Below are 288358 nucleotides of genomic sequence, written 5' to 3' on the forward strand. Positions count from 1 at the left end.
CTCTGTTACTTTTTTATGCAGATCTCTTGCCTCTTTCTGTACCCCTATTTTCTCTTTCTGTACCTCTCTTCCTTCTTTCTGCACCCCTCATCCTTCCTTCTGCACCTGTTACTTCTTTCTGTACTTCTCTTGGTTCTTTCTGCACTGCTCTTGCCTCTTTCTGCATCCCTCTTTGAGCACCTCTTTTGCTTCTTCCTGCACTTCTCTCTCCTCTTTCTGCATCCCTCCTGCCTCTGTCTGCACCTCTGTCACTTCTTTCTGCACTTCTATTGCCTCTTTCTGCACCTCTCTTGCTTGTTTCTGCAGCTGATTTGCCTCTTTCAGCACCTCTCTTGCTTTTGTCTGCAGATCGCTTGCCTCTCTCTGCACCTCACTTGCCTGTTTTAGTACCTCAGTTGCTTTTTTCTGCAGAACTATTGTCTCTTTCTGTACCCCTTGTCCCTTTCCTACCCGGTTCTGCACCTCTGTTGCCTCTTTCTGTGCATCTGTTGCCACTTTCTGTATTTCTCTTTCTCTTTCTGCAGCATTTGCACCTCTTTCAGCACCTCTGTTACTTCTTTCTGCACCTCCCTTCCCTCTTTCTGCACCCCTTGTCCCTTTCCTACCTGTTTCTGCCATCTGTTGCCTCTTTCTGTGCCTCTGTTGCCACTTTCTGTATTTCTCTTGCTCTTTCTGCAGCATTTGCACCTCTTTCAGCACCTCAGTTACTTCTTTCTGCACCTCTCTTCCTTCATTCTGCACCTCACTTGCCTCTTCCAGCACCTCTGTTGCTTTTTTGTGAAGATCTTTTGCCTCTTTCTGTACCCTCTTTACTCTTTCTTCACCTCTCTTGCCTCTTTCTGCGCCCCTGTTGCCTCTTTCTGTACCTTTCCTACCTGTTTTTGTACCTCTCTTTCCTCTTTCTGTACCTCTGTTGCCTCTGTCTACACTTTTCTTGCCTCTTTCTGCGCCCCCTTGCCTCTTTCTCCACCTTTGTTGCTTCTTTCTGCACTTCTATTGCATCTTTCTGCACCTATCCATCCTGCTTCTTTCTGCACCTCACTTGCCTCTTTCAGCACCTCTGTTGCTTTTTTCTGCAGATATCTTGGCTCTCTCTGTACTCCTATTTTTTCTTTCTGTACCTCTCTTGCCTCTTTCTGCATCCCTGTTCCATCTTTCAGCGCCTTTTCTGCCTGTTTCTGTACCTCTCTTGCCTCTTGCTATAAATCTGTTGTCTCTTTTAGCACTTCTCCTGCTCTTTCTCCACCCTTCACACCTCTTTCAACACCCTTGTTACTTCATTCTGCACTTTTCTTCCTTCCTTCTGCACCCATCCTGCCTCTTTATGTACCTCCCTTGCCTCTTTGTGCAGCCCTCCTTCCCTTTTCTACACCTCTCTTGCCTCTTTTTGCAACTCTGTTGGTTATTTCTGCATTTCTCTTGCTTCTTTCTGCACCTTACTTGCCTCTTTCTGTACTTCTCTTGCTTAATTGTTACACCTCTGTTGCTTCTTTCAACCATTATTTTGCCTCTTTCTGCAGTTCATTTCCTTCTTTCTGCACCCCTCCTGCCTCTTTTTGTATCTCTCTTTCCTCTTTGTGTATCTCTCTTACCCCAATTGCCTCTTTTTGCACCTCTGTTGGTTCTTTCTGCACAGCTTTTGCTTCTTTCTGTACCCCAATTGCCTCTTTCTGCACTTCTCTTGCTTCTTTCTAAACCTCTGTTGCTTCTTTCAGCAATTCTCTTGCCTCTTTTGGCACCACTGTTCGATTCCTCTGTATCCCTCCTGCCTCTTTCTGCACCCCTCTTCCGTCTTTGTGCAACTCTCTTGCCTCTTTCGATACCTCTCTTTCCTCTTTCTGTACAACTCTTGCCACTTTCTGTACCTCTGTTGCTTCTTTCTGTACTTCTCTTACCTCTTTCTGCATCCTTCGTGCCTCTTTCAGCACCTCTGTTGCTTCTTTCTGCACCCTTCATGCCTCTTTCTGTAACTCTCTTGCCTCTGTGGGCACCCCCACAGCCTCTTTCTACACACACAGGGCTACTTTTAAACTGACCTCGGACTCAGCAGTATACGTATGCAAGTGCATAAAAGTGCTGCTGGCCTCTAAATTGCCATGCCCTGTTATATGCAAGGGACTTAGAGGTAGTTTTAATCCCCCTGCCCTATTATGTACTAGGGCCTGTATTCTAAGTGGCTTTCAGCATAGCACTGGCTCTGGGCCTGGTTAGTCAGAGTCTGTTACCACCAGTACCAGTCAGCAAAAAGTTGGAGGCATAGGATGACTTGGCAACAAGGCCTCTTTCTGCACCTCTGTTTGTTCTTTCTGCATATCTCCTGCTTCTTTCTGCACATTTCTTCATCTTTCTTGACTTCTGTTGCCTCTTTCTGCATTCCTCTTGCTTCATTCTGCACCTTTTTCCTCTTTCTGCACATGTCTTGCCTCTGTAGGCATAGTTAGAAATTAGCATCAAAGAAACCTTTAAAATTCACTGAAAAAACATATGTTTAAGGGGTGTTATGGTTGGGAATTAGCATTTAAAGAACCTTAGAAATTCACTGAAAAAGCCATAGGTATCAGGGACCTTATAGGTAGAAATTCTCATTTAAAAAAGCTTTGAATTCTCTGAACAAACTATAGGTTTCAAGGACAGTATGAGGTTACGTAGTTTTTGACTCCGCTTCGTATCTAGCCACCATTTTGTGTTCAGCCGCCATTTTGTGTTGCCTCACTCAGGCAGCACGGCGGACACTGTGTTTTTGTATTTTCATCTGTCTATGTGTTCTTCGTGTCAAGTAAACCCTCTGCCCTTGTTTACGAAACTGATGTCAGGGTCTGGCCGAGTCCACTAATCCATGTCTAGGCTGATTGATACCTGTCTCGACTGACTGTTTGGCTCCCACCATTCTTCTTGACTTCATTCTATTTGACTGACCTTCGCTATTCTCTTCGTGTATTCTCTTGTTACATAAACTATCCTTTGAAGCATTCAAACATGTTCTACCACCTGCAAATTGAATTACGGGCACTAGTGTTGAACTTGAGGGGAGGAGAGCACACGGGGTCTGAAAGGAGGGTGTGTTTTGACATTCAATAGCCTGTTTTCGAACTATTCCTTTTCGTCAATTTTGTATGTTTTGGGAGTGGGCATTGTAAACATGTGTACTATAATAAATTGTGAGCCACAGAGTTAAGTGGCAGTCTCCTAAGAATCTATCTCCTGTAACTTCTTGGACAACTGTGCTTGGCTGCAGCTAAGAAATGTGCTTTTCTATGCCTAACAGAGTGTCTCGTGTCTCTGTCTGACAAGGCAGGTGAACCCGGAGATTTTAGGCGTGCCCTGCGCCGCTGGGTCCATAAGGCCCAGTTCTCAAATTGGCGGCCCAACGTGTGGGCGACTTCAGTGGTAGTGGTTCAGCCCGAGGGTCGTGAGGAGCTTCGCAAGAAAATTCTGGAGAACCACGTGAGCGACCCCTGTATGTCGAAGTGGACCGAAGGTCTTTTACAGCACGGCTACTCCTTTCCGACGGCTGCTGACGACTGCTGCCCTGACTGTCGCCCTGCCTCGGCCCTTTGGTGATGATTGGTATCGCGAGACGTTAGACGGACATCTGTTGGCGTACGAAAACATTTAGTTAAGTATTCGTGGGTAGCGCCCACTCTTTGTTTGGTTTTGGGTTTTTTTGTTATTCGATCAGTGCACTTATCGAAGCCGAGGGGTAAGTATGTTTGTGCTGTGACTATATTGTCTTAAACCTCTCGACATTTGTAGAAAGTCCAGTTCGTTACAAAATGCCTGGATTTAGTAAGTTTAGGAAATGTTGTTGCTTTGGTTGTACTAGGGATTCCCGGCTAGAGGATTCTTGTCCGATTCCTTCGGTTGGAACTCCCACTTATGAGCTCTATTCGAAACATGGTCTTGGCCCTATCGTTTTTAATGAAACATGGATCCGATACACAAGGAAAGATGGTGTCTTACAGTAGCCACAAAATAGTAGCTTTGAGCCTGATATATTAAATAATTTGGAAGCGATTTTGTTTAAGAGAAAAGCCCGGCTGGCAATGTTTGACTCTTTCCGCCTCTGGCATAAGGAAGCCAAACAGAAAGAAATTAAACAAATGAAGAAAGATAAGAAGGAGCAAAATATGACAATTTTACAGGCTGCCCAACAGTTTAAAGATGATGAGACTGATCAGATGATTGAAGTTTCAGAAAGACAGCATCGTATGGCAATCGATAGATGTTATCCCGTGTTGCCTACTTCCTCAAAGAGTAAGGGTCCTGACGAAGATCCTTTCATGTCCCATCTATTGACACTACCTCCACCTTATGTATTAGGTGCTAATGCACCCCCATTACAACCTGCTGCTAATCCAGTGATTCCGATTCCTGCACCTTTGCCTCTTCCAGTAATTCCACCTTCGCCTCCTTTGCCACCGACTTCTGTACCTCAATCTTCTGCACTTAAGTCTCCTTCATCTTCAGTTTCCTTTGCTACTAGTTCCTCTCCTGTTTTACAGAATACGTTGTCTCCTGTTCTGGTGTCGGATTCCCCTACAGCCCGACAACGATTAGTTAATACTGTTTCTGGTCTCTTGTCACCTTTTCTTGGGCCTCTTTCTTTTTCTCCTGCTTCATCTCGAAGGCAATCTCGTAGTCAGATTCCAGGTTCGGAAGAGCGGATTACGTTAGATTCTCTCGCTCGTAATTGGATCATGAGTGATCTACAGTATAGTGTGCGTGATATTTTAGACACTTTTCTACAATGGAATGCGCCTACGCAGAGGTATGTCTTTAATGTTATGTGTAACACACTTATCAAGAGTGGGGAGATACGGATCTAGACTTACCTCCTCAGGGTTTGTTCATGATACAGGATCAATTTGATAAGGGACTTATTGTGGGTCCTGATGTAGAGCATGCTGTTCAAAAGCTTGTTACTTTCAGGTCTTCATTTTTCTCTCAAGCTCCTCTTGAACCTGATCCTGCGGTTCGGCGTAAAATGAAACAATATCCTATGCGAGAAGTTCCTCCAATATGGAGGGATGAGGTTCCTCAGGCAGGTGCTAATCCAGCCATTCCAGCTCATTTTCAGCATATATGGGTACATGATCATTGGAAAAGATCGGATGTCTTGGCGCTTAAACAGTCTTTACCGGACCCTCGTAAGAATCCTGCTGGGTATTATAAAGAGTTGTCCCAGACTGTCGATGCGTGTATCATGAATTTGGCAGATATTGATTTATTGATGGGAAATGTAGTCCCACAAGCTCTATGGGCTAAAATTCGTAGGGAAGATCATGCCCAAGCTTTAGGTGGAGATTGGGCTGCTATAGCGGCCGCAGATGAAGGACAGATAGGTGGTGCTAAACCTGATGATCTGATTACGGAATTACCTGGTAGAATAATAGCTCTTATGAAGACGATGATGACTGCTGTACGCGTTAACTGGGATAAGTTGGCAGCGTGCAAACAAAAGACGGATGAAAGTGTCTCCGATTTCTTTACCCGTTTCGAAGAAACTTTCATCGACCATAGTGGTCAAGATATGAGTACTGAAGGAGGACAACGGTTATTCATAGATAAATTTGTCTTTAATCTACTTCCGGAATTATCTCATAAACTAAAACAATCAGAGAGTTCGTGGGCCATTTCATCAACTGCCCAGATATTAGCTACTGCTCAGTATTATGAGAATAGGGATAAGGAAGAAAAGGAAAAAGTGGAGAAAAAGACTAAAGAATTGAAAATGAAGATTCTTTTGCAACAGGCTTATCCCCCTCGTTCTGGTCAGTCCGAATCGCAGCAGCCTCCACAGTTTCAGAGATTGTTGCAGAAACCTACACCTTTTGTTCCGCGACCTCCGTTGGGTCCTAATCAATGCGCCTACTGTAAGGAGGAAGGTCATTTTAAGATTAATTGTTTGGTTTTACTACAACGTGCTGGTGGACAATTTGTGCCACGAGGTCGTGGTGGTTTTTAGTCAGCACCTAAGGGTAGAGGGGGAGGTGTGTTGCCTCAAGGACAGCGTTCCTTACCCCTGCAAAGCACTATGAATTATTTTGATCAACAGAATTCTCAGTCTGCGCAATAATATAATGACGATTATTGTGCAGAAGATGAAAGTCCCGATTTTCATACTAGCTAGGACAGCCATAGATGAAGTAATGGAGTCGTATCAGTTCCAGTGGATCAGAATGGACCTTATGTTGATGTTGTAGCATTAGGTGTTACAGAACCGTTTCTTTTGGATACTGGTGCAATGAGAAGTTCTATCATTCATTCCAAACTCCCTGGGGCACCTTTGTCTGGCTTAACAAATGTTTCCGTAGGATTCTCTGGCGCCCCGGTTAGTAACCCTGTTTCTTGTCCTTTGCCTATTTCTATTGGTCCGTATGATTTGGAAGCTCCGCTTCTTTTGACGACCGGTTGCGGGAAAAACTTGTTGGGTTTGGACTTATTGAAACATTTGCATGCCACGTTGTATTGTTCCGCCTCTGGTGTACATCTTACCTTGGGTGATAAACTGACTTCTCCAATGTATGTATCTAACGACCAACTGCCACTCGAATTGCGTTCACTTCCCGCTACACTTTGGGCTACGCGTCCAAATGATGTTGGTTTGCCTCAAATTCCGCCTTATGTGATTACTGTTAAGCCTGATGTTAAATTGCCACGCATTCCTCAATATAAGATCTCTAATGATGGTGAGAGAGCTTTGCTAGCTATTGTGTATGACTTGGTTCAGAAGGGTGTGGTCGAAGAGACCAAGGAAATGTTTGCAATAGTCCTGTTCTGCCTGTTCTTAAACGTACTGATCCTTCTCAGCCACCTGTGTATCATTTTGTAATTGATCTCCGAGAGGTCAACAAAATTGTTGTCCCTCAGTTTCCTGTTGTTCCGGACATTACTGCTCTGCTCACTATGATTCCTGCTTTAGCGGCCTTGTTTTCAGTTATTGATCTCAAAAATGCTTTCCTTAGCATTCCTATTGCTGAGGAAAGTAGGGATCTTTTTGGCTTCTCTCTCAGAGGCTGAAGCTTCAGATTTAAACGTGCACCTCAAGGCTATTGTGAGAGTCCCCCCATTTACAGTCAGGCTTTGAAATCCCAGCTTGACACTTTTTCTTTGCCTCCAGGTGCTACTCTTATCCAATATGTGGATGATTTGTTAGTGGCTGCTGATTCAGAAGATGTTTGTAAAAATGCAACTGTGTTACTTCTGCAACATTTGTCTGACTAACATCATAAGGTGTCACCTTCCAAGTTACAATATTGTTGCCAAGAGGTTACCTATTTAGGTCATCTCTTGTCAAACGAGGGAAGGCGATTGACCCCAGAACGTATCCATGCAATTGCACGAATGTCTGTGCCATCCACACAAAGAGAGGTGCATGCTTTCTTAGGCATTACCTCTTATTGTAGACAATGGATCCCGAATTTTTCCTTGCTGGCCAAACCTTTGTTGGCACTTACTCTGAAAGATACACCCCAACCTCTTCCTTGGACTGATGAATGTCAGAAGAGTTTTTCTGATGTACGTACTGCTTTGTGTTCTGCTCCTGTGCTGGGTACTCCAGATTATAGTAAGCCTTTCACACTCTATGTTCATGAGAGAGAAGGTTGTGCATTGTCAGTCTTGACACAACAATTTGGAGACAAACAAAGGCCATGTGCCTATTTTTCGGCTACATTGGATCCAGTAGCCAAGGCATTACCTATTTGTCTCAGAGCAACAGCAGCAGCGGCGATCTCCATTCATCAATCTGCTGGACTGGTATTAGATCATACTCTTAATGTTATGGTGCCACATGCAGTAGATACTCTTTTGAATAGGACAAAGACACAACACTTAACGAGTTCCCGTTTGTCAGGATATGAGTTGACGCTTTATAGCTAGTCACATACCTATCAAGAGATGTAATGTCCTGAATCCAGCAACATTGTTACCTGTTCTAGACGAGAAAAATGTACAAGACCAGCATGATTGTTTTCTTCGTGCAGAAGAAGAAACTAAAGGCCAAATTGAGTTAAAAGATACACCACTTGTGAATCCGGAGGGAATTTTGTGGGTAGATGGGTCTTGTTTTAAGCTTCCTAATGGCGAGACGACAGCAGCTTATGCTGTTACAACTTTGCATACAGTAGTAGAAACTGCACGCATTTCACAGAATTCAGCGCAAGCTGCAGAATTAATAGCATTGACGAGAGCATGTGTGTTGGCAAAAGGAAAGAGAGTGACCGTTTACACGGATAGCCAATATGCCTTTGGCGTTGCTCATAGTTTTGGCCGTTTGTGGAAGGAAAGAGGATTCTTTACCTCCCACGGCACTAAAATACAGCATGGTCAGTTGGTAACTGACCTTCTTGAATCACATGCTTTGCCTGCTCAAGTAGCGATTGTGAAGTGCAGTGCGCATAAAAGGATTACTGATGATGTGGGTCGAGGAAATGCATTTGCGGATGAAGTAGCGAGGGAAACAGTAAAAGATATTGAGAGTCACATGTACGTTGCAGGCCCTGCAAGTTGGGTCGCAGAAGGAGGAATGTGTGAAGACACAGTAGAACGTGTGAAAATGATTCAGAAGGAAGCAACGGAGAAAGAATTGAGTAAGTGGAGAGAGAGTACGGGAATGTTGGACACGATGGGATGTTGGACGGAATTGTCAGAGCATCAGCGATGGTTGTTACCAGATGCGTATGTACTACCTGTAGTCACTATGGCACATGGACCAGCCCATATCAACGCAAGGGGTATATGTAAACTTCTGGCTCCAGTATGGCAGAATAAAGGTATTCCCAAAGGTGCAGAGAATGTGGTGAAGCATTGTATTGTCTGTTTGATGCACAATCCAGGAAAGGTAATCCCAACTCCGGCAGGTCATTTTGCTCCCCCTACGTATCCTTTTGAGGTACTGCAAATTGATTTCATTCACATGGAACATTTCAACAACCTAAGTATGTCCTGGTGGTGGTTTGCGCCTTTTCCAGATGGATAGAGGCTTTCCCCCTAAAGGACAATACTGCCTTGTCCACTGCCAAAATCCTTTTGAAGGAGTTTTTCCTGAGGTTTGGTTTGCCGGTCTGGAGTGACAATGGGAGTGAATTTGTAGGCCAAATTATGCAGAAGGTGTGTGTGGGTCTTGGTATTAGGCAGAAATTCCATGCAGCAAACCATCCTCAGTCAGCGGGTTTGGTAGAGTGTTACAATGGCACTCTCAAGCTTAAATTGGCAAAGATACAGGCTAGCACAGGCCTTTCCTGGCCTGACGCCTTGCCTTTGGCACTTCTCTCAACAAGAACGACAGTTCATTCTCGGTTAGGGCTTAGCCCATATGAGATTGTTTTTGTATGCCCAGCTAATGTTTGGGGAGTCCCTCGACCCAAGAAATACTCAGACATTCCGTATCCATTGTTGGTCGATTATCTGCACGACCTCACCACTAAATTATGTGTTATTCGTCAACAGGTCCAAAACGCCTTGCCGGAGGCCTCCTCAGATCTAGGACACTCCATCTAACCTGGGGATTGGGAGTGTCTGAAGAACTTCCAGAGGAAAAAGAACCTGGAACCTCGTTGGGGGCCGCCGAGACAAGTTCTATTGAACACCCGTACAGCAGTGAAAGTCGTTGGGAAGAAAAATTGGATCCACGGCGTGCACTGTAAAAGGGTACCATTACCTTTACCTTATGACCAGTGGGTCCGAGAAGGTGTTGGTGATAGCGAGTGTGAACAAGTACCCAGATTTGTACCATTCAGTAGTGCACGGCTGGATTGGACAAGTTGTGAAAAAGAGGACGACGACGTTTTACAGGAAGCTGTACCATCTCACTTGCGATTGAATTCATCAGATTCAGAAAAACTGTTCCATGACCAAACGATACCTGGCAAAACACGGTACAACCTGAGATCAAGGTTGACCAAGGACAATTACATTTTGAGTTTTGTGATTTTGCTTTTTTTATATATAAAAGACATTCCTTTTCCATTATCCATCAAGTTGCAGGGTCAGGGTAGGAGTCTTAGGCTGTGGCCTGAATAGTGACTAGGTCAACAGGACTTGCAGTGTCATAGGACGGCTAACAATCACAGCCAAGTGATTAAGGAAGTTTATCGTGAGCAACACCTTAAAATGATGAAAAGAAACCATTATAAAAAATTACTGTTTAGTCGTTGTGGCGTAGCACTATGTATTCTGGTATGTGTATGTAGTTTATTAGCATGTGTAGGATGGATTATACACATTATGCAGCCAGCAACTGCTCCTACTTCTGTCTCTTTGATTTCCTCTACTACTATTTCTCCGCACAAATGTTATGCACTCCCAGATCATGAACAAATGAGGAGAACGGAATACCTTAACAATTCATTTATTCAATTGTTACATCAACACCAATTGGTAGTCAATACTACTGACTGTTGAGTCTGTGGACTCATGCCCCATAATACAGAGAGAGGGATGCCGTATTTAGTTCTCCCATTTTCGTATGAAGGTTCTGCTTGGGCTTATCTGGCTATGTTTTCTAATGCATACCAGAATCAACTCCGATATCCTCCTGGTGGGTCCTTTAATGGTGGAGTAGATTTTAGTCACAGCCCTTTGATAAAGGGAATAGTTACTATGGCAAAAATTGCCGACATTAGTAAGATTCCCATGGATGAGAAATGAGCATATGATGGTTGGAATGTGACTCGTTATATCACTAGCCTCACTGATAAGTTTAAACAGAAGAGATCTTCACCGATTTGGACTATACCTCATAAAGGTAATTTGTGTTTACAAATAAATGGCCAGAACACTAAGATTAAACAGGAAAAGAGTAATTGTTCCCATACATACGTTTATACACCCTTGGTTTCCTCACCGTTAGCACCATCTCAAGGTACATATTTTATCTGCCACGATAGAGCCTATACATGGCTTCCCACCTATTTCTCGGGAACATGTTATATAGCTTCCCTTCTTCCTCCGACATATACTGCTCCTGCAGATCATCACAGAAAGACATATGATAGAGGGGTTATTGATTCTGAAGACACAGTTGGACAAGAGGGAGGAGATTTTCTGAAAGGGCTTCTTCCCTTTTGGGGTCCAATAGTTAATAGCAAGAACATCAGACGTCTAGTCCGTGTGGTCGATGCTACTATAAACGTGACTTCTGGAGCATTGAATAATTTGACAGCTGAGCTTCAGGCGGATCGACTTATGACTTTACAAACCCGAATGGTTTTAGATATTGTTCTTGCAGATAGAGGAGGAGTCTGTAAATTAATTGGGTCTAGTTGTTGCGTTTACGTTCCCGATATTGCCCCTACAGTATACCAAGCCATTTCTAAACTACATGTCATTTCCGAGTCCATTCATCAGGATACTGGAGATTGGTCTGTAATGGGATGGTTTTGGGGACTACTGTCCACATGGGGATGGAAAGTATTAACTTTCCTTGGAGCGGTTTTAGCGATCATCTTTTCTTTTTGCCTCTGTTTACAGTGTGGCCCAGCCATCTGTGGACTTTGTGCCACTGTATGCGTTCCAAAACCAGTGTCACAGAAAACAGAGAATATTAGAATGATGTTACAGCAACAACTCAATGACCTCATGTCCATTGACATCGACTCAGACTAGCATGAGTCTTTTTGTACCTTGCCTGAGTATGGCAAAAGGAGGGTCTGAGGTTATGTAGTTTTTGACTCCGCTTCATATCTAGCTGCCATTTTGTGTTCAGCCGCCATTTTGTGTTGCTTCACTCAGGCAGCACGGTGGAAACGTTTTTTTTGTATTTTCAGCTGTCTACGTGTTCTTCGTGTCAAGTAAACCCTCTGCCCTTGTTTACGAAACTGATGTCAGAGTCTGGCCGAGTCCACTAATCCATGTCTAGGCTGATTGATCCCTGTCTCGACTGACTGTTTGGCTCCCACCATTCTTCTTGACTTCATTCTATTTGACTGACCTTCGCTATTCTCTTCGTGTATTCTCTTGTTACATAAACTATCCTTTGAATCATTCAAACATGTTCTACCACCTGCAAATTGAATTACGGGCAATAGTGTTGATTAACTTGAGGGGAGGAGAGCACAAGGGGTCTGAAAGGAGGGTGTGTTTTGACATTCAATAGCCTGTTTTCGAACTATTCCTATTCGTCAATTTTGTATGTTTTGGGAGTGGGCATTGTAAACATGTGTACTATAATAGATTGTGAGCCACAGAGTTAAGTGGCAGTATCCTAAGAATCTACCTCCTGTAACTTCTTGGACAACTGTGCTTGGGTGCAGCTAATAAATGTGCTTTTCTACGCCTAACAGAGTGTCTCGTGTCTCTGTCAGACAAGGCAGGTGAACCCGGAGATTTTAGGCGTGCCCTGCGCCGCTGGGTCCATAAGGCCCGGTTCTCCAAGTATAGTAAGAAATTAGCATTTAAAAAACCTTAGAAATTCACTGAAAAAAACATAGGTTTCAGGGAAGTTATAGTTAGGAATTAGCATTTAAAAATCCTTAGAAATCACAGGTTTCCGAACCGTTATAGTTAGGTGGACATTTCACTCGTACATAACCAGAGAAATGCGGACGTTATAGTTAGTTGAACTAACTATTAATCGTTCCCCCGCAAAGCACTGCTGCTGATGTTACATATTACATCATTCATGACATGGTCAGTGACATCACTGATGACATCACTGATGACATTTTCCAGGTGATAATCTGATGCACCTCTTCATACTCTAATATAACTTTTGATAGACCCACTCTTAAATACAGACTACCATTTTCAAAACCATACACACTCACTGACTGAGTCCCTGATTCCTAATTCTACACACACACATCCACTCATTCACCCATACAGTCACTCATACATGCATTCACTCATCAATACAAAAGACACACAATTGATGGACGGAATGCAGAACAAATCAAAACATTCACCTCAGTGAAGAGATCTGGGTTAAAACCATAATTCTTTTGCTCACCATGCCATCCCAGTTTAGACCTGCACAAACGCAAATCAGTCTTGACCCTGTGCCTCATGGGAACAGTCAAGCCCGAACTGCAAAGCCAGGTCCTCCCTGGACCGGAAACAAGCATCCTAAGCCTGGTTTTGGGGTTTCACCCCTCATCAGCCAGAATATCTTGAGTCTAATGGAACAGTGAGCCCAGGACCCACGTCTGGGCATACCTGGCACACTTAGGGCTTGAAAGCAAAAGACACACAATTGATGGACGGAATGCTGAACAAATCAAAACATTCTCCCCCAGTCAAAAGATCTGGGTTAAATCCATCATTCTTTTGCTCACCATGCTACCACAGTTTAGACCTGGCCATATGCAAATCAGTCTTGACCCTGTTCCTCATAGGAACAGTCCAGCCCGAACTGCCAAGCCAGGTCCTCCCTGGTCCGGAAATAAGCCTCCTGGGGCTGGTTTCAGGATTTTACCCCTCATCAGCCAGAATAGCTTGATTCCAGTGGCACAGTGAGCCCAGGGTCCAGGTGAGGGAATACCTGACGCACTTAGGGCGAGAAAGCAAAAGACAGACAATTGATGGATGGAATACTGAGCAAATCGAAACATTTGCCCCCAGTCAAGAGATCTGGGTTAAATCCATCATTCTTTTGCTCACCATGTCACCACCCCAGCTTAGACTTGGCCATATGCAAATCAGTCTTGACCCTGTGGCTCATAGGAACAGTCCAGCCCGAACTACCAAGCCAGGTCCTCCCTGGACCGGAAACGAATATCCTAGGACCGGTTTCGTTGTTTCACCCCTCATCAGCCAGAATAGCTTGATTCCAGTGGCACAGTGAGCCCAGGACCCACATCTGGGTATACCTTCCCATTGGGTGCAGGTTCAAGAATTATTTGCAAATATCTGCGTCCAAACTGGAATGGCATGGTGAGCAAAACATTGATGGATTTAGGGCCATATCTCTGTACTGGGGTGAATGTATTACATTGTTCTGCATTCTGTCCATCAAAATAAATTTGCATTTGTCACCCTGAGTGGGACGGGTATGCCTAGACATGGACCCCATTATTTCCATGCCACTGGAGTCAAGCTATCCTGGATGATGAGGTCTGAAAGCCTGAAACCAGTCCTAGGATGCTTGTTTCTTGTTCAGGGAGGACCTGGCCTGGCAGTTCGGGCTGGACTGTTCCCATTGGGCGCAGGAGAGCAGAGTATGAACTTAATCAAAATGAAGATTAGGCAGCACCAATGCTCCCGTAGATAACATTTTTTTGTTTGTTCCGGTTGAGCAGTTTTTCGTTTCCTGTTTATTTTTTTCTTACCAAAAATACAAAAAAAATATAAAACTGTTCAAAAAATAAAATACATTTAAAACAAAAAGACAAAAAAACAGTCCTTTTCAGAACTAACTTCACTTCTCCAAGAAGAGCTGTATTTCTTATATACTGTGTCATACTTTTTTGAATGAATTTATAGTGTATAAATGAATGACTGAAATGACTGAGTGAAGGGGAGGAAGGGACTGAGAGAATGAGTGAGGGAAGGGGAGTATGATGAGTGAGGAAAGGAGAGTCAAAGAGTAACTGAAACAAGAGGACTAAGGGTAGGGGGTACAGGTAAGGGGAGTAAAAGAGTAAGGGAATGGCAGTAAGGAAAGGAGAGTGAGGGAGGGGTAGTGAGAAAAGGGGAGCAGGGCACGGAGACAGAAAAGAGGAGTAAGAGACGGAGAGGGAGAAGTAGAGCAGGGTAAAGGGAGTGAAAGGAACAGAACTGGAGTGATGATGAGAGAAGGGGTATAAGGATGGGAAAAGGGGGGTAAGGGAAAGTGAGAGATGGGGAGTCAGGGAGAGAGGAGTGGAGTGAGGGGATGGAGGCAGTTAGGAAAGCGGAGTCAGGATTTCAATCAGGGAAGGAGAGTGAGGGAAAGAGACCGGAAAAGAGAAGGGGTGTGAGATACAGACAGGAGGAGGTGTAGTGGGGTAAGGGGAGTGACTATTTGGGAATTCAGAGGCCTGACACACATGCTGCTTTCAACTTTATAGCACTAACTGTCCTAAGGAATGACTTACTCCATGACTACATCTTTTGCCATATTTTAAAACACATTAACAAAGCAAATTATTCAGCCACATGTTTCTGAAATAAAGTCTGACTCACACTGTGATCTTAGACACATGACAGTATGCCTTGCAATTCAGCAAAATGATTACTACCGTGAAAAAAAGTCTAGCTAGGAGTGCTGTTTCACATTGTTGGACAGTGCAGTGGTGTACAGGCAATGCAAGGTCTCAAGGTGGGACTAAGAATGTAGAAATGAGAATTCACTGAAAAAATTTCTACATGCTACTGAAAAAGTTGGTATGCAATTTCTACAGCACACCCAGGATCTTTATTCCAGAGCATGGAGACTATTTCAGTATTCAGAGGCCTGGCACATATGCTGCTTTGGACTTTGTAGCAGTAATTGTCCTAAGGCCTGACTCATTCCATTACTACATGTATTGCCGTAATTTACAAATGCATCAACTAAGCAAATTATTCTGCCACATGTTTCTGAAATAAAGTCTGACTCTTACTGTGATCTTAGACACAAGACAGTATGCCTTGCAATTCAGCAAAATGATTACTACAGTGAAAAAAGTCTAACTAGGAGTGCTGATTCACATTTCTGATAGTGCAGTGGTGTACAGGTAATGCAAGGGCTCAAGGTGGGACTTAGAATGTACAAATGAGAATTCACTGAAATCATTTCTATATGCTACTGAAAAAGTTGGTATGCAATTTCTACAGCACACCCAGGATCTTTATTACACAACATAGAGACTATTTGGGAATTCAGAGGCCATACAGACATGCTGCTTTGGACTTTATAGCACTAACTGTCCTAAGGAATGACTCACTCCATGACTACATCTTTGGCCATATTTTTAAACACATTAACAAAGCAAACTATTCTGCCACATGTTTCTGAAATGAAGACTGACTCACACTGTGATCTTAGACAAATGACAGCATGCCTTGCAATTCAGCAAAATGATTACTAGAGTGAAAAAAAGTCTAGCTAGGAGTGCTGTTTCACATCTTTTGACAGTGCAGTGGTGTACAGGGAATGCAAGGGCTCAAGGTGGGACTAAGAATGTAGAAATGAGAATTCACTGAAATAATTTCTACATGCTACTGAAAAAGTTGGTATGCAATTTCTACAGCACACCCAGGATATTTATTACACAGCATGGAGACTATTTTGGAATTCAGAGGCCTGACACACATGCTGCTTTTAACTTTATAGCACTAACTGTCCTAAGGAATGACTTACTCCATGACTACATATTTTGCCATAGTTTAAAACACATTAACAATGCAAATTATTCTGCCACATGTTTCTGAAATAAAGTCTGACTCACACTGTGATCTTAGACACATGACAGTATGCCTTGCAATTCAGCAAAATGATTACTACAGTGAAAAAAAGTCTAGCTAGGAGTGCTGTTTCACATTTTTAGACAGTGCAGTGGTGTACAGGCAATGCAAGGGCTCAAGGTGGGACTAAGAATGTAGAAATGAGAATTCACTGAAATAATTTCTACATGCTACTGAAAAAGTTGGTATGCAATTTCTACAGCACACCCAGGATCTTTATTACACAGCATGGAGACTATTTGGGAATTCAGAGGCCTGACACACATGCTGCTTTCCACTTTATAGCACTAACTGTCATAAGAAATGACTTACTCCATGACTACATCTTTTGCCATATTTTAAAACACTTTAACAAAGCAAATTATTCTGCCACATTTTTTCTGAAATTAATTCTCACTCACTGTGATCTTAGACACATGACAGTACGCCTTGCAATTCAGCAAAATGATTACTACAGTGAAAAAAAGTCTAGCTAGGAGTGCTGTTTCACATTTCCGGTACAGTGCAGTGGTGTACAGGCAATGCAAGGGCTCAAGGTTGGTCTAAGTTGGTATGCAATTTCTACAGCACACCCTGAATCTATATTACACAGCATGGAGACTATTTGGAAATTTAGAGACCTGACACACATGCTGCTTTCAACTTCATAGCACTAACTGTCATAAGGAATGACTCACACCAAAACTACATATGTTGTCATATTTTAAAACACATCAACTAAGCTAATTATTACATCATTGTTAACAACAGCACTGTACTGCAAAAAAAATATCTCCTCAAACACATCAACATACCAAATACTTCTTTCACAATATTTTTCCCAAAGCAGACAAATTCAAAATTCGACTCTGTTCAAATAAACTCCTGCTTCCACATTAGAATACATTTTTCAATTTAACTTACACTGCACACCATAGATCCCCTTACAAATTAACAACTCACCTTTAAAAATGCTTTTATAGTTTTAGAACAGTGTCAATCACACAGCAGATTTTCTTAAGCAGAATCTCTTAATAGTGCACCACTCAGAGCAAGCACAAAATGGCATAGCTTCCCTCTCATTTTACACTCTAATCTTGAAGATAACCAATCCTTTCATCAGCAAACTGGCAGAGAAACACGTTAACACCATCCTCTCCAGCTTCATCGAGGCGACAGGGGGCCTGGACCAATCTCAATCTGGGTTCAGGCCCAACCACAGCACTGAATCAGCCCTTCTTTCTGTGACAGACCAGATCAAAATGTCACAGGATAGAGGTGGCTCAATGATTCTAGTGCTGTTGGACCTGTCTGCAGCCTTTGATACCGTGTCACATAACATCCTTCTCAGCTGTTTGCAGGGAGTAGGAATCGGAGGCTTAGTTCTATCATGGTTGGAGAGTTTCCTCTCCGGGAGATCGCAATCTGTCAGCCTGGGCCCCTTTCGCTCCATCTCAAGGGTGCTCACGAAGGGGGTGCCACAGGGCTCGTGCCTTAGCCCTACATTGTTCAATGTATATGTGGCCTCCCTTGCTGAGATTGTGCGGAAATATGGGTTCATACCAGTTTCCTACGCTGATGACACCCAGCTCCTCTACCCCTTCAGCTCCCTTGGCCCTAAAGTCAAGGAGAATTTTGCTCAGGGTATGAGGGCGGTGTCACATTGGATGGCAGTGAACTGCCTCCAATGTAATGTGACAAAAACAGAGGTCATGCTCTTTGGCAAAGCAAACATCCTTTGGTCCCCTGACTGGTGGCCAATAGATCTCGGCCCAGTACCCACATCCAAACCTCATGTAAAGAACCTTGGGGTGAAGATGGACCAAAAGCTGACCCTGAAAGAACACACCAATTACATCGCAGGGTTGTGTTTCCACACCATCGGCCTACTTAGACGTGTCTTCCCTTATCTCCCTGCCACCTATAGAAAGACACTTGTACAGGCCTTGGTGACCAGTCGCCTGGACTACTGCAACGGCCTGCTGACATTAGCAAACGCTGATGCAATAGGCCGTCTGCAGGTAGTCCAGAATACGGCAGCAAGACTGGTCATGGGTGCACCAGCCAGGACTCCCTCCAAGCCCTTGCTGAAAGAACTGCATTGGCTTCCTATACGGCAGCGCATCAATTTCAAAATATGCTGCACGGTTCACAAATGCCTTTATGGAGCAAGTCCTAAATATCTATCGCAATCCCTGGAGCTGTACCAGCCCAGTAGGTCTCTCCGTTCAAGCAACCAAGCCCTTTTAAAACCCCCTATCACAAAGAAATCTATACAAGGAGATCGAGCTTTCTCCTCAGTTGGTCCTGCCTTGTGGAACAAACTTCCCATCGATTTAAGAATGACCACTAACCTCCTGTCCTTCAGAAAGACATTAAAAACCCTTCTCTATCAAGAAGCATTTCTGTCCACCTAACCTCCTAGGATGTACTATCTGATAACTCTATACTCTATAGCTGGCAAAGCGCGGAGATACCCATACGGGATTGATTCCTGCGCTATAGAAGAAATTAAAATAAATCAAATATCTTCCCACACAAATTCAAAACAAAAATAACATTTAAATGGTTCTACTTTGAGACACTTTCAATCTCACATAAAATTCAACCTTCCCCCACTGCTCTCTCTGCCTGTTACCATGGTAACACTCCATAGACACCTAACTGAACACAAAGGGGGAAAAGTTCATCTGCAAAACTAACCAGCAAGGGTGTTTGACTTTTGAAAACAGCAGGCAATCCTGTGCAATTTTCCTTTCAATCACTTTTCTCAACCATTAGCATTTCTCCTTAAAAAAAACAGTAGCATGCACCCTAGTTTTCAATGTTGAATTTACAGAAACCACCAATCATTTATTCTTTTTCAAGTGCACTGAATCTCATCCACCTTTTTTTCTAAACTCCTACTTTTCAAACAGCCATTTCATTTCCAGAGCCCATCTGATCTCCCTTCAAGATGCTTAGAGTGTGGATTGTAGGACACAGCTATATATTCTGGAGTGAATGGTATGCAGCAAATAGATGCTTTCTCAACCTTGACTTACCAAATGTGGATATTATGTGGATTGGCCAAAGAGGATTGAGATGTCACCAATTGATGCCATTGGTAAAATCCTCTTTGCATCTCCCACACCCTGACCTCATAATTGTGCACTGTGGTGGCAATGACCTAGGCACTTTGACTGGGGTAGGTCTGGAAATGCTTTTAAAGGACACCTTTGGGCAACTGATGTCACTTTTTCCACAAACTGCCTTTGTATATTCTAATATATGCCAAAGGCAAAAATGGAACTGGTCCAACCAACATTGTCCACAGATTGAGAAAGCAAGGAAACATGTGAATAAGTCTGTTTCTGCTTTCGTCGGAGACTATGGTATGGGTTCTATATACCACAACAACTTGCGTTACAACATGCAAGGCATTTATAGAGGAGACGGTGTACATTTCACAGATGAGGGAAACAGAGTCTTCCTTTTGAATTTTAGACTCTGCATCGGTACTTACTTGTAGGTACAAAAACACTCAATAAACACAACGGCTCTTTTTAGAGCCAACCAACATCTAAACACTCAAACTTGTTATTTAACTGTATTTTTTTGGTTTTTTTTGCCTCGAGGATGCGTGCAACGTGCGCGCACCTTGCGATTTGTTTTCCCAAAAAAAAAGGATTTTTTGACCTTCGGGGTCCTTCAGGGACCCCCTGAGAAGGCCTAGGGGGTCAGGGAGTCTCTACCCTGCCCCCTTTTCACGTTCTTCACTTTTATTTTTCACTCACTTTTGCCTCGGGGTGCGTGCAATGTGCGGGCACACCATGATTTTTCCCCCCCAAAAAAATTGGGGGGAGCCTTCGTGGTCCTTTAGGGACCCCCTGAGAAGACCTAGTGGGTCAGGGAATCTCTACCCTTCCCCCTTTTCACGGTCTCCACTTGTGTTTTTCACTCATTTTTGTCTCGGACACAAAATGGCGGCCAACACTTCCTGATTTCGACCGATTGGAATGTTGACAGACATCTAACAGCAAATCAGAATTCCGCTCGCGCACACCCGATACGTGCACCGTGCGCGTACGGGTGTGCGCACCGTGCGCGCTTATAGATATATATATTTTTTTCTTATGATTTTCTCAGGAACTACTGGAGGGATTTACACCATTTGTGCAAAAGCGTGATCTGCGAATCAGACTTTCTTGTAATTCCGTTCAGCCGTTCGGGCTGTAGCCGTGTCTAAACGTCCTATGGAAAATAACATGGGGAAAACACCTTTTGGGACCCCCCTTTTTTCTCAGCCCCCACTTGATGAATCCCCCCAAAACTTTCAGGGAAGGAGCAGGCCATCTTCTCTGAGAAATTTGCGAAGATTCATAAACCGGCGCCAAAGTTATTCCCAATAGAATTTTGTGGATTTCCTATGGAAACTAGGTCCTAACTATAACTACCTACTGGCGACCGGGAGAACCATCAACAAACTAAAAATGCGGATCCTCCAACATCTGTGTGCGATAAAGAACAACGATTGGAATTTCCCCATGGCAAAACATTTCAACAAACAACATAAAGGAGATTGCACCAAATTAACATACTCGGGGTTGAAACTCGCCAAAACATCTGAAAGAGGAGGAGATCGCAATTTGAAATTAAGAAAGATGGAAAGCAGAATGATTCTCGGGATGGGAACATTATTATTGCATAGTAATGACGAAATAGATTCCAGTTGCCTTATACCAGGTTATTGGATGAATTAATTACATCTAATTCTCATTGTTTATCTGTAATTCATGTAGATATAAAAATTATGTACTTCATATGAATTTGAAAGTAAGGAGGTTGCAACATATGTATGAATTCTGATAATAAGCACTGTGCAGTGTAATGTGATTAATTGCAAATGAATGAATGTCTTCTTTGATATTTTTGCACTTTGCACTTCTTTTCAAACACATCACATAATAGTACTTTACTAGATAACAACGATGATGGAATTGAAAATCAAGTGCAAAATGGCGACCATAATGTGCCTTGTAAATATGCTCAGGATTGGTAGTCTAGTTGTTTTTAAATGGTATGGAAACTGACGAGGGTACTAACACAGAGCACAGTATAAATTGTCTAGACACTTAGGACTATATGGTCCAGTTGAAGACTAAGTATAGTCGAAACGCGTAGGCCGTCTAGTTGTTTTTAAATGGTATGGAAACTGACGAGGGTACTAACACAGAGCACAGTATAAATTGTCTAGACATTTAGGTCCAGTTGAAGACTAAGTATAGTCGAAACGCGTAGGCCATCCTGTTGATATTGCACATGGTGTTTTGAAGAATAAATAATTTAAACTTACTGCTGCTGTGGTGCAGTGACTTCTGAGAATAGAATTGGAAACCAGAAGATTCGAAGCAATATATATATATATATATATATATATATATATATATATTCACTGAAAAAACCATAGGTTAGAGACCATATATAGTTAGCTGGACATTTTATTGACATAAAACCAATGAAATTCCATATATAGTTAGTTGCACTAACTATATATCGCGCACCCGCAATCCACTGCTGATGATGTCACATATTACATCATTCATGACATGGTCAGTGACATCACTGATGACATCTCAAATGACATCACTGATGACATCTCAAATGACATCACTGATGACATCATCTAGTGTCTGTGTGTTTTTGTAAAGTTTAAATATGTTTTACATATTGAAGAATGAGTGGATGTATGGAAGACTGAGTGTGTGTGTGGCTGGCTGGGAGGTGTGTGACTCTGTGCATATCAATGTGTACTTGTATCAGTGATTGTATAAGAGAGTAAGTATGTGTTAGTATATGTGTGAAAAGTATGGTGTTCTGTGTTTAACTGTATAGATGAGGAAATCGAAGTGTGATTGATTCTTCACAGGACTGACTAGGTGTATGAGTGCATATGATAGTGTTGTAATAATGAGTGACTGTATGTATGAGTGATTGTATGGGTGAATGAGTGAATGTGTGTGTAGACGTAGGAATCAGTGTGTGCGTATGTAGTAACTGGTATTGGTGTGTCATGATGTCATCAGTGATGTCATTTGAGATGTCATCAGTGATGTCATTTGAGATGTCATCAGTGATGTCATTTGAGATGTCATCAGTGATGTCATCAGTGATGTCACTGTAGTATGGTGTCCTGTGTTTAACTGTATAGATGAGGAAATGGAAGTGTGATTGATTCTTTATAGGACTGACTAGGTGTGTGAGTAACTCCATGGATGAGTGGCAGTGTGTGAGTGTCTGCATAGGTGTATGAGTGCATATGATAGTGTTGTAATAATGAGTGACTGTATGTATGAGTGATTGTATGGGTGAATGAGTGAATGTGTGTGTAGACGTAGGAATCAGTGAGTGCGTATGTAGTAACTGGGATTGGTGTGTCATGATGTCATCATTGATGTCATTTGAGATGTCATTTGAGATGTCATCAGTGATGTCATCAGTGATGTCACTGACCATGTCATGAATGATGTAATATGTGACATCATCAGCAGTGGATTGCGGGTGCGCGATATATAGTTAGTGCAACTAACTATATATGGAATTTCATTGGTTTTATGTCAATAAAATGTCCAGCTAACTATATATGGTCTCTAACCTATGTTTTTTTCAGTGAATTTTCAAGGTTTTGTAAATGCAAATTCCTAACTATATATGGTCTATAACCTATGGTTTTTTCAGTGAATTTCATTGGTTTTTTAAAAGCTAATATCTATAGCTGTAAAATATATTCTTTATTACGTGACGTATCACGTAGCCACGTGAGACTCCTCATGACGCGTCGCATAACCGTGACGTATCGGCTCTGCAGCGCAAACAAAACCCGTAACGTAAGCGTGCCGGAGCACGCTTACAGATATATATATTTTTTTTAACCTTAATTAGACAAAATCCACACGTGCACATATCTTGAGGCCTTGCAAAGGCACATCAAACAAACAGTCCCTACAATTTTGCCAAGTTTGCTGGAAATCTATTCCCTTAATTTTTTTTTCACTGTTTCTCTTGGTTTTCTCCTTGTTACGCTTACCGGGACGCTACCCGGTACGCGAACCGGACGCTCCAAAAACACAAGATGGCGGACTCCCACTACGCTGCCGGTTAGCTGCCCGGATCGCGTACCGGGAAGCGCCTCTACCGCGAAAAATTGCGGGGGACTTTAATATCCCCCTCATCAATCCTAGGGGGTCAGGAGGGGTTTACCTTGTCCCCTTTCCTTCATTTCCCCCTTCTTTTTTCACCACATCTTGTCTCAGGAACCTACCGAGAGACAAGATGGCGGCCGCATCGGACTGTTTACAATGTTGACAGCTACGCTGCCGGTTAGCTGCCCGGTTAGCTGCCCGGTGAGCTGCCCGGTGAGCTGCCCGGTTCGCGTACCGGGACGCGCCTCTACGGCGTAAAATCACAAAAAAAATGTTATTATTATTTTTTGCCCCGCGGGGCACTTTAATATCCCCCTCATCAATCCTAGGGGGTCAGGAGTGGTCTACCTTGTCCCCTTTCCTTCATTTCCCCCTTCGTTTTTCACCACATCTTGTCTCTCGATCGTACCGAGAGACAAGATGGCGGCCGCTATGGACTGTTTAGAATGTTGACAGACACTGGAGAGCCAATCAGCTTCGCTTCGCGAAGTTCCGTTACGCGTCAGGTACGCGAACCGGGGCGCTAACCGGAGCGCTGTCACCGATATATATATTTTTTTAAACGTTAATTTCTCAAAATCCACTGGAGCACATATATTGAGACATAGCAAAGGCACGTCGGGCAAACCAAATCTACAATTTTGCCAAGTTTCATGTAAATCTATTCAGCCGTTCGAGCTAAAAGTGAGTCCAACAGCCCTATGGAAAAATGAATGGGAAAAACGCGTTTTGGGACCCCCCTTTTTTCTCGGCCCCCCCTTGACGAAACCCCCCCAAATTTTCAGGGGCTGCTCAGAAACAAAATGTGCCATTTTCCTGAAAATTTCAGCCAATTCCGTCCACAAACGCCAAAGGTATTAGACATAGAATTTTCAGAAATCCCATAGAGAAAAAATCCTAACTATATATACCCACTGGCTATCGCCAGTAGGTAATATACATATATAAACATATATAATCTGCATATCTATATAAATATAAATGCATGCATACATATACATATATGCATACATATGCATGTTATTTACATGAAAGTTTTAAAAACACTAATAAAAGCAAAGCTAAAAAGCCACCTCATTACAAACAGAATGGCTTTAACTTAAACGAGGGCGAGATCTATTGCATTTTCAATGCTTGTTTACTTTGGTTCTATCAAGAAGGCATTCAGATGTGTCACACATTTGCCATAAATTCTAAATGTTAGCACTCTAGTTTCTCATTAGATCACTGTAGTAAAGCTAGTGCTCACCAGGGAAGTCTGCTGCTAATCATGGTTTGCAGCCATTTTCCCGCATTTTTTATCCCGCAGACTTTCAGTCCGCATACCATTATCCCGCAAGGTCATTGACCTCGCTTACCATTATCCCGCATTTTTTCAAAACGCATGTGCATTTATCGCGCATGCCTTTACAAAGAATTACGTTTTAAAGGCATGTATGGTAAATGCATTTGCGTTGTGAAAACCACGATGACGAGAGAGGTAAGTGGGTTTGTGTTAATTTTTTCGTGGGTTAGTGATTGTGTAGTGTAGTGTAGTGTTGTGTAGTGTAGTGTTGTGTTAGTGTAGTGTAGAGTTGTGGTGGTTGTTTAGTGTAGGGTCATGCTGGGGGTAGTGTTTTAGGGTTTATGGTTGTGTTGTAGTGTTTGCGTAGTGTAGGGTCATGCTGGGGGTAGTGTTTTAGGGTTTAGGGTAGTGTTGTAGTGTTTGCGTAGTGTAGGGTCATGCTGGGGGTAGTGTTTTAGGGTTTAGGGTTGTGTTGTAGTGTTTGCGTAGTGTAGGGTCATGCTGGGGCTAGTGTTTTAGGGTTTAGGGTAGTGTCGTAGTGTTTGCGTAGTGTAGGGTCATGCTGGGCGTAGTGTTTTAGGGTTTAGGATAGTGTCGTAGTGTTTGCGTAGTGTAGGGTCATGCTGGGGGTAGTGTTTTAGGGTTTTGGGTAGTGTTGTAGTGTTTGCGTAGTGTAGGGTCATGCTGGGGTGTAGTATTTTAGGGTTTAGGGTAGTGTTGTAGTGTTTGCGTAGTGTAGGGTCATGCTGGGGGTAGTGTTTTAGGGTTTTGGGTAGTGTTGTAGTGTTTGCGTAGTGTAGGGTCATGCTGGGGTGTAGTGTTTTAGGGTTTTGGGTAGTGTTGTAGTGTTTGCGTAGTGTAGGGTCATGCTGGGGTGTAGTGTTTTAGGGTTTTGGGTAGTGTTGTAGTGTTTGCGTAGTGTAGGGTCATGCTGGGGGTAGTGTTTTAGGGTTCTGGGTAGTGTTGTAGTGTTTGCGTAGTGTAGGGTCATGCTGGGGGTAGTGTTTTAGGGTTTTGGGTAGTGTTGTAGTGTTTGCGTAGTGTAGGGTCATGCTGGGGGGTAGTGTTTTAGGGTTTTGGGTAGTGTTGAAGTGTTTGCGTAGTGTAGGGTCATGCTGGGGGTAGTGTTTTAGGGTTTTGGGTAGTGTTGTAGTGTTTGCGTAGTGTAGGGTCATGCTGGGGGTAGTGTTTTAGGGTTTAGGGTAGTGTTGTAGTGTTTGCGTAGTGTAGGGTCATGCTGGGGGTAGTGTTTTAGGGTTTAGGGTAGTGTTGTAGTGTTTGCGTAGTGTAGGGTCATGCTGGGGTAGTGTTTTAGGGTTTAGGGTAGTGTTGTAGTGTTTGCGTAGTGTAGGGTCATGCTGGGGTAGTGTTTTAGGGTTTAGGGTAGTGTTGTAGTGTTTGCGTAGTGTAGGGTCATGCTGGGGTGTAGTGTTTTAGGGTTTTGGGTAGTGTTGTAGTGTTTGCGTAGTGTAGGGTCATGCTGGGGGTAGTGTTTTAGGGTTTAGGGTAGTGTTGTAGTGTTTGCGTAGTGTAGGGTCATGCTGGGGTGTAGTGTTTTAGGGTTTTGGGTAGTGTTGTAGTGTTTGCGTAGTGTAGGGTCACTCTGGGGGTAGTGTTTTAGGGTTTAGGGTAGTGTTGTAGTGTTTGCGTAGTGTAGGGTCATGCTGGGGGTAGTGTTTTAGGGTTTAGGGTTGTGTTGTAGTGTTTGCGTAGTGTAGGGTCATGCTGGGGGTAGTGTTTTAGGGTTTAGGGTTGTGTTGTAGTGTTTGTGTAGTGTAGGGTCATGCTAGGGGTAGTGTTTTAGGGTTTAGGGTAGTGTTGTAGTGTTTGCGTAGTGTATGGTCATGCTGGGGTGTAGTGTTTTAGGGTTTTGGGTAGTGTTGTAGTGTTTGCGTAGTGTAGGGTCATGCTGGGGGTAGTGTTTTAGGGTTTAGGGTAGTGTTGTAGTGTTTGTGTAGTGTAGGGTCATGCTGGGGGTAGTGTTTTAGGGTTTAGGGTAGTGTTGTACTGTTTGTGTAGTGTAGGGTCATGCTGGGGGTAGTGTTTTAGGGTTTAGGGTAGTTTAGTTGTTTAGTGTATGCTAAAGGCATATTCGTTCTAAAAGTTTTCGTTATTTTAATTTGCGGCCTAATAGTACATGCAGGATTTTTTTTGCGGACTGATGGTATGCGGGATTTCGTCATATATTCGCTAATCATACTTTCTATGGCAAAATGAACCCCCTCATTTTGTTCCTTTTTAAATTAAATGTTTTAAGAGTTACCACTTTATTCCAATCAAGATGGCTTCAGGTGTGCCATACCTTTGTAATAAGTAGGACTGTTAGCACTCTAGTTGTTCTTTAGAACACTCTGGGACATTCTGTCATTGGGCTATAGTTGGGCTACATCTGGCTGATATTTGGGCTACATTTGTTTTTTTTGTCTCTGGTGGCCATCTTTGGGCTACATTGGGCTACATTGGGCTACATTGGGCTACATTTGGGCTCCAACATATATATAGCCCATTGTAGCCCAATATATATTTTTCAAAGTTAATTTTCGTAAAAACCACTGGAGCCTATATCTTGAGACATAGCAAAGGCACATCGGGCTACCAGTCCCTACAATTTTGCCAAGTTTGGTGTAAATCCATTCAGCCGTTCAGGCTAAAAGTGAGGCCAACCGCCCTATGGAAAATTGCATGGGAAAAACACGTTTTGGGACCCCCCTTTTTTCTCGCCCCCCCCTTGACGAAACCCCCCCAAATTTTCAGGGGCTGCTCAGAAACAAAATGTTCCATTTTCCTGAAAATGTCAGCCAATTCTGTCCTCAAACGCCAAAGTTATTCGACATTGAATTTTCAAAAATCCCATAGGAAAAAAATCCTAACTATATATACCTACTGGCTATCGCCAGTAGGTAATATATATATATATATATATATATATATATATATATATATATATATATATTACCTACTGGCGGTCGCCAGTAGGTAGTTATAGTTAGGACCTAGTTTCCATAGGAAATCCGCAACATTCTATTGAGAATAACTTTGGCGCCGGTGGACGAATCTTTGCGGATTTCTCAAAGAAGATGGCCTGCTCCACTCCGCTCCTTCCCTGAAAGTTTGGGGGGATTCGTCAAGTGGGGGCTGAGATAAAAGGGGGGTACCAAAACGTGTTTTCCCCATGTTATTTTCCATAGGACGTTTAGACACGGCTACAGCTCGTACGGCTGAATGGATTTATAAGAAATTTGGTAGAAAGGTAGAGTCCGGCTCGCAGATTACGCTTTTCTTTGAATGGTGTAAATCTGTTCAGTAGTTGGTGAGAAAATTAACTTTGAAAAAATATATATTGGGCTACATTGGGCTATATATATGTTAGAGCCCAAATGTAGCCCAATGTAGCCCAATGTAGCCCAAAGATGGCCACCAGAGACAAAAAAAAACAAATGTAGCCCAAATATCAGCCAGATGTAGCCCAACTATAGCCCAATGACAGAATGTCCCAGAGTGTTCTAAAGAACAACTAGAGCGCTAACAGTCTTACTTCTGACAAAAGTATGGCACACCTGAAGTCATCTTGATTGGAATAAAGTGTTAACACTTAAAACATTTAATTTGCAAAGGAACAAAATGAGGGCGTTCATTTTGCCATAGAAATTATGATTAGTGCTGAAGAAAGAAAAATTAGGGCACATCTTGAGTGACTTCTCAAATCTTCTTATATTTCATTAAAAAAATTCTGATATGCAGTCTCCCAAGATGGCCACCAGAGACAAAAGAGCCCAAATGTAGCCCAAATATCAGCCAGATGTAGCCCAACTATAGCCCAATGACAGAATGTCCCAGAGTGTTCTAAAGAACAACTAGAGCGCTAACAGTCTTACTTATGACAAAAGTATGGCACACCAGAAGCCATCTTGATTGGAATGAAGTGGTAAGTCTGAAAACATTTAATTTAAAAAGGAACAAAATGAGGGGGTTCATGTTGCCATAGAAAGTATGATTAGTGCTTCAGAAAGAAAAATTAGGGATCATTTTGAGTGTTCTCAAATCCTCTTCAATTTCATTAAAGAAATTCTGACATGCAGACTGAAACATGCACTTTGAATACCAGCAGCAGACTTCCCTGGTGAGCAGTAGCTTTACTACAGTGATCTAATGAGCAACTAGAGTGCTAACATTCAGAATGTATGGCAAATGTGTGACACATCTGAATGCCTTCTTGATGGAACCAAAGTAAACAAGCTTTGAAAATGCAATAGATCTCGCCCTCGTTTAAGTTAAAGCCATTCTGTTTGTAATGAGGTGGCTTTTTAGATTTGCTTTTATTAGTGTTTTTTAAACTTTCATGTAAATAACATGCATCCGTATGCATATATGTATATGTATGCATGCATTTATATTTGTATTTATATAGATATACAGATTATATATGTTTATCTATGTATGTATATATATATATACATACACATACATATATATAAATGCATATGCATATATATGCATAAATATATGTGTATATGTGTGTGTGTAGAGAGAGGTAGAGAGGTAGCGAGGTATAGGTGTAGAGGTAGAGAGGTAGAGGTAGAGAGGTAGCTGTAGAGAGGTAGAGACTAGTAGAGAGAGAAGTAGAGAGAGGTAGAGAGGTAGAGAGTAGAGAGTGAGTAATAGAGAGTAGAGAGTGAGTAGTAGAGAGTAGTAGAGAGCAGTAGAGAGAGTAGCAGAGAGGGAGTAGTAGAGAGTAGTAGAGTGAACAGTAGAGTGAGTAGTAGAGAGTAGTAGAGAGTGAGTAGTAGAGAGTAAGTAGTAGAGAGTAGTAGAGAGTAAGTAGTAGAGTGAGTAGTAGAGAGCAGTAGAGAGTGAGTAGTAGAGAGTGAGTAGTAGATAGTAGTAGAGAGTGAGAGAGAGAATAGTAGAGAGTAGTAGAGAGTAGTAGAGAGTGAGTAGTAGAGACTAGTAGAGAGAGAGGAGTAGTAGAGAGTGAGTAGTAGAGAGCAGTAGAGAGTGAGTAGTAGAGTGAGTAGTAGAGAGTGAGTAGTAGAGAGAGAGTAGTAGAGAGTGAGTAGTAGAGAGTAGTAGAGAGTGAGAAGTAGAGAGTGAGTAGTAGAGAGTAGTAGAGAGTGAGTAGTAAAGAGTGAGTAGTAGAGAGAGAGTAGTAGAGAGTGAGTAGTAGAGAGTAGTAGATAGTGAGTAGTAGGGAGTGAGTAGTAGAGAGGGAGTAGTAGAGAGTAGTAGAGTAGTAGAGAATGAGTAGTAGAGAGTGAGTATTTGAGAGTAGTGGAGTAGGAGAGAGTAAGTAGTAGAGAGTAGTGGAGAATATTCCAAAGTTTGGCACAGCACCACTTGCACAATAAGTCCAATCAAATCATATCACTTAGAGTCCTTATTGAACCGCTGAATCTTGGTGTATATTCAAATGCTTTTATTTTCCTTAAGTTTATGTACCACAGCCAGCCGAAACATTTCGTTCTGTACAACAGAACTTCTTCAGGGCGTTCTTATTTCCTTCAAGTTATGTCGGTATCCTGTTGTCATATAACTAGATATTTCTTCCAAATGTTAGACGAGACGTAAGTACATTCTTATTCAAAGTGACTAGGTATCAATTTTACCCACACAATTCGGGCAGACTTGAGTAATTTATAGCATCCTCAAAGTCAGTCTTTCAAAAATTCCAAAGTATAGGACATGATAATCCAAATCCAAATGTTTCTCAAGAAAAGTCATTTTCAATTGTTTGGAATATCGGTGTTTGGGCAGATATGACCCAGGGACCCCCAGTATGCAAGGGGAATTAGTCCCCCCTCTGCAAACGCGCCAGTGGCCTGCGTTGCAGAGAGGTGTAAAAAGGGGCATAGCCTCATTACACCTCTGTGCAATGCAGCCCCCAGGCGCATACTGGAGGTTCCAGGTGGGCTAGTTGGCCCCCAGGGACCCCTAGTATGCAAGGGGAATTAGTTCCCCCTCTTCAAACATGCACGGGGGCTGTGTTGCAGAGAGGTGTAAAAAAGGGTGTGGTCTCACTACACCTCTCTGCAATGCAGCCCCCTGGTGGGCTTTCAGGTCTTATATAGTTAGGAATTAGCATTAAAAAACCTTTGAAATTCACTGAAAAAAAATAGGTTTCAGGCCCTATATAGTTAGGAATTAGCATTTAAAAAACCTATGAAATTCACTGAAAAAACCATAGGTTTCACACCAGTTATAGTTAGGAATTAGCATTTAAAAAACCTATTAAATTCACGGAAAAAACCATAGGTTTCACACCAGTTATAGTTAGCTGGAAATTTTACTGACATAAAACCATTGAAATTCCCAAGTTATAGTTAGTTGGACTCACTATAACTTGCGCGCCTGCAATGCACTGCTGATGACGTCACATATTACATCACTCATGACATGGTCAGTAACATCACTCATGACATCACTGATGACACCATCCTTGTGACAGACCTCCATTCAGTGTAATGTAACCCTTGAAACACATATTCAAAAATAGAAACTAAAATTTTCAAAAAAATAGAGATACCCATACCAGTTACAACAACCAATTCAGTAATACCACCATCTATATACACATCCACTCATTCACCAACAGTTCTATATAGTCACTCATACATATATTCACTCATCATATGTAGTGAAACGCCTATACATCCTGTTACACACCGACAGTCATCCAAAAGTTACTCACACACATAATCACACATGCAAATAAACTATTGGACATCCATTTATTTGCATATACAGCTATACACACACTACCACCTTACTTCTAAGGAAACTTATACATACTTACTCTCTTAAACAATCACTTAGAGAAACCCATACTTATTTAAACAAGAACTCTTTCAATCTCTCACTCTCACATATACTCACTTATATACATCAATACTCACATATACTAGATTAAAACATATGTAGTTACTGATAAAGACACTAGTGAGACAGTCATTCACTCACTAACACACACATATACACACTCATCCACCCATACAGTCCTGCACATATGCTGTCTTCAAAACACATACAAACAGTCATTGATGCATCTATGTGCTAAGTAACACTCCCACCAAACCATACAGACACTCATACTGATACTAAAAAAACATCTAATAACCCATATACACACACATGTAGCTACTCACCAACCCATGCAGCCACTTATACACAAAGTGAAACACTGATACAAACATTTAAATATTTAAACAATACTCGCTAATATATGTATTCACTAAGATACACTTAATAAGCCAGTTAACCAATCAATTTTTTTTTAAAAAAACATCCATTAAGACACTTATTTAAACATTTATTCTTCCTTCGACCTTTACATATTCATATATAAAACATATTTATTTTTCAGAAAGACACACATTCACTGGATGGTGTCATCAGTGATGTCATGAGTGATGTCACTGACCATGCCATGAGTGATGTAATATGTGACGTCATCAGCAGTGCATTGCAGGCGCGCAAGTTATAGTGAGTCCAACTAACTATAACGTGGGAATTTCAATGGTTTTATGTCAGTAAAATTTCCAGCTAACTATAACTGGTGTCAAACCTATGGTTTTTTCATGTGATCAAGGCCCATGGGAAGGGCTGAAATGCGTCATGGCGACATCCTGCACTGAAATAAAATACCTCTGCACTTAATTTGTGGTCCGTATCCATTTTCTGGGAAAGAAACACAAGCAATAGAAGCGGAGTACCTTGAAAGAAAAAAATAAATACATATATATATATATATATATATATATATATTCACTGAAAAAACCATAGGTTTTACACCAGTTATAGTTAGCTGGAAATTTTACTCGCATAAAACCATTGAAATTCCCACGTTATAGTTAGTTGGACTCACTATAACTTGCGCGTGCAATGCACTGCTGATGATGTCAAATATTACATCACTCATGACATGGTCAGTGACATCACTCATGACATCACTGATGACATCTCAAATGACAGGCCTGCTTCAACTACGGTAATCAGGAGCGTCACCGCTAGTGGGCGAGGGTGCACTGAGCAGTGTTTCATTGCTCTGAGGTCTGGCGCACCCACAACCAGCTGACTCACCGGTGGTCAGACATCTTGGACTGGGAGCAGGTCCTGCTGGACCCGCTAGGTCTTGAGGTTGTGGGGTTTGGTGAGTAGCTAATTTATAGCCCTATTGTGTGTTCTCTTCTGTGTTATTGCAAATATTATTTTTTTCCCAAATAGCAAGAATGCTGTTGCTTACAATCAGGTAAGTTACATTTAAAAATCTTATATTATGTGATTGTTATTATTCTAGACACTAGACTGGTGCTCGGTGCTAGTAATCATACTTGTTTGCAACTTTGCGCTCGCTTGGGCAGATTATGTAAGAGAGTTTAGAGAAATTAAGTAAGTTAATGCTAGAGATGCTCCTTTCCTTTGTCCTATCGCTAAGATAGTGGTGGATTGGTAGGAAGTTTAGTTACTTAGTATTAGTTGGTAATTTTTTAGCGGTCAGCGTGATGCGTCCTCTGTCACATCACTTGCTGCTGACTCTAGTCCTCAGTAGATCCTTTTGTAGTTTGTTAGTGAGTGAGTAATATAGGAACTCATCAGCACATCATCAGCAATCAACCAACAATTTGGTGTATGCAATATGCATGAGTCCATCTATGCATTGCTGAGGACTAAAATAAATGGAATTGTAGACCGAGTAAACAATTGGCCAATCAAAAGGGGGTTGATTCATTGATGATTTCGAATGAGATTTAAACTTAGAAAAAGCAAATATATTTTTGGGAAATTCATTTATAATGTCTTTGGAATAGGCGGGCTAGGTTATACTTAGGTTTAGTATTCTGGTATTGGATTGGATCACTAGAATAATATATAATAACTAGACAGTCCGCAATACTACTTGTAATTCAGATTAGATAGGTCAATATTATTGCAATTGTTGTTTCCGATCCAAAAATGTTTTTAGAGCGTTTTTTAAAATATTTTACTTCTTTCACACCAATCAATTTTTGTCGCTTTATTATATCTTACATGATCAGCATCCAGAGGCAAGAAGATGACGGGGTCTGAGGCAGGAGCTAAAGACACCTTCTAGGGCCAGGACCGCTCCTCTACCGAGGACTTCGCTGCCGGCACCAGTAAGCCCTCCAGTTGTTAATATTAATAAATATATTTCCTTAACTTCTACTGCACCTTATTTTACCAAATCATCTTTAATCTATCTGTTTCTAAATTCTTGTTGTCTCTGACTCTAACTCTGTAATACTATTAGTTTGTCTATAGCTTGCCCAGTTGGCCACTCTTTATTTTTAAAAAGTTTTAAAACTCACATTCACAAATATCACTAGCGACTGAGTGCAGCCCTTTGGGTTATCCTCCTCTCAATCTTGAGAGGCTTTTTGACAATTGCCACCAACAAAAGGACCAACCAAATATTTTACTATTTTTGAGAGGACATACTATTGTCTACTCTACTCTAGTACCCGATTTGAACTAGTGATGTATGTGGTGAAAGTATGTATTGTATTACCTATTGTCAATCTTGCTAATGAAAAAGAATAAACAGAGGGAGGGGTATATGGCATCTAAAAAATGTGTAATGTTTTTTCTAAGCTTACCGACCACCAGTGCCAGGGCCAGCGGCGGGGAAGGCAACGCCAGCTAGGAGGGAGCAGCAGGTGCATCAGCTGTCGTAGGGGTGGGTGAGCAAGCAACAGTGGTGGGTGAAGGTAAGTTATAATTATATTCCTTACTTATTGACAATAGTTACACACTCGCTGCAAGGGTGTACACTCTACTGTTGAGAGAGACTAATTTGTTGTGAACACCCTTTATTTAGCATTAGTAATAGCATTAGCAGCATGAGTTGAGTAACTAATGGCCTCTGCTATCTGACTTCACCTCAACTGGGAAAGTTTTATGAAGAAGACTAAGAGTCAGACGACCTTGATGGATGGTTGAATGAAAAGGGAAGGAAGGATGGAAGGAGGAAGGACGGGTGACATGTAATATATAACTGGCAGAGAAGAATGCATGGGATGCATAGGTGGCTGATAGGAATCAGTTGCATGGGTGGTTGAAGGACAGGTGGAAGGTGAAAAAAGGATGACTGCCTGGGTGGGTGAAACTGTATGGGTGATAGGTAGAATCCTCTAAGTGGTTTTATGGGTAAAACTCAAAGGCAAGCAAGGAAGGATGCATGGGTGGTGGTTTAAAAAAATCCAAATATGTTGGTAAAACTAAGGTTTGTTGAGAGATTAAGAAGAATGATAGATATGTTTACTTTGAATGGATGGATGCCTGGATGGCATTCAATCATCACAGGATAGGTGAAGATTGTCACTGGATGAAGAGTCTTTGAAGACAATGTAATAGAAACATAACCTGTGCCAGATTTGCAAAGCCAAAGAGAATAGAATACGAGTAGAATTATAGAAAATATAATGATAGAAGAGCAATGCAATGATAAATGGAAAAATCGCTGGGAAGAGAAACAAGGGCTATTTTGTTTCAAGGTGTTTAATTCAAGGTTGTATTTGAAAATACTCCCTTGACTCACAGTAGTTTACAAGCACACCATATATATTGTGTATGTTAGTACCCATACCTACCCATTATCAAGCGCCTCCCTCCGACTCGGAGGCCCACTCCCTAGCTAAGTCATTTTCGGCTGTTTCAGGCTGCCATGGGTGGCCTATCGGCTGAATGGTTAGACAATCAATCAATAGTACCTCACATTGTCCCATACATAATCAATGATCATTTGGATCAGATATCATCTGCCTTGTTGTAGTAGTGAGGGTGAATGCAAAATTGAGCAGTTGCCACTGATGTAACAGAGTAAGGCCATAACAGAAAAATAAAATAATTGTGTAGTTGTAGACTACAGCTGCCCCACCTGCAGACTGTAGTGAATAAAAATAACGTGAGTCTGCGACACATGTATGTAGTCTGCAACTGGACTCGGAAGGGTGTGGGTCTGTGAATTAATGATTTATTTTCAATATCATTAATTATACCTCCCCAAAACGTCTTCTCTTACCTGTGATTGATATTTATTAAACAATTTTTAATTTTTTTGAAAAGTTTTATAAAGTGCGAACAAGACCCTTACGGGTATCAAAGCGATGTACAGATGTGGTAAAAGCACAAATAAAACCAAGCACAATGTTACAAATGTGTAGTTGAGTCCACACAAAGACCAGCAAAGGGGGAAACAATCAAGGTCAGGGGATGGAGAATTGACCCGCCCCGAACGTTATCAGAATTTCCATAGAGCAAGACAGCCATTTTACAGACAAGCATACAATAAATCAAAGCAATGGTGTAAAATAAGGGTCACATTTGTAGACAGCATTAGAACAAGTTGATGATGTGTTCACTCAAGTATAGCAGTTTCATCCATGAAGGATTTGATCTGATCTCAGGAGGTAGAGCTTTCCAAGTTCTTGGAGCAAGACCGGTGAAGGCCCGATTATAAGATATTTTCTGTTTGAATTTGGGAGGTGTCAAAAGTAGGGTGCATGTACTTCTTAAGATCTGACAAGAGCCCGATAGTTGAAGCTTATTTGCTAAGTATACCGGGGTGTTGTGATGTAATGCTTTATGCGTCAAGCAAGATATCTTGAAATGTATCCTGGCTTTGATAGATAGCCAATTTTGTTGTAAAAGGACGAGGTAGATGTGGTCATGTTTTCTAGAGCAGGCGATGACCCTGGCAGATGCGTTTACAGTAGATCTTAGCGGGGCACCCTAGTTTTGGGAAGTCCAGCAAGGGTCACCAAACCATATTCCAGATGAGAGATAACATGGGATTTTACAGCAGACCTGATGTCTTCGAGAGGCAGCAAAGGCTTTTCCTAAGGGTGTTGAGTTGGATGTTGGCTCCCCTGATAGTTGCACTGATGAGCACTTGCATATTTAGGTATTTTTCCAAGGTGATGCCTAACGATCGAGCAGAGTAAACCACATGAGGGAAGCCGTTAAGAGTAGTGAGTTAATTAAGCCAAACCAGGGTAGGTTCTGACTGGTTGGGTGGAGTAATCAGAAGGAATACAGTTTTGAGAGTATTTAACAGAAGTTGGTTCTGACCTAACCATTGTTGAGTTTGTGAGAGAGCATCATTTAGCGTGTTTATGTCTTCTTGAGAGGAGATATTCTAGTACAGTTGCGTGTCATCCGCATACATGCGGTACTGAATGTTAGAGTGGTTCAGAATGACAGTAAGTGGTTCCATAAAAAGGTTGAAAAGCATGGGTGAGAGTGCAAATTCTCACGGAACTCCAGTCATAACAGGGGTTCTGGTTGCAAGGGCATGTTTAACTTTGATCCTTTGTGAGTGGTTATGTAAGAAAGAGGCAAACCAATTTAGGACCAGGCCTGAGAGACCCATCCTATGTTGAAGAAGAGCAATCAAGTTTTCATGTTTGATGGTATTGAATGCTGAGGACAGGTCAACAAGAATCAGGAGACAAGGGACATTTTGATCAAGGTATCTTAAGGGGTCATCCACAATGTGCGTTAGTGCAGTTTCAGTACTGTGCCCTGCTCTTAAAGACTGGGCAACTGGTAGAGGTCAAGGACTTGACATTTCTCTATGTGGTTGCATAACTGTGAATGGGCACATTTCTCTAGCAATTTAAGTTGAAATTGAAGTTGAAGAAATGTATTGAGCGCACTAACACCTAGCGGTTTCTTGGCGCTGTGACTTGACAGAGGAGGAGGGAGGTGCCGGGAGATTATTGCAGAGGAAAAGCTAGGGAAAAGAGGTGAGTTTTTATGGCTTTACGGAAGTCCATGTAGACAGAGAGGGACCGGATGGTGAAAGGGAGGGCATTCCAGAAGCAGGGGGCCAGGATGGAGAAACGCAGGCCTCAGTGTTTTTTCCTCCTAAAGCGAGGTACCTCCAAATGGGCTTGGGTAGAAGAGCGAAGGCTTCTGTTGGGAAAATAGGCAAAAAATTTTGAGTTGACAAACCCTGGAGCAGTGCCGGCTAGAGCCATGAAGGTAAGGCAGCCGAACTTAAATAGGGAGCGTTGGGTAGCCAGTGGAGGGATTTGAGTAGAGGCGTTACGCGGTGGGACTTAGGGAGCCTGTAGATAAGGCGCGCAGCCTGATTTTGGATAAGTTGAAGGCGCCTGAGCTCGTACGCCAGAGTCCCTACGTAGAGGCTATTGCCATAATCCAGGTGGGAGACGATCATGGGCGATATGATGAGTTTAAGGGCCTCAATAGAAAAAAGCGAGAGATTTTGCGGATAATGCAGAGGGACAGGAAGCAGGACGAGACAACGGAGCTGATCTGGGGGCGCATGGTCAGATGTTGACTGATTTGGATACCCAGAGTTTTTGCTTTAGTGGAAGGTAGAGGGGGGACCAAGAGCGGGGGGCCAGAAAACAGGGGACCAAGGACTGGGATGGCCACCAGTAAGGATCAGTTCAGTTTTGTCCGGATTAAGTTTTAAATGATTGGAATTCATCCAGTCACAGATGAAGGTAAGTACAGTATGGAATTTGAGAATAGAGTCATGGGAGGAAGAAAGATCGAAGATGAGCTGGAGGTCGTCAGCATAATTGAATACTGACACCTCCATATTTTGTAAGGCAGCAATAAGAGGGTGAATGTAGAGATTAAATAGGAGAGAGGAAAGAGAGGAACCCTGTGGAACCCCACAAGTGATAGAACAGGAGGGGGCAGAGAAGCCATCCAGGTGAACGTCCTGTGTTCGATCTAGTAGGAAGGAAGTAAGCCAGGCCAAGGCAGTCCCCCGGATGCCGGCGCCCCCGACACGGTCGAGAAGGATGGAATGGTCGACCGTGTCGAAGGCGGCGGAAAAATCGAGGAGAACGAGTGCCTGGGGGGAGTTGATGTCCGCACTCTGCCTAAGCTCATCCAGGACAGAGAGGACCACGGATTCCGTCGAGTGGGCTGGACGGAAGCCGGCCTGATGGGAAGCCAAGAGGTGGTTCTCCTCCATGAAGGCCGAAAGGCAGGTGGTAATATGGCTCTTCAGAATTTTACCCAGGAACGGGAGCAAAGAAATAGGGCAGAAATTGGAGGGAGAGGAAGGATCAGCCCCAGGTTTTTTTAAGATAGGAATAACTGGCTGATTTAAAAGCAACTGGGACAGTTCCCTGAAGGATAGAGGTGTTAAGGAGGATAAGCGGGGATTCTGAGCAGTTGGAAAAGACCTCCTTCAATATGCGGGCAGGGCAGCAGTCGGAGGGGGACCCCGATTTGACTTTCTTCAACAAAGTAAGAAAGGTCTCTTTAGAGATAGCGGGGAACTGGTCAAGGAAAATAGATTGGGAAGGAAGTGAGGGGGGAGAAAAGGAGGAGGGAGGCAGGGGAATATTGTGTTTAATGGTGGCAATCTTCTCAATGAAGTAACCATTAAGGGAATTGCAGTGAGATTGAGAAGGGGCGGGTTTAGGAGAGACTCGATCGGCGGCTGCTAGGTTATGGACAATGGTGAAGATCTCCTTGGGTTTGTTAGCCGCAAGGAAGATCTTAGCGGAGAAGTGCTCTGTTTTAGCCAAAAGAATAGCTTTCTAGTAGTCACGGAGGAGGGCTGAGTATTGGGACTTAAGGATGGGACAGTACCCGCGCCTCCAGTGGCGTTCTGCTTGTCTAAGTGCAAGTTTGAGGGTTTTGAGGTCATCAGTGAACCATCTATTGGCCTCATGGGAGCGGCAAGTCCTGACTAGCTTGGGAGGGGCGGCTAGGTGGCAAGAGGCTGAGAGCCAGTTGTTAATGGCGACAACCTATAAGTCCGGGGAGGTATCATCCAGGTGAGGGAGTGAGGCCGCGAGAGAGGAGCACAAGGCGGGCATATCCACACGATTCCAGTTGCGAGCCCAGGTGTTTTTGGGGAGGGAAATCTTATTAGTAGCCCCAAGGTCGAGGGAGAAAGAGATTAGAGAGTGGTCAGACCAGATACAAGGGGAAATGGTAAGGGACGAGATAGGTAAGTTGGCTGACCAGATCTGGTCAAGAATATGACCACCTGTATGGTTGGGAAGGTGGATATGAGAAGTGAGATTTAGACAGCCAAGAGATTCGGTGAAGTCCTTGGAGGTGAGGTCTTCCCGGGGGTCAAGGGGCCAAAAATTAAAGTCGCCCAAGATCAGCACAGAGGAGTTGTTGACCACTAGGGTGGGCAGCAATTCCTGAACAGCTGAGATGAAATTGGGCATAGCCTGAGAGGGGCGATAGAATAGTGCGCAGGTGAGGGGGACTGCAAGATTGACTGAACGGACGACCAGAAAGTCGACAGATGCGATGGGGGATAGGGCAGGAGCTGAAACTGAAACTTGGAGGGGGCTATCATGGCCACTCCGCCACCTACTTTTCCGCCCGGGCGATCGGCACGAAGGGCATAGTAAGGGTCAGAAGGAGCCCCGAGACTCATTAGAAAACCAAGTTTCAGTAAGGAATAGGAATTCCGGTTTAGCGGAGTCCAAGAGGTTGAACAGTTCAAGTTGATGCTTAACCGCCGAGTGGGTGTTAAGAAGCAAGGCGGTAGCCAAGACAGGAGAAGCAGGTGAAGGGGGCTGCAGAGGAGGCTCTAAAAGTGCAGATAACTGCGCTGGCGTCAGGGCGGGTAATAAAATTCCAAGGTTCCCGATTCATGCCTGGGTGGAAGGACTGATAGACCAGTCGCCCTGGCAGGCACGGATTTGGGTTGGGGAATAGGATACATCTCGGGCAGAGTGGTAGGCCCCAGGTCCCGGGCGGTCGCAGTGGTCGCGGACGGGCGCAGACGGGCTTGCCTTTGGCACGCCGCCGGCGGGCTCGCTGCGCATGGCCGCTGTATACTGTAGGGAGGCGGGAGGGGTGAACAGCAGCACCGCCAACCCAGTACTCCCTCCAAGATGGCGTGTGTCCTCGCCGTTCCCGTTCCCCTGCTGCAGCGCCAAATCGGCTGTGCAGGGAAGCGGTGTGAGGTGAGGAGGGGGTAAAAAGAGGGTAAGTGCACCGGCGGCGATTAAAAGTTTCACACAGATTTAAAAACAAATGTACTCCCGGATTTCCGCCTCAGGAGTTGTAGCAGGCAAGTCTAATCTGCGCGTGGGATCCAGAGCGCGACTTATGAGCTGACGGGAGGCGGGAGGGGCGAACAGCTGCACTGCCAACCCAGTACTCCCTCCAAGATGGCGTGTGTCCTCGCCGTTCCCGTTCCCCTGCTGCATCTCCTAATCGGCTGTGCAGGGAAGCGGTGTGAGGTGAGGAGGGGGGAAAAAGAGGGTAAGTGCACCGGCGGCGATTAAAAGTTTCACACAAATGTACTCCCCCCTTTCCGCCTCAGGAGTTGTAGCAGGCAAATCTAATTTAGCTAGAGGCATGATACTGGTAATAGGTCAGAAGTAATTAGGATCAGATAAATCAGGTTTGGATTCTTAGGGATGAGACCAACTTGCCCCGACTTGAAGCAATTAGGGATCCTTCCCTGTAAGAGAGATTCATGAATGATCCGGGACCACAGCAGGAGAATGGCCAAATTGAGATCTTTAAAAAACTTAGCAGGCAGTGGATCACTGAAATGGTTGGAAGGTTTGAAGGACGCCATGTTGTGGAGCAGCTCCGTGACATCTGGAAGAACGAAGGAATTCCAGGAGAAGTTGTTTTCGAGAGAACAACCAATGGGCAAGGACACTGCCGAAGGTTCTGCCCACTCAGCTGATGATGCAGTCAGGTTTATAGGTCGCAAAATGGGAATGTCAGGAAGCAGCTCCAGTTTAATTTTCTTCGTTTTTTCAGCGAAGTGTACTGAGAAGTCCTCCACACTAGAAAGCAGGGAGAAGGGAGTCATGATTGAGTTGAAAGACTGGATAGCTTGTTGCTTAAAGAGCTTCTTGGGTCGATTCTTAGCACCATCCAGCTGAGCCCTGAGGTGGTCTGTTTTAACAACGCAGATGTGTTTCTTGTAAGTACTTGAGGAGGAGAGTGCATTTTTCCAACATCTCTCTGCGAGTCTAAGATTATGCCACTCACCATTTAGGGCATCACTAAACCAAAGTTTGGATTGTTTGACTGGAATCCTTTGCAGTTGCTTTGGTGCAATAGTATAAAAAATGTTAGCCATATTGTTAATGTAGTGATCAGGAAACTCATCAAGGTTGGTCGTGTTCAGAGGGGGCTGAAGCCTATGTTTGGTGATGGATTTTAGAGCATTGATGTTGATGTCTCTCAAATTGCGAGACAGTTGTTTTAATAGGTTGACCATGTGTGCACGATAACTTTTTCAATAAGTGGAAGGACATTTGATGATGATCTGACCAGTCACAAGGTAGGATGTCACCCAGTTGTATGCTATTGTCTTTACAGTGATAAAGTCGAGAGTGACGCCCTTGTTGTGGGTAGGTCCCTTACAGAGAAGTTGAGATCGGAGAGGAAAGCATTAAAGGCGCAGACTAAAGGATCATTTGTGTCATTCCAGTGGAGGGGTAAGTCTCCCAAGAAAATATGGCTGAGTTGGTCCAAACTTGAGCTAATAACATCTATGATTTGTTCTATGAAGATCAGATTATCACCAGGAGGATGGTAAATCGAGTGAAGCAACAGGCAATCTTGCCCTTATTCCAAATTTCAATGACTAGCTGCTCACAACAAGACATCAAAGCACTTTGTGATTGCTTAATAGTGAGGCTGGTGTGATAAATGCATCCAACGCCCCCTCGTTTTTGCAAGTCAATTGCGTCTGATAATGGCATAATCAGGAAGGATTAAGATGTTGAGGACAGGTGAGGAGGCATCATTGAACCAGGTTTCAGTGAGAACCAGAAGGTCCAAGTCTGATGAGCACCGAAAAATAGCTGCTGCATGTTTCACCGCCGATCTGCAGTTGAGTAACATCAATTTGATATGATGCTTGGTAGTGATCACTTCATGATAAGAGGTAGTTATTTGAAGTAGGTTTTCCTTGTTACCTGATGGTTGACATTAGGTTCCCTGTTAGGGTCCGAGGTAACAGTAGGGATGTTGATAATAGAGATAGAAGAGGAGAGAATCCCATATTCACTGTATGAGAATAAAAGAGCAAGAGTGCCCTACTCTGATAGCTGATACTGGAATCTATGGGGCCTTGAATGGTGGCTAGGTAGAGGCCTAGACCTCAGGCTAGAGCTAACAGGTGAGGGGACAGAGGATTTGGTCACCAGCATAGAACATTCCCTTTGGCTTGTGGTGCAATGCTTATCCTTCTTCATGGAGAACTGTAGAAGGGTCTGCATGATCTCTTTAACAGCAAGGAGATCCTGCTTGAGGTCAGCAATCTTCTCCTCAAGGCAAGGGTGGAAAGTGCACTCCTCTGCTGACCCTGAATGAGACAATGGATCGGACCCCACGGTGGGAGGGTTATTAGAGGGTAGATTATGTCCTGAACCATATTTACAGGGAAAGATAGAATCCCGCTCGCTAAAGATCTCTAGATCCCTCCAGGAGGTAGGATTAGCCTGGCAGGCCTTAAGATTAGGTGCACAGGGTAGCTGAACAGAATCTGGATTGGTAATTGGCAAGGTGGATTTAATAGAGGAGATAGGTGATGCCCAGTAGGAAGAGGATGGAGTGTGTGGGTTACGAGGTGACAGACTGGAGACAGAAACTAGGTCCTAGGCCCTCGAGTTGGTAACATCTGTTCCTAGGGGTAGAATAGCAGGGTTGTCTTGGATAATTGTGCTGGTGTAGTGCCCCAACCCACTGTTGTTGGAGATCACGGAGCGAACACTAGGAGACGAGGGTGACATGAGATTATGATTGTAGGAGTTGGAAAGGAGGAGATGTATTAGGGACAGCAACTTGGAGGTCGACACTCGAGTAGGATATATCAGAGTCCAGGTAAGGACTAACAAGGTTGTGCAGGATGGGGGTGTGGGTTGTAGACCAAGATAGGGACACAGAATTGGGTGAAGAAGAGGCACAAGGCACAGCGAGTGCAGATAATGTGGGTAGACAGCTAAGATGGAGAGTGGCCGGGTTGGGTTTATTAAGTGAGTTCTTAATCCTCAGAAAGATAGAGTCAAAGCACTTGAGGTTCAGGTCCTGTTATTAAATAGGGAAATTGTCAATTGAGCTTTAAGGGCAGGTGAAGGTAAATTGTATTTAAAGGTTTTTCTTGCATTCTTCGACAAGTTGGAGGGGTAGATAATTTCAAAAGAATTCAGACCTGCTTCTGAAAGGTGGTCAGAGGAGCAAGAGGTGTGTTTGGCCATGATGAGGATAGCGGACAGAGAGAGGAGGAGAAATAGGCCCGTTAGAGGAGAACACTTAGAGAATGAGGAGGTAAGGTAGACCAATTAGAGGGGGGCATTTAGAAATAGATGAGGAAGTCAAATTAAAGGAGAGTGTTTAAAAGTGAGCAGAGGGTTAGAATTAAAGAAGAGCACTTAAAAGTGAGCAGAGGGTTGGAATCAAGAAGACCAAACTAAAATAAAGGAGAAACCTAGATGCCTGAGGTAGCCTGAGTCTGAATATTATACATTATTTTCACTGGGATCCTAGAAAGCCAGAGGTAGACTTAGTCCTATTTATATTTCCATAGCAGATTTCACAAGTACCGAGTCCTATGTTCCTTTCGGCAGCCCCAGGAGGCCATCTTAATCAATGGTTGCATGGTGAGGATGGTTTGGTTACCCAAGATGCCATGGTGGTGGTGGTAGTCGTAGTAGACACTAACAGTAGCATTTGCAAAAAAAGAAGCAAATGATATAGTCAGTCGCCTGGGGGTGATTCAGGAACAAGTAGTAGAAGTAGAGTTCACAGGAAGACTGCCAAACAAGAAACCATGATGATGATAAGCAATGCCAAAGTAAAATTAAACATAATGGTGGCGGGGATAGCCTAGCACAAGTTACAAACTGAAGTTGACTATATCTATGAATTGGACACGGGCAACCTTTAGTGCTGGAAGGATGATGATGAATCGATTCTAGCAAGTAATTATGATTGATTATGTTCCTTTTTAAAGAAAATTGACTTGCGAATACTGAGCATGGGTGGGCAAGCAGAAAAAGATCCTCGCCTTGCCTTGAGTTAGTGTTGCTTTCACCACATCCCCCCAACAAGTGTGATCAATTATTGGTTTAAATTTAATTTAGACACACCTCAAAATAAATCACACAGCATGGGGGAAGAGGGTTAGGGTTTGAAGACTGGTTGGGAAGGGGTATTTGAGGGAAAGATTTGACAAAGACAAGCACTACACATGGACAACACACAATCTTGGCAGAGGACCATCATAAATCTGTTAAGGGAGAAAAAGGAAATGCATGCATGATGATGACTTGATGATGATGAGAAATACTAGACCAGTGTTACAGGGCAGCAGTGTTTTAATAATTATTATACAATTGCCTTGCCTGTCTCCCCCAGAGAGACCCAAGTTACATACATTTTATGTTCTGTTGTACCGGGCTTCCTTTTAAAGCTAGCTAAGAAAATTAAAACGTATCTGTAGGAGTCAAATATATAAGCAAACATAAGAAACAACAACACACACAGTCGTAATGATTGAAGAGAAAAAATTAATCAAATGAAAAGATTATACTTTAACTATGTTATGGTCAAATTGAGAGTTGCATCTCACATGCCTCTTGGTTCTTCCTTCCATGGACGCTCCGTCCGTCAATGTTGGGTGCCTGCCTGGTGAATGCAGATTGGTAAGGTAAGTGTGAGTTGTTTTTCCCAGTATAGCACAAGGTAAAGGCCGGCCTGTAAGTGTAAATGGAAAAATAAAAGGGAAATTGAAAAATCAAGGAGAAAAGTAAAGTTAAACTGCATAAATTAAGGAGGAGTGCTGCATGGCTAAATCATGTCTACTCTGTTGCCAGCATTACCCTACATTAACAACAACAGGACAGAAGACGCCCGCGGAGCCCACCCAACCTCCACTTAGCTTAGATTTTGAGCCAGACACCACTGAACACACATACACAGCAACATAGCACTTTCCAAATTAAGTAACTAAATAAGTGCACCACTGTCAGTCTTACCACTACTCTAGCCTCCACCACTGCACAGTCATGTAGGTCTGTTGTTGTTGACTTCTTTACCTTTTAGGCCACTTCAGGAAACTCCCCTAGTTAGTCCATCAATCATCTCTGATCCACCTCTGACTGTGAGTATGGTAGGGTCATCATGGTGTCCAACTCTGTAGTGTACCGAGTGAGTCCAGAATCTAAAATGCAATGGATCGCCCTGCAGTAGTACAATTTCGTTATTGAAGAACAAGAAGGGAAACATTGACTTGAGTCACTTTTTTGTGTGTAGCTTTAAAAGTACTAGTAGACACCATGCACAAATACCAATAACTCTGAGACAGCATCCAATGCATGTAGCCTTACAGCTAGAGCGGTCGACCTCAAACTTGGGCAACCGGGTTTGTATCTCGGCAATGACGCTCAACATCCTGTGATTCTGGGCAAATCACTTAATCTCCTCCTGCCTAACAAAAATGAATGTGTTTATTTGTAACAAAACTGGTGCTCATGTAAAGCGCTCTAATACCCAATGTCTCGGGTCTAGTTTGCGCTATATAAAATAAAATAAAAAAATGCATGCCATAATTTACCTGTTCTTACGGGGCAGTCTTTCTACACTTAGAAAGGACGATAGCTATAGTCAGGTTCGTAGGAGGGACTTGACGAGGCAGGCACACATTTCACATTTATTGTGCTATTCTCCATCCAATTTCTGCCTTGAGGAAAATGGATTTAGGGTGAGTCACGACTGGAGCAGTACTCATAGTACTGGACTTACTCCTTCACTGACTGCACACAGTTGCAAATCCAATCCGGCAATAAAAGAGTAAGACAGTGGTGATGGATTTGTTGTGATTGGAACCAGAAAGACAGAGACACACAAAAATTAAAAGAGTAAATAAGCAAGAAAGAAAGTAACAAGTCGAAAGCCTAGCTGTTGTCAGGGAAGTAGAGCTCATCTTCAGACGCTGGTGGTTCATCGAGAAGTAGGTCATCTAACACCCTACTTCCATAATTTAAGTCACCGTCATCATCTTCTTGCTGTGCTACTTCAGGTATGGTGTAACCCAGTGGTATAAAGTGCTAATTCATTTTGATCATGGTTAACCTCGCCACGCTTTGGGGCAATAGACTGGTCCTTCTCATTGTGTGTGGCACCAGCAGCACTGGAAACATGCTCAGAAGAGACACTTGCAACAGGGCAAGCCAGCCTGCTGAGCACTGCCCATTTGCACCTTTTCCCATACCAATACATCAATGGGTTTTGATCAATGTAGACCTCTGTTGGGTCATTTAGATTGGCCTGGATCACCTGCTCAATGCTCAGGGGTGCTCCAATTTGCTTGGTTTCATTTGTATTTGCCTCAGCACTGGACCTAACCAGACTTTGCTGTAGAAACTATTCCTGTGCCAATTTTGCTGGGGCTAATGCTCCTGTTCTTGTTGTTATTGATGTTGTACTTGGTGTTGTTAGTGCTTTTGGCTGCTGTGAGCCAACCGCACTGCCGTCAGGCTCCGAACTTGAACTTGATGCCGGCTGCCCTGCAGTACTTGTTGTGGCCTGGAGAAGAGAGCCTCTAAGTCCCAGCCATTCTTTTTCTAAACGACTGGTGTTCGTAGATATCCAAGTTTTGTAGTTGGCAACATCGCCTTCTGAAAAAGGAACTAATATGTTCAGTACTAGTTTGTACCGTGGTTCCAGAATTGTGGCACAAATGTAAGGGTTGGATCACACAATGCCTCTTTGCACTCTTGTATTTACAGATAAGCTCTCAACCAATTCATGTGCTTCTTTTTTCCTCCACACCTGTGTACATTGCAGACACTCACTTCGGCTGTTGATGTAGCATGTGCAACAATGGGATAGCTTGGCCCACAGTACAGTCCTCCTTGCTGAATTCATATGTGAAGAGCTCAAAAGGAAGTAGCATCTCAGTCTAACTAGGCCCCTGTTGTCCACCTCAATGATCATGCCTTTCACAGTAACATCCCCTCTTTGCATGACATATTTGTTGATTTGTCTGTACTGCTCAAACAGACGTTCAAGCATGTAATAGGTTGAGTCCCAATGTGTTGGCACCTCTTGGATGAGTGCTTTAACTGGCATTCTATCCTCACGTTGAATAATCGTCAGCTGCTTCGGGCTTTAAGAGAATGGCTGAAATGTGTGCAGATTCTTCTGCAGGTGGTCAGTAAGTTGCTGACTCTGTGTTCTTTTTTTAGAAAGTCTTGGTCAATGATGTTAATGCAGTGCATCAAACACAGGACCCTGAAAAAGCCACCATCGGACATGGCCTTAACTATATTACTGCCATTGTCCTTGGCAACAAAACCAATGTTAAGCCTTTGTTGGCGCAGTCATTCAAAGACCTTGCTGTCAAAGTCTTCCAAAATGTTTACAGCAGTATGAGATTTCTCCATGGCGAACATGGCTACAGTTTCACGTTTCCATGTGGCATTAAAAATCTCAGCAGTGTCAACACCTGCTGCAGATATCTTTTCTCTAACCCCCACAAATGAGATCCAGTGTGCAGTGAAGCACATGTAGTCAGTGGCTTCACAATTGGTCCACATGTCTACTGTCAGGTGGATATTGTGAAGAGCACTCTGCTGAAAAGCCTCTCCAAGGAACTCCAGCACATTGTGATGTTGTGCAGGAACAGTAACTCTGGTGAAATAAGACCAGCTGGGAACCTTCTATTTTGGGCAGATGGCTGTCACAAATTCAAGAAAACCCACCCCTTCCACAAAAAAAAGGGAGGAGGTCGAGGCTAACATTTTAGCTAGCTTTGCATTGCATAAACGTGCCATTGGGTCATTGTATTCATACTGCCCCTCTGACCAACACATGCTGAAAATGGAAGCCTGAATTTTTTTTCTTTTCTGGTGCCACTGATGCAGGTGACTTCTTGACGCCAGATGTTAATAGGCTCAACACATGTTTTTTCTTTGTGGTACACTCTTGCTTGAGGATCTTTGGTGTCTTAGCCTGACTCTTACTCTTTTGCCACTGTGATATTGCTGATGAGGATGTGGATGGTACCAGTGCATTGCTGGGGACAGGCTACTTTGAGTACCAGAGACATGTCTCCCTCCCGTTCACCTTCCACATCGATCGGATCTTCTACTTCTTCGTGCAGACCAACAGCAATGGTTGCAGCTTTTTGGCTCCTAAGGTGTGCCTCCCACTGGATCAAGTGGTGCTTTTTCAGATGGGTTGGTTAGCCTTTGGTACCATAGTTTATACTAAGCTTACCCCAACTAACACCTTGTCCACAAATGGAGCATATAGCAATGTTCACCTCCTTTATGCTAACCGAAAAGAATTCCCAAACTGAGAAGGTCAACTTTCTGGCACTGCTGGTGCCTCTTGCGACGAACTGGTAGGTGGGCGTGAAGTTTGACTCTCTGCAAAACCTACTTCTACTGAGGTGGTGGTGGTGTTGGATCTAGGTGTCTGCTGGAGGTTGTGTTGGTGGTGTGATCTGGATAGCAAAATCGTGCCACATCCCTCACAGCAATTTGGGATGGGATAGTGTCGGGTGGGACTATTGTCCATGATGACTGGCTCATCATCATCCTCCTCTTCTACATCTACCTCCTTAACTCTAAGGCTTTCTGGAACTTTCCTTTTCTCTAGCCTTGTCTCATGGGCGTGGCATGTCTCCAGCTCAGACAGAGGCAACATCTAAGTGATGTCTAGATCATCAGAGAGTGGGCTTGGAGAAGAAGTTGATGGACTAACCCTCCTTTCCCTTGCTGGGGATCTGGAAGACAATTGATTTTCTGAAAGAGTGACTTGCTCTTATTCTTCCTCTGCAGGAAACTCAATCTCCTGAACTGCCCCTACTTTGGGAGGAACAACTACTATTGGGGCCAATTGCGGCTATTGTTGCCCACTTATCTCAGTTCCCTGTATTGATTGCGTACTACTTTGAGATAACGATAAGTCAATTTCAACATCACGTTTCAGCATTGTCATGATTAGATTGGCTGCCTCTGTGACAGACATGGGCTTTGGCCTAGGTTGATGGGGTGGGTCAACTGATGCAAGGGTGCTGCTCCCAGCTTGCTCCCTGGACAATGCTGCAGCAGGCGCAATTTTTATTTTCCCAAAAAAGATCTTGAGTGACATACCAGTCTTGGTAAGTTGCAGTGCCTTCTTCTCACTGGCAACTTGTTGGTACTGGAGGACCAACTAAATTTCTTTGGGGCCATCTTGAGATGTCAGCAGCACACAGTGGCACAAGTTGAGGAGTTGTCTGTGGTCACACGTCACATGCCATCATGCGCAGCAGGACTTCTGTCTGGCCGTTCAATGGATGACGACGTCTCCTCCTCTTTTGTGCACCTAAAAGCAAAGAAGCAAGAAGAACATCAGTGAAATATGGTATCTATTGTTGTGGTTCAATTACTACTAGTTCAAGCAAATAAATATAATATATAACTTAGTGTATAGTCAAACTTGTTAGTGTTATTAATATTATTACACTTATTACCTCAGTTTATTAAAAAACATAACAATACAGTGTAGACATTTGATTTGTGAGACTTTGACAAAACAAGAGCTTTCATGGTGTACTACTAGTGTACATTACACTGAGAAAAGATAGGAAAGAAGAAGAATAACAACAAAAATACAAATGTAACGAACCCTCCTTGGCATTGTGCACCACATGGAATTCAGCATTCAGGGAGCTGCAGCTGACAATGGATAGAAGCAATAAGCCAAGAGGAGCAAAGGAAAGAGAAAGACATATTGGCCTAATGCAGAAGTACATTGGTTGCCTTCACATTATGTCTGCCCGCCATATAGCCAGGCCACAATAACAAGAAAGGGAAGACCAAAACAAGAAGCAATAAGCCAAGAAAAACAAAGGAAAGAAGACATGAAAGCACATGGCAAAAGCAAGCACACTAACAACCACCACCACCATAAAATGGTCACCAGCAACATGGTCACTCACAAGCAAAAACAACAAGCAGGAGGCCTGGAAAACAATGAACTGAAGCAGGCCTAAATGGACATTGACTTTATAAACTGCCCTCTGACCACACGTGGAGGCCCAGCCAAGGAAAATGCTGGCCCACTATTAAAAACATACTCAGACACTGGTCAGAAAAAGGAGGCATGCTAAACAACACAGCTTTAATACAACATTGCCAAAAGTGAAAATCCACAGGGCTAAAAAAGGTTTACAAGTTACACAACAACCACATGTGAAATTAGTGAAATACCAAAACAAAAACATTTTGAAATTCAAAATGTTGTTTCCTGTACCCATGAGTAGCTCTGGGCCTACTGACTGTGCAACATGTTTCCTTTATAAAAGAAGAGCAATTACCTACAAATAAACAACTAGGCCGCCTAGTGAAACTAAAGGCCACCCACCACAATAAATTAAAAAAACTTATGAAAACTAATAAAAATGTAGGTGCAGTGCCCCAATCAAACTAACATCACCAATTATCCAAATTACTTGTGAAATCTCAAATTCAAAAGTCCTCAAATCCAATGATATATGATGCAGCAGACACAAAGAGGGATCCTTCCAGCTCCAAAACTACATGAAATGTGAACAGGAGATGGACAAAGCACTGGGAGGAACCTGCTGGACAGGAACAGGAAGTTGGAGACACTGGGGCACTTCTTCCTCTTAAAAAAAGTTAAAAAGAGAAAAAGAACTCCTTGCACAAAAAGTACAGCCAATTGTCAATCAGAGGAGTTTTTTTTAAATTCAAATCATCATTTCAAGAAGGTTTTGACGCTGCTTAAGAAATATTCTTCTCCAGATTACAAATTCTGTGTATTCTGGATCCCGATCTTTACAAAACTTTGCGTGGAAGTCCGATGGTGCGCACGAATGACGTGTTTCTCGATCGCACACTCTCACTGGACCATGCGACCGGCTACCAATTTTTTGTGGTGCTCGCGAATGAATGGGAAATCTCATCAAGGATCTCAGGCATCCGGGTAAGTCACTCCCGTGCATGAGAAAACACATTTGGAACACACAAAATGAAAAAAAAGTGTGCTCCACTGCAGAGCACAGAGTTTTTGGTAACTTTGCCTTCTATGCGGAACGCGGAGTTGCAAAAAATCTGCAAACTTCATGAGCAGAATTTTACACCCAGGCTTAGTCTATATGTGAGAGTGAGTGATTGTGAGAGCATGAGTGTGTGCTTGTATCAGTAATTGTTTAAGGGAAAAAGTATGTGTTAGCATCTGTATGAATAAGCGAGGTGCTGTGTGTATTTCTGAATAGGTGTCTAAATGACAGTGTGATTGATTGTTTGGGTGACCGACTAGGTGTATGAGTATCTGTATGGGTGATTGGTGCTGATAGTGTGTTTGTGTGGGTGTATGAATGCATATAGTACTTGTTGTTTTGTTGAGTGACTGCGTCAATGAATTACTGTTTGGGTGAGTGAGTGGATGTGTGTAGGCCTAAAAATCAGGGACTGGGTATGTAGTAACTTTTATTGGTTTCTTTATCATTTCGAGAATGGTAGTGTGTATTTTACAGTGGATGTATTAAAGGTTATATTAACGTGTGATGAGGTGCATCAGATATTAAGTAGATGATGATATCAGTGATGTAATTTGAGATGTCATCAGTGATGTTTTCAGTGATGTCAATGACCACATCATAAATGATGTAATATGTGATATCATCAGCAGTGCATTGTGGGGGTATGAGTTATGGCTGAATTTTTCTGGTTTTGTACGAGTGAAATGTCAGCCTAACTAGAAAGTCCCTGAAACCTGTGGTTTTTACACTGAATTTGTAAGATTTTTTAAATGTTAATTCCTTACTATAACGTCCTGGAAACCTCTGCTTTTTTCAGTGAATTTCTAAGGTTTTTAATGATAATTCCTAACTCTAACATCCCTTAAACCTCTGTTTTTTTCCAGTGAATTTCTAAGGTTTTTAAATGCTAATTCCAAACTATAACGTCCCTTAAACCTATAGTTTTTTGTAGATCATTTCATTTATGAAAAGATGATAGTAACTATTTTTTTATTTTTTGTTAGTTTTTTTAGGTATGTTCATTATGTTTTAAAAAAATGACTCTAAAAAAATATAATATAGCTGATGAAACATTTATAGTGTTATCTATTTGAATTATTACTGTTTTATTGTTTGTAATTTTGTACAGTGTGATATTATATAATACAATTTTGAATTGAATATTTTTTCTTTTCAAATGTATAGCATATTTTTTTAAGTATTTTTGATAGTTTAAATTGTTTATGATTTCTTTTAATAGTATGAAAGTTGTTTTCTTATGAAAAGTATTTTTTAAAATATACATATATTTTCTTAATTTATTAAAAAGGGTGGCACACCATACTTGACCCTACTCAATCGGTGGGTATATCTGTTATATGAATATCACTCTAAAAACCACATTTAGAACGAATGAATATATGTTTTTGACGTAGAGGTTTAGTACATAAAAATAGCAATAAAGGTGTTTTAAATTTTGTTTTTAACAAATTTTCGCAGACACAATGGTAGCACGTACGGGATGCAGATCCATACATTGGGTGCATGAATCCGTTACACAAATATAACCCTAAAATACATACTTACACTCAAATAATATATTTTTCAAACACAGAGGTTTATTAATCAATGCTATAATATACTATTAGCATTCTTTTGCAATATTTTTAAGATGTTTAAAGCATGTTTGGTGTATGCTGTACTATCTCGCACAAGACGCGTACGGGTCATGAATCCTGCCGTCACATATTCCTTACTTAGCTTAGGGGATGCTACTCCGGTGTAATTTCAAAAGTATGAAATATGAATGTTGCTAATTTAAATATCTGTTTTGCAGAAAGAGTTTTCCTTGAAATTCTTTGAAACTCAATATCCTGATAGTAATTTACAGTTTTAGATGACATTAAGTATATTTCATGGGTGCAGGACAGGAACACGTAGGGTGCGCGATCCCTACGCGACATAATGTGACATAGAAAGAAAGATTGTCTTTGGTTGAACAGCTTTTCATCCTCTTGACAGGTGGAACCAAGACCTCTTACAGTTCTTTCTTTTTGGGCGTGTCTGTTGAACACTACCTTTTTTGTAGGCTCTGGGGATTTAGATTTTTGTTTGTTGTTTTTCTTTTTTGAAAATTGAAAATGGTATCAGCATTCCATGTGGACCATGAGGCGGAGATGGAGGAGGTGCAGGAGCCAGCAAGGAAAAGGGAAGAGAGTGCGGTATGGGCTTTCTTCACTGTGCCGGAAGGCAAGAAAAAAGTTAAAGCAAGAAAGGAGACATGCACTATCTGTCACAAAGTGCTGTCAAGAGGCTCAGAGAAGAAGTACTCTTGTAGTACTTCTTCTATGAAGAAACATCTAAAGACCATCTACCCTATTCACCTGGCACATGAGGTGGAGCATCGAAGACAGGGAGAAGCAGCCAACAATGGTGGACAACAACCATCAACATTTGCAGGGATTGTTTTGATCACTTCACAACCCCTGATAGTTCTGGAGCTGGCGGATGCTGCCATCCACTGCCACCACTGACTTACAACACTCAGTGTGGGAGAGCTATCTATTGATGCCATCAAGACACTCCTCAAAGGTCACAAATGTTGTTTTTTGTTTTTTTTGTTTTGTTGCTTATGTTTCTATGTTAAACAGAAACAGTACAGTTGGACTCTTATTTTTATTTTTTTGTTTAAAAAAATGAAAAACACAATAGAAAAAATGCAGTAAATACAAAAACATATAAAAGTGTTCTATAAAAAAGGTTTGAATGGAACCACGTAAACTGGTAAAAAATAGAAAAATTGAACGCAATGAAAGTGGTTGCTTGTATGAATGTGTGTGATTAATGTTAGAATTGTGTATAAGTAGTGTCTCAATGAGTGCATGAATGCATGCGTAGTTTTTGAGGCAATGGATGAGTTCAATAGTAGTGCCTGGGTGATAGCAAGAGTGCATCAATAGTGCTTGGGTGATTGCATGACTGCAGGGGCACTGTGTGGGTGATTGGAGGAGTGCATGGGTACTGCATTAGTCAAAGGATGACTGCAGGAGTAATGCCTGGGTCATTTGAACAGTGTATGAGTAGTACCTGAGTAAATGTTTGAGAGCAAGAGTAGTGACCGAGTAATTGCATAACTACATAGGTAGTGTGTGAGTGAATGAATGAGTGCATGGGTACTGCCTGAGTGAATGGTTGAATGCAAAAACCGTCCCTGGTTGATTGAATGACTCCATGTATAGTGCCTGAGTGATTGCATGAGTGCAGGGGTACTGCCTGGGTTATTGCATGAGTGCACAGGAAGCGCCTCAGTGAATGGATGAGTGCATAGTTAGTACCTAAGTCATTGGATGAGTGCATGCATAGTGTCTGAGAGAATGGATGAGTGCATGGGTTGTTCCTGAGTCAATGGTTGTATTATAAAATAGTGGTTGAGTGGTTGCATAAGTGCATGGGTAGTGCCTGAGTGATTGCATGACTGCAGGGGTACTGCCTGAGCGATTCGATCAGTGCAAGGGTAGTGCCTCAGTGAAAGGACGAGTGCATGGATAGTGTTTGAGTGAATGGTTGAGTGCAAGAATAGTGCCTTTACATGAGTGTATGGGTAATGATTTGGTGAATGGAGGGGTCCATGGGTAGTGTGTGAGTGAATGGATTAATGCGACTCTAATGTGTGGGTCATTGGATGAGAGAATGGATGAGTGCATGGGTAGTTTCTGAGTCAATGGTTGAATTCAAGAATAGTGCTAGAGTGATCCATAAGCGCATGTGCAGTGCCTTGGTGATTGGATGAGTATATGGGTACTGCCTGAGTGAAAGGATGGTTGCAGTGGTACTGCCTGGGTAATGGAATGAGTACATGAGTAGTGACTGGGGGATTGAGTGGGTCCAGGGATAGTGTTTGAGTAAATGCATGAGTACATGGGTACTGCCTGAGTGAATGATTGAATGCAAAAATAGTGCGAGTGGTTGTATCATTGCATGGGTAGTGCCTGAGTATTTGCATGAGTTCAGGGGTACTGCGTGGGTGATTGGATAACTTGATGGGTAGAGCCTGTGTGAAAGAAATAATGCAAGGGTAATCACTGTGTCTTCCTATTAGTGCAAGACTTGTGCTTCAGGATAAGAACATGGGTAGTGCCTGGGTGATTGCATAACTGAATAAGTAGTAATGATAATTTTCAAGTAGTCTTGGAGTAGTAGTTCAAGGATCAACATTATTTATATTAGAAAAAAATAACATAATTAAACGTTACAAATTATTTCATGTTATCATGTTATTATGGATTGTTACCTTTTAAATAATTTAGATAGCTTACTCAGTACAAGTATTTTAGAGTAGTATTGTCCTATATAGTGTTAAAACTCTTCTCAAACTTCAACAGTACCTACTATAAAGAAGAAGAAAAACTGTTATTTAATAATAATATATTACTGAAATTTTAGTATCATATTTTTAGCAACTCAACATAATTTCAGAATAACGTACCAGTTTCAGATTCCCTTTTTTGCTGTTCTCAGATTCCACTTAACTTCACTAGACACAGTGATTACTAATGTGGTATCATCATTGAAAAGCAGGGATAACAACAATCAAATTGATTGTAGAATAAAAAACAAATCAGCAAAAAGCATCATTTTCAATATGTTTATCTATTTGCATTTCTATCTCCCCTTTATTAATTACTTTCTTCATCTACGTAAACTCTATTATTTATCTCAAATACATTTGCCAAAATATCGACTCTCATTTACATCTGGTACAACATGGACAACAAATATATAAGCTATTTTCTTTTAACCCCTTCCATGCTGCCGTTGGCCATTGGCCGACGGCATCACTACCTCGCTGGTGCTGCCGTCGGCCAAAGGCCGACGCGACCGCGCCTGTTTTTTAAAACGGCCGCACTGCCGCGAAATCGCGGAAGCAGCCAACGGGTTAAACTGAATTTTCTGAATTTTCTGAATGCAATATCAATAGCCACAAATAATAATCCAAACACTAATTATGGATAATGATAGTTTGCATTCCCGTTTACTTTCTGTTCATATCTTCCCAATTGGCCGAATGATGTAGTCAAAACTTTGCCTTCAAAAATAACAAATATGAATTTGGTAATTCATAAGGCAATCTAGGTTTGAATTCCAAGTGGGCATAATTGCAATGTGTCTAGCCTTTATTACACTTTAAATATACAGTATAGTGTCCAGATGTGGTACTAGGTCCATCATAGAAAATAATAGCCACTGCTATAAAAGTTCTTCTTGAAAAAGATATTTGACTTGCAGTAAATAAAACATAATATTTTCTTTTCTAATTTTCTTCTATTTGCTCTATAACGTTGTAGAATTAAAATTAGCTATTTTCCAAATCTTTCTATAGGTAATGTAGACAACATCTCTGATCTACAATGCAAACATCCCATATCCTGATTGTCTGTTTTTATCAATTTGTTAAAATGTACTGATTTGCAGTCTGGTATTGTCAAGTATATGAATCGTTCTGTTTGTATTTCAGTGGTAGAAGTAGATGAACAGTCTTCACATTTATGATCCCATCTGTTTTCAATCTGTATTACATAATTTTCTAATACTCCAAGCATTAGCATTAGAACTTTCTGTGCATCTTGTTGAATATTGAAAGTAAATGTCAAAGAACCAGTACATATATATCCATAAAATATCAGACAACAGAAGCAGTATGCATTTTACTTCGATCAGTTACTAACTGTTCAAATGCATGTTGTAGTAAAGAACAGATGTTTTTTTTACATTTTCTCATGATATCATGATGAAGATCTTGCAGATAAAAGACAACTTTCAAAATCATATTAGCATAACAGTTAATACCTGAACTATTTTCCAACTGGTATCCTACAATCTCATCAACTGTTTCTATATTTTTTTCTTTACACCTTCAAATTTCTCCTCATTTGTTTACTTTTTTTGAGCCTCAAGTCCATCTTTGACATATTTCCATTTTGGAAACACTACATGTTTCTTATATATGTGATATTCACCTAAATCAGGAGCATTCTTAAACAATTATATTCTCTTACACAATTTGCATCAGCACTAACCTTTTTCTTATTGAAATCTATAAACTACAAACCAGACAATATTCTTACTCGAGACAATGCAATGTATGCCATTCCCTCTTTAAACACTGTACTTCCAATATATACAAAAGCATTGCTGCTACTTAAACCTTAAGATTTATGAGCAGTACTGCATATGCTAAAGCCAGAGGAAACTGTTTTCTCCGAACATTCAAATCTTTTACAAGCAAAAAATATACAAGACAACGCCCAATTTGTCATTTTATAATACAAAATTGTATTCTATCTCTGTTCTGAAATTTTACAAAATTAACAACTTTTCCTATTGCTCCATTTACTAAACATTCTTCTACATACAAATTAGGCCATCAAATGACCTGACAGTTTACACATACATGTAAAGTCTTTTCTAAAACTGCAGGTTTATATACAGACTTTTCCAAAGAATGCAATTTAGCCTGTAATTTCTCTGTAAGAAGAATAGTCACTCCTAAGTGTTCCATTTTATCAATAGCTTCAATTTCCATTATTTGCTGTTGTTCCCAAAAAGTTCTTGATTAAATGTAGAACAGTGTAGGCATTAGGCAAACTATAGCAAACTGTAGACTTCTTTTCTCCAAGCCTATTATACATTATTTCAGCCCCTGTGTTTCCAGTTGTAAACAAGTTCCCTAGTAGCTGACTTTCTAAAGTGTGTTTACCATGTTTCGCCAGCACACCAATTCCTATATCTTGAAGAATTTTTTCATAATCTTCATCACTTGCTTGTCACATATTCTTAATAAGTTCTTTATATTCAAAATGTAACCAAATGTTAAGATTTCCAATACTTCCCAGAGATTTCCTAGTGTCTTCATGGGGTGTTTTAAAAACAGGTTGTCCTTTTACAGGAGTAAGTTGTAGTAGATCTCCAAAAACAATTAAAATAAATGTTTTCCTCCAAACAGAACATCATAGTCTGTTTTTAAAATTGTTTGCATTGTTAAATGTACAAAGGCAAGTGTTAAGTTTGAGGCCATGCTCAACTCATCAATGATTAAAAGCTTTATTTTCTTCAGTACTCTTGAGACTTCATAACAAGCTTCTCCAGATAGCTTCTGATATTCCAATGGATTATCTTGTTCAGCACGTAGTGATAGTAATCAATGCAAAGTAGTGTTGTGTACTGCTAATCCAGTTGGCGATGTTACAACACAAGGTAAATATGATTCTGTAGTTGTGTGTAGATAACTGATAAAACATTAATTAAGAAACTTTTTCCTTTTCCAGCTTGACCACTGATGTACATTAGTACAGGTTTAAATGATGAACATTGGCATTCTTTTTTTATGTAGCAAATCATGTTATATATGTTCTTTCACTTGTAGATATATTAATTTTAATTCAATATTTAGTTGTTCTTCTAACTTTTCCTTTCGAATAATATCTTGCTGTGCTTGTTGCATTGCAGTTTCTACTTCATTCATGGCGATTGCTGCTTCATTTTCGATAAGTGGTTGTCCCAGTGGATCTTGAATTATTGAAGCAGAACTTTGACTGTCTTGTGAACTGTCTCTAGCTAATTCACCTGCAATAGTATTTTCTTGTTCAATCTCTTCATTTAACATTTGTAGATATGTAGGGAAAATTGTGCATTGAATGCTATCTTTACATGCATTAAAAGAATCTTTATAGTAGTCAAAATCTCCAATTAATTTCATTTCACTACCCCAAGGCTTAAACAGTTACAGAGGTGCTAAATAGAAAAAATCCCTGTTATCTGGATATTTGCAGCTAAGTTTTCTGTGGTTAATAAGATTTCCTTTGGCATGTTTTACCAAACATCCACCACATCCAATTACAGAATATTTTTATTCTTGTATATTTTCTGTAATGTTCTTTTAAAGCTGTAATGTTGAAGTATTTAATACAGACATAGGTTTTGCATAGTATGTATTCAACACATTAGCTTTAACAATGTTTGTATTTCCTGGTTCATTCAGTGCTAAGCATTTGATTTCTTCTAATGTTTTCAATACTCTATTTTGTGTGTAGGCAAGACCTAAACTTACCCAAAGGAATCCTCATTACTTTGAATATAAACCGGCAGAGTCAAGTGATCTGAATATTCATAGGATTCAATCCCTTCATGGGAAAGCATCTTCAAGCTAAAGCTGTGAAATTTTTGGCTAAGACTCTTTCTTTCTGAAATTTCTTCCCACATTTCATTCATCTCTGTCTTTTCAGATTTAGTTATATATGAAGTAACATAGTGAACAAGAGCAATTAAATTATCTGCAACATATTGAATATTCATGTTTGCATTCCACATTTTCAAAATCACTGGAGTGTAGTCAATAATATACTTTGAATCTTCGGTTCTTTTTAAGTTGTATGTATTCTTCAGAGATTTCTGAGTTATTGTATGCCTTACTGCTGACATAAAACTATTTACTAGGGGTGGGCGTAGTTCGCGAAGTAGCGCTACGCGTAGTTACGCAAAGTGCACTTCGCACTGTGCGAGCTACGGGTAGCACTATGCGAACTGGTGATTTTCCTCACTGTCTATACCAACAGTTTAAATATTTTTCTTGAAATCTAAAGGAAAGTACACAACTTTTCCTTTCAGACCTCTTTGTAAATCTGTTGGAGGTAGCTTACCTGTTTTAGCCTCCATACGAACTATAGCCTGAAATGGGTGCACAGATTGAATAAGAATGGACTCATATGCATTCAAATCTGCCAATTCTGGAGTTATTATGTATTGCTCTAGCTGGCATTTTGATTTTTCCTAGTTTGTTTTAACATTATTTACAAATATGTTGACAAGTGGCCAACTCAAACCAACCTTCTACCAACAAATAACCACCAAATTGCTGCCACTTAATATTGTTTTCCTTTTCACTTTTTAAATATAAATCAACATTCCTAGTTTGACTTCTATAATGACTACGTCGTCAAAAATACAAACATAAGGGCCGATTATGATGGCGGATTTCCCGCATCCACCGGGCCGGCGGAAGCCACCGCCGGCCCGGAGGATGCGGGAAATCCGCCGGGGAGACCTGCAAGACCCACCGCCATATTAGGATGGCTGGTGGGTCTTCCTATCTGTCCGCCGCCTTTCCGCCGCGGGCGGATTGCGCCCGCGGCGGAAAAGCATTAACATGGCTGGCGGTGTCTATCAGACACCGCCAGCCATATTAGGATGACAGCGGAAAGATGCCTTTACACGGCGGCATTTCCGCCGTGCAAAGGCATACGGATTTGTGTTTGGGGGCCCGTTGCGGGCCCCCAGGGGTGAAGGGGGGTGGGGGGTGCACATGGGGGGTACCTATGGTACCCCTCTGCATTTGCCTGCACAAAGCGGCAGGCACCGCGAGGTGCCTGCCGCTTTGTGCATGCAAATGCAGAACTTACTTTTTTAACATTGCGGCGGGTGCTGCTTCAAGCAGCACCCGTCGCAATGATAAAAATACAGGATGTGACCGCCAGGGTGGCGGTCACATCCTAATTAGCACGGAGGGACCGCCGCTGCCCCTGCGGACGGTCCCTCCTCCTCTAGGGTGGCGGACGGACGCAAGTCCGTCCGCCATCCTAATGAGCCCCATAGATTGGTTTTTCAGATGAAACTGTCTTGAACTTTGTAATTTCTCCTGCAAACTCGTCAATACTAATATCTTCAACCTTTTCTTCAACACCTACACTTATCAAGCGCTCACCTTCTTTACACTCCTCTTATGAACCAAAAAAACAAAACTGGATATCATCACAAACTTTTTACATCTGATACTGAACCGTGCAAAAGAGCTGTGTTCATTTCCCTTAAAAATAAAGCAGCACTTTTTTACATAGTAGAGTATCCTTACTAACTTCCGCATTTCTGAGTGGTGTACTGCTAACATTCTTAAATGATGGAAAGTACTTTAACACCCTTTTCTTGAAAGACAAGCCAGAGAATGACCGTGCAAGTTAGTATATTTTCTTACTTTACATGGACCTAGTCCTTGTAACATCTTAATCTTCTGTTAACGACTTTTTTGGCATATCCTCGTAAAAATATTTGTAATATGCCAATAGATTTCTGTCGAATCCCACTTATTTACCGGAGTTGTGTACGCCTCCCTTGAACTCCTTCAGCTATAACTTCTTCCACATTCCTAGGAACCATCTTTTCTTTTGGAATGGGACAAACATCTTTCATCTCATAGCATTGACCACTAGTATCAACTTCTTGAACTATTGTGTTCTGTTGAAAATAGCTTTCTTCATTAAAGAAAGGCTCAGTACCAGAAGTATGCTTCCATTCGCCAGTGAAAACTTTACAAAAGTTGCTTTTTTATACGGCCTATTTCAATTGTACCTTTCCACAGACTTATACAAAGTAACTATTCACCTATCCCGCTGCCAACATGTCTTAAACCTCAATTTTGTGCTTCAGCTTCACTATTCTGCAACTACTCAAGGTGTTGGGCCTACCCAAATATAAAGATGTCTGCATTCCGTCCATCAACTGTTTCTTTTGCATATGTTGCCCTAAGTGGGAAGGGTATGCCCAGATGTGGATCCTGTGCTCACTACACCACTGGATTCAAGCTAGCCTAACTGATGAAGGGTGATGCCCTGTAACCGGTCCCAGGATGCTTGTTTCCGGTCCAGGAAGAACCTGGCTTGGCAGTTCGGGCTGGACTGTTCCCACAAGGAACAGGGTCAAGACTGATTTGCATAGGACTGGGTCCAAACTGGGGCTGTATGGTGAGCAAAAGAATGATGGATTTAACCTATATCCTTGTGATTGGGGGTGAATGTTTGCATTGTCAGCATTCTGTCCATCAATTGTTTCTTTTGCATATGTCGCCTAAGTGGGAATCGTTTGCCCAGGCGTGGGCCCCGTGCTCACTTCACCACTAGATTCAACCTAGTCTGGCTGATGAAGGGTGCTGCCCTAAAACCGGTCCCAGGATGCTTGTTTCTAGTCCAGGGAGGACCTTGATTGGCAGTTCGGGCTGAACGGTTCCCACAAGGAACAGGGTCAAGACTGATTTGCATATGGCTGGGTCCTAACTGCGGTGGTGTGGTGAGCAAAATAATGATGGATTTAACCCAGATCCTTGTGATTGGGGGTGAATGTTTGCATTGTCAGCATTCCGTCCATCAATTGTTTCTATTACACCTAAAATTATGCGGCATATTTCAATTGTACTTTTCCACAGACTCATACAAAGTAACTTATCCCGCGGCCAACATGTCTTAAATCTCAATTTTGTTCTTCAAATTCACTATTCTGCAACTACTCAAGGTGTTGGGCCTAACCAAATATAAAACAGCAACCCTTTGCATGTTTCTGTTGTAAGGCACACCATATTCCTGAAAGCATGCATGCATGTGTCTGTACCATTTCCTAGTACTATCATACATAAAAGAAACATACAAATAGATGTATACCGGTGTTTTATATATCTAGCATCTTCAGATACAGAACACATAGGAGATTACATATTGAAGTACATACATACCTTAGTCACAAGACAATACAGACCTTAACACTTAACAGACTGCGCTACCCATTTCAAAGAAACACTTAATTTTATGTGGCGTACTTCAACTATACCTTTCAATAGACTCATACAAACTCCCCTATTCACTAATCCATCTACCAAAGAACACATATTAGTATGCACAAACTGTTTCAATTATCATTTCTCTACACTAAAACAAACTACAATACACATCTGAACATTTGATAACATATTTCAAATATCAGTTTTCAAATAATTTCAAAAGTTTGAAAATAAAGCTTTTCAAATCTAAACATATCACTACAAATAGTAAAACACTACTACATAATATATAACACACCTCACACATTGAAACTCCCCTTTCAAATAGTATTGCAGAGCATGCAATATCAGAAACTCATAAAAGATTTTCTTTTGCACACAATAAATCTAATGCACCTCTCTCAAGAATGTGAAACCAGTAATGGCAAACTTTCCCTCTCTTTCTGACACAAATAAGTGTAACTAACATATCAAATTGCTTTCTACATTCTTTCAAATTGTGAAACACACTTCTATTGGTTAGACGTATTAATCCTTTCTAACTGTCTTCTAAAAGTACCCAAACTAGTTCTGTAATTTTCTGGAGTCGCGACTGTACCTCAGTGCCACAGTAAAGCGTCGCAATGGAACCGCGAGCCCTTCCGGGAGTTCAAGAAACCATTTCCAATAATACTAGTATTATTCTTTAGCAAGGCACTACTTCTAAACATACTACTGTTTTGGGAAAACTCAATTTAGTGAACAATAGAAGCGCTGAAACTGTTTTTTTTGTTTTCACTGTTTAGCTGCACCTGCCTGGAAAATTTCACTGTGGGCATGTTCTAGCCCAGTTACCAAATGCACATAATGTATCTTTATGCTTGTCAATTTTATTCCCCTCTGCAGCACTCCTAGCCATTGGGCAGACCGGGCTCTGCTTTAAGTATATATTAATAAATAGTTATTGGTTTTTAGTCTCTACCGATCGACTCTTCATTTGGTATGGAAGGGCGAGAGGTGATCATTAGTGACCCGGGTGACCCTAATCGAGCCACTTCCTTCAGTTGGCACCCAAACAGGGACTCCTTTGGGTGATTGATCCATCCCCTTTCCGCAGACGGGGTGGAGGCTGAGGACATTGTTGGGTCGGACTGATGGCACAGCGATCCCAGCAAGAAGAGTTTTATTTGCTTGCAGCTGCCCCTTCTGTCCTGATGGATGGTGCCTCGTCCAGTGGTCATCCTGACTGAAGTCCTGAATGGTGAAGCCCTTGGATCTGACCGTTTGGACGGCTGTGGGGAACTGGTTCATTTGTACTGCTGATATCAGGTGAGTTTTTTTGGTTCTTTGTGGATATGGTACCATGGTGGTTTGAGTTTGGTACGGTCTGAGGACTGCTTTGATAAAAAGAACTTGCAAATACTTTGCCAGGTAGAAAAAAAAAGAACAAACTTGTTTTCCTTTTAAAAATGCCTGGCTTCAGTAGAATTGGGAATTTGTGTTGTTGTTTTTGTTGTGCAGATGCTCGATTGGAAGAAGCTCAGCCGGCGCCTTCTGAAGCACTAATTTTGATATGTATGTGAAACAAGGCTTTGGCCCTATTATGTTTAGTACATTATGGTACAAATATACGAGGGACAATGCTGAGTTGCTGTGGCCGTTGACGGGAACTTTTGATGAACAAAAGATCGGGTTTTTCCAGAAACAGTTGTTTAAGAGATGAAGTAGACAGTCGATGTTTGATTCTCATTGACCTTGGCAGAAGGAGGGTAGATAGAGACAGTTAAAGATGGAAAGAGATGCACCGAAGGGAAAAATGGTAACCTTAATGCAAAAAGCTGTAGCATATGAAAGAAAAAAACAGGAGGCAGGAGATGAATGTGAAGATAGGAGATTTTGGCTACACATTGATAAATCTTATTTGGCCAAAGAGGAAAATTATACTTTTGTGGAGGAGCTGTTAGACACTTGGCCTCCACCTCCCAATGCCCGGCAGAGGATATATCCCACTGTTTCCTTACAATCACAGCAGCCTGTTAAGTCTGCTTCGGCTGTTCCCGTATCTACGGCTGTTGTTTCAAAGGCTTTGGCAACAGCACCTCCTGCCCCTTCTTTGGCTTCACCATCTTTGACCACTGTGACCCCTAGTACATCTACCGTTTTGACTCCTGTATCTTCTGTTCTTTCTCCTCCGGTGCAAGCGTTAACAACGATTGTGCCTGTTATCTCTGTTGCTTCTCCGTCTATGGTTTTTCATCCTCCGACACTCTTAACTGCTGAGAAGTCAGTATGTGGGTTTCAAGATAGAGATTGGATGAAATTCAGGCAACAGATAGGAACTTTTGTGCACTCTGAAGTACGGGAAGATGAGAAGAAGGTGCTGCCCAGGAAGGCTATGAAGTGGGCTAGTAATCCGGTTTATGGCGCTGAAGATGTTTGGCAGGCTGTGTGTGAGCTTAAGTCTTTTCTACAGCAACATGTTATCCAGCATATGTCTGCTACATTGATCAATCTCTGGCACACACATATTAAAATTGAGGCCCCACAAGTGTTATTTGATATTAAAGATAGTATTTATATTGCTGATTTAGCCCCAGGTAAGGTGCTTGCAAATATTGATACTATAGATTCCTATAGAGTTTGGTTGTTTGAAAAGAGTCCCACTAAAATCACTCAATTGCCAATATATCATCCAGAAATTCCAGAGTCAACGGATCAGTGTGGTAATATCAATAGAGCAGCTGTAGCCACATGTTTTCAGGAACAATGGGTCTATACTAGGGGTGTGGGGAATTTGAGTAATCGCGTTACGCAAACCTCCGCGAAACGGTAAAAAATCTCTGCAAAAAAGCAGAAATTCCGAGAACACGCGGAATTGCTTGTTCACAATGCTTTTTTACTGTTCCCAATTGCTGTTTGCGTGCTCTGGGTGAATTTATATCGCGAACACGCAGTTGAGAACATGAACAAGCAAACAATTTTGCGAAGTCGCAGAACGCAGAATTTTGGGCAATTTTGCGTTCTCCACAAACACGAAATTACCTACAATCTGCAAATTCCACAAGCGGAACAAAATTTACCGCACATGCCTAGTCCATACTCCATGGAAAAAGAGCGAAGTTTTGGCAATTAAGGCTACCCTGCTTGACCCCGGTAAAAATCTCACAGCTTATTTTAAGTAATTAACAGAGGCTGCTTCTTCTACTGTAATGGCTCTTGCAGAAATGGAAATGTTTTTTGGCCTTCTTGTTCCAGTTGATATATGGCGGCAGGTGCCTGCTCAAGATCATGTTGCAGTACATGGGATGTGATTAAAGAATGGGACCAGGAGATAAGCCCTGTGCAGAGATACTTGCTTTGCCTCGTCATATTATTACTTACATGCGTACTCTTATTTCCCCCCAAGAAGGTAAGTTGCGATAGATTGACAGCTTGTTGACAGAAGAAGGATGAAAGTGTGTTGGACTTCTTTACTAGGTTTGAAGATACATTTTTGGATTATAGTGGCAGGAGATGTCCATTGAGGGGGAGACTGTTTGTTTGTCTGCAGGTTTTTTACTAATCATCTTCCTGAGATAATGACTCATTTGCAGGCGTCTGAAAGTACTTGGTCTACGTCTGCCCCCTCTATTTTCTTGAATATGGCCAATATTATGAACAACGCAATCAGGAGGAGAAAGATAAGACTGATAAAAAACATAAAGATCTCAAGATGAAGGTGTGCAAGCATTTTGGGGCAAAAATAGGGGATGAGGTGATCATTGCAGATAGCTCCCACGATCCAGCAGGCAGCATTCTACTACACCTTTAGGGTCAAATCAGTGTGCGTATTGTAATGAGGAAGGTAATTGGCGTAGTCAGTGTCCTATGCTTTTACAGAAAGTTGCGTATCCTAGAGGGTGAGGTTGTGGTGGGAGAGGTCATGGGACTGATAGAGCTCAGAATGCTGCAGTGTCACAGGGTCATTCTGATAATAATTACTTTGATAACCCTAGTGATAAACAGTATTTTCATGGTGATTATGATATGGATGAATTGACAGATTTGTCTTATAGCTAGGACAGCCAGGGACAGGGTAAGGGAGCAGATCAGATACCTATAGATCAGCATGGTCCTTATGTCACAGCAAATTTGCAAGTCTTGAATAAGGAATTGTTGGTGGACACAGGTGCAGCAATGAGTTCCGTTTCTCAAAATATGGTCCCTGGGGCGGCTCTGTCTGGCCACAATAATGTTTTGGTATGTGTTTCAGGTGTACCGGTTGTAAGCCCCATTTCTAGACCCTTTGCATTGACTGTTGGTCCTTCTACTGTGGAATCTTCGTTTTTCTTGACATCCAATTGTGGTGAAAACTTGAAGGGTTTGGATTTGTTGAAGAAGTTGCATGCTACTATCTATTTCTCTTCTACAGGTGTCTATATTACTATGGGTACGGATGTGAGTACTAAACAGTGTTTGTCTCAGGGTGCACCCCTCCCACCTGAAGTCACTGAAGTCACACCCACTCTCTGGGCATCAGGTGACAAGTATGTAGGGTTGTTGCATATACCACCAGTTTCTATACAGGTTAAGGATCATGCTATTTTGCCTTGCATTCCTCAGTATAAAATACTTCAGGCGGGAGAACGGGCTCTTCTTAAGATTATTCAGGATTTGATACAAAAGGGAGTAGTTGAAAAAAAGTCTCCCAATATTTGTAATAGTCCTATTCTTCTGATCCTTAATAGGACACTCTCAGGCTCCTCTGAAGACAATGATAATGTTTACCGTTTTGTGATTGATTTGCTCGAGGTTGATAAAATAGTAGTACTGTAGTTCCCTGTGGTTCCTGATATCACTACGCGTTTGATGATGATTCCTTCTACTGCTAAATTCTTTATTGTTATTAATTTTAAAAATGCTTTCTTTAGTATTCCTATCCATCCAGACAGTAGGAATTTGTTTGGGTTCACACCGGCTGGTATTAGTTTTAGATTCAGGGCTATACAGAGAGTCTTAGTATTTATAGTCAAGCCTTAAAGGTCAGTTGGATTCCTTATCGCTTCCCTCAGGTAATGTATTGGTGCAGTATGTGGATGATCTACTTATAGCTTTGGATACGGAACAAGGTTGCATAGATAGTACAGTCAAATTGTTGTTGCATTTAGCTCATCATGGACATAAGGTTTCTCTTTCTAAGTTTCAGTATTGTTGACAGGAGGTCACCTATTTAGGTCACCTACTGTAGAAGGAGGGTAGGAGGTTGACCCTAGAGTGCATTAGTACCAATATTAAAATGCCCATTCCACATACTCAAAAAGATGTGCGTGCTTTTATTGGTATCACTTCCTACTGTCACCTGTGGATACCTAATTATTCACTATTAATTAAACCTTTGCTTGCATGAACAACGAAAGCAGTGCATGAGCCTTTGCCTTGGATGCCCCAGTTGCCCGCAGTCTTTTGAGTAATTGGAAACCATGCTTTATTCGGCTCCAGTGCTTGGCACACCTAACTAAAATAAACCATTTGTGCTCTATGTCCACTAGATGGCTGATTGCACACTCCCTGTCCTAACACAAAAGTTTAGGGATAAGCAGAGGCTTTGAGCTTTTTTCTCTGTGGTGCTTGATCCTGATGCAAATGCACAGTAACAGTGAAAGCACTACAAGTGGACACCACACCAGTTTAAAAAAATACATTATTTTGATCTAAACCAAACAAGATCAAAACAACAAAAACCCTATGCACACAACTCAAAATATGACTTTAAAAAGATTTCATACAATTCTGTCCTTAGAAATCTTTGGATGTGTGATTTTAAATGACGTACCTATGGATGCATTTACAAAACTAAACAGCTGCAGAGAAGGGACGTGTGAAAAACACAGTGATGCATCAGTTCATGAGTCCTTAAGTAGGTGATACAATAGTTCTGCTGCATGCACAGGAAGTGGTGGATTTTTCAGCCGCCGGCAGGCAATAAGCCGCTTCTTTGACTGCACAACGCCGGTGCATGGAAATATTTTCCACTTGGGACTGTGGCATCGGAAAAAAAGGCACTGGGTGGGCAATGTGTTGAATTTCTTGGTTTTTTCAAGCTTTTTCAGCATCCTAGCACAGGATTTAGCTCTAGAGGCCCAGACCTGGAATAGGCACCTTGTGGCAGGTTAGAACTACCAGCACTGGCGTTTAAGGAAGCTGGTGGTGAAGTCTTTGCATCATTGAGACTTCAGAACAAGAGGTGAGCACACAAAAGCCCTTGGATGGAGATTCTTCATCTTTGTCCTCTCCTTGGCAGAAGCAGGAACTGTAGGCCAACCCAGCAAAGCAACACACAGCAAAGGGGCAGCCTCTTCTTCACAGCTCTTCAGATCTTCTACCTTGTCAGAGGTTCATCTTTATTCCAGAAGTAATCTAAAGTTCTGGGGTTGTAGGTCTAATATTTATACCCCATTTTCTCTCTTTGTAGTATTTTTTGCAAGAGTCTCAGAGCTCATTAAAAATCAGTCCTGTCCTCCTTGGTCCAGCTTTACTACCGGAGGTAGGGACAGCATTGTTCAGAGCAGACACAGCCTATTCAAGTTTTAGTGAAAACTCCTCCCACCACGCTAAATACATAAAGGTCTATGAGTCACCCAGGAAAGGCAGGACACACCTCAACCCCCTTGTGAATGTCTAGAATGGATGCACATCCCCAGCTCCAGTCACTCCAAGACCTGATGATGAATACACAAGCACGCAAAGCCACCTTCACTAAAAAGGTGTGTTATTTAATTCTGAATTCAGAGAGCCTAAACTCCAAACATCTATTTTCTCCCAATGGAAAGTTACACTTGTAAGATGTTACAAGGAAGCTCCAATATTAACCTATAGGACAGACAGGCTTTCAATAGAAAAAAATGAAATGCAAAGTACTTCACTATCAGGACATGTAAATACACCGGTACATAGCCGGCCTTTCAATTACACTGCACCTTGCCCATTGGGGGAACCTTGGCCGTTCCCGAGGGGTGCCTTATATGGAAGCAGAATGGAAGGTTAAAGCCTGGCAAGTAGGTGCATTTGCCAGCTCAACATGACAGTTAAAAACTGTGCATGCAGAAACTGCAGTAGCAGGTCTGAGATACATTTAAAGGGCTACTCAGGTGGGTGGCACAACCAGTGCTGCAGGCTGACAAGTAGCTTTTGATTTACAGGCCCTGGACATACACAGTGCACTTTACTATGGGCTTACAAGTAAATCGAATATGCCAATTATGGATAACCAATGAGAATCACAATTTACAGAGGGAGCACTTGTGCTGTGTTTGGAGTACCTAAACCAGCAAAACTAAATCTAGCACAAAGGCAAAAATACAGAAAATCGAGACAAACAGACAGGGGAAACCATGCCAAGGATGCCAGGTCTAACAAGAGCCACAAGGGTGTTGTTATGGGATGGTGGACCAGTATTGCCTTGTCATTTCTGACCCAATGCCTGATGGACAGAGGTATTGCTGTTCTGAAACTTTGAATGTACTACTGGGCTACACAGCTGCTGGTAGTAAATGACTAGGCCTTTTAGGCACAGCTGGAGATGTTCCTGAGGGCTGATCATGCCCCCCCCAGGAGGAACTAGAGGAGAAAACCCTGTTAGACTACAGAGTGCTGGTCACTCCTCTTATGAGTCATGCGGTGTACCAAATCTGTTCCATACTGCTGAATAATAGTCTTCTGTTGATGGATTTCCTCAGGGAGAAATGGGAAAGAGACCTGGGTATACTTGAAGAGGATGACTAGAGAAGGTGAGGTCGCAATCAGGGCAGGGTTCCGAACGATCCAGCTAAAACTGTTTTACAGGGTATAATATACACGAACCAGGTTATTCCAAATGGGAGGATGACCAACGATCATTGTCTGCGAGGATGCTTGATGAGGGGCACAATGATCCACACATTATGGGATTGTCTAGAGGTCGAGGTTTATTGGAAGCAGATAGTTAAGAGGTTGTCTGGGGATTTGTAATCAGGGGTGCAGTTTACACCCCAATTGATTTCTTTAGACATATGGGGGGAACTATCTCTGTATTAGTATTCCTTGCTTTTTGGCACTGTGGCCTTGATAGTGGCACGTAGGGATCTTCCCAAAGATTTGTGGACGAGGATGATACCATCCATGTGGTAGTGGGACAACGGCATGGACTGGTGTATGGGGGAAGACATTTTGATGTACCATGCAAGGGGATCCCCAAGTACATTTGAGAGGATTTGGGATTCATGGATGGAGGCGAAAGAGGAGACGAGGTAGAGTTCCAGAGGAGGAAAAAGACAAGGAAAAGGGGGACCGGATTGGCCCCTGGGTCGAGCCTGAGGGTCTATGGGGAGGTCAAAGGGGCTTCAAAATACTTTAGTGGAATGCGGTTCAGTTCAAGGATGATGGGTTGCATAGTAATTCGGTGGATGTATGCTTGTTCACATGCCTTCTACATTTAGAGGATTGATTTGCTGCCTGTATCTTTCAAAATACAATATAAAGATTTAAAAAACAAAAAAGACAGATGTTGACCACTTCACATTGCTCATCAGAGAAGTCTGTTGTCCCCTTAATTTTCATTTTGGGCAAACTTCAGTTAATATAGGAACTCCATCGGGAATACATTGAATAAGAGAAATGTCTCACAAAGTGCTCCTGTGAACAGAGGTTCAGCGGAATACGACGCCAAATCTAATAAGAATACTTCAAGTACTCCCAAAACAATGTTTCAAAAAATAAATATAAGTTGTGTTGATGCATCCCCTAGACTCTATATGTGAACATTTCTCACTCAGCTTCTGTTTATAAACCAAATGACCTTCTTTGCTTTACCGTGCTTTCAGTGTCCAAGTAGAAGAATCATCATTCGTTCCACGCAGAACACAGAATGTGCTTTACTTTTTGAAGGCATCCAGCTTGTACAGAATCCTGACACAAGTTAATCATCACAGATTTCTTTTAATCTTCACACACTTTGTAAACCAACACAGGAAGTAATACTAAAGGGCCAGTACATACGCAAAATTACCTCCCCCTCTTCTTGAAACTGCAAATGCTTTAAGAAGAAATAAGAGTTGGCATTAAAAGAGGCACTGTACAAATAAAGTAAACAGCTCAACAAGACTCAGAAGAAATGCATCGTCCCCATTTATAAATTCTTTACTAAAAATAAAAGCATGTATAATCCCCCAAGAGTGAATTTATACATAAAAGCCTGCCTACATAGCCTGGATTCTGACACCTCTGCAATCATAGGCAAGTATCAGAGGTTTGGTCTATGGTGGCATCACTATGCTTAGAATGAAGACAGGGAAGCAAGTGTCACTATTTATCATATGTTTATTGTGCATACTGATGACATGATAGCCTGCCTTGTTTAAATCCAGCGATATAACAACTGATTCTCATTTCTATCATGGAAAAGATAGACGCCATACTTGTTGTAGGGGCTACAGCAAATGTCAGGCAGGTTGTTCTAAATGTACCTTGAATCTCTGACTGATTCGAATTATCTTGGTACCACAAAATACAGCTCCCTGAAAAAATTACTAGAGCATTTGGAGTCGTAATTTGTGTGGCGAACTAGCCTTGCTTGGGAGCATGTCTTGTGAGATTGCTGGAGCCCAGAAACAAAAGGTTCTAGATTGGAAAATGTGCAGTTCACTGGTGTGTTAATGGGAGACCTTTGAAACCTGCTGTGCTGTCCTTGAGAGATCCTCACATCTGTTTTAGAGTAGAGTTAGTTCATTTCATAAAAAGTGTTTTGCCTTACTTGTTACCATTTGCAGAAAGCCTGAAAATACTGCTGCGGAATTTGCATTTATTTTTTATTCCATATGCAAAGGAAGCATAAAAGAAATATCTGCGACAGAAGCAGCCTCTTCACTAAGTATTTGAATCAATAGCATCTGACTTTGATACAGTCTGGTAGGATATAGCTTCCTTTTTTGGTAACCTGGACAACTTCGTCAAAAACATATTGGAAAGCTGAAACGTAAAATTCTTGGCTGGTCAAAGTCACAAATTTAGCCAACCATATTTTTCCCAGTGCTGGACCTAGCCCTCTTCACAGGGTCACCCTAGATTTGTGCCTTCCTTTGCTGAATCAGTTTTTGTTCGCTTTTAGGTTTCTGTGCACTTACGGCAAACTAGTAGTAAAGTGCTTCCTTCTTCAAACATGGTAAAATTGACCTGCATCTACTTGGCACATCTAATTTTCGTGTAAGACTCTAGTAAATGCTATTAGTGGGCAGCAGCATCAATTGTACCACCCACGAAAGAACACTGTAAACCATGCCTCATAACTGCAGTAAACAACCTTTACAACGCAACTTTTACATCGCAGAGCCTTTACAACGCAACCATTACAACGCAAACTATTACAACGCATTGCTCTGGGGGGCGCTCTAGGATAGGGAATAGACTAATTTACTATCCAATAACCTTCCCTAGTGTCCATGGGGACTGGAGTTGGAATAGTAAATTAAACTATTCACTATCCAGCACCCCAAAGCACTCTGCGTTGTAATGGACTGCGTTGTAATACTTGCGTTGTAAAGGCATGCGTTGTAAAAGCATGCGTTGTAATGTCATACATCCCATAACTGCCAATGCAGCCTAGGGTGCAGTTTTTTACTATCTTTTCGACCGGCCAAAATAAAGTTTTTGTCTGGCCTAAACCTTCCTCACAAGAATCGATCGCCCACGATGTCCGCCAAACGCAAAGATTCAGTGGCCCTGCTCTTCACGGTGACAGCAACCACCTACAATGAATGGCAAAATGAGACCTGCACTTCACAACAACCGACTGCGATGATCAACAAATTAAAAACTTCATTGGTGGTCTGCTCATTGCTCTGCTGTGATGACTGTCCGTTACTCTATACCTGCTCCTCTCACTTGCAGCCTCTTCCACTCAGCCCCCTCCAACACAAACAGAACTCGTCACACAGAAGGTAAGTCTTCAACAGGACTAATCTGTGTCCCATATCCGACCCACACTCCACCATGGATGGCCTGAACTTGTGACTGTGCTTCAATCTAGCACAACCACATAACCAAGAGTGGCACTTTATATTTCTTAAAGATTTTGTCGCTTGACATTTTAAAATGTGTATCTGCAAATATATTGAGTGAATTTTTGTTGAGATGGTATATTTTATTTATTGTAATGTTGTCTATTTTCTAAATTGGTTTGGGATTGTTCTCGTGTTGTCTTTTCACTTAATTACTATTTGTCTTCTAAATGAATACCTTACACATTGCCTCTGAATTAAGCCTGAATTTGTGTGTGCCAAGCTAACAGAGGGTTATGCACAGGTTAATTTAGTGACATTTGTGTTTCACCCTGGCAAGGATTGTGTTTATTATTTGAGTGGGATGTCCACCCTCTCAACCAATAACCCAATTTCTTGCACCTGGGTACTGCTATAAAATGCCCTATGAGAGGTTAAAACCAGTAACACTAAGAAGCATTTCTATGAGGAAGTGGTTTTATGAGGCATTAGCTGCAATGGTTTAAAGCCTCACTCCGCCACTTTGGAAACGCAAGGCTGTACCATATTTATAAGGCTATGGGTCAGCCTTGCATTTCCCCCTGCATTGGTGCTACACTTACCAGTGTAGCACTAATGCAGGCAACCCTGACCCATAGTGCAAGGGTGTCTAAATGCAGGGGAAGATTGTTCATGTGTATTAAGGTGTCCCTTCCTGCACATAAACAATCCTGAGATGCCATTTTGTCACTTCTGTGTGTGTTGCCTAATGCAGCACACATGAAAGTTAAGCATTTTTATTTTTTAAGGTTGCTGTATGTGCAGGATGGGTCACCTTCCTACACATATACAATCCAAGGCGTTTAGCTATCTCCATGTGTGCTGCCCAAGCCAGCACACATGGAATAAGCAAAAAACAGGAGCAATAAACAATTTCTCCTCACTTCGCCAAATTATGAGCAGGTTTTCACTGGGCTTAATTTTGGCGCTGCCTTCTTTTTACCCTGCCCTTGTAAATAGGGGTCAGCGTCAAAATCAATGACTGTGTGGGTGGAATGCCCACTGCCCAACCCTTTCACGCTAAGCATAGAGTGAAAGGGGGCATTATTTACAAGGCATCGTTAGGCCACGTTAAGTGGCTTAACACTGCCTTGTAAATAAGGCAAACCCACTATTGCCACAGGAACGTTGGAAAAAAGTGATGGTCCCATGGTGATAGGGGCTTGTACATATGCCTCAAAGTCTGAAAAAGAATCCAGCAAGATATCCGTGGCAGAACGGTGGCTCAGAGTGCACACTGTTCCTTTATACTGTTTCTACGCAGAGACTGTCTAGATCAGAGGAGAGAAGGCATTGTGTCTAAATCTTTCAGTGACAGCCACAGATGGCATCACTCTTTTAAATCATAGTTTTCCAACTTGAGGATGCAGTCAATACAATTACACTGGCACACAATCACACAACTCAGACACATGTTTTCAACATGAACGCCCTCTACACTAAATTCCCCCACAATGGATACAGTGCAGAAAATTCTGTTGATTACAGCTGCTTCATGAGAATGGCAAGATGGTGACTGACATTAGCTTGGATGTGCAAGCACCAGCTTACTGATGTCGCTGTTCTGCTTGGCGACGCTGCAGAGTCCCTTTTGGAACAAATTCGTTTCTTTCAGGGACTGTTAGGACCATGTGCTTGGCCTTTTGAGGAGAAATTCCTGGTTTCCACACGAACATGGGACAGCACAGCACCATTACCTCTTCCTCCCCATCGCTGTTCCTCTCATTACAATTCGTGCATCCACAGACACCCTTAAACAAGCTCTAACAAATGTAAAAACATCACACCAACACATGCTTCTCTTCTCTCCCCTGGGATATATGGGTTCAACTTCTACACAGCTTGCCCTTGTGCTGAGCAGGAAGTGCAGACGGTGTAACTACTGTGTTGCTGAGGGAGCTGCCTGCATACGACTTCATTTTGTCACGTGTTAAAATATCAGTATCTTCCTCACTACCTCATGTATTCATATAATCGAAGATTGTATTATTCTCCATGTGTTTAGTGTAGAAGAAGGCGTTCATGGTAAGGACTGTGGCTGTGTGGTTTTCTTTTGGGGTCGATCTGAATCGGGTGCCCATAACCCGGTGCCGAGACCTGGAACACCCTCCCCACAAAACTACGGCAGACCCAAGACCTAGTGGCCTTCAGAAGACTCCTCAAGACCTGGGTCTTCGATCAGTAGCTGCACCCCTTTCCCCCTCCCCCCCAGTGCCTTGAGACCCTAACTGGTATGTAATGCGCTTTATAAGTGTATTGATTGATTGATTGATTGGGCAATAAATATATAAGAGAAGAGGTCTGCCAAGCTTTGGAACACATTCGGGAAAACTTCTTCTGGAGGCAGCACAGTCTCAGGATAGTAACACATTATTTCCCCAGTGCTCAAGACTATCTAGGATGAGTATGCCATGCCATGCCATGGCAAAATTAAGGATCTTGAGCTTCATAAGTGAAAAGATCTGAAGCACATTAGTTTTCTGAGCTTTCTACAAAAAGATGTATGCTTAAAAAATGCTGAAGATGATATCCGTCATAATATAAAAATGTATTCTATGCTTGCCACATTAATAGGTCACACCTTTGTTAACCCTGAGGACTTCTTTCTAAAAAATAAGGTTGACAAGAGATTTGAAAATGCTTTAAAGACATCATATGAAGCCAATAATACATCTCTAAGATTCTGGACTTATTGATCTCTCGCCTGCCCGTAGAATTATAATACTTATATCTTGATGCAGCACAGAGAGGCAGCATGTAGGCAGTTTACTGACTCAGAGGCGCCTTAATAATCAGATACTGATCACAATGGTCACTGTTTAATTCTTATAAAAAGTGATTTTAACAATATTGTTGAGTATGGTGAACTAAGCACCTAGACACTTTGTTGATTCGAAACCAAAAAAGTGGAATAACGTAATGATGATACGTAAGCACAGAGAAATTTTATTGGACATCGAAATGCTGACAGAATCACTGGTGATTATTGACAACTGAAATGCTATTTTAAGAAGGTGTTAATGTTGTATCAATGTTTTAGTATGGAATGTTATCCCTAAATGATCTCAATAAAAGTAGCATGTGTGTTGAAATTGCTGAAATTATAGTGGGCCTCTTTATTTTATGTATTCATTTCTATATATTTTTCTCAAACTAATCTCATGAAAGACTGCGCATATGACTTTCCTGTATTAACAATTGTAATGATTTTTATTATTCATGGGGATAATGTATATTGTGAATCAAGCAGAGTCAGAGATTCTCAAAATACTTTAAAAAATTGGCAACAGCAATGCAGGAGGAAGAAGATTGTTAGGATCTATTGGAAAAAATGGAATGACAGGCAAGATTCCTCAGATATTTCGTGTGACGCTTTAAAAACAGCAGCAATGGCATTAGGAGTGTTGATCTGGGCTTGCAGACACATGTGGCTGAGGGATTGGAATGCAGATACTATTGAAAATTCCTTTTCATGAGAACATTTTTTGGGGAGATCAGCTTGAGGAGATGGTGACAAAGGCGTTCAAAGATAAGGCGAATGCCATGCCTTACAAATACCATCTGGGTATTCTAAATCCTATGAATTCAAGAAGAGAAAATGTGACTATAGTTCATACCGAAGAAGACGCTTTCAGCTGAAGAACAAGGACATAAAGGCAGAGTAGTCATCCTTTAAATAGGGACAGAAGCATCAAAAGTCCTGACTATCTCTGCAGGGAGATGCTTCCAGTATGAGGGCATCTTTGGTTTTTTTTTCAATTAAGAATGGAGATCGGACATATTTGATCAATGGGTACTGAATAGCATTCACAGAGGATATATAACAGCGTTTGTTTCCATGTATCCAGATACAGGAAACACCCCTTCTCCCTTTCCAAAGAAAAAGCAATAAGAAAAGGCATTATGGGACTGTATTCAACATTTTTTGCAGAAAGGTGCAGTAGTTCCCGTTTCGACATGAGAAGTTGGTAACAGTTTTTACTAATTTCTGTTCCTGGTCCAGAAAGCATCAGGAACTATCTGACCAGTTCCGGATTTGAAGTAAATCACCAAATGGATAAAAACTATCTATTTCAAGATAGACAGTCTACACATGATAATTTCAATGGTGCTACCAGGAGAATGCATGATCACCTGAGATCTGCACTATCGATCTGAACATCCCAATTTTCCATCGACATCAAGAGCATTTAAGATTCTCTGTTCAAGGTCACATTTCCAGTTTGCACTCCTTCCATTTGGCATCAAGTCTGTCCATAGAGTATTTACAATAGTTCTGCCCCCATTGCTTGCAGTTCTTTACAGGGAAGGAATTATTGTGCATCTATATTTAGACAATTGGCTGGTTCCTGCAAAATCACAGGAGCAGCTTATCAAAGAGAGAGAGAGAGTTTTAAAGGTTCTTCAGTCTCTCGATTTTTTAATAAATTGAGAAGAATCCCAATAAAATCCTTCCTTAGGGTTAGAATTAATCGGAGCAAGATTCCAGACAGACATTGCGTTAGTATGTTTTCCTCTCAGAAGAAAATAGAAAATGACAAGAAAACTGATGTGATCCACTTCATAAGTCAATGACACCCAATAGCCATTGAATTGCTGATTATCCATGGGATATGGTGGCCGCTTTCTTTTTGACCCCTTATGGAAAATTCACTTGAACTCTTTTATCAGTCAGTCCTGAAACTTTGGTGTTCAGCTGTAAATTAACAAAATGGGCATCATGGGAGGGGAAGAAATATTGAAGCTGGAGAGAGTGATGGAGTCAGCTCATCATGTCATTCTGCATTGTTCTCCATTAATACAGAACATTCTGATCAGGACAGAAAATATTTCCACAAGCTTTTCCCTGTACAGATAAGGAGGCACAAAAATCAAGAAATCAAGAACTCTGATTGATTGTGCAATTTGCATTTTTCAGTGGGTTGAGGCACATTTACAGAATCTCATATTCAGCGAATTCTCAATCAGAGAGTAAATCATCTAAGCAGAGATTTTCCTTCATCTCAAGATTATCAGTTAAATACCCTGGTATTTGCAGACCTTTGCTGGATTCCGGTGCTAGATCTCTTTGCCAGTCAGAAAAATTCATTCTTTCAGTGCTTTGTTCCAAAACCAGGGAGTGGGAGGCATGGAATATAGAAGCTCATTCCTACCCTTGGCCTTAGTGGATTTTGTATGCCTTTCCCCCATTCTCTGTGATATCCAATGTTTTGATCAGGGGGGAAGGGAGAGAATGAACCAGTAATTCTAATTGCTCCAGCCTGATGCTGCGAGTCTTAGTTATCTCTAATAGAGAAGATGAAAAAGGGTCGGAAATAGTCACAGCCTCTTTATCCTCCTCCCCCAATTTTACCACCTTTGTCACAGATGGCCTTTCAACATCCAGCTACCAGCCTGAACAGGTCTGAACAGGGAAGTCTGGACTCAAAATAATGGAATTACCTGTAAGTAACTTTAGCATTGTAATGATAGAGCGCGCAGGTCACCGACTATATTTTTATCAATTTTCACCTGGGCCCATAATTCAATTCACCATATTAACTCAATCGGTAACCTACACTTTACTACCAGTCTATTTAATACTACACGTGCCTATACCATTAACTTACCAATCCTTGTCACTGGTACCTATGACCACAATGGATCAGGGAGTTAGTTGTAAAGATAGGCAAACAGTCAAAAATACCATAACATTTGCACTCATTTATAATAACCACAGACTCAAGAAGTTTTGAAAACCTTTATCTAATCTTCATCGAAAGTCATAAGCCAAAGGTTTACAGCAAGCAAACTATCAATAACCAGAATCATGAAAAGTGGATAACTATGCTAAATATATATTATGCCAACCATTTAGAATTCTTCAGGGAAGGTAAGAACAGGGAACATACTGTAATGAACTCACAGAAATCATATTTGAAATGGTGTTTTCTAAAGGACGGGGTAAATAAGGGACATGCTAAAAGGCACAGTTTAATCGCTTTCAACGGGTGGGTAAGAAAAGGGACACAAATTGTAATGACGAAAATGAAGTAACCATGTAACTATAGGGAAGGTAAGAAAATGGAACACACTAATAATTCAGAATAACCACTTTTAGCTTTTCTAAGGGAGGGTAAAGAATAGGAACATTTATATTTTCATGAACAGTTCTTTATTTTGAATTCTAAAGGATAGGAGAAAAATGGGTCATGCTAAATTAACAAGAATCACAATTTATTAATATCTCAAAGGAGGGGGAGAGAAAAAGGAACATATGCAATTGTGACTTTAGCAAGATTCAGGGAGGGTAAGAAAGGGACGCAAATGTACTATTTGTTTCCCACACAGATTTATATTTACCTAGAATGGTGTGAAGACCAACCCTGGCCACGGGTCAGTTAAAAGGACAGAAGAAACCCCAAGGAATGCAGTTGCCAGTAGGCCAGCAGGTGCAGTATGGAAATCAGGACAGGGTAGACCAGATTTGGATCAGAACAGGACCACTGAAAGTTGAGACCAGCACCCGCAGTTCAGTTGCAACGCATGCGCTACTCCCTCTCTGCAGCTATCAGTCAGAACCCTGATTGGGTCAGCGAGTCTTCTGACAGAGTGCTCCACAGCACCTCTGTTCTCGATCTGCTATTGAGTGCGTTGAGTCAGTGACAGGTCAGCTATTCGGACAAGTCGGACAATTTCTCTAGCTAAACCTATGCTAGTTATACTATTTTCCAGGTCAGTGTACCATACCAACCCCCAAATGTTGCAAGTGTAAGAATCTCCAATTTCGATTGGACAAAGGAAGAGGACAGGTCATCACACAACCTAATATTTTAGAATTTCGCCGTCTGAAATCAGGTTCTCATGATGTCTTCACTTCATATAACAATGAACAGTCTATTGACAAATACATTGTATTTCTTTAGAGTTCATTAGGGCAGTTTCTCAGGAGCATCTTCTCAGTCAGTCAGCTCCTTGGCTGGATTTCAAAGATCACTGCTGTGGAGACTCGCGAATCTCGCGCAGACGAAGTTTCAAGCAAAATGGAGTGCAGCAGAGGATAATAGGCCAAGTTTCGTAATGTACCATGAAATGGAAAAGAAACAGTTTTAGAACACAGAATAAATAAATACACTGCATACCATGAATCTCTACTCTATACCCATTACTTTAATATAAACTATAGCATTAAGATTAAGCAGAACAAACAGCTTAGCAAAAGCAACAGTGCAAGCTTCTTGCATGTGAGAACACAAAGCAGCCATCTTAGCTTTAATGCGCAGATGCGAACAGCTTCCCTCCAAAGCTGCGAGTACGTCATGTCACATGGGTATGACCGAAGCATGCGCAGTAGAAATTCCCGCGTAGCAGCATCCATTTCATTTGCAAGCGTATTAGGATTAGAAAACACATAAACAAGCTTCACTCGGACACCCGATATCAATGTAACAGTGTAAAATTAATAAGTCAAACATGTTGGTAAATTCGTTAATGTTATTCGAGGTTCATGAATACAAGCAAGTCGCTTTTCATGCGAATCCTTGCTCCATCAGTAGTTCCCATACCTTTACTGGGCTGTTCAAGCACCTCTGAAAAAGGAGTGCAGGAGTGACACAAGGAATCACTCTTCTAACTGGTACTCAGCGAATCCACCTAGATGCCTCCAGCCTGGCACACGTGTGAGGCAAGCAGTGGGAAAATTCTCCCTGACCCAAAGGAAGAGGGAGGCAGGAGCTACTGCCTGCTTTCAGCTAACAGGCACATTAAAAACAAAACCACTGGCTTTTTACATGTAATTCGGACAAGGGAGGGGGATAGTAGACTGGGGGATAGTAGACTGCTTGTCTACTGGTGATATATTTGAATTCTGACATCTTACAATCTATTCAAAATGTGTATTTTGCTTTTAAAGTGTCCAGTATTAAAGTGATACACTTATACTCTGCTATTTTAGAGAACGTGGGACACGGAAAACATGGGATGCCATTGTTACCACATCTTCTGATATCAATTCAACCATTCTAAAATGTTTGACAAAGCATGACAAAACCAATGGTAAGGATGAAAATGTTAATGTATTCAGCAGTGCTATTTTGAAAGTGTTTGAATTCTGACATCTTACAATCTATTCAAAATGTGTATTTTGCTTTTAAAGTGTCCAGTATTAAAGTGATACACTTATACTCTGCTATTTTAGAGAACGTGGGACACGGAAAACATGGGATGCCATTGTTACCACATCTTCTGATATCAATTCAACCATTCTAAAATGTTTGACAAAGCGTTACAAAACCAATGGTAAGGATGAAAATGTTAATGTATTCAGCAGTGCTATTTTGAAAGTGTTTCTACATGAAACTACTATTGTATAGGAAGGTGTGCTTGTATATTTTTCAATGCCAGTTTAATTATGGTAGATAGTGAAAAATGACGCACAGTGGAAAGTAAGGGCAATTTAACCACAATGACACACTTGGCTTAGTTGATGACTTCTGGCAATGTTGCTAATGAGATGCCAAGCTGTGTCTTTCTGCTGTGCCTGATGAATAGCCTTATGATCTGCAACCTGACCTTTGGATCCTTCCCATAACATCTGATCACAAATGAAATGATTAGCTTTGGTGTCCACGGCATCGCACATGCGGGACAAATGCAGTCAGAATCTATTGCTTCTTTTGTCTGACATTGAGAATTGTTGTTTCTTGCAATCATTCTCTTTGTATGACAGAAAAAAAGGGGCAATGTTGTCTAAAGCAATTACTCTTCATGAAAGACTAGAATGAATTTCATATGAAGCTTCAGATTAAGATAATGTAATTTCACACTTTTACTTAAAAGCCCTCGGTTTGTGTAGATCTTTGGACATGTAATTGGCTCCCAGTGTATTTCCTACTGAAAATAATTACACTCTGAAGATTTCACATTTTAAAGTCTTAATGTTTCTATAAAAAAGTAGGTATTCTTTGAAAAAAATCTGTAATATTTATTTGTCACCTTTATCTTGACTGTGGGAGATTGTGGTAAACAGGGCTATGCACTATTTTAGACAATTGGACCGAAGGTCAGATAAACCAGCTAAGTTGATCTTGGTCAACGATATTATCTTAGGACTTCTTACCTAAAATGTAAGTCGAAATCCTTCAAAGGGGCAAGGTTGAAGGCTGTATCAGAGAAAGTCCATTTGAAGTCCAATAGCCATTGGACAAAGTCCTACAGAAGCCACTGGTTTTGATCGAAAAGTGTTCTGAAGTGGATGCCATCGGAGTGCCACAAATTTGGTTGGAACTAGCTAGTGGATAGAAGTGACCCCTGGCTCCCCCTAAACAATGTTGTAAGAGTTCACAGGGGTACCCGATCCGCTTTTACAGAAATTCATTTTTGTCGTATTGTAAACAATCCCATAGTGCACATTACAGCCAAAATCCAAAATGGAGGAACCCGTTGTCCCTTGTGCAGAGCCTATGCACCCACAGAGAGTTATGGCCAGGAATATAAGTGTCCCCCTGCTCTGAGATCCCTCAAAACCAGTTTTGAGGGTAGCTCCCATCCAACTATTGGGTTTGGTGCAAGTCTGGCTGTGGGAACAAAGAGTTGAATTCTCCAGGGCTCACATTACATATACTTGTGAAAGGGCAGGCTTCTGTGTAAGTTAATTAAGTTACCGGCTCCACCCTCACAGATCTTCCATTAAGGGGAAGAAAAAATCTTTCTTCCAGCTCTGGTAGAAGTGTTTACAGCACATTAAGGTCAAGCACTGGCTGGGCAGCTGGTTGAGAGCTAATGCAAATTAGCTTCAGAAAGGGAAAAGTTAACTTTCTAAAAGCGACTTTCATACTTTTTGCGGTAAAAATCCAACTTCACTATTAAATTGGGCTATTAATAAATATTAAAATAGTGGTTACAATATTTCCCAAGCTGGTCCCAGGTAGCAGAATTAATATTTTATTATGTACTTTACTTTTCCTTATAGGACAACCAGACCTTTTCTCAATGAAAATAGCATTTACAGCTGTGATACTGTCATGGCATGGTAACATTTAATTTCTACATGTCCCACTTTTAAATACCACACTCTGGTGGTTCAAATTATTCACATGGTCCAGCATTAAAAAGAAGTGCCTTAAAAGGTAATGGGTATACGATGTGAAAGTAGGCACATTTGTCTAAAATAGGGCCTAGGTCCCTGTTTGCCACAATCATAGACCGTGATTGGTGCTTAGTGTTTTATGCATCTAATTTTTCCACAAATCCTCTAAAATTCATATCTCCAGTTCCCCTTATTGATGTTTTCTGTTTTGGTGCCATTTTGTTTATTAACTTTTTCTCAATAGTTTCTAAATTGAAGTGGCATTTTTATCTTGTGCTTTTGACTCTTTATCTGTTTTGGTATTTCCAAATCATTAACTTGTTTTCTTCAACTTTTGTGTCTTAGCTAGCATGAGTTGAACTAAGTTTAAAATTACTGAAACCTTTCACTGGCCCTAACAATTTAGTGACCTACTCAGTAAGCATGCTTTTGTTTGGTTGGTGTATATTTGCTCTCTATTTTTTATGATATAAGCCTTTAAAATTTAGCAAAATGCTCTTTACAGGGTTTACACATTTGTATATATGTGCTGCTAAAAGTAGCAATTCACGATTTGTAACTCCTGTCATCAACATTATAATAATTTTGACTAATGTGATTGACTGGCCTTTGAATTTTCTTTTACTGCCAGCTTGAAAATAGCAAACTGATTCTGCTTTGTGTTTTTTTGGTTGTGGAAAAAAGTCACATCCAGGGGGAGACATCTTCAGAGGTGTCCAACTGCAGGGGAGTGCTGAGGGAGCACCCAAGCCCCACACCAAGAAAAATATAGCAACCTATGTGAAATTCACAAACCAAACATTTACCACGGTTCTGCAATCAGAAATTTTAGGTGCTAAATGTTACCACCAGATTGTGAATGATTCACAAATCCATTATGATTCTTGAGTTTGTGTGGTGGAAACAAAATGACATAGGGAAGGACAGACAATGCAATATGAGTGTCTAAATCCAGACTGCCGGTTGTAGGGACTTAGATGCGTGGAAAACACAGGTCTTCAAACAGCCAGGTGAAGTTGGATGACGACATGGGGTCAAAGGCCAGGCCCTGCACCCTATTCATGATGTCTTATAACTAAGGATGGAGGTTCCAAGGTCATGGAATTCCTCTGGTGCTGGCTCCTGATGTCATTACTACAAAAGTGAAATAAAAACAGGTTGATCAGCTGGTTTTGCATTCATTGCATCTGTTCTAAGTGGTACCTCACCTTTACAATAGTATCTCCCCCAAGTGTATCTCTGCTTAAGGGCGAGTATGCAAGGAACAGAAGAGGTGATTGGATTTTATTATAGTCCTCAGTTGAATGCTTAGGCTTAGTAAGTCTACATGGATTTCGAGACAGGATGGCATCCAAGCCTTGGCCTCTATTAAGATGGCTCTCAGTGAGCGGACTCTTGCATCACTAAATATGGCTGGCCCCCATTAATCCACTTCAGCCGCCTCGTGTCCCACCCTAAATATACCTATACTGGACCAGCAGATTCACCGAAAAATGGTGACATCAGAATGTGTGAGGTACCTATGCAGCCACAGTGAAGCTGTACAATCACCAGGGAGTCACAGATGGTGAGCCACTTATCCAGGTATAAACTGAGGAAGTGAACCCTCCTGATGGCTACAAACGCAGCAAGCACACAACATATAGAGGCCTGAGTGTTGTGCTGACCTCCTCTTTTTCCAGGCACAACAGCCCACTCACCAGACAGCCTCACGGCATCGCACTGGGGAGCACACTCACTCCTTTCCTCTTCCTGCAACTAAGGCCTGCCTAGGGCACAGAGGAAAAGGATGGGCAGAGTTGGCGGCATTACACTACATAGAATTCCATGGAGCTGCCTCAAAACACTGTCGAATTCCGCTCTGCTCTGCACTTCTGCTGCCACACGGAACTTACCTCTGCTCAGCTGGCGGTCCTTCAGAGCTCCGGGCTGCCTGCCTGCTTGGCACAGGAGGATTCTTCTTCTCCTCCTCCAGAGGGCTGTAGAATGGAAACCCATTCCTGCAGGACTCGAGAGGACTTCGCATTGCGAGTCCTGCAAATGTGCAGTCCTCACAAGTCATGCAGGAAGGCGCTTCCAATTTGCAGCCCACAGGAGGAGGAGAAGAAGAATCCTCCTGTGGGGCCGAGATCCAGGTAAGGGGAGGACTCATGACACTGATATGTGTCCTCTTAAATCCCCTACTACTGCAATTCCTGGCAGGCAGTAACCCCTGAGGGTAGCAGGGGAGCTGTAACTCCTACATCTGTCTGGGCACTAATGATGGCTCGTGAACCGCTCGTGCCTTCAGAAGCTCCCTAGGCTCGCTAAAGAAGTGCTACACCCCCAACCACTATGCCACACGGCCAATACACACCTCCAGTACCTCGGGAGATTTCAGCCCAGAATACTGGCAGGAACAGAGCAGGGGGCAGGGTAATGCCCACTAATTATGGAGTAATGGTGAACCCCACACCCTCACTTTAAACCTCTTGCAGAGACCGGGCATGTAGGACCCCCATCCTGGCTGAGAACAGCCCTCATCGCCCAGACTCACCAGCGCACAAGGGGGCCTTTTTGAGCCTACTGCCAGCACTTTGAAAACTTCCTTGCTCCACCGTGCCCAGGATCACACCTGCCCATTCCTTCTCCTCCCCTTACAGAGTATGGGGGTTCACAGGGTCACTCACATGCACATGTACCCCGACTCCTAGAGCCCAAGAACAGCTGAGATCTGATTGGCAGATGTGAGTGCCTGGGCCGCCTCCTGCTATGGTGTTGTCTCTGCAGATTCGTCTTTGCAGAGTCATCTCTTTCCTCCCTCGTTCTCTGTCTACTTCCCTCCATCTCACACCACACCTCGTGGCAGCTCTGGGGAGCACTGGGTTAACCCTTCCAAACCAGGAGGCTGCCAAACCCTCTCTAGGGGTGGGTGCAGGCGGTAAACTCTGCTACGTGACAGAGATTTTTTGGCAACTTCTCACTCCCAGCAGATAGCGGAGTTGACAAAACTCTGCAAACTCTGCTGCTCGAGGGGTGTTACCCTTTTGGAGTGAGGACAGAGAGGAGGAGACTGCTCCCCTTCACACTAAGGGAGGCTGACCAGAGTGTGTAAATGAATACTTTGTATCCTGCTGGATTACAGAACCGCACTGTCCCCAGTTCTGAGCATTGGCAACCCTTCATCCTCAGAGGCCATCTTCTATGATGACGCTAGCCTGTAGACTTTTATGAGGGGTCGAGAGACATGAGGCGGTACCTCTGGTGACTTCCTAAATAGGCTGGCCATGTTTCTGATACTCCTTGGCTTGCAGGTTCAAGTACTTATGTATGTTTGGAACCAAAACACACAAGCAATGTAGTGAGAAAGTAGTGTTTGTGTGCAAAACAACAACAGAACTGTTGAGGCAAACATTGTTGTTTGTGTTACATACCCTTAGCAATGTGCAGCCAAGCAGTGCTTTTGTGGGCTAACAATGCCAGCAATGTAAAATTGGAAAATGTACTATGTGACCATCCAAAATAAATAAACACAAATTTTTGTCAGTAGGCTCCAATGCACAGGCAAATGTGTAAGATAATATTCCTGCACTGTTGACAATGCCAGGGGCTGTGATGGTGGAGTTGGTGCCCTCAACTAAAGGAAAGCATTGTGACTATGATCACAGTGGGGGGAAGTCAGCCCTTGCTGATTGACTCGGACAGGGGATGGAGGTCAACACAATGCCAGCACCCTCATAATCCACCCCAGCCTTCCTGAAGAGAACCATGAATATCCGACTCTCTCTGAATATTCCTCAGGGTATCATGCTGCCTGGCCTCTAATAACGGATGGGAGGGAACCAAGATGGGGGACCACCCTGCACTACACTGCAGTGCACCTTGTGGGGCCTAGTGAATGCACCTATGGTGGTGTCCACCATTCTCTTCGGTAATCTCAGATGTCAAAAGGCAAGGGAATTCAGCAACTTTTCTTCACAGACATGGTGGCTGGTAATCTCAGTGGATCACTATGATCGACTACCACTGGAAACTTTATTGAATGAACCTGATTCAATAAAATCAAACATCACATCCATTACTGATGACACAAAATCTACCCCCAGCTACATCAAATCTCTAAAAACATACCTAAGTGCTTTGTAAGCATGTCTGGACCTCTTTGATTAGGAGATTGGTGTGCTAGAGGATAGCGTGGCAGTGTTTGTGGCCCAATCGAATGTGATTCAAGAACTGTGGACCCTAAAGAAGAAGGTGAAGGACATGGAAGACCAGAGTAGAAGGAACACAATTCTATTCATAGGTATATCCGAGGCACTGGAGTCTGATGGCATTGCTAATTTTCATACATCTTTTCTACAGGTGAATACTGGCCTTACATTTGACCCATCCTTGAAGTTCGACCGTGCCCATTGTCTTCGAATATGCAAAGAATTGGAACCAGCCGGCACCACATCCAATTATAGCTTGCCTTCTTCTCCACCAACAGGCCTGTGGTACTGAAAATTCTGAACACGTGTTATTAAAGTCGTCAAATCATGACGATTTTGGTAACATCAGACCGAAAATGACGAAAGCAAGGTGTGCATGTATTTTCGTCACGTTTGAGTGGCGAGATCACCATTAAATCAGGGATTCCGTCCTGAACCCTCGGGTTCCATTTTGTGCACAGCAGCCATTTTGTGGTTGCCCTCACATAGGCCGATGACTAAGGCCAAGCGAGTCTTAAGGACACGTACACCTTCAGCTGACGTGTGTGTGACCTGGGCAAGCTGACTCCACTGCCCGAAGCCAAACCTGTTCGACCAGTTCCTTTCCCAGTAGCTGATCAAGATTAAGCATCAAGGCACAGAAGATCATAAACCTTTATTGCACACAACTATGTCTTATCTTACTCACACCTGTCTCTGCTCCTTTCTTTATGGCCTGTTTACAATGGGGAGGTGCCCGTTTTTATTATGGGTTTGTGCAGCTTGTGTAAGAAGGAATGTTGGGTTTTGCATGCTTGCAAAACCTAGGACTGCCCCTTACTTTTGTACTGAGTCATGTAACGCTAAAAACATATAAAAGGCCTCTGTCCTCTGTATTTCTGAGACTATCTCATTCAGTTGCTACGGCTTCTGTGTGACATGGCCTCACTATGTTAAGTATAATAAAGATGTCTTTTTCATATTACAGCTTCTGTGCCAAGTTCTTTGTTATATTAGTAAGTATTCCCTGAGAACGAAAATCTCAGTACTTCAAATGGCGCAGCCAATGCGGGGCTCATCAGGAGAAGTGGCTTTCTGTGGGAGTGATCGTGTGAGGAGGACAGAACAGGATTCTACTAAGAAGGTACTCTGTGCACGGGGATTCTGGAGATTCTTTGATTCTGCAGCCCAGTATATTTCTGATCTTCCTGATTTTGATCCTCCACATGATGTCACTCCTGACTGAGAACCTTTTTGGCGTGAGTATTCTTAAAAAGACCATTAGGTCATGTAGAACTTGACAGTTAGAATTTGTATAACCTTTTGATTAGTAAGAGTAAGAGTTAAGTATAAGTGGGTCGCTCCCAGTCCTTTGTTCTTTGTTCTTTGGTTCCTTAGTTTGGTTCTTAGTTTGGTTTTGTCCTTAGTTTTATTTGAATATTGCAATTTTCAAAAACCGAGGGTCTTGTATATTTACGAGTGTATCGATAGAGATAGCCCCTTGAAGTTTGAAGCTAGATTAGTGAGCTATAAGATGCCTGATCTTAGCAGATTTGGAGCTTTGTATTGGCCAACTTTGTATACGTTTGGATTAGGCGGCTTCCCCTAAAGGGAATATCTAAATAGGTTTAGATTTAAAAACATATTTCTTCCTTGGTGATTTTGTATCCCCAGGGAATTAAAATATGACATAATACAAAACAAGGATCCTTTGTTCTGCGCAGTTTTATGAACAAAGGTATGCAGAACGATTTTTGGTGTTCTGCCAGTCAAAGCTAGCGAATTAAGTGTATTGTGGCTTCGTGCACATACAGCAGTTGTTGGGCTGTGTTTTTTGCAGTCTTTTGGAACCCTATTGAGACGTGTTTCTTGTAAATATGACTTACAGCTAAGTATTTACAAATGAGTTTGGTTTGGGTACAGTCTGTAGGCTGTCCTTTGTTTTCGTCCTGAGTGTTGATTTGTGGGTTCAATGTGTGTTTTAATGTCTATGTGGTTTTTCTCATTAGTGTAACTTCAGTATGTGGATTGCGATGGCAATTTATGAAACAATAGCTACAGCGCTGTATTGTGTGTCCTGAGTGTCTGAATACTTTCTCTGTATGTCTGCAATGAGCTCAATGTGTGTTTGTGGGTTTCTTGATGTTTTCAGTCTGTTAAGTAAAAATGTCAGATTAATTAATATGAAGAAGAAATAAAAAAGTACTCCAGCAATTTACTATGTCACATGCTAAAATGGCTATATGTTGCTATTCAATTTACAGACTAAGCAAAAACGCATATGTGCAAACTGCTAAATGCTTAAAATAGATAAAGTCAAAATCCACATTCACTAAGAATATGAAGGGCCTCAAAAATAATTGTGTGTTTTGTAGCAAAACGAATTTATAGCATTTTTTACTTACATGCATTGTAGTACATGTAAAAGGCAAGCACTTCAGCTAAAGTTAATTTTTGCTAGATTTAAATGCATCTTATTGCACGCGCATTTTTAAAACTTGAAATGTCTGTTTTCAGTAAGACTGAAAGCGTGCTCAGGTTCCAGCACTGTGCAGGGCCTTTCCTGCCGTTAAGGCAGCAGATGTTGTTTTTCGAAGGCCATGAATGGCATCGGAATGTTTATTTAGCACAGTTGGACTTTTTCATTTCAGAATAGTGTTTTAGAGGGTTACAAAGTATATTTCTGGTTCTGTTGCTAAATACTGATTGTCCTTTAAAAAAATGGCGCGAAAAATGTCATGTTTTAAGTTAGGCTTTTGTGCTTAGGGCGCCTAAATGAATGCATCTAAAATGATAGGCAAGGGATGCAGCTTACCTTTATATGTGGAATTATCATAAAAACAGATAATTGGTTTCATTGAACGAAAAATTATTAATTATGGAAAAATTATTTTGAAAAAAATAAGTGCTTTTTAAAATCGTTTTCTGATATTTATAAAGCTTAATACTCATACTATGACCTCCTAGTATTAAAATTTGATTTAAGTTATGTGTTACTGTATAATTAGGTAGTTTGCATGTTGGTTTTCACTTGGCGCAGGCGTAAAAACTCATTTTTTGAAGGAATTAGATGTGATATGCTTAATGTCCAATCCTTTGCCTCTTTCAACTCGACTGGCACTCAGGCAGGAACAATCATCAGCAAGGTATGTGTTCCTTTACCAGTCCCAGCCTGGCACAATCCTATTCATCCTTGCGCCTCTTTCACTGTCCGGACACTTACCCCTTCCTCCCCTCCTTTCCCTCCAGCATTCGCCTGCCTCACCCAGTGACCCGATCCCTCGATGGTCCCCTGGCTCATCTAGTCGAACCCCGGTTGGTTACAAGGACTCCAAATTGCATGGATTCCTCAAGGTAACCAATAGCCCGGACCAGTTGCTTTTCTTTTTCCCACTTCCACCTTCCCTTGATAAACAATCCCTCCCTCTCTTCACAGCACTATTCAAATCTGACAACCAGTCCTGATGATGATCCGAAATCGTCCGGATCGAAACGCCGTCGACCCAACAGCCTAATTAATAGGCGCACTACTTCTTAGTGGCTCCAAGTCTAATCAATCAACTGTGCTCCTTGTGATATCACTATGTCACACGTGCCGCCTTTAGCCACTCACTGTATATAACTTGCACCTTATCTACAGTGCGCCGACCACGCTGTTCTCTGTTCTCCTTCACTTGCGTCGCCACTTGCACTATTTATTCACGTTTGTTGCACCAAGTCTCATGTGGTTGTCCTTACATTCTATGCAGTGCTGTTCTTAACTGTATACTTCCAACCATGAAATGAATGTTATAACATAAAGATGAATAACTACTTTTCTATTCAAAAAATTGAGTAATCTCCTTCCTGTCCACCCAAGTAATGCTATGTGCATGCTATTTATAACTGCCTACTAACTTTTACCTTTCAGGACACTGTGTGATAATTGCATCTTAACTACCCAGTCCTGGCTTGGTCTATGGGTTATACTCCTGTCTTCTTTACATGATTATCACCCAAGCGCATCGTGCCTAGTCATTGGGGATTTTAACTGTGTCCTAGTCCCATTTCTCTTTTCCGTATTCCTTTCACCAGTCAGCTTTTATTATTATTAGTGTATTGTTCAGGTTCACACTTTCAGATTGCAGTAATGTACCATGGACCCCCATCTTATGTATAATTCCCTTTTGCATAACCAGACTGTTTTCCCCGATAATCTGCATTATGCGATTTTTCTTTTGAGATGTTCTAGATGAGTAATTTAGGAACACCTATATGTAATTATTGAGATAAAATGTGTTTGCTCCATTAGACGATGCCACTATGTGTGAGGACATCCATTCAGATAAAATTCCCATGTCACTATCTACCCTTAGATGATGGAGGATATGCTCTCACACGGAAACCCAATTGCAGAGCCTAGAGGCACTGTTTTGCCTAATGCCTTTGTTTTTGTATTGCCTTTGAGAATGACAGTATATTTCAACGCAGAATTGCCTCATGGCGTGTGGCCACTCCTTTGAAGATCGCCGGCCACCTGTTTGCAGTCCCCTTGTTATACAATGAACTGTTTACTTCATCGCACTTGCTTCATCAGAAGGCGTTCAACATCGGAAGGGAAGGAGGAGCTGGTTTTGCCACAGAACCAGAATTTCAGTGCAAAAGAGCGCCTGTCATGTGCTGGTTAACCTCTGACAGTGTGAAGTCCCTTGAGCCCTTGGCCTGAGTTTTGTCCACGCACCGAGCGCCTGTCATGTGCTGGTTAACCTCTGACAGTGTGCAGTCCCTTGAGCCCATTGGCCTGAGTTTTGGCCACGCACCCCTTTTTCCTTTGCTTCAACAGAAGTGCAGTGCACCGGAGGATCCAAGAAGTGGCAAAAGGCACTCCATTCTGGTGCCCATGAAAGAGCAGCCTGAGCGTCCTCTGACACTGAATGATGAGTGTTGGAGTCTGAGAATGGTCCCGGGTCTGCACGAGATGATTTGTGCCCATGACCAATGAAGAGCACAATATCTGTAGTGTCTGCCGCAGAGAAGAGATACTGGTGCATTGCATTGAGACATTGAGACTTTTTGAATGAGCTATGAGTGTGTGCCAGGAGGGCACTCCAACGGATCATGAAAGGCCTGGATGAAGAGGCCCATGCAACAACAAAAGAAGATTTGATGGACAATAGAAGCCTGCCAGAGAGGCTTTTTGAACGGACTCTGGGCATAGTTGGGTTCACAAGTGGTTTCCGTGCGATTGCATATAATAGGTGTTAGGAGACGAGCTTTTGATTGTTTTGCTGGCATTATTTTAAAGTAGTATTCTGTTTAGTAAAAGCAGAATAAAGTCCATTTTCTGTGGAAGAGTATCCCCTTTTCACCTCAGAGCATTAATGAGGGTCACCACTGTTTCACTTGAACATATAATAAATTACAGAAATGCATAGGAAGACCTAAAATGTTACTAGATAATTTTAGGATTTACTTTTTGCTTAGGGTTGTGAAAAATTATGATTTCATTTGTAATAGCGGTCACTACATTCTCCTGTTGTCTATATGTTCTTAACAACGTGTTTTCTAGTGTTTTTTAAACATGACATTGTCTTTTATGGGTGGGATTGTTTTTCTTTCTACTCAATTGACATCTGTACCCACCTCCCAACCTATTTCTCTTCAAACCCAACCTATGTCTCTTCATACTTCTACTTCTTTGCATTCTTTCCATATTTTACCTGAACATGGACTAGTTAGGAGGTCAGAGTTTACTGATAATTCCTTTTGTACAGTTTCTGCATCAACACCAGTTAGTAGTGAACATCACTAATTGTTGGGTGTGTGGTCTTATACCACATACTACAGATAGAGGTATTCCCTATTTGGTCCTGCCATACATAGTCTTTGTGCTACTACGTGTGTAAGGAGACCTGTCCCGAAGAGTTGCTTAGTAATAGGATTATGCTTCAGCAACATCTCGATGATTTGATGAATATAGACCTGGACTCACATTAGCGTAAGTGTAGGTTATTGCCTATGTAAGGGCAAAAGGAGGGTCTGTGGTACTGAAAATTCTGAACCCGTGTTATTAAAGTCGTCGAATCATGACGATTTTGGTAACATCAGACCGAAAATGACGAAGCAAGGTGTGCATGTATTTTCGTCACGTTTGAGTGGCGAGATCACCATTAAATCAGGGATTCCGTCCTGAACCCTCGGGTTCCATTTTGTGCACAGCAGCCATTTTGTGGTTGCCCTCACATAGGCCGATGACTAAGGCCAAGCGAGTCTTAAGGACACGTACACCTTCAGCTGACTTGTGTGTGACCTGGGCAAGCTGACTCCACTGCCCGAAGCCAAACCTGTTCGACCAGTTCCTTTCCCAGTAGCTGATCAAGATTAAGCATCAAGGCACAGAAGATCATAAACCTTTATTGCACACAACTATGTCTTATCTTACTCACACCTGTCTCTGCTCCTTTCTTTATGGCCTGTTTACGATGGGGAGGTGCCCGTTTTTATTATGGGTTTGTGCAGCTTGTGTAAGAAGGAATGTTGGGTTTTGCATGCTTGCAAAACCTAGGACTGCCCCTTACTTTTGTACTGAGTCATGTAACGCTAAAAACATATAAATGGCCTCTGTCCTCTGTATTCCTGAGACTACCTCATTCAGTTGCTACGGCTTCTGTGTGATGTGGCCTCACTATGTTTTTTTTTGTTTTTTGTTTTTTTTTGAGAACCTTTATTGTCACTTCAAGTAAATACAAGTATGGGCCTACAACCACCCCGGCCGGCCGCTAGTCAAGTCGTAAGCACAGAAAATCAATGTAGAAAAATACAGCAGCCCGAAAATCAGGGTCTAAGAAGTGCCCAGGACATAACTTGTAATCAAGCGTACTGTACGAGATTCAGGATTTGAGAAGGTTCATTTTACAATAAAGAAAAACTCAGAATCAATGCCATACGGTCATACATGGTCCTACAATAGCAAGCATGAAACAGGAAATCCGCAAATAGTGCAAATACGTTTGAAGTATTGGGGGTAAGGCACACGGATCAGGATAAATGTAAAAACAAACACGTTGCGTAGCAAAGCTGCACCCCACCCCTCAAGACGAAACATACTGTAGGAAACACGAAAAAACGACGACACCAAAAAGGAAGAAAGACAAAGGGCCATAGAAACAAAGAAAGGACAAATTAACAAACCCCATCCCCCTACTCCCCCCCCTGCACCCCTGCAGACGGCTACAGCCTATCCCCCCCCAGCAGCGTGCCTGTCGCCCTAAATAAGAGACCCGAAATATAGAAAAAGAGAAAAAGAAGAAAAAGAGGAAAAAAAGGAAAAATGTGGGAAAGGGCCATCGATCTGGACACCCGCCCCCCCCACCACCGCGCACAGTAAACATCCTAAAAGCAAGATCAGAATAGCCATGGCAAACATTAAGCATCGATAGCACATTCAATAGCATTCCCGCTGAGTGTCCCCCAAATTACAGTCAGCCAACAATAAGTTCCACCATGACCTAGACGGTCTCACCCCTGGCCTTTCCTATCAGTAGTACCAACATACGTCCACTTATCAATCGGCATACAGAGCAGCGTGGAGGGTCCAAGCGAGCCGGGCGGACCGGGCAGTGTTGTTATTCCATGGAACTTCAGCCACCAAAACCCAGCCGAGTATGTATGGCGGAAATCCGTCTGTGTCAGTATCGACCCCGAAAACATCCTCCAGTCCGGACACAGTCTCACCAGCCAGGGAAGGAGAGTCACACCATCCGGGAAGCGCTGAAACGCCGCCGGGGCAGCCCAAACCATAGATCGACGTTGTTTCCCCAGCCGCCGAATAGATAAGTGCCCCGACGAGTCACTCGCATGTACAACAGATCTGTCCAAAGCGATCTCATGAACCGGGTCTTCCAGCGTCTCCACGAACATAGGCGTAGCTGGAGCACTCATCACTGACGCAGAGGCGGGCACATCGGCGTATGCAGGGTTGTTAGCGCAGCCAGTATATCTCTGGACGTGGGCTCTGTCTTGTGTCGCCAGACCCCAGGACTCTCCCGCACAGCAGCTTCTCTGCCCGGATGTGGTCTGCGTAAGAGAGTGCCGTCCGCCATCTTAGCTGATCCGGCCTCGTCCTTCTCCAAATCACCTCGGAACCGGGCCCCACACCAGGGCGCAACAGGAGTCACCACGAGGACCCCGAAAGTCAAGGCAGGCTTCCTAGCGAAGAGTCACCAAAAGGCTAAACAAAATCTCCGCCGCTCCCTGGGAGCCGCCCGCCAACTCCGGGAGAAGTCATTAGTCATGCCCGGACACAACACTGGAAAGGGGGCCAAGTATCGTGCACTCCCCTCGACCCTGATTCACCGCACATCCCACAAGGCACTCCACTAGATGGACTGGGTCAGCACTGTCGCCATCGGCCCATCAGATCTCCGGTACCCTCCGGCCGACTCCTCACCCCCACCAGAGGCCGCTGTTGTCGCAGTCGCGGCCGGCCACTCTCCTCACTCGACACCCCGGTCCCAGCTCCGTGAAGGCCGCAAAACAGTCGGGGACATTTCCATGGGTCTGCCGCATGTAAAAGCCTCAGGAGCAAACGGTCAGTGAAAGTTGTCCTTCGCCTACTTAAATATGCCGTTATGGCTCAGGATAGTTACTAGGATGTACGCGCGGGGTGAGAAGGCTCACGGAGCCGAGCGTCTATGCAGCCATCTCGGTCGCCAGCTTGGCTCCTCCTCTGGCCTCACTATGTTAAGTATAATAAAGATGTCTTTTTCATATTACAGCTTCTGTGCCAAGTTCTTTGTTATATTAGTAAGTATTCCCTGAGAACGGAAATCTCAGTACTTCAGGCCGGACAACTGATGATGGTTGCTAAGCAATGCAGTGGGCCTTTTACTTATAAGAACAAGTTTGTCTATATTAGAGTTGACTTTTCTCATGAGACCATGGTTTGAAAGAAGCAATTCTTGCTGATATGAACCCCTACTTAGAAAATTGGGTATCAGATATTGGCTGCTGGAACTGTCCACAATGTTACTTACCATCAGCGGCACTCATGGGGAGTTTACGGACTCCGCAGGTCTTAAACTGTTTCTGGACTAGCTGGAAGCCCAAGACATGGATACTTTCCCTTCAAAGAGCACACCTGGCACTCCATGTCGGCCATTAACGACTGGCTGCCTGCTTACAGACAATCACACAGACTCACCTTCAGCATGTCAGAGACTGGAATATGTGCTGAAACACTGGGAAGATAAAGACTGAAAGGACCCCCCTATGAGGACTAGCAGAGGGCAGAGACAAGTCACGCTCTCCATTGAAACCTTGACACTAGTTCAGCAGACCCAGACAAATGAACAAGAGGAAGGATTAGTAGTGTGGCAATGCTGGGTAAAACCTGTCCAATTTTTTGTATTGAGCCTCAGGACAAGGGAACAGTGGGGTAGGGCTTCTCTTCGTAAGAGGATGGAGGGGGGAATCGCCGTCCTAATGTTTCCTCTTCCCCTCCTGACCACAGGGATCTGTGCTACTATTTGGGACTTAGTATTTTGTCAATGCCTTCCCCATCCCCTCATCTAATTCGTAAGTATTACCCTCCTTCTCCCATATGAATCCATCAAACCAAACAGACATGATTGTGGGGCACTGGGCAGTGGGATGAGGAGAAATACCTCACCTGCACAAAGAAGTTTGTTAATAGTTTGTTATTCACTTTTGTATTCTCTGGAAATGCACTACATGCTATATCGTCATGTTTTGTTCTATTTTCCCTTTTCTATTGTTAATATGAAGCAGTAGGATTCGTTTTTTCACAGTCACGAACCCATGCCATGTGAACACTACTTTACCCTGCTGTAAGAGAATGTCCTCAAACAGACTTATTGCTTTTTATCACTGTTCTCCACCGGCCCCTTTCTTCTGATCTGTATGCCACTGCTGCACCATTAGTGTCATGGTAGAGCAACCACGCTCCAAAAATCTTTGCATCCTCTCACTCAATATCAATTGCCTAACACAGATAGGACATACCACGCTCAGTTGGCCACAATGTACTGATATAAAATCAACATGATTGGTGAACAGTACAATGGTATTGAGTTCATGTCCTTTGAAACCATGTGGTGCAGAATTTACTTTGACGATGCAACATTAGGGGTGGGCAGAGTTTGCAGAGTCCTACTACGTGGAATTCCATGTAGTAAAAAAGAACTCTGATGCGGTACGTGGAATTCCGGTTGCAAGTGGAGTTTCCCGGCACGCCCATTTGTGTTGTTTTGGAATGAGGAGTGCATCCATGCACTCCAGAATAACGTGTGAATGACACTACACGTTTCTCAAGTGTGTTCTCACGTTCTCAATCATGCACGAACAGCACCACGTGGTCCACATGGGCACGGCCATCTTGTTTTTCTGCTCTCTGATATGGTGCTTGGCCTAAATTTTATCTGCCCTTAATCTTTGTAATCCTCTTCCTTTGTTAATTTTCTACACCTAATTTAAATTTTTTATAATAGTGTGTGTCTTTGTGTATTTAAAGTCTATTTTGATTTTTTTTCCTATTTTGTGACTTCTTGACTATTGTTCCCCTTCTTTCCTCATTACTTCTTCTTTACTTTCCCTTCTTTTTCCTTCTTATTATTTCCCTACCGAGCCCCATGGCAGAGGGGCGACTTCCTTGTAGGCAGCGCTACTGCCCAGGTGTGCAGCCTCGGGCAATATTTGGAGAGGAGGAGATGTCAGCACTAAATTTTTTGTCCAGTGCCACCTTCCCTCTATGCTGGCAGCAGGCGGCAGGCCCTGTAGCAGCTACCCCCTGTGGGAGCATTGGTGGTGCTGTGGCACACCAGCCAGGTTCTGTACACCACCCAGCAGCTGAAGTACCATTGTGCAAACATTCTGTACATGGAACAGGACATACTAAACCTCCTAGGAGTCGAGATTCCAGGACACAGAGTGTATTAATTATTTGTTGTGTTTGTTTTCTACAATGCTAACATTTGTTTTCCCAATAGCATGTTGCTAACACTAAGAGGTAAGTTATGTTTAGTATACGCTGGTATATTATTGTGTGATCCAGTTTCAAGTTTCTCTTAGGCAAGTGCTGGGCACTACCTAATCGCATTCATCAGGCCCTCACTTTGGCTGATTAATTAAGAATCCATAGCACACTGTTTTCCTGTCACTATAGTGAATCACTGAGTAGCACTTTCTGTTGGTGATTTTGTATATGTAGCTCATACAGTTTCAGGTTATTTAATTGAATTCACAGTAATGTGAAGAATGCATCTATGCATTGCAAAAAAAGGGAGACTGAGTTAGCTCGTCAAGGGGGTTGAAAAATGGGAATAGATAGAATCAAAGATCATTCACTGCAATACATTCATTCCAAATGAAGTTTTTGTTACGGAGATTTGGAATATGGATTTAACGACAGAGTTGAAACTACTAGTACTATAGGTGATCTGTTTTAGCGACTGCATTTGCTTTCCTAAAACATTTTGTGAAGATTATTAACAGACTCACTAATCTATTTTTCTTTTTCTTCGTGATTTCTTTCATCAGCTCCCAAGGGCAAGAAGAAGGACTTTTCTGAGGATCTGCGAGAAGCTGGTCAGCCACTGTCGATCACCAGCAACCCTTCCGAGGGCTCTGTTGATCCCTGTAAGTCCTTTGAGGATTGCTGTGGAATTCTTAGGGTAGAATCTCAGAGTATTGGAATGTTGATGATGTCTATCATGAAGATTCAGATAGCAGGCCCAAGTAAGCTAGTATTTTATATACAAATCACCAAGAATGTTTGTTGAGAAGGCTTTCCTCTTCTTGATTATGCCTAGCTATAACATAGTTCAGTTCACAAAACAGTGGCCATGGTCATCATGGGCCACCCCCCCCCCAAATGTAGTGTGTTGCAGACTCATTCATTTATAGTTACATTATATCAGCAGTTTCCCATGACAGTGCAGCTAGGCTGGAAAAAAAGAATGAGGTTTCAATCCCACTCCTATTTCAGGTGCCAACCAATGCTGTATGTCTTTAATTGGCCATTATTCCACTTCTGGCTTGTCTAACTTTGTGAACCAACCAATCAAAATCCCAGAGTGATATTTGGAAGAAACCGACGTGATAACTGAGCTGTAGTGCTGCATTGCAGTTGTATTTGGGGTTGCGTATGTGGGATCTAAATTCCGTGTAATGTTTTATTCTAGCCACACAGAATATTGGTGATGTTGGCTCCAGTGCCGCTGCAGAAGGAGATAGGTCCGTTGGAGGAGGAGAAGTGGCAGCAGGGATGAGCCATGGTAATTCACATTTCTTGCATTTACTATGCTCACTAGCTATTGCAAAGGTGCCACTCGTTGTCATAAAAAAATTACCATGGTGTGAACTCCCCAGCTTTACCAGCCACAGAAGTGGTTGAGTTATTATGAGCTCTTCAATCTGCAACACAGCAAAATCTCGCATAAGGAGCTTTTATGGCTCGAGGGAGACATGGAAGAATGGAAGGTAATTTAAAAGAAAGGAAATGGAATATGAGTGAAAGGGTGGGTGGATGAAAGAGTACACAGGTTGGTAAATGGATGGATGGGCAAAAGCATGGTTTGAAGAAAGAGTTGCTATTGAATGGATGGATAATGTCTTGGAAACCTTGGTGAAAGACTGGATGGGAGTAAGTAAACCTTAATCATGGTGGCTATGGTTGAATTAGAATGAAATAATGAATGAATATTTGGATTGTTTAGATGAATAAGCAAGGCAGCTCTTCTTTTCATGAGAAGCATGCTGCTGCTCACCTGCTCTGCTTACTGTGCTTATTTGGTTTAGGTAGGCGTATCAATATCATTCAAAAGTATGGTTCTAAGTGGGGGTTATTTATTTTTATTCTTTGTTCTACTCCCTTGGCTCACTGTATTTGTGAAGTGAGCCTGATATATGATACCTATCATTCATCATCCCCATCTCCAACCATGGCATTTTTGCCAACTATGACGAAGTGCAGTATGGGTCAATCAATTTGTGACTGCAGTGTTTGCTGTGTAATGTGTGTCTGCTTCAGTTATTGCGGCATTTCCAATGTTTTCAATGCATTGCAAACCAAATACACAAGGTGTGTTGTCCCTTTGCCCACTCAGTTACCTCTAGGTACTTCACTCCTTTATTGTTTCCTTTGTGTTTTCCTCCCAGCCTACCAAATTGGAAAATCCATTCTTAGCATATGCCACATTTAATGCGATACCCATGTGAAGTGATTTCAGAACATATTTTATGGTTTCCCATGCCAGATTTAATTAACCAATGTTCAGATGTGTCCCTTTAAATTGTACTATGATTGAATAAGCCAAAGATGATGAATCGTTCATCAATGCAGTGGCCCCTCTATAATAATAAAAACACTCTACACTACCTGTCTAATCCCTATACCCTACCCTTGCAATAGAGGACATCAATTTTCCTTTCCTTGGTTACTGCCCAGCAAATGAATTTGTTGGAAATATGCAGTGGTAGGAGAGGCCACAGAGTAAAGTAGTATTAAGTTCATGAGTTGATGTTAAGCTTGGCATATGGGATACACAGTGAAGAAAGTGGCAAATAAAATCTATATAGTCCATTCTTTTACCTTTAGTGCAGTACATTAGATTCATTTTCCTCAACGTCTACTTACGGCAGACAGGATAATATATAAAAAACCGCATTTCATACAACAGGTGTGTGACTGACATAATATCTTATTTATTATTCTCTGCATTTGGCGAAGAGCAGAACCATTGAATTAAAAATAGATAATTGTCAACTACAGACAGTAGCAAACTGGTAGAGGTGCTGGCTATTAATGATTATGGCTTCATTATTTTAGCACCACACATAACTTGTACTCCATATAGTGCATAATGCCATACTTATCAATAAGAAGTCATTTATTTTTCAACTCAAAGTGCCTGACTCTGTTTATCGTTACTTGAAATGACTTTAGAAGACAAAAAGCAATCAAGTCCTAGTTTTTTTAATCCTGTGATGTTATTCTGAGCCTGTAATTCTTTTATGCCACACAGTCAGTGCTTTTCTATATTTGGAAACATGAGTGAGTAAAGCATAAAATCGACCTCCTTATCATAATCACAGAATTAAATTTCAATGACCCTAGGGCATCATCAATGTACTGCTACTGTGCTACCCAGTAAAGCAATTGTTTTCACAGAGCAGTATTTCCAATTTGTCTTATTTGTTGTTCTCAATATAGCTGATCCCGCTGGTCCAGCCGGATCACCCAACAGGCAGGAGATAGTGGCCCATTTGCGGCGGCAGAGGCTGGAGCTTATCCAGCTGGAATACCAGAGGTTGGTGGTCCTAGAAGATGAGGAGAAGGAAATTCATGAAAAACATGCTGGCCTCAATGCAGCCAGTCGCCTCAGCCTCCTGCCCATCCCATCGCTGGCGCCACCACCAGCCCACTGCTGCCACCCCCCCCACACTGGCAACAGGCCATTGCTGTGCCAGACACCATAGAGAGCTGGCTCAGTATGCTGGAGCAGAGCCTGGACAAGCTCCGAATCAAAATCCATAATTTCCTCTTCCAGCCTTTTTTTTATTTATTTTATTTTATTTATTTATTTATTTAAACTTATAAGGCACACAGCTACCCGCAATAGGTTTCCAGGCGCCAAGGGACAGACTAAAGAAGAAAGACTGCCAAGCAAACTACTAATGAAGACTACTAAGGAAGACTGCTCTGATCACTGCTGAAAAAGCCAGGTGTTTAATCCCGTACGGAAGCGAAGAAGATCCGTCTCCAACTTCAGGGTCACGGGCAGGGCATTCCAAGACTTAGTGCCTAGATGAGAAAAAGAGCGGCCACCCATCTTCACCAACTTAAATCTAGGGATAGTGAAATCGCCTTTTCCCGAAGATCTCAAACAGCGGCTAGGTTTGTAAGCCTGAATGAGATCCTGTAAGTACCTCGAGGCTGAGCCCTGTTTTATCTTAAAAATGTGGCATAAGGCTTTGAATTTAATTCTACTCGTTATTCTCAGCCAATGCAGGTCGCGAAGGGCTTGAGAGGCAAATGTTCTCCGGGGAACATTACGTAGAAGCCGTGTGGCCGCGTTCTGGACGACCTGGAGTTTATTCACTGTTGTTGCATCAGCACCAAGATAGAGGACATTACCGTAGTCCAGGCGGGAGACTACCAATTGCTGGACCACGGTCCTCTGTGTGGAGGTGGGGAGCATCCACAGGATTTTTTGGAGCCATCTTAAAGTGGCAAAACAGATGGAGGCCACCCTAACAGCCTGTTGCCGCATCGTAAGCTTTTCATCAATGAGGAATCCGAGATTGCGAACCTGAGCAACGGGATGAGGGGTAGGACCCATACTCTCGGGCCAGTGTTGAGGCCCCATAGATCTTTACCCTTGCCCAGGATCACAACCTCGGTCTTATCCCCATTTAGCTTAAGGAAATTACTCTGCATCCATTCCGAAACTCGGGTCAAACCCTGCTTAAGAGCCGAGATGTTATTACCTTCCGTATTGGAGAGGGAGAAAATAATTTGCGTATCATCGGCGTACGAAAATAAAGTAAGACCGGCTTCCTCGACAATAGTGGCCAGGGGTCTAACATAGATGTTAAATAATAGTGGACTGAGGATAGACCCCTGGGGAACGCCGTACGCCGATGAACACATTTTAGAGGATGCTTTAGCTGAAAAAACTTGAAAAGTACGACCACTTAAAAAAGAGGCTATCCAAGCCAGAGCAGAGCTCTGGGAGTATTTGTTGTTTGTTGTGGCTGGGTGGAAAGGTAGGAAGAGAGTTGGGACTGGAAAGACTTTTTCTTGGACATTTTGAGTTTTTGGGCTTGGGTCACTTTTGTTTGGGAGAGGGGTGTGCATGTTGTTTAGGTGAAGATGGTGGGGTTCTTTGTAAATAAATAAAGAGGAAAGCTATTTTTTTAAATCTAAATTTATGCATGAAGAAGTTTCTTGTACTTTTACTTTGCACTGCTTCCTTCAAGTAGTTTTAATCAGCCTGTTCATGAGGTTGTAACTGAAGAGAGATTGGAGCACTCAGTTATAGGGTCTAGGCTTATACTTCTCAAACTATCTTGACCATTGTGGGGAATGCTGCCTTGATGACCTATTTGCGTACAACTATCTAGATAAAAAGTAGTAGCAGTTAATTGATTTCTTACTAAGTTAAAATACATCCATACTAGTTGTCTTACCTGAAGATACATGTAGCAAAACAGGGGAGGCATCACTACTTCACAAGCGAGGTCCCACTTCCATTTCCACCCAGGTGAGCTCCAACTGTATGATTGATCTGAATGATTGATTGATTATCCAACTAAATGGAAGTAGAAAGACTGAGAAAGTGGGTTATATATTTATCAAAGATTCGCAAAGAATTGACAGCACCTGAGTCTTACATTTTGGCACAATGACAATGCCTGGCAATACGAATGAAATTTGGCTAGTGTGTAGCTAGCAGTATTTGTTTGAAATCCTCAAGTTATAAAAGTCTGGAGTGAACAAGCTTATGTTAGACATTTACTGTTAGGCAACACAAGGCCCAAATGATGACTGATGTTCTTCATTCAATACCCCAAAAAAATGGATCATTTTTAATGTGTCATTTGATAATGGGCTGAAGTGGGCTACTGCTTAGAAGATTCTACAGTAAGTTGGTTGAGCTTTCACCACATCTGCCCCACCAAGTGTGTGATCCATTGATGGTGTCATTTTAAGCCACACCTCAATAAATTAAACAGCTCTGGGCAAGAGGTTTAGGGGTTTGATCAATGGATGTATAATGAGATTTGGGCAAAGACAAACACTACAGCACAAGGCCAACATTCATCTGGGCAATAAGCAGCAAAACATAATTTGCCATCAATCTATCGCTAGAAGGGATGAGTATGTCAGAGTACAGATAAATGTATAGCAAAGAATCATTCTGCCCCAAGACCTAATTTAACATATATCTCAATGTTCTGTCTTCTAGGTTGCACTTCTCTTAGTTGATATTATTTTTAAAAGAAAAATGATACTCTTTTGCTAAATTGAGTGGTGCATCAGCATTTGCCTCTGGAATGTCCAATCTTTGTGGCCTGTCTGAACTGGTCCTGTAGGTAAGCAGGCATGTAATGGATCTCAGCTAGCTTTCACCTTTCATTTGTGAAGGAGACTAAAAGAAGTCCTGCATATTGAAAAAGAGAAACTGTACTTTACAGTCAATGTGAAGGACAGAAGGAAGGTAAGCAACATGAGGAGTGCATCAAGAAGACTCAGAGGCAGAGCAAAAATAGGAAAAAGGGTACTCAGAGATTCTCTTTTGCTACAAGTCCAACAAACACATACAGTGCAGCATTTCAAAACTGCACCTCTCTCTATTCCACACAGCTGAGGACTAGGCCACAGACTCTTGGCTTACATTTGAACTGAAGTCAATACTCAATAACTTCTTGATTTTTAGTTGTTGATGAGGTAGACATGCAGCTCCCGCCCTGAGTTCTTCCATGATACTCATCCTGACTCCGAGAAACGCTGTCCCAGACAATTTGTCATCATCATGAATCATGATGACCCAAGCAAGATAGATATGGAGTGCACTGCTGCTGAAGAACAATTAGAGAACCAGAATTGTAGTTTTTTGCATAGGTTTTTATTTATTAACTAAAGAGACTGTTCTGGTCTCTGAAGAACCAGAAAAAAAAGAATACACTCTGCAATTAAATCTGGCTAAGAGTGCTAGGGCTGATCACCTACATAGGAAAAAAAGGAGCGCTCATCACTCACCCAATCAGTCACTCACTGTTGCAATATTTGATGTTACCTCATTCAATCCAAACACAGGTGGTTCAGCTGGGTATTCAACCATCTTTCATTCATGCAACACTTTGGAATTTGGTATTGGCAGGCAGTCTTGTACATAATAAATGATTTAGACAAAGAATGCTGCTGTGCAGTGCACCAATTTCAGTCATGAGGATGATGCCACATTTTAGGAAAATGGAGAAATATGTTTTAGATGATCAAAATAAAAATTCTGAATTAAAATACTTTATTATAAATTTTTGTAGAACAAAATGTAAAAAGATCAAAGATTGTTTTTTAATTACATAAAAAAATGTTTTTTTAAATCGGAGGTATTGTCACAATAAAGAAGACATGCATGTCTATGGCAGAAGCACACAGGTTGGCTACAAAAAATAGTGCAGGAGCTCGCTAGCAGTGTGAGAAGTCTCAAGTGAGCTCGCAAGCACCCCAAGAGTCTTGCCGCTCACGGTTTGAGAAACAAAAGTCCACTTCACACCCAGATGGCAGAATTTAGGAATTCCACATTCCTCCGCAGAGCGTGGCGTGTCCAAATTCCGCAAACTCAGTGAGCGGAGTGGAGTTTACTGCCCGGGCTTAATTATCAACAACTGAGACACTGTTGGGTGAACAAATTAGGTCCAGCCCCACCCTTCCTTTCTGAGTCACTCCTACACAAATACATACACTCATAACAGGCTTCTAGGGGCACAATCTCCAACTTTATCAGTTCCTCATTGATCTTCTATACAGAAACAACACTGGACACAAACTAGTACACACAGGATGGTAAGAGTGAACATGGATTATACAGATGAAGACAAGCAAACTTGCTTGACCACCAGGAGAGAACTTTAAGGGAGGTCCAGTTGAATACATTTTACTTTAAGGTGCTGCATAACTGGTATTAGACCCCATATAAACTGAGAAAGGCCTGTCTACTCTCACATGCCAACTGTTGGAGATTCGAGGAATGTGAATGTGACCTGCTATATATCCTATGCTCACGTTATGCTGGTGCCACTTAGATGCTGTATCCACGGCCAGCCAATACTCTCATTTCAGGGAGCTATCTGGACATGACCATTGTGACTGGCGTGCATTACCGCTACGGTGTGTGAGGACCATTGCTGCCTGCTACCCCATTCATTATTCAAATTAGAAGGGAATTTGCCCATACCAGACCTGAGGAATCTACACCTGTGTTCCTGGTGTGTGTATTGCGGGTGCTCACTCTGCTCAGTTCTTCCCTGCTTAATAAGAGTTCCTCTTGATCTTTGGGAGCCTGGCTCCCCTGCAGTTTGAGGTGCTCCTTCTTGTGTACTGGCCAGTCATCTGGACATGGGCCATTGTTCATGTGCCCTACATCGCCTGCTCATCTTCACCTCTTCGCCGTGAAGAAGGTATGACCCATCCCGGCTTGGTCACCAAAATGCGCATCGGCGCGGCTGTCCACTGACTTATACGTCTCCATCTCTACCACCTGATATATGCACACCCCCGTGGCTAACATGTTGCCTGTAGGGTGTTATTGACTATCCATTTTGTGACTGCAGCACATCGAGCAACTACTACAAAGCATTGCATACTGAGATGTACATTAAATACCATTCATTACCCTTCTAGGAGATTTGCTATGTAGCCAGTGGAAGGCCATTAAACACCTTGTGTAAATGGATAGCATGAATTTGTGGAATGTATAGTAGGATTTTGTGTGTTTCTGTTTAGCGCATGGGTACTGTGTTCACTTATAGCATCTCTTGATGCATAGGATGTGTTTTTTTATCGCAATATTTATTTCATGTTGTTCTAATTAAACTTTTTAAATTTTTGATATCTGAAAAGGTTGAATACATTTAATGCCATTGTCATATAATCCATGTCTTGTTCCTGTTATGTGTATTTAGATTGTTGGTCTCCACGTAGCTCCCTGGTTTGTTTGCTCTCAGGGGACTGGACTGACAGTTTCCCTTGTTTCTTTATCTCCGAAATAGAGCAGATTTACTAGATAATTCAGGCAGTGAGTTTCTATTTTTGTTTTGACCAACCCAAATTTGACTCAGTACTGGAGTGGCTGGATGGCACACACTACATAACACCAGCCTTTACTATTTTACAGAATCGCCCAAATTAGCCATTCTACATGACATTTCAGATGTAGATGACAATACCTCTCACTAGAGATGATGGATGTCAAAAGCACTAATGGTTGCAAAAATATTGAAACACTGGTAATTACTGAGTGTACCTGCACACTAATAACGGTAAATTCTTTTGATTTGTTACGTATGAGAGGAGATAAAGTTTCAGTTTGATGATCTGTGTATCCCATTTTTAAGATTGGAAGACTCCTGAAAACCTCCTAATTGGTATCACTAGACAGCTACATTATATGAAACAAGAAGAACAAATGTGGGATCACACTGCTTCACCTCCCAGAAGGATCGCCCCTAGGCATCATGGTCAATGCAGTTGGCCAAGTGTGTGTACTTGCAAAGTCTCTAGAGTGTTCCACCAGGTAGGTGCCGATTGGTGCTGGCCATCTCTAGACACGTGTTTCAGGATTTTTATCCGTCATCAGTAGAGATCAGGCAATACGAGTGTAAGGGGTTGCTGAGTATACTGCCAAAATATTCTCAGTTCTCGGTAACTCTCCAGGTGCGCAGGTGCTCTCCACGAGCTTGTCAGCTCAAATGGCTCAAGGGAGCCTTTTAAACAGGTAACAAATGTGGGATCACCCCTAGGCATCATGGTCAATGCAGTTCGCCAACAAAACAACGCTCCTATGTGTTATTGTCTTAATGTATTGCTTTTTTCTTTAACACTGAAAAAAGACATGCTTTATACTCTTGAACAAGCCTAATGTACACCTGGACTTATCAGACTGGACTGTTGAGTCTGTCCTTACTGAACAACTATGTAGAAAGATAAAAGAAGAAAAGAGATGGCCCCCAGTTTTGGCTGGCAAAAATAAGTGTTACAAGAATAGGAATCTAGCTCTACCTCACTCTAGACAAAAGTCAGGCCAACAATTAGAATGGTAAAGTCAAAGCAAACTTACCTCATACTTCTAGTAGCCACAGATTTCGGAGTGTGAATCAGAGATAGGACTTATTTTTTCAAGTACACTGAAAGCAATGAAGGACTTCAGGCTCTTCATCATGAAGGTACCTATTACCGATCCTTTTGGAGCAAACATACTTCAATGATATGGGCAATCTCCACATACTAATTATGAATATTCTTTCTGAATTGCTTGCTTCATTACTCTTTCCAATAGTTTTCTGATACTCATAGTTGGCGCAGTTTCATTGCATTGTCCACGCCTTTGTTGGTACTTGCCCCCTGTTTGCACCTTCTGGTCACACCTAAGGTCTCCTTCTGCTTCCTCTGACTGCCTAACTCCTTTTCTCAAAATAAGTTCTGTACCACATTGAAGGGTATATATTTTTATTTTGGACTGCATTCAAGAAAATCTTTCCAGTCATTTTGGATAAATATCTGGCTAATGTAATTTCCCTTTATGTTGCACTGTCATGGAAATGTATAGTAGAGGCAGCCGTTTCTAATGTCACTCACGATCTTGCTCGAACTAAGTGTTTCTCCCATGGCTAATCTTGTGCCCACATCTGTTGTTGAATTCATAATTCAAGCTCCATGATAAGATGTGAATATTCTATGAGCACTAGACTCTTGCTCTTATCCTGTCGCACTTCTCTATAGTTTATCTTCAGCCCTTCACTGATGTACCTGTCGCCACAATGGAGTTAAACATCTAAAGTCCTAGCTACAGCCTAATATCACATGAAGGATACAATGTTCTAAAGATTATATAACCCCATAACCTTTTAAAAACACAGCCAAATACTTCACACATAAAATACTTAAAAGAATCCCTTAAATGCTCATCTCTGATGTCTACTTTTGCTCTAATAAAAAGTCTGTGATTACGATGTAATTTTCTTCACCAGCGAAAGAGTGCAACGGAGCAGAGCATTTGCCTCAATGGGTGTCACAGTTCTTCATCGCCAAAGACACCATCTTTCTTTACAACAGTGAAAACATTCTCTTTCACTCATCAGAAGTGCCATAGCTAGCCCTTTTGCCGCTCATGGCAGTCACTGCATTTGCAGCCCATGGGCAGCCTCATCGAAGAGCGGGAGGTGCTGGCAAGATTCATCCAATTGCCGCCCCACAGGGAGTAGGGGAGGCCGCAGCCCCAACCCTCCTTTCCATGCCACTGTTCATCGGACTGTAATCTAGAGAGTTTTGATGAAAAAGTCATGAAGAGCAAAAAAAATGTTTTTTGGCGTGATCTCTCCATCTTATCCAAAAGTGTACATCTCCCCTCCTGTTCCTGAATGGATACACATATCACCTACATCTCCTCTGGATCATTCTCTCTATTCCGTCATTGAAACCAGCACCGTTGGCCCAGATCACCTATTTCAATGGACAACATCCATAGCATAGATGATCACACATACCCTTGTTCAATTGTACACCCTCTCCTTCCTCTACTGCTTCACAAGCGGCCACCCGTTCATTCTTACTGGTCTCCAACTTGGCTCTAGTTACCCCCCCGACACAATGTACTCCACGGTGATGGTGCTCTTTCAACTGCTCCTTCCATCACCACGCCGATTAACCCCCTCTTATCATTTATCCTCCAATAATTTACTCTATCACCCTCCTCACCTATGCCCCTGAGGGGATCACTCATCCTCTATACCCAGGCCACATGTCACTCCCATAGGCACTGACCACCCACTTCACTGGGGAACAAACTAACTGATATTAGCCAATACCTTCAGCTAATTAAAATCAATCTTCAGAATCTTATTCAATCCACGTCAAATCTTGTGAAGTTAATGACACTCAACTTGACCACTTGGGCTAACGGAACCCCACACACCAAAAATCTTAACTCTCCCCAACTCGGATGCTTGAACTTCTGTAAGCAAGGGAAAACATACTCTGGAAACTCTATGAACTTGAACTTGAGCACTCAACCCCATCTCAATTCCATCTCCACACCTCAGAGAGTACCTGAACACCTATCAGATGATGACATTATCTCTCTTTTGCTATCCTATACCTCCACTAAACTGTTATCTGGGCCAATCACTATCCAACCTATTACCCCCAACCCTCTTAGAGAACATAGGTGCAATTTCGGAACTTTGAACAAACACAACGTATTACTAGCCCCCATAACACATCTTGAAGTTTCAGAAACCAAACTCACATCAGATCCATGCTTCTCATTTGCAGATCGGCCTTAAAACATGCTAAAGATATTGCGGATCTCATGCTCACGCTCGACCTTGACCTCCAACCGTATCTTCCTCGGGGAATTTAACATACACTGGAATGATTCTAATGACCATTTAATGAACTCCTTCAAGGCCTTCTTCACAGACCTCACCCATACCCATTCTTAAAATGTCCTAACTCATGATAAAGGCTCCACCTTTGTCCTAATAATCTCGAAAGCCGATACCAAGAAACTTGAAACCATAACCCCATTTAACTGCTCAGATCACTACCTAATCTTGCTTATCCCTTATCCTCAACAACATCCTACAAGCTCCCACAAACATGACGAATGTGAACGATCTCACTGTTTATTGCACACAAGCCATGTCAAACATACTTGATACTTTTTCTCTGAAGCAGCTAAAAAGAACTCAGACCCTAGACTCCAAACCATGTTTCAAAGGTAGCCTCATTGAGGAAAGACGCAAATTAAGGCTTGCAGACAGATCTTGGAGAAGCTCTTACAACAAACTCATCCATAATTCCAAAGCAGAATATTTCAAGGAGCAATTAGATAATGCCAAAAATGTACCTAAAAAATTAATTAAAATCATCAAACTAAAAGTATCAAGTAACTCTTAACCAACACTCGGTGGACACCAGTCCCATGGGGCAAAGAGTTCTCCACCTATTTCAATGAAAAGGCAAAGTGGATTTAATCTGATTTGCACATCACAACATCTGTCTACTCAGGCCCAGCACAGCCTCCTACCTGTACAGCACCAGGCTAGAACCCCTCCTTCAGGTTATACAACTAAAAATTGTGCTATTTGGAGTGCCTTCAAAATCTCTGATAATGAAGCCGCTATATTAACTTTGTTAATAACAATTAAACCCTCCAAGCATTTTAAGGATCCCCTGCCTGCCAAGCTTACCAAACAGCTTAGCCCCGTCGAGCTCCCTCTTGGGTCCAAGATTTCTCTCAGGGCATGTTTCAGGTGACCCCTGAATATGGTTCAAGTCACTCCTATTCAAAAGATTTCAAATGTGGACTTGTTTGACCTTAACCACTACTGTCCTATAACCAGCGGCTTGACTCTCGCAAAGCTTTTAGAGAAATACGTACACCTGCAACTTTGCAACCACATTGATCAAATCTAACTCCATGATCGTCATCAATCAGGTTTAGAACAGGGCATAGCACTGAACCGGCCCCTACACACATTGTTGATGACGCACTGAGAATGCTAGATGAGAACACACACTGCCTGTTTGTACTTGATTTCTCCTCTGCTTTTTATATGGTCAAACATGATCATATGATTGAACTTCTCAAGAAGAGGATGGGGCTATCGGTTCCCACCTTAAAATGGTTTTCCCTCAGAATAGAACACAAAGAATTAAGGTCAATCAAACCCTATCTGACAGCACACCTGTCACGATCAGAGTTCCCGAAATAACTACGCTCTCTCTGAGTTTATTCAACTTGTTCATGGAATCTCTTACCGATCTTCTGAATCTCCTTAACATTTACTATCACTTGTACTCTGATGACACACAATTGTATTTGAAAATTTCCTCCCTCGACGATATCAAGCTGCTCAACTGCACTCTGCAGAAAACCCAACAATGGCTGACCTTCAATCACCTCATGCTTAACACCCTCAAAACTTAATTACTCCTAATCACTTATCACTAACACTCTGCCCCTATTGAAGAATGGCTCAAGCAACCCACTGCACTTAACTTCATTCCACACTTGATAGATTCCGATCGATCACTCTGTATAACATTGGACAAACACCTAATATGCAAGACCATATCCGTGCCATCACAAGGTGAACCAACTACCATCTAATCATAGTAAGGGAAATCAAACCTTTTTTCCGACACATACCTTTCTGTTAGCAGTCCATTCTTTGCTTATCTCTCATTTGGAGCACTCCCCTCGCAAGTTTACCCAAAGCAAAGCTAGCTCCTCTAAGAGCCACTCAGAACTCTTCTGCTAGACTCATCATAGGTTCCAGAGGTTTCAACCGTTTTGCACCCAACTTCATCCATCGAAAATGGCTGCTGTTTGAAGCCAGAATCCAGTTGAAGATAGATTGCATGACACACAAGGCCCTTCACCATAACACACCTGTGTACCTGGGATGTATGACGTTACAACGCACACTTTTACAACGCATACCTTTACAACGCATTTTTTACACCGCAACATCCATTACAATGCACACCATTACAACGAATTCTTTAAAAATACCTTTACAACGCATTCCATTACAACGCATACTACATTTACAACGCATACCATTACAACGCATTACATTACATTACATATAAGGTAAGTGTTGGATAGTGTAGGGGTTAAAATTACTATTCTAACTCCAGGGGGTGCAACAGTAGGGAAAGTTTTGGATAGTGTAGGTGTTAAAATTACTATTCTAACTCCAGGGGGTGCAACAGTAGGGTAAGTGTTGGATGGTAAGTTATGCGTTGTAATAGTATGCGTTGTAATGACTGCGTTGTAATGGTATGCGTTGTAGAGGTATGCGTTGTAGTGTCATGCGTTGTAATGACTGCGTTGTAAATGTATTCATTGTAATGGATGTTGCGTTGTAAAAGTTTCGTTGTAATGGTAGTGCGTTGTAAAAATTGTGTTGTAAACGTTGTATACCATGTACCTGGCCAACAAACTCAAACTATCTACTGGCTGCCACTCCTCAAGAAGCTCTAACTCCCTATTGCTTAAGTCACAGAACTTTAAACAAAAAAAAGACTTACAACCACTTCTTCTTGGGCTTAACCCTAGAATATGGGAAACATTTCTGGCAGAAACTAGGACAAACCCTTTCTCTACCTTCTTTAAAAAAGAAGTTAAAAAAAAATTCACTTGTTATCTTAGTCATTCGACCTGATCTTTGTATCAGTATTTTTGTCAGAATGTATATATAGTTTTGTCCTATGCAATGACATGACTGCAATTTGTATAGCACCCTGACACCCTGTAGGGTCATGTTCGTGCTATATAAAACTCTGCAAATAAATAAATAAAAATACATAAATAATTAAAATACGAAATTAAATTAAGTTAAAATGTGAGCCTGGCACCCTTCTGTTTTTATAAAAGGATGGAAAATTTGATTTGTAGATAAAAAAGCTATCATAATAAAGGGATCAAATGAGGTGCAGAACCCGTCAGGTCAGATGGCTATACAAAGAACAGAAAAGCTGCTCAGCAAGTCGACATAAGGACAGAGACTGGACAACAAAGTTAAATACTATAATAGCATATCACCCTGATTCCTGGTCCAGAGAGAAGCAGGATTATGTTGGGACACTATCACCCAGATTCCAGGTCCAGAGAGAAGCAGGATTACCTTGGGACAATTGAAAGGTAAGAACACATCAAGTTACTTCATTGTTACATGAAGCTGCATCAATTATTCAGGCACTCATGGTTTCTGATGTCATTTGTTAATTTTATTTACTTATTTCATATTTTATATTGTGCAGACTTAGCCAAAGGAGCACTTTACAGGTGACAAGCGACAGTCAGTAGTTACAGACAACAACAACGTATGGACAGATTCAAATTAATCAGAAGGAATTAAAAAGATGTGTTTTTAGGTTTTTCTTTAAAATAAGAAGGTTTGAATTCAGTCTTATATCGCCCAGGACAGAGTTCTGCTATCTGGGGCTAGGCATTAAATTGCTTCTTGAAGTTTTGCTTTTCCTAGTGGTAGGGATTTGTAAAACGGGATGATCTCTGTCCCTTTCTGCACATAAACAATCTATGTGTGCTGTATTGAGCAGTACACATAGAAGGGGCACCTTCCTGTACATAAACAATCTCCCCTGCACTATGGTGCAAGGGTGCCTGCGTTGGTGCTAGGCAGCTAAATTTAGCACCATCGCTGGGGAAACGCAGGGCTGCACCATATTTTTGTAAATATGGTGCACCCCTATGCTTCTAAAGTGATGGACGTTGGCATAGCGACAAAATCATTAAAAACAAAAGCATGAAATGTGCTTCTTTTTACAAACTCCTTAAAGTATTTCAGGAGTACTGAGAGTAAACTATGACCATTGTTCCTTTTCGAGAGTGGCTTCCATGAATACAAATTAGATGAGTGGAATTGATAACATGTAGAAAATTCCATGCAAGAAATGTGATGTAAATCTACATTAGCAAATGCATTTTCCCTGTCTTGTATTATTATTTTTTCCTACTCCTGTGAGGCCCAAAAGGTTTTGTGGGTGGTCTGATGGCATTATTTTGATACCACGTCATACTCCTGTTGAGGTTCAAAACTACTGTTATTTGCAATGCATCCATTGGCGTCAATTGGAATGCAAGGTTCACATGGTATCATGGTTTGGCATGCAGGTGACATTTTTGCATAGGGTTGTGAGCTTGACGACATGGTGGAAACACGGCATGTCAAATGAAGCAGCACATAAGAAGGGCATGTATAAGTGTGTGTGAAACTAGACACAGTGGAACGTGTTTTGTCATCCCTTCCTCAAAACCCTAACTACATACATGTTTCTTCCTTTCCCATTCCTAGCACGTGAATACACTTAACCTTGCTCTTGACAAGAGTAAACGCTTTTGTGTTGTTTATTCAGTGCTTAATTTGACCTGGTAGTCAGAGTCAGACCCATCCGCAGTCATCTTTGGGGGCCTACAGTAATTTGACTTTCACCCAGTGCAAGAGAATATTAAGAATTCAGGGAAAAGAAAGGCAAAACAAATGTGACAAAGATAGGAAACAGGAACTTGAAACAGAGATAGATAAAGGGGATGGAGTACCTAGTGGTGAATTAAAGAGGCTTGATGAGAATCAAGATTATAAAGCATAGGTATTTGGTATACTAACATTCAATAGCTCGGCCAAGGGCATCGGAACAAAACTTTGGGACTGGTCACTTAAGGGGCATATTTGTGAGAGGTTTGCATCATGCTTGCACCATGCAATGTGGTGCATACGTGACACAAACCTCCAAGTGAGATTTATGAAGCCACAAAAATGCAACATAGAACAAATTGCAGCGTTGCATTACTCTGCGTAAGGGAGGCGTTCCATGAGCATTGCGTGAGTGTTCCCACAACCCTGCATGTAGTGCAGGCACCTTTGTACCATGGTGCAAGGATGACTGCATTGTTACGAGGCTGCAAAAAGGGTGCCAGCGCTGGGGAAAGGACAGGAATGTGCCATATGGCCTTAATACGGCACATTCCTGCCCTTTCCCTGTGACTCAGGACAAAGCAGCAAGGTGTTGTGCTGTGCTGCCTTGCGCCACAATCTTCATAAATATTCCACTGTGTGTATTTGTGTATTCTCAATATGAAAAGATACATTCTTGTGGATGCTGGAATACCCCAAAATTTAAAAATGTGTGGGAGATTATCTAGTTTTGGAGGATCTCTCTATGGAATGTGCACACACCCACCGCTAAATTAGCGAACGTGGAACTTTCTCCATAATTACAGATTTTCCACACATGACAATGTGAGGTACACGGATGGCTTCCACCAAGTGTTGTTGGTGATTGTCTCAGCATATTTTTAGGATATTATGACAATTTATTGAGTTTTATATTCATCAAGAAAACTTCACTGAGATCGCAGGTTGTGTGAACTTGAGGAAGGTGTGAGGCAGAGGACATCTGAAATACAAGCTTCTAAAATCTAGGCAGATATAAAAATGCAATCTTTGCGCCTTCCGAATATCACTTTTCAATTCCGCATTTACTTCGATTGCATTCTAAGAATAAATTACTATAATTTTAAATCCTTTTCAGGATTACTCGAACTCCACAACAAAGAAATTGTGTGACTATAAATACTGGATTACTGTGCATAAGAGCATTAGAAAGGTCCCGGCCTGTGCCAAGCTGAGGAGGAGATTGAGCAAGTTCGTTTTGACACCTGATATGAGCCTAAGGCAAAGATTATCCACTGTGTGTTAAATGAAATGAAGACAAGTATAACTGCACAATTGTCGGACGTCTCTTTGTTTAGTTACACGCTAATGTTCAAGAAGGAACTACTCCGCCACTAAGGCACTAAGCACTTATGGGTTTGGCAATATGTCAAATGCTAATTTTCAATTAGTCAGCATACTAACAGAAATCTAATGGGCAGTCAGACCCTTGAACTGTTCATTTCCTTTAATTGCACCAATCAGCACACTGGAAGTCAGTTACAGATACATGCAATTAATGACAAGTATCTGGTCTGTGTGTTAAAATACCCTCCAACTCATGCTAAAATTCACACACTGAATGCTTCTCAATTGTATCATATATGCAGTGCACAAGGAAAGCATTCGGATTGCTTTATACGAATTTTCATTAGACAGTGAACTATTCCATTTGAACCAGTTCCGTTCTCGTATTTGACGTGGGGGTTAATCAAACGTTTTCTCCCAAAAATGGTGAATAAAAGCAGGGACCCAGAATTTCCAGGTCATTTTATGGACTTTTGTTCCCTCTCCAGGAAGAAACCTGCTAATATTTTCCACCTGTTCAGAGCAGGTCGAGAGTGTCAGCAGAGCAGCTGGTGGGTTGCGGGTGTGGGTAGCTTCAACCCTTCTGAGGGGAGCATTTGTCTGACCTCCTTAGCCCTGCAGCAGTCAGGCACAGCAAGGCCAGGCTGCTCGGCTGCCTCCAGACCCTGCAGCAGCGAAGTTCCTTCAGTTTTCTGGACCCGATAACTCAGGGCCCTTAGACACCTGCAATTGTGAGGTACTGTTCGTGGTGTAATTACACTACTGGTGATGAGAGCTTAAGCATGTAATAGACAAGAACAAACATAGTGTGAACAATTGAACCAAACATTGATCAACCAATGAGACCTTAACACTTTTTAGTACAAAGGCCAGGTTTAAGTTGTTGGGGCAGCGTTAGAGAAAGTGCCCCAGGGGTGCAAAGAGCATGTGCACCTGCTTTATGCGCCCCTGGTGCACTTTGGTATTACAGAAGAGGCCGTAGATCCTTGTGCGACCCCCTCTATAATACTGATAGCGTTGGTGCACATGTAGCACCGGCACTATCTCAAGAGGTCATTCCCTCATGTGCATGGGGGTGCCACCCCATGAAAATGAGAGAGCCAAAGAAGCTGTCAGGAGGCGCTCTGAATTTACGCCATAATAATAAGGCACACTGTCAGTGTGCCCCCTGATAGCAGTCCGCTGGATGGGAGAAAGTGGGTCCCATGGACCCTCGACATCCCCTTGCAGGCGGGTGCAGTCACTCACTATATCCGCCTGCAAAGGAATCTCGATTCGAACCTCAAAGTGCACCTGCCTGCACAGTGAAACACGGAGAGGCTGTGAAGCAGCTGCTCCATATGTCACTTGAATGAGCTTCCCTCAGGGCAGCACGAGTTTGCGACTTCCCTGAGGGCAGAGTATTATCTGTAACCGGGCCCACTTTGCCTGTTGCACATACTTCACCTATTTAAAGATGCAATTACGCAAACAGGAAAAGAGCACCCCATGTGTAATAAGGGCCCAGATCTTGGAGCCAATCCTTCAATCTGATTGTGCTTTCTGCAACAGTTATAGAGCATCCCGCATATCTCTACGTAGTAAAAACATATACATTGCCTACCTACTCCAAATAACTCGTCTTGATATAAAATAATGAAAAATAATATGTCATGTAAAAATATAAAAAAGCAATTTGTGTATTCTTCGAACCTCCCGTAAATCCCACGAGATTTATCGCAATTCAAATATTCATTTAATTACAGTGCAATGCTTGCAAATTCCATGATAAATACCTTTAATATACTGTACGAAATGCATTCCGCATTTCCCATAGCCATGTTAACACCTTGTAATATTTTGCGAAGCGAGAGGAACAAAGTCCAGTTTCACAATGATTTCGTTTTACTGTTACATCCCAAAAGTGGTTTGCCTTGAGGAGCTCCCATTCTCTTCTTATGTCCAGAGATTTTATTTTGTATTAATACGTTTATAAATGCTTACAGGTACGTTAATTATAACTATGTTGTTATTTGATAACGAGAAAAGTGATTAAGTAGTTCAAATAACTTACCACTTGCCAAATATTTAAGAAAAGAAAACAGACACTGTACACACTGAAGGCAATTGGACAGCAAAAGCGAAGATTAGGCCAAATGTATGCCTCGTTTATGTGAAGGAGCATTGACAAAGTAACTGGGTATACAAAGTTTATGCGCTTTTTTAGCATGATGAAAATGCCCTCTATTGGACCGATAGCCATGTATGAATAGGCACACAAGTAACCTATGTGCTCTTGCATATCTGGGAGTTGTTCCGTGTTATGTGTGAAGCCTTGAGTCAGTTCTATATAAACAGGAAACATGGGCAACTCATTAATCCAACAGGAGAATTAGAGCAGTATATCAGTATAATGGAGTAATGGTTAATTGTAAAAATAGTTACTATATTTTAAAACCATTCGTGCAATAATATGGAAGGGTACTTAATACTCAGAACAAGCTACCTGTGTGCAGTGGAACAAAAATAAATCCTAAAACTTTGATTCACCTAAAATATTGGTCAGTCAGTCTGTCAGTCAGTCAGGATTCTTTATTCGGTGATTAAAAATCACCATAAAAGTACAGACATACAATATACACTCATTTCATTAAAAAAAACAATTAAATTAACATGAATCCCGATATAGATACAGCTAAATCACAGTGTGTTAGGAAAAACATTATAAACCTTTAAAACCAGTCTCAGAAATCTCACAGTTCCCCCCCTCTAGTTGCCCTCAATCGAACAGCCACTTTAATAATAATACAGCACAGTGTAAGGGGAGCAGTCGCCTGTTGTAGGAAAATCAAAGCCTCTTGAGCACATTTTATGTTAGATTTTTTTAAGATGTCTACCAAAAATCTACGCCTAGGTTCAGAATAAAATGAACATAACAATACAAAATGAAGGGAATCCTGCGGAGACCTATTGTCGCAGCTGCAGGTTCCCTTCTGCTCAATTATGGGGGAATACCCTAATGGTGATCCCAATAAATGTGGTAAAAAATTGAGCCTAAAACGATTCATTAAAAAGCTATCCTGTGCATTGTGTATCAAATATAAATAAGGTTCCATTCCTTCTGTGGTCTTTACAAGGTTGTAGGCACACACCGTGTTTTTAGCCCTATCTAGCTCTATTCTTTGTGTGGCTGTGTGTGCCAAGAACGCTTTTTTAACAGTCATCTTATGGTGAGGGATAATTGCTGCCGGATCGGCAAAGAGATTCCCGAGACCCAGAGTGTCCAAAACGGACTTAACATAACTGAGCCACGGGATTCGCAACCATTTTTCTCTGCCCAAGCAGTCCTTCATTATTTTCCTACTTAAGGTCGCCTCGGGGTATATCCAGATTTTTAGCCACGCTAAGATTAGCCTAACTTTCACCAAGTCCTCGAGGTAGGGTATCCCTAACTCCCTGTGTGCAATGGCTGCAGCTAGACTGTGTGGGGCTTTCAGGATGGAGCGTAGGTATTTGTTCTCCTCCCGCTGAAGTTGTCAAGTATTCACAAAGCCCCACACCTCTGCCCCATAGGTGACTTTGGAGCAACACATGGAGTTATACAAATTCAACACCTGTTCAGGGCAACACCTCCCCAACCTCTGACCATAACCTGCAATAGCTCCATTGGTGACATTCATCTTGCGGCAACGTTCCTCCACCAGATAGTTAAATTTTAAAGACCCATCAAATAGTAAGCCCAGATTCGAGAATGATTTGACCTTCTCTATCTTATGGCTCCCCATCGTAAATGTGCATTTGTTGGATGGTTTATTACCAACAGATAAAACATACGATTTACCAAGATTAACAGAAAGATCTAAAGAACCCATAAAAGATACAAAACCATCAATTAAAATCTGTAGGCTCTTTGGTGTTCGTCCGAGGAGGACCGCGTCATCTGCGTAAAGTATCACAGGAACATGACGCGTCCCTACTCGTGGGCAATCGGATCTCAGCTGTAGGAGATACTGCTCTAAATTGTTAATATAGAGGGAAAATAAAAAAGGTGCCAAGATACAGCCTTGGCGTACCCCACTTCCACAATAAAAGGAGTCAGTACATTCACCCTCCATATTATACCTGACTTGCGCTTAGGTGTTACTGTGCAATTCTCTTAAGATGTTAATAAGGCCAACCTCTATCCCCATACTGGTCATCATATCCCAGAGCTTGTCCCTATTTACATGGTCGAAAGCAGCTGCCAGATCCATGAACCCCATGTAAATGGATTCCGTACTGGCCTTAGTGTATTTTGCTGCTAACATATAAAGGTTCAAGCACTGGTCGCTCGTGGACCGACCCATCCTGAAACCGTACTGTGTATCTGAGATGATATTATTTGCCTCAGTCCACTCCGACAGCCGGTTTAGTATCCTCCTTCCCAGGATTTTAGCGGATACATCGATCAGGGAAATGGGGCGATAACATTGGGGTTCATCCCTGTTACCCTTTTTAAAAGTAGGGACAATGATGGCCATTGACCAGGAGGGCGGTAAGCCATGTCGGATTGCAGTATTAATGACTCTTGTCATTATAGGGGCCCATAATTCCACGGAGCTTAGGAACAAATCAGGCGGGATTCCATCTGGGCCTGGAGCCTTGTTTTTAGACAACCCCTCAATCCCGACCTTGATTTCCTTTAGTGAGAAAACTACGGGCTGGCCTTGGTCAGCATTCCCTTGTTCATACGGTATGCACGTTTCGTGGTTATATAGAGCCCTATAATGAGTAATCCACGCGGTGGGTGTTATATTTGTTCCTAATTTGGGACCGTATCATCCTGGAAGGTGGGTCTATTAATAATTCTCCAGAATTCGGTCATGTCCCTCTTTCCCCCCGCCTCCCTTAGATCCGCCCAACCTTCTGCTTGTAATGCCTTTTTCCTCCTACTCAGCTCACTCTTATATTTTTTCCTACAGGAGGCAACTCGTGCGGCATCCCTTGGCCTTATTTTAATACTGTCTTTGAGTTCCCTCAGGGCTTTAGAGCAGTCTCGGTCAAACCACCGTGGTTGACTACCAGACACTTTTATAGGGGCGCTAGTCTTTAACAGACCATCTACTAAATCAGCAATATATTTAAATGCTGTAAGTAGCTGCTGTCCTTTTATTGCCACGTCTAGACATGCCTCAAAAGCTAATTTACCCTTCTCCATCAGTGATTTATAGAACCTTTCTCCACCAATCTTGGACCACCTGAGGCGTCTACCCTGGTCAGTGACCCTCTCATTTATCGCAACGTGCTTGCTCCCGCTGGGACAAGCACGATAGGGGACGTCTAACACCAAGGGATTGTGGTCGCTGAACGGGTTCCAGTCAATACCAGCCCTAGAAATCCTATTTATAAAGACCCTTGAAGCAAGAATGTAATCAATATATGACGAGCATCCTCTACCCTTAAAAGTGGGTGGCAAGATCTCATCTTGCGGTAAGTGCACCATATCCATAGTGAGAACCAGGTCGTGGTTATGCAAACATTTTGTTAGAGCATGACCTTCTGGTGAATGCTCAAAATGGGCTCCATTCTCCTCTGGGCATTGTGACCATATTTCATCTATTGGGAAAAGGGCTGGGCAGAGATGACAGTTGAAATCCCCCATGACTAGGATATTTTGGGCATGGACCCTGGCTTCACAGGTGGAATCCTGGCACAATCTATACTCCAGTTTTCTTATCAGTACATCACATCCTCCACCCGCCACCTTGTTATAAACATTGAACATTGTCAATTTGAGTCCTTTACCATTAAACCGCACCTCTTGGATATCATGTGAGTTACAGTTTAAGGTTGACCATGTGCCATGGAGGTTCAGGTCTGCATATACAGATAACCCACCCACAGTCCTACCTGGTCTGGATTTCCTTGCCGGAACAAATAAACATTTGTATCCTTGTATATGTAGGGAGCTATTATCAACTGCCCAAGTTTCTTGTAAGCAGATTATGGTGAATTTACTTATATACTGGCGCCATTCTTTATTATTAAATTTAGCAGCCAAGCCAGCTATATTCCACGACACTATTCTAATTGCCTCATCAACTGCTTCCCCCCTTTTACCTTCCCAACCTGGGGCTTGTGGAGGGATTAGTTGCCCGTCTTCTCAACCACTGTCTCCGTCAATATATTTTGAGACCAAGTATACTTTAAGGGAGGGACATGTGCATTACTATTTTTGGGTGACTCTGCAAGTGCAGAGGGAACCTTTTGTAGACCAGCAGTGTCATTATCTGCTACACAAAGTCAATCGACTCCCTCCATGCCCGCTAATGCTGAAAAACGATTAAAGGTGGGCAAGGAATAATCAGCCTGATGTTGAAAGAATGGTCTGGAACTGCCTTCCTGCATTTGGAATGGGGGCCCAAAACCGAAATTCTGATAACAAGATGAGGGGTCAATGTAATTGCTTTGTTGGTGAACTGTGGGCCTAGAGTTAAAAACTGGAGAAAATAATCCTCTGGGATAAAAGTATTTCAGATCTCGTACGGCGATTGAACTACCAGCATTTTGGGAAAACCCATTTACAATATATCTGACGACTTTATCATCCCGAAAGTTTATTATAACAATGTCGCCCGCTAGGACCTTAGTTCTTTGGCCCAGCCAGGGAAGACGCCTAACATTGAGAATTAACCCATTTAAGTGTGGGGGAAGTGGGCAATTCTGTCTCAGCCAAAATATGGCCTTATTTTTCAGCCCGCGCTGATCTTCTCCACAACCGTCCTCTAAGACTGACACTCCGGTAAGAACAGCTACATACGGAGCCGCTTCCGGGGGCAGTTCTTCTCTGTGCCTCTTGGCTGGAAGTGTCCTGGCAGGTTTATCTTGGCTAATGGATTTAGGGGCATTTCCAAGAGGGTTCAGTTTTGGGGCATTTCCAAGTGATTTTGCTATTACTCCTTCCTTTGTCGTCTTAGCGTTATTTTTACTGTTTAACCCAGCTGCATTGAGGGGCAGTATATTACGAGGTTTTGGTATGGGCAATTTGGTGGTTTTTGTTGAGTTTTGGGCTTTGGCATTGGTGGTTGAAGGCAAAACAGAAATTTGGGGCTCTAGAGCTGGTTTTAATCAGTAAGTAAGTAAATATTTATTGCATATGGTTAGTTAAAACCTTTACAAAATTGTGTACAAAACAGTATACGAACAAGCCTTGGTTAAAATGCATTTACACTCTTTAAAAAACAAGTTCTTTTTTTAAAAACAGTATTACATCATCTGCGGCCTGAGCCTCATCTAACATATCAGTCCTTCTGACAGGGTCCGCATCATTTTTTCAGTTTTCTGGATTAGGAGGCTCGCCTTCTGTAAGAATTTGGAGGCCCTACAGGCTGTTTGCAACTGGAAACTGTTCAGTGCTAGCATAACCGCAGGCCTGCATGTTCTGATTTGATAAAAACGAAATATTTGTAATAGGTAGTAACGTCTCAAACTAGCCAATGATGGACAGATGCACAGAATGTGAGTCAGTGTTTCTTCCGAACGGCCACACAGTCTGCATAGCGATGTTTGCCATGTTTGCTTCCATGCTGGGGTCTGATCCTTTGTAGTGTAGGTGCCCAGACGTATGCGTAGGAGCATTTGTTGTGTGGATGGTGTTATGTAGTTGACTAGGTATGGTTGTGGGGCTCTTCTCTCATACGTGGCTAGCACCGTCCAACCATGTTTTTTCTTTGCAAGTGCGGCTTTATCGACAATCATGGATTTTTGTTTTGCTGTACTATTGGCTATTTTTTTGAAGGCCATAAAGGGGTGGTTTGTATTCCATGCCTCTCGCATATTAAGTTGTGTCAGTGCGTCTTCCAAAGATGTTTTCCATACATTTTTAGCATTTGTTCGGTTGTTGATTTCGCACCAACAATGGCCCATCAGCGTGTCCTCGCTTGCTGCCCTTAATTTCCAGCACATTTTTAGTATCCCGGCTTGCCTGACTTGATGCTGATTTGAAAGCCCGAATTCCAGACGTACTTGCGCTTGTGATGTAAACCTTGGTATGTGAAAGATGTATTTGAACAGATTTAACTGTTGTAAGTTCAAGAAGTTTGCGTCTTTGCCTCTGAATAGCTCCGAACCGTACGTGAGGGCGGGTAAAAACTTTGCCTCAATCACTTTCAAGAGGTAAAGGTTGGAGGGGCATTTCAATTTTGTTTTCAGTAACATTAGAGCAAACCGTAGTTTATTGGACTGCGCTTTTCTATGCAGTTGGTGAGTTTTTAATGACCAGCTTGAGTCGACCACTACCCCCAGGTACTTCTAGGAGTTACTTGACTCTATAGTGTTACCCGCGATGTGCCATTCGAAGGGTTGTCGCCCTTGCCGGGATGAGAAGCAGACGATCTTTGTTTTATTATAGTTAATTTGCAAGCCATTCGCAGAGATGTATTCATGCAATTTTGTGATAGAGCGTTGTAGACCCAAGGGGGTCTGACTGCAGAGGACTATGTCGTCGGCGTACTGTAGGCTCCTTATTTTGTATTGAGCTAGCTTTGGCGGGTCAGTTTGTGTCTCCGCGATGAGCTTGTCAAGGTCGGCGGTGAAGATGTTGAAAAGGGTTGGGGCTAATACGCATCCCTGCTTCAGGCCGATTAGGGTGGGGATTTTTTTTGTTGTTCTATCTCCAGTGCCTAATTTGATCTTGACCCAGGTGGATGTGTATAATTCTATTATTGCTTGTAACAAGTTCGGCGGAGTGCCCCAATTGGCCATCTTTTTCCATAGGATCTCCCTTGGGACAGTGTCGAACGCCGCCTTTAGGTCTACGAAACAGGTGTACAATTTTGTTGACCTTTCCTTTGCTCTTTCGACGAGGAGATTTAATGCTAGAAGATTACATGTGGTGTTGGTTCCGGGCCTAAACCCCGTCTGGGTGATTGGAAGGATATGTTTAGAACTAACCCAGTCTTCCAGATCTCTCAGGAGATTAGATGCGTACATTTTTGCCTCCACGTCGATTAGAGCGATCAGCCTATAATTGGCTGGGTCTGCTCTTACACCTGCTTTAAATATTGGGTGTAAAATGTTCCCTCTCCATGATGTAGGAATGTTTCCTGTTTGATAGGCATTGTTGAACAAGGGAGTAAGGTGTTCCGCCCAAAAGGATTGGTCAAATTTGAAGAGGCCGTTTGGCAAACCGTTTGGGCCTGGCGCACCTTTTGACCTTAGTTTTTTGATGACCATATGAACTTGGGATGGCGTGAACCGATGTTCTTCGCAGTTTTGGGCCGCTTCTTGATTTTCGTACTGTTGATGCGAGGAACGATTTGAGTCCCATGATTGAAGTTTGGTCTGTTGTGTTCGCTCCAAATGCTGGATCCAGTCTTCCTGTAGAATGTTTGAATTAATGGTCTGTGCGGCTCCGTTTGCTATTTTGTTGATGTCTGCCCAAAATTTCATGTTGTTTTAATTTCTCTTGCCAAACGTCTTTTTTATATTTTTGCCGTAGGTTGTAGATTTGACGCTTGGTGTCGTCAGCCTTTGTCGTGCCTTTTCTTGATAACTTTCTTATTTCTTGGTTTAGAATCCTTTTTTTACTCAGTATTGAGCTCGAGGGCGCCTGGAATGCCTTGCATGGTTTCCTTTTATTTGTGTATGTTTGGTGGCTGAATCTTTCTGTTAGGGTGATGATGATCTTTTCCCACTTGTCCTGAAGAGACGTTTGACTGTTCACGGTAGCCTCCGCATGCGCTCTTTTCGCATGTGCCGTTATTTCTTCGGCGTTCTTTCCGTTCCATACTAATCGCTTCAGATTGTATAGACTCAAAGGTTCGGTCAGATCATAGCTTGCTGATGCCCTAATGTGTAGATGCCTCAGTACAATTAATTGTGGGCTGTGGTCGCTCTCCAACCGGTGAGTTATACTGAAGGAAACTATTGTTTGTAAGACGTCTGAGTCCACTATGGTGTAGTCTAGAACAGCTTGAGCCTGTTTAGTTGTTCTGGTTAGGGACGCAGGTTGATCTTGGGGAAAGCGGCCATTCAGGACGATAAGTCTGACTTCGGTGAGCATTTGTGCGCACTGCTGGCCGTGCTTATCCTTTTTTTGATGGTATGATACCATTGGAGGGATGGATTTGTCATTCCGTTTATTTCGGTTGCTGTTAAGGGCATTGTCCTTAAATAGAAGGAACATGTTCAGATCTCCTGACACCACCAGCTCCGCCTGTGGGTAAGTGGATTGCATTGATTTTATTAGCGCCTTTAGGGTCAGGATTTTCTCTGGTTTCTTCTTTACATCCGGGTGTATGTAGGTGTTACAAATTACCAATTGCCGAGACTCTTGAGGGCCAGAAGGACTTGTAGACGGATCGGGAGGTGGCTTGATTTTGATGCACTGGATCCATGTTTGTCCTGTATCAATGGTAACATAAGACCAAGGAATGCTGGTGTTCAGGTAGATCGATAGGCCTCCTGCGGCCCTGCCTCTGTTACCTCTTCTGATGGCCTGTAGTTGAATTTCTTTAAAGCCGTCAATTTGTTCCGCGGTGGTTGACCAAGTCTCCTGGAATAAGATGATGTCAAATTTATTTAGAAAAGCTAGTAAGTCAGCCCATTTGTTTTGCCTCCCAACCCGTTTATGTTCCATGAACATATTTTCAGATTTTGTGTTCACGCTTCGATTGTCATGTGGGCTGCTGGACTAGCTGTTGGGGGTAAGATTTTGCTTCTCTCAGTTGGTCCACCTAACGTGCCTTGGTGGATGATTCGTAGGTTGGACCATCCTCCCTTGGTGCTCTCTGAACAGCCGAGTGCCCCCCGAAGTACTCCACTGCCTGGACGTGAACGTTCCTCGACCAGCAAGGATAATGGGCCCGGATATCTCTCCAACGGAACCGGTCTGATTTCAATTCCCCATTTTGCGAATATGTCTCTGTTTTGCCAAAATTCCTTGTCTATAATGGGATCCTTCCATGTTGCCACTGTCATTTCTCTCCCGTTGGTATTTGCAATTGGGTGAAATTCGATGCTTTCAATATAGTTGGTGTTTAAATGACTCAGAGGTTCTATCAGATTGGTTAATTTTAGGATGGCACTCCGATTGAGAATATCGTGCTTCCCCCTTGAACTGTAGTGCAGAATAATTTCGTGTATTAGTGAGCCAGCTGGGTACATTAAGTCAGGATCTTCTTTTTGCGCCTTGTTCCTTGTTTCGGTGATTGATTTGGCTATCTTGAATGAGTTGCCCTGGAATGGGATAGTAGACTGGGCTGCTAGTTCGAGGGCGGGAGCATACTGGGGGGATATGGGGAGGTCGCAGCTTACGGTAGAAGGTCTTTGATGCTGCACCTTTGGGTGAGGAGTTCCGTTTTGTGCCTTTGTCCTTTTCCGGAAGTAGTGCGTAATGCTTTTTTGTTCTGCCTGGGGATTCTGCACTGTAGGGCCGCACTCCGGTTGCATTTTTGGATGGTCTTGTGTGGGAGTGTGTACACTTTGGCAGCTGGCCGATTCTATTGATGTGACTGTGTGGGGCAAACTTGGAGGTAGGGATCCCTGCCAGGTTTCCCCTTGCTCCTCCTGAACCTTAGTGCTTGCGTCTTTGAACTTTGGTTCTTGAGGAATTGTTTCTGGAATCAGGTTCGTTTTTTGACTGCAGGCTCCCGAGGGATCTTGGCCCTGGAGCCTGTTGGGCTGTGGTGTTTTTTGTTTTCTTAGCAACTTCTTTTGCCTGGATTTCCTTAATCTCTTGCGTTCTCGTTTTGTTAAGGAGGTAAATTGTTTTTGTTGCCCGTAGGGTAGAGGGCCAGGATCCTCGCTCCCTAGGTTAGCTGGATCCTGAGTACGGTTGTCTTGGGGAGTGAGGTCTTCTAGAAGTGCAATGTGTACTGTTGGTAAATGAACTGTCGTTGGGAGTCCTTCCGTTGCGTCTAGCCCAAGGTCCTCGCCAATTGAGATGTCACCGCTGGTTATGCTTATCAAGTTATCAGATGGGGTATCGGTGGAGTGAGTTTCCGTGATGTCTTGTTGCTCTTTTGTTTTGTTTTGGACTTCCCATAGAATGTCTGTTAAGATGGTCGGTAAAACTTTTAGTTGGTTCATTGTTTCCGAGCACTGGCATTCGTGGAACGTTGTGTGTGGATCTTTCTGGACCCGCTCTATGAAAGAATTAAGCTCTAGTATCTTGCTGTCTATACCAACCATGTGAGATGCCAAAATTTGTAGAAGGTCTATCTGTAGCTCTAATTTTTCAGAGTGTCGGAGTAGTGCTGAGGAAATGGTTTCCATAATACTGATAAATGGTGGCCACAGCGGTGCCTGCACTGGTGGCATGTTGTCTGTTTGGTTGCTAGAGGATGGTAAACTGGTCCTGACTTTGGCCTCTGGCTTATTCCGCACCAGCACACGGGGATCTCCACCCTGACCTGTGCCTGGGGTAAGTGTTCCATGTTCCCTTGTTTTTCTGGATTCAGGTCCTTTAGGAGGGGTTGTTTTGGTTGATGAACAAATAGAGTAATGAAGGGGGAATAGTCCCGATGGACCGTTCGGTGTTTGACAGTTTGCCTCGTGGTGAATTTTGAAACTGCCAGAGCGAATGCAATTGTTAGCTTCCCGAGTTTCTGGACATGAGAGGGATTGAGTTTTAGGTGATATTTGTTCCTTCAGTTGGCCATCGGGGCCATCTGTGCATTGTTGACCCTGCTGTGCCATGACTCCTTCCAGTTTAGGGGGAACCTTGCCTTTTCTATGTTCGTCCCGATAGTTCTGGTCGTCTTGGTGCCTTTCGACCATTCCTGTGCTGGTTACATCCTTGTCTAGTATGTTACTAATGTCCGTTCTTGACGCTAGGTTTGCAGTCCCAGGGTCAGTCTCTGTCGTACAAACGTAGGAACCCAGACTTAATGAGCGACGCTTCGTTGGGAAGTTTGGTGTTTTTACCGTTGATACCTCCGCGTGGGCGTTTGCGTGGGTTGCTGCTTCCGTTAAGTTTATTTGTGCTGTAACTGTGAGTTTGTTGGGTGTTTTCCAAGGGTTATAACTGATCTTTCGTGGGGTATTGCTCAGAGGCTGCAAAACTGACATCGAACCCACTGACTGAGATGTTCTCTTATTGCTATTAGCGAGTGTGGGCTTCTGCAGCACGGATAGTGATGAGGGAAGGATTAAAAAGTCTGTGATCTTGGAATTTTTTAGATGTGAGGTTGGTTGTGATGTTAATTCTGTTGGGGTGTTGGCAATTGCGTCTCGCGCTTCTGCTAGGTCTTCATCGGAGGAATCGTGGGTTTCTTCGTTCATTTTTCTGGTGTGTGATTGGTTTCTTTTCTTAATTGTGGGGTTTATTCTAATTTTCCCGGATCTCATAATGGTACAGTGGTACAGATTTTTTTTTTTTTGGTAGCCTGGTTCCTTCCCCTTTTTACTTTGCTCCCTTCGGCCACTCCGCCTTCCGTCTTCCGTACCTCACCCTTGAGCTGACAGGGGCAGGAGGCTTTGAGCTCTTAAATGGAGATGATGGGTGGTAAAAGTATGTATGTAGTTGGTTAGTGGTTATGAAGTGGTGACGAGTTGGGGAGGCCCGCCCTGATTTGGGGGTGGATAGATTGTGCTCTCTCCGGCAGGGGTTGAGGGGGTGGGTTTCTCCTGCCGTCCCGATGCACCACTGACTCTCCCCCTTTTTCCTTCTCTTTCTCCTTTAGCCTGTGATTATCTCCATAGGATGAGGTGATGAGATGATGAGATGGTAACTAGATGGCTACTGGGATCAATAGGAGAGGTGAGAAGTGGAAAAGGAAGTATAGCGGGCCTGGGCTGCAACTGAGCGGAGCACTCGGGGGGTGCCTCCAGCCAAATCGGACCTAGTCAGATTGGCCTAAGCTGCCCCCCCGGGCTCTTACTTGGCAGCTGCCTCTAACGGAGGCTGCGCTCGTGCTTTGACCCTGGCCCCCGCCCTAAGCTCGGCTGGCCTCACTCCCTTAGGTCCTTTGGATCCTGGGGCTGAATGGCAGAGGCAACAAGGATAAGGAGATAACGCCTGGTTGTACAATTGCTTACCCGTTGCTCGTAGCTTGCCTGCCCAGAGCTGGGCGCCGGACACCAGACACCAGTAATAAAACGCCCTCTGTGCCCTCCTCGGGCGAAGCCTCTCTTCGCCGCTCCTTTGTGTGCTTCAAGTGGCCCCAAGCTAGCAAACAAGGAGGCAGAGGCAGAGGGCCGTTGGCAGGTCCGTGGTGGAGCAGGTCGCGCCGGAGCTTGGGCCGACCTTTTACTGTTTGGTCACTCGGCTCGGCACCTCGACCTTAGGTTGGAGATGAGGCAGAGGTCGGACGGCAAGGGGACTCCCCCTAGACCTAGGGGCCCGCTCGCGCTACACGCCGCCTTTGGTGCAATTTTTCGGCCACGGAGCAGCTTCTGTTCTGTTCTGTAGTCCTGCTCTCCTGCTCTCCTGCTCTGCTGGTGCCGCGCACGCGATCGCCACCTAGCGGTTTCCGGTGGAATTATCAGGTTTTAATAAGTCCTTAATTGCCACTTTGATTTCCCCAATAACCTTATCTAGCTTCTCAAGTTGGTGGGTTAGCCCCTTCATTCTCTCCACTAATGGCAGTGTAAATGCTTTAATTAATTGTTCTATACTGCTCATGAGATTATTGCTAGATAGGTCATTTGTCGAGATAGGTATTGGGTTAATCGTTATAGGTGGTGTGGATACACTAAGAGTAGGTCTTTTGGTGGGTCCATCGTTGTTGCAAACAATCTTATTTTTATTTTTATTTTTCCGGAAAGAGTCCCCCCTCTTTTTCTTTCTTTTAGGCGGTGGGCCTTGGGCTCTATGGGTTTTAGATGTTTCCTTTGCTATGTGAGTTGTATCCGCTTCTGGCGGCAAAGTGTCGGGCAGGACTTCTACCTCTGGAGTCATATTACAATTAAAAGCTGATTAATTTAGAGTCAGCTCACTGACAGCGACTATTGGAGGGGTTCTTCCTTGTATGAGAAGTGGAATACTATCATTTAGGGATACCTCGCAATCCCCTTTTACGGAGGGGGTACTATGAATAGGAGAAATCGTTAACTTTAGCGATCCCAAGGATGATCGCCTATTTTTAATAGATTCTATAGAACGACGTCTCTCCGCCCGTCGCTTAGAAAGGGCGATTTCCTTGTCTGTTCCGGTTGTAATCCTAAATTAAAAATTATCCAGCGTACGCTGGCTAGCCCCTCCTGTTGGTGGTTGCTTATCCTTAATGGGAGACGACATCCTCATTCACTGTAAGAATTTGTTCTGACACACTGGTATGGCCCACAGTTCAACAACTGACTTTTCAAACAACCTAACTGAGTGCTGATACCCACAACTTACTACTACACTAGGCAACACATCTTACACTCAGTGTGATCGGCGAAATGGGGGGACCCAGCCCAGTCTCCTGCGGTCTCCGAGGGCCTCAGAGGGCCCACCCTTTGCCCGGGCTTCGCCCGGCGCTCCCGCGCAGCGTGGGGGTAGTTCTGTGAAATAGGAAAATAAAGGCGACCAAGGGGCGGGGCTATCAGGGGGCGCAGAAGCAAAAGGCAGCGTCCCAGGTAAAGTATTTTCGGCGTTTTAAAGTTCCCGCCAAAGCCAGGGAATACGATGATGTTTATAGTGGTTGCCGTCCAGGAGGCGGGGCTATCAGGGGGCACAGACCAGAAGACACAGGTCAGGCAGGGACTCCTGGGAATGCGAGTCCCCACAGCGCACCACCCCTGGTACAATCAGTCCTCTCACCCCAGGCACACACGGCGAAGTCTCTGAGCGGTGATTCCCAAGCTGCGCAGCAGCACCCGCGAAGCGTGTGCGGCAAGTCGTGAAGGCAGAAGCAAAAGGCAGCGTCCCAGGTAAAGTCTTTTTGGCGTTTTAAAGTTCCCGCCAAAGCCAGGGAATCCGATGATGTTTATAGTGGTTGCCGTCCAGGGGCGGGGCTATCAGGGGGCTCAGACCAGATGACACGGGTCAGGCAGGGACTCCTGGGAATGCGAGTCCCTGCAGCGCACCACCCATGGTACAATCAGTCCTCTCACCCAAGGCACACACGGCGAAGTCTCTGAGCGGTGATTCCCTGCCGCGCAGCGGCACCCGCGAAGCGGGTGCGGCTAGTCGTGAAGGCAGAAGCAAAAGGCAGCGTCCCAGGTAAAGTCTTTTCGGCGTTTTAAAGTTCCCCTTGGTCAGTCAACAATTCCATGACAAAGACGTTCAACAACACAAATGGAGGTCTTTTCACACAGGTTAATGCACACATGTATTTTTACTTATGAATGTATTTGCTACTAAATCTAAGTGTAACTTCATTTTGTGTTATTCAGCATTTTTCGAGTGCACAAATATACATGTACACATTTTTGCTGTTTACCGTTTCCCAATATACTGTTATTATTAGCAATAACTAGGCAGGGATAGTGTAAATGTAATACAAATGTTTACAAATTAATTTTCTGAATGAAGCTTATTATTAACCTTTTCAAATATTAACAAAATGATGTAATATATTTGTAATAATAACATGTATTCATATGTACATTTTCAATGTTGAGATAATTTATATATATTAAAATTATGGGATATTCTTTTATTTCGAGGCCTTCCTTGTTTTCTCTGAGAGTTTGTTGCAGTACCTGTAAATGGTAATGTGTGGTCCTTGACATATTCTAAGGCTAGGCAGGTGTACAATATTACACATGTTGTGAAACTTTTTGAGCCATTGTAACTTTAAAAGTGTCGTTTGTGAATCGCAACAGTCTTACTATTTTGTTGGTGTGCTTGTGCATTAGTATTGTCCTTTCTAAACATCTACTTAACATTCCCTAGACCCCTTGCACTTAGAAGTATACAGCCTCCATTTTTCAGCCACCCTTCCCTTTGTCTCCCACATTTACTACTAAAACATATACTAACCTGTTCAGAGATCTCTGTGAGGAAAAGCTAGGCGAGCTGGAGGTCTCTCTATGTAGCTTTTATGAATGGCATTTTTAACTACAGGAGTACTATTGTAGAACTGCTTCCCAAACTTCAAAATGCAGTTTGTAAATATGCCCCATGGTGTGCTGAGGTTTATCATGGATAACAGGAAACTGACACGATTCATTGAAAGGAACGCTGTCCTCGACCTTTCTCAATCCAAATGCTGAAGCAACCACAGCACAGAGACGCCCTACTTGCCACCACAGAAGACATCTGCACCCTCCTGGACCAAGGCCACTCGGCAGCCCTTATCCTACTCAACCTACCAGCGGCCTTTGACACCGACTCCCACCGAACACTAGTCGCCGGACTACACGACGCAGGCGTACGAGGAACAGCCCTGGACAGGATCCGATCATTCCTCACCGGAAGAAGCAAAAGGATCAGACTCCCACCCTTCCTCTCTGACTCTGCGTAAATCACCTGCAGAGTCCAACAGGGTTCATCCCTGAGCCCCACCCCCTTCAACATCTCATGGCCCCCCTTACAGCCATCGTCCGACAAAACGGCCTCAACATCGTATCCTACGCCAACGACACCCAGCTCATCCTCTCCCTCACCAAAGACCCCACCACTGCCAAACTCAACTTCCAGAAAGGAATGCAAGACGTCACAGTCTGGATGACCAACAGCTGACTGAAGCTCAACACCGAGAAGACAGAAGTTCTAGTCCTCGGTACCACCTCTTGGGCATGGTACAGCACCTGGTGGCTGACCGCCCTCGGAAGCCCACCTACCCCCTGAGACCATGCCCAAAACCTCGGCATTTAACTCGACTCATCACTCACCATAAACGGACAGGTCAACAATGTCACCTTCAGCTTCTTCAACACCCTCCACATCCTCCACAAGACTTTCAAGTGGATCCCCCCCTGAGTCAAGGAAGACAGTCACCCACGCAGTCATCACCAGTAGACTGAACTATGGAAACGCACTGTACGCCAGCATCAACAAGTCCCTTCTCAGCAAACTCCAGACAATACAGATCACCGCCATCAGACTCGTCCTCGGCAACCCCGACACAAACACATCACTCAACACCTACGAAGTCTCCACTGGCTCCCTGTGGAGAAAAGAGTCACTTTCAAAATCCTCACTCAACACTACAAATGCCTACACAACAACGGACCCAAATACCTCAACGACAGAATCAACTTTCACGTACCCAAAAGAAACCTCAGATCTTCCAACCTTGCACTGGCCGGTACCCTGCGCATCCACAGAGCCAGAGCAGGTGGAAGATTCTTCTCTCACATTGCTCCAAGGCCTGGAACGAGATACCGGCAGACATCAGATGCGTCCCCTCCCTGAACACCTTCAGGAAGACCCTCAATTTCTGGCTCTTCCGCTAAACAGATTTGCAGACCCCCCCTCAGCACCTTTAGATCCTCACGGGTGAGTACCGTGCTTACCATTCCTTGATTGATTGATTGATGTCATGGACTCTAATGCAAGAAAGGACAATGAGACCATGCTCCCTGGTTATGTAGTAAAACACAAAAAATCATCAAGGTTTAGTGGTCCGCTTGCACCTGTGAACCTCCTTACCACTGCATGTGATACACTGTTGAAGGCTATGCCTTCAGTGGTGTGTGGAGTGGTGCAGTCAAAACACATACTGCTTAATGGGTTGAACACATATAAACACAACTCATGAAAGACACCAATAGTACTTTGTAGGGAGGACAACAAAGAATTTCATGTGGTCTTGAGGAAATCTTTTTAGGACTACTGAAGAGTTTACATCAATTAACTTAGAAGGTTAGTTGGCGTTTTATATGGGATAGACATGCTCAAGTTCCTTCACACCTGCTCTTCAAAGGCTGCACACAGATCCATATCAGGTTTTCTGAACTATCCAGAATCATGTCATATGCCTGTGTGTGTGTGTGTGTTAGACTTGTCAGCCTTAGGTTGGTCTTCCGCCTAACTTTTTGCCTTCAACCTCCTATTTTTCTGGATTCGTTTGTGTTGGCCTTAGGACTCTGCACTTTAACACTGCTGACCAATGCTAAAACACTTGGGCTCGCAAACTAAAGCATGGCAAAACTGGCTACCACTTGATTGGAATATTTAATTTAAATGTAAGTCCCTGGTAAAGTGGAATGCCGTATACCCTGAGTATGTAAAATAAACACTACCAATGGGCCTACAGCACTCTTTGTGCCACCCACTTAACTAATCCGTTAAAACATGTTTCAGGCCTGCCATTGCAGTCTGCCAGCAGCTTTAAACTGCAAATTCGATTTGGCAACATGACCCACTTGCCAAAGGTAAAACTCCATTGTTATTACATAGAAGTCACCACCAAAATAGGCCACACACAGCCCATAAGAGAGTGTGCATTGCAATGAAAAAGTTGGACATGTACTGTTTAAGTTGTACATGTCCTGGTATTAAAAACACTCACACATGTGTTATGAACTATGGTGAGGCCAACCTCTCCCATAGAATAACATTGGGTTACCTTCTTAAATGTAAGGCTACCATTTGTTTTCTAGCAGGTAGGAAAGTCATATTTGAAATCTGACAAATTATCATTTAAAATCATCTTTAATGATAAAGTCGGATTTTAAGTCTCTAAATTTGACCATGTCTCAACCTTTTTGTGCCTTCAGCCTGGGTCACATGACCAGGTTTGAGTAGCAGCCGCCCGTTGTGTACTGCTACCAGACATCTAGACCTGAATGAGCCATCACTAGCAGATGAGGGTGGAGCTCTGCACAGCCCCACTTACACATCAATAGGTTGAGCTCTGCTCACAAACAAATAACTTCACATTAGACTTATGTGCCTGTAGCCAGGCTAGAGACAGGGTAGGGAAGTGAGAAATCCCAGACATAACTGTGGGGGGAGCCTCAAGACGTTTGTCTCACTTCATAGAAGGCACCATGGATAAAAAAGGAGGACCTCAGACCCATTCTTCAGTTCACTTATGGTCTTGCGGAAAAAGTCTCAGAGGATTGTCTGTTGCTGTGGCTTACTGTGTACTTCAGAAGAGTGCTATGCTGAACCAACCAGGTCTGCTGTGGTTCCTGAAGTCTGTTTTGTACCCCAAGAGGATTGCCCCGCTGCTTGAGCCCTGTACTTTATCTTGGACCCAGAATTTCCAAAGTGACTCCTAGAGTTCGTTGGCTGAATCAATCAATTAGTATATAAAGAGTGCAGCTTAATCACTCGATAGGGTATCCAGGCGATTGTTGGTCTCGGTGTCTCAGTCAAACAGGCAGGCCTTGGGGGCTATTTGGACTTTTGTAAGTAAGAGAATGGTCCGGATTTGTGTTCGGAAGTTGTTCCAGGTCTTTGCTGTGACATGGGAGTAGGGGCACCTTCCACTTCCGCTTCGATTGATGCAGGAAGTATGGGCAAGAGATAGATAGGTGGAGCGTAAACTTGTCGACGGGTGGTAGATGTTTAGGCAGTGTTTAATGTAGGCAGGTCCTTGCTTGCGTAGAGCTGTGAATGAGTGTGCTAGCAGCTTGAATTGGCATCTCTTCTATACGTTGAGCCAGTGGAGCTGTCTGAGGTGGGGTGTGATGTGGGTTCGTCAGGGGAGGTCAAGGATGAGTCTGCCTGCCGTATTCTGTATGGTCTCCAGTCTCAGTAGGAGGTGTGTGGACATTCCTACATAGACAGCGTTGCTGTAGACCAGTCAGATTGTGAAGAAGGCCTGTATCACAGTGCTTATTGTGTGCAAGGGTAGCCACTTGTAGATGTTATATAGAATGAGTAGGGTGAGAAAACAGGCAGAGGAAACAGCGTGATCTGTGATTTCATGGAGAGCTTGTTGTCAGTGATGTTTCTGAGGTTTGTGGCATGTAGATCCTAAGTCAGATGGCCACCAGGTGCTGTGCCAAGTGTTGCTGCAGTTTCCGAAGATTAGTACTTCAGTTTTATCTCTGTTCCACTACAGGCAGTTATTTGTTGTACCATTGGTGACACTTGTCATGCATCTGTGGAACTTGGTTCTGGTGGTGGTGGGATTGTTGGTGAGTGTGAGGATGAGTTGGGTGTCGTCTTCATAGGTAATAATGCTGAGACCGTGATATCTGATGATGTTGGCCAACAGGTTTAAATATGCGTTGAAGAGTGTAGGGTGGAGCCCTGGGGAACACTGCAGTGATATCCTTGGGTTTTGGAGGTGAAAGATGGGAGATGGATCCTCTGGGTGAGGAAGGAGGTGATCCATCTGTGTGCATTCCCTTCAATACTGATGTGATGGAACCTTTTCATCAGCTTGATGTGGGCTATGGGGTCGAGTACTGCCGAGGGGTCGAGGAGGATCACAGCAACTGTTTCTACTTGGTCGAGGAGGGTTTGGATGTTGTGGGTGGCTGAGATCATAGCTGTCTTAGTGCTGCCATTGCTGCAGAAGCCGAATTGGAAGGCACCAAGTAGCTGGTTCTTTTCTAGGTGTGTCATGAGTTGCTTATTAAATGATCTTTTCCAGTCCTTTCAGTGGGAATGGGAGCAGGGAGATTGGCCCATAGTTGGGATCTCTCCTTAATGATGTTGAATGTTCCCTTGGTGTTGTTGGTGTTGTTTTTGATGCGTGCAGCTACGGCTCTCTTCTTGTGGTGTTGTGGGTGATCTAAGTTAATCAGAGGCTGCTCATACTGTTGAGGAGGTATGCAGTGTTGTTTTCATTGGGGAAGTCAATGTGGACATTAAGGTGACAGAGGAAGGTGTAGTCCTTGAAGGCTAAGGTTCGGGGTGCAATTAGGTCTGCAATGGTGTTGCAGGAGTTAGAGTGTGGGTCTGGGTGTTAGTATGCGAGTGTGCCTCTGATGGTGGTCTTGTCCATGGGGAGCTTGAAGTTATGTTCCATAAAAGAAGGTGGTGTTGTTATCATTGGTGGTTGAGATCTGAATGGTCTTTTTGTGGATGATGGCAGTGACTTTGTATCCATCGGGGATTGTTATGGCAATGTATGGGGTGAAAGTCGTGTTGAGCCAGGTCTCGGTAAAGAAGACAATGTCTGGTGTGAGGGTGACAATGATGTTCCCTAGTTTGGTGGAATACTTGCAGATTGAGGAGCATGCGTTGTGGAGTAGCAGTAGAGTCGGTGTGTTGCTTCGGTTGTGGTGTGATGAGAGGTCGGCATGGTGCTTTGAGGCATGGTGGTGGTTGTGCTGATGCAGGAGAAGGTGCATCTGGTGCAGGAAAGTGTCCTAGTGTAGAGTGTGGTATGGCATGGCAGCAGCGTTCAATGAGTCGTCTGGTGTTCGGGGTATGGAATACGGTCGCAGTGTATCTATGAGAGGGCTAGGTACCAGTGGTCCTGGTGCTGGGCACGGCCTGGGTACAGACATGCACAGAGGAGCTTGCATTTGTTATGCCTTCTATGCACTTTGGCGTGCCCCATGTGCGCAACCAATGTGCGACCGTGCCGTGGCATTCATTAAGTAGGTTCTGGGGGGTGGGAGAGGTGCTGGGAGGTGGTGGGCTTGGTTAGGTGAGAGGTGGCAATGAGAGGAGTTTGGCAGGAAACAGGCAGGGGTCAGAGTTCTGGCAAAATAATAAAGAGGGGACTCAAGATAACAAAAACTCAAAGAAAAGAAATGAATCAGAGAAGTGGGAGAGGTGCTGGGAGGTGGTGGGCTGGGTCAGGTGAGAGGTGGCAATGAGAGGAGTTTGGCAGGAAACAGGCCGGGGCCAGAGTTGTGGGAAAATAATAAGGAGGGGACTCAAGATAACAAAAACTCAAAGAAAAGAAAAGAATCAGAGAAGTGGCAAGATAACAAAAAGACAAATGTGGTAAAAGGCAAAGCCAAAGGAAAGAGGTGAATCAGAAAAGTGGCAAGATAACAAAAGGCAAAGACAAATAAAAAAGGAGAATCAAAGAGGTGGCAGGAGGGCAAGAAGAGATGGCAAATGGCTTGTGCAAAGACTAGATTTTGCTCAAGGGAGAGCTGGTTTGGGACCAGCCATCTGATCTGGCAGGCTGGCTGGATTCCTGATCAGACCCTAAGGGATGAAAAAGGGTCCAACCATCTTGTACCTGCACCTGAACCGATCCAGAGTGAGCCCTGACCATTCAAGTGGCTCCCCTCAAGTCCAGGACCATTGTATATTGAGCTGAAGGTACCCAGTTAGCCCAAATCGGCCTGACATCACATAAGCTCCCCCTACATTTTTCTTCATAGAAACAAATCCTGTTCATCAGCAACTCACAGAACTGGTATCCAGCCTTGTGAAGACGCCATCGTTACAGTCTGCAGCTTCATTCTGCAGAAAAAGTGTTACTTCCAAAAAGAGACTAAGGGCCACATGTATCAACATTTGGAATAGCAATTACCTAATTTTGATTTTCAGCAAATCGCAATTAGGTAATTGCAATTCCAAATGTATGAAACTCCAAGAGTTTTATTCAGCGATTTGTAGGGGCTCTAAAATAGACCTACCTCATTAATATTAATGAGGTAGGTTGAAATTTGCGACCCCCCAGGAATCCCTAAAATTGTGGGGTTGTTGGCCTGCTGCGATCAATAAAGCAATCATTTTTTTTACATGCAACCCGTTTTCCTTAAAGGAAAATGGGTTGGATTTAAAAAACAAAAATAACGTTTTTAAAATTTTTTTTTAAGAACAGGCAGTGGTCAATGGGCCACTGCCTGCTCTTAAAAAATGCCTTTGCCACCATTCCCAATGGGGTAGAGGTTGTTTGGGGACCACCTCCCATTTGTGAATGGGTTACAACTAATTTGAAGTTGGTGGTAAATTGTGAATGTTTTGAAACCGCATTCATGGTCACAAAACATTCCTTTATTGACCCCTCATTCACGGTCGCAAACCAGTCATACATATCATTGCAATTCGCTATTTGGAGGGGACGCCATAAACACACCCTTTCCAAATATTGAATAGCTAACCCCTTTTGTGATTCGGTAACAGGTTACCGAATCACCAAATAGGGTTTGATACATGTAAAAAGCCTTTTTAGCAAATGCAAAATTGGTTGATACATGCGGCCCTAAGTCTGAATGAAGAACACTTCATTGTGACTTTATCCAAAGGTAAGAGGAGACTGGATCCAATCCCCTTTGTGCATCCGAACCACGCTCCATCGCGGTGAGCCATATTTTTCTACTTTGCCTTGGTCTTGAACAACTAGATGTCTGGGGTTGGCGTTTTGATTTTTTAGCTGCTAGTTTTCACTTCAATTTTTAATAAAACATAACTCTGGTTCTACTGATTGCATTTTTGCCAGTTTGGTGTCAGATAGTTTCCCGAAATTAACTCTATTATTCAAAATCGGTGTATTTTTCTTTTGTTGTGTTTTTACTTTAATGCTGTGTGGGTGCTTCATAAATACATTACACATTGCCTCCAAGTTAACCGTGACTGCTTTTGTGCCAAGCTACCATAGGAATAAGCACAGGTTAATTTATTGACTGTAGTCCTTCACATGGACTGGAATTTTGGCTGTTGCTTGAGGGGAGCTCACATGCTACTCAACCAACAATCTACTTTTGCACATTGGTGTTCAGTGGTGGGATACAGTAATTTTGTTTGTGAAGTACAATACAGTGGTCAGTGTAACACTAAAATATCTAATAAATAATTTGATACCATATGTTAGAAAATGGCCCTCTCTGAAGGGTTTTCACAAACATTTTGCCATCCTCCTCCCCTTTTTCTGACCTTGTTTTTGTTGGCTATGATTTTGAACACTTTACCACTGCTAAAGTGCATGTGCTCTCTCCTATTAACTTGGCAACAGTGGCTCATATCCAATGAGCATATTTGATTTACTTAATAGTCCCTAGAAAGTGCACTACATGTGCCCAGGACCTGTAAATTAAATGTTTCTAATAGGCCTGAAGCACTAATTGTGCCACCCACTTAAGTAGCCCTATAACCATATCTCAGGCCTGCTAATGCCGAGCCTGTGGGTGTAGTTTTAAACTGCCATGTCAGCCTGGCAATTTAAACCTCTTGCCAGGCCCACACCTTCCTTTTTAATAAATATAAGACATAGAAGTCCCCCAAAGTAGGCCCTGGCAGCCCAAGGGCAGGTCACAGTGTATTTTAAAAGTAGGGCATGTGCTTTTAGGTTTTACATGTACTGTTAGTGAAAAACTCTTATCAATGTAATTTCCAATTTGGAAGAGATCAGACCTCCAAGTCTATTGTCTCTGGGATCACAATTTAAAATCGCAACTGATGGCGAAGTCAGATTTTAAATTGCTGTTCTGAAAATGCCACATGTAGAAAGATGGCATTTTGTGCTCGCTGCCTGTCTCTGTTCAGTCTGAGTTGGGTGACAGCTGGACTTTGTGTATTCTCTCTAGACAGCCACAAACAAATGGAGCTTAGGAGTGTCTTGATGGGCCATTCTGGGAGATGGGATGGAGGAGCTGGGTACAGCCTCACACTTACAGCTGAATAGGCAGTGTCCTTTCCATAAAGGGCTGTATACCCCCATGCAGGGTGTCTGGAGACAGGGCAGGAGGTGAGGACATCTGTGCACTTCAAAGTTTTCTATGAAGTCTGCTCCCATACTAAGGCTCAACTGGGTATAAGTGTTGGACCCCTGACAGTATAACATTACTACACTTCTGGACCTGTGACCACTTTGCGGGGAAGAAGAATCGCTGTGCTGCTGGAAGGACTGCCACTGTGCTGGACTGCTGTTTTGTTGGACTCTTGTCTTACTGAGCTGCACTGCTGCCTGCTGTTCTCAGTGACTGGGTGAGAAGTACTGGACCTGCATCCCTTGAAGCATCCCCTTCAACTCATCCTGGACTTTGCTTGCTGCAAGTATTACCTTGCCATGTGGTGCCAACCCAGTCCTGTATCCTCAGAAGTGTGTGTAAATTGCTACTTCAACCATCATCATCGAAACCGGTGCAGCTTTGCCGTTGCGTGAGTTAGAACCACTGCATCCCTGTTGTTGCGTGGAGTACACACAGCTCATCGCCATAGGAAACTGGTGCATTGACTTTGGAATTGGAGCATCACCTACTGCAGGAGCAGCAGCTGCCCATTGCATTCAGAACCAGCAACTTGCACTCGGAACTGATGCATCACCGTAGTTTCATGTAGAAAATTAATGCATTTCATCCATTATGTGGCTAAACATGCACCGCTTCGGCCGCACCTCACATCTTTATCGACAACAAGGTATCATGGATCAAGGTAATTTGTATCCAGCCCATGCTCCATCGCAGTCAGCCTGAATGTTTGACTATGCCCCAGTTCAGCGTGACCAGCTATCCCATTGAACCACTCATTGTATCTAAGCATTATTTTACATTTGTTCTTTACAAATCCATATCTCAGCTTCTACTTGTTGGATTTTTGCCTTTTTGGTGTTGTTTTATTTATAAAATATTCTATATTGTTCTAACCTTGTATGGAATATTTTAGTGGGGTTTTCACTGTGTTGCTGTTTGAAGAGTTGCACAAATACTTTACATATTGTCTCTTACGTTGAGCTTGACTGCTCTGTGCCAAACTACCAGAGGGTAAGCACATGATATTTTAGGGTGTGTTGTGACTAACCCTGACTAGGATTGTGGTTCCTGCGTGCACAGGGTGCATACCTCTGCCAACAAGACACTTAGGGCCAGATGTAGGTAATTCACATTTGCCGATTCTAAAATACCTAATTTTACTGATTCGGTATTTCAGAATCGGTAAATAGGATGTAGGTAAAGATTCAGTACATTTTACCAAATTGGTAATATTTGGTATTACCGATACTGTAAATACCGAATCGGTATTTACCAAATCGGTAATTCCCATTCATTCCTTGAGGCCCATAGGAATGAATGGGAATTACTGATTCGGTAAATACCTAATTGGTAAATACCGATTTGGTATTTACCGAATCCATAGTAGGGGGACCATTTACAAGGGTGGCAGGGTGTCACATTGACACCCTGTTGCACCCCTGAATAATGCATGGGTGCACATGTGGCACACATACATGCCCTAGGGGCATGTATGTCTGCCACATGGCACTTTAAAACAAGCAAATAATTGTTTTTTTAAAGGTATTCGGTATTTACCACCAACTTGAAGTTGGTGGTAAATAACGAATCCTTAAATGACAAATGCACTCACTTGAGTGCTCCCTACATTAAGAATCCGATACTTTATTCTATCGGTATTTTAAGAATTTGGTAATTTATCGATTCCTTAAATTACCGATTCGGTAAATTACCGAATCCTTAAATATGGCCCCTACATCTCAGGTGCCTAATACCGGTCGGCAACGGCCGAATTTCAGTAATTTCGGCCGTTACCGACCGATATTGGGCTACTTACATCTGGGCCATCATTTCTACCAGAGTTGACCTCTTTATAAATTCTCATTTGCTTTTGATTTGCTATTTTTTACTTTTCCATATTTAAGTTTGCCTACCTACTTTTTGCTACAATGAAGATTGAGGTGCCCAGCATTGATAACCTCAGCAGGGCTTAGCTGTAGAAGCTTTGTAAAGAGATAAGCCTGATTGTGTGGTGGACGGACATAAAAGTGGGTCTCCAGGTGCCTCTCTGTATAATGAGGAAGTTCAAAGGATGCAGTCCACCCCAGATGAGGAGGAAGAAGTGTTCTTAGAGGAGGAGGAGCAGTACCATGAGGATGAGGAGGATAACTTTGGGGCAGAAATGGAGCCAAGTGCCCCGGCAAGAAGCACTGTATCTGTCCAAGGCTTGTACCCTGAGGAGTTGGCGGACCTGAAGGCTGAAATGGAATTCAGGCTGCTGATGGCCAAACTGCAAATGAAGGAGAAAGAGGCAGATGAAAAGAGAGCCCTATAGAAAATGAGATTGGTCAAGGAGAAGTGAAAAATGGCCCCTGAGCTAAGTCTAAAAGAGCGAGACATCACAGCCAAATAGTGGAGCCCAGAAAGAATGGTGGCAGCATACCTCCAGTGTCCACTGCAGAGATGACAATCCACATCCAACAAGATCTGGTGTAGAGTTATGTGGTGGGAGATAACATAGATAAGTGGTTTTCTGCCTATGAGGTAACCCTGAGGATGCATAGGGTCCTAGCGGAGTAATGGGTTAGGTTATGCGAGCACCTTCTCCCAGTGGGGAAGAACACCCTTCCCACGCTTTAAGTGGGGGACCTGATGTAGTACATCACTATGAAGGCCATTCTTGGCCACATTTGAACTAACATTTGAAAGGTATCACCATACATTCAGGGACAGCCACAAACTTCCAAACTGGTCTCAGGTGTACTTTTTCAACAATGTTAGCGAGTGTATGGGTGAGCTCCCAGAGAAAGCTGATCCAGGTATGTGAGAAATTAGGTTGCTGGTTGAGGGAGCAGTGAAACCCTACTCAAGCAGCAACCACAACCCTTGTTAGAGTGGTTCAACCACTCTGCAAAGGGGCCTCCTGGCACACTACTGGTTTGGGGATTATGTCCACTTGGCAACAGAGGGCAGTTGGGAGCGAAGAACCCATATTGTTGTTACAAGTAAGTCCCCCACAGTGGGATTGCTGAGACATCGTCAGAGGTCTGTCCCCTTTATCAACCACTCTGCAAAGGGGTACCTGGCACACCGCTGGTTTGGGATGAAGTCCCCTTGGCAGCAGAGGGTTGTTGGAGGCCAAGAACTCCTAATGTTGCCACAAGTAACTCCATCACAACAGGATTGCTGAGACTTCATCAGACCCCCCACCCCATTTCTCAACCATTCTGCAAAGGGGCCTCCTGGCACACTTCTGCTTGAGGATGTAGTCCCTTTGGCTGCTGAGGGGGCCAACAAACCCTATTGTTACTGTGAGAAGTTGGCCTGGCATATGCTGTCCCCTATTCTAGTGGGCACCTTGCACCAGTCCAAACTACCCTTATTGATGATAGGTTAAAGACAACCTTTGTAGAAAGCTATTCTAGTGGTAGCTGTGGACAGCAGCCTTCAGGCTAAGTCTCGGAGGAATATAAAGCAGCTTGTTTTACTTGTTTATAATCTCATGAATGACCAAATGAAAGGAGAACCACACCAGGTATATATATAAAATATATGTATTTATTGTAAACACATTCCTCTAGTCCCGTTATGATGCTAGAGGCAAAAGTACATACGGAAAACATAATAGCACACAGTAAATTAGCACAATATACTTTGAGCCCTAGGGGTGTACCAAACCATATATTAAGAAAGTGGTATAAGAACCATGACTTGACTAGGTACAAGGCCTAGTGCCTTGAGAATCGCTGGGGCCACAAGGAACCACCCAAGGTAGTGACACGGTGGACGTGTGCAGTGTGAGAACGCAGCCGCGAATCACCATTAGCTTCTATGGGAAAAGTCGCGGTTGGAAATTTAAAGATAAAGGACACTTAGGAGAAGACTTTGAGCAAACCCCTTTATACTTAAGGGGTCTAGGGCCAACACCCATGGGAGCAATGGAGTACTCTAGGTACCTCAGCCAGGGAAGCTGGGTGCATAGGTGTCTTTTGGTGTTGGGTATCGTCGTCATTTTCAATGGCAATCTGCTTCAAAGTGCTGCTGCCGTCCAAGTGGAAAGTGTCCGGTGTGATCCAAGCCTGGATCAAAGATGAGAAAAACCTGAAAGCAGAGGGCACTGAGTCTAGGTCACTTGTCCGTGACCAGGGGCACGATAGTCGAATGCCCACCGCTGTCAGGTGATTTCAGGTCAAAGAGGTGAAGCTTGACTCTTCAGCCATGAGGACCAGGAGGCGTCAACAACAACCAGGTTCTGGAATCTAGCTGTCCCACAAAGGATGTTGAGTGCTGCGGTGTCAGTGCCCAGATTGGATTCAACAAGCCTTGGCAACAGCAACCCACGCAGGAATCAAAGAAATGCTTTGGTGTGGACCAGCAAGGGTCGGGGGACTCACCACTCAGTGGAGGGTCAGGGCATGTCTGGAGCAGACAAAGAAGCCCAAAGAAAATCAGAGTTGCCTTTGTAGGGACCCATAAGTCGATGGACTAGGTATGGCAAAGGAGCCTTGAGCGGAAATGCAAGAAGCGGGCTCACGGAACACTCGTATAGGCCGACAATCTTCGGTGCAGATGGTGCTCTGGGCTTGGGCTTTAAGTAACCCAAAGCACACCTTCAAGAAACATCGGGAAGTCAATGCAATAGCAAATGTGCACGGTGTCCAGGGGTTCCGGTTCCACTCCTCTCGTGACGGCTGCGGGTCTCAGCTTTGATGGGGACTCAGGTCGGCCTCTGAGAAGTTTGGAAATTCTCTTCCTGGGCTGCAAATACTGCAGAGTCCGGCAGGACCATCGGAGATTCAGACTGGCAAATGCTTAGTTGGTGCCTGCGCGAGCAGGGGAGTCACACCTTGACCCCAAGGGAGATTCTTCCATCTTCTAGTCTTAAGTAGAGGGTTGAAGTTCCAGGATTCAGTTTTAGAGTTTCGTCCAGGTGTAATCTAAAGTCCTGTTGCCAAGGGTTCCTTACTTATACTAAAGAAAGGGGTTGGACATACACTGGCGACCCACCTATGGGAATGTCTGGAAAGAGGGTGGCTACACCCATTTCCTATGTCTAGTTTCATGCCATGCACAGGGACACCAAATGTGCCCCCAGTGCTGACTTCAAAGCACTCTCAGAGTGCACCCGCCCAGCCCCAATACACTAAAGATTGTCTGGGAGGTGGTTACACCTCCCTGTGACAGGAAACCTATTGTTCAGGCCTCCCCTGCCAGAGTTGTGGTCATCAGCAGGAAGCAAAACTCGTGTCTGTGGCTGCAGCATCCATTTTGTGATGTCAGGCTTCTTTTAAACTATTACCGGTTAGACCAGTGGGTACATGTCTCTCCCTCTAGAAGAGTGGAATTCTACCCCCACCGCCAGGACTGGCAGGACGGTGTAGGATTCCAAAGTGTTTGACACTAAACACGACATGTTTCCATGCAGCAATTCCAAAGTTAGCATTTACTGTGAGGTTGTGCTGGCCGTGCCGTGCCTATACAGCTCAGTCTCCAAGCCATGGATGGCAACTCCCAATTGAAGATCTAGCTGCACCGGTCTCTGTTAATTCCCCTTGGACATTTAAGCTTGCCATAGTCTCTCCCACGCCAGGACCCTCTGTGCAGCATCCCCGCTCGGCGTGCCACCATCTTGTTGGCCTCGACCGATTCCTGCGTGTACAACTAGCCTTCTTTTATTAGTCTGTCCAAACCTGCCATTGTTTGCCATCAATGCTGCGGCAGTTCTTAAGAAATGTGTGTGCCTCTGTGCGTGTTTGTGGGGGTGTGTGCGGATGCACGTGTGTGTGTGTGCGCCTGTGCATGAATGAAAGACTAAGTTCACATTTGTGTGTGCTTGTGCATGTCTGTGCATTAGAGCATGTGATGATTCTATGTGTGCTTATGTTTGTGCAAGCAGATGTTTCTGTATGTGTGCTTATGTGATGGTGTGTGCATGTATTTGAGTGTCTTTGTATTAGAGCATGGGATTGTATGTGTGCTTGTGAGTGTGGATGTTTCTGTATGCATGCTTGTATGCACCCTCGGTTCGCGTATGAGAGTTTGTGCGCACATTTGTGTGTGCTTGTGCCTGTCTGTGCATGTGATGGTTGTGTGTGTGCATGTATTTGTGTGTACGTCCTTAGGTATTTTTTGGTCTTGAGCATGTGATTGTATGTGTGCCTGTGTTTTTGATAGTTTCTGGATGTGTCCTTGTGTGTGTGTGTGTGCGTGTCTGCGTGTATGAGAGTGTGAGCGCATTTGTGTATGCTTGTGCATGTGATGTTTGTGTGTGCATGTATTTGGGTGTTTTTGGAGTAGAGCATGGGATTTTTTGTGTGATTGTGTTCTTGGATGTTTTTTGTCTATGTGCTTATGTGTGTGCGTCGCTGAGCATATGAGAGTGTTTGCTCACAATTGGGGGTGCTTGTGCATGTCTGTGTTTGTGATGGTGTGTGCATGCTGGATTTGTTATTTTCTGGCGGCCGCTATCCTGGATATTGACTTTAACTGCTAGATGCCTGACCTTAGGATGGCAACCAGTGTACCAGTGTACAGTTCAGTCCCCTGCCTGACCCCAAAATGGCTTCCACAGTGGCCCCCTACACGTTGTTTTACTTCCCTGGGACAACAATTGGACATTGACCAGACCTTGAACCTATCCCCTAACCTGCCTACTCATCAGGTCTTGAAACCTGCGGCACTTACCCCAGAATGTCGAGACAGAGCGATTTGGCTGATGCCCGGTGGAGCTACCATATAGCTAGAGAAGATGGGTTGTGGACCCCCTGCCGTCACCTACCCAGCCGTACTTGGGCAGATTTCCCCCTCGTCTCTACATCCTATCTTCCTCCTACCCCTTCACCCTATCCCCTTACCCTTCCTGGCTCCATTCACCTGGTCCCCAATGTTCTTCAAATGCCTTTCTTGATACTTTTAACTGATGTAAATTGCAAAATTATTGTTTCTCATGTAAAGCGCTCCGATTCCTTCTGGTCTAGCCAGCGCTATATAATAACTCATTAATTAAATTTGTTCTCATTTAGTACTCTTTCTCTCTTTGTCTACCTCCCTAGCTCCTAGCTCCTATTCCCTCTCCCCTTGATCTATCATCTTGCTTGCTTGTCTGCCTAGCCCCCTATCCTCTGTGCCTTTGACTAAGCACTCCTTCTCCACTTGTTGGGGAAAGATCCAATATTTATAATCTGGAGTTTCAGCGAACCCGCTGAGAGAGTCCACTGCGCCAAGGAAGCCACTCTCAGCAGAGGTATGGTATGGCACCCGCTTGCCAAAGCACTCCCTCTCCCCTTTTAGGGGAAGGATCCAGTTTGTAGGCCTTGGAGTCTCAGAGACCCCTCTGAGAGAGTCCACTGCGTAAAGGGAGCCTCCTGCAACTAAGATAGTGACGTGATACCACTACCCCTGGGATCACAGTTTACTGGACTTTGGACTTTGCTTTGACTCGTCTACCGGTTTGCGTCCCCGTCGCCCTTCCCCTCCCCTTTCCATGCGGTGTCCTTCACCCTCCCCTCCTATCTCCTGCCTTCTTTACCTGTCTACTTCCCCAGCTCCTTCCCCCTCCCCTGAATCTTACCCCTGCCTGCTTTTCCCCTTACGTATTAGTGCTTATTGTTTATCTCGACCTTACAAGTAACTATGTTGACATGCTCTTATAATTGTGAAACCTTTGTAATGATGTAACCTGTAACTATGATCTGATGCTCATGTAAAGCGATCTGATACCTCCGGGTCTAGCCAGCGCTATATAAAACCTTTTAAAGAAATACATTTAAACAAATTAAAAAATGGTCTGGCTGCATCACAGAACAGCCATAGAGAATAGGCTCCAAAAGCTGCAGAGGGGCCCAGCTCATGCATGGGCACCCTCTCACACAAATCCAAGCACTCTGCCTTCAGGATTGATACAGCCTGCCATAGGAGTGACTGATAGGTCTATATGTGCAGTGATTAAAGGAAGATATAGGTAACCTATGTCTTAGTAAGGGGTGCATGCACCACCTTACCCAGGCTGCAGTAACAGTCCTGTGGTGTCATTTTAGAAGGCTTCCCAGGGGTGGAATAATACATGCTTTAGCCCCTGGTAGGCCTCTGGGGTACCTATGCCGTTAGTGTCTAGTGTACCATATACTAGGGACTCACAAGGGTACCCCAGTAACCAAACTGGAGTGTACCTAAAGTACATGCAATCAATTTAGAGAGGAAGAAGCTAGGCTGGGGCCCTGGATAGCAGGGACCCAGCCAGACTAAAGTCGAAAACAGTGAAACACCAGCAAAAAGTGTGGGTAACCATAGTAAGCAGATCCTACTCTCCTACAGTTACCATAAGTAAGTCCCTCACAGTGGGATTGCTGAGAGGAGGAGGGGGTGAGCATGCAGGTAAACTCCGCTCCACCGGTAGAGCGGAGTTTATCCACCACCCCTAGAATAAACTTTCATAAATAAATCAAGATCAAAACAAGACAAATCCAATCAGTAGAATAGGAGATATGCAGGTTTCAAGAAATCAGTAAATATAGCACCAAAAGCAAAATGCAGCAAGTGTGCATATCTGATTGTGTCAGAACAGGACAGTCACAAGTTCAGGCTAATGGCTACGGAGCTGCGGGCTGGCTACAGGAACCCAGTTCGAACCGCAAAAACAAGAGAACCTTAAATCCTGGTTGCAGGACATTGTGGTGTCCTGTTTCGAGGACGCGCCATAAAGCTGAGGTGATGCATCAATTATGAGGAGCCATGGAGCTGTGATGCAAGGTCCTGCATCATTTCTGAGGATTCCATTGATGAGGGCTTCTGATGCAAGATTGTTTCTCAGAGTGTAAGAGTGAAATACCCAGGCGTTGGACACCCTTCTTTTACTCCCTTTCCTACCAGTCAGGGGAGATATCCTGAGACTGGTCATTCATCCCAGGACATGTCCCCTGAGGGTGAAATGAAGCCAAGGGTGAATCCTTCCTCCACTGCCCCTCCATCTGGGCTTCCGTACTCTCTGTTTGGGAGTTGTACGCCCATATGCCTACGCTTTTGTAGCTCCCCCAGTGGCCTGCCCCTCCCAGCTCTTCCATCACCTGTGGCAACTCATTCCCCAGAATGCAGTCAATGAGTATATGGTGACTAACTCTAACCCTTCTCTGGATCGCCTCCCAACTGCATTCCAGGGATAATAGGGCCATGAGTCAGAGAAGGTCCTGCCCAGGGCCTGGGTTACTCTAAAAACCTGACAAGTTTATTGCTCTGGGAAAACCAGCCTTTCCGCTACTATTGTCTGGATGGCCTTTAAATCCCTCGGAGAAGTGACAGTGATCACATTCACCTTGACCTGGTGGAAGTGATGACTCCCACCCTCAGGGCTCACCTAATCTCACTCCCCAGTTAAGGGAGATTAGGGAATGCACTACCTCCTGCCCCTGGGGACAACTATCCCTTTAGAGGTCCCACCAGTGGGTGAGTTCTTTGGACAGACAGAGCCGCCCTGCTTGTGTCTTAGTTGTGAACAATCAAAGCAGCAGGATTAGAAATAGAAAGGGCATGAGAACCTTTTCCATTTCCCTTAGGCTGAGACACGTCTGTACCTTACTTGACCTTCTCCTCAATCTTCTTGGGGGAACCTGAACCAAAATTCTTGGGGTCACTCCCGAGTACCTACAGGCCCATAGGAATGAATGGGAGATTGCATGCACAATTTGTGAGTACCAGTTGGCCACTTAAGTGGGTGGCACAATAAGTGCTGCAGCCTCAATAGTAGCATTAATTTACAGGCCCTGGTGTATACCACTCTACAAGGGACTTACAAGTAAATTATATATGGAAATCGGGTATAAGTCATTTTAACCATGTTTTGGGAAGAGAGCAAAAACATGTTAGCACCCGTTATCAGTGGTAAAGTGCACAGAGTCCTAAGGCCAATAAAAGCAAATTCAGCAAAACTTGATGGGTAAAAGGCAATAGGTTTGTGGGTGAACCTGCTGAGAGAGCCAACTCCATTAGGTCACTTCAACTAAATTGAACATATTATATTATATGTTATGTTATGTTTATATCAGTTCAACCACAACCTTTGCTATAAACTATGGCATCACCCTAATTTAATATTTTTATTTTTTGTTGTCATCATTTTAATAGAAAGTGTATGTAGCCACCATGAACAAAGAAAGTCATGCCACTCTGGATTACAAATCAGTGATTTGAATCAGTCAGTCAGTCACACAAACTTTATTTGCGTTAATTAAAATGCATTAAAAGTACAATAAATACACATAGCTGTTTTGACACTAGAGTATTTCTAAAACATCTGACATATTTGTACCATGTTCAACACTAAAATACATACAAAATCCATAAATTCAGATAATATTCGTTTGAGAATCCTAAAACGACCAATCAATAAATGAATAAACAATACATAAAAACTAAGCTAAATGTCATTTGTTAAAGTTCGGATGTGCACTCGGGCATGCTTCTACTTCGCTGGAATTGGTACCCAATTAGTTTTAAGGTTCACCTGTCCGGCTTTTAGTTGTTTCTTCTCAGATCACCTCATTTACTTTGATGCTTAAATATCTTGTATTTTTATTCAACATGACTTTTGCAAATAAATTAACTACATAGTGCTTTCTGTTCTGTTGTTCATTCCTAGAAAACTCCAAAATGCATTTATAGCATTTATTTACGCAGTAACATTTATCCTTATTAAAAATATTTGGGAGTTGAGTCTGTACTCCTAATTTGGCACTTTTTGCTCAGGTAATTGTAATTTGGGACTTCATTGTCTGCTAAAGAGTTATGTTTTAGTCTTAAATGTCATCTTCCTTCCATGGAACAAACCCTGGGCCCAAAGATATGGGTAAATTACATGTTTCTCTTTCTCCTACCAATCTATAGATTAGTACTCTGATCCCCCTCCCAAGTGTGAAATTTGTAGTGCTGTAACAAGTGTAATCTAAGCAATGCTCAACTTGTTCAGGAGAAAAACAAAAAATATAAAGTCATCAATGTTGTGGGACACCTTCAAGCAGAACATGCTTGGTGCATGGCTAAGTCTACATAGTCGGTGCTTTTATATTTATTTGCCAGAGAATTTGATGTAGTTGTAAACCTTTGGCTGCATGAAGACCATAACTCCTCAACTGGAAAGCAGGTATAATACATATTTTGCCTACCCCAGAATCATATAACTTAGTTATAATATATGCTTAAGTCTAGTTTGTATTTGGAAAATGTAGAAAGTCAGGTTTTATTTACATCTTGTCTTAATATGGAAAACTGTTATTAACACTTGCTTTTATTTTGTACTTGCCACTGACTATGTACTTCTTTCATTATTGCAGAATCGTTTTGCTGTTTAAGGTGGCCAGTGAAAACCTTGTTTTCTTGGTTAGTTGGTACAAATTACCCCTGCACCAGTTGCCCGCCTTGTCTAGTTTAGTTTCATACCCATAGAGGACTGGATTTCTTCAGTGTCTGCTAGAGTTTTGGGCTGCATTCGATTCCTATTCTCCAGAGCAGGTCTTATCTAAACTATACAGCAGATGCACATTGGCTGGTTGAGAGCATGCAATGACTGCCAATTAAAGGTATTGGCGGAGTTGCAGAGAGGTTGGGTCTCTTAAACTGAGTAAAAAAAAAATAAGGGATCTTGTCTATGTGTATTTAGTGGAGACTTCAAAGGAGAAAGCAATTGCTCACAGCACAGTTTTCACTGATGCTTGGGTGTACAACACAGAACTTCTGGCATGGATGTTTAGCAAGTAAGAGGTTAGGTCTCATCATGATGGGACAGTGGTATGGCTGACCGATGGATCTCTCACCCCAGCTAAATGAATGGCACTCTCATTGAGTGTGTTCACTGTTCACCATGCCCCCACCAAAATCCCTTGCGCCTAGTGGGTGGAGCCCTGTTTGGAAATTCCTCTTTTGCAGCTTCACTCAAGAAGGAATTTACTAAGGAGAACTACCACTAGAAAGGGTACATTGTATCTTTTCTAGCATTACTTTTATTGTTTTGATCAATGTTTGGGGGTCTTAGTTATGCCATTGAGCACCGATCCAACTGAAAGCAGTACATGCTGATTGTCACAGTGACAAAAATAACTCAACCATTGGAAATAACTGACCTTCAAAAAGTATTTTAAATCTCAAAGCAAAATATTTGACCAGAGTAACTGGCTTGGTTTATCTGACATCCATTGTATCGCAGTAGACTTGATATCGAGCCTTGCTTACATTTTCTAACTGTTTTTTGCCACACAATGTTTGAAAAATTCATAGCTCAGATTCACCTTATCCACGTTGGATCATTTTAGTGATTCTCTGCTTATTCTTTTTTCCCCTGTTCTTCTTAATTGGTGTAGGGGGTAAATGTTGCCATTGTTTGAATGCGACATTGATTTTTCTGGAGGAATTGACTACAGTTTGAGTGATAGCTACCATGGAGTAAGCAGAGTTTCTCTAATGATAGGTTATTACATTGGCAACACTTCCCCCTTTCAACATTAATAGCCCAGTTTGACAGCAAGCAAAACCGCATAGTAAGTGAGCAATTAAAATGGGTTCTGGACATTATTCAATCTGAATAATGCAATTTAAGATTGTAAAACCTGCGTTTTTAGTTGAGAGGTGTGAGCCCCACTCAAGTAATAAAGGCAATCCTTATCAGGGCGAATCACTAAATAAACATGTGCTTAACGCTTTGTTAGTTTGGCACAAAGCAGTCAGGCTTAACTTAGAGGGAAGGTATAAACTATTTATGCAGCATTCAAACAGTAATAAAGTGAAAAACATACTACAAGAAGAATCCTGAAAACGATTTAGAAACATTGAAATTTAGAAAAAGGTCCACAAAAATCAAATTCACATAGACTGCAGTGCTGCTCTATATATAGATTATGGTGCATTAGGTACCCTCAGTGGACATTCAAGCATTATTATAACCTACTTCAAGAGCTTTGAATTACACTAGAGGATTGATGCACCACATTCTCAGCCTGTGTCTCCTACCCTACCATCTGCTTAAATGCTTCTACTTCCTAATGAGCGTTTTTCCTATGTGTGTGCAGTGTGCTTATGTCAGTGCTGGATAGCCACAATGTTTTGTGAGTGGATCTTGAGGGGGTGCCTGTGTGAATGCAGGATTAACATTGTATTTTGTGTATACATGATACATGGCTAACAGGTTGGAATTTGTGTCAATGCAGGTACAGAGTTAGACATATGCCGGTGTGAGTGCCGTGTGAGGGATGTGCCTCTGTGAGGGTAGCTATGTGAGTATTGAGTCACTGCATGGGATATCTGTTTAGTTGTTTTTAGGGTTATGGCTTTTCATTGCAGATATGCAGGGTAGGGAGTAGAAATACAATTGTTTGTCTATAAGAATGGTAGTGAATTTTGGAATAGCAGATGCAGACTCAGTTGAACGAGGTTTGGGAGTATACTGGTGCAACTGACAGACTGAGGTTTCACCCTATTGATTGGGTCCAGTTACTTTTATTGCACTAATACTTGCGCTAGGGCAGACGCCAACCTAGGCACACCACTGAATTTTAAACTGCAATTTCACCTTTGCAAAATAAACATTTTGTAGGCTTAATCTTTCCTTTTTAATACTTATGAGTCACCCAGAAGATACACCATAAATGCTTAGTAGAGAGTGCATGGTATTTAAAAAGTAGGACATGTATACTTAATGTTTTACATGCCCCAGCAGTAAAAAAAAATAATGTTGCCTTCCTGTGGCAGGGCTGACTCATCTATAGGAAAATACTGGGTTGCTTTAGAAGAACTTTTAATGCCTAATGCCAGGTTGAAAGCATCTAGAAAAATAATTCAGTGACTCATTTTAATAGTACTGTAAAACCCAGCTTATTGGTCTAGTCAGGTTTTCTATTCCTATTTTAGGAATGGCACTTTTAGAAAATGATCATTTGTCATCCTAAGCCAAATGGACCTTTCTGCTAGTGCCCAGTGGCTGAATGGCTTCTCTGTGGTGATTGATCACTAAGGCCAAAAGACTTGGGTGTGGGGAGGGTTTTTCATTCTTGAGCAGGATGGCTTGGGAGGTGTGTCAGTCCCATCTAGGGCTTTCAAGTATTCCTACCCTGTCACTGGCAGATGAAGCTCACACCTAGTCCTGGCTCCCTTTGTCGCCTTAGTTATCTTGGCTCCAAACCAAGTAGAAGGGGGCTGCGATGTAAATGGTTTGGAGTAACCACAGTGGAGGGTTTACCCATTTTAATAGCCACACCTCTAGGTAGGCACTGGGAGCTCTGAACAAGAGAAGCAAGATTATGCCATGTTGGCTTTAGGGAATTCAGGTTATATGGGATAGCCTATAGTCAAACACACAGAAAGCACTGTAATAGTCGGTACAGTCAACCCTGAAGAACATTTAATCCATTGGTTATGAAGTGGCCAGGACTTTACCCCAAACCAAAGGTTGACACTGTCCATAAATATGGCAGCCCCAGTACCATCCAATGTACATTATTATTCCTGTGGAGAATCAGAAGAACTACCCTGTTGTCTGAAGAACCTGCTTGCCTTAAACCCAGTACCCCAGAAGTAAATCTGTGGATCAGTTGGCTGACCACTATAAGTATAAGGTAAAAGTACACTACAAGCTTCCTGAGGCTTCTCTCCCTGAAACTGTCCAGCTTACCATTTCCAATAGGACCTGCCTGAACTCTGTTGCTGGCCTCTGTTATAATGAGCCCTAACCCCCAAAGTGGATCCTCGCAGGTCCTGGATGCTTAGCTGTTGTTAGAGTGTACTACTCCTTACCAAACTGTGGCACTAAAGCAGTCAGATTGAACTTAGAGACAATGTGTAAAATATTTATGCAGGCCTCAAACAGTCATAAAGTGAAAAGACAAGAAAATTCCACACCAATTTTGAAAAAAAGTTAAAATGAAATAAACAATTTGACAACAGAAAAACAGCAATGCAATCAGTAGACTACACTGTGTCACTGGAGCCAAGCTGTAGCTGGCTGATGAACCATTAACAAGAGCGAAAGCTGAGTTACTTGTGTTCCGGTTCAGGCTGGACATGGCTTTGACAGTTTGGGCTGGACTGCTCCGATTAGAGCAGGGTCAAGACTGATTTCAAATAGCTAGATCCAAACTGTGGTGGTATGGTGTGCAAAATAACAGTGAATAAGAATGTGACCATGGATTGGGATGCAGCCCTAGTGATTACCAGTGGCTGAGATTAATTCAAGCATTCCATCCATCGCTGTTTTGTATACTGATTGTGTTGCCCTAAGGTGGATAGGTATGTCCAAACATGGGTTCCATGCACACTGTGTAACTGGAACCACGCTGTACCCAGCTGTTGAGCCCATAAGTGGGATAAAGCAGTCCTGGGTTGTTTGTGTTCCAGTTAGAGGAGGACTTGGCTGGGCAGTTCAGGCCTGACTGTTCCTATTGGAGCAGGGCCGAGAATGATTTGCATATAGCTGGGTACAAACTGAGGTGGCATATTGTGCAAAATAACAATGGATGGGATGCCGTGTCGCGTGATTACCGGTGGTTGAGATTAATCCAAGCATTACAATCATTACTTTTTTGTAAACTTTTTTAAAGTGGCATTTTCAGAACTGTGACTTAACCTGACTTTCCCATTGAAATGATAATTATTTGGAGATCAACCGTGACACTTCTACATATTCCCAACCAAAGGTAATCACTTCATAGATGCAATGAGGTAACCTAATATTGTCCTTTGGTAGAAGTAGGCCTCACAGTAGTGAAGGAAACAAAATGAGTAGTTTTTCACTACCAGGACATGCACAACTTAAAGGCACATGATCAAAATGTTATATGCATTGTACCTTGCCCTATGAGATGATTAAGGCCTACCCTAGATATGTTTTATATGTATTAAAAAGGGAGGTTTAGGGCTGGAAAAAGTTTTATGTTGTCAGGTATAGTTGGTGGTTTAAAACTGCACACAGGCTGCACTGGTAGTCCTGAGATATATTAGAAATGGCTACTTAAGTGGGTGGCAGAATAAGTACTGCAGACACATTGGTGCATTTACTTTACAGGCCCTGTGTATACATTGTACCACTTTACTAAGGACTTATAAGTAAAGTAAAGTAAATTCATTATGCGGAAAAAGCAGATCTCGCAATCACTGAACAATTGGGTTGTGACTAAATTGGACGAATGTGACTCAGTAGCTTATGCACTAAATTGAAGAGGTAGTCATGGAGTTCACTTCCTTTCCCAGTGTTAGTTTGGTGGCCAAATTATTTTCAGAATGTTACATTTTCAAATACATTGATTCTAGTAAATATCTCCGTATTTCACAAATATATCCATTTGTTTAGATTTTTGTAAGGGGACATGAGGCTAATTTATTATTGACATTTAATTCATTGAATAAATAGCCTTTCTTTATGCTTGGATGATATTGATCTGATAAATAAAATAGAAAGTTAGGTTATAGGATGAGAAAAACAGTTGCTTGATCTCATGGAGGTAAATTCCAACCATACAATTGTAGTCTTTTAAGTAACAATAAAGTGTTGCAGATTTAACCCAGAGTATTTAGTTTCTCATTTCATCAAAAATGGTTGTAGGAGAATATTAAAAAAAGTTGCCATTTCTTTGATTGTAGAGGACTCAGAAGAAAGAGCTGGACTATTTTCTCTTCATGAAGTGTAAAGGTCATTTACATGTACTTTAGGTACCATTACTTTTCTTGTTTTCACACAGTTTTCGTTTCACTATTGGTGAATGCAGAATGCCACAGTACTCTAGATTTGTTGATTCTTCCATGCATTTGAAGAGGGAGTTTACCTCTGATATCTGTAGTGGACTGGTGATGGAGAAATCAGAAAGGGGACATATTCAAGAGTGTCATAAAGGTGCAATGAAAAGTTAGCTTTTATAAAAATGAAACTTCAAATATTTGAGACATTTGTTGCAATCATCACATGAATCTCTTTTATCAAGTAGTTCTGTGGTTGATTCACGGATAAAAGGAGACTGGGAAGAGGTCTTACCAGGCAGCTTGGATTGGGATTTGCAATAATGAAGCCGATAAGATTTTTATCCAGCTTTGAGGGTAGTTGGTAATCTGTTCCTTGAAGCTATTGTCTAATAGGAAAGTAGAAAATGTAGAGGGTAGAGTGGTTTATTTTCCCTACGAATGCTGTTGTCTATGAACAACTGGCCAATAAATTCAGAGTATTTAGAAAAGAATCATTGAGTAGTGCGGGTACAACCAGAGGGTGATTGCTTATCATTAGTTGTAATAATTGAAAGTTAGATTCTGAACACTGTGCATTCTGAGTGTTGTTTATTGGATCGAACCTGCTTGTATGGATATTTTTTTAATATTGTTTAATTTCTTTCATCACTTCTATTTTTGTAGTTGAGTACCTAGTCATGAGTGAGTAGAAGGTGTGAAACACTTTCGTTATTATAAACAGACCAGAGATGGTTTTGATAATATTTAATAGTTTTGTGTAATAAGTAGAGTTGTGCAAAGTGTGTTTCCTTTGGCATAGTACTGCATGGCACTGCAAACTTTCTTATTTTATACCCCTATTTGAAGGTTGCAAGTTTTTTTGATTTCAACTCACACAACAGAGAAGTACTAATACATAATGCACAGAAAAAATTGTTTGTTTTTGCGGCAGAAAGAGCACATGTAACTTTACTCCCAAAAACACGTCAGTCCAGTGTTTATCTGACCTTGAGGGGGAGACAGCATGTGTCTAAATACTGCCCTCACACACTTTGCAGTGTCATGCTTAAGTGGGTGGCAGAATAAGTACTGCAGACACATTGGTGCATTTACTTTACAGGCCCTGTGTATACATTGTACCACTTTACTAAGGACTTATAAGTAAAGTAAAGTAAATTCATTTTAAGAGCCCGGTTCCGCCCAACATAGGTGTAGTCATTGGGGAGAGCCATGGCGATGTCAGGGCCAGAGCTGTCATTTAACCAGGTTTCCGTGACAAACATGGCAGCTGGGCTAGCTGTCTCTAAAAGGTCAAAAATATGATACTGGACACTAACTCAGTTTGAAGGTTAAAGTTTGGGCCCTGGAAAGGAGGCACATCTACCCCCAGTGGTGGAGCAACTTCAGCAGCTAAGATAAGTTTCTTTTTCCTGCGTGAAGCTTATGGTGCCTAAACTGAAGGCTTCAGTGGTAGCTTGACAACAAAGGTTCAGACTTTTAAAGACCTTCACTGGTTTCAGATTTGTGACTTGATCCTCAGAGGACTTTGAAAACTTGAAAATGTTTGCATTCCAATGTAAAACCATTGACCAGTGTGGCCTCTTCTCCAACATTGTGGCCTCTTCTCCTACACAACATTGTTGTATTGCTGTAATTCAGAAATCACACTTATATCCCAGGTAACCAGAACTGTGACTATTAATGAGCATATTGCGCTTTATTAGTGCTTTTGCTTTAAAACTTTATCTTTTTTTAAGTATTTTTTATTACTACATTAATGAGAAGCATACATACATCGGCGTTGGATGAAAAAAATACATTCCAAATCCTAGCATGAGATAGGAACAGTATTAAGGCAACATACATTCTGAAAAAAGTAATCAAAATGATTATTAGCAAAAATAAAAGTTGCATGATTTCTTGTAGACGGGAGCAACATGATGTCCAGGACAGCGACTGTAGCCACCATCCAAGAATGAATTGGATCCCACATATGCCTCAGCCTCGGCAGGTGCATTCTCTGATATTATCACCTCCTAAATACTGATGTTAAAAAGTTTCCGGCACCAGTGCCAAAGACCTGGGGATTCACTGGATAACCAGATGCATGCCACACCCTTCTGGTCAGAGAGACTGCAAAGAAATATAAATCTGCCAAGTGGGGAGGGATAGCCGGCGAGTATCTGAGGGTAATCTGTTTTGAATCCATTACCCCCTGGTCATTTGAATTGCCATACATTTTACCTAAGACAAAGACCCAATATAGGCCCATGTAGGGACAAGAGACAAAGATATGAACTAGATTAGTGGATCCAAGACCACATCAGAACAAGTGATTGTCTGCCTAAAGCTTCATGAGGCTGTATGGGATGTAATAAAAATCATTGATTTATTTAAAATCATGCACCTTAAGTCGCAACACGTTGAGACCCCATTGCGGCAGAATAATACTGCACCCTTGATCATCTGCTGTTACTGCTGTGTTGAGAAGTTGCCTCCATTTATTGTCCATGTCTTTAAACAGATCCTCCATGTTGGCCCTAGAGTGCTGATAAATCAACTTATATACTAGGCCATTATTTCTCTTTGCTGGGACATTCACCACCAACTGTAATAAAATATTATCAGAGCACCCAGTCTCGTCTTCATTGAGGTTAAATATGAAATATAAGACTTGGAAATACCTGTAGAGCACTTGTGGGGAAGAGAATACTGCTGCTGCAGGTTTTCAAAAGACAGAAGAACTCCTAGCTCAAATACTTGTCCCATGGTGATGAGTTTTGCGCTCTCCCAGTTCTCATGAAAGCAGTCAGGCACACAGGAGGGTAAGTTAGGATTGTGCCCCAGACAGGTTAACTGATTAAGTGCACTAAGAAGAACATACGCTTTAAGGAGCCACAGATAAGGTAAACCTTTAGGGTCTTAAATTGGATCCATTTAAAGTACATTGTATCGATGATACCGTGACCTGGAATGGTTGGTTCACCCAGTGGCAACAAGTCAGCTATCATTCACCCTTGTAGCCACATCCCTCACCCCAAAATCATGCGGAGTCAAGAAGAAAATTAGGCAGGGTAATAAAATTGGAATACCTCCTTGGGCTATTGAAGAAGCTGAATCTTACATCAAGGTTTCCTAAAGCCGAAGAAAAAACCTCTGCTGCAAAGCCTCAATTCTGTTAAAGAATATCACTGGGAGATAAAGCAGGATACAATGAAACAAATAGAGTTCCTTTGGGAGGATAATCATTTTGATAAGATTACAATGTCCAATCAAACCTAGATGGAGATAGTTCCATTTAGCAAAAGTATTGGCCAAGTGCCTATAAAGTTTTCCATAGTTATTCTCAAGAATATTAGCTATATGTAATGAAAGACTAACCCCTAAATAAATGACCGACTGGACCAAATATTTGTCATGGCCAGGGAGAGTAACATTGGACAAGACCAACATTTTATTTGTGTTGAATCTCTATCCAGAAATTTTCCCAAACATTTGAGCAGCTGCCACAGGTCCCTTTAAGGCGCTAATGGGAGTAGAAGTAAAAACTGCCAAATTGTCTGCACACACCAGAATTTTGATGTCATGCTGATGTATCTGCAAGGGCTGAGTTGCCTCTGACAGTCTCAGGTATTGGATAAATTGCTCTATATTTAGTGCAAATAGCTGGGGGAGAGAGGGCACACTTGCCTAGTACCACGTGATATGGTTCTGAGATCTGAAAGAGAGGCAGAGCAGCATATTCTTGCAGTCAGCCCAGTATAAAGATGTTAAAATCTAGAGATAAGCCCAGAACCTTGTACCGCTGTCTTCATGACCCCCCCAAGAAGAAGGGCAAAGAGACTCAATCAAAGGCCGTCTCAGTGTCAGGAAGGCTCATACCCACTGGTCCCCCATGAGAGGAAGCATTCTCCAAGACTGTGATTGCTCTATTGATGTGTGCTGTGCTGCGGTGTCCATCCTGGGATGAAGCTATTCTACTTTGAATCAACAAAACCCAAAATAACTGCAGACAGCCTGTTTGCAAGAATTTGTGTGTAAATCTCCAACTCTACATTGATTAGAGAGATAGGGCAGTATGAGCCACAGAGCATTGGACCTGTCCCTTTTTTTTAGGAAAATAACGATATTGGTGTCTCCCCAGGACCCATGTACCCAGCTGAATGTTTCAAATGAGTTAAACATATCCGTACAGATCAACGTCAAGATATGTAAAAAGGTGGAATAAAATTCCAGTGGGACCTGATCCGGGCAGGAGGCCTTCCCTTCATTCAAAGAACGAATAGCGGATCCTACTCATTGCATCTAAGACAAATAATCCTTATTAGAGCACAGAGTCACATTAAAGTCACTGCAGACAATATAGGGTGGTGTCCAAAGGTGGATCTCAATCAGCAGTAAATCGAAGATCCTCAGGTCGTCTTTGTTTGGACTATAGAAGCACAAATATAAAAAATAAAGCAAATGCTTTCCTTCTGAATGGTCGCCAGAGGCCATCAACCCACTGTATCTACCCTTCAACGTTGCACTACCCATTTGCCATCCCAAGCCAATAGTGTGACACTGCTCTGAGCAGAGGAAAAACATGAAGTGGAAAATAATCTATAACCCAGATCCTTCAACAATGAGTCTTCTTTCTGGGCAAGGTACATCTCCTAGAGACAGATAATTTGAGGCTTAATGGTGTACAGTTCCTCCTCTATCAACTTTCACTTATGTGGGGACTTAACCCCATTAATGTTCCATGACAGAATATGCAGTTGCTGGCCCGAACACCTGCTATCACCTGTAAAAGTCCCTGGTGAACCCCTCATCCATATTATTTGCTAAAGACAGTCCCCAGAAATTGCATGTGGTGTTGCTAAGGACAACTTTGCTCCCCGGCATGCCATGATTCCCAATGTAGTATTTTCATTGCTTCCCTTCAAGCGCTGTGTCTTCACAACCCAACCCACATTAACGCCACTCAAGACCACTGACCCGCACCATCCCTAGTTCCCAAGATGGCGAACCAACCCACCCACCCCAAGCAATGCCCTATCAAAAAAGGGCCTATAGCTCCCCCAACAAGGGTTTCTATTAAGCTAGGTTCATGGCTGAGGTCAGCCCCAGGTCTGCCCTCCCATCCCCGGAATGTTCTAAGATGTAGCCGTCAGCTAGATTATGATAAGAAATAGCAAAAACATACATATTGAGAAATACCAAGAGGACCCCCTGGGGGACTGAGAAAAGATGAGAGAGGCATAAAGACACAGAAAAAGGAAAGAAACAGGGGAGAAAGAGACAATATCAGTTGCCCTCATACTCCTCTCCTCAATGGAGAGAGCCAGACATCAAACCATCTCTGAACCACACCTCTTCCCCACAGGTCCTGGCCTTATCCAGTGAGAAACCATCCCAGGGGGAACTATCTTCTTATATGCAAAAGCCAGTATTGAGCCACTATAAATGGAAAAGGCTTAAACCATAGCCTAAATGGTCTCAACCCACAGCCTGCTGGCAGGGTCACCACAGGATGTGCACCATCCTCTCAATCAATGCGATATTTACCGACTCCTCTTGCAACATAGGGGAGATTTCCGAAAAAATGTACTTGCATTTTGGGCCACCCACCTGAAAAGCCAAGGGGTGTTACTCAAGATGTCAAAAAATATGGATATAATACTATATCTCAGCTCGAGGCAGTCGAGGCATCACAGAAAACCCTCCATCGGAGATAAAGGAAAGCAGCTCAGTGTCGCCCAGCATGACACCCAGCTAACCACTCTCTCATCCAGGTTTAAAGAACTGGAATACAGGTCACAAAGAAATAATGTGTGTGTCTTGGGGGTGCCTGAAGGCATGGAGAGCGATGACCCCAGGGGGTTTGTTGTTCATTTATGTCAAGAAACCTTCCCAAAGTGATTAGGACCTGGACTGTATGATCCCAGGGGCGCATTGTTTCCTGTTCAGACTTCCAGACTGGCCCTCTTGCTGTCCTCAGGCTTTTAATCTACATTGGAAACGTAGTCCTTTGCATAGAGATCTATTGTGTTGCTGCTCCAAATATAGCTGCTAAAGTCTATGTGATTGACTTTTTTGTCCACTCAGATTTTTGCCATTTTTGCTATGAGGGGCTGCCAGCTCCAAGAACATATTCAGGGGCTCTTGAAGTTGGGGGCTACTGTCTCTCATATGGAACCCAGAACCTTGTGGATTTGAATGGCGGGCCAGACTTTTTTTGCTACAATTGTTCAAAGGCTCAGGAACTGTTAACAAAGTGTCTTTAAAAGAGTCTCATTTCAAATTTTGATCTCTTTTTGCTTTTTGTCATTGCATTGAGTTCTTAATTTTGATGTTGTTTGATATTGGTGAATGTAACAGGTGTTTCTCTGAGAAACTGTCAACTGCTTGTTAACAGGATTTATTCAATAGCACTGTCCGTGGGCATCTATTAGAAGGTTTAACCCCTTCCATGCTCATGACAAGCTCAGCTCGTCATGCAGTACACTGCTCATGTGCTCATGACGAGCTGAGCTTGTCATGAACCATGAGATTCAATGTTCTTCAGCACAGAGGGAGGATTGCTGTAGCATTGATGTGGTTAAAGTATGTACAACCTCATCCTGGGCATAAGTGTTTGTGTGGTGTCTTATTCATAATATGTGCTTTGTATTCTGTTTGGTGTTTCCTCCGTGGCAATACAGTCTGTGGCCAACCACTTGGGTGAGAGTAACCCCCTACGCCTTCAGCCAGGCCTATAGTGACGCCCTGCTTAATTTGGACGCAGACTCAAATTCCGCATGGGAGGGACTGGTGGGAGTGATTCAGGGTGCCTTAGACACCATAGGTCCTCTGAAAAGGGTCACTATTCAGGAAAGGGCAGCTCCTGCTCCCTGGTACTCAGATACCCTTAGAAAGGAAAAGTCCCTGTGCAGGGTCCTAGAGAGGAGATGGAGGAAATCAAAGGAGAAATCAGACAAATTGTTATATCAGAAATCACATAGAGCCTACCTAAACAGCTGTAACACAGCAAGAAGGACATACCTGGGTGCACACATTCCCAGGTATAAAGTTCCCTATAGGAAAATTCCTATAGGGAACTTTACAGGATCCTGTAGGAATTCACAAATCCTAAGGCGGACAAGGTGGTTCCCCCTTCCACTCAGGAACTATGTGAAGATTTAGCCAGGTACTTCACCAATAAAATCGATCTGATTTATGAGTCTGTTGATGTGCCGTCACAAGATTCGGTGGAGGAACACCCACCCGGAGATCAGTCACAGGAAATGGTTCTGTCCTGTGGGTTGGACTCCTTCACCAATGTAACCAGAGAGCAAGTAGACTCCCTACTAAGCCGCGTAAAATCAGCTCGCCATTAGACCCAGCACCCACGGCGATTATGGCAACTCTTAGCACGGTTCTAGCAGACGCACTTGTCAAAATATATAACATCTCAATGGAGCCGGATATTTTCCCGAATAAATGTAAAAGTACGCGGGTAAAGCCACTCTTAAAGAAGGTGGCAGCAGACCCGAATGCCCTACAGAACTACAGGTAAATCTTACTTCTCCCTTGTTGCTCGAAGGTCTTGGAAACTTTGGTGAACCAACAGATATCCAACCACTTGGAACAACACAGCCTACTGGATCCCTCGCAGTCTGGATTCCGGACATCACATAGCACGGAGGCCGCACTGTTAGAGGTTACGGATACCATAAGGATGAACATGGATAGAGGGACTCCAGTGATCCTGGTCCTCCTTGATCTGTCAGCAGCGTTTGACACCATCTCGCACAAGATGCTGCTAGACAGACTGAGGGGGATTGGGGTGAAGGGTAGGGCCCTTCAGTGGATCCTAAGTTTTCTTACCGGTCGCACACAGAGCATCCAGCTGGATAAGTTTGTATCACAGCCTACAGGGGTGGACAGGGGCATGCTGCAGGGTTCAGTGCTCAGTCCTACCCTGTTTAATGTGTATATGTGTATGTGACCCCATTGGCCGACATCATCATGGGCCATGGCTTTCTGACCATCTCATATGCAGACGACATGCAGCTAATTGTCCCCATTGAGGAGGACATTATATCCACCCAACTGAAGTTCAGAAGCTGCATGTCTAGCGTTGCCATCTGGATGAGGAGGAATTTTTTAGAGCTTAACTCCTCAAAAACCGAAATCCTGCTGTTTGGGAAGGCTCAAGCCATTTGGTCTCCTGAGTAGTGGCCCACCGAGCTGGGCGAAGCCCCCTCACCTAGGAGTTGCGCGAAGAACTTGGGCATCAAGATAGATGACAAACTATTCATAGAGGAACAGGTCAAAACAGTATCAGGCGCGTGTTTTGGCACCATGAGGATGCTTAGGAAGGTCTTTCCCTGGATCCCTCTGTCGGCAAGAAAGACCCTTATCCAGTCACTCCTGGTGAGTCGGATGGACTATGGAAACTCGCTACTGGTGGGAGCAAGGGAGGACCTCTTATCACAACTTCAGGTAGTGCAGAACACGGCAGCCCGCCTTGCCCTCAACAAAAAGGCAAGGACCCCATCGGCCCCTCTATTGCACCAGTTACACTGGCTCCCAGTGAGGAAAATAGCTATTTTCAAGATGCTCTGTGTGGTCTTTAGATCACTACAGGGGAAAGGCCCTGCCTACCTTAGAAATAAATGTAGGTGGTATCAACCGACCCGACAATTGAGATCCAGCAATACCAACCTTCTGTGCACCCAGAAATTCGGAGGGCATTGAATGGCGGTAGAGCCTTCTCCTATCTTGCTGCGAGACATTGGAATAAACTGCCACAGAACATCAGGTCCTGCGGTGATTTAACCAACTTTAAGAGACTTTTAAAGACTTGTCTCTTCTAGATATGCATCCCCACTTACCTCCCTTCTTTGCATAGCACCGAGAGATCCCCTCCGGGAGGATTCGTTTGCGCTCAATAAATCCACAAAGTAAAATAAAGTACTGCAACACCCTCCCATAGAAAATAATAGAGGTAGCGACTTAAAATAAAACAGCATAGGAAATAACGTTAAATTAAAACTTAAATATAAATAATTTAAAATAGGTTGTTAAAATATACTGTAAAAGTGTAAGATTGAGGGTAGCCAGCACAGATGATGAAACAAGATTTCAAGTAGGAGTCATAGGTTACAGGAATAGTAAGTTAAAAGGTAGTGACCCAGCTGGGAGCAGAATCCCAGCTGCTCATCCCACACACTCAAACTGGCATTCACTCAACATGCACACATGAACATTCTATGACATCATTTACACTATAGCTGAGCACTAGGGCACAGAATACCAATGAAGAAATACACAGCAATAGGAATAGGTTACCACACACCGTACTCCTTTAAGCAGACAATAACAACCAACACTAGAAATGAGAATGGATACTCCTCATCATAAAAACAGACATATATGGTACAAGGGACTACAGAGAGAAATCTCTCAGACACACACACACTGCCTCCCTCAGCAAGTGGGCAAAATACATGTGCCCCAACAGTGCAACACATATGTCCTAAGAATAGGTGGGGCAAAGTAATTGCCCATTCACTAGAAATCCTATAGGGAGAACCAGAGTTCAAGACATGCACCCGGTAAAATGTAACTGTATCACAGTTTGACCAAAAATGGCCATCACCAGTAAACAATACAACTAATATGCACACTCACATGCAATGTAAACTGTAAGTGTGAGAAAGTTTTGAGCAAAATTCAAATTCACATCACCAGAAAATGCAAGTAAAGTGTCAGCAAAATAACATGCCCATCAACAGAAAATGCAAGTAAAGTGGGGGGTAGCAATATGTCCCCTCAAAATGGTTTGAGCAAAACAACATGTCCCACCACCAAAAAGTTCTAGTAAAGTGTGGGGTAGCCCCCTCAAAATGGTTTGAGCACATCTCACAACACCATAAAATGCACTTATATTTTGGTGTCCCAATATACCCACTCAAAATGGTATAGGAATGAGAGTAGCCAGCATAAATGATGAAACAGTATGACATTTTATTTTTCAGTTTCAATTAGGAGTCATATGTTACAGGAATTGTAAGTTATAAGGTAGTAAGACCACCAGGAGCAGCATACCAGCTGCTCAGCCCACATACTCTAATTGACATCCACTCACCTAGGCACACATGAACATTTTATGACATCACTCACACTATGGCTGAGCAGCATGGCACAGAATATTAATGAAGAAATACACAGTAAAAAGAACAGGTTAACACACATACACATACATAGAGCCTATTTATTATGTATTAATTTAACATTGTATTAACCTATATTGAATTTTAAAAATTCAATATTAAATTTAGCCTATACATCTCTTTCAATAATTATTAATACACATTAAAAATACTTTTTTCTTTACAGTGGGAAATTAAGTTTTAATGTAAACTTCAGAAAACATTTTTATTTACTATATTTCCATTAACTTAAGATTTAATTTAAACAATCTTTAATAGTGCTGCAGTTTTTTTACATCATTGTTTGCATGTATTTACATTAATATATAACATAAACCTGATATGAAGATCTATTTTCCAGTGAAAAACCTTTTTTTCCCTATAACTCCATTATTTTTATGGCAGTGGTTGTCCATGTTGTGTATGGGAGTGATTAATCAGATGTAGTACTGGACAGAGTACTTTTTTGCAATAATTACACATAAAGTTTGAGAATACCAAAAAGTAGCAAACTTACTATAAAGTGTAAACTTACTTACTTACTGTAAGTTACCTTTGTGAATCAGTCCCACAACATTACATATGCATCTTAAATGGGAATGCAATTGAGCTGAGGAAAATGGAAATCAGAAGTTGGAATGATGAAGGTAGCACTAGGTCTTTTTTCCCATAGGAGATGGTCACAAAAATGGATTGAATGTAATAAATATAAAACATTATAATGCATATGTGAAGAAACATTTCACCACGCGTAAGTAGAGTAATATTAAATAAAATACAGTATACCAGCATATAAAGCATTGAATATAAAAATAAACAAAACCAATACATTTCCCCTTTTTGATACCTAGTAAACATTTTTCATGAGTTGTGATTCTTTTCATGCACACAAATGCGCTTGTGAACACACAGGCCCACACACACACGTGCGGCCCGCATGTTCACTGAAAATACAATACACATTTAATGTGAAATAAAAAGTGCAAAACAAAATAAAAAGTCTGAAGTTTGACAGCTAAGATAAACTAATTATAAATCACACCCCATCATGCACTGCTTAAGACCTTACATGATATGTTAACTAACATTACTGATGACCCGACTGTTGACATCTAAAATGACATCACTGATGACAGCATCCAAAGGTATCAATATTCTGCTTTGGTCATACAGAGCGTGTTAGCTGACAGTTTCCAAACCTGTGAGTAACCCACATTGTTCTGTATGAAGTGGAGGTTACAAGGCATGTAGGGCATTCAGACAAGCCCAATGGCCATTCCACAGAAGGCAGCCAATGGCCAATGTGCATGGCCTTCAGCTGTGTGCAAAGAGTGTTGTCTGTGGAGTCTGAACTACAATTACACAGTGAACCACTCAACAGCATACAGCTTCAAGTCAGGCTCAGCAAGGTCTACGGTGAGCCACTATGCCAAATCCATTGTGGCCTGCCAATGCCCCAATGGCTTACAGGCTGGAGCTATAAGCAGCTTTGATTGCCCACATAGATTGGCTGTAGGGCAGGCACTCTGTTCTCTCCTTTTGAGACTGTCAATCCGACTACATATGGCAAAGGGTTCCTATTCTTTCTTAAATTTCTCCAGAGTCCCCAATCTAATGTCAACAGCATTATTATAGATCATGCCTTCAGTAATGCCATCAGTGGTACCTTTGATAATGCAATTTGAGGTATCATCAGTGATGGTATTAATGCTGTAATTCAACATGTCATAAGTCAAAAACTGTACCTTAGTGTGGTGTGAATTATGGTAAAAGTATCTAATCACAAAAGGTGAATTTCATTGTATTCTCAATTTTGTTTTGAAGCCAAAACTTCAATTTAGCTTTGTTTTTTTATAGAATTTGAGAGTTATTACCCATAACAAAACTTATCATAACTTTTTCAATATATATATATATATATATATAGCAAAACACACAGTTCCGGTATTTGGCCAGTACCTGCTCTCGAGTGGGTCGTCGTTAGGGTCCCGGCGGCCCGAATTTCATTTAAAGAGTTCTCCCATGAGAAGAAACGTGCGACGACACTCAAGGAGTTGCTGTGCTTCAAAAAGTATTTATTCGGCAGCAAAAAAAACAAACAACGCGTTTCACCTTACGGCTTGCTCACGTTTGTTGTGGATTCACATTGGTAGTCCTTTTACATCATAAAGTGAAGACATAAACAAAGGACTACAGCAAACTCACCCCCAAGTGTAAATGTATGGCGGACATTTTGGAATAGGTAAATAATACTAAACATAAGCAATTCAATCTAAACCTTCACGGTGTAGTTTGTTACAGAGGTGCCAGTTGAAAACTTACTATTCGATGTTACTTAATAATAATCATCTTTTGCCAATATCTGAGGTGACGACATATTTGTAAAAAATGTAAATTCAAAGTGATAGTACAATTGCGAGATGTTGCCTTCTAAAGTACCCAAGTGGGCAGACTCTGTTGATGCAGTCTAGCAAAGTGCCAAAGACATTCATATAAGGTTACTTATATTGTTTCACATTTCGCCCAAGTGGGCTTAAGTTCCACATCTCACGTACTGGTAAATTCAAAATATATTCGCATATAAATTCCAATCACTTAGTTTGAGGTATAACATCACCGGAAATTGGCTAAAAAAAAGAATTAAAAAAAAGTGCTTTTATACAACTAAATTTCATGTCCTCTGAATCATCATTTGTTGCATACGTCACATGGACAGGTCATCCTTGATCTCGAGCAAAATCCTAATCCGGATTACACCAATGTCTCATATTTCACATCCAATAGTCCCCAAGTGCAGAAAATCTGTGAATTTTAAAACATTATTTTTTTAAAAAGGCGTATATCTAATGCGACAGCTCAAGACATGATAGTGTTAACATTCATAGATCTAACACAGCTAATTTTTCAGAGAGTCATTGTCATATTTCCTTATCATTTCTCAAGATGAACAGAGAGTTCTTCATGATTATTCAGCCCATGTGGAAATGTACATTCAAAATCAATAATGAATCTAGATTCCAATTTTCGCAGGCAAGTGGTTCTGTCTCCTCCACGTGTGCCTAGGTCCACTTTGTCCAACACCACCATTTTTAGAAGGCTTTCATTTTGGTAGTGATGTTCAAAGAAGTGCCTGGCAACTGGGTACTGTGCATTATGGTTTTTGATAGCTCTCATGTGTTGAAGCACTCTTTCTTTCGCTTTTAAAGTGGAGCTCCCCACATACCATTTATTGCAGGGACATATCAACAAATATACACAATACATGGTGTTGCAAGTCAGAGTTTTCTGTATAGTAAAAACTCTCCCAGTACTAGGTACAGTTATCTCTTTACAGTTGACACTATTGTGACATGCCTTACACGACCTGCAACATCTGAACCCCGGTATGTCTTTGGGTTTGGTAATACATGTCACTGAGTTTGGACTTAACTCATCCCTTAATGATCTACTCTTTCTGAAAGTTACTTGAGGATGGCTCTTTAGATGTGGTTTTAGGTGTTGATCTGTAAGTAACACATGCCAATGTTTATTCAGAATCTTTTTTATTTCACTTAACTGACCCGAAAAAGTTGTTATGAATCTGATATTGGATTCTACTTCTTTATCCACATTGGTATCTAGGAGATCCCTCCTGATTTTAGTGTCTACTCTTGCAGCCGCCCCTTGGATTGTCTTATTTTTGTACCCCCTTTCCCTGAAACGTTTGATCATTTTTTCTTTTTCTGTCTCAAAGGTCTTGGTTGTACTGCAATTGCGTTTAGCGCGCAATAGTTCCCCATAGGGGATACTATCTACCAATTGCCTTGGGTGTGTGCTCCTCGCATTCAGAAGACTGTTACCTGCTGTAGTTTTTCTGTACAGACTTGTGGTCATGCTAGTCCCTTGTATCTCAATCATAACATCCAAGAACTCTATTCTGGATCTGTGTATTCCTGCTGTGAATTGTAAATTCATAGAGTTCTTGTTGAGTTGGCACACAAATTGTCTAGCAGATTCCTCATTGCCATCCCAAATCACAAAGATATCGTCGATATACCTAAGCCACAGGACAACCTGGTTGTTAAAGGCGATCACCTGGTTGGACACCTGCTCCTCCCACCACCCCATAAAGAGGTTGGCATAGCTGGGGGCAAAGCAGGTGCCCATCGCCGTGCCCTGTGACTGTCGGTAAATCAACTCATCAAAGATAAAGTGATTATGTGTGAGACAAAATTCAATCAGGTCTAATAACATGTTGGAATGTTCAAAAAATGCAATGGACCTTGATTTTAAGAAATGTCCCACAGCCTGTAGTCCCAGACTATGTTTGATACATGTGTAGAGACTACTCACATCCAAGGTAACTAGAATATAGGTATCTTCCCAGACAATTCCTTCTATACTTTTAAGGAAGTGTGTTGTGTCTTTCAAGTATGTAGGTAAGGCAGCTACAAATGGTCTTAGGAAGTGATCAATATACCGAGAAGTATTCTCTAATAGTGAGCCCATAGATGATACTATGGGCCTCCCTGGTGGATCAGGGGCATTTTTGTGCACTTTGGGGAGAAGGTATAGAATGGGAATCTTAGGGTGGTCACATTTGAGAAACAAATACTCATCCCATGTAAGCAGACCTTTGTCACGATAATTCTGTAATTTAGTTTCAAACATTGCCTTTGTTAGTCTGAAATCCGCAAAGGTACTTAGTTCATAACATTTTCCATCTCCCAACTGTCTATGCCCTTCCGCTAGGTATCTGCTTTTGTCCAAAATTACAACATTACCACCTTTGTCCGCATGGCGGATAACAATGCTCTCATCTTCCTTTAAATTCTTAATTGCATTATGTTGTTCAAAAGACAGATTCTTCTTATTGTTTGGCATCTGTTCTGATCTCAGTTTCTTAAGATCAGAGAGAACACCTTTCTCAAAAACTTCCACAGCTTCACATACAATCTGAGGGATAAACTTGGATTTTGTTTTGAAAGTACTCCCTGGATTTACACTAGTGTCAACCTCCTCCTCCGACAGATAGTTATTACCGTCAATCACCCCTGAGGAAATAATTTCCATGAGTTGCATGTCATGTAGATCCAAATTGCTATTTAAGTTCACTCCTCCAGCAATTGGGGGTTTAAAAGGGTGAGTCTCAAACCATTTTTTCAATTTCAATTTTCTCGAAAAATAAAATAAGTCAATTCTCGTCTGGGCATAATTGAAATTGCTAGAGGGGCAGAACGACAATCCTAAGGAAAGTACCTCATGCTCATGTACAGTTAATAACCTAGTAGATAAATGTATTACCGTCATACTTGAGTCTTGCTGCCCCTTGTCATCACTCCCATGGGTTGTTTTCTGGCGTTGCTGTCTGATTTTTGCTTTTTTGTTCCTTTTGGTCTTCCCCGATTTCCTCTGCCGCGTCCTCTCTGGCTTCCCTGATCTTGTTGTTGGTCTGTCCTTCCCTGATTTAGTACTTGGAATTGTAATAAAAAACGCTTCCTTACTTCTTCTTGATCATCCTTTGTGGGTTCATTGAGACCTGCCAGATTGAGGTCTTGCAGGCTTCCATCTGAGGCATCGCTCTCCACTGGTTCTGCTTGTATCATTAACGGCGCACTTGTTATCATTCTCTGAGCTGATTTGTCAAAAAGATGGTCGTATTTCCGATGAAAGGTTAGAGTGCGGCCGGTCTGATAAACTTTGTAGTCCCTCAGGAATTTTCTTTGCTTTTTAATAGTTATTTCATCCTTGAGCTTTTGTATCTTGATTTCCAAGTTTTTTGCATGATCATCAAAGGCCTCTTTGCCCATTATTGGAATTATCTCCACAATTAGCGCTTCTATTTGGTCTAACAATTTTTTACGGTCTTTAAGCGCGTATTTTACCAAAATGCGCATCATGATTGTAGAGCATGCAGCCGAATTGTTAGACCATTCATCTAACATATCCGGATCTGGATCTTCAAAGGTAGGGACCGTGAAAATTCTCAAGCCGCGTGGTGCTCTCCCTGCGTCAATATAACGCTGAAGTGATTCAGCCTCCCACCATTTTCCAAGTTCCTTTCTGTATAATTTTTCCAATTTGAAAAGTAAGGTCTGTAGCTGTACTTCCTTACTCATGTTCGCCGCTTGCACTTTCGGATCAGACACTGTTCCACCTTGCATGAAGACAAGTTTGTCCGCTGTCGCTTTTCGCCTTGAATCCATTGCTGCCATTCTATGATTGTAACGCACTTCTGAAATAGTGCAACTCCTGCCGATTTCAGAGGACGCCTCCTCCTTTCGTAATTCGGCTCTCTAATCACGCTGTAAATGCCCTGTGTTTCCACGCCTCCGGCACGAAACTCGTACTGCACCAACCGCAGTTATATGCCCTCACCTCCGTTGCGGGTACAGTACCGCGAGTAGAGCACAGATGTGAGTCCTGCAATCACCCGTTTCCTGCACACTCGCGTGAAGGGCGGACAGCACCGCAGCTAGCTCTTCCGTGTCTCGTTACCTTAGCAATGTAAAACTACAGGAACCATAATCCTTAGTGTCTTGCAGCGTCTTGACGATCGAAAAAATAGCTGGTTCTTTTCACCGATGTTGCGGTGCGGTTCTTTCGTGATGGATTACGGCATGTTAAAGACGCTCCACAAGATTTGTTTTTATAGCGGGCGAGCGGACCGGCCACAATTCCAACAGCAAAACACACAGTTCCGGTATTTGGCCAGTACCTGCTCTCGAGTGGGTCATCGTTAGGGTCCCGGCGGCCCGAATTTCATTTAAAGAGTTCTCCCATGAGAAGAAACGTGCGACGACACTCAAGGAGTTGCTGTGCTTCAAAAAGTATTTATTCGGCAGCAAAAAAAAAAAACAACGCGTTTCACCTTACGGCTTGCTCACGTTTGTTGTGGATTCACATTGGTAGTCCTTTTACATCATAAAGTGAAGACATAAACAAAGGACTACAGCAAACTCACCCCCAAGTGTAAATGTATGGCGGACATTTTGGAATAGGTAAATAATACTAAACATAAGCAATTCAATCTAAACCTTCACGGTGTAGTTTGTTACAGAGGTGCCAGTTGAAAACGTACTATTCGATGTTACTTGATAATAATCATCTTTTGCCAATATCTGAGGTGACGACATATTTGTAAAAAATGTAAATTCAAAGTGATAGTACAATTGCGAGATGTTGCCTTCTAAAGTACCCAAGTGGGCAGACTCTGTTGATGCAGTCTAGCAAAGTGCCAAAGACATTCATGTAAGGTTACTTATATTGTTTCAATTAATCAAGAAATAAAGACTATATATATATATATATATATATATATATATATATATATATGTGTATATATATATATATATATATATATATATAGTCTTTATTTCTTGATTAATTAAAATCATTACACTCACAGCATCTTAATTCATAAAAAAAACACATTTACATTTAAAACAAAAATTCTTCTCTTCACATAATACAAAAAACAATCCCATAAATACAACTTAAAACCTTATTAATAAGCCCAAATCTGGCCACCTTACATCTTTAGTTACATAATACAGTTTAAAATAACAGTGTGCTTTGCATACTATTTCCATGAATCTCACAAAGAAATATTATCGACCAGTAAACATTCATTTCCTGTCCTTTCCAAGTGCTAATGTGCAAAAAAGTGCATCAGTTTGCTGCGATGGTAACCTGGCTGTTATTACATTTCAAATGAATACCATTGCAGCAAAAATATTTAATTAATTACTTTTTTAGACCAATTAAAATTAATAACACCAAGGTCATAAAATTAGAGGGAACCTGCCCTATATTAAACATTTTTGATTTGACATTAAAAATGTTACCGGTTGACATAGTAGTGGAACCGATTCACCAGATAATGACATGATTAATGCCTGACATGCAGATCTCATCAGAAAATAAGGTCTAAAAAACTGGCTAAAATTAATCAACTTCAGGCATACACATATTATATGTACAAGAGTTTCCTATGGCCATTCGCAGAATCTACAATTAGAGTCCAACCACTGTTTGATCCAGGGACGGGTGCCCTCCTTTGTTGAGTTTATACCCACACGTAGCCTTAGAATTTTTTTTTTTACTTTACAGAAAAGAAAACATTTAAATATGGCTGAACACACGGGGATTGATATGTATTGATCATGTACCATGCATAGTTTTTCTCAGCTAAATCAATTTTTATTTTATCCAATTCAGCTTTGATATGCAGTTTTAAAATTAGTTTATAGTTAGGCATTTTCAGAGCTAACAGTTCAATTTGGAGACCGATATCTCGTAAGGATGCTAAAGTATGAGCTCTCCATTTTGCAGTGTAGGCAGATTTATCAATTTCTTGCCAACAGATATTCCCCAAAGATGCCAGCGCTGATGTTGATAATACAGCCATACATTTTAGGAAAGATCCTTTTGATACCAGAGACTGTCTTTGGGGACCGAACTCAAATCGAATTGCGGCTTGACACACTGACCTGGCAATTCCAAAGGTTGCTTTAAAGACCTTAACAATCAGTAAGTCAAGCACCTTCACATCATTTCCTCTAGTAATCGGAGAACCATAAATGAGACTAAGTTGTAACTTGGCTTTGATTACTTTTAGAATAAACTCATACGATTGACAGTTCAGTGATTGCTTTAAACATTTAAAAGCATGGGTCAACGTCACAGTCTTGGTCCTTAAATCTTTAAGATGAAATTTAAAAGACATGATTATCAAATATTACCCCTAAATATCTATACGTCTTAACCGTATCAATTGAGCCTGCTCTGGCTTTCCAGGAATCAAACTTCTGTTTAACTACACCAATTTTCATCACTTTTGTTTTTTGTTTTTTTATGTTTGAAAGCTTTATTGAAGAATAATAATGAAAAAACAAAGAATGAGGATTTAGAAGCGCGCAGTCGGAGGAATGATATACGCGTAGTAGGTAATCCGGAATCCATGAACACTGGAAAAATAGAGGAGTATGTGGAGAAGATGTTGATAGCTGCGGTGGGACAAGAGGCGTTCTCCCTGCAATTCATTGTTGAACGGGCTCAAAGGTCGTTGGGCCCGAGGCCTGTTCCTGGAGTGACACCCAGGCCCATCATCGCCCACCTACTTAACTATCGCGAAAGAGATGTGGCGCTGCGGGTGGCCCGTAATAAGCAATCGTTGTCCTACGAAGGGAACACGTTTTCTATATATCCTGATTTCACTCCCATGGTGCAAGAGGAGCGTAGAAAGTTCATTGCTGTTAAAAAAAAAGCTTCGAGACGCACAGATCGACTATGCCCTTCTGTATCCGGCCCGGCTTCGGGTGACACACCAGGGCAAACAGAAATTCTTTGCCAATCCCGGACAGGCGGAGGAGTATCTAAGATCGATAAAACAACGTAATCATGACTGGGACAGTCGAAATGGATCGTAGAGGCCGTCCCCGGCCAGGGACAGAGGAAATCCACAGTGAATGGCTAATGGGCACAGGACGAGGGTCGCAATGCAGACTACACGTAAGAGCCATGTGGCACCTATAGACGTTGTGATGTGAGTTCGGCTGTGAACCAGCTATTGGCAAATATTGCTCTCCGGACCACCTCTACAGTGGAAAGGGGTCCCTGCTGTGTCATCGGAGGGGCTCTACTGGGAGAGGAGAACTTGTGAGGCCCTCTAGAGGAAGCCCCCAGAGGGTATACCCCTAGTTATGGAAGGCGGCAATCTGGCTGCCTTTGAACAAGAAGTTGTTTGGGTACATTGGAAGGAGGGGGGAGGGGGTAGGGTGCAGTATACTGGCAAGATTGGGTTGCTTCAGTGGGAGGGGGGAGGCTGGAGAGAGGGAAGGGCTGGGGATTGTTTGGGTGGTACACGTCTTCGAAATATGTGGTCCTACAGAGAAATGTCCAGAGCAGCGAATTGAACCAAAGGGGCTATGGTACTTTGAGAATGAGAGTTGGGATACGGGATGGAGCGCCCAACACTATTTTCCATTTGCTATATTGTGGAAGGATGGAAGCGAAAGCTGGGGCACTTAGTAGTGACTTTAATATAATGATGTGGAATGTGCAAGGACTAGGGGATCCCCGCAAAAAAAGGCAGGTGTTATCCTATTTAGACCGCCATCATGTGCACATAGCTATGCTGCAGGAGACGCATTGCCCCAGGGCTAAGCCTATCACTTTTAGGAGCAAATGGGTGGCAATTTGGCTATTCCCCTCCTATTTGAGTTATGATCGGGGGACTGCCATACTGGTTAGTAAGCGGATGTCATTTCATTTGTCAGGTACCTTCTGTGATACGGACGGGCGATACTGTATGGCTTGGGGCAGGTTGGGGTCCCAATCAGTCCTACTAGCATGCTGCTATGGGCCCAATGTAGATGATCCCAGTTTCTTTGATAGCCTTTGGGCCAAGATTTTTGATAGAGGTGCCACACATATAGTTTGGGGGGGGAGACTTCAACGTCACGTATAATCCTGGGGTAGATAGATCCCATTCGGCACCACATCACTACACTAAAGCACAAGCTGTGATTAGGGAGTCAGGGACGCTTACAACTTAATAGACGCTTGGAGACACACTCACCCACAGGAACGAGAAGGAACACATTTTACAGCATATGCATACTCATGGGCCAGACTGGACTATTTTTTAATATCTAGAGGACTTGCACCCGCAATAACAAGCACAAAACATCTTGCTAGGACATATTCAGACCATGCACCAGTACTAATGACGCTATCGTCCGAGGACTTTAACGTACCGTGATGTCCCTGGAGAATGAACCCTTGCATTCTGCTAGATGCGGTTTTTCAAGAGGAGTTGAGGGAGGAAATATTGGATTTTTTTAAACGGAACAAGGACTCAGTACGAAGTGTAGAAATGATCTGGGAGGCCTTTAAGGTGACCTTACGGGGTTATTGCATAGGGAAAGGAGCGGGGGTGCTTAAAGACATACACGCTACTATCAGGACCCTAGATAAAGACCTCAAACAGCTGGAGGCGGAGCTTGCCGGTGCCCCTACAGCAGACACACAAGTAGCATTTAGGGAAAAGCTGTCACTTCATATGGAGGAAGCACAAAGAGAAGCGAAGTACAGAAGTAATTACAGGGTGGCCAGGAGCTATGGAGAAGGGGATAGGCCTGGGAAGATACTGGCACAAAAGGTGAGACGACCTTGAGGTACCAATGTAATTAGGGAAATTAAAGACTCGAGCGGTGTCACTCACCTGGAGACATGCAATATTCTGAAAGAGTTCCTAGAACACTATAGCACATTATACACTACTAAGGGTAACACTGGTGAGCAACTGGACAACTTCCTGGGAGACGTAGCATTCGGATGGCTAAGCGACACACAGAGGACCTTCTCGTGTGCTCCTTTTGAGCTGGATGAGGTGCGGGAGGCCATTATGGGTATGCAGTCCGGTAAGGCCACTGGCACTGATGGAATTCCGTTGGAATTCTACAAAACATATATAGACATATATAGACATCATGGCCCGGTTCTTAGAGAGGTATATGAGGATGCATTGGAGGTGGGGTTACTGCCGCAATCAATGAGAGAAGCATTGATCTTATCATCGCCAAAACCTGGGAAGCCCCTTGATCTCTGTGACTCCTATAGGCCACTGTCGTTGCTCAATAGTGATGCGCAAATACTGGCTAAACTGATTGCCACGAGACTGAGTCTGTTGATGGTACACTTAATACTACCAGACCAGTCGGGGTTTGTGCCTGGCAGGGCAACGTCCCACAACTTGCGGACGCTCTTTGCGATACTGCACACTACCTCCCCTGATCTCCCTATGGCTGCCATTTTTTTAAATGCTACAAAGGCGTTTGACTCATTGGAATGGGGATATTTATTTGGGGTGATGAGACGGATGGGCTTCCCACCCTTGTTTTTAGACTGGATTAAATTACTCTACACTAAACCAGTGGCCAAGGTCTTGATAAATAGGCACACATCCCAGACGATTGAGATCACGAGTGGTACTAGGCAGGGGTGCCTTCTGTCACCACTGCTCTCTGCGCTGGCAGTTGAACCCCTCACTGAGAAAATACGGCAATGTCACAATGACAAGGCTCTGAGGTGCTATCAGCGCCAGATACTCATCTCGCTTTATGCGGATGACATCACGTTATATATTCGGGACCCACAAAATAATTTGAACCCGGTTCTGAGGGAATTCATTGTATTTGGTGGATTGTCTGGTGTTCAGATCAACTGGACCAAGTTTAGCTTTTTTCCACTCGCGGATGCGGTCCAGCGCTTTGAAATGGATTATCCATTGGAATGGTGTGAGGAGGAGCTTAAATATCTAGGAGTCAAAGTCACGAGAAATAAGGAAGAACTGATGAGGGTGAATTATGGGACTCTTATGACCAAGATAACAGACAACGTGGGTGGCGCTCCCTCTGTGTATGACGGGACGGGCTTACTTAATTAAGATGATGATCCTTCCGCAGGTGTTATATTTATTTTTGAATATACCGTACTATCCGGGGTCCTATTTCTTTAAAACCATGAAATCTGAGCTGATACGACTCGTTTGGAGAGGTAAACAACCTCGACTACCGTGGGAAGTGTTAATCAGACCTTATATACAAGGCGGTTTCGGGATACCAGATATAGAGCTGTACTTTATGGCGGTGCAGGCGCACTTTGTATGGTTGCGGCGGAGTACTGGCTGGCTCACCCTGTCCCACTAGAGGGGGCGATATATACGAGGATTGGGCAACGAGAGAGACAACCGAACGCACTCTCTGGTACAATTAGGGCATGGCACAAGATCATAGAGATGTTAGAATTGCAGTTGGCATACACGCCATTGATGCCGCTCACCTATCACCCGGATATACCACTACTTCAGGAGGTGGTATTTCGGAAATTTAAAGAGAAGTTTGGGTTGGCTACGTATCATGAAAACAAGTTCCGTGAGCTGACACATATGTGTCCTGCAGAGCAACAGACACCGCTGGACGTGTTCCTATATGTTAGACTTTGACAGGGTGTAAAATCGATTGATCCGACGTTTCCTGACGATCCAATACGACTGGCTCTGTTAAATACTATACTAGAGAGGCCTAAACCCATGCGATTAGTCTCATCAATATAAAGGAAAGACAGGCAGCTTTGTCACGGGTGAGGTGGGACTCGGAACTGGGACGACCACTGACGGGTACACAATGGGAGACCTGCTGCCTGCACACTGAGAGGGTGTCTGCGAACAGCAGACTCCCTATTATACACTATAAGTTTCTGGAGGGGCTTTACTACAAACTGGCCAAGATGCACAGATTCAACCTGAGGGATAATGATCAGTGTGACAGATGCCGCACCCCTGGGACGGACTTTCTGCACTTAGCATGGGACTGCCATGACATTCGGGAATATTGGAAAAAGGTGTTTGAGGCGTTGCAGCAAATTATAGGCGAGACACTGACACCGTGTCCCTTGTTAGCGCTTTTGGGGATCATAACACCAGTGAAACCAGAACACAGGAGGTTTGTGGCAATGTAACTTCTTATTGCCAAACGCAGGGTTGCCTGTAGATGGGGGAGAGGCAGAGCGCCTAAATTTAAGACTTGGCTGAATAATCTAATTACTTGTCAAGAAAAACTTGCTACGTATGCTGAATTATTACCTGTGTCCTCCAGTCCTAATGATATTTGGGCTCCCCTTACATGCTATCTCCTCACTAGGACGACATCAGATAGAGGTGATGAGAACTAAGATAAATGGATAATGCGGGAGCCTTGCGCATTCCTATGTTTGGAGTACCGTATGATTTAGACGATGAGTATAAATGATGGGGGAGGGAGTGAAGCCCGCCTGAGACTATCCCACTGATGTACTGTTAATGACATATACTGTATGTACCAAGCTCGTATATTACATTCTATTGTTGAGATGGACAATTGGACCAATAGGATACTGTTATACACATTGGATGTAGAAGAAGTACCTTAAGATGTTTGTAAAATCATAATAAACAGAGATTTAAAAAAGAAAATAATAATGAAAAAACAGCAAGATGACATCAGCAAAAAGAGAGAAAATACGTAATAAATCAGTTCTAGAAACATAGCATTGCTAATGTCAAACTAAGTTATAAAAGCATTTTATGGGATTTTAAAGGGATGGGGAGGGCAGAAGGGAAGGGGATGAGAAAAGGTAGTACAACAGAACAGTGTTATAGAAAATAACGGCAAAGAAAAAAATGGTGCAGGCAATATTAAAAGCTATACAGTATATGCAAACAATGCAATAAAGAAAAAGTGCAAACAGTATTAAATAAACAAGGAGAGAGTAAAATCATTCAAGGAGGTTTAAAATTTTCTGAACTGACAGAAGCAAGTTTCTTTTGAGCTAATTGATCTAGGTATGTGGTAAGAGGTAACCAATAATAAATCTACATTACGACGTGGTTTATGGGAAGAAACAAAGGCAACATCAAGTCTATGAAAACGACATACAAAATTCCACCAACCTTGTATAGAAATATTCATGAGGGATATCCAGTTAGAAGAAATATGTTGAGATGCAAATGCAATCATGAGATTAAAAAGAGTGTGGGGGGAGAGTTAGAGAATCTGAAAGACTACCGAGGAAAAGAAGAGTTAGTGAGTATGGGTTAGAGAGTGAAAAAATGTGAGAAATGGAAGACCAAACTTGTTTCCAGAAAGCGGAAACAGTAAGACAGAAAAAGAACATATGTAGATAATTAGCCTTGGGAGTTTCACAAGTCCAGCAGTTAGAGTCAGAAGAAGATGTGAAACGAGAAAAAGAGAGAGGAGAAAGGTAAAGTCTATGATATAGAAAGAATAAAAATTGAGTAAGAGAAGCAGAGCGAGAAACTTTCAAAATTTTGGACCAGAGTTTGTCCCAAAGAGCAATGGACCAATTGCAACCCAAGTCTGTTTCCCAAGAAAGTTCCAATTTGGATTTGATACGGTCTGGGTTAGGAGAAGAAAAGAATCTATAAATGAGAGACGCTTTAGGAAGAATAGAAAGTACTACGAGAAGAGGAGGAGGGGGAATTGGTGAAGTTGAAGAAGGAAGAGAATAGTAACGATCAAGAATGAGTTAAATAAGAGTAGTATATTTCTGTAGAAAAGAGCGAGGACAGCAAAAAAGAAGTTGAAAGTGCGGAAAAGAAAGAGGCGACACACCATCAAAAAGATAGTTGACCCATATAATAGTCTCCAAGAAGACTAACAAATAGGTCTGTTATTTAAAAGAATAAGTTAATTATACCAGATGGGTGAATTTAGAAAAGATTCACGCGAGACTACCGACGGAGAGAGCAAAGGCTTCATAAGAGAAGAAGCATGTTTAAACAAAGGAAGAGAATTATAAGGAGATTTGGAGGAAAAACGTAACACCTCTTCAAAAGAAAAGGGTAATAAGAAAGTTTGTTCAATGTGGAGCCAAAGAGGAGAAAAGGGGGACGAATCTGATGAGAGCCATCGTGATGCTTGATGGAGAGAGAAAGATTTGTGATATAGACGAAAGTCTGGAAAATTCAGACCACCATTCGATTTAGGCTTACGAAGAGCTAGAAGGGAACTTCTAGGTTTTTTCTTTCTCCAAAGGAATTTTGAAAGAGAGGAATCAAAACATTTGAAGTAAAGGGCAGGAATATGCACAGGTAACATGAAAAAGATGTAAATAAGAATAGGGGTGATCATCATTTCAATAGAGTCAAGGCGACCCCACCAGGAGAGAAAGAGGGGATTCCAAGAGGAAAACAACTTATCAATTCAAGACAGAACTGCAGACATATTTAATATAATGGAAGAGGGAATAGAGTTGGAGAACCAAATACCAAGGTACTTAATCTCTGTGCTGTTCCAGGCAAAGCCGGTTGAGGAAAATCGATGAGGAAGATAGAATTTAGTCAAAGGGAGAATCTCTGTTTTATCAGAATTGATCTTATATCCTGAGACAAGGGAGAAAGCTTCAAATTCAGACAATAAAGGAGGGAGAGATAGTTTTGGGTCTGAAATAAACAAAAGGATATTGTCTGCATATGCGGAAAGTTTTAATTGATTATCACCATAAGGGAAACCAGAGATGGAAGCGTTATTCCGGACAGAGGATAGAAAGGGTTCAAGAGCTAAAACAAAAAGAAGTGGGGAAAGAGGTTTACTACTGTGGCAAGGCTATCTCCCCCATAGACTAACTCTAGGTTACCATAAAACACTTCATAAGAGATAAAAGAAGTCTGAGAATAGAAAATGAAATGAGGTTTTCCACTCATTTAAATTGTAATTTAAAATCCTCTTTAATTGTATAGTCAGATTTTAAGTTAGTATTCTAGAAATATCACTTTTAGAAGTGCCTTTATCTTCCAAGGGCATACCTTTCTCCCATGGGGACTCAGGTATATAATATATTTAAATCACAGTGATTCCCATTTGCATAATTGATTTTATAATAATCCATTTTATCAACAACAATGAGCATGAACAATTAAGGCCTTATTACGCGTTTGGGTGTCCGTGAACTGCTGTACTGGCATTGGCGGTCCCACTGCCATATTACGGGATGGGCATATTGTATTTCCAAAGAAAGCAGCTAAACTGCGACACCAAGATTGTGGTCCAGGAAAGGCAGCTGTCATAGGCGAAGCTGAGGAGTTCCACCACCATCCATGTTACAAGTTGGCTTTCTGATGAGCCAACCGTGGTGGTCTAACCACCAGATTTGAGTCAGCGCTAACAAAGAATTTTAGATGCATACTCATGATACTCCAATCTTTCAGACAGAGTTCAACATGGATCTCTTTCTTACACCCCCTTCACAGCAGCATCTTCACAGTGAAGAATTTGACCCTGCTGGACTGGCTGCAATGGGTAGGTGGGATTTTTCCACATGTATCATGCATATTCGACACATGTGCAGTCAAAAACTACACACAGAAATCAATAGATATCGAAAACCATTGCCCACCGCCCCAAGACCGCCACACCGTGGGCCACTCTGTCAACCGGTTTTCAAACAGTCAGACCGCCAAACTCGTAACCAGGCCTTTAATGTTATTTGCAAAAATAAGCTATCTATCCAAAACGCAAATTTCATAGTGCTTTATACAGTTGAGGGCATATTTATCAATGAATTGCATCACCCCTGCACCATGCAAGAAGGCACAAGGGAGACACAACAACGAAGTCAGAAGGCACAAGGGAGACACAACAACAAAGTCATATTTATCAAGCCTTGTAAGGGCTTTTTGAGTGGCCTTGCATGGTTTTATGAATATAGAATAAGGCAATGCAGCGCAAATTGCTACATTGTGTTACTCTGCCACAAGGAGGCGATCCATGAGTGGAGCGCGGATGCTCCCATGCATCCACCCAAGGATTTTTAGGCGCAATCCCAGACTTGCCATTGCTGGTAGACCTGGTAATGAGTAAAAATGCTATGCCTCCCTCGGTAAGTCTTAACGAGGAGAAATATCTCTTTTTCTACTTGTTTTTTTCTCTTTTTTTGTGTTCTGCAGTTTACAGCACACATAGCACACATAGCAAAAGGAGAATGTCTCAGAGGTTGCTTTTGAGCAGGGAGGATCCCCACCTGTCAGCAACGCAGGCACCCTTGCACCAGGGCACAAAGGTGTCTATTTGGCACTAGGCAGTACACTGTACGTCAGGGCAAGGAAAGGACAAGAATCTGGTGTATCATGTTAAATACAGTGTATTCATGCCATTTAATTTTCATGCAGTGCAGCAATCTGGCCTGCTGCACTGCGCCATGTAAAATATTGATAAACAGTACACTTAAAACTCCGGAAAAGTGCAGCGAATCTCAGTTGAAGGTAAACCACTCTAATACAATGTTAAAAACATATCCATATAGCAACCAACAGAAAGTGTGTTCCACAGAAAACAACCAACCATAAATCTTTTTAACCATTAGGTATGATAAACCAAAGCCTACTCCTGAGTTAGGCTTATTAGGTTGTTCATATGTACGGTGTCAAAGATTTACGTAGGTGAGGAATTGAGTGAGTGAGTGCCAGAGAGTGTGAAAGAGAGGGAGTGAGCAAGAGGGAGTCTGGGTGAGTGTGAAAGTAAAAAAAGAGTATTTGTGAGAGTATGAGTGAAAGTTGGTATGGTATGGTATGGTATGGTATGGTATGGTATGGTATGGTATGGTATGGTATAGCATGGCAGTGCATGGCATGGCATGGTATGGTATTTAAGTGATTCTTGCACAGTGCGACCTGCTACTCGTAAAGCTTATCAAGGAACTGAGTAGGTCAATGCACACACTTAAATCTAAATAATTGTTAAGCAAAAAACAGGGTTTTAAGGGCCTTTTGAAAGGGAGGTGTGAAAAAATCTCTTTTAGGGTGTGCGGTAAAGTGTTTTTCTACTATACAGCTAAAACGTCTGCATTGAAAAAGTGATTTCTTAAAACTGGTGTTCATTAGATTATGATTGTTGACTGAGCGCGGAGGGCACTTAGGGGTATACCTCAAAAATGTTTCCACAGTTACTGTGGTACCTTTTTGTGGATAGCCTGATGAACCATGTACAGGGGTTTAAATAGGGTCCATTTCTCAATCAGTAATCAATGCAGTTTCTGTATGAATGCGGTTACATATGCCCTTCCACTAAATTGAAGTATCAAATAAATTGCTGTGTTCTGCAGCATCTGACGTTTTGACAGTCCCACAATGTAAATGCCTAGGTGGAGGCTGTTACATAATTCAATATTCAAAGGTTGTGTGACAATTTTCAGCCCTTTTCAAGTCAAAAGTGGGTAAATGTTTTTCAGTAACCTAAGTTGGAAGAATCTGGTGCACATGGGTTTACTTACCTGGGCATTGAAAGATAAACTGTCATTGAGATACACCCCCAGGATCTTCACCACTAAGGTGGGTAGCAGGGGCCTGTCAACTCCATGGGCCACCAACCATCTGGCCATATTGGCTTGCGTTGACCTAAATCCAATACGTATGTCTTCTCTGAGTTAAGTTTTGCTGTGGCAGAAAAACGTTCTACAGATCATGTCTTTTTAAACACATGCTCTCCATCCATCCTCAAATTCATATGGGTGTGGTCTGCACACATTGTTAAAATGGAATCCAAAGGAATATATCAGTTTTGGCAATGTGATGACATACATAGTAAAAAGAGCTATTATCGCTGTGGAACCTTGTGTTCCACTAGAAATATGTCAGACAAGGTTGCGTTAATCCACGCTCTTTCTGTGTCGCCTTGGAGATAAATACTGGTTGGAAATGAGGCCTATCTATACAACGATCTCTGACAGTCTTATCGCTAGGATCCTGTAAGAGTTGCTGTCAAAACGCAGCCAGATGATCTAACCGAATGTGGGCTGCATCGCCTCCTTTATCTACAATAAAGCTTAGTGAGTCCACCACTGGCATCAAAAATGTCTCAGTGCTATGGATAGCTCTGAGCCCAAACAGAGTCACCTCAGAGATCCTATCGAATATGAAGAGAATCCCATTTGCATATTTTTATAGCATCTTTATTGGTTGCAGCCATAAAGATAAAGGTCAAATATTTGCAAGAACGCCTGAATTGGCTGTTTTGGTTTTTCAGAAATGGGGTGATAACTGCATGCTTCCCACGAAATGGAAAAGTTGCCAAACTTAAAGAGGATTTGAACAGATCTGTCAGACTTCATACCAACAAATTGTAAAAAGTTAACAGGACAGGGAATCTCAGGTGATCCTGGTTTTACTGAGAGTAATAATTCGAGGGTCTCCTGCGCGGTGATAGATTTAACATTTAAAATCTCACACTCTGAAATCGAATTGGCTGTCCTGAACTCCCCCACTCTCAGCAGTACTTTCTGACCTGAGTTGTTTAATGTCTCACAGATCTTAAGACTTTTGTTGATAAAAGAATACTGCCAAATTATCGCAACTCTCTTGCACATTGTGAATTATTACATTTAGGCATTCTGGTTTAGAGAAAGAGTTTATGAATTTGAAGATCTACTTAGAGCAATAGGTGGATTCTAAAAGTTACCCAATAAAGTGCTATCATTTTGGTACAAATCTGTTTTTTTATATCTTTGAAGTTCCTTAATAGATAACTCTTTATTCTCAGAAGCAAATTCTTTCAGAAATATTCTTTCTAATTGCTTACAATTTGGCTTAATTGGTGGAAGGCGTCTGAGAGCCAAGGTGCAAAAAGTATATTTTGTGCAAGATTCACTTTCTTAGTTCAAGTAACTACATCCAACACTGCTGTAATCCATTTACTTACTCATTTGTTCAGAACGTTAAGATTTGTCCCCTTAAGGTCAGATTGCCCAGATATTTCTCCAAGGGCAGCTGACCTCAAGAGAAGAGTCAATTTGCTTGATATCCATGTTACCATAGTTCTAACTGGCCTGTTAGTTCTCTCTTGCCAAAGAAAAATAAGTAGCCTGTGATTAGTCTTTCAAAAAGGAAATGTTGGGATAAATATATGTTCACCTTTGTCATGAATATCATTGTAAAGCATGACCCTTTTCATGGGTAGGTTCCTGCAGAAATTGGTTAAGTTGTAGGGCATGGCAAGACTTCAAGAAGTCACCGCCCCTTCCAGGGAAGAGCAATCTGCACATAGATTAAAATCATCTAGCTCCAATGGATTACCAGAATTTAAAACAGTTTAGTATAACGAATGATTAAACTCATTGGAAAAATTTCAATTTACCCCCTGTAGTTGTAACCAAATCAATATTGCACATGGAGATAAAGACAACCTAACAGTCAAAAGCTCAGTTGAATTGAACTCCTCTGACTTAGCCTGTTAAACTAAAAATAAATCTCTAAAAACACCAGCAAGCCAACCACATCTCTCTTTTGCACAGTCCAATCTAATGATATTAAAACCTGGTGCAATTGGTAAAGCTAATGTTAGATTAAACTATTCATGAAGTCAAGTCTCAGTTATAAAAAGAAAATCCAATTTGTTATCAAAAATCAGATCTGACACTCCCATATAATGTTTATGTAAGGACCTTACATGTAGTAAGGTCCACTGAATGTTTGTAAGAGGTGCTTCAGAATCATCACCTAAGGTCCTCACATATTTATTAGTAAATGTCATTTCCTGTTCCAGCATGTTGACCCCTCCCGTATTTTAGTACAGTTCAGAGAATCAATGAAAAATCTATCAATATTCTGTAAAAAAACAGGCAGGATGGACTGCGCTGGGAATTGAGCAGTCACTAATGAGTGCCGGAAGGTTTGCCTTTGGTGTGCTGTTTTCGAGCCAGGGGCACACCCACTGTGCAGATACACACCAACCTGACTGAAATACTGTGGGCTAACTATTTCCTTGCACATGCTCACTTTGTCCCCATTGAATATAGCGCTTCCTTAAGAGACGTCTGTGCTCTTAGTTTGCAGGTTTATGTGGCCTTGTTAAAAAAACATTAACAAAGTGCATACACTTTAAAACTTACCCTCAATGCTCAACCCCATTGTACATGGCGTTCAGCCATCGACAGTGGGATTTGGCCCTGGGCACAGCCAATACTTGCGGTCAACTCTGGCTGTAGACTACCAAAGGTCTTGAGCAGTGGAATGGGCAACAGGTCCTGGAAGAGGCGATAAAAGCATGAAAGAAGGAATGCATGTTAAGTTCATGCAATACCAAGAATCTTATATTGCAGGATTTAGAGCTCAGAGATTCAAGTTCATAGTCACCAGTTGCTTGAGCTAATTCAGGATGATCTAATCGCCCTGAATTGGGAGAAGGCACCACTTTTGGTGTAGCAGGCTGTAATATTCCAGACATCCTTCAGACTTTTTCAGAATTTTGGGATGCAAGGTTTTCTCTCTCGGTCCAATTTTGCTGATATTCTTTCACACCAGTCAGGGTTGTTTGGGCACATTTTCACTTATTCCTCCTGTTCAAAGCTAGGCTTTAGAGCAAACAGGCATTAATAAACAAGAGTGCATCTGCATTGTTCCATGTGACTGAAGTTTTCAAGAGTAGATTATAACAACGATCCCTATTGTTCTTTGCACACATAGGGCTACAGCAATACAAAACACTTGATTCATTATTTTCCTGGATAAACAATATGCCTGAGAAGAGCTCCTATTTCTAAGAACTGGAGCAGCAATCAAAGTTACCATGCTATGCTGTGTGAAACGGAGAGAGCAGGACAGCATCATAACTAATAGGCTGCAGCTATGGTGCTCTTTACCACTACACTGGTTCGCGTCAGTTAGCCTTCTGCCATGCAAACGTACCCTTCCAGAATAAAATACTATGCTTAGATTTAGTTAAAACATTTCTAACTCAGTGTGTGTGCTATACATTACAGCACATATGCAAAGTTGAAAAAACTATGAGTAAATATATGAGAAAAGAAAACATTTCTTAAACATTACACCTGCCTCATGCAGGGATATGTTTGTGGCACAAAGTCCTGTCTACCTGTAGAACATTGGAGTATTAGTTGAGGGTGGTGATAATATTCAAAATCCTTGTCAGGGTAAACCACAAAAACCACAATCCAACCGGTGCTTTACCCTCTGATAGCTTGGCTAAAAAATAGTCAGCTTAACTTAGATGGAATATGTGAAGTATTTATGCGATACTCAAACAGTAATAAATTGAAAACACAACAAAGGAAAATGGCCCCAAAACAACAAGAATCTAATAAGTAGAAATGGGGTTATGAATTTTAAGAGGTTAAGGTTCATAATAGCACCAAAATGTGTTAGGTTTCAACCACAGGTATGTGGTCACCCTAGACCATGTAAAAGTCAAACATTAAGGTTAACCACGATGGAACATGGGTTATATACAGGGACCACATTCATTGTCATGAAAAATGTTATCAAAGGTCTTAGTCTTAATTCAAAAACCCTCATCAAGTGAAGGCCGTAGGTAGTGGTCAGACAGTGCTCCATGTCATCCTGTAGTCAGTGGAAAAGGTGCTGGTAAAGCCACTGACTATTAGCCGGAAAGCTCCGACTGGAAGAAATTTGAATTTCATGTCCAGGGAAGGTCTCACACTTGCCAGCTCCTTTTACACCTTTGCTTTTTGAAGATTCTGCCTTTGGGCCTAATTTAGTTCTCCAGGCAGGTCGCTCCCCACGCCGCACAGCTCCACTTAACTGTGCCCGTGTCCCTGCTCCCTGATCTCGCTGCTGCCGTGAGTTTGTGGCCCTCCTCCACTCATAGGCTCCCACCTGCGCCTCATCACGGGTGGCCCAGTGGCGAGCCATAAGTATCTGCCTGCTCTCTCTGCTCCCTTTCTGCCTGTTTTTTACTTGTCTGCTGTTTTATTCTATTTTATTTTATTTTCTTGTATTCTGCTCTTTTCTGCCCATTTTTCTCTCAGTAGCCGTTCCAGCCTTTGCCTTCCCCTTACTGCCGCTGCATCCCCTGCGGCCCCCTCCTGCGCTCATATATTTGTTCCCATCTCCAGCCTCCCAGCTGCTCCTCCCTTTCACCTCCCCTTCTGAGGTGTAAGGGAGGAGGGAAGGCACACCAAAGGCAAGCCCATCTGCGCCCTTCTGTGCCTGGACCGTGCCCAGCTCCAGACCCCCTGGCTCCTGCAATCACCACAAGGCCCACCTCCACCATGATGCCAGCAACCTCTACGAACTCAACACCGGCTGATCATCCACCTGCTTTCTGGCCACCCGAAACGCACCCACGGACCCTTCTCCTGCCGGAACTTCAGCTTCACCAGCCTCCAAGACACCGCAGCGCCCACCGGGGCAGGAAGCAACCACCTCAGATGCATACTACTCAACACCTGCTCCACCCACAAGCATACCATTGAACTCTTCGACCTACTTGACTCATCCTCCCCAGACGTCACCTTCCTGACGGAGACCTGGATGAACCCCTCCTCAGTGCTCGACATCGCCATAGCCATCCCGGACGGTTATAAGATCACCCGCAGGGACCACACCAACGGAGCAGGAGGAGGAATCGCCATAGTCGACAGGAAGACCCTCAGAATGTCAACCAGCACCGAAGCCACCCTCAGTGCCGCCGAACACATGCACTTCCAGATCCACATAAATCCCACCACCACCCTCAGAGGAAACCTCATCTACAGACCCCTTGGAGCCCAGCCACAGTTCAGTGACTCCATCGCCAAATTCGTCAGCACACACGCCCTTGCATCCACGGACTACATTCTCCTTGGAGACCTGAATTTTCACCTTGAGAACGCTAAAGAAAACAACTCCACCACCCTACTCGACAACCTCGACAGCTCGTCAGGACTCCCACCCATCCACTGGACACACGCTCAACCCCATTTTATCTTCACCTTCAAGAAACCCATTACGCGCCACCACCCACAACGGACCCCCCACTGCAGCTGGAACAAAGTCACTGAAGACTAGCTGATCGCCACCCTCCACCGTGTCCCACCAACACACACCGCCGACACCAACATGGCCGCCCGCAACCTCAGACAATGGATCAACGACGGCACCAACACTCTTGCACCAATCAAGAAAGCCTTAAACAGATGCTACGACAGAAAAGCCATCTGGTTGACCGCCGACTTCCAGGCTTCCAAGCAGACCTGCCGAAGACTCGATAAGAAGTGGCAACACGAAAAGACACCGGACAACAAAGCAGCCCACAAGAACGCCATCCGCAGGCACCACCAACGCCTCCGAACAGCCAAAAGGACCGCCTTCAAGGAATGCATTGACAACAACACACACAACAGCAAAGAGGTCTTCAACATTGTGAAGGAACTTTCCAACTACAGCTCCCACTCTAACGCCATCCTGCCGCTGCAAGACCTCTGCGACTCCCAAGCCTCCTTCATCTACCGCAATATCGCAGACATCCACGACAGCTTCAACAACCAGGCCCACCCGACAACTACCGACACCGCAGACTACCGCACCCCCGCCTTACTGACATCCTGCTCTCCTGGACCCACGTCATTGACGACGACACCATCAAAATCATGAACACCATCCACTCCGGCTCTTCATCTGACCCCTGCCTGTACCACATGGTCAACAAAGCAGGCTCCATCATCGCACCCCATCGCTCGAAGATCGTCAACAACTCCTTCGAGACCGCCTCCTTCCCGGAGAGTTGGAAGCATGCACAGATCAACGCCTTACTCAAGGACCCTAAGGACCTCAAGAACATCCGACCCATCTCCCTGCTCCCGTCCCTGGCGAAAGTCATCAAGGAGAACAACACTCTGGACTCGTCACAATCTGGATTCCGCAGCAACCACAGCACCGAAACCGTCCTCATCGCCACCACCGATGACATCAGGACCCTGCTTGACAACGGCGAATTATCGGCCCTCATCCTCCTTGACATTTTGGCCGCCTTCGACACCGTCTGCCACCACACCCTATGCACACGCCTCCACAATGCAGGGATTTGCAACAAAAACTAAGCAATATACGTTGTTATATTGTAGCCTAGTGTTTTCCTTTTGGTTTTCTCTGCTAGTACATGTAAAAAAATTAAAGACATTAAAGTTCGAGATACATGGCCTACTTTTTAAATATCCTGCACCTTGCCCTGTGGGATTCTAGGTCGAAGCTTTGGGATCACTTATAGGCATTAAAATAGAAGGTTGAGGCTTGTTTATTTTTGAGGACGAAATGGCAGTTTCCAATTGCCTACCCAGTGCTACTTTAGTGGAAGGTACAATGAATGCTAGAGCCCACTAGTAATTTACAGACCCTGTGTATATGTAGTACCATAAAATAGGAACTCATAAGTAATTCACCTGTGCCAATCAGGTGTATGCCAATTGTACAATATTTAAAAGAGAGAGCACAAGCACTTTACCACCGGGCAGCTGTAGTAAAGTGTGCAGAGTCCTACAACAAACACAGTTCAGTTAAAGAAGGCAAACATTTGGGGGAATGTCAGGCTAACAATGGTCATTCCTAACACTATCTCTTTTCAGTAGATCGTACTTTGTATCAAAGGTCATGATTGTTTGCATAGGAATGCCAATGTACAATCTTAAGGATGCCCCCTTAAAGCGTAGCACAAAACAGATAATAGTGCTACTTTACGTTAGTTTAGTGCTACTTTCCAAAGCACTTCAAGATATCTCATTAGTAAAGATTTTAAAAACACTTTGCACCAGTTTGCTTCACCTTTTATGATTTTGTACTGAAGCAAAGCCTTTATAAATGTGACAATTTGAGTCTAATACCTGACGGTTTAGCTCGCTTCGTCTGTATTATGAGTTACCAGTAGAACGGTTCCTTGTTGCTGGCCACCAAAATGTATATTTTACATACGTCTAACTTCTCAAATGGGGACTTTCTCTATAAATTAACACAGGCAGCACCCACGAAATGCAACTCTGCTTTCCTCAGCATCACAGCATAATTGTGACCTACATTTCCATTTGAATCACTTTACAACAACTTTAAATGAATAGAACAAGCTTTTCCTTGCATCGAAAGGGTTGCGAATATGTCTTTTTTTTAATTGGAGGCCATGATGCCTCGTGATGTCAATAAGATGTTTTGTTGGTGCCTAACGATGTCCAATTTGAAGCTTTTCTCCGGTTGCAAAAATGTATAGCTGATCAACCATGCGCAGTCACACATAATTAAATCAATAAACAACGTTATGTAACTGAGAAATGAACAAGAGAGCTTCTGCTTGCTCCAGACAGCACTCTCGATAATTGAATAACCTTTGTTTCTTTCTAGGGGCAGCTCTCTCACAATGCAGGAGTCTTTAACTTGGTCTATGCAAGGTTGCCCCAACCTACAGCAAAACGCATAGATGACCTGCTAACGAAGGTAGAGAGTGCTCCCTTATTTCCAGGTAGCAGGCGTTGCTAAAATATTTTGCAAACCTTTCGTTATGTGATGACGTTGAGTTATGTTCTGAAGCAATCCATCCAGTTCCCTAGTCGATGCAAATTGAATATGTTGCTGCAAATGTAATCAACTTGTCACATTACTTGTAATAAGCTTGAACATCAACATAGCATTCTCAGCCATGTTTTCTAGAGTCTGAAATCCAAATTACCTAAAACAAATGTTAATTAAATTTCAGTAATGGCAAGTGCATTATACTCTATAAAGTCATGAAGACAATGTAGTGCTATATGCTTATGATGCACTGGCATATCAGTTCAGCAGCTCATGCACATAGGTATGGTCTACGTGGAAGATTCTGGACTCAAAGTGAACTGGGAAAAATGTGCTGTCTTCCCAAATACCGGCTCACCTACTAAAACGGAAATTGATGCTGGGGACACCCTGACACACGTCTCTAACTTTAGGTATTTCACCGTTTATAATATGCTTGGTCGGGTGAGGTGCTGGAAGCTGAACAACGGCCCAGTAATTCACCAAAAGATGTCCCATTTCAGGTGCGGAGCAGAGTTCCAATGTTGGTGATGGGCGGAGGGAACCTGTTCAAAATGATAGCCTTAGCTCAACTATTATACACTCTTCAAAATTACTCATTCTCTCCACTGAGAAGATTTTTTTTACTTTCCTTCATTCAGTTATCTCAAAGTACACATGAGCGGGAAAACTTTCAAGGCAGCCTCTTACTAGTGCATAAAGTCACCATGTGACAGATAGAAGTGGGCGGATGGATGTGAGGCAATCAAGCTGCTCAGTTACTATCCTTTAATGAATAGCTGTTTGCTGACACGGCCACCTCCGCTATGTGGCTGAAAGGTGTGCCAGGTGTGCCGTTCCTCCAATTCCAACTCTATAGTTAAAAAGGTGCAGATTTACAAGCCCCTTGCAACATATTTACGGCACTGCTGCGTCACTTCTGTAACGCAGCGGTTTTAAAAACAATGCGCCACCATGCAACAGATTTACAACGTCACGCATCTAGTGAGATGCGTCACGTTGTAAAGCCCTGTGCTACATTATACCTGAATCAGGTATAATGTATGTAGGGTGGGCGTTCCGTCGCAAGGAAGCCCCGTAAAAGTGACACAGTGAAATCTACAAGATTTCACTGAGTCACTTATACGTCCATGCTCTGTCAAAACCTTACGCCTCATTAAAGCAGGCGTAAGGAGTGATGCAGTATGTCAGGTATAGGGCGCCCTTGAGCATTGCAGGAGTTGCTTCGCACTTGAGACACAACTACAGCAATGCACTGCCCTTACGCCAGAAAATGCGACACACATTTGACTATCCTTGCGCCACGGTGCGACATTGTAAATGCAACACAGCCGTGGTGGCGCAAGGGTACTGCTTGTCGCATCTTTACTGGCGCATTCCTGCTAGTATGCAGGGATGCGCCATCCCCTAGTAAACCTGCCCCAGAGTGTCTAGGACATTAGCAATGGTTACCAGGATAACGCTAGAATGCTCTCATCAGGTGCTCAGGGAAATGTAAATTCATGGCTGGATAACCAAACAAACCCCCCTTCGGCATGGTAAACGGTTGCCAGAGGTCCCCAATTGTCAGGATTCTCCTGAAGGGACACAACTGGGACTTCCAAAGCAGGATTCGTATGGATGACCTCTAACATCAAAAACTTCGGCAAAATGCAGCTGGAACTTGAACTGCGCAAATCTTAATTTTTCAGACACCATCAAATCAAGCATGAACTATATATATTAAAAGACAGCCGAACTAGTCCTGCAGCAGAAGGCAATAGTACATTGCTTTTCAATATACCTGACCCACCACAGACCCTATGGGAATCGGAGTTGGGCCCCTTAGAGGTAGAGGACTGACCTGAGGGAAAGATGGTAGCCAGGGAAACTGATGATCTCTGCAAGGTTTTACCTCATTCAATTCAATTACTTCCACAAAGTTTATTTTACGCCATCATGTCGGGCAATGTCTGAGCCTATCATGCACGTGGTGTGGTGGTGGGAGGCACCTTCATCCACTTAGCTTGGAAAGTCCGGTGGTCCATAGATATTGGTCCAAAATTTACTCTGCCCCTGATTGAGTCACTAAAGTGGTTCTCGAGATGGATCCTCGTTTGCATTATTGTGTATAATGTCAAAAAGGGATGGAAAATGAGCAGGAGAAAAACTTTAACCTATGGCCCCAATGATTGCCAAACGAGAGATTGGCCGCATGTGGAAGGCCTCTACTGCTCCAACTGTACAGGACTGGACTAAGGCAAGGGCGTTTGTGCTGCGGCAATGTAAAGTATTTATAAGGGGCTTGGCTGCCCCCAAAATTGTGTAAAAAACTGAACTGGGGACCATGGAAGACCATGCTTCAGTAGCGGCACACTCTAATGTTTGTACACTTAACACACTGAGAGACTAAGAATTAATGGATCAAATTATTGTTTTTCATATATCTCGAGACTTTTACTCTTTCCTTCTGTCTGTAACAATTGTTGAAAAGGATCAAGTCAATTTCTTTGTTTTTATTTGGCTGCATTGTTTTCAGGTATGGTATGTATCCCCAAAAAATCAAAAAAGCAGATTTACATGTGCCACTTGTCCCCTTTGCTCTACCTATGATACAACCTGGCAACAGTTACAAAGCAGAATCATCAATGTGCCCTGCACCAGGGAATGGACACCATCACTTGTTAAAAAAATCTCGAGAGAGTGTCGGATTGGCACAGGAAAGACAACTTCTATCACAGGGAATGGCCCGGTTTGTTTAGAATCAGAGAGTGACTTCGGCTGCACAAAACCTTTATCCCTGGGAGCACTCCCTATTGTTCGGGCCACCAGGATCTAAAAGCAGGCACTGTGGTAGTCTAATGACAAGCACCACACAGTCAGTGAATCTAAACTCAAGTCCAATGAATGATTTTGGTCCCTGTAAGCAGGTACTTGGGTCGTCTAATCACAGGCACCATGCAGCCAGTGAATCTAAACTCATGTTCAATGAATGATGTCGGTCCTTGTAAGCTACTGATACACAAACTAATTTCCAAAGGAACCTCTGAAATATTCACTCGATCTAACATGGATGCATCCTATTACAACACGTCAGTGAATGTATATTGTTTACCACTACATTGTATGATTCATACATTTCAAGCCTACATCACATTATATTTGTTTCATCATTTTTTTTCATAGTTTTTAAATAAAATCACTATTTCATCTATTTACAATTTGTTTTTCATAAGTCGGATGAGTGTGATTTGAAAGAGATGAAAACATTTCTCTACATGAGTATCAAAAGGGTAAAGGTCACAACAACAAAAAACAGCTTAACTAGTACTATTTACAAGTGTGTGCCTAATATATAACATTAACTGACTACAAGGGTCATATATATCAGTCAAAATTGTATTTATTTTAAAAAAGTAACAGGTTCATTATTTTGTTGTAGTAAGAAATACATACAATAAACATGCATACTTGAAGGAACAGCGTATACAGATCACTCTTGAGATGACCCTGCAGGTCAATGGACATGAGCCCTTTGTATTATTATGACAGACTCAGCTCATTATTATAGCCCTATCAAGGGTAAGGCAACATTAGTTTATAAATAATATGAGTATGTGTTTTACTATAAACACTAGTATTATTTATACATTTATGGAAGTCTGTTGTAAAAAATGTTCATGAAAAAAAGGTGGTAACAGAAAGGAAATGTGCACAAATACAGACCAAATTCCAGACAAAAGTGAACATATTCTGCCATTCTACAATTAACGGAATTTGGTTGAAACAACGCATTACATGAGTAAAGTTGAGTCACCAAAATCCCACCAATTCCACGGGCGGAACGGAATATTGCACCCACCCCTACCTATCTTCAAACAATTTTCTAAAATAAACCGAATGATTGGGAAAAGGTACAATTTTCAATGAAGTAAAGGTACAATTGTTCAATGTAGAACTTTACAGACATTTTTTTTATTAAGAAATGGCAGAATAGTAGTGAGAAAGGACTTAAAAACATTTTTCCAAATACTTTAGACTGAAAAAAGCTGGAAATCCAGAATACATTTTCTGAAGAAACAAAGTAGTGACATTAGAAGCCAAAAAAGCCAGTAATAGCGATTTAGCCAAAGTTACATTTATTACAATTAAACAATTGTATACTAATTAAGGATTTATCCAAAGAAAACGAGGACACACTTAAGCGAATTGTGTTCAGTAAAGGCAAACTTATGAACAAAAGTTCTCAAAAGTTCTAAAACTATTTTTTTTCAGATTACAGGGAAACAATAAAATTAAAATGTATAATATGTAGTGTATGTTTCAAAGGAATACATTAAAAACATAATCTACAAGCCACAAATTTGATAGCAGAACAGAAATCCTCTAACAAAAGTAGGTAAAACTACTAACACAAGGTAATGCAAACACCCAAAAAATGTAACGATATTAACCCCTTTGCTGCGGCCGAGATTTCCCCCGTGTGCTGTAAACACACGAACAGGGCGGGGCCGTGACGAACCCCAGTCGTCAACAGCAAACGCCCACCGCGGGGAGTGATGGCTGGGGTTCGTCACCAGCATGGGAGGGGTTAATAGCATTCATAACACTTCTTAGAAATATAGACAATTGTGGAAATCATACATTTAGCCACCTACGTGTCATTAAGAAGATGTAACAATTACTCTCATAAATAGGGTATTCATATTGTAAAGAGAAAAAATACTTACTGCCGGGATCACTGAAAGTGCATGAAAAGGATTAGGTACGAGATTTTACTTCCTGCAATTGTTTTATTATTATCGAAATGTATTGTTGTTACACTGTACTTTGATTAATCCCTTTCTTAATATTTTGCGATTTTATATTGAGTATTTACTGTGATATAAATAATTTCTTTGTATTTTTTTGCAAGAGCAAGAGCAGTAACAATTGGGGATAGAATTGAAAAAAACAGTGATCATAATAATGTTACTTCTGGACTGGAGCAAGAAATCAGAGAAACAACAGAAAGCACTAAAGTAATTGCTAGCAGTTCCAGTGAGTCTTCAGGCATACTCTAAAAGAACAAACTGGAATCAGACAAAAGTATTTAGTAGTAGGGTATTAGTTCAAGGAGTGAGTACCCACCTCAACTAACAGCCAAAATCGTTGTCAGAGTGAATTACTGAAGACAGGCTTTATTTTTTAAGTATGTATGCATCACTCATACAGTAATAAAAGTCAAAACACACGGAAAAACAATTTAGATACATAGAATAAATTGTAATACATAAAATGACACCATAATGAAAACAATCCAATAAGTAGAACTGTAATTATGAATTTTTAAAACTTGAATTTAAAAATAGCGCCAAAAAGAATTAAGCACAAACTGTTGTCATCTGGTTTCATCTAGCCAGGCTGTGGAGTATGAGTCAGATACAAGGACCAGGTTCGACCAGTCAGAAGTTTTACCTTTAAACTTAGGGCCCGATGTAGGTCGGTCGGTAACGGCCGAAAATCGGTATTTTCGGCCGTTTCCGACCGGTATTCAGTAATCAGTATGTAGGGACACATTATTTTACAGATTCGGTAAATTTACCGATCGGTAAATTTACCGAATCTGTAAAATACCGATTCGGTATTTATACCTATTCGGTATTATTGATATGTAGGTGGGACTCTTCTGAGTCCCACAAGCCTTACAGAATCGGTATTTTACCATGAAATCCAACTTCATGGTAAAAAACCGATTCCGGTGTGCATGCACATGTGTGCATGCACACCTGTGCCATATGACAGGCAGACCTGCCCTTAGGGCAGGTATGCCTGCCACATGGCCCCCGAATCTTTTTTCGGGGTGCTAGAGGGTGTCAAAGTGACACCCCCTGCACCCTTGTGTCAATCGGTATTTACCGATTCGGTAAATACCGACCGGTAATGGCCCATTCATTCCTATGGGCTTCAAAGCCCATAGGAATGAATGGGCCATTACCGATCGGTATTTACCGAATCGGTAAATACAGATTTTTACCGATTCGGTAGCAGGAACATCTGGATGTTCCTACATCTCAACCCCTTAGATTTACCGATTTTTAATTACCGAATCGGTATGATTCGGTAATTTAAAATCGGTAAATCTATTTTACCTACATCTGGGCCTTAGTCTCTGGATTGGAAGTCAAAAATCCTCACTGGGGCAAAGCAACAGTCTGTAGCTGCTGGACAAGATCTTAATGAAGCTGCTTACTTTTGGCGGTAAATCTTTGCGCTGGAGAAACTTGAATTTTGCATTGAAAGAAAGTCATTTGCTTCCAGATAGTTTACATGTCTTTGCCCAAATGAAAGTTCTACCTTCAGACTTAAACTGGTTTTTTGAGCCCTGATTCTTCTAAGCAAGGTCTGGATAAATCGAAATTGCTGCTGTGGAGAAATGAAATTAAATGAAAGGGCATCCCAGCACTTATAGCAGCACACAACAGAAAACCATCCAAACTAGGGGAAGAGCCATGTTTTTACAACTTTCTAAAGGCAAGGTGATTGGATTCCTTGCGCAAGTGAAGAGGGAGGGTGTTCGAGTATTTGGCAGCATTGTATGAGAACAGACTTCCCCCGCTTCAAAGATACATTGAGCAACCAAAGTAAAGCATCAGTTCCGAGGTATGGTGACGTTGTGCGTCATTGTTGAGGATCCTATTGACAAGGGCTTACGATGTGAAGCCTGGCGTACTGGATGCCTTGCGCAGTCGAGGTGATGCATTGCTTCCAAGGAGCAGCACGGCTGTGATGCGAAGTCCGTAGTCATCATCGAAGTTGCCAACGACGAGTGATGTGAGGACCTGTGCCAAGGATATATTGTGCAACGGTGGGTCTGAAGATACTGCAGGCTGCAGACGTGATGGAGTTGTGCCACGCAGCAGAGGAGATATGCTGCCTCTGCCGGATCTACAGAGGCTGGGAGAGCACCTAAAGTCCACTTCCAAAAGTCCAGTATTGGGGTAGAACCACTTGCCAGTCAATCAATCAATCAATCAAGGACATTTGTAGAGCGCACTACTCACCCGGAGGGTCTCAAGGCGCTTGGGAGGGGGGGTGCTGCTACTGCTCGAACAGCCAGGTCTTGAGCTTCTTCCTGAAGGAGAGGTGGTCTTGGGTCAGGCGCAGGTCGGTCGGGAGGGAGTTCCAGGTCTTGGCGGCCAGGTAGGAGAAGGACCTTCCTCCTGTTGTCGTTCTTCGGATGCGGGGGACGGCGGCGAGGGCGTGACTGGCTGATCGGAGGTGGCGCTTGGGAGTGTAGAAGTTGATGCGGTTGTTGAGGTAGCTCGGGCCTTGATCGTGTAGGGCTTTGTGTGCGTGGGTGAGGAGACGGAAGGTGATTCTTTTGTTGACGGGGAGCCAGTGCAGGTCTCTCAGATGTCCGGAGATGTGGCTGCGTCGGGGGATGTCGAGGATGAGTCTGGCTGAGGCGTTCTGGATCCGCTGGAGTCTCTTCTGGAGCTTGGCGGTGGTTCCGGCGTAGAGGGCGTTGCCGTAGTCCAGTCCGCTGGTGACGAGGGCTTGGGTGACCGTCTTCCTGGTTTCGGTGGGGATCCACCGGAAGATCTTCCGTAGCATGCGCAGGATGTTGAAGCATGACGAGGAGACGGCGTTAACTTGTCTGGTCATGGAGAGGGAGGAGTCCAGGATGAAGCCCAGGTTGCGTGCGTGGTCTGTCGGTGTGGGTGCGGTGCCCAGGGCGGGGGGCCACCAGGAGTCGTCCCAGGCAGAGGGCGAGGAACCCAGGATGAGGACTTCCGTCTTGTCTGAGTTCAGTTTCAGGCGGCTTGTCGTCATCCACTCGGCTACATCTTTCATCCCTTTGTGAAGGTTGGCTCTGGCGGCGGCGGGGTCGTTGGTCAGGGAGAGGATCAGCTGGGTGTCATCGGCGTAGGAGATGATGTTCAGGTTGTGTTGGCGTGCGATGGTCGCGAGGGGGCTCATGTAGACGTTGAAGAGGGTGGGGCTCAGGGAGGATCCTTGAGGGACGCCGCAGATGACTCCGGTGGCCTCTGACTTGTACGGTGGTAGACGGACTCTCTGTGTTCTTCCGTCGAGGAAGGAGACGATCCATTCCAGTGCCTTCCCCTGAATTCCGATGTTGCTGAGGCGCTGCACTAGGGTGCGGTGGCAGACAGTGTCGAAAGCCGTGGAGAGGTCTAGGAGGATGAGGGCCGCTGTTTCTCCGTTGTCCATCAGGGCTCGGATGTCATCGGTGGCAGCGATGAGGGCGGTCTCGGTGCTGTGGTTGGCACGGAAGCCAGACTGTGAGGGGTCGAGGGATCCATTCATCTCGAGGAAGGCGGCCAGCTGCTTGTTGACGGTCTTCTCGATGACTTTGGCTGGGAACGGGAGGAGCGAGATAGGGCGGTAATTCTTGAGTTCGGTGGGGTCCGCAGTGGGTTTCTTTAGTAGAGCGCTGAGCTCGGCGTGCTTCCAGCCCTCCCGGAAGGTGGCGGTGTCGAAGGAGGTGTTGATGATGTCCCGCAGGTGGGGTGCGATGACAGCGTCGGCCTTGTTGAAGACGTGGTGAGGGCAGGGGTCGGTTGGAGATCCGGAGTGGATGGAGTTCATCATGCGGACGGTGTCATCGGTACTGATCGGAGTCCAGGCGCGGAGGGTGGTGGTGGGCGGCGGTGCTGCGGTCGTTGTGTGCGATGGTTGAATGCTGAAGCTGTTGTGAATGTCCGTGATCTTGTTGTGGAAGTAGGAGGCGAGGGAGTTGCAGAGGTCTTGCGATGGGGTGATGTCGTTGTTTCCGGCGCTGGGGTTGGAGAGCTCTTTCACGATGTTGAAGAGTTCCTTGGAGTTGTGTGCGTTGTTGTCCAGTCGGTCCTGGAATGCAGTTCTCTTGGTGGCGCCGATCAGTTGGTGGTGCTTCCGGGTGGCGAGCTTGAGGGTGGTCATGTTGTCCGGTGTTGGTTCCCTTCTCCAGACTTTCTCGAGGGCTCTGCAGTCCTTCTTGGAGCTCTTGAGTTCATCGGTGAACCATGGGGCTTTCTTGCTGCCGGGTCTGCTGGGCGGGGTCCTCACAGGGGCGAGTTCGTCCGCGCAGTTGCTGATCCACTTCGTGAGGTTGTCGGCGGCCTGGCTGGGGTTCGCTGAGCTGGCGGGAGGGTGCTGACTCAGGGAAGCGGCGAGCTGGTCGGCTGTGATCTTGTTCCAGCTTCTTCGGGCAACCTGTTGCTGGTGGTGGTGGATTGTCATTCTTCTGAAGGTGAAGTGGACGCAGCTGTGGTCCGTCCAGTGGAGTCCTGTGGCGTGGCTGAAGGCGATGTCTTTGCTGGATGAGAAGACGGCGTCGAGTGTGTGTCCGGCGAGGTGGGTGGGGGTGGTCACCAGCTGCTTGAGTCCCAGGTTTGCGAGGTTTTCCAGCAGGGTGGTGGTGTTGCGGTCGTCGTTGTTCTCCAGGTGGAAGTTGAGGTCCCCGAGGAGGACGTAGTCGGCCGAGGGGAGGGCGAGCGGGCTGATGAAGTCGGCGATGTCCTCGCTGAATTGAGTGCGTGGTCCCGGGGGTCTGTAGATGAGGGTACCTCTGAGGGTGGTCCTGGGGTTGACGTGGATCTGGAAGTGCAGGTGTTCGGCGGGTGCGATGGTGTCGTCGGTGTTGGTCGTGATGCGGATGGTGTTCCTGTGAATGATGGCGATGCCTCCTCCTGTCTGGTTGACGCGGTCTCTCCGGATGATCTTGTAGCCGTCCGGGATGGCGATGGCGATGTCGGGCGCTGAGGAGGCGTTCATCCAGGTTTCCGTGAGGAAGGCGACGTCTGGGTCTGTGGTGTCGAGCAGGTTCCAGAGCTCGACGGTGTGTCTGTGGACGGAGCGGGTGTTGAGCAGGATGCACTTCAGGTGGCTGCTGTTGTTGCTCGTCTTGGTCTTGGTGGGTGCGGGTGCGGTGCAGGTCCGGGTGCAGGTGAACTTGCAGGAGCGGCAGCTGAAGGGTCCGTGGGTGGTCTCGGGGTGGCTTGGTAGCATCCAGGGGTTCGGCCGGCGTTGAGTGCGTTGAGGGTGGTGGCGTCGTACGTCCGGCGGGTGGGCTGGGGTCTGCGGGGGCCAGGGGTTCCGGTACTGGGCGCGGTCCAGGCACGGACGGGCGCAGACGGGCTTACCTTTGGCGCGCCTTTGGCGCACAATCGGCGCGCCCGCTGCGCGTCACTGCTGCGCGGTCGCCATATATGGCGAAGTGCGAGGGAGGGCGGAGCAGCTGGGAGGCGGGAGCGGGGAGGGTACAGAATGAAAAAAGGGGCGGGGTTAGCGGCGGTGGCGGGAAGCGGGGAGCGGGGAGGGAAGAGACGAGGGCAAAACAGGGAAAAGAGGGGAACCAAGTACAGAAATACAAAATACAACTGGAAAATGCCACAATAGTTAAAGCACACCAAAATAAACACACAGAGGCAAGGGCAGGAGGCGAGCCCAGACCACGCCGCTCGAAGGCAGGGGGGCGTGGTCACGCGGCGGCTGGCCGAGCAGAGAGGCAGGCAGGCGGGGAGGCACTGGCACCAGCTGGTGGCCGTGCGGCGCGGGGGCGTCCTAAACTAGGACACACTCACCTGCGTCGCACGGTCGCCATATATGGCCAAGTGCGAGGGAGGGCGGAGCAGCTGGGAGGCGGGAGCGGGGAGGGTACAGAATGAAAAAAGGGGCGGGGTTAGCGGCGGTGGCGGGAAGCGGGGAGCGGGGAGGGAAGAGACGAGGGCAAAACAGGGAAAAGAGGGGAACCAAGTACAGAAATACAAAATACAACTGAAAAATGCCACAATAGTTAAAGCACACCAAAATAAACACACAGAGGCAAGGGCAGGAGGCGAGCCCAGACCACGCCGCTCGAAGGCAGGGAGGCGTGGTCACGCGGCGGCTGGCCGAGCAGAGAGGCAGGCAGGCGGGGAGGCACTGGCACCAGCTGGTGGCCGTGCGGCGCGGGGGCGTCCTAAACTAGGACACACTCACCTGCATCGCACGGTCGCCATATATGGCCAAGTGCGAGGGAGGGCGGAGCAGCTGGGAGGCGGGAGCGGGGAGGGTACAGAATGAAAAAAGGGGCCGGGTGAGCGGCGGTGGCGGGAAGCGGGGAGCGGGGAGGGAAGAGACGAGGGCAAAACAGGGAAAAGAGGGGAACCAAGTACAGAAATACAAAATACAACTGGAAAATGCCACAATAGTTAAAGCACACCAAAATAAACACACAGAGGCAAGGGCAGGAGGCGAGCCCAGACCACGCCGCTCGAAGGCAGGGGGGCGTGGTCACGTGGCGGCTGGCCGAGCAGAGAGGCAGGCAGGCGGGGAGGCACTGGCACCAGCTGGTGGCCGTGCAGCGCGGGGGCGTCCTAAACTAGGACACACTCACCTGCGTCGCACTGTCGCCATATATGGCCAAGTGCGAGGGAGGGCGGAGCAGCTGGGAGGCGGGAGCGGGGAGGGTACAGAATGAAAAAAGGGGCGGGGTTAGCGGCGGTGGCGGGAAGCGGGAAGCGGGGAGGGAAGAGACGAGGGCAAAACAGGGAAAAGAGGGGAACCAAGTACAGAAATACAAAATACAACTGGAAAATGCCACAATAGTTAAAGCACACCAAAATAAACACACAGAGGCAAGGGCAGGAGGCGAGCCCAGACCACGCCGCTCGAAGGCAGGGGGGCGTGGTCACGCGGCGGCTGGCCGAGCAGAGAGGCAGGCAGGCGGGGAGGCACTGGCACCAGCTGGTGGCCGTGCGGCGCGGGGGCGTCCTAAACTAGGACTAGGGTAGACTCACAGATGGCAAAGTCCAGGTGCAGGTTTGTTGGAAGCCTGTTATGTCCCTCAGGCTTCAGATCAGAAGGCCAGCCAACTAGCCCTTGGAGTCACTTTGGGGTTATGGGTTCAAAAGATGCAGGTCCAGTTCTACTCTCTCAGGCAAGAGGGCAGCAGTCAGCTGATCAGCAGAGCAGGACAGCAGTTCCTTCAGGTCAGCTGCGTGGCAGTCCTTTTAGCAGCTCAGCAGTCCTTCTTCCTGGCAGAGTATTCAGAGGTCCAGAAGTGTACTCAAGAGTTGGTGTCTTAGGTCCGCTGTTTATACCAAGTTGTGCCTTTGAAGTGGAGGGAAACTTTTAGAGGAATGCCTTTGAAGTGCACAGCTTTGCCTGCCCTCCTTGCCTTGGCACCAGACAACCTATGGGGGATGCAAAACTTTATGTGGAGGCAGGACACAGCCCTTTAAACTGCAAGTGTTGCTGTGCCCAGATCCTACTTCCCATCCTTCCAGTGATTGCCCATCTAGGCACACCTAAGCTCCCTTGTGGCTGTGACTGTCTAGGAGGAATACACAAAGTCCAACTGTCAAATGCACCCAGTCATGCGACCCAGAGACAGGATGCAGGCACCAAATGGCTAAGGCAGAAAAATTCCAACTTTTTAAAAGAGACATTTTCAAAATTGTTATTTAAATTCTGACCACTGAAAGTTAGGATTTTCCATTATAATTCCAAAGAGAATTAAGAAAGCACAGGCTATTAAATGTAATAAGGTAATTCCAATGGTATTGTAAGGGAGAGGTAGGCCTTGAAGTAGTGAAAAATAAATGTAACCATTTTTCACTACCAGGACACATAATACTAAAAGGTACATATCCCACTTTTTAAATACATTGCAACTTGCCCTCTGTGCTGCACAGGGTGTTTCATAGGAGTGACTTATATGTATTAAATAGGAAGATTTGAGAAGGAACATTTTTCCACGTCGAACTGGCAATTTTAAACGACACACACAGTCTGCAATGGCAGGCTACAGACATGTTCAAAGAGCTACTTTAGCTGGTGGTACAATCAGTGCTGCAGATCCACTAGTAGCCTTTATTCGACAAGCCATGGTGACAGGTATTGCCTCTTCACTAGGAACTTATAAGTAAATTAAATGTGCCCTATTAGGATAAGCCAATCCTATCATGTTTTAAGGAGAGAGCACAAGCACTTTAGCACCGGTTGGCAGTCACAAGACCAGCAAAAGCAAAGCAACAAAACAGAAGGTCTGAAGGCAAAAAGTTAGTGGGGAACCACACCAAGGATGCCATGTCTAACATCCTTAAAGATCACTTCTTTGCCCAAGGTACAAGCAGGAGAGCAGGTCCAGTCTTTTTGGCTATACTCAGGATACAGGCAGTAGGTCCAGTCATCTTCTGTTCTTCTACAGGTCAAGAGGTTTTCCAAAAAGTGTTTTGTGGGTGCCACATTTATGTTCAGGGCCAACCAGTGGTTCGGCGAAATCCCTGTCTGCTTCCAAACTAATGGGTTAAGAGTTCTCTTAGGTAACCCTGCTTACCTTTGCAACACACCCTGTGTGTTTTACTGAAAACAATCCTGCAGTGCCCCTCTCTTCTATAAACCAACATGGTAGAACCTTTCTTGCCTGTACAGACCTCCAGTGCCCAACCAGAGGTGAAGCAAGGGGAAATTAGCAACACCTCTTCTGTGATCACTCAAAACTAGTTCTAAGGGCAGCTTCTCTTCCACTGGGCCTGCCATCTGACTGTCTGGAGGAACAATAAAAGCAGCATGACTAGGTGTTATGTACATCTGACTGTAACCGAGAAGGATCTGACTGTAACCGAGAAGGCCCCTTTGAAGTTAATTATGTTTCTGTGCACAGTCCAGATGGCCAGCCTGCAGCAGTGACAGGCCACCTCCCCACACCAAAGGCCTTTGTTTCAGCTCTGGGAGCAAGTTCACACCTCATGAAGAGGGCTACTCTCCTCATGGGTGACAGCTGGAAGCCCATGCACAGAAGCTTGTGGCTGGTAAAACAGATACCTTTTTAAAAGTACATGTTCTAAAATTAGCAAATCTATATTTTCCAATTACAAATCTATCTTTACCAATTATTAGGTTTGTGATAACTATTCTAACATTTCCCAAATAGACTCAGCTGCTGTTCTCTAAGTGACGATAGCAATATTAGGTTTGATACTGTATCCCAATGCGTACCTATGGAACAGCTAACCTTTTCACAGTGGAAAAAGCCTAGTGGTATCTTTTACTGTGAGGCCGAGTTTCACGCTAAGTTTTCACATGTCCTCCTCCGAAATACCATGCACCCTGCTTTAATGGACAGACTAATTCAGTAAATTGTAGGGATTAGACACCCCAAGTAAAAAAAGAAAACTGTGCACAGCTGTTAACATAGTTCCACAATTCGGCATGATGTATTGTGTAGAATATCTAGAAATTACTGAATGAACTTTGCAGAGCTAGGAATCTACTGTTCAAAAGAAAAGTTTACACTTTGAATCCACATTCACTTCCTCATGTTATACTAATTTTCTTATTAAAACTTTAATCAATTGAATAAGATGTATTCCATGGAATCCAATGATATGCTGCATCAAGTAGGTTAAATTAACTTTTAATGCATTCTACCCAATAAAATGCTAGTCAATAACCACTCTATGGAATCCTTATCAATAAACATGATAGAACGATGTAATTCATGGTAAAACCACTCCCCTGACTCCCTCTGACCATTTCATGAAAAATAGTGGCTTTAAATATCAAACAGGTCTGATCCCTTGCAATTCCTTCCAAACTGTTATTTTTTTCAGAAAATATACTAATAAAGAACTGATTAATGAAAACCCGAAAAAGGAAAATAATAAAAGGGTGTTACCTAACCTCTTTAAAAAAAAACGTAGCTCCATGAAAAAGCCAACAGACCCAATTTCTTTGTGGTCGATTCGAAAGTAATAATGATTTTTCTGAAATAAATGACAAGCAAGAACGCTTTGTGAAGAACTGAAAAAAAGGCCATAGAATGGTATAATTTGGGGCCGAAAGATACCCAAACTGCCTTACCCTTTTCCCCAAAAAATTGGAGTCTTGCAATAGTCATCATGTTTAATTCATTTAAAATCTGCCCCCCACAATATATATATATATATATATATATATATATATATATATATATATATATATATATATATTATATATATATATAAAGAAAAGAAAGGCATAAGATTCTGTTATTCTGGGAAATACCACCTAGTACCTCTTTCTTCTTTTAAATAGCCCCTTAATATCATAACAGTAAGCGCTATATACATCAACTGCTCTAAAAAGTATTTGCAATAACGAAAAAACTGTACATTTCAAACCCAAAAAAGATATTATTTTCAACTGCCGAGCAAAAAACAGCTACAGAATCATCACCTACAAAAATCTTCAATACATTGAAAAAAAATTCTAAACCAAATGGCACTTAATTTTTGATAGCAGAGATACCATATGAAAAAGCACTGTCAATGACAATTCCTAAATCCAACACTGATGAGAAAAAATGAAAACCTGGTAAAAGCATATGTTCCACCTCTACCACAATGTTAATCCTGAACATTTATGTTACGTAAAAAAGTTTAAATTGTATTTGTTTCTTATCTGAATCACAGCAGTGAGGAACCAGTTGTTCTGAACCAAACTACTTCTATATCTGTGATAATAGAAAATGAACGGCATGTATAATAAATACTATAACAAAAATGTAGCAAGGTATATACATTTTGACAAAGTATATATGTTTTTACAAAGTGTAAAGAAAAAAAGACTTCATCAAATTATGTTCTATTTTACAGTTTTTTCAAACTAAAATAGCAAGATATTCATTAAAAAATATATATTTAATTTCATTTACATTCATAATAGTTTGTAAAAATTATTTTCAAATAACAGTATATATATTTTTTTTAAATGTCTTTATTTTTATTTGTTAGACCTATCAGCCTTAGGGTGGTCTTCCCCTCAACTTTTTGACTTCCTCCACCATTTTTCTGATCTTGTATCTGCTGGCCTTAGGACTCTGAACAATTTACCCCGCCTAACCAATAACTAAAGTGCAAGTGCTCACTCCTTAAAAAAAGGTAACATTTTCTTATCCCCAATTGGCATGTTTAATTTATGTGCAAGACCCTAATGACGTGGCACTACATGTACCCCTTGTCTGTAAATTAAATGCTGCTAGCGTGGCCACAACACTGGTTGGGCCACCCAGTTAGGTAGCCATTTAAATATGTAAACTCCCATTTTCACCTGGCAAAAATCTTGGGCTAGATCTAAACCTTCCTTGTAATACATATAAGTTACTGGATGACCCGAAGGACAGGGTGCAATGTATTTAAAAGGTAGGACTGAAACTGGTGAATCTCTTGACCCCTAGGATTCCCTTAAGGGTCTTCCAGGTGCACCACCTCAAATCGCCCTTCGAGCAGTCCGAAATGAGCATGCTCCTGGTGGCAGAAGAAGAAGTGGAAGAGAGAGTGAGCCTGTCCCAGAACTCCTGTCTGACCAGGAGCATGATGAGTCATTATAACATGTCAACCTCTCCCCTACATTGACCCCGGAGCAGTAGAGTAACTGTCATTGGATACTGGGGCAGTTGCCTCTCTGTTTTCCCTCAACCCTGGACTCACACACCGGTGTGTCCATGACATTGAGACTGGAGGTAGTCTGCCTCTTATAAATAAGATCTGCAGGTTATCAGATAAAGTGAGGGTCCGGATCAGGGAGTTGGTCTCCAAGATGTGGGTGTCAGGAGTTATTGAGCCCTCCAACAGTCTCTGGTCAAGCCTTGTTGTGCTGGTAACCAAGGCTGCCCCAACGAGTACAACACAAGAACTTAGGTTGTGTGTGGATGACAGGGGTCTCAATTCAGTCACAAAGAATAACACACACCCCAACCCCTGAGCTGATGAGCCTAACCCTGGAGGCAAGACCAGTCACAAGAGAGCCCACTTTAACATGCTTTAACATGTGAGGGGAACTCTTCTTGAAAGCTAATGAGAGGATACTTCTTAGCAAAGAATCTATGAAAACAAGATTTCTCCACCTCAGCTCATTCCCTGTTCAGAAGTCCTTATATGGCTTTATGAATGGGAAAGGCATTAGGCTCCTTCGGCAAAACTGGGAAAAGAAATCCACCTCCTCTTCTGGATGAATCACAGATTGACCAGGGGCTGTTGGTGTCCATGGGCGAAATGGGCTTTGGGCTGCCACCCTGGGACCAAACAAATGCCTGATTGAACACTGAGCACCTAGCAATAAATTGTGCTACCTGCTCGTGGCAAACATGTGCAAATCTGTGCTTTTCTTTAAAGGGGTGGGGAGGATGGCATTTGCTCTGCGCACACTTTTGGCTGGGTGAAGATTTCTTTGACCTGAAGCCAGATAGCAAGACAGTGATGACACACTGCTGGGTGCAGCCTGTGTCTCACTGACAGAATAGCATTTTGATTTTGGGCGTTATTCGCGGTTCCCAGGGAGGAGTTGGAGGGTCTCCATTCATTCCAATGCCTGGGGGCGGGGCAATCCGGCAGGCTTAGAGATGTAGAAATTTAGCAGGGGTGTGGCAGTGGCCTTTGCCTCTTCCACAAGACCCAGCAACAGTTGCTTGCTGTTTTGCAAGTGATTGGTTTGCTGGGTCTGGGGGAGGAGTCCAAAGACCAAATGCAGTATTTTCTAGTTTTGGCTTCATCATAGACAGTCATGGCTTATGCGTGCTATCTTTGCTATTGCCAAGCTGTCTGTCTGCACTGCAGTCCTCCTGGTCCTGACGAAGAGCCCAGCTCAAGAATGTTGAGGTCACGTTGGGTAAGTGAAAGCGACCTACCCCCACAACAACCTCCTAATTATAGGGGCACTGTTCTAGTGTTTTTGTCACTGCTGCTTTGCTGTGATAATAAGTGATGCCAGGCTGACGGGTGACTGATTCTGTGAGAGAGAAAGAAAACTCTGTTTATTTAGACCTTAGTCTTTAAAACCAAATCGAGTACAATTCAGGGTAATATACATAATTAATTATTAGTAAAACAATATACAGCTTTTATTAAAATCTTTAAAAGGTATAAAAACATACAAAACATTCTACTTAAAAGCTGAATCGTCTTGGACTTTTAAAGTTAAGGCTATTCATTATCTTCAGCCGTCCACCATTACAGAAGGAGATTTAAAAGATATTAAAACCCATAGGACTTGTCCCGCCTGAGTTACTCTTCTTCTTTTATTATATACAGGGTGAATGGTGTTTATCACTACACTTCTTTGAGCTTTCCCCTGACCATTTGATTTATTTCTTTCAGGTAGTAACCCAGAGCTATAGCTATTTCTAGATTTTCCATTCTTAGTATTAAATTGATTGTTTGGGCTCTCACTCTTGTATCATATTTTATGAATATGGGTCGCAGAATACGTTTTCTCACTTTAACGCACATGAGACAATCAAAAAGAATGCGCATTATCTCACACTTAGTCCCCAAACTGCATTTGCATAAACCATCTGGGTACATCATTTCTGCCGTGACTTTCTCCTCCACTCGCCAGGGGATAATGCCAATTCTCATTTTTAAAATATCCCACCTAAATCCATAGTTCGGGAGTGCTTCTAGGTATGGATATCCTGTATCGGTTTCCCATACTTCTATCATGTTTTTTACCGATTTTTTGTTTCTTAGATAACCTAGGTCCTGCATTCTCGAGTGCTCCCTTCCTTGTGCTCTAAGTGTCACTTTTGTGAAGACTACTTCTAAGGGGTTTTGGGTTGTACCCACATCTAGGCAACAAATTGTCTCTTTTAACTTCTTTTTTGTCTCCGCTGCCCATCTTAGGTTGCTGTGTTGTATTTCCTCACTACACCAATGTGTCAGGTCCCAGATTCTTCGCAGAAGCAGAATTGATGCTTACTCCCAATGCCCCCTCCCCAGTGACGTCGCTTTGAACAAGCAACTGCACCAGAGACGGGGAAAGGGGAATTGGACAGAAAAGAGAGACACTCCGACAACAGCTGGCACCCACTTGTCCTTCTAAATACGATTGGATATCGGGACTGCACTTGGGTTCCTAATGCACAAAGAAAAGGGAAGAAGACAATGCAACAACTCCTTGCTACAATTCTTGAATGACAATTCTAATACCAATCTATCCTACCAGCTGTCTTCAGAGTCTTGCTTTTCTCTGTATGTGGTTGTGAGTAGTTACCATGAAGAGATTGATATTTCTGGAAGAGAGAATGTCACATTAAGTAAACTCTAATTGTGGGATATTCTTTATACTACACTCTGATGGACTTACTCTACCTTCTTCATTGGTGCGTTCTCTTGTAGATAGATAGCGGTTATAAATGTCATGTAGATACAGTCTTAGTACTCTTGGTGATGCGCGCAAAAAGGAACAAGGAAGGGAAAAGAGGAAGGAAAGATAAGGATAGTGCACGGGGAGATTCAGGTGGAAGGAGTACTTTGAAGTTCACACAATAGATGGCTAGAAAAGTCTTACTTCATCTTCTGACGCTTCAATGTTCTTTGTTGAAGTTTCCAACTACCTCACCTCAACCCACTGGACTGAAGGGAGATGAGTAGCTGAGGCTTCTCCTTCACAGAATAAGTATTCTCAACCTTATTCGCAGGAAACAATTCTTCAGGAATTCACTTCAGGATAAGAACTCTGACTGAAGAACGCTAGTTCCAGCTGACTCGAATATATCTGGAACGTTCTACTCACAATTGTCAAAGTTGGTAGACTCGAGCGAGTATTTACCTAGGACTAAGGAGCTCTTACACTCGCTCGCTAGTCCTATTGATAGTTCAACTGAAACGGTGTCTCAAACTACACCCATGAAAGCTCCAACTGGAATCTTTACTAAATAACGTGAGCGCACTTGAATAAACGGCCACTCACGACAAAATCTATTTTGAAGTGCGCAGTGTACTGCGCGCCCGCTCCTCAACTCAACAGAAGACTAGAACCGCCCCACATCTTCAACTGCGGCAATAGCGGTGGCCATCTTGGAATTTCAGTCTAATAAAGATTGAACCAGAGATTAACCATCCTTGGCTTTACAATCACCCTAGATCTCTTCACGCACCGGAAGGGCAGTGTTCCTTGCAAAGCGCTGACAGTGTGATTCCTGACAGTACCCCCTCTCAAAGACCGAGTCATCGGTCTTGGCTTGGATGGGAATTGAGAATGAAAACGTTTAACCAACTGAGGAGCATGCACATTGTCAGCTAATTCCCAGGACAGTTCCTCAGGACCATATCCCTTCCAGTCAATGAGATAAAACAATCTGTTGGAACGAATCTTGGAGTCCAGAACCCCTTTGACCTCATACTCAGAATGTCCTTGAAGGAGTAGTGGTGGAGGAGGTTTTACGATTCTAACATGAGGGGAGGTTTTCTTCAATAGGGAGACATGAAAGACTGGGTGAATACTCATGTTAGGAGGAAGCCTTAATCTCACCGTAACAGGACCCAAGACCTTATCAATTACATATGGACCCACAAAACGAGGCTGGAACTTCCTATTCCCTTTGAGACGCAAATGCTTTGTCGACAACCACACCTTATCTCCTGCCTGATAAGCTGGGGCTGGCTTTCGATGTCGATCTGCTCCCTGCTTGTACTTTTCTTTGGCCTTAATCAAGTTCTCTTCTGCAGATTTGTGAAGATGGGACATGTCCTTCAACAACTCCCCTACAGCTGGCACGCCCAGATCATCTTGAACAAGAAAGGGATTCGGATGCCTACCATAATTGAGATAAAAAGGGGAATAACCTGTAGAGGCACTTTTAGCGTTATTACATGCAAATTCAGCCATCCACAACTGATCAGCCCACTCTCCTCCCTGGTCTATAAGAAACATCCTCAAATATTGTTCTAATTCCTGATTTTGGCGCTCAGTTTGGCCGTCAGTCTCCGGATGATAGCTAGTAGAATACCTAGCCTCCACTCCTAACCCATGGAGAAATGCCTTCCAAAAATGGGAAACAAACTGAGCCCCCCGATCCGATATTACAATCTTGGGAACTCCATGTAACCTCACAATATATTCCCCAAACAATCGAGCCAGATCTTTTGCAGAGGGAAGTCCAGGTAGAGGAATAAAATGACACATCTTAGAGAAAGTGTCCATAAAGACTAGAATGGTGTTAAACCATTTACTATTAGGCAAATCTACTATAAGATCCATGGTTACTGTATGCCAGGGACAGGTAGGAGTTGGCAAGGGTTGCAACATACCCTGCGGGGCTTGTCGTGTAGACTTACTTCGGGCACATAAATCACAAGACAGGACATATTGTTTGACAGAGGAGGACAACCCAGGCCACCAAAAATAACGCTGAACTAAATCCAAAGTTTTCATAATACCCTTATGACCAGCTAACGGTTGATCATGGCACATCCTCAGAGCCTTCTCTTGTAAAGGCAAGGTCGGAAGATACAAGGCTTCTTGATGGTAAGGTAATTGCTGATGACATTTGCGTCCAGAGTCTTGAGCTACCCAAGCATTAATTTCTTCTGTAGTCAAACTTTACCTGACTTCCTCTTGGATACTATCCAAAGTGATGGTGCAGATAACTTGAGTCTCAGGGATAATGGGTTGAATCTCCACAGCATGCTGCGTCTCCACTGTATCAATGTGCGACAACGCATCTGCTTTTCCATTCTTGCTGGCTGGTCGATAAGTAATGACAAAATCAAAATCAGAAAAATAAAGAGACCAACGTAACTGTCGGGGAGTCAAAGTTTTTGCCGTTTTCAAAAATTGCAAGTTCTTATGATCAGTGAACACTGTGACTTTATGACGAGCCCCCAGAAGATAATGTCTCCAATCTTCAAAGGCATCTTTGACTGCCAAAAGTTATTTTTCCGCAATTGTATAATTAATTTCAGCAGAATTCAATTTCCGTGAACGGAAAGCAATGGGGTGCAATTGCCCTGTCTCAGGATGTCTCTGTGATAGAACCCCTCCGATGGCTTGGTCAGAAGCATCCGCTTCCACAAAGAAGGGTTCAGCCGGATCGGCATGACGTAAGAGAGGCGCAGACGTGAAACTCTTCTTCAAGATAGAGAAGGCACTCTCAGCCTCAGATGACCACTGAAATTTCACTCCCTTCTTGAGTAACCTTGTAATGGGCACAATCAACTGTGAGAAGCCGGATATAAAACGGCGGTAAAAGTTGGCAAATCCCAGAAACCTCTGAATTTCTTTCACATCCTTTGTTGATGGCCAACTCTCAACTGCTCGTACCTTTCCAGGATCCATCATTACTCCTTGCGGAGATAACACAAAGCCCAGGAATTCCACTTGATTGGTACTGAATACACTTTTCTCCAATTTCACGAATAGATGGTAAGTCTGCAAATGCCCCAACACAGTCTTCACATGTTCCAGATGCTCTTGAGGATCTTTAGAAAAGATCAAAATGTCATCTAAATAGATGACAGCAATCTTGTCAATCAAGTCTCCCATGATGTCGTTAATAAAATGCTGGAACACTGCAGGCGCATTACAAAGACCGAATGGCATCACGCAGTATTCGAACAAACCAAACTTAGTTCGAAATGCCGTCTTCCACTCGTGACCCTCCTTCATCCTGACCAGATGATATGCCCCATGCAAATCCAACTTGGTGAAGATTTGTGCATCTTTAATTTGATCAAGTAAAACCAAAATCAAAGGTAAGGGATATCGATTTTTGACTGTGGCTCTATTCAAGGCTCCATAGTCAATGCAGGTTCTTAAAGTTCCTTCTTCTTTATTATGGATGAAAAACAACGGGGATGACACAGGGGATTGGGAAGGTCTGATGAATCCATTTGCCAAATAGCGGTCTAAGTATTCCTTCAAATATTGGTTCTCTTTTTCCGTTAGAGCATAAATCCTACAGCAAGGGAGGACCGCCCCAGGTTCCAAATCGATAGCACAGTTGTAAGAGCCATGCGGGGGCAATATCTCCGCTTCCTGTTCGCTAAAAACTTCCTTGAACTCTTGTTATTCCTCTGGAATGTCCATTGAAGTAATCACACTGATAGATTGCCCTCCATGCGAAAGCAATTGAGACTGAGTCGGAACGGGACTTGGCGGATCCTTACAATAACAGTGTTCCTGACAAAAAACAGATTGCATCTTCACAGTTCGGTTCTCCCAGTCAATAGTTGGATTGTGTAAGGTGAGCCACGGCAATCCTAAAATCAGTTGAAACTGTGGCGCATCAATTAAATTAAATTGCACCTGTTCATGATGACCATCTGCCTGGAAAAGCTCCACTGGTTCTGTGTGACTAGTGATGGGGCCTAAAGACAGATTGGTCCCATCCACTGCTCTCACTGATTCACTTTTAACCTTCCTGATGGCTTGTATGCCCATTCGTCTTGCATACTTAATGTCACAAAAATTGCCCGTAGCTCCCGAGTCCAACATAACTGCCACTCCGTAGATTTCTCTATCTCGAACCTTCAACGTCAACTGCAAGATGAGATGAGGCATCAAGGTTTGCAAAGTGTTTAGGATTGAATGACTTTCTGGGATCGTCTTTTCCTCTTTCGCCATCAGAGCGACCCCCTCTACTGATGGTTCATGGCGTTTCCCTTCATCTGAATTTTGGGTCATTTTGGACACTCTTTAACAAAATGTCCCGGCATTCCACAATACAAGCACAATCTTTTCACTCGTCTCTGCTCTTTCTCTTCCTTACTCAATGGACCACGGACTGCTCCAATCTGCATAGGTTCCACGTCGGAGTGTGCACTAACACTCTTGGTTACTTCAGTCTTGATTCTATCAAAACGTGGGAAGCTCACCCGAAAATCTTTTTTCTTTTCGCCTTTCCTCTCCACACTCCGAAAATCCAATTCCAGTACTAAATCTACCAACGCAGAGAGATCCGTTGGCCGATTGGGAATCTGTGCTAGAGAATCCTTCAACTCATCACGAAGTCCTCGATAGAACAAGGCTGCCCTCTTCTCTTCTGGCCATTGAGTTTCAACAATCAGTTTGTTAAATCGTGCCAAATAAGTAATTAGACCTCCAGACCCCTGTCGCAGCTCAAGCAATTCATTGTCAGTGGCCTGAGAAATCCTCCTTCTATCAAAAATGCGGAGAAACTCTGCCTTTAAACGATCAAAATCATGCAAGAAGGGATCATCTCGTGTAACCAAGGGCATGGCCCAATTGGCAGCATCCCCTCCCAAATACAACAAAACAAACGCCACTCTAGACTGGGCATCAGGAAATAGGGTAAGACGACACATAAAATGTAAGGAACATTGGGTTAAAAATAACTGGGCCTTTTGAGGGTCTCCAAGAAAACGCTCTGGGGCTGCTAAGGGAATTGAAGGAGAAACAGAATGAATGACTTGTGCTACAGTTCTAGTATCTGTATCTGATGTCGCCTTACTAGTACTTGAGGAAGGACCCACTGGATCACTCATAGCCAACCCATCTACCTTCCGGGATAACAGCATGGTTTCCTGACGAGAAACTAATAACTCTTGTTTCAAAGTTTTATTTTCTTCCCTAACTGCCCCAATTTCTCTCTGAATCCCTACTAACATTTCTCCTAAAGATTTTAGATTAAACTCTTCTACCATTCTGCCTGGGCGAATGAACCACTTGGGCACTTCAAACTGTCAGGTCCCAGATTCTTCGCAGAAGCAGAATTGATGCTTACTCCCAATGCCCCCTCCCCAGTGACGTCGCTTTAAACAAGCAACTGCACCAGACACGGGGAAAGGGGAATTGGACAGAAAAGAGAGACACTCCGACAACAGCTGGCCCCCACTTGTCCTCTAAATACGATTGGATATCGGGACTGCACTCGGGTTCCTAATGCACAAAGAAAAGGGAAGAAGACAATGCAACAACTCCTTGCTACAATTCTTGAATGACAATTCTAATACCAATCTATCCTACCAGCTGTCTTCAGAGTCTTGCTTCTCTCTGTATGTGGTTGTGAGTAGTTACCATGAAGGGATTGATATTTCTGGAAGAGAGAATGTCACATTAAGTAAACTCTAATTGTGGGATATTCTTTATACTACACTCTGATGGACTTACTCTACCTTCTTCATTGGTGCGTTCTCTTGTAGATAGATAGCGGTTATAAATGTCATGTAGATACAGTCTTAGTACTCTTGGTGATGCGCGCAAAAAGGAACAAGGAAGGGAAAAGAGGAAGGAAAGATAAGGATAGCGCACGGGGAGATTCAGGTGGAAGGAGTACTTTGAAGTTCACACAATAGATGGCTAGAAAAGTCTTACTTCATCTTCTGACGCTTCAATGTTCATTGTTGAAGTTTCCAACTACCTCACCTCAACCCACTGGACTGAAGGGAGATGAGTAGCTGAGGCTTCTCCTTCACAGAATAAGTATTCTCAACCTTATTCGCAGGAAACAGTTCTTCAGGAATTCACTTCAGGATAAGAACTCTGACTGAAGAACGCTACTTCCAGCTGACTCGAATATATCTGGAACGTTCTACTCACAATTGTCAAAGTCGGTAGACTCGAGCGAGTATTTACCTAGGACTAAGGAGCTCTTACACTCGCTCGCTAGTCCTATTGATAGTTCAACTGAAACGGTGTCTCAAACTACACCCATGAAAGCTCCAACTGGAATCTTTACTAAATAACGTGAGCGCACTTGAATAAACGGCCACTCACGAAAAAATCTATTTTGAAGTGGGCAGTGTACTGCGCGCCCACTCCTCAACTCAACAGAAAACTAGAACCTCCCCACATCTTCAACCGCGGCAATAGCGGCGGCCATCTTGGAACTTCAGTCTAATAAAGATTGAACCAGAGATTAACCATCCTTGGCTTTACAATCACCCTGGATCTCTTCACGCACCGGAAGGGCAGTGTTCCTTGCAAAGCGCTGACAGTGTGATTCCTGACACAATGTGACATCTTTTGAGCTTCCTCTAGAGATTGATGTTTCCAAAATCTAGCCACCGCCATTCTGGCCTGGGTATTCCACCCTACCAATCCTGTTTTGAGTCTAATTGCCTGTAACATGGCTGACTTTGGTAAGGACAGTAGCGTTTTTACAGCTTTACCTTCCTCCTGATTCTGTGCCGTGGCGGTGGTTGGGGAGGGAGGGGGCTTAAAAAACAGCAAAGATAGTAAGACTTAAGAGCGTGGGGCTCGGCAGGAGGTGGGATGCCAGGGCTGTGAACAAATGCCTGGCTCTACCTGCCCGGGAAGCTGGTGGGCCAGAGGGCAGGTTTGGAAAGGGTGACACTGAGACCCAAGGTTCAAATGAGTGGATGAGAAATAAAGCAAGACATAGCAACAGATGGGTGAAGTAAAACTTAGAGAAAGTGAAGAAGGAGACAGTGGCCTGGCAGGAGAAGAAGACCGGCACAGCACTGGAATGGTTGTACGTCTCAGAATTTATTGCACATGCGCAAGAGGCTCTGCCCAGCTGGCGTATGTTGTTGTTGGGCAGCAGTTTGAGGCCCTGCTGGCTGCTGTGCTGTGGCGGTAGTCATGAGCACCTGCTGATGCTAAGATAAAAAATTATTGTCAGACACGTATTGTGCTTGGACAACTGAACTTGAAGCAGAATTTTAGAGTCTTTTATGATTAAACTCTGCTTCAAATTCAGTTGTCCAAGAACTATACATGTCTGACAGTAATACAATACACACTGTCTGGAACCGCAAGAAGGCACAGCCAGCCAGAGAACAATTTCTGACATGACTGCTTAAGGAAAACTGCCGCCTGGAAGTTCTGCACACTGCTCCAGGCGCCGGGGAGCAGCAGAGAAACGCACTCTTAGAAATCGTGCATTCATCAAAAACAGTGCAGCAGTGGATTATTCAACAACAAAAACATCAGAGCTGATTAGAGATGCGATATTGTGCATCAACAAAGCAGATTTGCGCCCCCTGAAGAGCTTCGGTGCACAATACTGCACTGCGCGTGCATTTAGACTGGGTGAGAAATAGTGAAACGAGCAGAGGCTGGTATTTTAGAATACCGCCCTGTTCGCTTCACATTTCATGTTGTACGAATCTCAGAGCTGTTTGAATGGAATGCGTTCTTTCAAAGTCTACTCAGTACCGCAAAGGCAGGTTTTACATGCATTGGTGCAGCCAATCTGTAATGTTGCTGTGTTGTAAATAAAGATACCACAACATTGTGAGTTGCACGCTGTATTTATTTATACTTAATTGCCCTAAGGAGCGCCGAGTCGATCCTCCGTTGGCACCGGCTTTCGCGCCTCTCGCTGTGGATGCGCGCGCACCCGCCAAGATGGCCGACCGCACCTCACGTCATGACGCGACGTGCAACAACTAGAGCGAGACACTACATATCTCCCCTTTTTCCAAACAAGGAACAATTTGACTTACAGTTCGCTGTCCATGTCAAAGTCTCGAAACCTTGCTGGTCTCACCACGGTTCTACCACTCCTTGTTACCCTTGTCGGGGTGGACGGCGTCCCCCTCTCCTGGATCTCTGTGCCAGTCCTCCCCTCTCTCAGCGCAGCCGCGCTTCCCTCAGTTCTCCTCACTTCCAATTCCATCGCAGCTTCTTGGCTGCCATTGGGGTCTCTCTCCTCATGCTGCTCCCTTCTCCTCTCGCGTAACTCTGCCGGTTGCTCCTGCTCTTCACTGGGTTCCTCCGTGTCTTCCCATTCTGCTCCACCTTGATGCCAGCATAATACTTTGTTGCATCTGGCCATGCGATCTTGTGACCACACGTTTCCCTCACTCAGCAGGGCCGCTCTGTCGTACACCTCCTTGACCGGCATAGGTTTACTGTACTTGCTGTCCCCCTTTCTCTGCAGCGTTGCCAACTTCACTCGTACCCACTCGCCTTCTTCCAGTCCTGTATTCTTTACGTTTCTGCGTTTGTTGTAATGGTTGGCGTATATGGTTTGTGCCCTTTCCAAGTTGGATTGTACCACTGCAGGGGACCACTCACTAGTTATTGTTTTTTCCTTCCATACTCGGTTGTCACGAGTAAATGGTTCACGACCTCTCAGTATCTGGAAGGGGCTATACCCTGTCCCGGTGGGGGTAATCCTGTACGCCCACACCATGTGCCATATTTCTTTTTCCCAGTCTTTGTTGCTGGAGATCGCTGCCTGCACTGCTCCCATCACTACTCTATTAAATCGTTCCACCAACCCGTTACCTGCCGGATGGTAGATTGACGTGTGTTTGGTAAGTATGCCATTCCTCTGCATGAAACTGTTCCATTTCTCAGAAGTAAATTGGGGGCCATTATCACTCAGGATGGACTTGGGGATGCCCTCTCTCACGAAAGTGTCCAATAGAAACTTTAAAATGTTCTCGGCATCCATTGCCTCATCCACTTTCACCTCCGGGCACTTTGAGTATCTGTCTATAAGGACGCATACGTACTTCTGGATACCTTGGCCGTCGAGGATCGGCCCCAAAATGTCTATCGACAATTCTTCCCACGGGTTTTGTGGAGGGTCGAATTTACCCAATGCTGGACGTAAGGGTTTGAGCGTCTTGTCTGCTCCCTGGCACTGTGGACAATCTCTGACATGTCTCTCCGCCCGTAGATCCATCCCTGGCCACCAATAGTTTTGCTTGGTCCTTAATTTCATTTTTCTGATTCCCAGATGGCCTTCATGTAGGATGTTCAGAAGCTTGGGAATGATACTATCCGGGGGGATGACTTTATCTCCCCTGTACACAAACACTCCATTGTCATCCATCGATAACTCCTCCCTGACCTCATGGTACGGTTTCAGGTTCTCGCTGGTCTGTCTTTTGTCCGGCCAGCCCTTGACTATGTACAACTTCACTTCCTGCATGGTGCGGTCTTCATCATATGTGTCTCTCCACTCCCGATTGCCGATGACTTTCTCTTGGTCCTCTGTGAGTGCCACCATCTCTTCTCTACCTGCTTGGTCTTCTTCTCCTGGCTCCATGGCCGCTGCTCTGCTCAGGTAGTCTGCTACTCTGTTCCGATTTCCTGGGATGTGCTCCACGTCGTATCTGAATTCAAGCAATTTCAGGGTCATCTTCGAGATCCTGGGCGTGGCACTGGCATGTCCGCTGGATGTTAACACCTTCAATAGGGGTTTGTGGTCCGTTTTCAGCTGGAATCGTGTGCCCCACTGGAATTGCCTGAACCTTGTCATTGCCCACACGACAGCCAACATCTCCTTTTCAATAACACTGTATTTCTTTTCAGTGTCGCTCAACGTACGTAATGCAAAGCTGATCGTGTTCATTTTTCCTCTTCCCCGATCTTGCATGAGCACTGCACCCAGCCCCTTGTCGCTAGCGTCGGTCGTGAGCACCGTTATGCCTTGGGGGTTATATCCCTGGAGTGGCACCGCTCCCGCTACGTCCTTTTTGATGGTCTCGAATTCGCTCTGAGCCTCTTCTGTCCACTGGAATGTTGTGCTCTCTCTTGTCAGCATCCTCATGTGGTGTGTCTTTGAGGCGAAGTGCTGCACGAATTTGCTGTAATATTCCGCCATGCCCAAAAATGACCTGACCTCCTCCTTGTTGGTGTGTGGCGGTGCTTCATAAATAGCTTTTACATTTTCTGTTTTGGGAGAGATTCCTTTTACCCCTATCTCGTGGCCTAAGTATGTTACCGACTCCATGCCCAGCCGGCACTTGGCCCATTCTGCTGTGAGGCCTTTGGCGTCCAGGGTCTTGAGTACTTTGTCGAGCTTTGCGTCGTGGTCCATTTTGTCTCGCCCCATTACCAGGATGTCGTCCTGGAAGTACTGGATGCCTTCTATATTCCTAAACAATTGGTGCATCAATTTTTGGAACACCGCGGCCGCTGAGGCCAGTCCAAATGGCATGCGGCAGAACTGATAACACCCGAACGGGGTGATGAATGATGTTAGCTTTCTGCTGTCGGGGTGTAGGACAACTTGATGGTAAGCCGAGGTCAGGTCGATGGTGGAGTACCATTGGACACCTCTGGTTTTTGCCAACATTTCTTCAATCCTTGGTAGAGGGAACTTTTCGACCACAATATTCTTATTCAACTCCCTCAGGTCAACACATAACCTGACCTTGCCACTGGGCTTCATGACCACCACTAATGGCGCGAGCCACTTTGCGCACGTGATGGGTTCGATGATTCCTTTTTTCTCTAAGTCTTGTAGTTCTTCTTGAACAGCTTCTCTCACCGCTAGGGGCATGTTTCTTACTTTGTGGGCAACTGGTACAGCTCCGTCCTTCAGTACTATTTTGTGTAGGAATTTATCCAGCTTCCCCACTGTGCCTCCGAATACTTTGGGGTATTCCTCTTTCCACCTGGCCAGGTCTGGCCGTGCCTCTGGTTCTGTGAGCAGTATCTGTTCCTTCCCACCTGGATCTAGTTTGATACCCAGGTCACCTTGATCCAGCCATCCCAACACTGATGGTCCCTTTTCTGATATGTACAACTTACAGAATGCGGTTCGGCCTCTGAACTTGAACTGCAAAGGTCGGAATCCTGCCATCGGTATTCGGTCCCCATTGTATGTGACGGGTCGGATGTCCAGTTTCTCCAGGTCTGGGCCTAAGTGTGGCTTTAACGTTTCTTCCCACACTGCTCTCTGGACGATGGTGTAGGGCGAGCCGGTGTCTGCCACCACGCTTATTGGTACTCCGCCGATCGTCATATCTAATACTGGCTTGGTTGTTCTCCTTCCGTCCACGCTCAACACCTGGTCGTATATGCACAGTACAGTGACGGCTTCTTCTTCTGTGCTTCCCTCTTGGTCTTCGTGATCCTGACTGATATATTTCACCATGTTCTTGGCTGATTTCTTCCGGCACACCTTCTCATAATGGCCAATTATACCACAGTACAGACATTTGGCCCGGAACGCTGGGCACTTCCTGTCGTGCGCTTCGTGGGACCAGCTGCCGCATCTGCAACATGCTCTCTTGTTGTACCCCGATTGTTTTCCTGGTGGTCCGGGGTTGTCCTGCCATTTATTTGGTCCTTTTGAGGAGGGACTTTTGTATTTATAGTCTCTACGGGGTACCTCATCGTCCACTTTGTTCACCATGGGACTGGGTGTCATGTCCTTCTTTGTGGCGTCTGCACACCTGCGTGCCAATTCTGCTCTTTTAACAATGACCAGCACCTCCTTCAGTGAGGTTTCCCCGCTGGCCCACAGTTTGTCCTGTACGTTCGTGCTCGTGGTGTGCATCACAATTTGATCCTTGATGAACTCGTCTTCCCATGCGTCATATTTACACGTGGCTGCCAGTTTCTTCAGGGCCGCCACGTACTCCTCTACCGACTCACCGGGGCGTTGTTTCCTTTGTTGGAAATTATATCTGTCTACTGACACACATACTGCCGGCTGGTAGTGTTCGTTCAAGTCATCAATGGCATGGGCATACACTTCGTCGTCTGTGCTTCCTCTTGGTTTGGGCACCAGGCTCTTGTAAATTCTGAGTCCCTCCGGGCCTAAATTGAGTAGTAGTATGCGCTTTTTCCTCTTCGGTTGAACTTTTCCTCGTTTTTGTCTTCCAAGACTTCTATGAAGTTGTCGATATACTCCCTCCAATCTTCCCACCTCATGAGCGGTTCCCCCGGTTTGGGCAGGAATTTAACTGGCGCCGTAGCGTACCCCGCTTGCGCGCTCATCTTTTCGCTTTTGACCGTGGGTGTTGTACTCCCTTGATTTCTGGGACTGCCTGGAGTGCTGTCTGTCTCCTGCTTTTCAGCTTGTACCTGGGGACTATCTGTGTCAGCCCCCTCGCCCTCTTTTACGGTAGCCAGCGCGCTTTCCTCCTTTGCGTTAGTCTCGTGGGTTTGACGCGCTCACTCCTGGCTCCGCCTGGGTCCTTCCTCTTCTCCCCCTGGCGTGGTAGTCTTCCCCGCGGGGTGGGTTGGGCTCTGTCGCGCTCCTTAGGGTGTGGTGGCCTGTATGTCCCTCGTGGCCTGCGAGCTTCTCTTGGCTGCCTAGCCTGACTGTTCTGTGTCCTGCTCTGGGCGTTGGTTCACCGGTATGCTGCTGTCTCCCTCGGTGTGCTGCCTGTTGCATTCGTTTTCCTTTTTTTTCTCAGGGTGTGGGGGTTCAGCATCCCATCCTCGTCGCCATTGTAATGTTGCTGTGTTGTAAATAAAGATACTACAACATTGTGAGTTGCACGCTGTATTTATTTATACTTAATTGCCCTAAGGAGCGCCGAGCCGATCCTCCGTTGGCACCGGCTTTCGCGCCTCTTGCTGTGGATGCGCGCGCACCCGCCAAGATGGCCGACCGCACGTCACGTCATGACGCGACGTGCAACAACTAGAGCGAGACACTACACAATCTTACGAGGTTTTGGTCGGTAAAGGCATTGCATGTGTGAGATTTAAATCTGCGTGTCTCCACTCCTGTCCGATCTCTATCTGAGCACCGAATGCATTAGTGAGGTTTAAATAGGTAAACAGGTGTATGTATGGCATGTAAAGAGGTGCACAAAATACATGTGTGAAATTTACACAGTGTAACAAATGCATGTGCATGGATGTTTTTTTTTTCAAAGGATTTTATTAGAATTTTTTTATATATACAGTACAGTACAGATATAATCTGGAGCATAGTTCTGTACCACTCGGTTCCCAGAGAGGTTTTGTTAAAAATTGCAATAATGTCAGAGGCACATGTTCATGTATCTTATGATTCATTTGAATGCGTGCACAATGCACAGCCAGCTGCAACAGGTTTTTAAAAAAGTTCAAATTAAGTTTACAAGTGTCAGTCAGTTCTAGTGACAGTCTGCACGTGAGGGGGGCCGCAATCACCTCATCGGATGTGTTGTGTTGTCTAAGTTTGTTTACCGAGAGGGGCTGCTCCACCTCCTAGGGCTGGTGCGCCGCATGGGAACCCCGTGTTTTCACTCACCGAGGAAGGGGCGCTGCTCTCGCAGGGGCTGCAGAGAAAGGATGCACAGCATAGATAGAGAGAACAGTCATCCAGAGAAGTGAGAGGACGAGACATCAAAGAGAGAAGAGAAAAAGAGACAGAGAGAAAGGTCAGAGCCAGCAAATACTCATACAGAGGTAGAGAGCTACGTGGAAAGAAGAGGCAGAGGTGAGGACCGAGTTCAAGAAACTGAGAATAAAGAATAAGGAATACAGGGGAAAGGATAAAGAGGGCGAACAGAGAGAGAGCCATAGATGCAGAGAAAGACAGAAGGCAAAACGTGACTAGACAGAGATGACCGACCAATGGTGGCCCGCTGCAGGCTTACATGCACCCTGGCCAGCAGCCTCCCCCTCACTTAAGCTCTTGCCCCTAATATCCAAGAGGACCTACAGCGGTAAACCCGAGTTTAGGGGACATCATAGCAAATCAATCGACTAACTGGCATCTCCAGGGCAACTCTTCATCTTTATGTTTGTGCAGAGATGTATACACGCACCCAAGAGCCGAGGATGGATGCAGGCGAGGCGCCCTGATGGCCAGACACCCACCTACCCTGCGGTCTGATTTTCAGGTTGAACTGTAAGAAGTGCAGGGCAGACTCTCTCAAGTGCCATAGAGAGGTTATAAAATACAGAGCGTCTCCAGCCCAGTGGGCACTGGGCAGAGGTAGGCATCGAAGGCCTCGCAGTCACAGTCCTCCCTCCAATAAGGCCCCATCATCTGCTCTTCACTTATCAGAGCAGGTGGTTTCACGGGACCAACTCTCCATAGCACTGTCTACGAATTGCTCTCATCAGGTTTCCAAGCGCTACTCTGATAGTTTCCCTTGAAAAATTAGGCTGATTTAGGTTAAATATTCAGCATTTACGACACGTTGTTTGAAAACGTGCATTTGTACCAGGTCGCTCATGGCGAGCCCCATGCAGAAAAGCCTACTTGCATCCACACTTTGAGCAATCGAACCTAATAAGAAAAATTACATATTAACATCTTAAAAGAGGGCCAACACGTTCTGTCCTTTTAAAATAAATTAATGCTGTGGTATTTTTAGCATATCACTAAACGCACAAGCTAACTTTATGTCATATGCGAATGTGATACAATTTACCAGTTGCAAATAAAGTTTGATGTGTTATTGGTTCACTTGAGATGAGCCAGAACTACAACTCCCAGGCTGCAGTGTGTGGTTTAAATGAATGTCTTGGTGCCCTCGTCGACATCTGGTCATTGCTTTTATTTACCCCACTTTAAATATTATAAAAGCAAACATGAACATGTTTAGCAAGCATTGTAAAAATCTTTTACACAAAGTCATGCACAGCATGATTCATAAACAATTTTTTGTATTGTATTATTCATGGATTTATATAGTGCTTGCTACTCCTGACATCATGGCATTGAAGCGCTTTCCACCGAGCAGCACGCTGCTGAGGAACCCAAGGTCAGGGGCTATTGGGGGGGGGGTGGATTTGAGGCCCCCATGGTGGCATACATTGTTGGTTGTTGTTTGATTTGACTTTGGGCAGCCTTTGAGGCCCTGCCTAATGGCGCCCACTGTCACTGATAGGATGGGATATTAAGGTGAAGCATGCCTGCCAAACATCTCGAGTTTCTATGTCACTAGTTTCGGAAGTTGCTTGCTAGTTAGTTTCTAATCGAATCTCAATGCTGAGTGCACCTCCTCTGACACTGATTAAAGCTGGGAGGTGAGTGTGCATGGACAAGGGCATGGGGGCTGCACGCATGATGCGGATCCCCTGGACACCACCCCCAAGCGGGGTCTGGGGTGGCGAGGATGGCGACGGGGAAGTGAGAGAGAGCTTGTATTTGGGCCATGGTACTAAAACAATAGGGGCCTGCAGACGAGGGAGTGTACTGGCAGATATTGTATGTGGATCTCTGTACTAGAATAATAAGGGGTTGTAGATGAGGGTTGGAGTGTACTAGCAGAGCTTATATGTGGGATCGGTACTGCAATAATAGGGGCAGCACCGAGGACAGTTGAAGTGAACGGACGATAGAGCTTGGATGTGGGTCATGGTACTAGAATAATAGGGGGCTGCAGCGGAGGGAGTGTACTGGCAGAACATGTATGCGGGTCTCTGTACTAGAATAATACAGGGCTGCAGACTAGGGTTTGAGGTTACTGGCAAAGCTTGTATGTGGGTCATGGAAGTAGAACAATAGGGGCTGCAGATGAGGAGAGTGTAGTGTCAGAGACTGGTGAGAGGTCGAATGTGGATCTCGGTCCTTGAATAATAGAGTGATGTAGACGATGGTTTGAGCGTACTGACTGAGATGTGTATGGGGATCTCTGTACTCGGATAGCTGGGCCTACAGGGTAGGAATAAAGTGTACTTACTGGCGGAGATGTCTTTGAGTCACTGTACTTGAATAGCTGGGCCTACAGGATAGGACTGAAGTGTACTGGCAGTGATGTGTATGTGGATCTTTCAGTACTCGAATAGCTGGGCCTACTCTTTAGGACTGAAGCGCACTGGCGGAGATGCGCATCTGGATCACAGTACTGGAATAGCAGGCCTACATTTTAGGACTCAAGTGTACTGGCAGAAATGTGTATGAGGATCTCAGTACTCGATTAGTTAGGGGGCGCAATGGAGACTTGATGTGTAGTGGTGGTGAGTGGGTTGTCATTGCTGAAATTGGTGGTCCTTGGCACGACTGAAATGCCCTGGCAGTACGGTGTAAGGTGGCCACAATACTCAATTAGTGAAGGAGCTGCAGGGCAGAATTAGCTGGATTTGAAGAGGCTTGTGCGGTTGACTCTGCATTAGACAAAGTATGACTGCACTGCTGCTCTGGCCATGCTGTGTGTGTTGGACCCAGTACTGGAGTGACAAAGGGAGCTGTGGTGGAGAGTGGGTGCAGACTGCACGAGTTACAGTCAGCAACATACTAGCTAATGAACTGAAGAATGTGAGGCTTCTGGTCTGGTACAAAAGCCTGAAAAAAAGGACACTAAATATGTAAGTTTCACAGAGATTATCTGGAAAATGCTAAACCACTCCACTTGGAGGGAGATATTTCGAAATTTGAAGTACTTCAGGTAGTGTGCAAGCTTCGGGCTCCCATCTTCTTAGGGCCTATTTCCATTGGTTGTGTGTACTTGGCTTGGGAGTGATTTTGCAGGCAGACCAGTTAGAGGGTTGGGCGCATTTTTGATATGTTTATATTCTATTCTTCACACTTGTCCTTTAAAATGCTATATTTGGATCCAGTTTTTGCAACAATTTGCAGTAAATATGTGGTGTAAAAGGCACCATTTGAATCCATTTTTTGCAAAATTTTTGTGCGGGGGAAAACACCCTCATTCTTTAGTTTGAGCTTCGCTCGCGCGTTCTACTAGGATACAATTTTTCGCTCACCACTTTCAAAATCCACCAGCCGTCACTGAAATTGACCTTGAGGTGCGATAAAAACCTCTGTTAATACAGCGCCCTCCCAGCTCTTCATCTAGCCCATTTGAGTATGGATCATGCTGGGCAGAGCGTTTAACTCGTTTTACATACAGCTGGCATCCCGATTCAATAGGTTTATTATTAAGCATCTGAAGGACATCCAAATCCATTCCTACAGACTTACGTGACGTTGAAGGATTAGTTAAAGTTTCAACTTCTGAGCCTGACTCCCAAGAATACCTCTGCTTTTCTGCTTGCTTTCCCTCCATGTCTTCACTCAAGATGCCAACACAGAGAGAAACACAAATGGCCCCTATAAACAGGCACTTCCCGTGACTAAACTGTCGCTCAGCAACAGTGATGTGCAGATCTTTAAGGATCCCCCGGTGGCCCACCTTCGATTATATAGAAAGAAATATGAGCAGCTTCCTTAACCGGCACCTCTTGTGTCTAAACTGTTTCTAAGCAACAGAAACACACAATGCTGAGGTTACACCATGCAATGCTTCCTAAAAAACAAAACCTCAACCACATCACTCAGTAAAAGGACGAGTACTAAAATCCACGAATGCCTGGGCATGTAACAGCCATTACCTAAATTGCTCTACATGGGAGATGTCATCGTATAATCTTTTGAAACTCGACTGCTAGAGCAGGTCGAAGAATATATGAGTACAGATAGAAATACTCAAAGGACAGGCAAAATTGAACTTACCTCTATGGGTGAATCGTAACGCAGGAACATAGAACAATAAAAATAGGATGTGATCTACGTTCTTCCCACATATATGAGTCATGCGGCAGGTGTTCAATGGTCCGGATTGTGACGAAGAAGACAAACTTGGAAGGTAATGAATCTAACCAGAAAATCTACACCTGTTGCAGGTCATTATGATCTGCAGGCTCCTGAACTGGGAATTCACAGGTCAAAACCACACGTTTTCCCAATCCAAGGCATTTTACGTGGACATGGGAGGATGTCTGTGGAAGCAATTCCTATTTTGCCAGGTGTCAGTTATTCATATACCCACTAATCCCAGGTTAGTGAACACTAGGATACTCATAATCAACAGGAGAGGTAAACCTTTGGTGATACTGGCCGAGACGACTCGCAATGAGAGCTTGCTCTCCTTGTCTATATTCAAGATCAGGAGTTGAAGGAAGTGACCCAATTAGGGCCACCGGGCTCACTCTCTACCTCCTCTAGACTTCCACTAATGAAGAGTCGATGACGCAGTAGAGAATACAAGCAAACTAGATTATTAACCTAGTACAATGCACTGGAGTCCAATCTGACCAGCCTCCTATGATGGCTGACTAGGGACTGACTCTACTAAGACTAAAGTTACATTATGTATGTTGCAGAGCCCACAAAGTCCTGCCCACTATGGAAAAACACTGGTAGCTGTTGTAATACAATGGGGGAACAGAACAGAAGTTTCAATTCCTCAGCCTGGTACAAGCTATTTACTGCTCGAGGTCGTCTGGCTTGTCCTCCCCACTAGACAGGTTAGAGGAAGCGTCTATGTAACAAAAAAGCTTGCGCTAATGAGCAAGTTTCAACATTAGAGAAGTAAAACTTACCATGGACCATTTCTCGTAAAGGAGCAAGTAGCAGTTTCGATTACAATACAAAATGGCGTCTTTGAGAACTAAAATGGTGGCAGAGATGTCAACCTAACTTACATAACATCTGCATTTACTAGTTGCATCTACATACAGTATGCAAATATAATGTAGTAGCTATATAAATGCTAACATAATAATGGGTAAAATACGAGTCATATGACAATGTTACGTTTCAATTCTAACACAGTGCAGATAGAGGTGCCATTGCAGCTAATACAATTATTTTTGGTTTGAATCTGACCCTGAGCATAGAACAATCAATATGATGGCTTCTGTATGGCTTCACTACACTGCAGAGATCTTGCTGCTGCATGTGAATCAATGGTGCCTCTCATATTTCATCCTTCTACACTTCTAGGAAAAATGCACTCATTCCAGATGTCGGCATCCTGCTGTGTGCGAATGAATTGAGGCGTCTCCCATTCCAGAGGCAGTAGTGCAGCATTTCCTTGTTTCATTTTTTTTGCCTGCAATATTGGGGCAATGCAACCCTTCTCCTGTACTCTCTTTTACTGAGAGGTCATCAGAGGCGGGGAGTTTGTGGGACAAGTTGTAAGTTTTTCTTTCCTAACGGCCCATTTGCCGTAGAGGTGCTATTTATTGCACCTAATAAATAACAATATCCTGTGGTTTGTTGTTTATTGGGTGGGCAAATGGATGTATGACGTTTCAACGCATGCTTTTACCACGCATGCCTTTACAACGCAGGTATTACAACACAAGTCGTTACAACGACTTGCGTTGGGGGGCGCTGGATAGTGGAATAGTTTAATTTTCTATTCCAACTCCAGTCCCCGTGGATAGTAAGGAAGGTGTTGGATAGAAAATTAAACTATTCCCTATCCAACAGCGCCCTCCAGCGAAAGTCGTTGTAACGACTTTTGTTGTAATTCCTGCGTTGTAATGGTAGTGCGTGGTAAAAGTTTCGTTGTAAATGATGTTCCCCTGGGCAAATATCATCTATTATGTGTTGTTGGGGAATATCCTGCAGATGTTGGTGCTTCACACACCAAAAATTGGCAGGGTACAGTAAATAACATACACATTTCTCCTTTTTAAAATTTGTCAGGTTTGACCTGCCAAAATGTAACAAATGTGGGGTAATTAATGCATCCGATAACTATTGAATGCGGAATATAAAACCAAACTCGTAATTCTGTTCCAGGTGTAAACCCCTTTACTCACGAAACAGAATGAACTGTCCAACTTGTAATCAGGGCCTACATTTTCTACTGCATCTGGGAATAAGAAACAGCACTGCATCCTATATTTTTTGCTACACGCGACAGAAAGAGCTACCCTGCAGCTCTGCAAACGTAACACCTATAACTGGAACTTAAAACACACATCTAATGAAAGAAAAATGAAAATGTATGTCATTATTAAGAGACTATTTGAAAGAGATGCCTCTCCCAAAAATTGGTTTAATTTTGTTATCTAAGTTTATGCAAAAGCTTAAATCGAACAATAGTTTTAGAATAAGAACACGAACATCTCTTGCATCACCTAATAATTTTCTCTAACATTTAATGTTTTTAATATGAAATACAAAGGAATTCAGTTTTACAGACGTATAATGCAATAACGGCTGTGATTTATAAAGTGCAATATTATGCAGTTTTTGTTATGATGATGTACTGGACATAATCCGTAGTACATTAGCCATATTATGGGCGGGATGAAAGGCTGATTTTGCATTCCTGGAATTCAAACTTGTAGCTTCTATATCAGACCGAGACATAGTAGTAACCGCCTAACCCTTTACGCCAACTCACCTGCTGCATATAGTGGTCTGTCAGCATCCGGCAGTAAGAATACACATATGCAGCCTGCATCAGGGAAGTTTTGTTTACAGCTGATGGATAGCATGTGGATGTGAATGACATTGATTCTTTACAATAAGTAGATTTGTTGGCTTTTCCAATGCTTGTTTAAATTAGTCTTGAATTCACATCTTTAACCTCAGAATTGTGAGATTTTAGACACCTGGGCCACTTTATCCATGCAGATCATTTTCCTTCATTGTGCTGGGCGCACCTTTTAAAAGATGGCCCAGCACAATGAAGGAACGTGTGCTGTATTATGATGAATGCGCTGCTCTCAGGACAGCGCATTCATGTGAAAAACAGAGCGGTTGTTTTGAAGCTGCTCATGTTTTCACAGTGCAGACGATATCCTACCTGCACTTTTAAATTAGAGATCCACTCGCAGGTGAGTGCAGTCATTGACTGAACCTGCCGGAAAAGGGATTTCTGGAGGGTCGGTAGGACCCTTTTTCCCCCCTCTAGAGGCCTCCTCGCAGGTGGGGGCACTGACAGTGGGGGCGCACTGTCAGTGCGCCTCCTGAGAGCTTCTTTGCTTCTGTGCTCACATCTGCAATATGGCGTGGGTGAAAAGGCAAAGGGATTGCTTCATTTGCATGGGACACAACCCATGCAAATGAGGGAACGACCACAGAAGATCGCGCTGACGCTTTATGTGCACCAGTGCTTTCAGTTTTAAAGAAAAGGCAGCACTGGCGTCTGTAGCCCTTATGTAATACCTAAGTGCCCAGAGGTCATGCAAAGCGGGTGCAAACGTCCGTTGCTCCCCGGGGGCACTTTGTGTAAAACAGCCCTTGTAGTTCAAGTGGTGGGAAAATGGGAAAGTACAGATTCAAAGGAAATTAAGTGAGAAAAAGAGGGAGTGAGGAAGAAAGGGTCAGCAGGTTGCACCTATTGCTAAATCTGACAGTAGGAATGCAGCAAAAAACAAACTCACATGAACAGGGAGACTAGGCATGTGTGTGTGTGGAGAGTTCAAATTTGCATTCAGTCAGATTTGCCCTCTGCCTAGAGCTTCCTTGGCATTGTTAGAGGCTTAAAATAAATCATTTCAAAAACAATATCAATATCTTAAATCAAAAGAATAAAGACTGATACTTGTTCAGGTATAGGATGTGAGACGTCCAGTCCCCCAGTGCACCGCCCGTGACTTCATGTGGTTAAATTACAATCATAACTGAGGAACAGGAGATACACAAATGCCATTTAAGCCATTGGACCTGGTATCTGAACTTTTTTAAGCAGGCAGTTCTTTATTTATTTCCAGTCTAGCACTGCCCTGTGTGTTTATCGTTCACTGGGATTGCTTTCAAAGAAAGACAAGGAACGCCATTCTGTCACCCTGGCATGTCCCCGTTGGGCTGCAGACAAGGGACTTTTAGAGCAAGACCGGCTGCCAATCCAGAGCCATGCATCGATAGCGCCATTTTACTTACTGCCTCAAACTGTGGAGGGTTGGTTTGAACATTTTGTTGACATGTCTGTATTGTATTTCCATTGCCTCAGACAGACAGCTTGGGTAAGCTTGCTTTTTCCAGCATCACAGCAATATGTGCTGTAAACAAGCAAATAGGCAATTATATGTTTAATTTGGGTTAAATGCACCTACTCAAGTTATAAGTCCATGTGTGTGTCTGTGTGCCTGTTTATTAGGAAAATAGAAATACTATTTTAGCAAAAAATAAGCCAGGTAAGAAATGGAGGAAAACCGTGCCTTATTCTCTAAATGAATGATTTATACCGTGCAGGAGTGCAAAATACAATGTACGATAATCTCCAATGAGATATGGAAATCACTGACAGGCAATCCTATGAAGATGCAATCAGTTTACACCAGTGCATCCTAATTTTAGCCCTACTAGTTTAACCATTCCGTCAAGATTTTTACCTGCACTTTTAAATTAGAGATCCACTCGCAGGTGAGTGCAGTCATTGACTGAACCTGCCGGAAAAGGGATTTCTGGAGGGTCTGTAGGACCCTTTTTCCCCCCTCTAGAGGCCTCCTCGCAGGTGGGGGCACTGACAGTGGGGGCGCACTGTCAGTGCGCCTCCTGAGAGCTTCTTTGCGGGAGGCCCGCGGTCCCTGCAGGGGACCCCATAGGAGGGCAAACCCCGTAGTAGTGCGCAGGGCACCGCGGGCCCGCCTTGGGGAGGGTGGGTGGGCGGGGCCGGACTTCTAGGACCCCCCCCCTTCTGGTTGGGATTATAGGGGGCGCACTTCCTCCTTGGCGCCCTCTTTGCTGCTGCCCTTTGTCCCCGTCGGTCGCTCCTGGCTGTCCTCGCCAGCCCAGTACAGGCCCCGAGCCCCCTCCTTCTCCCTCACTTCCCCCGACAAGCCGGACGCGAGGCCCGCAATCTGACTCCGTTTGGAGGTAAGGGATCTTTTTAGGCCCCCCCCCCCGAGCCCAGTCCCCGGAATATCCGGGTCGACAGGGCTGCGTGGTTGTACCACGGGGGAGCCCAGGATCCGAGTTGTTGTGTGTGCCGTGTCGTCGTTTTTGAATGCTTATGGAAGGGGGAGAAGGCGCAGGGTGTTTCGTGCGGGAATGTATGGCGGGACACTTAATCTGTAGGGAGTAAAATGGTGGCGCCGCTAAGGGTGGTGTGTCCATCCGGAAGACGGGGGCTGTGGCGGGGATCGGCGTGTGGGTCCGCCGCCACTGGCCATTACGTGACGCTCGATGGGAGTAAAGATAAGGCGGTAATGCAATGTAAGGGCAGCGCTCCAATATGGGAGAGGAGTTGGCCTAAGTGCTAGGGCGCGCGACCTCGGACCCGGGGATCTGGGTTCGAGTCTCGGTAGCAACGTCAAAATATGTGTCTGTTCTAATGTACCGTAACTGGGCTATGTACTAGTTCGCGCCATATAAAACGGTGCATTGATTGGAAAGCACGTAGGTACTGGGAGTGAAAGAATTGCATTTTGGTTCATTTTATCAACACGCGCTAAAAGAGAACACGTGGGGTAATAAGGCCTAAGGCAACGGGCTCCAGCGGCAGGGCGGGTAATGATCGTCCTATGTATGAGGTGTGATGCAAAGGGTTGGCTTAACGGCTAGGGCGTTCGAACGCTGACCGGGGGATCTGAGTTAGAGCCTCGGTAACGCGGAAAATATCTAAAGTGTTCGGGGCAAATTTCTTAATCTCTACGCTCCGAAGAATGTATAAGGTGTCCTCAGGTCGCGTAAGGAGTGCCATGTAAGACGCTCCGATACCCTTTGCTAAAGTGAATTAAATGTAGAATTAGCACCTCCACCCCAAGGCCGGGCGGTTTATGGGTGCCGACGGTAGGAGCCGGGCGGGGCCTGGGGAGCTCCGGTAATGCGCGCCAGTAAATGCCCATCCCCCCCCCCCAGCCAGGCCCGGGCGGGGTAAAGGCCCCGCTCTCTGGGCCAGCTTACGCCATCCCCCCCCAGCAGAACAGTATACGGGTGCCGCTTAAGGCACTAGCGCTGGCATTGAGGGATCAGGTGCTGCACAGCTTTCAGGCGCTAGCATCACCCATACAGCAGGCACAATCAACTATATGGGCAATCATGTGCTGCGCCGCTTTCAGGCGCCATCACCACCCCCACCGCCAGCGTCCACAATCAACTATACGGGCAATCATGTGCTGCACCGCTTTCAGGCGCCATCACCACCCCCACCGCCGGCGCGATTTTTAATGCGGGTCCGTTTGCGGGTGCCGCCTTAAGCACAAGCGCTCAGCCCGGCCCAGATTTGCGGGTGCCGCCGATGCGCCGCTTTCAGGCGCCATTACCACCCCCCAACCGATGCGCCGCTTTCAGGCGCCATTACCACCCCCCAGCCGGCGCCTTCTTCATTGCGGCCCGGATTAGCCCCAGACAGGGTACAGGCCGTAAACGGGCGGCGCAGCCGCAGGCAATGCGCCGCTTCCCAGGCGCCACCACCCGGACAATGCGGCTCGGCGGTATCAGCTCCTGGGCGCCCTCTTCGCTGCTGCCCCTTGCAGTTGCAATGTATGCGCCGTTACAGGCGCCACAACCACACGCAGCACTAGACTGTCCTGCAGGGTGCTCGATGGTTACTGTATTGTGGTAGGCACCTGCCGTCAGGTTGGGGGGCAAAAGTTCGATCTTTGCCCTTCATCCACAAACACGGTAAACACGGTCAGGGCACAGGAGGACGTGGGGGGGGGCACTGAAAAGGGGGCTAAGGGCCGGTTGGCCTGTGTAAATTACAGGCAGGGCACAGAGCAGGCGCTGTCTGCGTGCATACACAGAATAATGCAAAGATGGGGAAATAAGACCAGCACTACAGAGGCCCTACTCCCACCGGCCCCCCCCCCCCACAAGCTTAGTCATGAAGGCACTGCGCGTCCACTAGTGAATTTTCACGGTACAAGGTGACAAAAGGTTGAAAAGAAGTGCAAGGGGCTCATCATGTCATGCCACGTCATGTAATGTCAGCAAAGTCAATTTGTGGGCATTAGGGGAACGGAAATAAGGACGTGCAGTGTTTATTCTGGTGGCTAACGGCGCAAGTCACGTTAATTACTTCGCAATGTGCGCCTAAATGGAAGGAATGTCATGAGTAAAGTAATTGTATATTCCTGCTGCATGTCATAACTACGTGTTCCCTAAATTCCAGGCAACTACAGAGCGTGACATACCGCGACGGGAGTACAGTGCCCCCCCCCCCTCAAGCGGAAGGTAAGAGTCACATCGGGGGTTGGCCATTGCAGGGGTAGGGATATGCGTCCTAGGGGGGCCGGTGTTCATTGTCCGGACCTCCTAGTCTTGTGAGTCTTGTGAACTGTGGCGTGTCCGGGACTGGTGCTTTGGCATTACCGACAGGTCCCAGCCCCAAACAAGTTTGGGCTAACGTGGATGGTTTATATCAATATTTACAGGGCCAGGACACCTGCTTGACAGATATCACATCGCGGCGTCGCATTCAAGGAACAGCGTGGACGTCCTCTTGTTTAGCAGTTCTAACTGAAGTAAGTATTGGAAGGGATGAGAGGTTAATGTCGAAGCTTCAGGACACACATGAGGTTAGGTCCATTAGTCACGACGTTTTTCTTTGCAGGAAGCGGCACAATGTCGGGAGCAGGGACGGCCGTTACCGAAGCGCAGGCGGCACACGCGGCGATTTTCCTTCAGTTAGTTGAGACGAACGGGGTGGCGTGGGCCACCAATTTACTGAAGGCCAACCCGGCAAATTCATGTGTGAACAATGACATTATTGCAGTCGGAGACGAGGATACCAATAGTGCAGGACACGTTAGAGCGTCCAAGAGAGCTAAGGTGGCCACGAATAAGGACTTCCCGCCACCGCCTAAAAAGAAGGGCACGGTTAGCACCGCAGTCGCTGTGGTGCATGACGTACCGGGCACTTCGTACGTGCCAACCAGGGCCCAGGAGCCCCCTGGCCCCTCAAGCTTGCCTTCTAACGTTTACCCGGCGGCGGAATATGCTACCAGAAGCGATTTGGGTAAGATGATGTCCACACTGGAAATGTTCATGAAAGAAATGAGGGAAAGTGTGAGGCCTGGGCCTAGCGGGGGAGGGGGTTTACCATCCAATGTGTGGGGAGCCAGTGCTGTTGAACATAATGCACCAGGAGAGACTGGGAGGGGGCGGGAGGGCACCGGCATACCCTGCCCTTTACCCGCTCCTCCGACACACCCCGTTGTCCCACCGGGCCCGCTAGCCGTGCCAGCAACTCCGGCAGTGCCCGCGCCCCTGACACCACAGGTACCAGATGCGATAGTCCCCCCCCCAGCAGCTGCGCCAGCCCCCCTTTCGAATACAGCGACACCTGATTCTGATTCCACGCCACCACCCCCCGCCCCTGCATTGCCAGATGACGATGATGTGCAATTCGACGCCCCCTTGCTATCAGGGCGCTCCTGCTTGTCCTGGGAAGTACCACAAGCAGCAAAGGAATTAATATGGAGGCGAGAATTTTTAGATATCTTTTCTTTACTGATGCTGGGTCAGCAGGGGGCAGATGCACGCAAGGCAGGGGTGAAGGAAGATGAGAAAAAAGTGAGATACCAACCATGGCCAGAAAAGAGTATTGATAATTGGTTGGAGGCCTTTGCAATATTATCCTCGGTCATCATGGAGAAGTTTAGCGAACAGGGGCCAGCGCTGGTACAGTATGGGAGGCTCATACACAACGAGGCGAAAAAGTGGGGAGGTGTAGGCTGGTTAGAGTATGATAGGGAGTTCAGAAAAAAGATGTCTAGATCCCCCAACATGCGCTGGGACCATAAAGAGGTACAGTTGTGGATGGACCATATGGGGTCCAGGGCGCTCCAAGGGGTGACGACTACCAGTAAGACACAGGAAAGCCAGGCGTCACCCACTGACAAGACCAGCTATACAACCCAGCAGGAACGTAAGCTGCCGCCCTTTCGGGGGGGTCACAGGGGGAGAGGTCAGAGGAGGGGAAGCGGGAAACCTCCATCAGGGCCACCCACAGGGTCATCCACAGGGTCATGTAGATTATTCAACGGGGGACATTGCCATTGGGGGAGTTCATGTAGATTCACGCACACGTGTAGCAATTGCGGAGGGCAGCACCAGGCGGGGTCATGTAGGTCTAACAAAGGACAGAGACAAGGCAATCACCACGGGGGCAGGGGTGGGCAGCACAAATAACCCCCTCCCAACCCCAGCGTGCACATCCCCACCCCTTGGCACCCCTCCGCCCCCCCCCCCCCCCGGCACTCTGCGGCGTAACGAAACACCCACGGCAGGCGCATCCCTAGGATGTCCGCTAGTTTCACTACAATTAAGCGCTGCGAAAGGGCCCTCACCGATCAAACGGGAGCGAATGATGCCGCTACTGAACAGGTATCCCAACAAAATTGATGGGAGATTGCTCTTGGGGGGTTTCGCTGAAGGTTTCATTATCCCATACGTAGGTCCCCCGGCCGCCAGAGATGCAGACAACTTGAAGTCGGCCAGGGACAACCCTGAGGTAGTAAGAGCCAAAGTTAGCAAGGAACTGGAGCTGGGGAGGGTTGCTGGCCCGTTCCCGCTACCACCACTAGACAACTTCGTGGTTTCACCGTTGGGGATAGTTCCAAAGAAAGAGCCAGGAGCATTCAGGCTGATTCACCACCTGTCATACCCAGAAGGGGAGTCAATTAATCACAACCTTGAGGAAGGGGTTTGCTCTGTATCATATTGTTCATTCGATGTGGCCATGGACCTTGTGCGTAGGGCCGGGAAAGGGGCCTGGTTAGCAAAGGCTGATATTGAATCTGCTTTCCGGCTCCTGCCAGTGCACCCCAGCAGCCAGAATTTACTGGGCTTCCGGCTGGGCAATGAGTACTATTACGATAGATGCATGCCTATGGGTTGCTCCATCTCCTGCGCTTTCTTTGAGGCCTTCAGCACGTTCTTACAATGGGTACTACAAAGCGTGGAAGGGGTACTAGGCGTCACCCATTACTTGGACGACTTCCTGTTTGTAGGTGAAGCAGAGTCAGAGGACTGTGCGGAGGCATTGGCGAAATTCCAGAGAATGACAAGGTATCTGGGAGTGCCCTTGGCTCCAGGGAAGACAGTGGGTCCAGCGCAGGCCTTAGTGTTCCTGGGGATAGAAATTGACACGCTGGCAGGCGAGGCCAGGCTCCCGGCAGACAAGGTCACAGAGCTAGCGGCACAAATTAAACAGGTGCTAGGGCAGGACAAGGTATCACTAGACGACATCCAGAGCCTGCATGGGAGACTAAGCTTCGCTACAAAAGTGATACCTGCGGGCAGGGCCTTCGCGCGCAGGTTGGCTAAGTCGGCAGCAAAGATTAAGCGCAGGCACCACCAAGTGAGGTTGAGTTTTGGGGTCAGGGAGGACCTTAAGGTGTGGGGGGACTTCCTCGACAACTTCAACGGATCAGTGATATGGAGGGAACCCTGGACTAGCAGCCAAGAACTGACGCTGTTTACTGACGCGTCAGGAAGGGAGGGCTTCGGGGCAATCCTGGATACAGAATGGTGCGCGGCGGGGTGGCCTAATGCTTGGAGGAAGAAGAAGATCACCTCTAATATAACAGTTTTAGAACTATTCCCGATTGTGGTGGCCTTTCACCTCTGGCCGGCCTTACTGTCTGCGAAAAGAGTGGTCTTATGGTCAGATAACATGGCAGTAGTCCAAGCCATCAATACTCAGTCAGCATCTTGTGCACTAGTCTTATGTCTATTAAGGGAACTGGTCAAAGTGTGTCTATATAACAATGTGGAATGCAAGGCTAAGCACATTCCGGGAGCCTTAAACACAGCTGCTGACGCACTTTCCCGTTTCCATTGGCAGAGGTTCCGAGAGGCGTGGCCCAGGGCGAGGGAAGAGATGACGCCTTTCCCGGCGCGGCTATGGTTCCTGCTGCAGTGGCGCAGCGCATCAGGGAACTAGGCGAGAGGTCAGTAGCACCTAGAACGATGAGGAGATACCAAAGTTGCGTGAGGACATTCTGCGAAGTCATGGGCCCTTGGGAGCGGGAGGACTCTAGGCAGTTTGAAAAAGTACAGGCGTTCATGGTCTGGGCAAAAGATGAGGGGAAGAGCCACTCATGGATGGCGGGGCATCTGTCCGCCATCGGGCACCATGCTCGCTTGTCAGGTCAGAGGGACCCCACGACAGAGTTCACTACAAGGGCGGCACTCAAAGGCTGGTCGAGAGTGATGCCCACATTGGCGGACCAGAGGGCCCCCATTGATTATGACACCCTGAAGGGCATGATAGACGCCTTAACGGCAGTTACGAGCTCCTCTTATGAGGCAGCCCTCTTTGCAGTAACGTTTAGTCTAGCATTCTTCGGGGCATTCAGGATTAGCGAATTAGTGGCACGGTCTAAAAAAGAGTCCAACCCCAGGGCCATCTCGTTCAGGAATACACGCGCATCAGCGGAATCTGTTGAGATCTTCCTACAGTCCTCCAAGACAGACCAATCAGGCAAGGGTAGGACCATCACTTTACAGCGTTTGGGGAATGACAGTTATTGCCCGGTGGCGCTGCTGGCCGCGTTCCTGCCACGGCGCCCTCAAGCAGATGGCTTGCTACTTATTCACTCTGATTGTTCCCCAGTCACTAAGTATCAGGTAGACCACGTGATGCAGGGGTGCTTGTTTATGGCAGGATACATAATAGAAGGGGCCAAGTTTAGCACGCACTCCTTCAGGATAGGCGCAGCCACTACGGCTTTCAGGGCAGGCCTCCCTGATGAAACAATTAAAAAAGTGGGTCGTTGGGACTCAAACTGCTACAGGAGGTATGTCAGACCACTGAGTGTGATACTCCCGGTACGCAGACAGCTGGTCAATGATGTGTAAATAATGTAAATCAAATAATAATGTAAATAATAATAGTTATGTTAATTGACAGGGTGGTTCACAATTTGATGCCACGTGATGTGTGTTTGTTATTGCAGTGCCTTTTAAGTATGTCAATAAAATACAAGGTTACAACACACTGTGTTTTATTGCAGGGAAAGAGGTGTGGGTGTTGGGGCACTCTTATGTCACGAGACTGTCGAGATGGGTGAATGCCACCACATGGAAGCACGGGCTCACCAACACCAAGATATCATGGTTCGGCTTCCCGGGGATGCACTGGGTTGCAATGTTAGGGACGCTGCGTAGATTAGTGAGGGAACAAAGGCAGAGGCCTAGCATCCTAGTGGTGCACCTGGGGGGGAACGACCTGGTCGCATTAGGCAAAAGGCGTCTGTTAGATGCAATGAGGAAGGACTTGAGCACCTTGAGCGGCGAGCTAGGACAGTGTGACATCTACTGGTCAGAGATTTCCCCCAGACCGATTTGGCATGGGGCGATATCACGGGAAGCGATAGAATCATCCCGCAGGCGCGTAAACGCGGCAATGCGTAAATTCAGCGAACAAAGAGGCATAGGTTTTATTAGGCATGGCTTGCTGCATGCCAAGTCTATCGGTTGCTGGGAATCCGATGGGGTGCATTTGTCCAAAGTTGGGATGGCGATTTTCCTCTTAGACTTGGGGGAAGCGCTAGAAAGAGCCGGATGTAGGTAAGGAAGGGATCTGTAGGCTAGGTAGTGGGGTCTCTGGGCGCAGCGGGTGCCACGCCCAGGGCTGTGGAAGAAGAGAAGGCGACCCCCATACAGGACAGGCGCAGGAACAGGACCTGAAGCCACAGTGCGAGAGGCACAATACTGAGTCATACATAGCCAAGGGGCCCTTCTTGGGGACTTGGTTCAACGGCACCCCGTTAGTCCTTAGGGCCGTTGGAACCTGAGCAACCGGGGGTTTGCTAATAACGCCCCTCCTAGCTGGGCAAGGTGTGAGTTGACTCTCCCTTGTTCAGAGGTGGGCGGGGCAGATGGACGATAGGTCCATCGGGAGGCGTGCCTCCCCGGTCGACACGTGGCCAGGGCAACTAGTGTCTACTTCTTTGGCTCAACTTCAGGCGCCCTGCAACAAGGGGTTGCGGGGTGGAGGGGTCGCCTGTCAGTTAACCCGTTGTTATTTGTACCACAAATAAACCTGCAACTTTTTATTCCCAAACATCCTTGTCTGTGTGTCATTTGGGTAGAGGGTTGTGGGGCAAGGGTACCGATGCAACTACTATGCGGGAGGCCCGCGGTCCCTGCAGGGGACCCCATAGGAGGGCAAACCCCGTAGTAGTGCGCAGGGAACCGCGGGCCCGCCTTGGGGAGGGTGGGTGGGCGGGGCCGGACTTCTAGGACACCCCCCCTTCTGGTTGGGATTATAGGGGGCGCACTTCCTCCTTGGCGCCCTCTTTGCTGCTGCCCTTTGTCCCCGTCGGTCGCTCCTGGCTGTCCTCGCCAGCCCAGTACAGGCCCCGAGCCCCCTCCTTCTCCCTCACTTCCCCCGACAAGCCGGACGCGAGGCCCGCAATCTGACTCCCCTCCCTACCGCTCACCCGATGGAAGGGGGGAAGTCGGGAGGGGGGAATAGTAATGATGTTTTTGTCTTCCAGGCTGCAGGAGGAGTTACAAGGCGACCCCCATACAGGACAGGCGCAGGAACAGGACCTGAAGCCACAGTGCGAGAGGCACAATACTGAGTCATACATAGCCAAGGGGCCCTTCTTGGGGACTTGGTTCAACGGCACCCCGTTAGTCCTTAGGGCGGTTGGAACCTGAGCAACCGGGGGTTTGCTAATAACGCCCCTCCTAGCTGGGCAAGGTGTGAGTTGACTCTCCCTTGTTCAGAGGTGGGCGGGGCAGATGGACGATAGGTCCATCGGGAGGCGTGCCTCCCCGGTCGACACGTGGCCAGGGCCACTAGTGTCTACTTCTTTGGCTCAACTTCAGGCGCCCTGCAACAAGGGGTTGCGGGGTGGAGGGGTCGCCTGTCAGTTAACCCGTTGTTATTTGTACCACAAATAAACCTGCAACTTTTTATTCCCAAACATCCTTGTCTGTGTGTCATTTGGGTAGAGGGTTGTGGGGCAAGGGTACCGATGCAACTACTATGCTTCTGTGCTCACATCTGCAATATGGCGTGGGTGAAAAGGCAAAGGGATTGCTTCATTTGCATGGGACACAACCCATGCAAATGAGGGAACGACCACAGAAGATCGCGCTGACGCTTTATGTGCACCAGTGCTTTCAGTTTTAAAGAAAAGGCAGCACTGGCGTCTGTAGCCCTTATGTAATACCAAAGTGCCCAGAGGTCATGCAAAGCGGGTGCAAACGTCCGTTGCTCCCCGGGGGCACTTTGTGTAAAACAGCCCTTGTAGTTCAAGTGGTGGGAAAATGGGAAAGTACAGCTTCAAAGGAAATTAAGTGAGAAAAAGAGGGAGTGAGGAAGAAAGGGTCAGCAGGTTGCACCTATTGCTAAATCTGACAGTAGGAATGCAGCAAAAAACAAACTCACATGAACAGGGAGACTAGGCATGTGTGTGTGTGGAGAGTTCAAATTTGCATTCAGTCAGATTTGCCCTCTGCCTAGAGCTTCCTTGGCATTGTTAGAGGCTTAAAATAAATCATTTCAAAAACAATATCAATATCTTAAATCAAAAGAATAAAGACTGATACTTGTTCAGGTATAGGATGTGAGACGTCCAGTCCCCCATTGCACCGCCCGTGACTTCATGTGGTTAAATTACAATCATAACTGAGGAACAGGAGATACACAAATGCCATTTAAGCCATTGGACCTGGTATCTGAACTTTTTTAAGCAGGCAGTTCTTTATTTATTTCCAGTCTAGCACTGCCCTGTGTGTTTATCGTTCACTGGGATTGCTTTCAAAGAAAGACAAGGAACGCCATTCTGTCACCCTGGCATGTCCCCGTTGGGCTGCAGACAAGGGACTTTTAGAGCAAGACCGGCTGCCAATCCAGAGCCATGCATCGATAGCGCCATTTTACTTACTGCCTCAAACTGTGGAGGGTTGGTTTGAACATTTTGTTGACATGTCTGTATTGTATTTCCATTGCCTCAGACAGACAGCTTGGGTAAGCTTGCTTTTTCCAGCATCACAGCAATATGTGCTGTAAACAAGCAAATAGGCAATTATATGTTTAATTTGGGTTAAATGCACCTACTCAAGTTATAAGTCCATGTGTGTGTCTGTGTGCCTGTTTATTAGGAAAATAGAAATACTATTTTAGCAAAAAATAAGCCAGGTAAGAAATGGAGAAAAAACGTGCCTTATTCTCTAAATGAATGATTTATACCGTGCAGGAGTGCAAAATACAATGTACGATAATCTCCAATGAGATATGGAAATCACTGACAGGCAATCCTATGAAGATGCAATCAGTTTACACCAGTGCATCCTAATTTTAGCCCAACTAGTTTAACCATTCCGTCAAGATTTTTTCAGATTTCTTCATACTAAGGGAGTACGCCTACTCTCTCTGATATCATACATTCTCTGGTATACTGGCCCGTTTCAGCTTGTGATGTGTTTCTGCCACAGTCAGTGCAGCCAAGAAGAGCCATAATTGAGCCATCAGCTCAGGTCTTATGTCAGCGGACCAATAATGGCACCAATGGATTTTTATCAAGTTGCATCCCGCTAACCGTATTCATTTGCTGTACCAAAGTGCGCCTGTAATTTCTGAGGATGAAACAAGTACAAATAAGATGTCTACAGTGACCTCTATGGAAGTGCAGCGAAACAGAATTCTAAGTGCTCCCTTGAATAAAAACAAATCGGTACCGTGTTATATAACAATATTGACTCATTGTAGACTGAATGTATCTATTATTGATGAAGCATTTTATTTTTCAACGTACATGCTGCCTCTCGCTTTTACCTGCCCAAATCATTCATCCAAACATTATGGACCTTCATTATTCAGGATGTGAATGTAATACAATTTGGTACAGATCTGAAAAATGGAGCCCTCAAAGATTTGATAAATTGGCGTTAGAACCTATTTGAGAAGTACGCCTGTGACTAAATATTAGCAGAAGCTTCTCCCGAAAGTGATGTCATATATGTATTGGATTGTCCCAAAAGAAAAAACGGAGCCACTCTCTCTCAATGTGAATAATTTCTTGAAGCTCAATTTCTTCCATTCCAGCTCAAAGATGGTGAGTCCTTTCAGCAACATGGTGTTCCTTGGTAATTCTGCTCTCCCCAGTCACTCTCAGCTTCTGCAATATGTAGTTAAAATATTAACACTGCATATGCAGATGACAAAAATAAAAAACATGTAGAGGTATATTTATTATTGTTTTTGCATCACACAAGTGGGCTCAAGGGAAATGCAACATGGCAGATTTATACAGCCATGCAAGGCTACCTTGCTTGGCCCTGAGTGGCTTGATAAATCTCGAGTAAAGCAACCCAACACAGCACAAATCGCTGTGTTGCATTACTGTGATCCAGGAAAGCGTTTAATGGGTGGAGCGTGGGTGTTCCCATGCATCCACCTGTAGATTCTGGTGCATTCCTGTATTTACCATTACTGGTAGACATGGCAATGCATTAAAATGCCATGCCTCCCTGGGTGAGGCGTACCAAGGAGAAATATCTTTATTACTCCTTTTTTCTCTTTTTCTTCATTCTGCAGATCCCTCAGGGGATTGCTTTTGTGGTGGTAGGTCTCTCTTCTTGCACAAAAACAACCCTGCTTACAATGCAGACACCTTTGTAGTATGGTGCACCATGGTGCAAGGGTGCCTGCATTGACGCTTGGCAGCCAAGAGTGCATTAGCACATGGAAAAGACAGGAATGCACAGTATGATGTTAAATACATTGCATTCCTACTCTTTCCCTTTCACACAGCACAGCAAGGTGGCTTGTTGCGGTGCGCTGCGTGAAAATGTGATAAATGTTCCCCTCGTTTGCATACATTTACAAATAATACCATCTTACCTGACCATCTTCTAAAGGAGAGTAGCACTTAATTGATGTGATAAAATCCCCCTTTTTTGCATGGTCACCCCAATTTATTAATTCATTTATTGCTGTTTTTAGACTCTAGATATTGGGGCCCTGCTGCCCAGTGCCCAGTGTATGTGCTTTGACCCCTATTGCATGTTGAATTAGGCTAATGTCTGACTGGCATATTTAACTTTTCTGTAAGCCCGTATTTTATGGTGCGGGTATACACTGTGGGCATGAAAAGTTAAGTGTCACATGTGGACTACAGCATTTATTGTGCCATCCACTATTGTAAAAACACAGCTTCATGTCTACCATTGTAGCCTGATTGCTGCAGTGTCAAACCTGCAGTGCAGCATAATAAATAACCTTTTTTGAGAGATAATAACCTACCATTTAAGTTAGTATAAATATGAGTAAGTCAACGCTATGTAGGCCTTGTAGCCAACAAGATATGCTGCATGGCATGTAAAAGTGGGACATGTCGAAAGGTAATGTTACCATGTCCCTACAGTGACAAGGTCCTAATTGCTATTTACTCTGTGGCATGGATAGGAGTCCTCTGTAAAAAAACAGAATTGATTAAAATACTAATACTGATATCAGGAATGGTACAAGCTAGAAAAGTATTTAAACAACTATTTTTAAAAGGTAGTAATTGGATTCAGTGGTGAAGTTAGATTTTTAATGAACATAAAGGAAAAAGTGACATTAAGAATGCTACCCTTTACCTTTCAGGGAGTAGGTGTGAAATGCCTTGTAGGAGCAAACAATAAGCTGGACTGAAATGGCAGAGATGGCTCCTCTGAAATCCACAACAATTTCAGAGTAAGGGATGTGGGCATACTGTTGACACCCCAATGTCAAATCCTGCTTGATAAGTCAGTTAAGCCAGATGTAACACTTGAAACACACTTGAAAGGGAGAGAGCAGGATGGACTGAACCTGCTGTACTTGGCATCTACGACCTCTGAGAACGACCTGAGAAGGTTGGACCCACTTCCACCTGCATTCCAATGAAAGAATGATGAACATTAGGTTGATCCCCTTAGTGGCTCCAGGATATAAAAAAGCTGAAAAGGATATTCCTTTCAAGAATCCTAGCTGACCAGTGGCAACTGGATCTGGACTGGACTTGGCTGTTGCCCTTTGCCTGACACCTTGAGTGTCTCAAAGTGCTACCCCTGAGGCTTTGGGGCTTTTTTTTTTAGTTTTATATAGCGCAAACTAGACACGAAGATATCAGAGCGCTTTACATGAACACCAGTTTTGTTACAGAGGAACATATTAATTTTTGTTTTTATTAGGCACGGGGAGATTACATGATTTTGCCCAGAATCACAGGATGTTGAGCATTTTTGCCGAGACTCGAACTCGGTTCCCTAGCTTAGATGTTGACCGCTCTAGCTGGAAAGCTACATCCTCTCCCCTTAAATTGGGCCTTGGATTGTTTAACTCCTTTCAAAACAGCAGCTGCAAACTCTCAGTTCACAAGGTCAGACTTTTTCCGAGAAAAAACCTAGAAATAAGCATCTGTATTCTTGTTTAAATCTAGAGCTTCTGTTACATATTGAGTACCAGTCTTATAGCAGAAATTGTGTAAAACTCGTTTGATTGGGATTTACAACTGTATGGGATGCACCAGCCAATCTATTACTATGTAGCCACCATTTAGCAGGGGAGTATGTTACCACGCGCAACAAAAATGATGATGCTTCTGGGTTTCAGAACCGCTTCTCAATTGCCTAAAAGATAAGGATTCAGGTGGTGTGCTCCGCTCCAAACAGAAACTTATTACATGGGAGGTTCTGAACAAAAATTACTGTGTGTTGAAATTGCTTGTATTCCTTTTAGAGAGTCCATTATCTCCCAGGGTCTTTGTCAAATTGAAGGATATAATAGACTTCTGATATAGTGACAGGAGCCTAAATATTTTCCTTGTCCTCCCACAAGAGATTTTTCAACTCGCTAACTATCATGAAAAACATCTGCCTCATATTAGTGGTATATCTCTTAACAGAGAGTTTTTTTTTAAATGTGGAAATAGCTTGGTGATTGATCTGATCTCAAAAATCAATTGGCTGGCTTGAGGATAAAATATCTTTCTCATCTGAGTTTGGACCTCCCCAATGTCAGCTTTCATCGCAATCACCTTCCCAATATTATTATCTACATCCAACGACACTGAAAAGAATATTTTATTATTAACAACATTTTGCCTCAGCCTAGTTTGATATACCCATTCCGGCAAAGAGGTCACAAGAGACCAGATTTTAAACTGAGAGGGACTTCGCTACTCTAGATTGAGCTGTACCTAATTCTCTAAAGTGTGGAATTTTAGTTCGTGTACTAAACATTATCTACGCCATCTTGCAGACTCACGTATGAGTATACACGACAGCCATTTTAGGTACCATGGTCTCCCTGTTCACGATCGCCCGTCAGCACTTCCCTGAACCTTGCAAGCCTTCCCCGCGCACCCTGGCTGCCCCCGCACTCGCACGCGCAAGTCATGAACCCTCCCCTCCCATGACTCTGTCTCAGGGAATCACACCCCGCGCCTGACCAACACCTCCTTTCCGTCCATGAATACCCCTCCTTTGATGACCCCTTCCTCTGAGCCCGACTGCCTGTACGAACCGCTGGTCATCCTTTAGCCCGAGGATACAGTTTATTGCCCATTACTGTAATTCACTCGCCTTTCCTGAAAGGAGCCACTATTGATCACGACCTCCCCATCCCCTGAGATTCGATCAGGCGCACACATTCCAAAGGAATCGGCAGAACACTCAGCTGCGTGATAGCCCCTTCCAATCATATGAGGGGAAAGGGCCTCTACTGTTGTCATGTGTTGGAATGGGCCGGAACTGGGGGGGTGCCGGTGATGTCGTTCTCATACTTCACAATGTCCCTGTTGTAATAAAGGACGTTCACATGTCTTAAACCAGTGTATAAAAAGACCAGGTCTCAGAGAGGTTGAGAGAGCACCTCGAGACGATACCTCGTTGTCTGATCTGATGTGTTCTACTCCGTCGGAATAAAACTTGTTTCCTGTCTTCCTGTCTCCAGCGCCTGCCTCTTTATTGAATAACTTCGTATGGTATTAGAGGCGTTTTACGCCGGGCAAATTTAACTTAGGAAACATCTACTGAAATCGCCTGACCATTTTGAATTGATATTTAACAATTGGCGGCCCAAACGCGGGGCCCATCAGCGGCACGTGGATCCAGTGGGAGAGGTCCCGACGACAGAGTGAACAACTGCAACGATCGGAAAGAGCTCCTGTCCGATAGACCCTCGTCTGACAGCCGATCATCTGAACTTCACTGATTCCGAGCAGACCTCTCCCGAGTGATCTACGGTCCTGACTGGGAACCACCAGGAGTGCCGCGATAGCAACAAGAGAATAGAGGACAATCGGGCGCTGGAAGCGGAAGACGAGAAACTGTCCATGCGGTCCGGGTAAGGTCGTGATACACGACAAATTGCGAAATTGATTGATTGATTGTTTGAAAATACTAGTATTACTTATTGACTGTTTCTGAGAAATTCTCTAGTTGCAAACAAGCACAGAATCGCCATACTCTGTTTAATCTTTGCAGATAGTGAAGGGTAGGCAACGCAAGCCTTTAACACGTCGTGCCTACTTTTCTCCTCATTGATTGATTGATTGAATCGAGCATTGAATTGTTCGAAGTTGGTTCTCTTAAGGATCTTCTCTGTCCGCAAACGGCGAAGAATAGGAATATTCTCTCTCCCTTTGCCGATAGTGAAGGGTAGGTAACGCAAACCTTTAACACGTCGTACCTATGTCGTTCCTCATTGATTGATTGTTTGCCCGAACATTGACTGTTTTGGGAATTGGTTCTTTTCGGAGGTATTCTCTATTTGCAAATAGCGTAGAATAGAATATTCTGTCCAGTCTTTGCAAGTAGTGAAAAGATAGGTAGTGCAGGCTTTTGCCCCCATTGTAATCCGTCATGCCTATCTTCTCCCCATTGGTTCATAGTTGGGTCAACCCGGACCGCTTATTAGAGATGAACCATCCAGCTCCACTGGAAGGCACCCCTAATAAGGACATGTTTACTAAGCAAGGACTAGTCGCTATAGCTTATAGTAAGTTATGGCATAAATATACAAAAAAGGATCCTAAAAATCAATGGCCACTGATAGGTTCATTTGATAAAAATAAAATAAAAACACTAGAAGCAGCTGTAAAAATAAACAAGGCAACGCCCACTATGCTTGATAGTATTGGCATGTGGCGCAAAGAAGCAGAACATCGCAGGAAAAGAGAGGAAGCAAAAATAGTGAAAGAGTTACAAAAAAATGCCCATCTGGCCGCAAAAGAACTAGATGAAGAAATAAGAAGAAGAGAGGAAGTTAGACAAACGCAAGAATCAGGACTGGCAGGCCAATGCCCTGTCAGGACCACCTCTGCGCTCTACCCGGAGATACCCTCCAAACAGCGGGCAAATGACGAGTTACTGCTCGGACCTCCAATTATCTACATGCCTCCTCCTTATGCTCCCAGCCAGCCTCTAGCACAACACTCACCAGCCCAAAGTGCAGGTATGGGTGACTCTAGCGCTAGTGCCCCGGCTCTTACGGCCTTCGCACCAGCCGCATTGGTAACAACAGCAGATGAACATGAGACTAGCAGGCGCCTAACAGCCAGACCAAATAGGTTGAGCAAAGATGAGCGGGATGGAATCGACAAAATAGCAAAAACATTGGTAGAACGGAAGGAGAGCGAAGAATATACGATGAATATGCACAATTCACATGCCGGTAGTCATAGACGGCATTTCATTTTACGGTTCAGCTACCACACCCTGAACGCATATGAGGATAGGTACCAGAATAAGGGTCCAACAAAATTGACGGCTCTATATAGAAGGGTTGATGTTGGAGATGGAACTGAGAGCGATGTGACGGACCTCTTCATGCAAACGCTTGAGGTCTTCCGCCACCTCGCGGAACAGAAACCAGAGGTCAAGATCACAGTCCCTGAAACGATTGAGCCCTCATTAGAAGCAGCCAACACGATGATGCCTATCAGAGAAGCCGCCCCCTATTGGGTTCCCCCAAGAGGTCAGGGAACAAACGATGATATCAACCACGCAGATGCAAAAGGGAGGGTTGTGTACAACTGGGTTTACCAACCATGGGATCGGCAAGATATTTTAACTTTTAGGCAAACCCTGCCCGATTTACGAAAAAACCCTACAGCATTTTATACAGAACTAGGCACAGCCTTGGGCTCAACCATAATGACTCTAGCGGACATTGATTTGTTTTTCGGGTTGTGTCTGCCGGCTGATGTGTGGAAGCAAATCCGGAAAGCCGACCACACGGACCTGTTCGGACACACCTGGAAACAACTCGATGACCTAGATAGGCAGCGAGAGCCCGGAAAGAAACCTGTAAAAGACATACTGGAACTCCCCGACAAAATAGTGCAGAAGCTAAAGACGTTGATCCCAGAAAAGAAGGTAGACTGGTCGATAGTCACGGCTTGTCGCCAGAAACCTCAGGAAGATGTATCAGAATACTTCTCACGATTCGAAACAGTGTTCTCCGACTACAGGGGCCAAGATATGACCACCGCAACCGGACAACACCTATTCATGCAAAACTACGTAAAGGGGCTAACGCAAGAGGTCTCCCAAAAGTTACAGACTAGCGAGAGTAGTTGGGGAGCCTCTAAACCTGCAGCTATCCTTCAGATGGCTCAGTATTACGAGCACCAAAAGAACGAGAACGAAAGGGCAACTGAGAAAAAGAAAAAGGACTTAAAAGAACGAGTAATGATTGCTCAATTGCAGGGAGTGACTACGGGAAGGGAACGGTATAGGGGGAGCTACCAGTCGAATGCCCCTAGGAATTTGGCCCCTAGAGACCGCAACCCCACACCTGGCGCTCCACGAACCGACCTCGATGAGAACCAGTGTGCATTTTGCAAAGAATTTGGGCATTGGAAGTCTCAATGCCTGGCCCTTCGGGAAATGATTAAAAATAAAGAAGCAAGGGACATGACAAATGGCTCTAAAACTGGAGGGCAGGGACGAGGGCAGACCCGCGACACCACCAATGACCGATCTGACAGACCAAACACATTTGACCGCCCCCGACAGAATCAGTGCCAACAGTCCGACGGCAACAATGCTCACGACTCTGCATAGGACTGCCAGGGGCAAGGGAGGGATCCAGTCGAGCTCTGTGTTGACCAGCAAGGTCCTTACGTCACTGCTAAGGTCCTGGGTACAAAGTCTCCATTTTTGGTAGACACTGGAGCGACACGTAGTGTATTATCAAAGCGACTGATTCCAAGGGCACCCTTGTCTGGCTCACAGATTACCTCGATAGGTTTCGATGGAACGCCCTCCACTAATCCCCTGTCTGTACCTATCTCCTTTGACCTAGGAAACAATCCCACTGACACAACATTTCTGCTCTCCTCCAACTCCCCTGACGCCATTATGGGTATTGATTTACTGAAACATTTCCGAGCTACTATTAGGTGTTCCCCGGATGGAGTCCGAGTCATCCTGTACGACAACCCGAGCATGTCCAGACCCTACCCCGCACGACATATGTACGCCATAACAGATGCTGACCTATCCTTGCTCGATACCCTACCCCTGTACCTATGGGCCAGAAACGACTCGGATGTAGGACGAATGATGATCGATCCTGTACACATAACTGTTCGACCAGATGCAATACTCCCGAAACTCCCACAGTACCGGATATCGCCCGAAGGCGAGAAAGCATTGGTAGCGATTATTCAGTCCTTGGTAGAAGCAGGAGTGGTAGAGGAAGTGGTTAGTAATGTCTGCAATAGCCCTATCCTACCCATTGTTAAGAAGCAAGGTGAGGGAGATGAGAAAGCGTACCGCTTCATCATCGACCTGCGAGAAGTCAACAAAGTGGTGGTGCCACAGTACCCCGTAGTCTCAGACATCGCCACCATTCTGACTCTCATCCCGTCCACTGCCACCACCTTCACCGTTATTGATCTTAAAAATGCATTCCTCTCTATCCCCATCCATCCAGACAGCCGTTATCTCTTCGGCTTCACTTTAAAAAACCGTTCATACCGATTTTGTAGAGCTCCCCAGGGCTACACTGAAAGTCCCAGCATTTACAGCCAGGCCCTCAAAAGACAGCTGGACGCCGTCCAGCTACCGGATGGAGTGGTATTGATCCAATATGTTGATGATATCCTTTTGGCGGCCGACTCCACTCCACTTGCAATCACAGCCACTATCCAACTCTTGCACTTTCTTGCGGAGAATGGCCACAAAGTCTCCAAAAAGAAACTGCAGTTCTGTCAGCCCCAAGTAACATACCTAGGCCACCTCCTGTCCAAAGAAGGGAGAAAACTTACGCCCGACCGAATCCAAACCATCCTAGACACCCCCATTCCAAAAACGCAGAAGCAAGTCCGTTCATTAGTGGGCCTTACTTCTTTCTGCCGACAATGGTTACCAAATTTCAGTCTCATTATAAAACCCCTACTTTCCCTGTTGGCCAAAGATGTTCCGTTCCCACTCCCTTGGACTCCCGAATGCCAAGCATCCTTTAAGGAGTTGCGGGATGCCCTTTGCTCGGCACCCGTTCTAGGAACACCAGATTACTCCAAGCCCTTCTCCCTCTTCACTCACGAAAGGGAGGGATGCGCATTGTCTGTTCTAACTCAGCCCATCGGCGCCAAACAACGCCCTTGTGCCTACTTCTCTGCCACTCTTGATCCAGTCGCCAGAGCTCTACCCGCCTGCCTTCGAGCAGTAGCCGCTGCTGCTGTCTCTATCCGCCAGAGTGAGGGAATTGTACTTTCAAACTCCCTCATGGTATTAGTGCCCCATGCAGTTGACACCCTTTTGAACCAGACTAAGACTCAACATCTGACTAGCGCACGACTAACAGGGTACGAATTGACTCTACTTGCCCCCCACATCACCCTGAAGAGATGCACGACATTGAACCCTGCTACACTGTTACCCTTGCCCGAAAATGACCCCGATGTGCCCCCTATACACGACTGTGTGACCCTCACGGACGAACAGACCAGGAGTAGAGTTGACCTCCGAGACATTGCTTTTACAGATCCTGATGGAGAACTATGGGTAGATGGCTCTTGTATCAAACTCCCAGACGGCACCACTTCTGCTGCCTATGCGGTGACGACAGCTCGAACAGTAGTTGAAACCGCTCGCATCACACAACGATCCGCACAGGCAGCAGAACTAATTGCCCTCACACGAGCATGTATCATAGCAGCAGGAACCACGGCAAACATTTACACGGACAGCCAGTACGCCTTCGGGGTGGTTCATCATTTTGGGCTCCTGTGGAGGGATAGGGGATTCCTGACGTCCCACGGTACACCCATCCTTCACGGAGATTTAGTCTCCGCCCTGATTGAAGCAGTTCTTCTCCCCAAACGATTAGCAGTAATCAAATGCCAGGCACACAAGAAGGTAACAGATTTAGTTGGACAGGGAAACGCACTAGCCGACATCACTGCTCGAACCACAGCTGAGAATAGGACAACGACACGCATGTATGTGACCAGGTCACAAGCAGAAAAATGGACTGACGCTAGGGAAACGATCAGGGACATCCAATCGGCCAGCACACCACACGAATTGACTGAGTGGGCACGGGTGGGTCTAAGGGACGATGAAGACTGCTGGCGGACAAAAGACACGAACAAATGGTTGCTGCCTGATGCATATTTGATCCCCATACTGACAATGGCACATTCCCCTGCACACATAGGCTCTGCCCCCATGATTGAACTCATTTCCAAAGTTTGGCACAACAACAAGATCCCCGACTCGGCCAAACGCCTAGTCCAGCAGTGCCTTATCTGCTTACAACACAACCCCGGGAAAGGAACTGTGGTACCCCGGGGAGGGTTTGGGATCCCCGACCACCCCTTTGAGGTCCTTCAGATGGATTACATCCAGCTAGAGAGGTGCCAAGGCTTGAAGTACGTATTGGTCATTGTATGTGCCTTCAGCAAATGGGTGGAAGCCTATCCGACCCGTGATAACACTGCCATGACTACTGCCAAAGTATTGCTGAAAGAGTTTTTCCCTCGCTACAGCCTTTGTCGAATTTTATGGAGCGACAATGGCCCCCACTTCATAGCTGAAGTTATCCAACTAATCCTGAAGGGGTTGGGGGTAAAACAAAGATTCCACGCAGTCTTCCACCCCCAATCTGCTGGCCTGGTCGAACGACACAACGCTACACTGAAACTGAAACTGTCGAAAATAGTGGCCACCACAGGACTTAAGTGGCCAGATGCCCTTCCACTGGCATTACTATCGATGCGCTCCACTCCCACTAAGCACCACTTGACCCCCTACGAAGTTGTGTTTGGCCAGCCTATGAACCTCTGGACTGCCCCCAAACCGACCTCCATTCACGATGTCCCCGACGTCCTGCTGTCAGATTATTTATGCAAATTAACTAAAACGTTGTCTGTCATTCATTAACAGGTGCAGCAGGCCATCCCCGATGCTTCCAGGGGTCCCGGTCATGATATCCAACCGGGGGACTACATCCTAATCCGGAACTTTCAACGAGCGAAGAGTCTGGAACCCCGGTGGACGGGCCCCTGGCAAGTGCTGATCACCACTCGGACGGCTCTTCGAGTGGAGGGGAAGAAGAACTGGCTGCATGCACACCACTGCAAGAAGATTTCCTCGACCCTGGCCACGACAGACAACGTCAGCACCCAAGAAGAGCTCCTGAACAAAGACCGACCATCACTGAACTGCTATCCTGATACTGAGGCACTTGAACTTGCAAAACACTCTGATCCCACTGTGCCATCTTGAGAAGGGTATTTCCTGCGTCGAAAGGAGGGAGCTTCGGCTAAGTAGGCCACTGACTAAGTTAAAAATCTCAGAACGGTGACCCAAAGCAACCAAGGGTTACCCGGAGAGAAGCTAAACGAAGTCTGTGGTTCTGCCCACTACCGAGCACCTTGAAGATGAAGATGATGGAAGCGCCAGATAAGAAGATGATGGAAGCGCCAGATAAGAAGACGTCGGAAGCAACAGGAAATACCCACTACAGGAACCCAAAGACTGACAATTTGCACAAATCAAAGACAATCGCTTTCTTCATTGTCTTCCTCTTTTGCCTCCTCCTCATGACTTCCTTCTGGATCTTGGAGGAAAGCACACCCGCTCACCAGATGTTGCCAACCACTGTCCAGCCAACCGCGAAAGAACACCACCTGATCACCCTTCCACCTCAGCTCCGAGAAAGGCGTAGGGAGTTCTGGAACAATTCCTTCGTACAACTGTTGCACCAGCACAACCTTGCTGCAAATGCCACGAACTGCTGGATCTGTGGGTTGCTCCCACATGCTACCGGACACTCCATCCCCTTCATCCCTTCTCCTTTCTCAGTTCACGGCTCCTGCCTCGCCTGGTTGATCCTCATGCAGGAAAGCCACAAGGACAACGCAACTTCTGGTCAAACGGTGTCACACTTCTACTATGGGTTCTGGCTGAACAAAAGAGGAAAACCCTTTTGTCCTGCAATTTCAGGTTCAACCTTCCTTACGAACATCCCTGCCAAAGAAAGGGTCGAAATGCAAGTGCTCCACAATCCAGCCAGACCCACCTTCTCCCACCTGCGGAAACAAACGGCTGCCACCCTGACCGTGGCCCTGTCTGTCATCAATGTCACAGGACTCGTATGCCTCGAAGGACAAGGAACGCAGCTGGTGGGTCACAGTTCTTGTCGCATCACCAAAACATTGGTCTCAGCTGACCCCCCCTCCTTTGTTGCTTCCCCGAATATGTACTTTGTTTGTGGCACCAAAGCTTACACTTGGCTCCCAAGAGGCTGGAGGGGTACGTGCTACATCGCCTTCATTCTTCCTCCCACGTATGTGGCTCCAGCCAACCACCACCGGCAAAAGCGCGCCGGAGATGTTGAACAAGCCGACTCCACCGGAGCACAGTTCCTGGATGCAGCAAAGGGACTCGTTCCTCTGTGGGGACCAATGGCAAATAGCCGCGCTATCCGACACCTGACTCAGGCATTAGAAACAACCATTAACATCACCGCTGGCATCCTCGCCAACAACACGGCTGAGCTTCAGGCCGTCCGCCTGGTGGCTCTTCAAAACCGTCTTGTTCTAGATGTGGTTCTGGCCGACCGCGGAGGTGCATGCCGCATCATCGGCTCCAGCTGTTGCACCTACGTGCCAGATAACTCACCTTCAGTCTACAAAGCAATCGAACACCTCCACAGACTGTCCTCGGAGGTTCACCAGGAGCAGGAAGGATGGTCGCTTGGAGGCTGGTTCTGGGACACTTTGAAGAGCTGGGGATGGAGATTATTCACGTTTTTATTGATACCAATCATGATACTGTGTGGGTGTTGTTTAGGTATTCAATGTTTACCATCTTTATGTGCACTCATTTCCAACTGTATGTGCCCAAAGACTTTGAACTTTAAAACTGAGCACATGAGTCCCATATACGAGATAGAGGTGCGTGGTCTCATGGGGATCGATCCGAACTGACAAGCTGGCGAGACATGTTAAAGGGAGGACTGTGGAATTTTAGTTCGTGTACTAAACATTATCTACGCCATCTTGCAGACTCACGTATGAGTATACACGACAGCCATTTTAGGTACCATGGTCTCCCTGTTCACGATCGCCCGTCAGCACTTCCCTGAACCTTGCAAGCCTTCCCCGCGCACCCTGGCTGCCCCCGCACTCGCACGCGCAAGTCATGAACCCTCCCCTCCCATGACTCTGTCTCAGGGAATCACACCCCGCGCCTGACCAACACCTCCTTTCCGTCCATGAATACCCCTCCTTTGATGACCCCTTCCTCTGAGCCCGACTGCCTGTACGAACCGCTGGTCATCCTTTAGCCCGAGGATACAGTTTATTGCCCATTACTGTAATTCACTCGCCTTTCCTGAAAGGAGCCACTATTGATCATGACCTCCCCATCCCCTGAGATTCGATCAGGCGCACACATTCCAAAGGAATCGGCAGAACACTCAGCTGCGTGATAGCCCCTTCCAATCATATGAGGGGAAAGGGCCTCTACTGTTGTCATGTGTTGGAATGGGCCGGAACTGGGGGGTGCCGGTGATGTCGTTCTCATACTTCACAATGTCCCTGTTGTAATAAAGGACGTTCACATGTCTTAAACCAGTGTATAAAAAGACCAGGTCTCAGAGAGGTTGAGAGAGCACCTCGAGACGATACCTCGTTGTCTGATCTGATGTGTTCTACTCCGTCGGAATAAAACTTGTTTCCTGTCTTCCTGTCTCCAGCGCCTGCCTCTTTATTGAATAACTTCGTATGGTATTAGAGGCGTTTTACGCCGGGCAAATTTAACTTAGGAAACATCTACTGAAATCGCCTGACCATTTTGAATTGATATTTAACAATTGGCGCCCCAAACGCGGGGCCCATCAGCGACACGTGGATCCAGTGGGAGAGGTCCCGACGACAGAGTGAACAACTGCAACGATCGGAAAGAGCTCCTGTCCGATAGACCCTCGTCTGACAGCCGATCATCTGAACTTCACTGATTCCGAGCAGACCTCTCCCGAGTGATCTACAGTCCTGACTGGGAACCACCAGGAGTGCCGCGATAGCAACAAGAGAATAGAGGACAATCGGGCGCTGGAAGCGGAAGACGAGAAACTGTCCATGCGGTCCGGGTAAGGTCGTGATACACGACAAATTGCGAAATTGATTGATTGATTGTTTGAAAATACTAGTATTACTTATTGACTGTTTCTGAGAAATTCTCTAGTTGCAAACAAGCACAGAATCGCCATACTCTGTTTAATCTTTGCAGATAGTGAAGGGTAGGCAACGCAAGCCTTTAACACGTCGTGCCTACTTTTCTCCTCATTGATTGATTGATTGAATCGAGCATTGAATTGTTCGAAGTTGGTTCTCTTAAGGATCTTCTCTGTCCGCAAACGGCGAAGAATAGGAATATTCTCTCTCCCTTTGCCGATAGTGAAGGGTAGGTAACGCAAACCTTTAACACGTCGTACCTATGTCGTTCCTCATTGATTGATTGTTTGCCCGAACATTGACTGTTTTGGGAATTGGTTCTTTTCGGAGGTATTCTCTATTTGCAAATAGCGTAGAATAGAATATTCTGTCCAGTCTTTGCAAGTAGTGAAAAGATAGGTAGTGCAGGCTTTTGCCCCCATTGTAATCCGTCATGCCTATCTTCTCCCCATTGGTTCATAGTTGGGTCAACCCGGACCGCTTATTAGAGATGAACCATCCAGCTCCACTGGAAGGCACCCCTAATAAGGACATGTTTACTAAGCAAGGACTAGTCGCTATAGCTTATAGTAAGTTATGGCATAAATATACAAAAAAGGATCCTAAAAATCAATGGCCACTGATAGGTTCATTTGATAAAAATAAAATAAAAACACTAGAAGCAGCTGTAAAAATAAACAAGGCAACGCCCACTATGCTTGATAGTATTGGCATGTGGCGCAAAGAAGCAGAACATCGCAGGAAAAGAGAGGAAGCAAAAATAGTGAAAGAGTTACGAAAAAATGCCCATCTGGCCGCAAAAGAACTAGATGAAGAAATAAGAAGAAGAGAGGAAGTTAGACAAACGCAAGAATCAGGACTGGCAGGCCAATGCCCTGTCAGGACCACCTCTGCGCTCTACCCGGAGATACCCTCCAAACAGCGGGCAAATGACGAGTTACTGCTCGGACCTCCAATTATCTACATGCCTCCTCCTTATGCTCCCAGCCAGCCTCTAGCACAACACTCACCAGCCCAAAGTGCAGGTATGGGTGACTCTAGCGCTAGTGCCCCGGCTCTTACGGCCTTCGCACCAGCCGCATTGGTAACAACAGCAGATGAACATGAGACTAGCAGGCGCCTAACAGCCAGACCAAATAGGTTGAGCAAAGATGAGCGGGATGGAATCGACAAAATAGCAAAAACATTGGTAGAACGGAAGGAGAGCGAAGAATATACGATGAATATGCACAATTCACATGCCGGTAGTCATAGACGGCATTTCATTTTACGGTTCAGCTACCACACCCTGAACGCATATGAGGATAGGTACCAGAATAAGGGTCCAACAAAATTGACGGCTCTATATAGAAGGGTTGATGTTGGAGATGGAACTGAGAGCGATGTGACGGACCTCTTCATGCAAACGCTTGAGGTCTTCCGCCACCTCGCGGAACAGAAACCAGAGGTCAAGATCACAGTCCCTGAAACGATTGAGCCCTCATTAGAAGCAGCCAACACGATGATGCCTATCAGAGAAGCCGCCCCCCTTTGGGTTCCCCCGCGAGGTCAGGGAACAAACGATGATATCAACCACGCAGATGCAAAAGGGAGGGTTGTGTACAACTGGGTTTACCAACCATGGGATCGGCAAGATATTTTAACTTTTAGGCAAGCCCTGCCCGATTTACGAAAAAACCCTACAGCATTTTATACAGAACTAGGCACAGCCTTGGGCTCAACCATAATGACTCTAGCGGACATTGATTTGTTTTTCGGGTTGTGTCTGCCGGCTGATGTGTGGAAGCAAATCCGGAAAGCCGACCACACGGACCTGTTCGGACACACCTGGAAACAACTCGATGACCTAGATAGGCAGCGAGAGCCCAGAAAGAAACCTGTAAAAGACATACTGGAACTCCCCGACAAAATAGTGCAGAAGCTAAAGACGTTGATCCCAGACAAGAAGGTAGACTGGTCGATAGTCACGGCTTGTCACCAGAAACCTCAGGAAGATGTATCAGAATACTTCTCACGATTCGAAACAGTGTTCTCCGACTACAGTGGCCAAGATATGACCACCGCAACCGGACAACACCTATTCATGCAAAACTACGTAAAGGGGCTAACGCAAGAGGTCTCCCAAAAGTTACAGACTAGCGAGAGTAGTTGGGGAGCCTCTAAACCTGCAGCTATCCTTCAGATGGCTCAGTATTACGAGCACCAAAAGAACGAGAACGAAAGGGCAACTGAGAAAAAGAAAAAGGACTTAAAAGAACGAGTAATGATTGCTCAATTGCAGGGAGTGACTACGGGAAGGGAACGGTATAGGGGGAGCTACCAGTCGAATGCCCCAAGGAATTTGGCCCCTAGAGACCGCAACCCCACACCTGGCGCTCCACGAACCGACCTCGATGAGAACCAGTGTGCATTTTGCAAAGAATTTGGGCATTGGAAGTCTCAATGCCTGGCCCTTCGGGAAATGATTAAAAATAAAGAAGCAAGGGACATGACAAATGGCTCCAAAACTGGAGGGCAGGGACGAGGGCAGACCCGCGACACCACCAATGACCGATCTGACAGACCAAACACATTTGACCGCCCCGACAGAATCAGTGCCAACAGTCCGACGGCAACAATGCTCACGACTCTGCATAGGACTGCCAGGGGCAAGGGAGGGATCCAGTCGAGCTCTGTGTTGACCAGCAAGGTCCTTACGTCACTGCTAAGGTCCTGGGTACAAAGTCTCCATTTTTGGTAGACACTGGAGCGACACGTAGTGTATTATCAAAGCGACTGATTCCAAGGGCACCCTTGTCTGGCTCACACATTACCTCGATAGGTTTCGATGGAACGCCCTCCACTAATCCCCTGTCTGTACCTATCTCCTTTGACCTAGGAAACAATCCCACTGACACAACATTTCTGCTCTCCTCCAACTCCCCTGACGCCATTATGGGTATTGATTTACTGAAACATTTCCGAGCTACTATTAGGTGTTCCCCGGATGGAGTCCGAGTCATCCTGTACGACAACCCGAGCATGTCCAGACCCTACCCCGCACGACATATGTACGCCATAACAGATGCTGACCTATCCTTGCTCGATACCCTACCCCTGTACCTATGGGCCAGAAACGACTCGGATGGAGGACGAATGATGATCGATCCTGTACACATAACTGTTCGACCAGATGCAATACTCCCGAAACTCCCACAGTACCGGATATCGCCCGAAGGCGAGAAAGCATTGGTAGCGATTATTCAGTCCTTGGTAGACGCAGGAGTGGTAGTGGAAGTGGTTAGTAATGTCTGCAATAGCCCTATCCTACCCATTGTTAAGAAGCAAGGTGAGGGAGATGAGAAAGCGTACCGCTTCATCATCGACCTGCGAGAAGTCAACAAAGTGGTGGTGCCACAGTACCCCGTAGTCTCAGACATCGCCACCATTCTGACTCTCATCCCGTCCACTGCCACCACCTTCACCGTTATTGATCTTAAAAATGCATTCTTCTCTATTCCCATCCATCCAGACAGCCGTTATCTCTTCGGCTTCACTTTAAAAAACCGTTCATACCGATTTTGTAGAGCTCCCCAGGGCTACACTGAAAGTCCCAGCATTTACAGCCAGGCCCTCAAAAGACAGCTGGACGCCGTCCAGCTACCGGATGGAGTGGTATTGATCCAATATGTTGATGATATCCTTTTGGCGGCCGACTCCACTCCACTTGCAATCACAGCCACTATCCAACTCTTGCACTTTCTTGCGGAGAATGGCCACAAAGTCTCCAAAAAGAAACTGCAGTTCTGTCAGCCCCAAGTAACATACCTAGGCCACCTCCTGTCCAAAGAAGGGAGAAAACTTACGCCCGACCGAATCCAAACCATCCTAGACACCCCCATTCCAAAAACGCAGAAGCAAGTCCGTTCATTAGTGGGCCTTACTTCTTTCTGCCGACAATGGTTACCAAATTTCAGTCTCATTATAAAACCCCTACTTTCCCTGTTGGCCAAAGATGTTCCGTTCCCACTCCCTTGGACTCCCGAATGCCAAGCATCCTTTAAGGAGTTGCGGGATGCCCTTTGCTCGGCCCCCGTTCTAGGAACACCAGATTACTCCAAGCCCTTCTCCCTCTTCACTCACGAAAGGGAGGGATGCGCATTGTCTGTTCTAACTCAGCCCATCGGCGCCAAACAACGCCCTTGTGCCTACTTCTCTGCCACTCTTGATCCAGTCGCCAGAGCTCTACCCGCCTGCCTTCGAGCAGTAGCCGCTGCTGCTGTCTCTATCCGCCAGAGTGAGGGAATTGTACTTTCAAACTCCCTCATGGTATTAGTGCCCCATGCAGTTGACACCCTTTTGAATCAGACTAAGACTCAACATCTGACTAGCGCACGACTAACAGGGTACGAATTGACTCTACTTGCCCCCCACATCACCCTGAAGAGATGCACGACATTGAACCCTGCTACACTGTTACCCTTGCCCGAAAATGACCCCGATGTGCCCCCTATACACGACTGTGTGACCCTCATGGACGAACAGACCAGGAGTAGAGTTGACCTCCGAGACATTGCTTTTACAGATCCTGATGGAGAACTATGGGTAGATGGCTCTTGTATCAAACTCCCAGACGGCACCACTTCTGCTGCCTATGCGGTGACGACAGCTCGAACAGTAGTTGAAACCGCTCGCATCACACAACGATCCGCACAGGCAGCAGAACTAATTGCCCTCACACGAGCATGTATCATAGCAGCAGGAGCCACGGCAAACATTTACACGGACAGCCAGTACGCCTTCGGGGTGGTTCATCATTTTGGGCTCCTGTGGAGGGATAGGGGATTCCTGACGTCCCACGGTACACCCATCCTTCACGGAGATTTAGTCTCCGCCCTGATTGAAGCAGTTCTTCTCCCCAAAGGATTAGCAGTAATCAAATGCCAGGCACACAAGAAGGTAACATATTTAGTTGGACAGGGAAACGCACTAGCCGACATCACTGCTCGAACCACAGCTGAGAATAGGACAACGACACGCATGTATGTGACCAGGTCGCAAGCAGAAAAATGGACTGACGCTAGGGAAACGATCAGGGACATCCAATCGGCCAGCACACCACACGAATTGACTGAGTGGGCATGGGTGGGTCTAAGGGACGATGAAGACTGCTGGCGGACAAAAGACACGAACAAATGGTTGCTGCCTGATGCATATTTGATCCCCATACTGACAATGGCACATTCCCCTGCACACATAGGCTCTGCCCCCATGATTGAACTCATTTCCAAAGTTTGGCACAACAACAAGATCCCCGACTCGGCCAAACGCCTAGTCCAGCAGTGCCTTATCTGCTTACAACACAACCCCGGGAAAGGAACTGTGGTACCCCGGGGAGGGTTTGGGATCCCCGACCACCCCTTTGAGGTCCTTCAGATGGATTACATCCAGCTAGAGAGGTGCCAAGGCTTGAAGTACGTATTGGTCATTGTATGTGCCTTCAGCAAATGGGTGGAAGCCTATCCGACCCGTGATAACACTGCCATGACTACTGCCAAAGTATTGCTGAAAGAGTTTTTCCCTCGCTACAGCCTTTGTCGAATTTTATGGAGCGACAATGGCCCCCACTTCATAGCTGAAGTTATCTAACTAATCCTGAAGGGGTTGGGGGTAAAACAAAGATTCCACGCAGTCTTCCACCCCCAATCTGCTGGCCTGGTCGAACTACACAACGCTACACTGAAACTGAAACTGTCGAAAATAGTGGCCACCACAGGACTTAAGTGGCCAGATGCTTTCCACTGGCATTACTATCGATGCGCTCCACTCCCACTAAGCACCACTTGACCCCCTACGAAGTTGTGTTTGGCCAGCCTATGAACCTCTGGACTGCCCCCAAACCGACCTCCATTCACGACGTCCCCGACGTCCTGCTGTCAGATTATTTATGCAAATTAACTAAAACGTTGTCTGTCATTCATTAACAGGTGCAGCAGGCCATCCCCGATGCTTCCAGGGGTCCCGGTCACGATATCCAACCGGGGGACTACATCCTAATCCGGAACTTTCAACGAGCGAAGAGTCTGGAACCCCGGTGGACGGGCCCCTGGCAAGTGCTGATCACCACTCGGACGGCTCTTCGAGTGGAGGGGAAGAAGAACTGGCTGCATGCACACCACTGCAAGAAGATTTCCTCGACCCTGGCCACGACAGACAACGTCAGCACCCAAGAAGAGCTCCTGAACAAAGACCGACCATCACTGAACTGCTATCCTGATACTGAGGCACTTGAACTTGCAAAACACTCTGATCCCACTGTGCCATCTCGAGAAGGGTATTTCCTGCGTCGAAAGGAGGGAGCTTCGGCTAAGTAGGCCACTGACTAAGTTAAAAATCTCAGAACGGTGACCCAAAGCAACCAAGGGTTACCCGGAGAGAAGCTAAACGAAGTCTGTGGTTCTGCCCACTACCGAGCACCTTGAAGATGAAGATGATGGAAGCGCCAGATAAGAAGATGATGGAAGCGCCAGATAAGAAGACGTCGGAAGCAACAGGAAATACCCACTACAGGAACCCAAAGACTGACAATTTGCACAAATCAAAGACAATCGCTTTCTTCATCGTCTTCCTCTTTTGCCTCCTCCTCATGACTTCCTTCTGGATCTTGGAGGAAAGCACACCCGCTCACCAGATGTTGCCAACCACTGTCCAGCCAACCGCGAAAGAACACCACCTGATCACCCTTCCACCTCAGCTCCGAGAAAGGCGTAGGGAGTTCTGGAACAATTCCTTCGTACAACTGTTGCACCAGCACAACCTTGCTGCAAATGCCACGAACTGCTGGATCTGTGGGTTGCTCCCACATGCTACCGGACACTCCATCCCCTTCATCCCTTCTCCTTTCTCAGTTCACGGCTCCTGCCTCGCCTGGTTGATCCTCATGCAGGAAAGCCACAAGGACAACGCAACTTCTGGTCAAACGGTGTCACACTTCTACTATGGGTTCTGGCTGAACAAAACAGGAAAACCCTTTTGTCCTGCAATTTCAGGTTCAACCTTCCTTACGAACATCCCTGCCAAAGAAAGGGTCGAAATGCAAGTGCTCCACAATCCAGCCAGACCCACCTTCTCCCACCTGCGGAAACAAACGGCTGCCACCCTGACCGTGGCCCTGTCTGTCATCAATGTCACAGGACTCGTATGCCTCGAAGGACAAGGAACGCAGCTGGTGGGTCACAGTTCTTGTCGCATCACCAAAACATTGGTCTCAGCTGACCCCCCCTCCTTTGTTGCTTCCCCGAATATGTACTTTGTTTGTGGCACCAAAGCTTACACTTGGCTCCCAAGAGGCTGGAGGGGTACGTGCTACATCGCCTTCATTCTTCCTCCCACGTATGTGGCTCCAGCCAACCACCACCGGCAAAAGCGCGCCGGAGATGTTGAACAAGCCGACTCCACCGGAGCACAGTTCCTGGATGCAGCAAAGGGACTTGTTCCTCTGTGGGGACCAATGGCAAATAGCCGCGCTATCCGACACCTGACTCAGGCATTAGAAACAACCATTAACATCACCGCTGGCATCCTCGCCAACAACACGGCTGAGCTTCAGGCCGTCCGCCTGGTGGCTCTTCAAAACCGTCTTGTTCTAGATGTGGTTCTGGCCGACCGCGGAGGTGCATGCCGCATCATCGGCTCCAGCTGTTGCACCTATGTGCCAGATAACTCACCTTCAGTCTACAAAGCAATCGAACACCTCCACAGACTGTCCTCGGAGGTTCACCAGGAGCAGGAAGGATGGTCGCTTGGAGGCTGGTTCTGGGACACTTTGAAGAGCTGGGGATGGAGATTATTCACGTTTTTATTGATACCAATCATGATACTGTGTGGGTGTTGTTTAGGTATTCAATGTTTACCATCTTTATGTGCACTCATTTCCAACTGTATGTGCCCAAAGACTTTGAACTTTAAAACTGAGCACATGAGTCCCATATACGAGATAGAGGTGCGTGGTCTCATGGGGATCGATCCGAACTGACAAGCTGGCGAGACATGTTAAAGGGAGGACTGTGGAATTTTAGTTCGTGTACTAAACATTATCTACGCCATCTTGCAGACTCACGTATGAGTATACACGACAGCCATTTTAGGTACCATGGTCTCCCTGTTCACGATCGCCCGTCAGCACTTCCCTGAACCTTGCAAGCCTTCCCCGCGCACCCTGGCTGCCCCCGCACTCGCACGCACAAGTCATGAACCCTCCCCTCCCATGACTCTGTCTCAGGGAATCACACCCCGCGCCTGACCAACACCTCCTTTCCGTCCATGAATACCCCTCCTTTGATGACCCCTTCCTCTGAGCCCGACTGCCTGTACGAACCGCTGGTCATCCTTTAGCCCGAGGATACAGTTTATTGCCCATTACTGTAATTCACTCGCCTTTCCTGAAAGGAGCCACTATTGATCACGACCTCCCCATCCCCTGAGATTCGATCAGGCGCACACATTCCAAAGGAATCGGCAGAACACTCAGCTGCGTGATAGCCCCTTCCAATCATATGAGGGGAAAGGGCCTCTACTGTTGTCATGTGTTGGAATGGGCCGGAACTGGGGGGGTGCCGGTGATGTCGTTCTCATACTTCACAATGTCCCTGTTGTAATAAAGGACGTTCACATGTCTTAAACCAGTGTATAAAAAGACCAGGTCTCAGAGAGGTTGAGAGAGCACCTCGAGACGATACCTCGTTGTCTGATCTGATGTGTTCTACTCCGTCGGAATAAAACTTGTTTCCTGTCTTCCTGTCTCCAGCGCCTGCCTCTTTATTGAATAACTTCGTATGGTATTAGAGGCGTTTTACGCCGGGCAAATTTAACTTAGGAAACATCTACTGAAATCGCCTGACCATTTTGAATTGATATTTAACAAAAGCATTCAGATCCATTCTTGCCTTGTCATGTTTATAGATACTCTTTATATATTCCATAAATCAGTTCAATGTGCATCCCAAACAGCTCCAGTAAAGCAGTATAATTGTTATTTTTAACATATGTTAATGTTAAAGTCTGCTCTTTTTGTCTGGTACAGTTAATGAAGCAAGATCGCTGTTCTATCTTGTGGACTGTTCTTGAAGCAATTTACCAAATGAAGAAATTAAAACAGTGGGATTGTTGCCCTCGGTACAACTGGCCATATCTCTGTATTCAAGCAGTGTAAATGGCTAGAGGTTTAAAATATTGTATTCAGTATTTGCTTTGCTTTTATAAAACTTGCTACAATGTATGTAACCTCGAGCTTCCCCATGACCCTGTTCCCAAACATTTACTAACTCCAGGCTCCGTGCTAAAACATCGAAAGTGACCCACACATTGGCCCCTCTTCTGGGATCTCTCTGCCTTGCATTGTACTTGGATAAATGAACCAATCTGGCAGACAAAACATTATAATATACTCCTACAACAAATAAGGTGGGCTAGCTTGATAATTCCAGCATTCGCACTTCAATGGTGCTAGGGGCATCAAATATGTGCCCCTAGGTCTTAGCCACAGGCAATTACTGATTCTCCCTCTATATTTGTAAAACCTGACATATCTCATGATGCCTATAGCATCATTGTACTATTTTACCATATTGGCTGTTTCGAATAATGACTTTAACTCCCTTCTCTTAAATTTCTGCTCTTGTAGGTGAGAGGGTTGTGTCCAAGTGTTCCCTTTAAATAGATGGCATTGAAGAGAGTGATGTCAATTTCTTGACTGAGAATAATACCTTCCTTAGGCTGGTCAAATTATTTTATTAAAATCTCCTGATTCCTTCATTCTTGTGAGCTGGGTCACTGTTACAGAAATAATGCTAATTCTGCCCATTAATCTACTCCATTTAGGCACTACCTATTGCTACTTTTCCTCGGATCCCCCACCCATATTACCCTCCCAGTGTGGTCAGACTTGAGGAGGAGACACCTCCCTCCCACCCCATATCATTTTTGTTTTTTATTCAGTTCATAGCATAGTCAAAACAAAACAAAACACATATAGATATCAATCCATTAGCTAGCATGCTACAAATATATTAGAACACAGTGAGAGCAAGCTATAATGGCACATAGAAGCCCAAAAGAAGATAATTAAGCAATGAATCTGCAAATTAGCCTAAACTTCTAGGTGATCAATCATAGGCTGGCAAATTTTATTCCCCAGTTGTTTTTTTCTCAATGATTTGATATGATAACGATTATATTCCAAATAGAACACATTATAAAATTTTGCCCGCCACATCTCATATGAAGGCGCTTCGGGTTTCAACCACATAGAGGCAATGCATAATCGAGCAACTGACATAGCCATAAAACAAAAATATCGATTTTGATAATACAATGGCAAAATATCCATATCTTTAGATAATCCAAGCATCATCAACTCTCTAGATATCAACACATCAAAATTTAAAATATTTGATAGAAATTGTGCAATAGATACAAAAAAGGGTTTCAATACACTGCAATCAAAAAATATGTGCACAATATCTGCCATATCGATTTGACACCTAAAGCATTTCCCATTATGGATATTTTCCCACTTCATCATCTTGGCCGATGTGTGGTATAGATTAAATAAAGTTTTATAATGTTGGGAATGTAAATTAGCAGTCATAATGATTTTATCCGCGATATTGATTGATTCTTGAACAAACAAGTCAGGAATGCCAAGTCTAGTACTCCATTTCCCCTCTTGTACATCAATATCGTTGCGCTGTGCACTCAACAAACTATTATATAAAATCCCAATCTTGGCGGGTTTATTCAGGACTTCAAGAAAGTCATTAATGCCTATAGGTAAAATATTTTGATGTTTAAAAAGAAAATCCCGTAGCTGAAGACATTTAAAAAAATCATTCTGGGGAATCGCATATTTTTTTTTAAATCTTCAAATGTAACCATAGTGCCGGCATCGAACATACTGTCTAAACGAACAATACTTTTATCAGCCCATGTCCTCATCTTACTATCCCAAAATATAGAGGGGAATAATTCTGTTGAATCACAGGGGGTATAGAAATTAATGCGATTGAGAGAAATGATTTTTCGAACCCACTGCCACCCTTTAAATTCTGCTAATACAGTCTTAAATCTGGTTGTTTTATAGTAACTTGGCTCGAGAAAACATAGCAGCACTTGTCGAGATTGGCATCCCAATAACATTGAATAGATATTGGGACTTTCAAATATTGGTGGTTCACCCCCCGTCACCAAAATTGTCATATTCTGAAGAAGGCAGGCTAAATAATAAAAAACAAAATTCGGAACTCCCCATCCACCTTTTGAAAGCGGAAGTGTCATAAATTTAGACGCCCGACGAGGAGATTTCCAACCCCATAGAAACCTACCTACAATAGATTGCAGCGTCATTAATTGTACGCGTGGCAACTCCAGCGGTACAGTCTGGAAATATTAGAGGACCCTAGGTAGAATACACATCTTTAAAACGTTTGTTCGCCCCACCAGTGTGAAATGGAGACACTCCAGCTTTTCCAACTGGCGCTTAATTGATTGTAGTATATCAGTACAATTTACAGTGACTAACTCTTGCAGTGACATTCTGATTTTAATGCCAAGTACACGTTCAAAAACAAGTTTATTTAGACAATTGTCCATAAAACATTCTAAACATTACACATTAATTAAAACCTTTAAATGAACCTCCCTCCTCACCACCCCATCCCCATTACATTTCATTTTTTTAAATTCTGTTTAACAGATCGTAGGAACCGAGCAATCCCAACTGCCACGTCTATTTAGCCTTGTGAGTGACACGTAGATCGTTAAGGCATAGCCCAGCGGTACACACTACCTGGGTTTTAGTAATATTCAATTTATACCCAGACAATCTACCAAACACTTGTGTTATATTTTCAATTTCACCAAGTGCTTGTTCCGGATCAGATGTAATGACCGCAATGTCATCAGCATAAGATAAGACACGGACACAGCTATCACCCACAGCCATTGATTGTATACGCTGAGAGGAAATTAGCATCTGCAACAGTGGCTCGATATAACTAGCAAATAATAACGGCAAGCATGGGCATCGCTGCCGTGTACCCCGAGTGATATAGACAAATGATGACTCCTGCCCCATCACGCAAATCTTGGCCCTTGGTCGTTTATACATAATATGCAAGGCAAGTAGAAATTGGGGTCCAAACCCCATTTTGCTCATAATGGCCCATAAAAATGCCCACGCCACGTGATCAAATGCTTTTTCAGCATCTAAAAACACCAAGCCAACATCTTTAGAAAATGCAGATGCATAATGCAAGACAAGAAAGAAAGCCATGCTGGTGGTGAGACACCAATGATGGTACAACTTGAAGTAAATGAATAGCGAGGATTTTGGAATATATCTTGGTATCAACATTAATTAATAAAATAGGTCTATAAGACCCCGGAAGATATGGGGGTTTGTCTTTCTTTTGGAATACCACTATGCTTGCATCGTCCCATGAGGGAGGAGGGTTGCCAGCTTGAGCAGCGATAACAGTGGCGAGCATATCATCTTTAATGATAGGAAATAGCAAACGATAGACCTCTAGAGGCAATTTATCCGGACCGGTAGCTTTCCCAAGCGCAAGGGCCTTAAGTGCGATCTCAAGCTCTAGCATCGTTATTGGGGCTTCCAGCTCCTCTCTAACAATGGGCACCACCACAAGTGTATCGAATCTAGCCACAAACTTTTCAATATGATCTTGGGAAAGATATTCTTGGGTATACAATTCAGTATAATACTGTTGAAAAACCTGTAGTATACCATCCATCGTCTCAGCAAGACCACCCTGGTCGTTCTGTAAGGTCGCAATGCGCTGTGATGTCTGTCGCCCACGAAGTCTTTGAGCTAAACACCTCCCAACCGCTTCCCAATACTCATATCTCTCCGCACGATGAATTTTGTACTGACATGCTATATCACGACTCCAAACACCATTAATCTTTGCCTAAAAGCGCGCAACCTTCATTTGTGCCAATTCACTGTCTCGGTGTGCTCTGATATCCAAGATGAGTTCCTGTTCTGCATTTTTTAAATCTGCCAGCAATTTATCCATATCAGCTTTTTGTTTCTTCTGTTGAGACCACCCATAGCTATAAGTTTCACCCCGCAATCCGGCCTTGAAACAGTCCCATACCATCGCCTGAGAAGCTGTACCTCTATTATAATCAAGGAACTGCTGAACCCATACTTGAACATAGCATACATATTCTTCATCAGATATAAATTTCTTATTAAATGAAAATGACCGCTGTACCCGCTGGATCTTAAAAGGAAGCATATCAATAACAACAGGGCCATGATCCGAAGTAATCCGTGGCATTACCTGCATATGGGCAGCGCTCATGAGTCACCTAGGCAAAAAAATATAATCTAACCGAACAAATTTTTTATGAGGTGAAGAAAAAAAAGTATAGCTGGGATCACCCGGGTTAGCCAATGGTCACCCATCAACTAGGCCGTGCTGAAGCAATAATTCCCGCAATGCTCTAAAAACATGTGGCTTACGGCTGATATATCTAGTAAATTGAGGATCCCAAATAAAGGGCTCGCCGTGTACATTAAAATCCCCAAGTAATAGTAAGGGTGTGCCCCACAGTGCCAGCTCAACATTTAGGGATTCAAGAATCTCAACTTCGTCCAGATTCGAGCCATATACCGTACATACTGTAACTGTAGCCCCCCCTGATGATACACTCCGCAATTGCCCAGCGTCCTAAACTATCAGCTTTATTTTTCCCCGTAGTAACAATCGTTTGACGACCCAGAATTGCAACCCCCGATTCATAGCAGCCTGCCTTGATGCGACAAATAGTGTATAGCCCAATTCACTCAATATCTTCCAATTGCCCCATGGCACGTGGGTTTCCTGAAGGCATATAATATCAGGATTGATTAGTCGAACTTCCCGCATCACTCATCTACATTTAAGAACATTGTTCAATCCACACTCGTTAAATGAACATACGCGTAGTCTATTACTAGCCCTTAACTCTTAGTTCAACCATAAATTGACATGTGTCATTAATACATAAAACACTAAATAGGCTTGCTCCTTCAGCCTTACAACATATGCCATGAACTGTCTTTTTTTCCTTTACACCCTTACCCCAAATCCTACCCCCACCCAAAAAGCCCCTCCCTTCCCACAGGACCCCCCCAGTGACCCTCCCGAATAACCAAGGCAATAGGACCTATCGCCCTTTCGATGAGTGTAAGAGATTCTCGAATTCTTGGACAATCCCGTATCAAATTTGCATATCTCTAAAAAATAAAAATAAAAAACAAAAGAGCAAACATTGATTAGTAGTTCATCAACCCAAAGAATTAAGATATTCCTTAGCTGAGGCCTCAGAAGTAAAAAATCGATTCTGCCCTTTATGCACCGTTTTCAAAGTAGCTAGCTGCAAAAGAAAAACCTGTAAGCCCTTAGATTGGAATGGTGCAATTAATTGGCGTAGCCGCCAGCGATTTTCTACAGTGGAGTGGCAGTAATCGGGACGTACAAAAAATTCAATCCCTTTGCCAGATCTTTTTTTCTCGGCTCCTGCCAAGTCGTAAAGTGTTTTTCTAGCTAGAAAATTATTTAGTGAGATCAATATAGCACGTGGGTGTTGAACAGCTTGCCCAGTCCTAACAGGTCGCTGGTGAAATGGGAATCGATGCGCCCGTAGAACTTCCTGGGCCCAGTTCCAGTCCCAGTTCCAGTCCTTAACCTCCGAAATGCCTCTTCAAAAAGTTCCACTACGAATTTGCGAATGTCCTGCCCCTCATTCCCTTCAGGGACCCCAAGAATACACAAATCATTACGGCGTAGTCGATACTCCATATCTGCAAGCTTTAAATGCACATCTTCCTTGTGTGCATTGATGTCTGCGATTTCTACCTTGGGATTTGCCACTTGATCTTCTAATGTAGAAATACGGCCCTCAGCTTCCACTATTCTATCTGTAAAATCGTTACATGACTTTGCCAGACGTCGAACAGTGTTCTGGGGCTTCCGGCAGGCGTTGTGAAACCTCTGGCTTCTAGCCGATGTTCCGAAATAGCCTTAAAGATCTCCTCAAGCAAGGCTTGGCTAGTGGCCCCCAGATCGCCACTAGGGTGCTCAGACAGGTCTAGGCTACCAGACATAGGATCAGCTGCCGACGAAGCCCAGTCAGAGACCTCAGCGATCCCTTGTTGCCTGATGGTATCATTTTTGCCACCCGCCTCACGGAGGTTAATATCGCTCTGTTGATTAGCCTTCATAATAGGTGTAGACTCCTCTGTAGTATCATAGAACATTGATAAATCCGCCTCATCTTCCAGATCACCGTCGGAATCTGTTCCATCTGATTGCTCTGAGAGAGAGTAAAATTCACTGTCTTTGCTGCTCACAGGGTCAATAAGTTCTTCCCCGATAACACAAGTTGCATTGGCCACACTATGTTCGCTCCCTTCATGCTCATCAGTGGACCCAGCCAAAGCTTGTGATGGTACCGTTAAGGTGTGCTGTAAAGAAGCTGAAGAGACTGGAGAAACTAATAGCAGTTCAAATGCTTCCACCAATGTAGTATCCCCGTCGATATCGGCGGGGTCGGAATCAGTAGGTCTTGCTATGGAAGTCATGGCCTTTCTCCCTGAGAGAGTTTGAAACATTTGTGGGATCTTAGGGGTGGCAGATTTGTCTACCCCTGAATCCTTGCAATTGTCCACCTTATTGCTACTAGTTTGTGTTAACTTTGCGGCAAGGGCAGCGCGAGGCCCCACCTGGCTCTCCCCAGTAGCTCTAGTTTTCCCACCGCGGGCTGTTTTTGGACCCATAGCCCAAATAATTAAAGCAAACCAAGTGGCCCTGTCACAAGGTTTTACTTAGCTATATAGACCGCTCAAAGGGGCTTTCCAGAAGTTCTCTCTGTGGCACACAAAACCCAAACAGCGAGTTTCACAATGTAGAAGCACTGTAGAAGCAATGTAAGAACAGTCAATAATTGAGAAATAAAGCAAATTTGTCATTGCTCCAGGCGTTGAAAGGCAAATTTGAAAAAAAAAAGTAAGCTGCTTGATTAATGAAGCAAACTACCAGCTAGAGAGTTTGTTCCAAAGTACACAAGTCCCAGAAATCAGTTCTTTGCTGCGTAGAAGTAGCACAAAAAACAATCAAGACAGTAGTTGATCAACAAAGCAGTTAGCTAATCTTCAGTGCTCTCGTACTTGCCTCAGACTTGCCGCCTTGGACACAGAGCAAAAGGGTACATGTAGTAGTCTCTCCTTGCATCAGTGCGTTAAAACACAAGTCCTGTATAATTCAATTCAAGTTTCTCGCTCCGTGCAGAGAGAAAACCCAGCAGAGAGCGTCGACGAGTGCAGTCAAACACCGCGGCTCCCCAGCGTGCTCCGCCCACTTCAGCTCTGCGGCGACTCCTGCCTCGCACCGCTGAGAGCCGTGCTGGAGACCACGCAAATGCAGGTTGCAAATTACAGCCCCCCCCGGATGGCATTGGGGGGCCAACAAAAGCCAGCATCACACAGGATCCGCGAATGCCTCAAAGTTTGCCGCTGAGGACCGTGACAGACCTCTGGTAAGTAGAAACGCCGGGATGTCCAAATGGAGCCTCTCACACGAACGTCTGACTAGCAGACGCCATCTTGCCTCGGGCTCCCCCACCGCATATCAAATGAAATTCTAATAAAACGTTAGTCCTAATTCCTTGAAACTGTGCAGGGGATAGTATTTCCTCAGAGAGAAATGTCTGGTTTGTCGTACCAAACGTCAGTTTTTCAAAGGCCATCTGAAGTAAAAAGACTGCTGAAGGGCACTCACAATTTTTTTATTCATTAAAAATGCATTGTCATGTAGTTCTCCTGGTAATTGCAATGCTGCACATGCTCTGCTCAGAGGGACTTTTACGTTTTTTCGGTACGTTTAAAGGACACAGGAAAGTGAAAAATATGAGCAAAAAATGCACAATGGATTTCTTAGTTAATACTGTGGGATGTGCTCTCTCACTACACTCAAGCCGTTACACAAAACCACACTGCTTTGTAAGGTCCTCCTTGCATCCTTCCACAACCGCTGGCCCCTATCATCAGTGGTGCGTCACCAGGTGTAAGGCCCCCTTACTCCATGCGTGATAGCTTCCTAACTATTAAATTAAGAAATACTCACTATCGAGCAGAGATGCCACTGATGTTACTGTGGAGAAATCAGCATCAGACTGACACTGATCTTCAAAAAATTAAACCCTGTCTGTTCCCTCCTGGTTGAATGCCCAAGTCTTTGTGTTAACCAAAAGTGATCCTCTGATTGCCTTGCAATTTGAGATCAAAATGACAGATCAAGGGGGTCATAAAATAATGAAATTAAATAAGATATAATAAAAAAATAAAAATAATAAACATTCCATTATAATAAAATAATGAAGCTGATAGGAATTCATCAACATTTCAAAAATAATATCTCCAATCTTTCAACACATGGGTAGAGGATGTGGTCTAACATATAAGGCAGAAACAACAATTGATGGATAGAATGCAGAACAATGTCATACATTCACCCCAGTAAAGAGATCTGGGCCTAAATCCATCATTTTTTTGCACTTGAGTCAAGCTATCCTGGCTGAAGACGGCTGATAGCCAGAAACCGGTCCTAGGATGCTTGGAAAGATATGGCTTGGCAGTTCGGGCTGGACTGTTCCCATGAGGCACAGGGTCAAGGCTGATTTGCATATGGCCATGTCTGAACTGGGGTGGTGTGGAGTGCAAATAGACGATGGATTTAGGCCCAGATCTCTGTACTGGGGTGAATGCAGGACATTGTTCTGCATTCTGTCCATCAACTGTTGGTTTTGCATTTACCACCCCGAGTGGGATGGGTATGCTCAGACGTGAGTCCCGTGCTCTCCACACCACTGGAGTCGAGCAATCCTGGCTGAAGACGGCTGATAGCCAGAAACCGGTCCTAGGATGCTTGATTCCGGTCCAGGAAAGACATGGCTTGGCAGTTCGGGCCGGACTGTTCCCATGAGGCACAGGGTCAAGGCTGATTTGCATATGGCCATGTCTGAACTGGGGTGGTGTGGAGTGCAAAAAAACGATGGATTTAGGCCCAGATCTCTGTACTGTGGTGAATGCATGATATTGTTCTGCATTCTGTCCATCAACTGTTGGTTTTGCATTTGTCACCCAGAGTGGGATGGCTATACTCAGACGTGAGTCCCATGCTCTCCACACCACTGGTGTCAAGCTATCCTGGCTGAAGACGGCTGATAGCCAGAAACCGGTCCTAGGATGCTTGATTCCGGTCCAGGAAAGACATGGCTTGGCAGTTCGGGCTGGACTGTTCCCATGAGGCACAGGGTCAAGGCTGATTTGCATATAGCCATGTCTGAACTGGGGTGGTGTGGAGTACAAAAAAACTATGGATTTAGGCCAAGATCTCTGTACTGGGGTGAATGCATGACATTGTTATGCATTCTGTCCATCAACTGTTGGTTTTGCATTTGTCACCCCGAGCGGGATGGGTATGCTCAGACGTGAGTCCCATGCTCTCCACACCACAGGAGTAAAGCTATCCTGGCTGAAGACGGCTGATAGCCAGAAAACGGTCCTAGGATGCTTGATTCTGGTCCAGGAAAGACATGGCTTGGCAGTTCGGACTGGACTGTTCCCACGAAGCACAGGGTCAAGGCTGATTTGCATATGGCCATGTCTGAACTGGGGTGGTGTGGAGTGCAAAAAACAATGGATTTAGGCCCATATCGCTGTACTGGGGTGAATGCATGACATTGTTCTGCATTCTGTCCATCAACTGTTGGTTTTGCATCTAACATATAAGGCAACCAACCTCAAATCTGGGGAACCATATTCGAGTCTCTGCAATGACATTCAACATCCTGTGATTCTGGGCAAATCACTAAATATCCCTGTGCCTAATAAACATGAAAGTGTCCTTGTGTATTGCAACTGGTGCTCATGTAAAGCGCTCTGCTACATGATTCCTTTGGGTCAAGGTCGTGCAATATAAAACTCAGAAAAAAAGTTAAAAATGCAAGTGTAAGTGTGGTGAATGACAATTTCCTGAGTTCTGAGTCCTGTTCCCAAGGAGGAGTGTCAGAAGGAGAGATTAGGAAGAGACTATTCAATAAACCATATTTTAACCAAAACAAAAAGTGATTTCAAAAATACTTTTTCAAAAGCATAGACTCTAAGTATGCACATTAATACATGTGATTGAATAGAAGTGGCAAAAATGTGGCAATATATAAGATGTGCCTGTAGAAACCAGAAGCCTAAGGGGGCTACAATCCATGTCCTAAATTGCACCCACTTTTATAAATCGGAACTGTGAGAAAGTCATCATTTTGCTCTATTTGCCCCTATTTGTGACTGATACTGGTGGTTACTGATGCTGATTGTGCCCTGGCCTCTGCAAACCAGGCCCAAAAGGTATTTGGTAACTATGGGTAATTACAATTGGTTCTAACATCCTACCTGTAAGTCCTGTGTATATTGCAGGGCATATAGGTTTACAGACTTCAATGGATTTAATGCACTTAAGTGTACATCGATGGCTTCTCCTTAGGGGCTCACATTGATAGTGACCATAGACCGCAGCAAATTTATTTTACCATCAATCAAATGAAATTGAAGAGGCTCTCTCCACCAGCACTGCAGTGCAGACAGAAAACCTCAAACAGCTTAAATGGCACAATGAAATCAGTCCGGAGGCTCTGTCCTGAGTCAGAGCTCAATACGGCACATCTATCGCCAAAACAAACTCCTCCATCAGGCACTCTTTACAGATCAAATCCTTCACAGCTATCAATTCAATTTTCCTTCTCTCGTAAACCATGCGATCAGTGTTCTAAACTAAAACTGACAGGACATCATAAGATCTTGAAAAGTGAATTTAACGGCATCACTGTGAATCCTTGTTCAGCGGCCTACCTCCCCAATCACAAAACTCAATCTAAATAACTTGAGCTCCCATTTCAGGAAATCAATCTTGCATGCCTAAAAGAAAACAAGAACTTCTTGACTCGATTGCTTTTTGTTAGCAAAAAAAAGAACACAATGGTTGTTGGTTAATCAAGCGACAACCGGTGGCAAGACAGGCACCAACACCAACATCTACGAAACCTGCTTGGCTGTCATCCTTGATGTCACACTATTCATCACATGCCGATTGCATGGCCACACAATATTTTTATCGATCACCAAGTGATCCTTCAACTGTTCTTGAAGCAGCAAAACTCTGCAACCACCATGCTCAATGATAGATCACTTATTGATTTCCGTACATCTAGCCAACTAGAGGAATGCTGCATCCTGAAGTTGGTAGGGCTGTTTAAAGATTGGGTGCCTGGCCCCAACGGACTCCCCACAGCCCTCTTTACATCTGACACTACATTCTGGTCCAAGGTGCTGTTGCCCCTGTTTGAACACTGCCAGGTATCGAACAGCATCCCAGACTCCTGGAGAGGTTCCATCATCCAGCCAATTATTGAAGGGGCCACAGAATCTGATCCTTCCCACTATCGACTCATTACTTTAATCAATATCAATGCTAATCTCAATGCCAGCCTGCTACTTGATGATGTAAAAGCCTGGGCAGAGGAATGCTGGGCCATTCCGAGTAATCAGTGTGGCTTTAGAGACAAATGCCATAAAATCTCAAATCTGATTGCACTGGCCATTATATGTGACAATACCTTGAGGAACCAACCAACACTTTACTCCTGCTTTGTTGACTTTAAAGCTCCATTTGGCAACATACCTAGGGGTTCCTTTCCTTGTGAAGCAAATTACAGGCCTGGGGAATGCCAGTTGCCTTATAGAGCTCAATTAAGCAACTGTACATTAACACATGGGAGCAGGTCAAACTAGGAGATGTCTCTCACATCTCAAGGAAGATCCCTACAAAATCAGGGCTGAAGGAAGGATATGTGCTCGCTCCCTTACACTTTGAGTTATAAATTGCTGATGTGTTGAATGCCCTTGATGGAGCGATCTGCCACCCGCTCAAACTGGGAGGCCAACGCATGACCCACCTTCTATACGCAGATGACCGCAAGCTCAAGCCAAACAAAGATGGGTCGTCATAGTCACTTTTCCATCTTACATGCCTATACTGTCAGGAATGGGCTGGAAATAAATCAAACAAAAACCATGATGGTTTACATTTGGTACAAAAACAATTTGTCATGGCAGGTGGCATCTTAACGTTGTCTGACTCTACCACACCTGTGAGTATAAACATCTGGGTATCTACCTGGACAGTCGGGGATCATTCAAATCTCATCTGTTCTCTATGGAAAAACAAGGGCCCAGCATAATGTTTACTCTTGCACTTGTTGCTCAAAAACTGCTAGGACTGAGTCTTGATCCTCTTCTCCATGTGATGAAAGCAAAAGTCATGGCCGTATTAAGCTACTGGAGCAAAATCACCCTGGATAGGGAGGCCACCACAGTGGGCAAACATGTTACTCAAATTTACAAAGTTGCTCTTCACTTGCCAGAGAGAGCATCACCAGCATTAGCAAGACTTGAGTTGAGCATCACAAAACAGCAGCGGACCAGAGGCAATTACTTCTTAAATTTCTGCCACAGGCTTAGACCTTCACCACATGACTCTATGCTAGGCCTAGTCTGGTGCGAACTAGAGGGCGCTGGTTCATCCTCGCCTGAGAAGCAACACCTTATGGATAAATTAATTGATTTCTCACTCACTGAGACCTAGGGCAGTCATCTCTCTCACCAGGTCTTCAAAACACTCACAGCAGCCATGGCAAAACAACTGTCAAAACTAGAGGATATGGCTGTACTGAGCAAGCGCTCTCATGCATGGCCAATAATCAACTTCTACAACAACCAACAGAACTACATTGCCTGTACACACCCTCTGTGGAGTAGGGCTAGATTAGTGGCACTAAGATTAGGAGAGTGAAATATGCGATCTCATCTCCTGGCATGTCGCCGTTCAGATCCCTATCATGCAAGGTGTCATCTCTGAGGTCAGGAAAAGGAAACCCTAATTCATATTTTATGTACCTGTCCTTCATTGTTGCATCAAAGAAAAACTCTCCTCCGCACCAACTTCATTGACTCAGGAGTTCTCACCTGCAGGCAGTAATATCCATTCTGAACCCTGTCAACACCATATTAACCGTCAAATAATGTTACATTTCTTCAGATGGCCGTGGCTAGCTGAGAGATGCCAACTCTATCAGCGCTGTAAAAACTTGATGTTGCCTTTCCTATTCATCATTGCACACTGCACTTTTCTCTCCAGCCTGTTTCAAACCAAATTGTATTACCCCATGTAGTCAGACGTTGTCTGTTATTTATAATGGGCTGTTTTGTGTTGCACAAACTCCCCGATCTACATGTCACAGGTCAAAAACCTCGTTGCATATGGCTTTTTACTGTACAGTGTGCCTCAAAATGGATTGGTTCCAGTGCACACCATTATTGAGCTTTGCACTCTGCTCTCCTTAGCAAGCTAAAAAGACTGCCCTGTTCCATGTGGCACCGTTCAAAAATGCTGTTTTGCATTTGGCACTTAATATTGTTTTGCCTCTTTTTACAATATGTCATCGATCAAAATGCTCCTTTGCACTTGGTATTTTATATTGTATTGTCTGCTTTTGTAACGGGTTAGTCTGGGAGCCAGAATATCTTGTTTTGCACTTAGCATTCCTGAGAGTATCATAGGATTAAAAAAAGGTTGATTCTGGTTTTGGATGGCATATGATGTATTCCCAGTTTAAGCCATATTGCGCTTTGTACGTCGCTCTCCTGATCGAAACAAAAGATTGCCCCGATTTATGTGGCACCGATCAAAAATGCTGCTTTACACTTGCCACGTTATATTGTTCTGTCTGTGTTACAATGGGCTACTTAATATTTGTGTGCTGAATACAGATCTGTCTGTTCTTATAATAGGCTGCTTTAATTTTTGTATGCTGACATTTTTTATCTATGGCATACAGCAATGTCTCAAACGGTTTTGTTTAGCAGACAATTTAGAAAAAGCACAATAAATTGCAATGAACAGGGATCATTTTGTCTTTCACGCTGCTGCCTAACTGACCTGACTGCCGCTGCCACAGTTTCTAAGCCCTTCAGCCCTTCTGCCACAGGGGCCAAACAACGAACCTCGCCGGACCCGCTTCGCGGGTCCCGCAGCGCGGCGTTTGCACAGGGGCTGCTGATTCTGGACGGGCATTTCTTCACTGACCGGCAGGGCTGCGAGCAGGAAGCAGGGACTCCGTGGACCAGGAGTCCCTGCGAGCCTCATCGATACCAGCTGGGCTGCTCTCCCTGCCGGCCACGCCCACCGCCCACGGAGCTTAACAGGGGGGACTTTGGGCCTGCAAGTGGGATCATTTTGTCTTTCACGCTGCTGCCTAACTGACCTGACTGCCGCTGCCACCGTTCTAAGCCCTTCTGCCACAGGGGCCAAACAACGAACCTCGCCGAACCCGCTTCGCGGGTCCCGCAGCGCGGCGTTTGCACAGGGGCTGCTGATTTTGGACGGGCATTTCTTCACTGACCGGCAGGGCTGCGAGCAGGAAGCAGGGACTCCGTGGACCAGGAGTCCCTGCGAGCCTCATCGATACCAGCTGGGCTGCTCTCCCTGCCGGCCACGCCCACCGCCCACAGAGCTTAACAGGGGGGACTTTGGGCCTGCAAGTGGGATCATTTTGTCTTTCACGCTGCTGCCTAACTGACCTGACTGCCGCTGCCACCGTTCTAAGCCCTTCTGCCACAGGGGCCAAACAACGAACCTCGCCGAACCCGCTTCGCGGGTCCCGCAGCGCGGCGTTTGCACAGGGGCTGCTGATTTTGGACGGGCATTTCTTCACTGACCGGCAGGGCTGTGAGCAGGAAGCAGGGACTCCGTGGACCAGGAGTCCCTGCGAGCCTCATCGATACCAGCTGGGCTGCTCTCCCTGCCGGCCACGCCCACCGCCCACAGAGCTTAACAGGGGGGACTTTGGGCCTGCAAGTGGGATCATTTTGTCTTTCACGCTGCTGCCTAACTGACCTGACTGCCGCTGCCACCGTTCTAAGCCCTTCTGCCACAGGGGCCAAACAACGAACCTCGCCCGACCCGCTTCGCGGGTCCCGCAGCGCGGCGTTTGCACAGGGGCTGCTGATTCTGGACGGGCATTTCTTCACTGACCGGCAGGGCTGCGAGCAGGAAGCAGGGACTCCGTGGACCAGGAGTCCCTGCGAGCCTCATCGATACCAGCTGGGCTGCTCTCCCTGCCGGTCACGCCCACCGCCCACGGAGCTTAACAGGGGGGACTATGGGCCTGCAAGTGGGATAATTTTGTCTTTCACGCTGCTGCCTAACTGACCTGACTGCCGCTGCCACCGTTCTAAGCCCTTCTGCCACAGGGGCCAAACAACGAACCTCGCCGGACCGCTTCGCGGGTCCCGCAGCACGGCGTTTGCACAGGGGCTGCTGATTCTGGACGGACATTTCTTCACTGACCGGCAGGGCTGCGAGCAGGAAGCAGGGACTCTGTGGACCAGGAGTCCCTGCGAGCCTCATCGATACCAGCTGGGCTGCTCTCCCTGCCGGGAACGCCAACCGCCCACGGAGCTTAACAGGGGGGACTTTGGGCCTGCAAGTGGGATCATTTTGTCTTTCACGCTGATGCCTAACTGACCTGAATGCCGCTGCCACCGTTCTAAGCCCTTCTGCCACAGGGGCCAAACAACGAACCTCGCCGGACCCTCTTCGCGGGTCCCGCAGCGCGGCGTTTGCACAGGGGCTGCTGATTCTGGACGGGCATTTCTTCACTGACCGGCAGGGCTGCGAGTAGGAAGCAGGGACTCCGTGGACCAGGAGTCCCTGCGAGCCTCATCGATACCAGCTGGGCTGCTCTCCCTGCCGGCCACGCCCACCGCCCATAACGCAAATTGTTATATAA

This window comes from Lissotriton helveticus, chromosome 3_1 (assembly GCF_964261635.1).
Source record: "Lissotriton helveticus chromosome 3_1, aLisHel1.1, whole genome shotgun sequence".
Classification (NCBI taxonomy): domain Eukaryota; kingdom Metazoa; phylum Chordata; class Amphibia; order Caudata; family Salamandridae; genus Lissotriton; species Lissotriton helveticus.